The sequence below is a fragment of the Lampetra planeri genome, chromosome 17 (assembly GCF_965212315.1).
Source record: "Lampetra planeri chromosome 17, kcLamPlan1.2.h2, whole genome shotgun sequence".
In the NCBI taxonomy this organism is placed as follows: domain Eukaryota; kingdom Metazoa; phylum Chordata; class Hyperoartia; order Petromyzontiformes; family Petromyzontidae; genus Lampetra; species Lampetra planeri.
Window position 1 is genome coordinate 9,723,453 of NC_136123.1, and position 288,358 is coordinate 10,011,810.

Consider the following 288,358-nt stretch of genomic DNA (forward strand, 5'->3'; position numbering starts at 1 on the left):
GGGAAATAATAACATAACAAAAACATAAAACAAAAAAAATTCTCACGACGTTTCGACTGCAACACAAGCAATCATCAAGTGTGAAATCCACAGTAAGAAATGTTTCTTGCTTTACCGAAATAACCAAGAATATGAATACCATATTCTTGGTTATTTTGTGTTGCAGTCGAAACGTCGTGAGAATCTTTATTTTTTATATTTGTATTATTATATTATTTCCCTTCTACGTGGCTTTACCGAAAGAACCAAGAATATATATGAATACCATAACACCTGTTTGTATTGCCAGAAAGCGTAACACCTATTCTTAATTTTTTCTTTCATTCTGGCAAAAAAGGGGCTCCCATTTTAAATAACGGGTTCTCGGCAACTAAAATTTTGTGGATTCCTAACCCGAGGAATGGACCCTACACGCCCTCCAAGCCCAGCTCCACCAACACCCACAACACGACGTGTGGGATAGAAGCACGTGGTGGGTGACCCAGCTGGCGGACGTGACGTCACACCGGAAGCACGTGGCATCGCCCCCCACCCCCCACCCAGCCACCACCACAAGGGTCACGGCGCCATTTTGAGGCCGAACAGCGCAGCGAGAGACGGCGACGGTGGCGACGCGGCGCGGAATTTCATCGCTCGTACGGAGTGGGGGGCAACTTAGGGGCAAGGCCTCGCGCAAACAAACCAACACCCCCAACCGAGCAAGCACGCCGCATCGTTACGGATTCCCCTTCACGTATTGTTGCCTCGCAAGAGAGAGCGAGAGAGAGAAAATCGTCTTTTCCCGCCAAATTAAGAGCGAGAGGGGCGAGCGACGAAGCGGCTCCCCCCGCGAGAGGCGCTTCCAGAAGGTCCCGGGTGGCCGAGAGGCCGCGGAGACTTCCACCATCATCACCACCAGCAGCAGCACCACCCACCCTCAACTAACAATAAACCTCCTCCCCACCCCCACACATCCACACACAACTGCCGCCACAGCGACGAGGTGAGCGATGTTGGCGATGGCTGCGATGGTGACGATGTTGATGGCTGCGATGATGACGATGTTGATGGCTGCGATCGCTGCGATGATGACGATGGCTGCGATGATGACGATGTTGGCGATGTTATAGCGATTTAACAGCATTGCCACACGTTACTAGCGAGGTGCTGTGGTTACTTTTCCTCGCTGCTGCTGTATTTACAATACCGGTTGCGGGTGCTATTTACCTCATAACTCGTGTATTTACCAATATTCGTGAGGTACAGTAGTACTATTGTTAATTTCCTTCACTAATGTGGTAAGCTATTTTATGTTACTGCCCCCTCACAAGTGCTGATGTAATGTTTATGAGGTACTGTTATTAAATGCCCTCATAACTACTGCCTGCTACGATTACTGCAACTCGCTTATAATTACGGTTATTACCTCCGATTAGCATGGTTGGTGACGTACGGTGCGAAAGAAGTTCACCATACAGTACATACATATTTTAGTTTGGTTATTACTCCAATAATACAATATTTATAACAATACTAGGGTGACTTCGCGATAAGTTCCCGCTCTTCAAACTTGTCTTTCGGGCATCAACACAGAACCTCAATAGAATGTTAAAGATCCTTTTAAATCTTGGTTGGAGCCTCAGGTAATTAATGTATGATGTAGGAGCATCATTGTAACCCCCTTTTATACATTGGTCTCTGCATCACAGCTAAAGCTGCTGTGCTAACGTAGAACGCACGCCCACGTGATAAACCACTTTGTTCAGCTATCATTTGTGGCCAGGTCGCTTCTTAAAAAGAGCTACGTAGCTCAGTGGGCTTTGGTAAAATAATAAAAATAGTGAATACAGAATACTTTGGAGTTTGACCTACGTATGTCGACATCTTTAGTGGAGACCGTCGCCATTAGGGGTTTTCTCAAATCTCCCGTTTAAAAAAAAAACAACCACCATTTTTTTAAGTATTAAATTGTTTTAAAAGATACTCGGCAACTACGAACAAAATCTATCTTTAAAAAAAGATGATAATTATGATGACCTAAATGGGTAAATAAAGATGTAGCACACGACTTTACGGTACCCAGTACAGTACGTATCGTGCACACTTCCGGTTGAACCACGTTTTCAGCGGAAGCTTGTGCACGACTCCCCCGTCACAGGAACGTGGAACGCTCTTGTCAGGCTGCCTCGCTGCAATGAGAACAACTCAGCGTTAGTGATAACGTGAAGACATTGACTGTTTTGCGATTGTATGCTAAATGTAGAATTGCAATATTTTATTTGCTTGGAGGGGCGCTACGTGATGGGTCATCGAGGGCAGTTCCAACAATGTTACGTCTACTTAAAACTTGACTTAAGGCTTTCGTGACTGCAGGAATTCATACCTCGTATACATGCCTGCCTTCAACCCGCATTGGTGAAGTACGGTTAACCCCCACAGCCCTCATGGTTTGTGGAGGCCCTCATCCTACAGACGATTAACAAAAAAGTGCTATACTTGTACAAGTAGCCGCACTTGAGATGTTTTCTGTGTGTGCATAGCATGTTGCTATGCGCGTGTGGAATGTCCCCATCAGTGTCGTGTATGCGCGCATTCTTATTTGTTAGAAGTGCACACTAGCACTTTTGTACAAATATCACAGGCATATCAGTCTTCAGGATCACTATAAATAGAATGATCTATGGATATTTTCGGGCCATGCAAGAACTTAAGCAGCAGGCAACCGTAACACCACCCTTGGCCGTGCGGTTAATGTTACCCAAACTAAAGCCAACTGTTAATTCATCGCTTGGTGAACACTGGAAAGACAGCAAAGACCAAACATTTTCCAAAAGGCGTTCCAAAAAAGACCCACCCAACCATAGGTGGGTCAAAAGTGTTCCATGGGTCATTATAAGTTTGAGTTGCAATTTTGGGTAGGCGACTGGCTCTGGATTTACTCTGGTTCGGTGTGCATATCTTTCGGCAATTGTGCTGTCACACTCCTGATGAGTGATAGCGATGATCCAGATGAGTGAAGATTTTGAAAATATCCTGAACGAGCTCTTGGCTGTTTAAAATTTAAAGGTTTCCCCTCCTACTCAAATAAGCGTGGTAGGCAGTTCTGAGCTCCTTTTGATGGTTCAGAGTCTTGTGGTGGAAATTCCACATTCTCGTCGAGCAGACCATTCTTTCACAGTGCAACCGCAGGTGAAGGGCTAACATAACCCTCGACTGGGATTAAAACTTGTAACCTTCCGATTGTGAGTAGTTATTTTGTCTCAGTGCTACCCGGTCACATAGCTGTCAACTTATGGGGCAAAGTAATTTAAATACTGCAATTAAGTATTAGTAATGATGAAATAACTTGCATTCTTTAAATATTAAAATAATGACACTGAAATTATACGAACATACTTTATTGAATACTATAATTGTATTTGCTTCATGTATGCTCTTGTGTACTTGGACAGTAAATAGTCTCAGGCATACTCTAATGCATACTGAAAGGGACAAAATTAAGATTCACAAAATATGCTCGAATTTGCTGTTCAAGAGCTTCTGTTAATGTATCTTAAAAGACAATGTGGTGTATTGTTCTTGGATATACAAATTCTAGAATGCCCATAATTTCAAACGTTCAAAGTTTTCACTTTTACATTGTGATGTAGCACTTATGCCATGGATTTTACTTTTATTTTGGGTATCATTTAAATTACACCTTCATGACAACCAAGGTACTTTCCAATGCAAACCCAATATAGTTAACTTTGTACCCTAAGGGCTCACCACAACCAGATTACGATTTATTCTCAGACCCTGTCATTGAGTGTCACTGCTGGCCAAACGTTTTCTAACTGCAATGTGTGTCTCTTCATTTATTGACCGTGGTGTTTTTGTGTTTACAGTTTAGCCTAAGGCCAGTGCACACCAATAAACATGGCTGAAGACTTTGACATTGAAGCCATGCTGGAGGCACCTTTCCAAAAGACGGTGAGTCTCAACAGTGCTCTGTGTGTGGGCTAGAGGAAGCAGCATTGTATCTCAAATACTAGCTTTAGCATTGCTTAGGCTGTCATAATGATGTCAAAATGATTGTGATTTTATAAATACCTGCAGTTTAATTTGTGGAGCTTCTAAAATGTGTGTCGTTAAACTTTGTGGTTAATGTTTATGGTGAAAAAAAATTATGAAAGTAAATTAACAAATGATTTAAAGCTTGTATCAGGGAGAGGAGAGACTGTGCTGCTGCAATGCATTTGTAATGAGTGTGAGTGTTTGTAATGAATTGCCCATTTATTTTTTCCGTAGACCCTTCCAAATGATATGTCGCGTTCTGGCGTGAGTGCAGCTATGATCCCAGTCTGAAACCCTCAGACTCGTGTGGTAACGGGGTTCCTTAATATTTTTTGTTGACTTTCATGGACTGAGCTGTCTCATCACACCACAAGCTAGCGACAGCAGACGAGGCTGATTTGTAAAGTCGTGGAAAATTGTAGCGCCACTGGTAAGAGTGACTGTCACTGGTCACATCTGCACTTGGGTATTCATTCAAAATTGAAATGAACAAAAATATACATTGCTCTGCAGTTGATTATTCTCAAATGCTTTTGACAGTTGGCTTTCATCTACTGTGCATCACCAGCAAATGACTGCTGCCTGTTTGTGTGTCCCAATTTACGGAACACTGAAAATGTGATAACTGCATGTTATTTAAAGAGGCCAACTGGCATTCAGCCCAGTGGTTAATGGTGGAAAAAAGCCACACGACGACACATGCCTAGTCATTCTCTAGTAATGATGATGATGATGATAAAGTTAATGACACAAGCAAAGCAGAGAACGTGTTTGCCTGGTTTGACGATACTAAGAAATATAAATGCCCCTTTGCTTCAGGACAAGATGGGAGTGCAAAGGCTCCTCGCGAGCGGTCGTTCTGCTCAAGATGGAAACTGGCAGCATTGGAAGATCAGAGGGCCCTTCTTTGAGGGTTTACTAACCGATCCTGGGCACCCTGACTTAGTCCTTGGTACTTGAAAATGGAAGGGCGGCTTTTGTTCTCTAGCTTGGATTCCTACCTCTCCCACTCCCTGGTTTTTGAGCCAAGACTCCACCTGACATACTGTGGTCCAGTCCAGGTTGCTGGTGTTGGAGGGTAATAAAAAAATTGAATTAAAAAAGTATTTGTTTGCAACTTTGCTAATATGCTATTTGCATTATATGTTTTTGTTTCTCCTTTCCTCCCCACCTCCCTCCCTGCGTATCCTGTAATCTGTTGACTGCTTCATTATGATGTTATTCTATCAACCTGCTTAGGAGGCCACCAAAGTGGGTGAAGCGAATGGACACCCGCTAACCGACACAAAGTAAGAATCCTCCCCTTATCCCCACAGATCTAACCATTGTAGTATGATGCACCCTTGAAATATATTGCAAAAATTTCTATAATAATGCTTCCTAAGTTCCACAGCATGTATGGCTCTGTTGTGCATAGGGAATTTATAAATTTATTCAAGAGACCGTGTTACGAAGACCCTTGTCAAATTTCACGGGTATGACTAATGACAGTGAAAAGCCATTTGGTTTCGCAACTTAGATTTTTTTGCACAGTGGATAATGATTGCATTAAGGCTTTCTTGTAAAGTTCTGCATTGTCAGGGTCTCATTTTTCTAGCTATGTTATCGAGGAACGTTCTTAGAAACTCAATTTGTCTCCAGCCTCAGTCTGACAGTTCAAGAAGATTATTAAAGTTAACTTATCTTACTCTCGTTTGCTCTTGTTGATTCCTATGTCACAGGCCTAAGGTCCCCCACTGCCTTACAAATGTGTTTAATAGACCATCTTTGTTGCATAACAATAGCGTGCTTGTTCTTTTTGTTTACTCTTTTGCAGTGTAGATAAATTTAACGCAGGTTCCAGGTTTGTTCGCTGCCTGCTCTTGTTACGTGGGCTGCGGAGGCCATCGTCTTATATTTCGTGCATGTGTCCTGTGCCTGTTCCCAGGAAAAAGAAGAGTAAGAGTCGCAGCAGAAGCAGAGACAAGAAGAGGAGGTGGGTGCTGGTTCTCTACACAAACGGCCACCATCTGAGCATGCTCAAAGCAAGATGCACATTGCCAACATTTGAATGTTGTCATCCTAACCCATTTAAAATCAATGTACTAAATCCAGAGGTGGCCATGTGAATCGTGAAGGTAACCTAATAATAGAGATAACAGTAGGATGCTATATGCAATTAATGTACGGGATTTCAATATCAGTCGTAATATATTTGGGGTACTAAAAACGTTGATAGCCTGACATAGAATGTAATGAGTGCTTTTGATAAAACTGTTACAGTTATGCCAGGTCCCATTGAACTATGATGCACTTGGTCCATTCATGTTCCAAGTCTATTCTCTCCTGAAAGAACATTTTGTCTTCTCATTAAACCACTAGTTTATACCATACATTACTTCATCGTCACTAGAAAACTATGTTACCCGTGAGCGTGTCTTTAATTGTGGAATTTTGTGGAGGTTACATGCAGCCTGGGGGTGATCAACAATTGTTTATCTTAAATCGTAAATGGCAGCCATAACTTAGAACTTTAGACTTGCAAATAAGATTATTTTCTTGACAAATTCATCTCTTGCTATGAAATTTAATAATAATTCCTAAAATTATATTTTGAAATTAATATTCACAGTGTTGTAGTGCCACTGATTTCGACCTATAATTTGATAGCTTCTAAAATGAATTCTATTTTCATAGATATTGTGGGTGTAGCCCCAACTCTTGGGTTCACTTAATTTTTGTTGATGCTAATAGAAATATACAGCAAAACACAAATTAATAATGCTAGGTAAGCAATTATATTCATTTTAATAGGATAATAAATACATTATGATCGTCTTGGGCAAGACACATTGCTATACAAGATAATGATTGATGGATGAGACTCGTGATGGATGGCAGTAGAGAATGTGTTCAAGAGGACAACCACTGTGGAGATGGAGCGATGAGATGAGTTCATGTGCAGGTCTGAGAGGGATGGTGACAGTGAGGGTGGCCTTCATCCCAGAGTGGATAGTCAATTCCTGATGATCATGGTCTTCTTTAGCCAGGTTTTGCTTAATATTTACCGTACATTGGAAATGCCTTGATTATTTTGTCTTAATATTGTCTACTATTTTGAGCAATACTTTGATGCAGACAGTGCCAAGATATGTTGATCCCTGCATTGGTAGGCAACACCTATTATATGGAATACCACCGGGTCGGCAATAAAAATCATACAAAGAGCCATTTTTTTCGAATTCGTTACGAAACAATGCATGTGAATACGAGATGGTCCTGAATAACAAAACATGAGACGGTCCATAAAGAGCTGCATGCGGCTCAGAAGCCACAGGTTGCCTACCTCTGGTATAACAAGTTGCATTAATAGCACCTTTGGTATTGAAGCATTGGCAGTGCTGCTGTGTCTGTAGGTATTGCCTTCTACGAGGCACACTGGCCACTATGTTGCCAAGCGCACATAAAACCAAACGTGGATTCCAAAACAAACTGCAGTCAAGATTATTTGACTGCATTCCATGAGAATGACAGTGTTCCGATTCCTTCACAGGTACAGCTGTCTCCCACTCATTCTTTGCCAGTCCGCTTGCCCGCTGTTAATTTGCTAACGCTTGTCGTGAACTCAGCCGCAGCCGAGATCGGCGGCGCAGGAAAAGCCGCGAGCGCCGCCGCCGCAGCCGTAGTCGCAGCCGGGACCGAACCCGGCACCGCGAGGAGCGTGGACGCTTCCGCAGCCCAATGTGAGTGTGTGAGAGAGTGTGGGTAACATGTGGGGAGCGAGGGCGCAACGTTTTACGAACTGGGATACTTAACCTGGCGACACAAGTTCGATTTCCGCTCACGGCCAACACCAGTGACAATTATCTGAACTGGTTCTGGACCTCCCCTGTGTCTACTCGGCCTTAAATTAGTACCTGGTGCGGTGTGTAAACATCGCCACTGGGGAGAAAAAGGCGGCCAAGCGTGGTGCTGTCAACCCAACCCACCCCCTTGTGCCGTGCTGGCCTTCATAGGTGCTCGCTAACAGCACTTGCCCCAACAGTCTGTTAAAGGTTTTATGGGGGATCTTTGTGTGCGGCGGTGGCACAGTTATTTGCGCATTGCGCTACGAACCTGGTAATCAGAGTTCAATTTCCGCTTATGGCAAACATCAGTGATGAATATTTGAACCAGCCCTGGGCCTCGCCTTGATCGACTCACCTCAAAATGACTACTTGGTGTGGTGTGTAAACAGAACTGGGGAGACAAATTCATTGGTCCACCTTGTGTGCCGTTCTGGCATTCATAGGTCCTCGCTAACATCACTTGCTTCAACAGTCTGTTCAAGATTTGCGTGGTGAGTGTTCGTGGTGATTCTGTTGAGTTTGTGTGGGGAGTGTGTGTGTGTGGTGAAAATCTCAGGGGTGTGGTGAAAGGAGTGTTGTAGTGGTTAATAATAATCTGTTATCAACCTGGCCACAGCTAACAATCTCAACGACTTGCCGTACAATTCCTGTAAATGCACATAATCGGTGGCAAAAGGTATCCAGACCTAGCTTGGTCCTCTCCTGGATTTCTGTGTTAATATTGGCACTGGGGGGTATAAAAGTGGCCAGATGTGGGGCTGGCCATATCCAGTTGTATTATTACTATGCTTGTTTACCCAGGACAACCTCACTGAGTCTCAAGACCTTTCAGGAGGGGAGATGTTGCTATGTTTAATTTCAATTGAGTAATTTAAAGGTAATTTTTACACATTGGGATGTTTGGCCATTACCAGTTACATTGTATGTTTTCTTTTAGCTATGGGAGGAAACCGGAGAACCCCGACGAAACCCATGCAGGACAGGGGGAGAACATACAAACTTCACACAGAAAGGCGCCCGAGTCGGGAAACGAACCCAGGCCCTTCTTGCTGTGAGGCACACGTGTTATCCTTACGTTTGCTCACAGTACTTTCTCTGAAACTGAATGGAGGATCAATGTATATGTATTTTGTGTTTGATTAGTGTTTAACAAACTGCATTGCTATCCCATTTACCCATTTGTTTTGTAGTATTTTGAGCACAGCTTTATCGGTAGCAATGTGTATCTGAACCTGACCTGGTCTCCTCTGAGATCCAATTATCTCTCAGTCATCAGGATTCCAATTTGTCTTTTATATGTGATTAATTTATATATTCGTGTCGAAGTTAATGGGGAAAATTATCAGAAAGGATACAAATGTGTATGTTGTCTCATAAACAAATGTTTAATTCATATCTCTAAATGACGAGCAAACTAATCAGCAGAAAAATGAATGCGGGCTCGAACCCAATAAGTTTAACAACACAAAGCTGTGCGTTGCATGTGCAAAGGTTCTCAGCCTTATCTAGACCACCAGCTCAAAAGAACATAATGTGCGGTCATTTTATCTTTTAGATCACAAACTCAAAAAAAGTTAGTTGATGGTCACATTTTTCTCAAACCATGGTGATCTTAATGCCAAAATGGCTACGCGTTAAGTTATTTGAGCTGGTGGTCTGGATAAGGCTGATAACTTTTATGCTTACAATGGATATTTTTTTGTGATGTTAGAAAAATGTTTTATACCAGTTATATTTTGTTAGACAGATTTAGAGCACTGAATATCTTGTAGCTAAAAATAAGCTACATGGATTCTATCCAATGACTGTTTATTCAGGATGCTTCTGTAAAAACAATACATGAATCACAGTTCAAAATATTGGGGGCTGCTTAAAGATAAATATTTCTACCTTGGGAAGCAACTAGTTAATTAAATGTGATTTTTCACTTGACTATGCTCAGTTTATTGCTTCGAGTTCTTCGCGGAAACTCAGTGGTTAATATGAAATGCTTCCATGATAAAGCCAGTTTTCAGTTTTGCCAAACCTGTGTGACTCATTGCCTGTGCTGTCTTGCAGCCACAAACGCTCCCGTAGCAAGAGCAGAAGCCCGAGAGGAAAATTTGGAAATGCTCCAAGGTATGTAGCATGCATACAAATACACAGTATATACAAATATTTGTTTACTAGCTTGTTTGCCCATCCGAGGACGGAAGCTGTAAAATTAACGAAAAAATTGAGCAGAGTATAATTGTATCTTGTGTAAATTTAATGACAGTCAATCTTGCACAAAAGCACGTCATCGAACGCTTCACTGCAGTTCACTGTAGCACTGTATATAACTGACCTTCAATTTGTTCAAATTCACTGCTCTGATACTTTATTCTCTTCTGCTTTCGGTCGCTGGGGTTGAAAAATATTTGAATTCAATACAATATCTGAAAAATCACCGAGAAATGTCTATTTTAACATAATGTAGAAGCATGAATTAGACTTACCTTTTGTCAAGTGCTGAAGAAATAAATGGACACCAAATCCACTTTGTTGCTGCGTATAATTAATTATTAGATTAAGTTTCAATAAAGAAACGTTGAATTTGTGAAAAAAAATTCCGCTCGATCTTCTGCGTAAGTGTAAAAATCCACCTGCTCATGAATATTAATGACTGGGGGTGCGGCATGTGGAGTGACGCGCGTTACACACAAACAGACATTCTTGGCTCGTAGTAATGTGCATAGAAAAAGAGCCAATGCTGTGATGCTCTGAGGTACATTTTTACACCTGCACGACTGAGATCTCAGATTTGAATCTGGACATTGACTTAAATTGAGTTTTCAAATTTACAGAGTTTTATATTCTCAAAATTATCGCTATTTACATAATTTAAACACTACTGTGTTCACTTAATTTTGCCTAGCCAGTTGTGTGATAACATGGTTAAATATATTGCATGATTAGGATTGACATACAGATGACCACTTTTTACAGAGCATGACTATTACTGTTCTGTTAAGATATCTCTTTTATTATATTTTATGGCCAACCCTTGCTTAATGTGCTGCTCTGCTGTCTGTTGGGGCTCACAATGTAGGTTCCTTGCCTTACAACATAAACACAGTTTGGAAATTGTTGCTGCTAAAATTGACTCAAGTCAAATTACCTCTGCTCAATTGAGCAATGATGTGGCTCTCATTTGTTGGGGGCCCTAAGCCAGTGGTGGCACATTTCCAAAGTTGAGGCAAGTTTTTTCCACAGGTGATTTTCACTTTTTTTTCAATCCCAGAACAGCAATTGGCAAGGCTGAGAAGTCGAGTATTGTAATCACAACACCCACCACAAGGCATCATTGGCATGAACTCATTGTTTTCCCATCGTAAAAGTGTTGTTTTGGTTTTGTGTGTTCGCTCACGCAGGCCATCCACCAGCACGCTCACCCCAGAGGAGAGAGACAGCCGCACCGTGTTCTGCATGCAGCTTGCAGCGCGCATCCGTGCCAAGGACCTAGAGGAGTTCTTCTCCGCTGTGGGCAAGGTGCCGTAACTCACTCTCTTACCCATTCCCCACCTATCAATCGCTGCGTTTCCAGTTATTAGCTGATGTGCCAGTGCTTTAAAGGAGTGTTCATTTTGTTTTTGGATTCCTCCGATTAGCGTGGTTGGCTACATACAGTGCGAAAGAAGTTTGACATACATTCCAAGGCTATGTCCTTATATCCAAAGTATTTCAAAACATTGATTTCTTAAATGTGATCTTCTAATTGCTGTATCTTACATACAGTATTTGAAAAGAGGTAATATATTTTAATGAGGACTTGGGTATGCTAGTCTGAACTCAGAAAAAAATATTGAAAATTACGTATTTTATCCATCGAATTATATTTGCATAACCTATCCGTCAATGGCACTTTTTCAAACAAAAACACAAATTTCCACCATGGTGACTAACTTGGTCACCTGCTAAACAGTCATTGTTTTACATAGATTTTTTTTGTATTACATTTTTTTAATAGTCTAATGCTTTTAAATAAATTGCACTTTCAAGGCAACACTTTTGTACCTCTTCCATGTGGTTTGTACACTAGTGGTAAACGCTGACCATGTTGGAGATCGGAGAGTGATCCATAAATTAGTGCCCGTTTTTATTAATGAAATACCATTTGATCTAGACAATATAATTGCAGCATACGGAGAGCAAAATGTCGTAGAATAGAACGTGACAGGAAAGTGCTGTAGATGTAATCAGCAGACGTGAGTTTGTGACCAAGATTGGCACGAGAGTAGTACTCAGGTTGTAAACCAGGGGGAAGAATAATTCACTGGTCAACAAAAAAAACATTTTTTTCTGGCCTGGACTTTTGCAGCTGTTTTAGACTAATTTCAGGGTGCTGATTCCAAATCTGATCTCAGATTTGCTCTATCACATAAGTTTTATGCTATCGGCATACCCCATTTTCATTGATTTTACCCGAAATTAACTCTGTCACTTATGATTGCAAGTTGTTGCGAGTCAGTGACTGATTTAGTGTTAAAATATGGTGCTGTATTTTTAGGATAGTGTGTTTATAATATAATTTTATGTCGATATCCACATTTATTTAATATTTTTCTTCTGCAGTTTTTATTGAAAATGCAATATTTGATATATCAAAAACCTGATGTGATCAGCACCCCAAAATTACCTTAAAACCGTTGGAATACCTTATGCCAGAAAAAGTGTGTTGACCAGTGTAATGCTTGTTGGCAAGGTACTCCAATAGTGGTCCTTGATAACACATTAAATGTGGGGGATGTGATGATGGTAATGATGGAACATGGAGGTCCAGTATTGACTGTTGCAAGAGCTATGCGGTCTAGCAATATCCCCTGGACACCATTTCAAATTAAATATTCCTCTCAAGGGATCCAGTTAAAATATTTCGATACGTAGAAATAAAAAGGAATGTGAGATGTAGTAAAATCAAAGGTATTCGACCTGGTTACCTCTTAATTATGGGCTTGCCTAGACATTGTAAAACTGCACCAATTCGGCAGTCATGTGGATTACTATGCTTGGGTACATATATATTATAGTGTGCGCATAACTCAATTGTGCTTCATGGAAATCATATACTAATGTTACATATTAACTAATGCAATCAACAAAACTGTACAAAAGAGATTTTTTTATTATTATACATATAATTAAAATAGATGCAAAAAGAATGAATTTAATAATTTGCAAATAATTGTATTACTTATGGGCAGGAGGGTGAATAGTTACATGCCTAATATTAACATTAACCTCAGGCCTCTTGGAACGTTGAAACAATTTGCTACTTTGCAGTGATTTCCTCCTAATTTTGGACAAGTAGCTGCATCCAATAGTGGGAAGATTATTCCTGATGAACAGTAATGGCAACCAGCCAGAGATACTTGTTTAAAGCAGAGTGTAGTAATCAAATTCCTTACAGCTTAATCTCGTCCTACTTAGGCTGTGCACACTCGCCATGGATTAAATATTAATGTGCACGGCGATCATTGGCCTTTGTGCTGCCCTGCAGGTGCGTGACGTGCGCCTCATCTCGGACCGCAACTCGCGCCGCTCCAAGGGCATCGCGTACATTGAATTTGTGGATCTTGACTCGGTGCCACTGGCAATCGGGCTCACGGGACAGAGGCTGCTGGGTGTGCCCATCATCGTGCAGGCATCGCAGGTGTTTACACATACCCGCCACACACTCGCACACATGCACTTGCACATACCTGCATGCGTTTACACGTGAATGCATATACACATCTAAGTACACATGCAATAGACCCACACTGCTTGCAATGCGCACACAACACGTACACTTGCACATGATTGCATGTGTTATCTCATCTGTTTGACCTTTAGTGGAATGGCTATATTATGCATCTGATTAAGGAGACATTGAATAAGCTTTGCTTGCTTTTCTTTGTCAAAGCCCTCTTAAACTTTGAATTTTGACTACTATACACACATTTGTCCGCGGATCACTGTTATATCTATGGTGGAGCACCCCACTCCACTTGATTTAATTTAATGTAAAGCAGTTGGGTTGATTAATCCAGCACTCGCTGGATCATCACTGGTCACTAGCTTACCGGCAGTCAGTCACCTCCTTGTTACTCTCCTATCTCTACTACCATCTTTACTGTTCCCATGAACGTCACTCATCAATTGCTCCATCCATGTTAAGGTCTACCATACTGACTTTTGTCTCATCCAAGTTATATTCAATTCCATACTGCAAGGCAAACGATTTTCCTCTGATTCTTTCCTTGCACTGATTGACTTTGCAATTCTAAAAGCTTTTCTAAATTTAAGAAACCTATTAATTCCTATCACACTTTCAGTATTGCCGTTTATTGCTGAGCTCTTGATATTCTGGGCCTTTCGACCTGTATACATCAATTGATAGATAAAAAAAAGTTGATGCACTACTGAGTGTTTTAAGCCGCCTGGCATGCGCTGCAACCTCTGGTTGCTGGAGGGTGGTCGTCAACTCGCCAGTTCATGAGCTCCCCTCAACAAATACGTTCATGCACACATTCGCTTACTAAATGTACAATGGCAGTACTTCACAAGCACCTTCTTTAACAATAACAACCCTCGTGCATGTCGCGGCCTTACTGTATGTGTGCGTATATGAGCGGTAGTGTAGCGGTTAGCGCGCTGCGCTACGAACCCAGCGACCCAAATTTGATTCTCGCTCATGGCCAACACCAGTGAAGATTATTTTAACTGGTCCTGGGGCTCCGCTAGATAGACTCATCCTCAAATGAGTACCTGAGGCGGTATGTGTAATCGCCACTAGGGAGACAAAGGCGGTCGGGCGTGGTCTTGGCCATCCACCGCCTTGTGTGCCGTGCCAGCCTTCATAGGTGTTCGCTAGCAGCACTTGTCCCCAACAGTCTGTTAAGGCTATACGGGGAATCTTTGTTTTTGTATATAACCCTGACCCAAATGATTACACAACTAGCTGTCTTTGTCTCCCCATTGCTGATTTTAACACTCAAGGTTGAGTTGATGAAGTGGAGATATAGAGAAGGTGCACATACTACGTGTCAATGATTCCAGTGGCTTGCAATCAAATGCATGTTACCCAGATGAAGAATAATGCATAAAACTGCACCACTGATTTTACATAAATTACGAAGTGATGAGCACTCAATCAAGCCCATAATAATGCTACATCTGTTATATAAAGGCTTGTTCAAATTACACCAAAAGTAGTGCTGTGATGTCATCTGACAGCCTATTTAACAATGTCATGTTAGACGGTTGCTTTAGTGATTCATATCTCACCATTCTAAAACACTGAAAACGAATTCTTGAAAGTTGTTTTGTAGTTTAGTCCAATTGAATTGCCAGCAACTTGTTTATCAATATAGCTCTCATGCATTTTAATTATATAGGTATGGATCCCATCTCTCAAACACACATTGGCTACTCTATCATCAGCTGTGCCATCCGTTAACATTTATAGGTAAATATATAACTGAAGCAAAATAGTACTTGATACATTTTTTTATTTTGAAGCTACACATACCCAAATGAAATTGATTCAAGACCTGAAGATTATGCTCTGGCGTTCTTACTTTTATATATTACTGTGTTTTTATTAATTAAAGTGTTTAAAATTGTACTATGTACTTATTATACACAAAGTAATTGACACTGCCGCAGGTGCCCAATAACCATAGGCAAGAAGGTTAAAAACAATGCTTTCCTACAATTGGAACAACCAATAATGGTGTGTATAAAACATTTAGCACTCGTCCTGAGGCTCAAAGGAGGTGCTGACATTTGAATAAAGACTATTTTAAAAACATCTCACAAGCATTCATTTTTAAATTTGGGTGCCATGCATTCTTGATTTTCCAATCTTAATATCTTTTTTTGATAACACTCACCACTGGAACTATTTGAGGCGTGGACAAACCTCTGTGTTCTGACCACCACAGGCTGAAAAGAATCGTGCCGCAGCTGCCGCTGCTGCCAACCTTCAGAAACTGGCATCGGGGCCCATGCGCCTGTACGTGGGCTCCCTTCACTTCAATATCACCGAGGCCATGCTCATGGGCATCTTCGAGCCATTCGGGAAGGTATGCTGTTCATCCTACTGTCTCGCCCCCTTGTAATATTTTAATTGCATTTTTATATTTTGTGCTGTTGTTTATGGTGTTCTTCATGAAGATGACTGATTTGATTTCACTCCTACTTTGCCTTGCCTTACAGATTGATAACATCCAACTGATGATGGACCCCGAGACTGGCAGGTCCAAGGGCTTTGGATTCATAACGGTAATTTACGCACATCGCTATGAAGCTTTGTCCTGTCACTGTTGTGGGGATTTTGTTGGATCAATTCTGTGTGTGCGTAAGTGGAGTTGTATTGTCAAGGTAGGGCATGTGAGGGCATGGTGATGAGGGTCGTGTGTGAGCGGTTCGAGTAATAGTTCGTTCGCTGCACTGTGATCTTGGCTTTGAACTTGTCTTTGACACCATTTACTTTGGCTTAACCTTAATTGAGTATCTGTTGTGGTTGTGTGAACATCAGTACTGTTTTTTTTTCTACCTACGTGACTTTACCGAAAGAACCAAAGAGTATGGATTCCTGCAGTCACGAAAGCTTCAAATTAAGATCAGTACTGTTGAGGAAATGGGGTTGCTGACTTGTTTTATTCTAACGTTCTGGCCTTAATGTGTACTCACTCAATGCATAAAGCTAAAAGGGGGATAATTATATGTATGTGAGGTAATATTGTCTTGGGGATGCAGTAATTTTAGCGATGTGAAAAGTAGAAACTAAACGTTCCAATCCTAGTGTCGGTTGACTTGGCCTTCTTCAGTCTGGACTTATAAAAATAAGTTCTGCTCCGTGGAAAGGCGATAAAATATGCCGAGTTTATGTACAGTGTCTTAATATGGCACGATCATACAATATTAGAAAAAAGTTTTCCTGGATGGATGGCTGGCTTGCTTGCTGGGTGGCGGGCAGGGCAGTGCTGGATGGAGAGGCAGATTGGAGGGAGGGAGGGACAGATTGAGGGAAAGGAAGGATGGATGGATGATCACTTCCAAAGGATGTACAGATTGCAGATGAATACATTTTATCTTTAATTCAGCTAAATATACATTCCATTCAATTACACACCATTATAATCAGGATGCTACTCGACAAAACATGATGCCAGATGTGGCCTTGAGACAATTCCATTTTGGAAAATTGTCAGTTGCTCAAATAGTATGAAGACAAACTTGGAAAGTTTTATTCAAATTAGTGGAGTTATTTCTCCTCTTAATGGAAACCCAGGGAATGTTTATTGGTCCCTTAGCGTGTGGCTCTGCGTGCGGTGTGTGCTGCGGTGACGCATGTGCTTGCGTGTGCTGTGCAGTTTTCAAGCGCCGACTGCGCCAAGAAGGCGCTGGAGCAGCTGAATGGCTTTGAGCTAGCCGGGCGACCCATGAAGGTGAACTACGTGTCGGACCACTCGGATGTCATCATCAGCGTTGGCAGCGGCGGAGGTGGTTCGTCCTTCCTGGACAACGACGAGCTCGAGAGGACGGGCATCGATCTCACCAACACGGGCCGCCTGCAGCTCATGGCCAAGCTGGCTGAGGGTGGGTGGTGGCAATGAACACGGGTTCACCGTGCCTGGGCATTCTGGAGTGACTAGGTTGAATCTGAAGGTTGGAGCATGGTGTGGAAATTTAGGGAAGTTTGTAATCTGCACAAGATGCCGCAGTGGCGAGATGTTAACTACCTCACCTGGTATGCAGGAGATCGTGGATTCGATCCCAATGCTGACGCTTGTATATTTGGAGTTTCCATATTCTCCCCGTGGTCATGTGGATTTTTCTCTTGGTCCTCTGGTTTTTCCGTCCACGTTTAGAAACATGCGTTTAGATTATTTGGCTAATATGAGTGTTCACACGATAAGCCACTTTGTTGTGTTGAGCTATTATTTCTGGCCAGGTCGCTTCTGAAAAAGAAGTGTGTGCCTTACCTGGTAAAAAAAAAAATGTTTAGTGTAGGCCATAGTTGAAGGGTGTTGAGATATGTAGCTGACTGTAGTCGTGCAGCTTTGGAGGCAACTGTTGGTGGATCATACACTGGAGGGTTTGAGACTCGAACTTTCTGGGCTGCGAGAGACAATCAAGAGGCCACGGTACAGCAAGTAGGTCCGTGAAGTTGCCTGCGGACTTTTAAGTGGTATCTCCCCCTATATCAGTTTGCTTGTTGCATGGCCAAATATCCAAATACAGAGCCTCCTAAGAAAGTTTTAAGACTCAACCAGGCTCTATTAATGACACTTGTGTATTAGTTTTGTTGAGGGACATCAGTGAAAGTTGAGAAACAAACTGGATCCGGGTAGAAGGTACCAAAGCATGTCTAGATTATGCTTGAAAGGACGTTTTTAGAATACAATTTGATGTTCTTTAGTAGCATGACAAGTGTCCAAGACACCATACATATATGCGAGGGTTAAACATGAGGTTGAGATGTGGGTATTCTGACTCGGTGGTCCGAATTTTAGGCTCAGTCAAATTAAAACTTACGGGAACGACACCAGCAGTGTTGTGCATTCACGGTCCAAAAAACATCTCGCCACCATTGTGATTCAGCAGTGATATGGCCTAGCCGGGGCAGTGCATTTGCTGCTCATTGCAGAGGTTCATGATTTGAGTCCAGTGCAGGTGCAATAACCTTAATCATTGTGGTGCTGTCTGTTTTACAGTGGATGTTAAGATCCCCTGAAGTCATTGACAGGAGTAGGTCATTGTGTGCCGGCGTCGGTGTCAAAAGTTGGCAAAGAAAAAAAATTGCCCACAAGTGACTGAATTGGGATTATACAAAACAATCGCCCTCTACTGGTAGACTAATGCCCCAGGTCACTCTTGCAAATTAGACTATCCTGGTCTCTTGAGTTCTGACTTGCTTAAAGTCTAACAACTTAAACGTTCTATATTTTTCAATCACTGATCTGTTACCCCCAAACAATGGGCATCCTCGCCCCCTAACATTGTCTTCATGTTGTGTTTACAGGTTCTGGGCTCACTATACCACCCGTAGCGCAGCAGGCTCTGCAGATGAATGGAGCCATTCCCCTGGAGGCATTAATGCCCTCCCTAGCTGCATGTAAGTGTATTTTGTGTTGCAGGGCAGATGAGTGTATCATGTACACCAGTGTTCTTGAAATCTGCCGGTCCATGGGCAAGGTGTGCCACTGCAAATGTCTCTTAGAGAAGCCCACCAAGCTGCGGTCTACTGAAAGATATGGGTCACCAAGAGATAAAGAGATGCAGATTAGTGGTATGAGAGGAGATACACGAGATACAGATTAGATAACTGTTGACAATGAATGAAGATTCGTCACATGAAAGTGAGAATGGTAGACCGAGAGTTGAGGTTCAGATTCGAGAGCACATGTACAGACGTGGACATCACTATACCCTGTGACATCCTATAACATCTGTACGTGTGACACTGATGTCAAAATATCAAGTGACATGACAAAGTGGCCCACAAACACATGCTAGTTTTATATTGTGGCCCACTAATTGAACAACCCTCATTTCTAGTATATACACCAGGCATGTAGCGATTCACCAATTTAAAGTCGGTTCTTGTGCTCATTTATAATGTGTACAAATATATTTTCAATGCGAGTGCATTTTATGTAAATGTTTCTTTAAGGCTAATGGTAAGAATGAACGAAGGAATAAAACCAAGAGGGAAGAAAATACACACGAGACACGTAATAGACTGGAATGAGAATACAAAGAATGACAGTACAAAAGAGTCCATACAGTAGATGAGTGTGGGTGGGGCAAAAGACACAGAGAGAACACGCTTATGGAGAAGACGTAAAAAGAGATGGCGTAGGCGAGACGGCACAAGTGAGGCATGTGAAGAAGACAAAATTGTTAATGTTTAAATTGAATCGTGCCAGTTGATCGTACGCTTTGTGGGCGACGGTGGTGAGTACCTGCCTCTAATATATAACCAGTACAGCCTCGCAGTCGACTAGCTTGCCACTGAGCCGGTTGGCACGTACAACATGCGTTCTCATCACTACCACATGCCAAATCCTATTGGGGCAATTGTTATCACAAAAATGCTAAATCTGCACAAAGTCCTTGAAAATCTCCCTGCTATTACAAGGGATGGGGCAGTGATCATTTCCATTGGTGGCCCTTTGGTGGCAATTCTATTTATCGTAGCAGGAGCCTGTCTTTCGATAAGACAACTACTGTTGGTTTCCCACAGAGTTGTATGCATTTGATTAATTCTGGAGAGATGATGGGTTGACTGCCAACCAGGATCTGAACTCACGACCTTCCGATTGTGAGTGGAGCGCTCATCAAGCAGATTTAAATTCACCTGTGACATTGGCAAGAGCAAGATATTGTTTATTGGTGCCTACTATCCATATCTAAATTACAAATAGTTAGCCGCAAGTAAATATTACTGGATTTCCAATTTTATTTTAATTCCCGTGTAAGTGCTGTTTAGTCATAGAAAAGTTTACAAAATTGATAAGATGGTAAAAAGTTCATTCTGCCCTTTAAAATAATTACTGCCAAGGTTTGGTTCAAATGTGGAGTGTAATATGAGGACAATATAATAATAAATTATAATTACCTTGCTATCACTGTCGTAAAAACAATAGTGTGTTGTGAGATGGACTGACAACTAAATGGCAAACCCACTCTTTTTTTTGTTCAGCCATGAACCCAACCTTCACCATGTCTCCAACCATCGCCACTCAGTGCTTCCAACTCTCCAACATGTTCAATCCACAGTCGTGAGTGATACCTTCCACATGCACCACAGTCACACCTTGTTACTCGGTCCCGTACTGGTCTCCAACTCGGCCAATGTTGCTTAAGATCTTTTTACACAACTATTAGTTGAAAATGTTGGGAAAGGTATGGCCCATGTTAAACCACTCGTGGAAATGTTGATATGGGCCTTGGGTTTGAGCTGCACCATAGGAACAAGGTCAGATTCAAGACGCCATCACGGTTGGCACCGCCACTCCTTGCCATTGTCAGATTTCTCAGCTATTGAAAAACGACACCTGACTTTTCTCAAGGGCAGGGGTGGTGGTGGTAATGTAATCTGTCTGCTGTACAGGGAGGTGAATTCCAGCTGGGTGCAAGAGATCCGGGACGACGTTGTGGAGGAGTGCAACAAGCACGGGGGCGTGGTGCACATCTACGTCGACCAGAATTCAGCCGAGGTGTGTGCGGGAGGGGGGAGGCATATCACCTCTTTCGGAATAATTTTGCCGAATGCCCCATAGGGCAGAAGCCTAAGTCCTCATGCAAGTATTGGTTCATGTTTCCCCTTGTATCTGATTTTTGTCAAAATCGTGTCGACGTCTCCACCGAGAAGGCGATGTGTACCGGTCGTTTGTTCGTAACATGGCACAATGACAGAGACCCAACTCTTGGGCTATAATTTGTGAGATAAAAAAAGTGACATGCCCCTACCGTTGTCATTGCAGGGCCATGTGTATGTGAAATGTCCCAACATACCCGTCGCACTTGCTGCTGTCAACTCTCTTCACGGTCGCTGGTTTGCAGGTTGGTTTACTCTTTCACGAATATATATTCCGTATATTTAAGATGTTCATACAAAAACATTGGGTGACGATAGCCAATGGAGATGAGCATAGACCAACACTAATTTCAACATGGCAACAACAAACTTTAAAGTGTTTGTCTTGACTGTAAACACAAAACATTATCCAAAAGAAAAGCTTTGATCTTGTAGAAACCAACGTTAACTACTGCGCTTCTTGGATTGTCCAACACAAATCTGGTGTTTATAGTAAAGATATTCTTAAACATCACAGGAAAGAGCATTTCATTGACAATATTTCGAACTAGCTGGAGTTGCTGCGAAAAGGTCTTTACCTCGCCACCCTCATAGAAGTTGTTTTTCAGTAAACAGAAAACTGGCACAGCAATGATTGACCTCCGCCCCGCTGCCGATGGCACCGTTTGGCGTCCTGGCCTGCTGCTGAAGATGGCCAAAATCATGAGATGCCGTTCTACTGTAAAACTAATGGATGCGATGCTTGGCAACCATACTTTCAGGGTACCACCTCGTTTATCAATACAGCTGCAAGACAATTATTAACAATGGCTTTCCATCAGTGCTCAGTACGAGCAACATCACTTTATCATATATATGTGACCTGCCATGTATATTATCTCGCAAGGTCATATACAGGCAATGATTTACGAAAGGGATGCATTCATAAATCTCGCGTAAAACGAAATTTAATAAATCGTAACGTCTTTTCCCAGTAATTTAGTATAAAAAAGTAGGAATGTGTCTATATCACTTTTTACGATACAAAAATAATAATAACAAATAGTGAAACTATTGAATAATTATATTCTATGGTTCTTTCGGTAAAGTCACATGTATAGAAAAAATAAAACAATTGTAAAAATATCACAACGTTTCTATCGCAACACAAGCGGTCGTCATCAGGAACAGGGAGGTTAGCCTCTGAGGGCAAGCTGTTTAGAAAGGTTTAGAGATGGGCGGGGCAGCTAATGTTAATGTAGGAGAAAGCTCCGACACCGGCAGTAGGTTTACACCAATCAAAGAGCTGTTTACAAATGTTTAGAGATGGGCAGGGTAGAGTTTGACAAGAAAACACAAATCAAAAGTGGATGATGACATATTTCCAATGATTGCTGAGTCTATAACCTTCCTCTCGGTTGAAATTGTCTTTGTGTCTGTATATATGGATGGCTTCATGAACGAATCTTCGTTGATAGCCAGTAGGCTTGCAAAGTACCATCGTCTTAGAGAAATCAATTTCGTGTGAGCCAGCCGCATTAAAATAATGATCAGCCACGGCAGAAGTATTGGTCCTGCCATGTTTCAAATCTGCCTTGTGCTCACGGACACAGTCCGAGACATGTCGCTTAGTTTCTCTAATGTAACTGCTGCCACAGATACAGCTTAGTTTGTAGACGCCGGAATGTTGCATGTCACGAATCTTGTCAATGAATAATTAGTTAAAAACAGCAACAAAATCCACCTTTTTCAGGGAAGTCACCAAAAGATATGCATGCTGACATTACTGGAAAGGTGATGGAGGCATTACTGTTGCATCCATCCACAATGCTACCATGGATGGATCTCTCGGCACGTGCCATGTAAAATTTAGTTCTTACGGAAATTCGATGTCGTTCATCGAAAGCGTCCGTTATTTGTCAATTGCATTAACACGTAATTTCGGAAATCGACTGGTGCCTATATGCAGATCACATAGCCCTTGCTGCATAGTGCACAAACTGAAAACATTGCCACTGATCTAATGTTATTGGAGGCATATTTCCTTGCTGGAGACTCCAAGCAAATCCCTCCCAAGTACACGCACAGGCACGTTCCACCTGAATAAGCATGCAGCATATTCCACCCTTGATGTGTCCTATGGTAGCACAGTGCCATTTTGAGATATCTAGTGGTGATCGTGAACAGAAGAAGCCTTTCCTGAAAGCCCCAATATATAACATATGTAAATATACTCAATTAAGAATTGCTCCAATTTAAAGCTTTCATGACTGCAGGGATTCATCTTCTTGGTTCTTTCGGTAAAGTCACTTAGAAGGGAAATAATAAAGGAAAAACAATAAAAATGTTATGCTTTATTTTTATTTTATTATGTTTTATTTTTATTATTTCCCTTCTACGTGACTTTACCAAAAGAACCAAGAAGAAGGTTAAGAATTGCTGTTTACTCAGAATCTTGCAGAAACAGCCTGGGGTGCCTCAGATGATGTGGTGTGAACTCCTGCCTTATCCCTGATCTATTCATGGCAGAATATTGTGCTCCAGCTTGGTCTGGGAGCTTGAACACAACTTCGAGATGTACAATTGAATAACGCTATGTGGACACCAACCCCCCGGCTCTCTGTTCTGGTGAACATTCTGCTACCAAATATTCCAGAGACGTGCAGGGGAGTTTCCACGTTTTCTTACCAACAACAACCTATCCATCAACCAATACCTCAGCAGTGTACCTTGCCATCATCTTAAGTCCCAAGATCCCCCTTTGGGGATCACGCTGTCACCATCCTAGTACCTCACCCAGATCCAGGAGAATGTTGGAAAACCGAGTTGAACAACATGGACATTCAGAAATGGATTTTTTTGCACTTTTTGTACGCAGCATGGACGGGTTGTGCTTTTTCTGTAGGATTTTATTGTTTACGTATGTGATGTTTAGATTTGTGTACAATGAATTTTAGGTGTATTTTGTGATTGTATTGTTTGTTGCGGTTGAACCCAAATCAAGAGCCAAATGGCTCACAAGGTAAATCCTAATAAATGAAACTGAAACAGAATAGATACTTCATTTGAGGCCCACAAATTGCACCACCTCCCTGTGACATTTCGCAATGGTATAACCATCAACCGCATCAGAACATTAACAGGCTGATGTGCACATCTGTTTAATAAATGGAAAAATAAATGCAAGTCACAGTGCGATCGTGGCCATGAAATCCACATGGTTATCATCTAGTTCCTGAACAAAGTACATTGACGTCACCTAGAGAATGTCTGACTAATGTCTTGCTTTTTTCACTGAGAAAACTTAAAATTTGTTGCAGACAACTTGGGACAGCCTCGGTGTGTCTGAAATGACAGCTCTTTGTTTTTTAGGTTCCATCTCGATTTAAAAGTGAATATTCCCTTAGAAGTTATAGTCTATGATCAGTGTTTATTTTCTGTGAAGCCAAGATTTGGGTCTCAAGTATATTGTCGTAACCAGACATTTGGCAATGCGTATTACATTTGTCGATTAAAATACGTTATTATGCTCACAATTCATGCCATTGAATCTTGCGTGTGAGGATAATGTATCATTCTTACAAATGTCACATTTAAGTTAATGTAGTGAACAATTCTGGATGAATAAGAAAAAAACTACAGGACTGTAAAAATAATACACTTCTGAATTGACTTGTGACCCAGATTCATAGAAAAATAAATTTCTAGCTGGTAAATCGTTAAATTGTACAGATATGAACTCACATCTTTTTATTTTGGATTGTCTTCAACGGTGTCTTTTGCCTGTGGTTTGCTGCAGGTAAGATGATCACAGCAGCATACGTCCCTGTGCCCACCTATCACAACCTCTTCCCGGACTCCATGAACGCATTGCAGCTACTCACGCCCATGAGGAGATGAGGGCTCCCACCCCAGCAGCGTGCGGCCGTTGTGCCATCACTCCGGCTTGATCCTTGTTGAACGTCGGTCCAGCACACATGCCCTGTACTGATTGCAAACACGATAATTTTTGCATCTCCTACAGCAGACCAGAAGGGGCCTTCTTGACCCTTCTGCGATTGCACCCGAATCATTTTTTGAACGCCTCCTGAGGTTTGACATTTAGAATTCTTAAATATCGCCTTTTTTGTTCATTTTCAAACCAGTTTTAAAATCGATTGATTTACAATGCTAGGATAAATGTTAATTTTTTTTATAAAAAAAACTTTGTTTCCTTTTATATCTGCATATGTTTGTACGATGTTTGAGTTTTGCTCTCGGTTCAGCTTGGCTTTATCTGTTTTGGGAAGTAAAAAAAAGCGTAAATGTTAGGGCACAAGAAAATTACTGTAAGTTAATCAGGGACTAAAAATAGACAAAACATTTTGTGTCGGTGTCATCTATACTTACACACCCCTGTTTTATACTCCGGCAATATCAGTGTCATTTTGGTCAAATATTTTGAAAAAGCTAAGTGAACTGTGAATATACCCAAGGAAATATATATTTAACTCGGAGCCTCCATCACTGGATGACCATCGGCTCCCTCAGCGGAAGTGGCCATGCATTGCAAGCTAGCAAGTTCTTTTTTGCGACTTAGGTAAATTAGCAAGTTCATGTTACTCAGTCTCAAAGCACGATCGATATTCAAACTGGCCAACCATATTTTTGAATTCATAAATCTGAGCATGACTTTATGTATACGAACCCTAAGCTCAAACGATTTAACAATATAAGTTCAGCCAAAGAAGGAAACTTAAATTGAATAGTTTGTTCATTTGCTGCCTTCACCCCATTGTGAGCGACTGACATTCAAACATTTTGTGGTGACGTCCAAATGGATTGGCATATATAAAATAACTAAAATATTTTAACTTGCGCACAATGACAGGAAATTCAGAATGTAAAGTTTCAGATGAGAAGGGGGAGTATATTAAAACAATGGTGTGGTCACCACACGTAGGAGGGCACAACTCCCATAATGCCTTGCATGCATGCTTTTCATGTGACCACCGCATTGCATGTACAAAGCTCAACCTTATCCAGACCACCAGCTCAAGAGCTGATTGTGTGGCCGTATTGTTGCAATGTGGTGGTCACATGACATGCATTCAAGGCAATTAGTTTTGAGCCTTGATGCTGTTTGAGCATACTTTTGCATGTTCAATTATTTCCAGCATGCATGCTTATTCATGTTATGGGTTTTTTCACGTACAGAACTTGTTCGATTTTAATAAGGGCATCATCTTGTGCATAATTTCATGGTAGGCAAGAATGATTAATTTAGTAATTTTATTTGCTTTACATTAAAATGTTTGATGGCTTCATGTCTCTTTCCCAAAATCTCCAAAGAAATACTAATTTTGTTGGCAACGGCTAGGGGTCTTTATGTTCAATTTAGTTTGTCCATGGTTAAAGTGGGATGTTATATCACATTTGTAATTGAGGTCTGAAGTTAAATTTCTGCAGCAAGTCCCATTGTGCATTGAATGCTGCCGGTGGGTAAATTGTCGGTGTTCTTTGCATTTACTCTTTGAAAGGAGGCCCATGGGTACCTTGTACAAGAAATGTACATTTTTTATTATGGTATTATTAGACTTAACCCGGGCTGTTGGGTATTTTGTCATATAATTTTGTAGATATTCAGAAGGTAAACTTCGACCCTACAATTTACTAGCAGTTTTGACACCTTTCAAATCAGTCCAGGAATAAATGTGGCAAAGAAACCTGCAAACATTTCAGCAGTGTCCAAAATCTGGAAGGATTAAAAAAGCAATCCTTGAAATTTTGTTAACCAGCTATCGACTTTGCAATACCACTCACTGTTTTAACAGCTCTTTATGCGCCTTGGATTTGTACAATATGTAAATAAACGTTAGTTACGCCACGTAGTCAGTCTGATCGCTTCTCATGCCTGGCAGATTGTTTTGATAAATTCCTTGAACCGTGTGCTTGGCTACTTTATCCTGGTGGGTCAGTTGAGATTACTTTTTATAGTCTAACTTATGTCTATTGTTATTAAGGTGTTAATTCAGGAGCCAAGTCGGGGCAATACAACATGTTTAAATAATTAAATGTCGGCAGATCGAGAATTTTAATACAGTAAAACACTTCAAAGCTCGACAAGTGAGGAGACATTCCAGTTTTACAGGTTGTTTGGTATACTGCAAATTAAACCATTTAAAAGCTACATTTAATTGCTTGCAATTAACATGCAAGACATTGAATTGACACTTAATATCCACGAACTATTTTTCAATTTCATAAAATGTTGAAACGGCTTAATCCAAGTCAATATCCCAATGAAGCAGAGGAAGGTGGCTGAGGTTCACTGGATGCGAAAATCCACGTAGATTTATTTTTGATGGGCTTGAAGCATTTATTTCGTTTGCAACATCAACTTAAATTACAAAACTAAGAGCACGGTGTCCAAGGGAACAAATCCATGAATTGTGTCCAAGTGGTATGTTATTTGGGAACTGCTTGTGTACATGCTCACAATCGCCTAATGTGTATTTATTTATTTTGGGGAACTTTCTAGCCTACCCTGAATCTGGCTTACTCGTCTGGTTTTAAAAGGTTTTGCTTCACACCCAATTGTTTGCTACCCCACCGAGATTCAAATACCAAATTTATTTTACATATTTAAGGAATTATGGCACACCATCACAATTCTAATTTGGGGGGGGTTGATTAAGCCTTTCTACCCCTCTGGGGACCACTTCGTGAGAAGTCAACAGTCTACCAGCAGGCTCGGCCTCGCCATGGAAGTGTGGAATTTCCATCACTGGCGAAAAGGGAGGTGAGTGCCACCCTCTGCCCATTTGAAGAGGGAGACACTGGTATTTAGTACAGTGTGGAAACCCTTCTTTCAAATATACCTGGGTGAAATAACCGATACTTTTTCAAATATTAAACCCATGTTACATTGTATGCATTGTTTTTGAAATAAATGTTTGAGAAATTGCTTATTCTGGGTAAAGTGACAAATAATGCACGTTTGGATCCAATGTAATTTCTGAATTCCAACTGGTTGTAGGTGATAGGTAAACGTGTATTAAAGCGGCCCATGCTATTCTGTTTGTAGATGTATCATTGATGTCCTGCCTGTAGCTTTCCAAGTAAACAGACCACATGTTACTGTTTGCGCATTGGGAAGGTCGATCAATAGGGTTACCGACACAAAGGTTGGAGAGTTTAATTTAGGCTCAGCTCAAAAGTGAGCTATGACTGGCATTTGAACATGATATCCAGCACATATGCTCTGCAAATGTTCAACCATAGGGCGGATTGTATGCAGGGTTGGGAGACAATGTAGAGTTTATCATACGTGACACTCCAGACCTATATAGGATTAGGTGACGGCACAGAAACACTCATCTGCTTGGTTGAGTTTCTCGAGATACTCCAATTGTGAAAAATAAACTATTTGAAAGGATGTCACCTGGAGGAACCAGGATGTAAAGAGGAAAAAATATATACCTTGAGTAACTTGAAGTGGATCAAATTGATGAGGCTAATGAGAGCCTGTTGGATCACTTGAAAAACTAAACTTGCTCAAGCAACATACAAGTGCATTTGAAAGTGTTTAATTGGTGCATATTACTTGCTATGGCAATGGATCAGAAACATGGTGAGTGGTGGAAATAGAACAATGGTAGAAGCATACAAAGAACCATGGAGGCGAATGATGAGACAAAGACATTAGACACGAGGTAGTCTTTAACAAAATTCCGAGCTTAGGACAAAGATAGCTGGACAAGACTGGTGATGGAATGGCTAAAATAAAAAAAGGCTGGCCATTGCAGAGATGTAATCTTAAGATCAGCTAATGCGCAGGAGCAATATATTGTGAAATCACAGGAGGCATGACATCTGGTCCAAAACCAGTTGAGACTAGGCTTGAAGAAAAGCCATCTCGGGTGTGGACCAATCAATTTCAAGTAGTGCATATCATCAGTTGTCTTTGTTTGCATTTTGACTAGTGTTGTGGTTATTGCAAGCATGATCCCTTGTATAAAGGTGTCAGATTGTGCCAGATAAAAGGGTAAAAACCTATTACTATATCTTGCTACTGGCAAAAGAGGTCTCTGTAAACATGGAGGCTTTCACATAGAAGTGGACAGATCATGACCGGCGACCAAACCATGGATCCAAACCTGGCATCTTGGTGGCACTTGCTCCATTGGATTCAAAGGTCTTCCTGCTCAAATAAGCACAGAGTGGTGCCCATATCCATAGGTGGCCCTGAACCACGATTGCATTCCACATGGCAGGAATCAGTTTATTTAAAACATAACTGGTCAGTTGGTGGCAGGAAAACATGTTTTTCACCTTCAGCCACTGCCACCTGTACACATTACTCAATTATATTTCATAACTCGTGACAAAGGGGGGTGTTACAAAATATCATGACTGCATGGTTTATTGTTTAAACATTTGAGGCTTACAAAACGACCAAGATTCAGATCTCAAATTAAAGTACGTGCGTACAGTGCCGTTAAACCGGACAACAGGCAGCATTTCACTCCCAACCTGGAGGGCATTCAATAGAAATTTCCCAAATCCAAACCACCCCATAAAATCAAATCACTACTTAACCATTGCAGCCTATGTGCATATGTGCAGGACATGGACATTTTTGGGGGATGTTTTGAACTAGGAAATGGAGCTTTCTTAAACCACAAGATATAATCGATTGTTGTCAACGCAATCTTGATCAACCCTTAAATGTAACACTCAAATTTCAGCACTTGTCCGTCTATCGGCAACATAGTAAATATTTACAGAACTTATATTACACTTATAACACAGCGATGCTAATGTAACTAAATACAACGGTTAAAATAGAGCATAACGTGTCAAGCATACAGGCAAATAAAAGGGTTCAATATTTTGTGCTTAAAAGGTGAGGGTTATTTAAATACACTTGAAAAATATATTTTTGTGATACTGATTAAGTCTCAATGTTTTCCTTGTACTAAGATTTGGCTTGTGGGCAGGTTTGGCTTCACAGGGTCCATTACGTAAATACTGGAGCATGTGACCAAAAAGAGTTACATTTCGTGAGATTTCAACTTAGACCCAGCAGCATGCCTCGAGCTGGATGGCAAGTGAGCAAACTATAATCTCGCAATGCTTAACCAACGTCAACATTTCAAAATTACAGCATTTGCTTATACAATGTTATATATACAGTATATATAAAATGGCTTTCTGTCTGCTTGACCATGATAAATAATCACCACATGCAGATTGGGAGGTTCATGTCACAAAGTAGACTGATATAACCCACTGATGCCATAAGTATTTTTTTGTAAAAAAAAAGTAGATTATCAAGTAAGAGAAGAGCACAAAACATGGACCGTCTGAGTGTCGTAATCGACCATGAGCTCTAATTGTTCAGCGCTATTGTATTCCTTGCGTATGGCAATATGTTCAGGAATGAAATGCCAATGTCGAGGTCTGCTAGCCACGAGAGGGCTTTTGGAGTAGTTTTGCTATTCTGCCATTGAAGGGGTGCAGACCACAACGGTGTACGATGTTGTCCATAGTTTGGGTTGCATAGTCACAGTCACTTTGCGGCTTGTCTTTATATTTTCCATTTATGAAGGAGATGTGTGCATTGGCCTGTTAATTCTTTGGTTCTTTCGGTTAAGTCACGTCTAAAAATAAAATAATAAATTAAAATAATAGCGACGTTTCGATTGCAACACAAGCAATCATCATCAGGCATAAAAGAAATAGCAATACAAATCTAACTAGAAAACTATAGACAGACATAAGCAGACAGACATCACAAGGACACACAGAGAGAGGACACATCGGCACAGAGAGAGGGGTCGTTTCTGTGACGGTCCCTTAAATATAGAGAGGGGGGGCGGGGACGGAGAGAGGGAGGGGGCAGAGAAAATTAGCATATCAATGAGTGTACGGCAACGTGTTGCTGCTGCGCAAGTAAGATGACGACGTGGCACGGCACACAAGCTTGAAAATTAGGAGAAAGGCACACTAAAATTAAATAACCTCGCAAAATATCGAAATGTGATGTAATACAACACAGAGAGTCGGTCAACACACAACGCATAGCCTGGTTGATTACGTATTTCAAAGATTGCTAAGTTAGAATTTAAGTGTGAACATTCCAAAAGAGAGGACACAGGCAGAGAGAACAAATAGCCAGAGAGAGAAAAAAAGATAAGCTTAAACGGCAATTTTCAAGCTTGTGTGCCGTGCCACGTCGTCATCTTACTTGCGCAGCAGCAACACGTTGCCGTACACTCATTGATATGCTAATTTTCTCTGCCCCCTCCCTCTCTCCGTCCCCGCCCCCCCTCTCTATATTTAAGGGACCGTCACAGAAACGACCCCTCTCTCTGTGCCGATGTGTCCTCTCTCTGTGTGTCCTTGTGATGTCTGTCTGCTTATGTCTGTCTATAGTTTTCTAGTTAGATTTTTATTGCTATTTCTTTTATGCCTGATGATGATTGCTTGTGTTGCAATCGAAACGTCGCTATTATTTTAATTTATTATTTTATTTTTAGACGTGACTTAACCGAAAGAACCAAAGAATAATTCCTGCAGTCACGAAAGCTCCAAATTAAGATTGGCCTGTTAATGTTCCGATGCAGGAGACTAGCCTCATGGCCCACCTAATACGTGATTGCGTCACCTCAAACACGACTAATTAGGTCATCCATGCGAAATGGACGTTAATGAATCAGCAGTAAGACCTCGATTTAAAATATATTTTAAAAGCAATTTAATTTGAGCAGACTGGTTATTCTTCGTTTGAATTGTAAACGATGCAGTGTTGGAGTGGGGAGAATTAAGACAACTGAACTCGTGGTCGGTCTTCCGAAAGCAAGTCGAGTGGCTTGACCGCAGCACCACTGGGATAGATTTTCAAGACAAGCAAGTTTGTAAACCGACAGTACTTCGCTGCACTTATCCAATGTGGGCAACCCTTTCAACCGATTAGCAGTGGGAGTAACAGTCCCTGTGGGTCTTCCACTTTGGTAAATGCATTTGATTTCAAGAGCGGGGCAGTGACACAATGGTTAACACACCGCATGAATCACCCATAGACCTGAGTTTGATGGTCGGCCAAGGCTAACGTCAGAGGCGAGTGGTATCTGGAACCATTCGTTTGCCTCCCACCTCTGACTTCCATGATTTACAGTGTGGAGAAGCCTTCATCAACACTGTATTCAGAAAGGGCTCTCCATTCGTATTCCTGGAACATCCCAAGCTATTCATCTTCATTTAATATAAGTAACTGGGCTCCCTTTCAGTGTGGACATACATGAACAATTCTCAAGCTTCAATGCCAATACAAAGCCTTGTATACAATACACGCAGGTCATTTGGCACCTATAAATTGGTTGTTCGTGTTCAGTTGCCAAACTGTTGACAGTCTCCTCTGCCTATGGTGCTTGAATCGCCTTTCCAAGTCTAAAAGCGTATGCTGATATTTTGAGCACTATGGCGCCCTGGGGCAAGGCGTTTACGCAAGGGTTGGGGTCACTCCCACACATTCCTTATGGCCAAGCACTTTCCAACCACATTCAGCCAAGACACATTCAGCTCCTGTAGGCTCCCCTCCACTTGTTTCTGGGCCGATATGCATGCAATACACAGCATTTAATTCATTCAGCTGGGTAGCGCTGTGGTTAGAGCATTAGACTCACAATTGTAAGTTTACGAATTCAAATCCTGGTTGGGGCTCAATGGGGCCCATCATTCTGTGCTCAATGGATTTAGGAGAAGCCTTTTTGGGAGGCCAACCCCTGCCCTGAGAATGTGAAATTTACATGACAAGTCTGCGCAATAAACGGATGAGCACCAGCCAGCCCACATCAAGTGGAAAACCACAGTAAAATGTACCCAACGAAAGCACAAGTCAAGATTATCAAGCGGGTCCTGCTTGGGATGTTTTTCAAATTTCTTCCTGTATTTTGCTTGGATGAGGAAACACAAAACCCACATCCGAGGCGAGATCTCTCCACCGTCCGCTCAACCTACATGTTGTACTGCCTCTTGCAGGCACCTCATGTCCTATGGATAAGATTACGAAAGAGTGCCATATGCTGGAAAACGGGCATAAAATACACTATGGAAAACGTTTACTGGTTTATTGGACTCATTTTGGAAGCAATACCACGTGGGTCTCATTCCATTCTACACCTGATAGCTGTTTTGGAAATTCCAAACAAATTACTGTGGGAATCAAACCTTAAACTCTATGCAAGTTGGCCCAGTGGTGAAAACTATGCTACAGTCCACCCTTCACGAGTAACACACTTTATGGCTAAGTGAATAATTGCAAACTAGCGATGTTGTTAAAAATCACTCCTACTTTCGAGCGAGCTCGTGATCACTCGCATTAGGGGAGTGCAATCCGCTGAGTGGAGCAAATCGAGGTTAGGCTGGAGTCGGTCGAATTCAGAGGGAGCGGTGTCACGCGTAGCCGGCTAACATCGATGGCTTGTTCCCGCCGTGACTTGCGGAGGTCTGCGGATATGTCTGGGCTCACACCGGCACGGCAAGCGTGGACGACATCTCAACCAAAGTTAAAGCCGACAGCAGGATGCATGGCCAGCATATTAACATGTTCTCATCCAAAGTCATTGCATTGCCATCACTGTAGCGCTGTGACAGAGTGCCTGAAGCCTGCGTTCTCATGAACGAAGCTTCAAATTCGTATCGGACATCCTCCCACTGCCCAAGTACAGATATCCACAAGGGCTCCGTGTTGAGTTGCATCTTCCTTTAAATCGGTGTCTCGACTCCTCCAGTCCTCGCTGCCCCCACAGCACAGGTTTTCACGACTACCAACAATCCGGTGCAAAAAGTTTGCTGTAGCTTAATTTGCATATGGACATGAGATTTTTTATAAAACGAAACTTTGTATGATACAAGATAAGGCCCACGGAGCCATACATCTTTTTCAGAAGCGACCTTGTGACAAATGACAGCTCAACGAAGCGGCTTATCGCGTGCAAATTTATAGCAGCCAAAAACTCTTAAACGCAGGTTGTTTCTAAATGTGGAGGGGGAAAACCGGAGGACTCTGAGAAAAATCCACGCGACCACGGGGAGAGGCACGCAAACTCTAAATATAACAGCAGGCGTCAGGGTCAGGATCGGACCCACGACCTCCTGTATACCAGGCAAGGTAGTTAACATCTCCTAGCCACCGCGACATAGAGCTGGCCCACAGGAGGGGGTATCACAAGGGCTGGAGTTGACAAACTTTGGCTTAAAACACAATCCTACCCCTTATTGAGAAATACAAAATAAAACAATACAGCGCATTACTTCTCGTCAGCTTAGAGGTTTGGCTGCTTTTCAGACCCACGATAATGCTATTATGAATGTGTTGTCGCGACACAGCTGGAAGTTATAAATGCAATTGCCCCGAATCGACTGGCCGTCCCACAAAGACAAGTTTCGTGTTTTGCCGCTTGATGCTTTGCTCCGTGCGTCACGCCACATCTGGCACGGTGTAATGTTTTATGTTGGATGCGTAACGGGCAGTTGCTTTTTCTGGTTGGAAAACGTTGCTAGACAGTATGCACATGCACACACATACACGCGGATGCATGCAGAGTTTTGGTAAAGCTTTCAGATTCAACTTGCATTCATCAGTTCAAGTAACTTGTTGATTGCGCTGCAACACGAGCCTTGGGCTTGCGAATTAACACGCTTTGTTGATCGATTGACATCCAAATATGAATATTTTCGAAGAGCGGGGTATGCCACCGAGTAACTCGCACCGACTCGCAATTGGTTTCATCACCTCGACTTCACCGCCTGCAATCCATCACTTCCACTCCATCACCATTTTAACTTCATCACTACTCTATTGCCAAAACCATCAACCACCCCTTCATCATCTCCTCACCTCGTCATTACAACATTCATCACCACCACTGCCAACTGCTCTGAGCAACCCCTTCGTCATCGCTGCCATCACAAGCCCGAAATCACGGTCATCGCCTTCCTTCCCATCGCTGCCGCCGCCGCCACCACCACCGTCATCGCTTCTCCGCTTCGTCGCGGCTGCCATCACCGGTGCTCGGCGTCCAAAACGCTGGGGTTGAAGACGACCACGGTGACGGTGATGTCGTCGCGGTACATGCGCGCCAGCTCCTCGGGCAGGCCCAGCATTTCGGCGACGCGCTCCTCGCACACGCGGCCAGACTCGTCGCGCCCCACTGCACGCCGCACCAGCGCCGTCGCCGCGTTGCGGTCGGCGCTCGGCGACGTCGTCGTCCCTCCACCCGGCGTTGCTCGTTGCCGCTGACGCTGCTGCAGCAGCAGGCGGCCGTGCATCTCGCCCAGACGCACAACGGAGCCGCCCTCGCGCCGCTCCTACCGTCGTCGTTCAAGCAGACGGAGAAAACGATAGGCGGACGTCTCCTAGTTAGGGCATATCCGCCCTGACCAATTAACCCGCCCACACTCAGTGCAGTATTTGTGTAAGTAACTTATTTTTTTAAAGATGGTAATCACTTGTGTATAAAGCACAGTGAAGAATTCCCCCGTATTTAAAGCAGTTTGTGCTTTATTTTATACGTGCATGACGGTGTAACTGTCATTAGCTATGAGATGTTCACATATCCACCTATACCCGTCAACCAGATCTCTTGCATAGGTCAACTTCAGAGCTATGTTTTTTTTTTTAAATGACGGCAGAAAAGATCAAACAACAGACGGGAGCTTTGAGTAGCGCAAGCGACCCGAACATGTGTCAGACCTTGTTAAAAACGTCTACAAAAATTACGGTCACCTCCCTCCACCAGTGCTTTGTCGGGTGCGAAGTTCCAGGTGTGCCGCAGTATTTTTGGAATTATAGGAAAGAAAATAACTTCACTGTCCGCAAGCTAGAACAGACGAACTCTCCCGTGCCGTTCAGTGGCCGATCCAGCCCCGACCTCCGTTCTCCATTGGTCGTGACAGTCAAGCTAGAACTAAAAGCTCAACTATTTTTATTTTACCAGGTAAGGCCCACTGAGCTATTAGCTCTTTCAGAAGTGACCTTGCACAAATGATAGTTCAACAAAGTGCCTCATCACGTGAACATTTATAACATCCAAATACTCTAAACGCATGTTTCTAAATGCGTTTAAAGGGAAAACCCAGAGGACCTGGAGAAAAATCCACTCGACCACAGGAAGAGAGACATGCAAACTCCAAATTAATAGGCATCAGGGTCAGCATCGAAGCCACGACCTCCTGTATAGCAGTCGAGGTAGTTAACATCTCGCCACCGTGGCGCCCAGCAGTCGGCCCCCAACCCCGGCCCTCTCAACTACCTTGATCGCGCACGAACAGTTGGGCAAACGGTTGCTACGAGCGACGTGTGTGCGAGTCACGGCACATTGTATTTTAGTGTGTGTGTTTAGAAGTTTACAATTGTAGTAGCCTCCAATTCTGAGAAAAGGTTTCTCAGCCTAAACAGTGGGTCAGTGATCTAAACCTGGGGTCCACAGCCAGAACGCTAAAGGGCCCACCAATTTTTTTTGGTTCTGTGGTGAAGATCAAGCGAGATCCCAAAGTGTGCCACAGTGACGGGGATTGTGAGAAGCACTGCCGCCACACAACCGCAGGGAAAGGGGGAGGAGGGCCTTAGCCCACGGAGATGAAACGTCACGGCGAGAAATGAGCTGTGCGGGACATACCGTGGGTGTTGCCGAACAGTGAACTAGCACGTAAAATTCTAACAAAAACAATCGTTTTTATTTACACCATCGCTGAGAGGAAACTAAGCTTCACACTTTGGCCAACTGGGATTCTCCAGGTTTATATTCGGCAATTGGGTGAATATGCACATTGACGCATGTACAACGAGTTCTTCTCATTGTGCGACTCGCTGAAGCGTAAGGAGTTCTCATCGTGCGGACATCCCACTCAGCCGGTTGAGCAATTTACAAAAAGTGCCTGCGATTTAACCCGTTGTGAGGATTAGGAGCGCGAAAACGGATCGGCCGATGAAGATCAGAGAACGGGGCTGGACTGGCACGGATCCGTTTTCTCGTGACCACGGAGCATCACAAAGATTTTCCTGCCTGAACAATTGCCATTATTGTAGATGTCAAACGTGCAAGAGTTGTGGGATCTGGATTGAAAACTCATTTCTTAAGAACCGCTTTTTGTGTTTCGTTCGTTGTCCTTCCCCCGCACCTCCGATTAGCACGATTAGCTACGTACAGTGCGGAGTTCAACATACATATGTACAGCAGGAAGGTGAAGTATCATCTGTTTGTATTGCCTCGATATGCTCTTCACTTTGATCATTCTCTTATTTAACACATTCCTGCGGAGGGAGCTGGTAGGAACGTTGGGTTGCTCGGTCAATGGCCAGGGTCAACGGCGGCGCGGTGTATTCCGCAAATATGGCCAATTGCGAAACCGGCGTGAGTAGGTTAAACATTGAGTTTTATAAGAGCACCACGGGGTGACCAGCCCCTCCCCACCCAACCCCACCCCCCACCCAGCTCCACCCTCCCCACCCAGCCCCTCCCTGCACAACAGACACAATAATCCCCCGTGGGCTGATGTAACCAGGAGATTCCTACCAGTAAAAGAATATCGTATGTCCGTCAGTTACAGCACTTATTTGAGTAGTTTTTCGCTGTACAGTCAAGCAAGGGCTCATTATACCAGCAAGAACCGGACAGAAGGTATTCATGTTGACCTATGCATAAATTATGACCTAGTTAAAAAAAAAAGCAACTGAAAACTTGCACCGTACCATGTTAATCATGGTAGAATTACGCTTTATGTAAATATTGACTGGGCAGTGGAGGATGAAGCCGAGAGGCTTCAAGTTATTTGTGCTGCCATCTTTTATAAACAATTCTAGGTTGGGAAAAAAAAACCATCCCAAGGACGTGCTGGTACCAGCATATTATAGATAAGTGCTGCTATGAAGCGATACTATACCGTGTGATACAAGGTCGACTACCCAAACATGCGTAGAAAATATCATATCGCGATTACTGTAGCAAATGTTTTAAATATGAATTTATCCCGAGAAAATATAAAAAAAATGGTACCGTGGCAAAACCGAATGAATACGGGACAATCAGCACGGCAACCTCGGTCAAGACCGGCGCTTGATCCGAGCAATTGTTTGCGTGCGTGCGCGTTGGTCCAGCGACGACCGTCGGCCCTGGCGGCCTCCCCCCCTGCGCCCACCTCCCCCCCTGTCAACGGAGAGGTGGCCTGCACCCACCTGCTGGTGCCTCTGCGCCACGGCGCCGCCCTCTGTAGCCTCCAGGTAGTCCCCGACGGTCCGCACGACGTCATCAATGTCCAGCATCTCCCACAGCCCGTCCGTCGCCAGCACCAGGAAGCGGTCGCCTGCGCCCAGCCGATGCCTTAACACCTATACCAAACACACACATCGCAGTCCCCCGTACGGCTGTTATAGACTGCACAAGTGCCGTTAGCGAGCCGGCGTGGTGTGCAAGCAGATTCTGTGGCCAGCACGATGCCACACCGTCATCATCCCCCCAGTGCTGATGTTTACTTACACACTGCACCAGGTACTCATTGAAGGATAGGGTAGGCTGAGGACAAATGTATATACCTCTACTTTGCATTTGCCGTGGCCAGGAATCGAACTTCGATCACCATGCTCATAGTACCGTGTGTTTGCAACTACGTCACCGCTCCCCATACACATACACAAAAAGACACGCAAACACATGCACACACACATGTCGACACGTACAAACACGTGAAAACTTTTCAGAAACAACCGTATAGACTGTTAGGGCAAGTGTTGTTAGCGAGCAGCTGTTAAGGCCGCACAATGCACGGTGGGGTGGTATGGCGCACGCCACGCCCGGGTAGCATTGTTCCCCAGTGCTCATGTTCATACATCAATGGGATATCCAGGACAAGTTCAGATATAATTTCCCACTTGTGTAAGTAAGGCAAAGGATTAGAATTGACATTAGGTCGCCTTAATTGTTGTGCAGTAAAAGAACTACTGCACCACTGCATGTGAATTCAATTCCTGGTAAGGGTTGATTCAGTCCATCACCATCAACTTTCTGAGATGAATAATATTTTTTACACCTTTTGTGTAATAATTGTTGACAGCACGTGCAGTTTTTAAGCGTGTTAATAGTTCCGCTCAGTGTGTAATGATTTACCGTTTACCGAATTGCTGCTTACAACAATGATCTCATCATCCGATGCGTTAGCCCCCCTACCCCCCTACACACACACAAACAATAATTATGTTTTTACTGCTTAATTTACATGTTTTGCATCACCCAGGTTTGTGTTTTGTATGGCTCATTGCTCACCCTCATTACCCAAGGTAAATGAGAGTTGTTTATTGCTTGTATTGCCTTTGTTAAAAACAGCATTATAATTGTGTATGTGACTTAAACCTGCATGTGCGCCCTGTATCGCAATATGGCCTTGAGCTTGCCTCGAAAAGATCACCCTGAATACATCCAATCTTGCCAGAAGCAGAATCAAACTCTTTATTTCTCCTGGAGGAATCGGATGAGCTCAAGAAAAGCAGGCTTTGAACCTAGTTAGGTACTGCTTAGGTGTATACCTGTTGCTCTAGTCCTGGGCTGCGAGATGGCCAGATTGATCTGTTAGATGTAGTGTTAATTTAGTCAGCAATTAAATTTCGATTTAAAGCTTTCGTGACTGCAGGGATTCATCTTCTTGGTTCTTTCGGTAAAGTCACGTAGAAGGGAAATAATAAAATAAAAATTAAACGTCGTGAGAATTATTTTGTTTTATTTTTATTTTATTATTTCCCTTCTACGTGACTTTACCGAAAGAACCAAGAAGATAGTCAGCAATTGTTTTACTCGTCTTAATCTAGACAAATGAAAACCTGTGGAATGTTTGTCGAGTCTTTATCTGTGGATTTATGCCGTCATTCTTAGTCTAATAAACTCAAGCAGAGAAAGGTTTATTCTACTCTTAGTTATTCAATGTTGGTGTGAGGGTCATGCAATTTCCCAAGCCCCCAATATCAGGTTAGCCAATCAGTGATCTCAATAAATATATATTAAATTATTATGAATTAACTTACTCAGCACACTGCCGTCCTTAATAATGTTACGAAATAATCTTCAGCCTGCATCTCCGATAATGTTCTCATTTTAGTTGGCCATGATGATTTAGTAGTCCACTCATTGTCATAGTTGACCAAAATTAAATAAAAACTCATAGTTGACCAAAATTAACTAAAAACTCATACTTAACCAATATTTCTGCCACTTATTTCATGAACAAAATAAACACCGATAAGCTGCTTCCTGCTAACACATCCAGCTGGCCCCCAACAATCCCAGACTCTCTCTCTCGGCACTGCCGGTGGTGAATATTTGAACCAGTCTCAGGCCTCCCCTAGGTCGACTCAGACTCTAAGGAATACTTAGTGCAGTGTAAACATTACTCGGGAAAAAAAGGACGGTCAGGCATTGTGTTGGCCACAACCCCCTCATGTACCATTCTGGCCTTCATAGGTGCTACTCGCGAACAGCACTTGCCCCAACAGTCCATTAAGGCTATACAGGGGATGATCTTTAATCTTTGGTGGTAGTGGTGACCGTGTTGGTATTAGTGTAGGCGGTGGCCACGGCTGGCAGCTACAGTGCCGATGCCGTCCGCAGTCCCGACGTCTCCCACCTCGGGCCGGGCGTTGAGGTACGGCGGGGAGTGGTAGTCCTGCGGGAAGAAGTCGCGGTGCCCGATGCCTTCGACGAGGTCGGCGCCTGACTCCAGCACGCGGCGCTGCAGCTCCTGGCTCCACTTGAACTTGACGTCGCCGAAAGCTCGAAGTGGCGCGAGGGCGCCAAGCAGCCGGCCGTGCCGCAGCACCGTGCGCCGCTCGCTCTCCGGGTGCTCGGCGTGCAGGCGCGCCACCTCCGCAGGGTTCTCCGCACAGTGGTCGCGCGACAGCGGCACCGCCTCCCAGCCGGCTGCGGCGCGGCGGCCCAGCACGGCGCGGCTGTCGCCCACGTTGGCCACATGCAGCTCGCCGTCGCGCACGAGCGCCACGCACGCCGTCGCGCCCGAGAACGCCGAGCGCAGCGCCAGCGCGGTCAGGCAGCGGCTGGGCGTGCCCGCCTGGGCCTCCAGCGACAGGTCCGAGTCGAGCCGCGCGAACGCCCCCGCCAGCGCGTCGGCCACGTCGGGCTGCGTGCCGTCGTCCAGGTCTATCAGCTCCTGCCAGTAGGTGCGCAGGCTCTGGAAGTACAGCGCCGCGCTCTCGCGGTTCACGTAGTCGTACGGGTGCTTGTGCCACAGCAGCACGGGCGGCACCGAGCGCCTCGCTTCCACCGCGTCTTCGATGTGCCGCAGTGTCGCCGTCGGCAGCAGCGCCATCGCCGCGTAGTAGAAGAGGCGCTCGCTTAGGGCCTGCGCGCACGCGGACCCCGCGTGCCCGTCAAACACGCCCAGCAGCATTCCGCCCGACTGCAGGCACGTGGCGGCCGCACGCCGGTCCTCGATGGGCGAGTTGGACGGCAGCTGGTTGCTCTCGAAGCCCATGACGACGCTCACGTTCTTGCCGTCGAACTCGGGCACCGTGTAGCTGTACTCGCTCGCTCGCAGGATGCTGTCCACGTGCTCGCGGCTCAGGCGATGGGCGGCACGCGTGCTCCTGCCGCGGTGCAGCCGAGCTCCGCCGGGAGACCCGGTGACGGGAGCCGCAAGGAGAGAGGTGGTGGTGCGGAGAAGCAGCCTCATGGCTGGCGCCGGGGCAGCGGTGGATGGCTTGCGTTGGTAGAGATCACCTGGGTAAAGAGAGAAATCTAACGTGTGTGCGCATCACCATGGGCAGAGAGAGGAGTGCTGCGCGTTCACTTGAACAGGGGCACAAGTCATCGTATTGCAATGCCTAAGCAAAGGTAAATTAGTTGGTTGCAACAAGCAATGAATGTTCCAGTCGTGAACACACAACACACAGAATATGCAAATGTATTTATGTCAAACTACTCTCCATAACCAAATCACTGTGGAGTGGTGCTCGTATCCATTGGCAACCCTCATCTCACAAAGGACATTCCACATTCACATGGCACAAGCCAGTAGTGTCTACATAGGACACCCACAGATGGCTTCAAACAAAGTGGCTGTCATTATACGGCCTCAGGAGTGATGATGATGACAACGATGATGATCAAGCTAAATCCCAACTGGCAATTACAATTCCACATGGCCAGATATATCAAAATACACTTTACACTGTTACCGGCTACACAGCAACTGACTGCAGTAATATCTTCCTCGATGAAGAAGCTAGAGGGTTTTTTTTTGTTACATTAGCAGAGGAGCCTCTGGACCGAGCTTGAATGTCTAGGCTTCATCCAGATCTGGTCGGGTCCAAGAGCCAGTGCGTTATCAGAGTGGGTGAGACAGGGTGAGGGGGCTAAGAGATAAAGCGTGACAAGGTAGCATATTTCAGGGTTTCTTTCTTGCCAGGGCAAACCCAAGTGACCCTGTATCGTTGCCAAATATTTTTTTACGAAATGGCCATAAATAATGACAGTAATAATGTCAATCTAAGAATTGCACTGATATCTTGAGGGGAGGAATTCTATATTACAAAGGGCACATTTTGCAATGTTCCCGTGCAAGTGAATGCCAGCCTTTGTGGGCAATTGAAATGCTGTTTTTAATTTCCTTTAAAATCCACACTGAAATCGCACTTTTCGCACAAAACAGCTGACCAGAAGGCCGCCCTTTTGTCAATCCACTGCTGGATGAGGGCCTCCCCACACCGTGCGTATAGCGGTGGGGGGGGGGGCTTAGTTAACCATACTTCACCAGTCTGGTCAGTGCGGGAGGGAGCGATAGACGTTGCAACATAGTGCAGTGAGACCCATGTATTTTTCTACATTTGACCCTCCGTTCTAAAAAAAATCCCGCAGCACCCTACAACACCTTATAATAGGCCGTAGTGGTCACGCATCCAACCAAACACGTTCCTGGGCCACTGAAACCCAACTCGGTGTAATGTCCCTCGAGAGTGCGTGGACATGCGGCCTCCTGTTGTAGACACCAACATGAAATTGTGATATCAATTTCGCACCTCCGATTGGCACGGTTGGCTACGTACGGTGCGAAAGAAGTTCAACACACAGCGGAGTTATTAGCCGATGTCTACCCCGTTGCGTTGCACAAGTGGCATCTTACACATCTATTGACCTTGGGAGTCCAGTAAAGCTGTAAAAAAGTAATTTTTGTTTACATTACAATATGCACAAGGCCAACCCTTTTGTCAATCCACTGCTGGATCAATGAGGGCCATGGGGGGGGGGGGGTTATCTGACCATACTACGGGTTGGTGACGGAGGGCAGCACAGATGCAGGGGAGCATAGAAGAACAGCACAACAATGAATGTGGCTGCGCTGCCCTCTGCTGCCCTACATGTGGCCACGTGAAGTCAACTCGGTATAGGAGCGTGTTGCCGCTTGACATGCATGCCCAGAATGATTGTTGAGCCACAAATATAACCCGGGGTCAAGCGAGGATGACCACGGCTCCTTGCCAGGGGGGGGGGGGTGGTGGAACGTCGACCACTAGCGAGGAGTCACCATTGAAGACTCAATAAAAAAACATCATTGAGGTAGAGGAGACGCAACTTTTGTCTTTCAGAGCTTGGCCTATGCAACGCATATTGCTAACAATGGCCGCGACTTTAAAATGCGATATTAAGCCCAATGTAGTGTAGATATACAACGATGCAATTTCAAGAGCAATTTCCAACAGCAAAGGTGACACTGCAATATACACTCCGAATGCAAATCGCAGTCAAACATTGCATAACACAACGCGTTCACAGATCCACCCACTCACTCACTCACCACCCACTCACCCACGAATAGTCCACGCGGACTGGCGCACACGGGCAGCAGGGAAGATGAGACGCTATCCACGGCAAAGTTGTCACTCGCGAGAGGTTACGCGACCCAAGAGCCCTCGCTACGACCGTCACCGCCGCCGCCTTATTCCCGCGTTGTGGGGCGCGCGCCGACGGGCGGCCCTTAAATAAAAGGGCGGCTCGTGACGTCATCGCGCACGGCGCGGTGACGTCATCGCGCACGCCGCGGTGACGTCATCGCGCACGCCGCGGTGACGTCAGGGGCACATGTTCGTGTGTGAAAACGAAAGTTGTCCGCTTCGCGTGTCGCGGTGACGTCACGGCGCGTGTTTGCCAATCAGTTTCATTTCAGTTTTATTTATTAGGTGTAGCCCTGTGAGCCATTCGGCTCTTGAATCGGGTGCAACCGCAACAAACAAAAAAAACAAAAACATGAACAAGAAAACATATTAAAGTTCCTCGCGTGTTGCGGTGACGTCACGGCGCGTGTTGCGAACATGTCGCCTCCCGCGTTGCGGTGACGTCACGGCGCGTGTTGCCAACAAGTTGCCCGCGTGTTGCGGTGACGTCACGGCGCGTGTTGCGAACATGTCGCCCCGCGTGTCGCGGTGACGTCACGGCGCGTGTTGCCAACAAGTCGCCCTCGTGTTGCGGTGACGTCACGGCACGTGTCGAGGGGCGATGTCTTCCGCCCGCGCTGTTTACATCGCGACGTGACGTCATCGCGGGTACGTGTTTGTTTAACCGAGAGCGCTTTTAGATTACGTAATTATGTAATTTACATTCCGATAAAGAAGGGTCATTAGCCGAAACGTCGCTTGTTTATATATTTTTTTACATTTTTTTTCCTTGTAAACGAACGTGTTGTTTTCGATGACGCAATGACGAGTTTGTATTTGCACGTGTTGTCTGACGTCATGAAGTGACATTCCTGTTTCATTAACGAGTTCTGGAATATTCTTTGGTTCTTTCGGTAAAGTCACGTTGATAGTAAAAATAATAATAAAATAATAATAATAAATGAAAATAACAAAAAATTACTCTCATTTTACTGGAGCAGTTACACCTGGTGACTGAGGCTTGTGTTGCTTACGAAACGTCGTGATTTAATTTAGTTATTTTAATTTTATTATTATTTCAAATATAACTCCGATTCAGGGTGCGGGGCCACGTGGTACGCGTGGGCCCCGGAGGGTGCCCGCACCTCGCCATTGGTCGGCGCGGCAGCACGTGACCCGACATCGGACCAATCGGAGCGACTGTAGGCGGCGGCCGCACGTGACCTAACATCGGACCAATCGGAGCGACTGTTGGCGGCTACGGGGACGCCGCGCGTGGTCGTCGGTACCGCGCAGCCAAAGAGGCAGCGGCAGCAGCTTGGAGAGGAGAAGCAGGAAAATAGCAGCAGGAGAGAAGCAGCAGGCAAGGAGAAGCAGGAGAGGAGAAGGAGCAGCAGCAGACAGGGGCATATTGTAGACGAGGGAAGGAGCAGCAAGCCAGGAGGAGCAGGGGCACAAGAAGCATCCAAGAGCAGCAGCAGCAGGCGAGGTGCTAGCGGCAGCAGCAGCCAGGGGACGAGGAGCGGACATGCTGCTCAGGCTGTACTCGAGGGCCCTCTGGCCCCGCAGCGTGGCAGTGGCGACAGCAGCAGCAAGGGCCTCGCAGAGGAGGAGCGCGACACAAGGTAAAGCCACGGGGACTTGGGGGGCCTGTGTTGGGGGTCATTGGGGGCCTGTGTTCAGGGTCTTTGGGGGGGGGCCTGTGTTCAGGGTCTTTGGGGGGGGCCTGTGTTCAGGGTCTTTGGGGGGGGGCCTGTGTTCAGGGTCTTTGGGGGGGGGGGGCCTGGGTTCAGGGTCCTTGGGGGGCCTGCGTTCAGGGTCTTTGGGGGTGGGGCCTGGGTTCGGGGTCCTTGGGGGGCCTGGGTTCAGGGTCCTTGGGGGGGCCTGCGTTCAGGGTCTTTGGGGGGGGGCCTGTGTTCAGGGTCTTTGGGGGGGGGGGCTGGGTTCGGGGTCCTTGGGGGGCCTGGGTTCAGAGGTTCAGGGTCCTGGGGGGGGCCTGTGTTCAGGGTCTTTGGGGGGGGGGCCTGGGTTCAGGGTCTTTGGGGGGGGGGGGGCCTGGGTTCAGGGTCCTTGGGGGGCCTGCGTTCAGGGTCTTTGGGGGGGGCCTGTGTTCAGGGTCTTTGGAGGGGCCTGTGTTCAGGGTCTTTGGGGGGGGGGGGGCCTGGGTTCAGGGTCCTTGGGGGGGCCTGGGTTCGGGGTCCTTGGGGGGCGTGGGGGGTGCAAGCGGCATTGAGTTGGAGGAGCGGCATTAACCTGGCCTTAGAGGAGGCGGGGGTAGCAGGGGCATTGGATGATGATAACCCTGAATTGGAGGAGAGGCAGTGGCATTAACCTGTATTTTAATGGGGGGAGTCGCGGGGGGTTAATCTGGCATTCCAGGGGAGAAGGGGCATACATGTGGCATTGGATGAGGGGCAGGGACATGAACCAGGCCTTCGTGGGGCAGGCGGGAGGGCATTCACCTGACATTGGAGGGGAGTGGCGGTGTTTGCAAGTTCGAGAATATTCTTTCATCAGAATTCCCCCCTGCAGTTCCCGATAATGCGGGAAGGAGTGCAACCACCACCCAGGGTGGCTTCGTCTTCGCCACACCGAGTGCTCCAAGCACACCGAGGTGGCATCACGAGAGTGGAATTAACCTGAGGGGCTCGGGGACATTGAGATTGTGAACAACGGAATCGTTTTCTTGGTTCTTTCGGTAAAGTCACGTAGAATGGAAATAATAAAATAATAAAAACACATAATAAAATAATTCTCACGACGTCCTCAGGTGAAGAACAGGTCTGTCAGAAAGACGCTGTCTTTCGGACAGACCTGTTCTTCACCTGAGGACGGCTGCTTGCGTTGTGGCCGAAATGTCGTGAGAATTATTTTATTATGTTTTATTTTTATTATTTTATTATTTCCATTCTACGTGACTTTACCGAAAGAACCAAGAAGATGAATCCCTGCAGTCATGAAAGCTTTAAATCGAAATGGAATCGTTGTCACTGACCTGGCACCAGGTCTCTCCCCGTGGTCGCGTGGATTTGTCTCCGGGTCCTCCGGTTTTTCTCTTCACATTCAGAAACCACATGCGTTGATGGTATTTTGTTGCTATACATTTCCACACGATAAGCCACTTTGTTGTGCTATCATTTGTGGCCAGGTCGCTTTTCAAAAAGAGTTCCATAGCTCAGTGGGCCTTGGTGAAATTAAAACTTGATTAAATTTCGATTTAAAGCTTTCGTGACTGCAGGGATTCATCTTCTTGGTTCTTTCGGTAAAGTCACGTAGAAGGGAAGTAATAAAATAATAAAAATAAAACATAATAAAATAATTCTCACGACGTTTCGGCCACAACGCAAGCAGCCGTCCTCAGGTGAAGACCAGGTCTGTCGGGGAGACAGCGTCTGAATGAATTGCGTTGTGGCCGAAACGTCGTGAGAATTATTTTATTATGTTTTATTTTTATTATTTTATTACTTCCCTTCTACGTGACTTTACCGAAAGAACCAAGAAGATTAAACTTGATTAGTTTTAAGGTACAACGCATGGCTAAAAAAATTTCATATGGTGACACAAACACGGAGAAAAATCCTCATCTGAAGGTGGGATGGCTTTTAAGTTTCCTCAAGGTTACTGTTGGTTAATGTATCGTTCCAACTCCGTCCTTCCTATTCTTGTGCGTGTCGTACATAGATGTGACACAGGCCAAGGTTCTTCCTGGACCAGATGAACTCCGGCCGCTGTACATGGACGTGCAGGCGACTACCCCCATGGTGAGACTGGCGGTACAGCCTGGGTGTTCACTCCACTGTGATTCACACACGCAAGGGTGACTCAATAGGAGTACGGTATATAAGTGCACCGTATTCCCTCGCTTTTTCACCAACTTGCTGTCTGCGATTTTTGGTCCGTCCGCGAATCGCGTCTGGAACTCTACACGACTACTGCATCGAGAGGGAGAGAAAGTGACGAGAGATAATGTTACGTGAGAAAGTGACGAGATAAAGAGATGAGAGAGAAAGTGATGAGATTTTTGTATTTAAGGTATTTGAATGTCATCTGCGAAATTTGCTATTCACAAGCATCTCCAGAACATATCCCTCCCGAATAACGAGGGAATACTTTTACATAACCATCATCACAAAACGTGTTTCTTACAAAACCCATCAGCGACACCGCCTTCTAGGAGTGCATGGTTTCAGCAGCATTTATTCAAGCCAAGCAACTCTGGACCAGTTTATATATCTCATAGGATATAGAGGTGGAGTAAGTTTAAGATTTCCTTTATTTAAATATCAGATTTTCGAATATTTAGTCCGAATTTAGGGTTTATTTCATGCTTTTAGATTTCAATGTACAGTAAAACCTTGGATTGCGAGTAACTTGGTCTGCGAGTGTTTTGCAAGACGAGCAAAATGTTTAAATAAATATTAATTTGATAAACGAGCGAGGTCTTGCAATACGAGTACTACGTGTATACGCTTTATCTGCCGAGCGTCACGTGATCACAACTGATATACGAGTGCTTTGGATTACAAACAACGTTTCCGGAACGAATTATGCTCGCAATCCAAGGTTTTACTGTATTATAAATAAACGTAATTGTTGAGCCACAAGATTAAATAACTTTCAATAAAATAATTGCACTTTAATGGTAGGTTTTTACCCTTTTAACTGGTACAAAACTGACACCTTTATTCAAGGCATCATGTTTGCAATGACCACAACACAAGTAGTCAATAAAGCAAACAAAAAGAAGCAACTCTGATAAGGATAATAATATGCACTGTCCTTGAAGTTGATTGGCCCACACCCGAGACGGCTTTCTTTAGAGCCTAGTCCCCATTGGTGTAGGGCCAGATGACACCAGAAGGCGTACAACTCAAAAAACAGTGCAATATCAGAGTATTGAGAGTTCGGGGTAAACATTTACACTATGAGATCTCTTTTACCAGTGGCAAAATATAATGGTAGGTTTTTACCCTTTTAACTGGTACAAAACTGACACCTTTATTCAAGGCATCATGTTTGCAATGACCACAACACAAGTAGTCAATAAAGCAAACAAAAAGAAGCAACTCTGATAAGGATAATAATATGCACTGTCCTTGAAGTTGATTGGCCCACACCCGAGACGGCTTTCTTTAGAGCCTAGTCCCCATTGGTGTAGGGCCAGATGACACCAGAAGGCGTACAACTCAAAAAACAGTGCAATATCAGAGTATTGAGAGTTCGGGGTAAACATTTACACTATGAGATCTCTTTTACCAGTGGCAAAATATAATGGTAGGTTTTTACCCTTTTAACTGGTACAAAACTGACACCTTTATTCAAGGCATCATGTTTGCAATGACCACAACACAAGTAGTCAATAAAGCAAACAAAAAGAAGCAACTCTGATAAGGATAATAATATGCACTGTCCTTGAAGTTGATTGGCCCACACCCGAGACGGCTTTCTTTAGAGCCTAGTCCCCATTGGTGTAGGGCCAATGGGGACTAGGCTCCATTGGCCCTACACCAATGGTGTCATCTGGCCCTACACCAATGGGGACTAGGCTCTAAAGAAAGCCGTCTCGGGTGTGGGCCAATCAACTTCAAGGACAGTGCATATTATTATCCTTATCAGAGTTGCTTCTTTTTGTTTGCTTTATTGACTACTTGTGTTGTGGTCATTGCAAACATGATGCCTTGAATAAAGGTGTCAGTTTTGTACCAGTTAAAAGGGTAAAAACCTACCATTATATTTTGCCACTGGTAAAAGAGATCTCATAGTGTAAATGTTTACCCCGAACTCTCAATACTCTGATATTGCACTGTTTTTTGAGTTGTACGCCTTCTGGTGTCATCTGGCCCTACACCAATGGGGACTAGGCTCTAAAGAAAGCCGTCTCGGGTGTGGGCCAATCAACTTCAAGGACAGTGCATATTATTATCCTTATCAGAGTTGCTTCTTTTTGTTTGCTTTATTGACTACTTGTGTTGTGGTCATTGCAAACATGATGCCTTGAATAAAGGTGTCAGTTTTGTACCAGTTAAAAGGGTAAAAACCTACCATTATATTTTGCCACTGGTAAAAGAGATCTCATAGTGTAAATGTTTACCCCGAACTCTCAATACTCTGATATTGCACTGTTTTTTGAGTTGTATGCCTTCTGGTGTCATCTGGCCCTACACCAATGGGGACTAGGCTCTAAAGAAAGCCGTCTCGGGTGTGGGCCAATCAACTTCAAGGACAGTGCATATTATTATCCTTATCAGAGTTGCTTCTTTTTGTTTGCTTTATTGACTACTTGTGTTGTGGTCATTGCAAACATGATGCCTTGAATAAAGGTGTCAGTTTTGTACCAGTTAAAAGGGTAAAAACCTACCATTATATTTTGCCACTGGTAAAAGAGATCTCATAGTGTAATTGCACTTTAATTTATAACGTAAACCGAGAACACATCCTGAGTATGTAGGAACGCAACAGTTTTAACCAAAATTATTTGATGAATTGTAAAATATGATCGGGATCTAGATTTAATTCTCGTCTCGTTCCTTTGTGAATTCCGTTAGTGTAACGGTAACGTTTTAAAAATATATATAGATATAACCCTTTATCAATCCATTGCTGGATGAAGGCCTACTTATGTACATTCTTGCTATGCTGATCATGAGTGGATTGCAAAAAGGCTTGCCCGGGACATTCATGTCCTGTATATCTATCCACTGTAGGAATCCATGGCTTCAAATCAATGGAACTTTGCATACAATGATCATACATCGTACATTATTTAACGACTTTATGCATGCATTGCGTATAAATGTGTTAACATCGGTGAATTTATTACATGCCCAATAGGTAACAATGTGGGAGCGTTGTGGCGTACAGACTTCATTAAAAGTACACTATATTTGTCCACGGCACAGTGGTTTTGCTCGCCGTGCGATGAACGTCACGACCCCAGCTTGACGTCTGGCCACAGTTAGTATCGGTGGCGAGGGATGTCTGGATCGGTCCCGGGCACCCATCTTCATTAACCTGCACTGACCAGGATGGTGCCGTAGGGTCAAACAACGCCCACAGCCAACACTGCGTGTGGAGCCATTTATCCATCGGTGTATTAACTAAGGACTTCTTTACATCATATATAATAAAACAAATTAAATATTTCTGACCATTATCTTTCGAGAGACCATTCCATTACAATTAAATTTGCGTTGTGTCGTACCTGTAGGGGAAGTGTGGATAATTAGCATTGCTTTACCCTGATCTCCAAGTTGCTCCTCTTACTGGTGCAGCAGTGGGGATAAGAGCAAATGTCTGTTTATCTATCTGGGGGTGTGGATAATGGAGCAGGTAATTGGAGGGTGCGTGATAGCGGTTTCACTATATGTGGAAGCGCAGCCTTCTGTTGCACATTGAATGATTGCACTGCAGTGAATAAGCTGTGTCAAGTTACACATCGGTGTACTATGCTGTGCGTGGGAGCACTGCCTTCTGTTTGGATCGAAGGCATTGTGGTGAACATGCTGAATAATACTGTAAATTGTATTAACTCTTTCTCATTCCGATGACGATTTATGATGACGTACATGTACATCATCATAAACCCTAAAACAAAATAACTATCGCTACGAATTCCGTCCTGAGTTTCCCACGAGCACGTGGCACAGTTTGGTGCCACAGCGATCCTAGAGCGCAGTCGTGTCGCTACAGGTCTCTGCGGTCAGTACAATGTCTTTAAAAACAACGGCGCTACGCCTCTCTAAATAAAATTAATGCTGAACCGCTTGCGTGTTCCGAGATTCGGTGGTGAACGGGGCACCCGCTCTGCATTGGGATTTTTGCGTGACAAAATCTGTACAGTCAGTGTCTACATTGTGACACTATATAAAAAAAACAAAAGGCAACGTGACAAATTAATCCACTCCACGTTTCCAATATACATTCGCATATATATATATATTCCAGTAACCATGTTGACATCAGATTGATTATTGCAATAAGTAAAGGGGCTTGGGGAGGGCACATTGCGTGAAATGATGATAGCCGTTAGATAAGACTGGTGACGGAATGGCAGCCAAATGCAAAAAGATGTCCTTGTAGATGACTGTCGCGAGACTGAGGGATAGTGGTGACGTGGAGAGACCTACCTCCAGCAGTTAATCGAGAATGTCTGCTGATTAATGAGAATTAAATAATTGCATGATTTAGAATGTCTATAACGATGCATCCTTGTCACGGTTTGATACATTGTCAGGATTTGGAGTCGGAATTTGATTCGATCATCAGTTTTTTTTCTTTACGTGAATGCAGCAGCCTCTTGCGCAGGGGTCGGCAACTAAAATAACATGAAGAGCGAGCCTTATTTTGCGAATAACGTCATGAAGCAGTACTTAAAGAACCTCGTGCGGCTTCGGAGCCGCAGGTTACCTAACCCCTGCTCCAGTGAAAATAGGCGTCATGTTAACCTAGTACATAGACGGTATGCGAATAGAGAATAACACAATGCAATGCTTGTATTCGGAGTGTATGAATCGATCTTAATTGGCACTTTCTACGGCTAATCTTGCACTTTTTTGAATTTCTTTGCTCAAAACTTTCTAAAGAAAAATGTTGTATTTAAAATTCTATAATTTCTTACCTTTTTTTTATTCATTTGTATTTAATTTTTCTCTGTTATGTACGTCACGGAAACGGTGTTTTTTTAATTGATGAAACCCGACTTCAGGGCTTCTTAGCTCACAGGATATTTCAAAATAAACTGAAACTGAATCGATGTAGTGCTACACCCATAATGTACAGGAATATACAAAAATCTAAAACTCCTTTTCAGATGGCTTCTGGAATGGGACGTTTGGCAAAGTACGTTTTACGAGTGTTAGGGGAGACAAGTAAATTAATTCCCTCCAAACGACTCATTTCTAGGCCAACCGGTCTGCCGTGCCCGGTTTACTCTGTTACACTGTACATTAATTTCTAGCACATTTTTCTCATTGCGTTGTGTGTGCCCCAGGGTACATTAATGAGATGCAATGCCATTCTCAATCATTGACACTGCAGTGTACTGGGGCCAATACACAAGGACTGCTGGACATTTCCTCCACCTTACAGCCTGCAACGTGGCTTTGCTAACTCACAAGGGATTGTGATTGCCTTAGCTCAGCACCGACACCATTCAATGACGTGAATGCGAATTAACTATTGTGGCCACTGGTAGTGATCATAAAAGTCCTCTGCCTGAAACCCTCAAACAAATCTCAACACTGTCTTTCTGGCGTGGCCTTGGCAGTAATATTTGCCTGATTGGATGTTTTTAAAGTTGTTGGAAACCAAACTGTCTGCAGAAAACCCATGCATCTAACTCCAAAAATACTACACAGATCAATAGCCTACTTTCTGTGCTGCGATCATCGTCTAAAACGTATCAATGTCGCACGTGAATTATCTCTTCGATCCACAAACCGTCTATAAAAACGGCATTCACCACCAAACCCATGACTAAAAAATATTCCACGACTGTTGGAAGAACGTAATTCCCGATTGCATTTTTTAGGTGTACCTTAGCAATGCAGATACTCTGGGGGTTATTGCAACACAAATCCTACCTGTCGAGTCCATAACGTATTCGAGAGCACTGTCCTCTGGCACAACCGTAAGGGAACCGCCCAATGTTTTGCATTGTTACATATATTGATATGTGTGAAGGTCAGGAACGTGAATAAGTGTGGCCTAATGTTGTAGCGGGATACACTAAACCTAAGCAGCTGTGCTTACATAATGGAACGATTCAGTACTTTCATAACAGGCCAAACAAGAAGTCTGTTAATATAGGAGACCTGAGACCACAGCCAAAACTACTGTACTTGCATAATGACAAAACGCAACACGTTTGTCAATGACACCACGGCCTTAAAAGGAAAAATATATAATAGGTAATGTTTTCGGTGATGGCCCTTCATAGCACATACATAGAGACATCAGAGAGAGTTAGTTAATAAGAGCTTCTCTGACCATATTCAAAACTAAAAAGTTTATTATTTTATGTACCAGGTAAATCCCACCGAGTTAAACAGTTTTTTTTCACAATCGACCTGGCCACAAATGATAGCTCAACGAAGGTGCATATGTGGAGATTTCTAGCAGCCAAATACAGGTGTGTCGGGGTCGGGAACGAACCAACTACTTCCTGCACACCAGATGAGGGAGAAGTTCTCACGACCATGGTACCCCCATTTTGAAATGACAGGCCCAGGAATGCATCACTAAGTGAATTACGCGAATTAAGTTGCCATTGACCTCACCACAACCGGTCACCCATAATACAATGTTCAAGCAACATTTGACTATTTCACTTGGAATACAAAGAGCTTTATTTTAGCATTTTTTTTTCATTATTGAAGAGTTTTTTCATCACTACTCATCGGTAACTTCATATGCCTACTATCATTATTTTCAGGCCCCATGGTGTAAATTCCAGTCTCTATCACTCTGGTCTCTATGTGCTATGAATGATGAAACGTTGCCTATATTTCCTTTGAAGCAGTGTACTTCATGAAAGTTTTTTGGTCATTGTGTTTTTGCATCACTGCCAATGCACAATCGTCCAATAATCTTCACATAAGCTTTCATGACGGCTTAAACATGCAGGTAGAACACGGCGAGATATACATGATGCATTGCGCGAACTGGGTATGTGTGTACGTATGTTGAACTTCGTTCGCACGGTAAGTAGCCAACTGTGCTCATTGGAGGTGAGTGCGAAGGAGAACAAACTAAACACTAAAACAAGTGTTGGCTGGCTTCGGGCTGCTTGGAGGAGAGTTGACTGGTGCGTTGACAGTTTAAACAATGTGTTCTGGCGTTCCCGTGTTTGTGCTCTTGGCAGCGCAGTGGTTTTTAAACTGCGCCACGAGAGTTGTGGCAACTTGGGGTTTTAAATTACAGTTGCTGAGCACATGCGTTAATAGGTTCTCACGAACGACACTTGCCCCCTACAGTCTATAAGACTAAATGGCTGAGCTTTGTATTTATTTTGTATAAGGATTCGTTGCTGCAGTTTAAGGTATCCACCATTCCCATTGACACCTCCTGATTCTTTCAGACATACAGTATACGCTTGCTGCGGAGTCAATCTGCATGGAATACACCAAAACCTCGCCCATCACGATTTTCCCTTCACAGATTCACGACTCGCGCCAAATTAATTGAGGTACAGATCGTGCCCTTGTGGCGCGGTTGACTTCGAGATTCCTGTCCACTGTGCATCGTAAAGAGCACTGTACAGGAATTCTCACGGCACTGCTCGCGATGATGCTGCCGCGGAAGAATACAAACGTTGTCTCGTCTCCATCTCGTCTCCAGCCCATCGTGTGGGTCCCAGGTCACGTGATCCCATCATCCAGTGAGGAGGCAGTGAGATTCAGCCACCCGCGATTTGTATTACTACGTTATATTTTTTTCCATTCTGTTCATTTCCCGTCCAAGTTATATTTAGCACTGTTAGACAAAATGAATCTTATACTACGTAAAAAATACTTCCTGTGTCATGTTTGGTTTAATGTAGGGTAACATAAAACAAAATGAATCGTGAACCAAACCCTATACTTCCCATTTGTCTTTGAGTTTTGGGATCGCGGATTTGCCGATTGCAGCTACTTTCAAGAGCGCAAACCCCCAAAATGGGCAAGAGTTTTGGTAAACTTTTTCTTCCCGGTATTTTTCTCACTCGTGTGTGTTCTTCGTTCCCGGTTGTCTTCATCGACTCCTTCCTGCCCTGGGCCTTGTCCACGTCTATTCCACAGTCCTTCATATTCTGGTTCACCTCTTGGGTGTCCAACTTGGTGCTTCCACGTTCATCGCCTTTCTTCCAGTGCGCATTTCCCGTCCTCTCTGTACGACATGTTACAGCCCTCTGAGTCGACTTCGTTTCATCTTGCCTGAGATTGCTACCCACTCTTGCATGCAATACTATGCCCTGTGTAGTCATTATTTAACAATGAAAGTGTTGCTTTTTTTTGTCAAATAACGATTCTCAAGTAATTTCAGGATGCTGTACTTGAGATGTTTGGCCAATTAGCAAGTAAGTTGTATGTGGGGCTAAAACTAGAGCCGTCCGAGAATGCCCACGTCACGTACAATGGCGTAACGCTCAAATACCCAAACTCTAAACTATTTTTATTTTACCAGGTAAGGCCCACTGAGTTGTATAGCTCTTTTTCAGAAGCCACAAATGATAGCTTAACGAAGTGGCTCATGTGGAAATGTATAGCATCCAGTTACTCGAAACGCACGTTTCTTATTGTGGAGGGGAAAACCAGAGTACCCGCAAAATAAATCCACTAGACCACGGAGATAACATACAAACTCTAAATATACCGCAGGCATCAGGGTCGGGTTCGAACCCACGACCTGTTTACCAGGCGAGGTAGTTAACATCCCGCCATTGTTGCGCCAAATTCTCACGTGGGTGGCTGAGCAGCACACATTTCTGTACTACCACCTCATGGAGCTGCAGGTTGGGAGTGTCATGAATTCTGCGCTACCCACTAACCTTGCATTTCCCAAGCGCTGCTTTGCAGGCGTGTGCCACCACAGCCGACCAAGCAGGCCCCCCGGTGCATTGTCGCCACGGCCCAAGCTCTTACCTGTGCGTGCGTCCCGTGTGCCCGCGCGTGTTTAACAGGACCCGCGTGTGATGGACGCCATGATGCCGCACATGCTCAGCAACTACGGCAACCCGCACTCGCGCACGCACGCCTACGGCTGGGAGAGCGAGGCGGCCGTCGAGAAAGCACGGCAGGTTCGACTCCCGCCTCTTCCCCCCCCCACCTTCGGAGTTGCGCGCTGACAGCATCGCTCGCGTGTGCTCGGTGTGATGGCGCCGTGCGATTTGCTAAAGGCACTCGTGAAGCGAAACTGCCACGAGGGTTTCGTCGACCACACCCCCCTCTGCTTTGTTGTTGTTGTTGTTGCGCTCACCGTGCAGCAAGTTGCGACGCTGATCGGAGCCGATCCTCGCGAGATCATATTCACCAGCGGAGCCACCGAGTCCAACAACATCGCCGTGAAGGTATGTTTGTGTGTATGTATGTTGAGCTTCGTTTTCACCATACCTAGTCAACCGTGCTCATCGGAGATTGCAGTGGATAATTTTTTTGACAATATTAACATTTTTTAAAATACCGTATAGGTTTAGATTTCTTTACATTGTCCTTTTTTACCTAGCCGGAAGTAAATGATGCAGTGGTGTCATCTGGGCAAGGTTCGTTATTTGTATTTATTTTATTATACATATGAAATCGTGAGACTTATTAATGGTAAATGTGGCAACACGAGAGTAGATTTGGGTAATCAGAGGGCATTACCCGTATCAGCTCTGGTGTAATGAGCACAAGCCCGGGGCTGGCACATTGAGCAGGATATGATGTCACATTGCACATTGTCTTGTTTAGCACGTAGGCTTTCACGACCAATATCCATAATAGAGGTTTTTGGGTGAGATCGCGTAAATATAAATGTGTCGTTGAACCCGCCACCACCTGATACAACTACTAATTACATGCAACCCCCGCACCTTTGACCTAATTGGTTCCTATACGACGGTCGCAAGTCGAGGCCATCATAAGTGGAACCCTCGTTTCCCATAGGGCACAATGTTATACATTGGGGTTCCGTTCCTGGAAACCCGTTACGTACCTTAAAAATACCAAAATTGACCACGAAAATAAATGAAAATACCCCCAAAAATATTTAACCTCCACAAACATTTCTTAAGTAAAAACCAACACATTTGAACATTCTTAAGTACTTTTCTGCACGTGCATCACATTTCCTCTTCTCGGACGTAGCGAAAGGCGAATATAAAAAAAAAATGTAAGAACATTTACAAAGAAGTGAAGAGCGTTGCGAAAGAAACGCCGCTGCATTTGCTCTTGGTGCAGCCGCGGACCGTCGGGCTATACTGTACATACGCATACGGCAGAAGAGCAAAGCAGCCCCATCTGGCGACGAGTCTGCACATGATGTGCGCAGACTCGTCGCCAATCAACTCGGCGTCGGTAGCAGTCGTTAGGCGATTGTAGATACGTGTTTTGGTCGTTACTGGGGGGGTCTTAATTGCTATAAGAAAGGTCGTAAAGCGGGGGGTTGCAAGTCGAGCCGTCGTAAGTCGTGGGTCACCTATACTAAAGTTTGTTGCGTAAAAAAAATGCCAATTTGTTACTAGTTCAGCACACCGGTGTGTTGGAGATTATTCCCGCAACATTTGTGGGTTTACTCTCCAAGACACGGGTGTTTACTTGGCAAACCTTACTAACTGGCTGTGTCGGGTGATGGCGTGTTTGACAACACTTATATTTACGCGATCTAACCCAAAAACCTCTATGATGGACATTGTCTTGTCTTCGCCTTACACGCGCATGCGCCTACTTGGTACCTGCGTGTGTGTGCGCGTGCGGCAGGGAGTGGCGCGGTTCTACAAGCAGCGCAAGCGGCACGTGTTGACGACGCAGACAGAGCACAAGTGTGTGCTGGACTCGTGTCGCGCACTCGAGGCCGAGGGCTTCGAGGTGACCTACCTCCCCGTGCAGAGCAACGGCCTCGTCGACATGAAGGTGCTCGCTCGGCCGGGGAGAGCAGCAGGCAGCACGTACCACGGTGGCAAGATATTATTATTATGATAATAATAATTTACACTTGGCGCGTTTCACCCAGAGGGCGCAGGTCGCCGCACAGAACTAAAAGCAGGCAAGCAAGTAAATAACGAACATAATTCTAAAACCTAATATAAGCACGCAGGCTTGTGATTTAACCACGGGTAAGATTACCCCCCTCCCTTGCCTGGTATGTAGGAGGTCGTGGGTTCGATCTCGACCATGACACCTGTATATTTGGAGTTTGCGTGTCTCTTTCTCTCCCCGTGGTCACGTGGATTTTTCTCCGGGTCCTCTGGTTTTTTCTCTCCACATTTAGAAGCATGCTTTTAGAGTATTTGGCTGCAATACATTTCCACGTGATAAGCCACTTCATTGAGCTTATGATTTGTGGCCAGGTCACTTCTCAAAAACAGCTATATAGCTCAGTGGGCCTTACCTGGTAAAGTAAAAATTTGAGTCTTAGTTAGTGCATTATCATCAGCAGCAGCACCTGCAGCAGTAACAATAGAAGTAGTAGCAACAGTAGCTGTATTGTGGTCACGATTATCATTGTAATCAGTAACAGCAGCAGGAACAATAACATCAGTATCAGCACCATCATCAGCAGTAGTAGTAGCATAAATATAATTGTCAGCAGCAGTGGCAACAGGAGAGTATTATTATCACCACCATATTTCAACAAGTTGGTTGGTGCATGTTAGTGAAGGGGGGATTTCCAGGAATGGTTCAAATATCACTGTCCAAGAATGCTAGACATGGACGTGAATCGAACTCAGGTTTCCATGTTCGTAATGCAGTACACTAGCCAATGGGCATACTTTAATGATGTGTATTAGTTAAATGCACGTAAAGTGTGTAATTCAGAACCACGGCGTCACAATGACTTTTGTGAGCCGTGTAGTAAGGACATGATGACCATGACTTGTACCCACAACCCAAAAACATCCTCCGAGCTAAACTGGTCAAATGCTGCCTTTAATAATTGATCCCTCGATAACATCACAGGGCTTGAGTACACATATGCAGGATTGCAACACAGTTTATTTTGAAAAATACCCCCACAACCATATCCATGCTATGGGCAGTTTGGATTTCCCTGTAACAGCAAACAACGAACATTTCTCATTTTGATAAGATGTATAAATGATTCCCAAATGTGTTTTCTTTCGTTGCTCAAATTGACATCACTGATTGCTAAAGACCACGTGGTGCCATTCACGAGTGTAGTTTTCTACGTGGCAGCAGTTTTAAAACAATTATCCCACATTTGAGTGTAAATCAATGTAAATTAATGGAATTTGTAAAAAAAAAGAACAAATTGGGTCTTGCTGCTCAAACGGAGCACCGCACAGATCGGTGCTCATCCCTGTTGCCTTAAGCCAGAAGTAACAGAAAAAAAATCACCATTCATATGGCAGGGGGCAGTCTGTCCATAGCACAATCCCGCTGTCGTCTTTCCACAGAGTGTTGTTCATAGGCTGTGTCGACCACCCTGATTGCGAGTTGATCGCGAACTCGCCATATTCTGATTGAGTTTAGCGCTGGAGCACACCACCGCCCTCAGGCTAATTAAGCATTACTCAGGGTTACATGAGCTGCTCAAGATTAAGTGAGGCTCATCACACTGCTGACTTTTACGTGACGTTTTCTGCACTACCGATTCTTAAGTAAATCTCGTTAAAACTGACCGCCAAGCAAGATCTTTCTAGCTCACCACAGAGCATTCGACAAGACTTAATGAGCCTGCTGATGGCTGAACAAGGCTTGAAGCCCTGGCGATGGTTGTGTGCTCTGTGTCTGTCGGCCCGTGACAGGAACTGGAGACGGCGCTGCGCCCGGACACGTGCCTGGTGTCTGTGATGGCCGTGAACAACGAGATCGGGGTGAAGCAACCTATCAGGGAAATTGGTGAGTGTTTGTCACACAGCGCCGCAGTCCACACGGGACACGCACACTGCACACCCCACACGGTACACAACACGCCACTGTCTGCATAACACACAGTGCACACTACACACCCCGCACGGTACACACGCAAACTACACACAATGCACATTATAAACAGTATGTACACATAATTCTAGTATGTACACACACACACCACGAACAACACACGCCCCCCACGCTCTACGCATACCACACATCACGCAGCACATGCCACACATTGCGTACCACACACCCCACACTTCACACATACCACGCACAAGGTGTTCTCTTACGCTAGGGCTGCATTAACTGTGTCCCAATCGAGCCTGCCACACGGTACACGACGCGCCACCGTGGCTTTCAAATAAAAATAATAATGCTTGATATTTGCCATGAACGTGGAATGATTAAACGAGCCATCTGGATCAGTATGCGGGCTTGTGGGTGTCGAGTTGTTTGGGCTTGGAGCGAGGACTGCAGTAGATGGATGTATCTCGCCTCATCGAAGTGCTGGAAACGTGTTTTTATTTGTGCAACTTTCTCTCGTCCGTCTCTCATGTCTCTTCTCATTTAATATTTATCCTACATCTGCTATCTCTCCTCTTGCTACATATTTCGATCATATTTCACTGTCCGAAATACATCTGTTGTGTACCATCTCTCCTAAACACATTTCTAGCCCGCCTTTTTATATTATAAAAAAGTGTTTTGCGTCCAGGGGCCCTTGGCAACAAATACTGATTTCACTACTCTTTGGTTCTTTCGGTAAAGTCACGTAGTTAGAAATAAAATAAAACAAATCACGGCTTTTTGATCGCAACACAAGCGGTCGTCATCAGACTAATTTCATTGGCTGAAAACGTCTTTAAAAAATAAATCCAATGCAGGATCCCTCCTGAAAAAGAGTCCTATGATGCAGTATGGCTTTCCTGGATAGATTTATAAATATATTATTATAGCCTGTTAAGAAGTGTTCTTCACTCATTTTCAGAGGGGTCCACTTTCGCCGATAGGGTGCCATCAGTATGAAGGTCGCCACACCGTCTGCAAGGGGTGTTTTCACACGTTGTGTATTGTCGGGGGGGGGGGGCGCACGCCAGGGGCTGCACTAAAGGCCACTAGGGGCTGCCAGTGACCCGCGGGCCTTGCGATGAAGCACCCGGTGTAAGATGAACAACTGAATTCAGTCTTGAGAATTTCAACTTCTGTTGCAATTAAAGAGTTACCTTTTTGCTACCTGCTTGTACAGTATTTTCAGTCTTTTTTTAATATGCGTGGGGTTTTTTTCGCCGTGGAATCTGGTTTGTCTCATTGGCAATATTACACAGGAAAGAGTTCACTAAACATCCGAAGCATGGCCCTTCCAAAAACAATCTTGAGACCGAGAGACTTACCATCACTCTGTTGTTATTACAACACTGTGCAGTCATGCAACCACATCACTATGCAGTTACATAACTGTAGAGTTACGTTGCAGATAAGCAAGGTTTGGTTGTCTTCTAGAAATACTGATGCGTGCTGTAGGAATGTAGATTTTCGACTACTGGCTGTTGAGCTTGTATATTCTTTGAGTTTTATTTATAATAAGTCCCTTTTAATTTGCTAGGAAAGCCGGAATGAGTCCAACTACTCCTTTCTCAGGAGGGCTCTGCATTAACATGATTGGCCAATTCCATGTAGTGAGTGTTTGGCATGTGGGAGAAGCCGGAGAAAACCGACGCACACGAAGGGGGCAACACTCTACACTGCACACGGATTCAAGAACCCGTTTGCCGTGCTTCCATCTCCTGCCCACCATGCAGCCCAATCCTACAACACCTGCTATTCCTAGGCAATCTTACACTCAAGTACTAACTTTGGTCAGTGCTCCCTAGGAGTGCTGTCACAATATCATTTTCCTATAACTTTGTAGATATATTACAGGTAGGAACAACAGGTTCCACACTGCCCATCAGGGATTATTTGTCTGTCGTGCATATTTGTCTGTCGTGCACGAATGCGCTGTCCAACCAAGTTCCTACCTGCCCACTCCGAAGGAACGTGTTTCACACTTCTGCTGGTTTGTGCTTTGCCGTACTTCCAGTGCGCATTAGGATAACTTATGCGTTCCTCGACTGCTGTGCAATCAACTTAAGCCTGCCACGAGTCATTATAATCATTCAGTCTATAATGGTTATAATGCATATGTTTGTCAGTTGCACAACATTATTAAATAATCCATTGAACACTTTGCTATCATACATAGTAAGTAGAAAAAAATAAATGAACGATGAAAGTCACGATATAATGATATTTTACACGTGGTTGATATGGTTATCCTGGATCTTATATTGTACGATATATTGTAGTATCGCCATATCGCGAAAACCCTGATACATTCCGCATGACAGAAGTGACGAAATCCTACACCGTAGGCCAGTTACCATCTGCGCTGTTTCTAGCCACTGTAAAATCACCATACGGACTGTGTGGATTGTTACCTGTGCGAGTTATCGGTCTTCGCCGTGGCGGTGCGCTGCTGGCCGACTCGTTGCCCCATTCCTGGCATTTCCCCCCACCACCACCACCCCCCCCCCCCCCCAAAGGAGAGTTGTGCCGCCAGCACAAGGTGTTCTTCCACACGGACGCAGCACAGGCCATTGGCAAGATCCCCATCGACGTCAACGACATGAAGATCGACCTCATGTCCATCAGCGGACACAAGATCTACGGTCCCAAAGGTCGCGATTGCACGCGAACGCGCCACTCTTCAGTGTGCCTGGGGTTCAGAATGGTGATTCAAGTCAAAGGTGGTGGGAACTGCGTGTTTGCCTCTGGTTCAATTGTTTGCTTCTGGCTCAATTGTATCATGGGAAGCGGTTCACCGGTTAGCGCGCCGCGCTACGAACCCGGCGACCCGAGTTCTACTCCCGCTCACGGCCAACACCGGTGACAATGATCTGAACAAATCCTGGCCTTCCCCCAAGGTCGACTCGACCTCAAACAAGTACCCAGTGCGGTGTGTAAACATCGCCACTTGCGAGAACAAGGCAGACGGGCTTGGTGCTGGCCCACCACACACCCACTTGTGTGCCGTGCCGGACTTTCAGAGGTGCCACTGATCCACAAATACGAAGAAGACATCGCAGCAATACACTCCGCTGCTCCTGACGCGGATATTTGGCTTAACCTCCTGAAAGTGAACTTGTCGTTGTTGCTCTGCATTTACGTGAGCCAGACGAAAGAAGAAGATAGCTGCCACTCGCTAACAGGATCAGAATATTTATTTATGCCGGAGACATTCGATGAGAGCTATAAAGCTCTTTTTCACAGATGTCCAGCCGGGGCGGGTCAGAAAGTTGCAACAGCATACACAATATAAACACACGATTACGGTTTTTTGTGTTGTTAACAGCACTCGCCCCAAGAGTTTGCCGAGGCTATACGGGGGATCTTTGTCTGTGTGTGCGTAGGCGTTGGGGCCATCTATGTGCGGCGCCGCCCGCGTGTGCGCGTCGAGTCCCTGCAGAGCGGTGGGGGCCAGGAGCGGGGGCTGCGCTCGGGCACCGTGCCCACGCCGCTCGTCGTGGGGCTCGGAGCGGCGTGCGACGTCGCGCTGTACGAGATGGAGGTGAGCGACGCAGCCCCCCTGCTCGCTCCCCCCCCCCCGACCATACTCCCCAATCCTTCGCCATTTCCCGACGGTGTTGGTGTTATGTACGTACGTTGAACGTCTTTCACACCGTACGGAGCCAACCTTGCGAATCGGAGGTGCAGGGGAAGGACTACAAACTAAAAAAAAAGCAGTTCTAAAGAAATACGTTTTTGATCTAGATGATTTAAAAGGGCAAAGCTCCTGTGGCTTCTTAATTTCGGAAGGAAGAGCATTTCAGACGGCCGCAGAAGCGCATCTGAAAGCGCGCGATGCAGTGTTCAATGGTTAGCCAGAAACCGCTGCGAGAATGACCAGAGTTTGCGTGATGGTTTCTGCTCCTTGATGAGAGATCGGGATACTCGTCAGCAGCAAATTGTAGGCGGTACAGCAAATAGGCTGTCGACTGGTCCGTGCAGCAAAGATTGATTAGTGTTGTGGTGCGCGTTGAACATTTGGTTGGTTATCGGCTGAGCGTATCATCTCCCTCCTAGAGTCAACAAAGTAAGTACCACCTTTGTCAGAAGTCATCGGCAAGTGTCTTATGCAGTACATAGCCTGGCCTTCATCATACGAATGTGGATATTCCAAAGTTGGTTCTGAGCTTCCATTGGAGTAGTAAGCGCTACCCTATTCTTATTACAGCTCAGACATTTGATTGGCTTTATCTTGCATTTGGGAACAGTTTATCTGGGTGCTCACAGGTCATTGGATTAAGATTTAATTTCAGGGATTAAAAGTGTTCCTTGACCTATTTTACTTGCCTCTTGAAATCGACTCTTGTGGCCATGAGGTTTTCTGGCTAAATAAAAAAAACGAATATTTGTATGATTACTGTCCCTAGCCATGACGCATTACAGCAGTAAAAACTGTGATTCTGACATGTCCTGGCGCCCTCCCCCAAGTCATCTTGAGATAAAAATGTTAAACTCATTTCTTTAGAACTGCTTTTTTACACGCTTTTATTTAACTCACTTCGTCTGTTGTATCCATAAAAAAAAAATCTTGTAACTCAATTTTTACACACTTCCCAATGTAATATCGACTGCAAACTTGGTATAGGTGTATCATACTGATGACAATACTATATTCTATCATTAAAAATTATAAATATATTTTTTAACAATCTTTTTAACGGCTCTAATTGTCCACGCTCAACTCACGTTGGCTGTAAATCACCACGTGGTCCCTTGCGTCACGGCAAGCCTCGGGGAGCCACGCCCAGGGGCGGGGGATGTGGAAGGAGGGGAGGGGCGATGGGGGAAGGGGGCAGGGGCTGCTCGAACAGTACATTTCATTAAAGCGTGATTAAAAAAAAAAGTATTTTTAAATATTTTATTGTGTTAAGTTTGTTGTCCTTCTTCCCGCACCTCCGATTAGCACAGTTGGCTATGTATGGTGTGAAAGAAGTTGAGCAAACAAAGGGTTGTGATATAGTCAATATCAGTATCCAGGAAATAAAGTGCTAGCCACACCCTCCGCTCACGCTATGCGTATTGGCCTTAATAGGTGCTCGCTAACAACGCTCACCCCCTAGTAGTGCGCCCGGTGTGGGAAGAGTTTGACTCGGGGCCCGGTCCCTCTTCCACCGCCCCCTCCCCCCGTCAGTACGACAACAAGCGAATCGAGGCTCTGTCTCATCGGCTCGTCCAGAGGCTCATGGGTGAGCTCAAGGACGTCATCATGAACGGGGACGCTGAGCAGAGGTACCACGGTAAGCTCCAGCTTCCTACGGGCTATGGGTTTACAGGGCTTGGCACTCGGGTAGGGCCGGGGTAAGGTGATGGTTATTGTTAGAGATAGGGTTAGTGTGAGAGGTTAGTATGAGGGGTTCATCTTAGTGTAAGGGAAGGGTTAGGACAGTTAGAATTCGTTTTAGGGTTTGGTTGTGTTTATGGGTTTTTATTCTTGCATATAACATCAATATGTGCGTGAGCTATATTCCACAGGTCGAGGTCTGCTAGCTATGAGAGGGCTTCAGGAGTGTGTTGGTGTAGTTTTACCACTCCTCAGTTAAGGGGTGGGGAACGTTTTTTCTCCAAGGGCCATTTGGATATTTCTAACATCATTCGCGGGCCATACAAAATTATCAACTTAAAAATTTGCCCGTTATATTTGCTCAATCATTTAATTAACTCACCTCTAATGTGATGGCTGGAACTGCTTCTCTTTGGCGAGGAGTGTGATGTTAGCTGGTGTTGATGATGTTGCTACTCGCAACTGCTTTTCCAGGTTTGCTCCTAAATTTATTGAATTTCGAGTCCCGCCTGCGGTTGCCTTGGCAGGGCCACACCAAATGATTTTGCGGGCCTCATACGGCCCACGGGCCGGACGTTCCCCAACCCTGCCTTAGTTGAAGGAGCACAGACCACAGTTTACTATATGGTCCATCGTTTGGGTTGTATGGCCACAGATTTAGGGGAGAATTGGGATGAGAATTCACGTAGGTTTGTGTTCAGGATAAGGATGGGGGTTAGTGTCACGATAACGTTAGGTGTAAGGGAGATGTATGGTCGTTAGTGATGGGGAAAGATTATGGCTAATGCCGGGTTAGTGTTTGTGGTAGAATTACAGGTAGAGAGAAAGAGTTACTGTGAAGAGTGTTCGTGTAGGATGGAGTTTGGGTTAAGATTTGGGTTAGGATTAGGGCAAGTGTTTGTATTAGGATTTGGATTGTTTGTATTAGAGTGGGGTTTGGATCAGGGCTGTATGAGGGTGTGGGTAAGGGTTGGTGTTTGTACATCGTTTAGCTACATTGACAGAGGCACTCAATGCAGCATTCGTGCACGTTGACCAGTGGTGTGTTATGGTTGTGTTCACGTATCGTCAAGGGTTCGTCTGTGTGAGCTCTGACGTGCACACGTGCAGGCAGGGTTGGTGGATGACGTCGAGACGGGGACATCGTGTGTGGTATACCCTCTGGCAGCACGATGATGGGTTCTTTTTAGGAAACAGTACAGCAAATAGGTTGCTAACAGAGGTGTTCTTCAGACAGCTGTGTTTAAATGTTATTCCCTGGTATGCGTGGTGACTTTTCTTTAGGCAACATGTTTGCTTCTGCATGCAAACAACTAACCAGGCATGATTTCAGAATCAGAATATTTATTTATGCTGGAAGAATCCGATGAGCTATGAAGCTCTTCTTCACAGATGTCCAGTCGGGGTGGCTATGAACATTACAACAACAAGCAGTACAAAAACACAATCGTAGTGCAAAGTACAAGAAAGGTAAACAAATCACCCAAAAACACACAGATAACACTAAACCATCCACATTCTACCCGGCAAAGCCCACAGAGGTATTCACCTATTTTCAGAAGTGACCTGGCCACACATGATATAGCTCAACTATGTAGCCAAACATTGAATGTTGATGAAGCTTCATGTAAAATTAGTCTTAAGACGGAGGAAGGGTTGTCTTGGTGAAACAGATCAATAATTGTGTCATACGAGTTGATGCAGAATTATTGTTTGTGTGTGTACACAAGTGCATGCGGCTGTTGTTTGTATCCCCTAGGTTGTATTAATCTGTCATTTGCGTACGTGGAGGGTGAATCTCTTCTCATGGCTCTGAAGGATGTAGCTTTGTCCTCGGGAAGGTAAATGCTTTCAAATTTCTCACACGCACAAACACACACACTATCAATTTCACTCATTCTCCATTTGGTTGGGTGTCGGTGTTGCAAGAGTGATCAACTCGACTATGAGAAGGTTATATTATTGGTTCTTTCGGTGGTTGATGATGATTGCTTGTGTTGCAATCGAAACGTCGTGAGAATTTTATTGTTTTATTAGTTATTTTTATTATTTCCCTTCTACGTGACTTTACCGAAAGAACCAAGAATATGAATCCCTGCAGTCACGAAAGCTTTAAATCGAAATTTGATGAGAAGGTTGTTTACTCAAAATATTCTCAGTGCTCAATTTGGCCAATAACTATTCTGGGACACGATTGGTCGTACCACATTGTGGCAAGTCGGCAGGTGGTTGTGCTCTGCAGAGACTGGCCCTCCGCTTCGGAATTTGGAATATATGTATGTTGAACTTCTCTTCGCACCATACGTAGCCAACCGTGTTAATCGGAGGTGCAGGGGAATGACAACAAACTGCTGTATATGTACACTCGTGTTTGTGTCCATGTACAGGGACTCCTCTACTTACGAACGAGTTAGGTTTCAGAGGTCTGTTCGTAATTCGATGTGTTCGTCAGTTCAACTTTGCTCCTGTCGATTCCAAACACGTTGTAAAGCATGTTCACGAGACATGGAGAATGGCTTAAAAAGTTGTTTAATCTCCTGTAGATGTAGATGCCACTGGTTCTTCACGTTCTGCAGATGTAGATGCCACCACCGCCATCTATTGCGCAGTGGCTGAACCTCCGACTCTCAGTCTGAACAGGCAACTGGACATAGGGACAGGTTTGTTCGTGTCTCTGAAAGTTCTTAAGTCGAATGTTTGTAAGTAGAGGAGTCACTGTCCACTGGTGTGTCCGTGTGTCCACCACTGGCGCTCAGTATTTTGGTTTAAATGGATATAGATTCATACGATGTAAAATTTTATTTAACTGCAAGAGACTTGTTTTTTTTTTATTATGTTCTGTAGTCCTTCATAGTCAAGTTTATGATCGAAGACTCGCCTTACGTTAACGAGCTTGGGGTGTGATGCTCATTTCCATTGTTGGTTCTGAGGCAGTGGTGGGAATTCCACATTGCTATATTCTGATATGGGGTCTTTACTGGAGGAACAATGCGGTGAGCTTCGAAGGATGCCACATAATCCACAAAGTCTCTTCAGTTGAGATGCAGTGTACAACTGAAGCAACTTTATATTAAAAACAAGCAAAAATGACAGTTGTAAAATATAATTTGAGTTTTTCTTTACATTTCATAATGTAATATTAATAAGTTAAAGTCAATTGCAAAAACATAACATTGAAACGTGATTGATATGTTGTACTGATATTGCAGCGAGATTGATGCTGCTCTAGCGAGTGTGGCCAATCTTGCGTTGGGAAGATCGCTGTTGACTTGGCACAAAACAAGCGCCGATTTAATTGACCCCAGAGAGATGGTGTACTGTGAAAAAAGCTAAACTATTTTTTATTTTGCCAGTTAGGCCCACTGAGCTATACAGCTCTGTTTCAGAAGCGACCTGGCTGTCATAAATTACTGCTCAGCGAAGTGGTTTATCACGTGGACAATGTATAGCGACCAAATACCCGTAAATGCACGTTGATTTTAAATATGAAGGGAAAAACTGGAGAACCCGGAGAAAAATCCACATCACCGTGATGAGAGAGAACACGCAAACTCCAAATATACAGCAGGCGTCGGGGTCCGTATCGAGCCCACGGCCTGCTGTATACCAAGCGAGGTAGTTAACATCTCGCCACTGCGGCACCCGCGGGGAGGGGAGGTGACCACGTGGTCTTGCTGCCGTGTCGTGCTCGGTGAGTGCGGTGCCACACATTGACTCTTGACCCCCCCCCCCCCCCGCGTGTTAATGCGGTCGACGCGTTTTGCGCAGCGCTTGCACGTCCGCGTCGCTCGAGCCCTCCTACGTGCTGCGAGCCATCGGCACTGACGAGGACTTGGCTCACTCCTCCATCAGGTGAGCCCCCTCCCGTGCCACCAACACTTCTTCAATTCTAAGTTTCGCACTCGTATGCACAAAATGTTTGACACAAATAAACCGCAATACCTTGCTGATCTCGTCAAGGGGCATAAACCGTCATCACGCCAACTTATGTCATCTTCGCTTTTGTCTCGCCATCGAACAAAGACTTGTGTCACCGCACCGCGCGCTTTCAGATACGCTTCTGCGGCCATCTGGAATGCTCTTCCGAAGTTAGGAAACCACTGCAGCTATGCACTTTTAAATCCTAGATTTGAAGCTTTCGTGACTGCATTATATATACGGAGTGGTAGCTCTTGTAATCTCTCATTTACTTGATACAGCTGTCGTGGCTGTGACGGTTCCACCTGAAGACGGAAGCTTGTGTTGCCTCCGAAACGTCGTGATTTTTATTTTATTTTACTTTTATTAATTTTAATTTTTTACCTACGTGACTTTCCCGAAAAAACCTAAGAACACTTTTAAATCATCATCTAGATTGAAAACTCATTGCTTTAGAACTGCTTTTTGTGTTTAGTTTGTTTTCTTTACCCCGCATCTCCGATTAGCACGGTTGGCTACGTACCATGCGAAAGAAGTTCAACACGCAGACGTGCGTCATCGTGCCCAGTTCAGCCTGGGCTGAGGTCCCAGGGGCGATCAGAGTGGCTAATGCTGCACCCTGAACACTTGTGATGTCACTGGACCAGCGCTCCTGAGATTATCTCTGAATCCCTTTGCTCCCACCAGAAAATGAAACTTATTCTCATTTATTCCAGTGACTATCAAAAATCATCAACCGTTTGACCTATCACGTTTACGCTATTTTTGGCTTTTAAAAATTGCGTTCAGTGGTGTCTTAGTTTATATTAATTTACTCTTGTAGGTTTGCGACTTAAATAAGTTGAAATTTTGCGTACTGTTTTGATTGCGCTACTTAAAATCAAAGGTGCCGTCCTACTTCCACACACGCCCACACCAAGGCACCCCACACTCGCCCCTCTCTCTGCTGCTTCTTCCTCCTCTCCTTCAGCATTGCCCGAATCGTCTCACGCTTGACTTTAAATAAAGAATTTGAATCCTTCTCGAAACATTCTCCTGTGCAGTGGCTTTTAATGGTCTCTGACCATGCAACAAATGGCTCTGTGAAAGGGCCCGTCGTGGTATTAAGTGTGGTGTTGTGCCAGCCAAGACGGATTGTTCGTTGAGCACACGGCCGAGGCAGTCTCACAGAGGCGCGTAGTGCCGTGCTGCGTGCTCCTGCCGTTGGAATGCAATCGTCTCCCCCCCCCCCCCCCACCATTCTCTGATCGTGCGACAGGTTCGGCATCGGGCGATTCACCACGAAGCAGGAAGTGGACTATACGGTGGAGAAGTGCATTCATCACGTTCACCGTCTGCGCGAGATGAGGTGAGCAGGCGCTCTGCGCGCGCACACACACACGGGCCTTTCTGTTTGTGCGAGCGAGCGGAGTGGTGGTACGGCAGTTCTCGCACTGCACTGCAAGTCCCAACCAAGTCCCGACCGTGCGCCTCATCAGTGGAAAGTGGCTTCTGAACATGTCCCGGACCTTTCTTGGGGGTATCTCAACATTAAACGAGTACCTGGTACAGGCGGCAGACAGGTGTCTTGGGAGTAATGTGAGCAGCACCACTGTCTCGTATGCCATGCTGGCCTTAGTAGGTGCTCACCGTTCATTGAGCACCACCGATTAACACAATTGGCTCTGTACGGTGAGAAGTTCATCATACATAACGGCACTTCCTGCTGTAATCTGCAAGTCTAAGATGCGGGTGTTTGTGCGGTAGGGGCGAGTGCTGCTAACACGTACTTGTTGAGACCAGCATGCCACGCAAGGGAGTCGTGTTGCTTGCACCACGCACACTCCACCTTTCTATCCCCCGTCGCTGATGTTTACACGCAGCACCAAATATCACTTGAGGCTGTCAATGCAGAGCGGGCCGAGGACAGATTTGGATACGGCTTGTGCAGTGACCTCACGTCACCAAGATTGTAGCACAGTTCAACACGTAGGCTTTTGCCACCAATATTATCCATAATCTGGCTGTCGTCTGATGAGGCTGGTTGTAATTACCGGCGAAACGACGTTATTCTAATTGTGAATGTTGTGGGTTCACTGTCCAATACACGGGTGTGCTGGCCTAGTCAGGAGCTGGCTGTCGGGTGGTGGCGGGTTTAACGACACATTGTAGCGCAGTGTCTTGCGGAGCTTGCGGTCTAAATGTTCGGCGATTCATTTTAACCTTGCGATAAAACCACGGCCCTACTCTGCCGGGTGTAACGTATAATTGCAGATATGCGGGCACAATCCATCCGTGTATAAACAGTTACATGTGGTCTGTTGTTCCCAGCCCCCTGTGGGAGATGGTTCAAGACGGCATCGACCTCAAGAGCATCCAGTGGACCCAGCACTGAGTGCACGTCCCCTGGCCACCCCCTCCGCATTCCCTGAGTGACATCCATGGGGGGGGGGGTGGGGAGTGGGGGGGGACAGACTTGGTGGGGGGGGGGGCACATCATCAGTGCCGTGGTTACGGGAGACGCGCACTTGTGGGTCTGTCGCAGGGTTTTCGTCCTGTGCTTGGTGTGGAAGTTCACGACCGACTTACTCCCCCCACCTTGCTCTGCTGTGCGGATGAGTCAAAGTCTAGGCGTGTTTCCACCCCAAGGAGCATGGGGTGGACCTCGTTCCATTGTTAACAACTGAGAGAGTTGTAGGGATTTAAACATTTCCTGAGTGGGGGGCCAGTCTATGCATAGGATAGCCACTATTGAGTCATCACAGTGCTACTAATTGTTTTAGACTCCAGTGAGATGATGGGCCAAGTCAAACCCAGTGTGTTGACTGTTCTCTACAATGTAACCCCTCTGAGTATAATCCATGTATATGTTATGCTGTGATATTCGGCTGCAGAAAACGCTGGTTTTCTGTCACGTTTAAAAGTTAGCCACCAACCAGCTTCTGTGCATGCTTGGCCTTTAAACCCTTAGTTGTGGTTGTGCCAGGGACTGGTCACAACCACTGTGCATCTCAATTAGCATCATGGCTTTGATATTAGACACGTTGCTTCTCGATAGAACGAAGTTGAATTTTGCCAAAGAATGAAAGGGGAAGCCAAGTAAAAAAAAAAATACTCTTTGCAGGAGTGAGCCTTTGAAGGTTTGAGTCGGACAACATTTTCCCATGAGCATTGCCTTGTGCTGTATAGAGAGAGCTGTATGCTACTCACTGCGCACAGGCAACAGTCAACTTCGCCGAGACGACAAAGGACGTCTTCGTAGGCCCCCTTGTAAGGTACGCCACCTACCGGATTGCTTGAGTTTTGCTGAAAACTGCACCATGTGACCCGAGTTGAAGGAACGAAATTTTCGTCACTGCTAAACTCGTTTTAGGCACTTACGCACATGTCAGCATTACATTTACGGAGCACTGTTCAGTGGTGCAAACGTAAAAAATGGAAAATGGGGATTAGTGGGGGGGGGGGGAATCATTGGTGCCTACCTGTTTGTTTAATTGAGATAACAGCACTCAACATATGCACTGGGAGGTGTTATGAAGTGATGGATTAGGTGTTGAGAGATTGGAGGTCAATCACTGCACTAAGCCAGGCTGGAGCTGGGTTAAGGGGAGCGGGTGATTGAAAGTATGTACATACGTATGTTGAACTTCTTTCACATCGTACGTAGCCAGCCATGCTAATCAAGAAACTAAACACAAAAGGCAGTTCTAAATCGGCGAGTTTTCAATTGAAGATGTGATACAGGAACAGTGCCCTTCCTTGATGGCAGGAGACTTCGTTCCACCGCTGTGCAGACATGACCACATCCCTTGCGGCGCCTCCATTTGGTACCCACAATTGCGAACCTGTAACAGGGCCTTGCAAAAACATCGGCAATTGGTTCTCGGTCATATAAAAGATATTCGTGTTCTGTTTGGCATCATGGCTTGTTTTACCGTTGTGGATTAAGTAAATAACTTTAAATCTCCCTGATTAAATAAGCCACCTAGCGGCGTTGAACCAGTGGTGTACATTCCTCTTGTGGTAGTTCTGTCCAAAAAACAACTTCTTACGGCTTCTCACAATGTGGTACTCAATGTATTGACCCTGGACTGCAGGGACGATGGTGATATAAGTCAAGTCCTACATGGACCATCAACTTGCATCCTTTCCGTTTGCGAGATGTGTGCCGTGCCAACAGCGTCATTCATCCAAATTGGCCACCGAAGAGCAATTGGTTATTTTAGAGCGATGCATCTTGAAACAACTCGGCACTCCCCGATCAGGCCACCTATCCACGTTTGGCAATGTGTTTTTCCGTAAAAATTCACGAGCATGTCGATAACAACGCAGAGCTGCGCGAGAAGTGCCGCTATACAGACTTCACGGAAGCCACCGGTGCATCACTTCATGCATCATTATCGGGGTTTGCAAAGCAGTGCAGCCACGGCTGCCGGCCTCGTGTAAAATAAACGGATCACAATATTTATCCTGGAGAAAGCTATGAGCGATGAAGCTAATTGTCACAGAAGATGGTCAGTAGGGGCAGAGTGTCCGACGTTGCCTCTCCCTTAGTGCTGGTGGCACAGCTGTCTGCAGGGAGTCTCATTATTTGGCCATCGTTGCGCTGCTGTTACAGGAATACATTTGTTTGCTCGTACTTTGTGAAATTTGATTCGTTAGCGAAATGTGAATGTATTGATGGTTTTTTTGCGAATAAAAACAACAGCTTGTACTCGATGTGCATAAAGGTGTATTAAAACGTTTTGTACAAATACAAAGTGAAACCAACTGACGCTAAACAAAACTGTGCAGACACGACAGAAAAACATATCAAAGGGTATTTAAAACGACACCGTGAACATTTACAACTTTTTAAGCAATAAACACGCAGCATTGCCTGATGGGCAAGGTCCATTGTTTATACGTAGTGCGATCTTACCCCCCCCCCTCCCCCCAATATATCCCCACGACTGTTGGTGACTTGTCACGAGATGAAGATATTTCCATTTGGAACTCTTGCAGTGAGGAGTGCGACATGAGCTCATACCCAGAACGTGACTTTACACGACTGCCTGTGAAGAAGTTCATGCAATAGCGTCTACACCACTTGGTGGTGCATCTTTCATGATGCTCTGCAAAGTGTTTCATGAGCAACTGATCTGAAATTTGAGTCTTCCGAGCTTGAGTAAGCTGAAATAGGTAAAGAACCAAATGTGTGCATATGGAGGTTTTTTGCTCATTGTTGCCTGGGCTAACACGGTGGTGAGATTTTAACTCCCTCGCCTGATATGCAGGTCGTGGGTTCAATCCCGACGCCTTTATATTCGGTGTTTGCATGTTCTCCCCGTGGTTGTATGGATTGTTATCCATGTCCTCTGTTTTTTACACGCTTTCTATTAACTCACTCTGTTGTATCCTCAAATCTTGTAACTCAATTTTAACCCACTTCCCAATGTGGTATCGACTGCAAACTTGGTATACTTATGTCATACTGATGACAACACAATATTCTATCAAGAAACATTTTTAAACATCCTTTTTATATTATGTTTCGGCTTGGGTCTAATTGTCCACGCTCAGTTTGATGTAAATCACCACGGTGCCTTACGTTATGGCAAGCTTCGGGGCCGCTTCCTGGAGTCGTGGAGTTCTGCCATTACTCGTACGGTACATTTCATGAAAGCGTGTTTAAAAAGTTTTTTTTTTAATATTACTTATTCCCTCCACAGAAACACGCATTTATATTTGGCTGCCATAAATATCCACACGATAAGCCACTAAGTTGAGCTCCCATTTGTGGCCAAGTCACTTCTAAAAACAGAGCTGTATAGCTCGGTGGGACCTACCTGGTCAAATAAAAAAATACTTTTTGAGCTTAGTTTTAACACCAACTTGCTACACATCAGAAGGTAGTTTATAATCGTGGATGAGTGAAAGCCCCAATTTGAACCCTGGGTTTCCACAGCGCTCAGTCACTGCGTACGCTAAGCCACCCAGCCACCTCGTGAGGATTCTCAATCCTTCGGTATGATCTCTGAAAGAAAAGATTAACTTGAATGTCATTACACGCCCAACAACCCAAGTAATCATTTGTTCATCACTTGCCATACTTAAAACTCCACCGTGGAATTTTCCATCGTGAATCTGCTGACTTGAGGTTATCCCCAATTCTCTTGGCTCCAAATCATCTTAACACTGGCGACATGTTAACACGCCAATGTTTCTGGCATTCTGCACTTATAAAGATAGTATTTACTCAAAGTCAGGAAGGTTTTTAGACACAAGGACAGAAAAAGTCACCGAAATCCAGTTGACCCAGTATCTTGTCAGTGTGCCCTGTTCCAGTGAGCAACGGAGCGCTGCTCATTTGTGAAGGTGGTCACACACTCGTGTACATTTCATATTTGCATGGCCAGGGCCAGTCGAGAGGACAATCTTATTTTACAACAAAGTAGTAAAAACTAGATTCGAAGCTTTCGTGACTGCAGGAATTACTCTTTGGTTCTTTCGGTAAAGTCACGTAGAAAGAGATTAATAATAGAGTACGACGTTTCAATTGCAACACAAGCAACCATCATCAGGTACAAATGAATTAGAAAACAAACCTAGTAAACTGGGAAATATAATGCAATACAACACAGAGTCGGCCAACACAACAGTCAACACCCCACCTGGTACGTTCTTACAGCCACTATCTTACCTATAAACATCTCCTATTGCTCCAAGGGAGGTTTTGGAGTGGTCGTGAAGCTGCCCCACACCTCGACCCCTCCTGACCCTGCCCACCCCTTCCCCAACCCCCACCAGCCCAACCCTGTGTCTGGAGGAAGGGGTAGAGCCTAAAGGAGAATGGGTGGAGCCGAAAAAGGAAAGTCAAGGAGCCTAAAAGAGAGAACAATTTGAGCCTAATCAGGAAGGAGTGGGGCCTACGGAGGACTTCCATGTTAATTAAAGGTCAGCAGATTATCAAATTCCAGCAGCAGGCAGCTTACCTTTCATGTCACGGATGCAGCAACAGGCCTAGTTCTATTATTATCACGAATAGTTTAGTTTCAATATTAGGCAGCTACTGGAGCTATACACTTTTAAATGGAAATTGAAAACAAAGTCTTTTGCAACTGTTGTTTGTGTTTAGATTGCTGTCCTTCCCCACACCTCCGATTAGCAAGGTTGGCTACGTACAGTGAAAGAAGTTCAAGATACATACATTTGTATATTCAGCAGAGCATAAGTGGCTCTTCAGACTTAAGGTATGACGTGCTTACCAAATGACAAATTTCTCTTGAGTTTTCATAGAGGTTTTCCAAATACATATCACCCATGTTACTATAAAGTCCGTGTAAGGATGCACATATTACTCTTGTCAGGTGAAGAGTTTCCCCAAATTGAACATTGCAAGAAACGTTCATACATTTGTCAACATTGGACCACAACAACACGATCACACAATGGCCAACGACGTCAAAACCTTTAACATCCAATCACAGCAAATAGCACTTGGCCAATAATTAGAGAAATTGTCGTGCAGCTGTGGTGGGAATCGATCCACAGATGTCATACAAATAAACTCCACGGCAAATCCACTGACGAGCAGCAGCCTACACCGTGCGGTGAGGTCAGTATGGTCTAACACAGGGGTCGGCAACCAAAATAACAAGAAGAGCCATTTCTTTCCAATTCGGTACAAAATTCAGTATTTCAAGAGCCGCAATGCATCTATGTACATACTGTACATACGTACATATCGTCAAGCAGCCCGTAAAGAGCCGCATGCGGCTCCGGAGCCGTAGGTTGCCGACCCCTGGTCTAACAGAAAGGGATAATCGCGGCATCTCCAAGGATGGACGGACCCTGAGTAATTGGCATCTGGTGAGAATCCAGTAAACTAATGGCATCCACAAACAGTGGCAGAGGATTGGCTACACTCGGTGCTCCACCAGTCACAATCATCACACAGAGACATGGGCTCTCAACACATTCCTGTTGCGGAGGGAGCTGGTAGGAACGTTGGGTTGCTCGGTCAATGGCCAGGGTCAACGGCGGCTTGGTGTATTCCGCAAATATGCCCGACTGTGAGGGTGGGCACAAGCCGGCATGAGTAGGTTAAACGTTGAGTTTTATAAGGGCACCACGGGGTGACCAGCCCCTCCCCACCCAGCCCCACCCCTCCCACCCCCCACCCAGCCCCACCCTCCCCACCCAGCCCCTCCCCACCCAGCCCCTCCCTGCACGACGGACGGACGGACACAATAATCCCCTGTGGGCTGGTGTAACCAGAGGTTCCTACCAGTATTAGTATCTCTCGTGCTGACACGGACACTACCTGGATTAACAAGGTCTGTGCAGTTCAGCCAGGTATCACGGTGGCCGTACAAAGTGGGCTTTCTGGGTTTGGTGACAGTAACATTCCTCAAACAATTAAGATTTCCAAATGGAGAGATGCTCTCACAGTCGACATCCAACCACCTCGACTATTGGTGGGGACTGTGCCACTGCTGAGGAATCTGGGTTTCATGACAGATTTGTTAAACATTGAATATTTCTGAATGGTAAACAACACCTAAGATTAACCTGGGAGGTTGGGTATTGATTGTGGAATCTGCAAGAAAGAAGGAAACAACTAAGAAATGTGGTGGCATCACCACACTGCTTACAGCGGTCTAATCAACTAGGATTATTTGCCGTAGACGGTGTAAATTCACCTTAGTTAACAAACATAAACACCTGCTTTAACAGCGGTGTTCTCAGTCACGTAGTTGAGTGTTTCTGTTGTTGGAAACGCCCAGACTTGCTTGTTGGCTTTCACACCGTGGCACAGAGTTGGTGAGAGAAGGCTCCACGTTCTCATCGTCCGCTAAATCAGGAAGCGCTCGTCCACCAGGGTCTTCTTAACGAGGTTTCTTCGTGAGAACGACTCGCGAATTGACCGGAAGAGCTAATCCACACGGACACACACACACATCAAGAGTTAGACCACAAGTCAGAGTGTTTCCTTGATAACTCGTAAGTCAGCAGCCACTTTCATTGACTGCCCTTGAGTCAATGGTGGAAATTCCACATTCCTATGGCATGGGTCAGTTATTCATGAGGATAAACTATGTTGATTTAACACAAAGTAATACAAATTTAATTGACTGGATGAATGAGGGGTGGAATCATGCTACGGCCAAAATTGTAACTTTTAAATAATGAATTGCCTGTTATAATCATTAATACGGACACGACATGAATAACAACCACGTTTAAACAAGCTACTAGAATACGGCATGAGGAGGCCCTCACAAAAGGTACATTTGATTCACGATTGGCTGCTCACAACTGTTGTTAACTGAATTTGAATGAGCTCTCCACTGTAATTGACTGTCCCCTACTGGTGCAGTGGTCACACGTTCCACACCTCGCTGCTCTTACTGCCCATGGCAGACAGGGATATGTGCTGTTGGCTACAAATGCAGACGTGGTGCATCCCAATGTCCCCAGACTAATATCTGAAAAGGCCGCATCCCCGAGTTGTGCCGCACCGTCTGAACGACGAAGGTGATGATGGTGGCGAGAGTGAAGTCCTGCGTGCCCATGTCGATGATGCAAAACAGCAGCGTGTCGAGCAGCAGCAATGTGGCCTCGTGGCCGTAGTAGAGGACATTGCTGAACGAGTGGGACTCATCTACACGGCACAGACCACGCGGGGACGTTTGACAACGCACAGGGGCGGCAGACACCGCACAGGTGACCACACTGGGGCTGCAGACACCACTATTGACACCACACATGGCCTATAGACACCACTATTGACACCGCACGCGGGATATAGACACCACTATGGACATCTCACAGGAGCTGTTCAAGTCAAGGCTTGAGACTTCGTCTTCTCATCTGCTAATGACTGACCATCTCCTTTCCCTCCATGAAGCGTACAAATATTAATCCTTTTACCAGGATGCCCATGCAAAGCACCTCGTGACAAATTGTTGTAAGCAGCCGCCGTAACGAGGTCGATGTCATGATGGTTATTTTACTGCAACAGCCGAGCGCACAACTGTCAGGTAACCGGGGGGACGTGCCGTTATACAGGAAGCTCTTGTCGAACGTCTCCTGGAACTCGATGCCCGTGAGGCGCTCCAGCAGAAGCTTGTCTCGGATCATGTAGTCCACCTCCTTGTGCGCCTGCAAACGGCAGCGCACGCGCAGAGTCACTCGGCGGCGCCGGGAGCGGCCGACGGCGGGGTCCCACCTCCCTGTGTACGCACCACGGCTACACCGGGCAGCCAGTGTGGACTACGGTTGCCACCTGTCCTGGTTTCCCCAGGATCGTCCTCTTATTGTTGACGCTGCTGTTATGGAAAATCTTTAAATCCTCCTGGGGCATTGAATAGGCCGGCTTTTGTCAGTTGTGTGATAATGCACCACTTAAGGCGTTGTTCTCCCCTCTTCTGCCACTGTTGAGATATTCTTCTTCCCATAACATGTCCTGCTTTGTGGTACCTCAGGAGGTGGTCAACTGGAGTGGAAACTCATGGCTCCGGTTAGAGGAGCCAACAATGTCTGTCTGCAATGTCCCTGCCTCGTGTAGATGAACCGAGTAACAGGGTTGTAATGGCAGTGGCTTCCTCGGTACTTTATTCCACCAGACTGCCACATGCAGGCCATGCAGCTTCCCACTTGGCTGCTTGGTGTCCAGCACCGGTACATTATCCTCACACACTGCCCGTCGCATCCCCATGGTCAATTAATCTAACTGCACACATTTGTTGAGACTGGAGAACGCCGAGTTTTCATCTCAAGCCAAAATAAAAGCACGGTTATTTTCTGTCACTCAAGAAAGAAAACAAGACACCGACTGCCCTACTTCAGGATATATAACTTAGATCGAGGGAGTCTTTCCCACAGAGATTTCTGCAAGAAAACCAACGGAGCAACCTGCTGAGAGTGAGGCTTGAGGCTCAGTGTGACCTTTCTGGGTAAATGCGTACGTGGTCTACGAAGGAACACAGGAATCTGTTCATGGTCTGGTAGGCTCGCATGCTCTGCTCCATGGGACCTCCTTGGGGCCCGGCCATTCGTGGTGGAGCTGCCATCTGTACCACACACACACAGACACCTATTTAGTCTTAAGGGCAGTGGGGCAAGTGCTGTTAGCGTTCACTTATTAAAGGTAGTACTTCACACGGTGTATCTCGCACTGTCCACGGCCACCTTTATTTTCCACATTGCTGATTCTCATACAGAGTGCCAGGTACTCAGTTAATGCTAAGTCAACCTAGAGGTGGTCCAGGGTAGGGTCAGATGCTACTAGCTACACTGGCTGGGAATTGGCTTGACTGCTCCCAACACACAAAGACAATATCCCCCATATAACCAGTAACAGACTTTTGGGATAAGTGCTGTTAGCGAGTACTGGCCATCATGGCAATTATGAGTGGCTAACACCATGCCCGGCAGCCTTTCTCTCCCAAATGCTGATGTTTGCACACTGCACCAGAGGTGCTAATTTAATCTCGGGGAGGTCCAGGACTAGTTCAGATATTCGCCACTAATGTTGGCCGTGAGCAGGACTCGAACTCAGGTTGCCAGGTTCGTAGAGCAGTGTGAGAACCACTACTGCTCCCTATGTACACACCCGTAGACAAATAATCACAGACAGAAGCGTACAAACACATGACCTTGCATATGCACACCTGCATATTTTCAACAAACTGCAGACTCCAACACGCTCACGTACAATAAAAAGACGTTCGCCACCGAGCAGGCGGTGACGTCACCAGACACACACACATGAACATACCCCAACTTGTGTTTGCGTTACCACTGACAATGTAGCACTGCTTCAAGGAGACGCTTCCATTCATTTACGTAATTATGTTCACGTTAAATAAGTAAAATCTTCACGTAACAAAAAATTACATTTTAACTTTTATAAAAAATTTAAGCAATTTTAGGCTTGGGTGAGAATGAGCAAGTGAAAACTCAGACGGGGCAAACAAGACAGATGGTTTAGAATAAACCACCGGGACAAATGAAGTATAAAGGGTGGACAGTATATGATAGACAAGTAATGATTCACCACCCTGCTGCAATCATCCAAATTCCTGATTCAGGGTCACAATTTCCTTCTCAGAATCAATTATATTTTTGTCTGGTTTATTATGGTGCCTCCTTTGTATCATCTGTCTTCTAATTTCTGTATTATTTTCTCTCATTCGCTGCAATAACCAATGGTAACAGCATATAATTGCGAATAAATCTTAAGTAAACAATTGTTATGCATACAATTTGATGCATATTTTGTGAACGTAGCATACAATTGTTTATACGCCACGCACAAATCAGAATCTTAATTTATCCTGGAGATAAATTACAACAAACAAGAAAAAAAACGATAAGTATAGAAGACGTAAGCAAATCACGACAAACAAAAATCTAAATAAATAAATACAAGTTCAAATTACATAAGTACATGCATTACCAAGCTTTAGCAAGGCAGCAAAGCAATAGCAAAAACAATCCCAGACTACAGCAAGACAACACACAGTCCCTCAATAAAATTGCAAATTAAAATCGAACTATCGACACACGGGTATGGATCAAAGTTACAAATCACGTGGCACTTGCGAAGCAGCACAACGTGAACCTAACGCTAAACACCAACGGTCCGTGAAGCTGAACGTGACGATCTGAACATCTATACACACAGATTTATAATTCATCGTATTCCTCCAGTATAAATACATATTCCATTTCTGAGATGGGAGCGATTTAGCGCAGCGGGGAAATCGTGGTGGGGGTGACGGGTGGGGGTGACGGGGGGGGGGTGACGGGTGGGGGCGACGGGTGGGGGCGACGGGTGGGGGCGACGGGTGGGGCGACGGGTGGGGGCGACGGGTGGGGGCGACGGGTGGGGGTGACGGGTGGGGGTGAAGGGTGGGGGTGACGATGGAAACGACGCACCATGGCCAGCGGCTGGAGGATGCGGTCGTAGTGCAGGCGGGCCGCTTGTGTGAGCGCCACCTCAAACGTCTGCAGCTCCGTGCCGGGCACGAGCCCCCGCTGGCTACACAGGTTCTCCTGCGGGATAGAGCGAACGCGTCAGGTAGCGGGGGAGTGGAGGGCAGCAGAGATGTTTTAGTCGCGAGCGGTCGAACTGGGGCGATTCCTGTGGGAATTGTATCCCAACCCCCGTGATTCCAATGCGGGTGATTCGTGTAGGAATCACGATTTCCATGTTAAAATCTACAGTTAATTGAATGGGATTCTGACAGCATTACCAAATGGATTTGAGATGGATGGAATGTACCTATGCATGTTGAACTTTCACACCATACATAGCCAACCCTGTTAATTGGAGGTATGGGGGAAGGACAACAAACTAAGCACAAAAAGCAGTTCTAAAGAAATAAGTATTCAATTTAGATTTGAAAGTGCATAGCTCCAGTGGCTTCCTAATATCGAAAGGAAGAGCATTCCAGACAGCCACAAAAGTGCATCGGAAAGCGCGCGATGCAGTGACCATCTTTGTTCGATGGTTAGCCAAAAATAATCTGCAGTATATACATGGGAATTTGCTACTGGATTACCCTTAATTTGAATGGACTGCAAGGAATTTCCATTGAAATTAACTAACATTCTACACATGATTCCTAGGATGTCAATCCCAATCATGTGAATGGATATGAATACATATCCATCGTCCACAAAATCCCTATTAACTTCAAGAGAAATTCTGGGATTGCCATCAAATGCATGGGATTCTATTGCATGATCTTTAAGATGTTGTATAATCCTATTCATGTAAACATTTAAATGCAGTAATATGGGGACCAAGGCCATAAAATGAGGTGGTGGGATCTGTCCGCCACCTGAGTCTATGAACCCACACACAAGTAGGTCTGGCTCATGACGTCCTGGTGGTGATACTTCGGCCCTCTACGAACCCTCAAAATGCATCTGGCTAGACACTAGTGCCAGGGTGATGTTATTGCTACTTAGTGGCGAATGGCAGCTTCTGACATGCCTATATGTGAGTGTGTATATTGGTGCATGTTTTTGACTGTACATGTGTGTGTGTGTCAGCGTCTGCTGTGCTAGCCTTCGTAGATGCTCGTTAATAGCACTCTCTCCTACAGTTTGTTAAGGCTATACGGGGGATCTTTATTTTTGTCAGCGTGCACGCATGCGTGCGAGCGAGACCTCTTCCTTCTTAAGGTTGACGTGCATGTCCTCCATGTTTGTGTCGGCGCGTCCGTGCACAGAGCGCCCGTGGATGTAATAGCCGAAACAGCGGTTCTCCAGGATCAGGATAGAGACCTGCAAGGATCATGTGTACACGCACCGCACACACAGCCGCCACAATCAACATCACTCACTCGTTTCTCCAGCGCTCACAACACGTTCCTTTCATATAAAGTTTCCGATAAACCGTACGTGATTAAGGACACGTACCACCTGTACTGTCAGGCGGTATGTTCATTTTTCGATTTAAAGCTTTCGTGACTGCAGGGATTCATATTCTTGGTTCTTTCGGTAAAGTAACGTAGAAGGGAAATAATAAAAAGAAAACAATACAATTATCACGACATTTTGATTGCAACACAAGCAATCATCATCAGGTGTGAAAACCACAGCAAGAAAATTTGAAAAAAGTGGCGGTTTTCAAATGTTATTGTTTTATTTTTATTATTTCCCTTCTACGTGACTTTACCGAAAGAACCAAGAAGATGTTTATTGTTGGAAGTGTATCATGCGTCGGAAAACGTGAAAAAAGAGAATTAAAAATACAAGTTTACATAAAAGTCAAGAACTACTGTAAACCTAATCACTATCAGTAACGCATATAAAATAATGGTAAGTGATTTATGTTCGACTTAAAAACAATACAGAGATAGGTCATCGGTTCTCAAGAAGAGGGAGGCGAAGCACTGCGTGGCAGTTCAGCAAGGAAACACTGAAATGGACAGAGGTGAGCAACACGAGTGGATTGATGCACCTTTGGAATGTGAGAGACATTAAGAAGAACACTGAGAAGAGAATTACCAGTAAAATCGGCAAAGTAATGCCAAATGAGCAGTGATAATAGAATGAGGAAAGAGAGGAAGCCAGCAAGCACGGGGCATTCTCCTGTACCCCACTACCCTCCCGATGGGACAGCCACTCACGTTGCTCATGGAGCACAGGTCCACAAACTGGCGGATCTTGTCCTCCACAAAGCGCTCGTAGATGATGGTGTTGAAGATGACCTGGTAGAGACATCATTTGCATTGCCATGAGAACGCATTCCCATTTGATTAGGGAGCCAGTTTGAGTCCCGCTGCGGGATGCTACAGAGAGTGCTTAGCCCAACATTGGTATCCTGTAATGTACTTTGCATGGGCCTGAGAAGTGCGTCCTCAACTGTGGTGAGCGTGATGGCATTCACCAACAACTATATCATGATGAAAAATTAAGTAAATTTGGCTTTTGACGTAATTCATAATATTCCAGCTCTAAGGATTTAAAATGTTTTGTTTGCCCACCATGCAACAAGTACTCTTCAAAAATATACCACCTAGTGTAGATAAAAGAAACAATGACTCCACACAATAAAATATATGCCATATTAAATTTTGTTTGCAGTTAATAACACTAAATTCTAGCTCTGAGATGGTCAAGAGGTGGACATCATCTAAAGCAGGGCAATTGTGAAGTGCTGCACCCCCAGCATGGACAAGGCATCAAATGACGGGAACTCGGAAGTAGTTCTTTGATATAACCTTCAGCGGACTGTTTTCTAACACAGGGTGAAGCACTTGTCCTCCAAAGGGTTCAGAATGGTGACTTTGTCTCGTGACCCGATGCCAACAGTAAAAAAAAAGATTAAATATTCTCAAAGCCATTACAAGTGTAGTGACTGTGAATGTCACTGTGTGGTGCCGGCCTTGCGAGGCCACGGCGGATAACGTGTTGTCATTACGTGCAGCCTGGTTACTGGACGTAGTACCAGCCCTAGCCGGGGCTTGGGTGAGCGCTGGTCAGCGCAGAGGCACCACGTACAGTGTGCGGTGCGGGCTCCCAGTGAGGGAGCGAGAGGGAGCGTCAGCCAGCCAGGGTTACGTTGGGGCATGATACGTTGGTTGACCTACCGACACGTGACCGGATGATATTGGAGGGGGGCCACCGGTGGACGGGGGCCGCTGGGTGGTCACGTGGTATAGAGGAGCTCTCGGAAGCCTTCAGGAAACAGCTCGAGAGATCTAGAAGGTGGGCGGGGCGAGGGGCGGAGCCAGCCCCAGCCCGGGCCGATATAGCGGGGGCCCCGTGGGGCTCTGTGTTCTTCATGTTGTTGGTGAGTGAAGATCCACGTCGGGTTGAAGAAGCCTCTAGCCACGCAGGATAGCGGGACCGTGTCTAGTTCTGCCGTAGCGTGGTTAGATGGGCGTTCAACACCCGAGTGTGGGTCACGTTATGTTGTGTTGAGGTGATGTAATAAATAGTGTTGCTCCCAAGACAACGTCTGCGACTCAGTTGGACTCACTACACAAGTGAATGCTGGGAGAGTTCTGAACTTAACTGTTTTTGTCTCATGACGTCCAAAGCACAAAAGTTATGTTTAAATGTGAGAAGAAGAGAAGGCTCGCAAATTATCACCTGCACGGCGCCAACAATGAGCCATACAGACGAAGCGACTCCAAAACGCAGGATGCGGCTCCATGAGGCCTCATCAGCATTCGGGGCTGGCAGCAGCGTAACTTTCAACTCCCGTAGACCCAGGTTCTCAAAGCCTACGACCTGCAAAATTAACAAAGCCACCCCCAATAATCATCATCACCATTATACGTAGCTGATACCATCATCATCACAGTCACAATCACCATTGTCAACACAACTACCATTACAACATCGCTATTACCACCAGAACCACCACAACATTAATACTGCCATCGTCATCACCATATTAATCATCGTCGTCATCATCATCATCACCACCACCACTACATCACCATCATTGCCACCACTACAACCATCACCATCCCTCTACAACTGCTCAAACGAACACCCATGATAAGGCTGCACCGCTTAGTGGAAGGTCAACAGCACCCGTGACACAGTGAGACCGTTTCTCTGCTTGGTACGAACAACAAAGTCACCTTGAGGAAGAGTAGCACCGCAAAGAGCTGGAGCATGGGGCTTAGCTTGCGCACCGTCTGCAGCTCGTTCCACTCGTTGGCCACGAAGAACGTGCGCCAAACGCTGACTCCACGTGCAGAGGCGGCCTCTGCCCCTGCAGCGAGATTCGCTCGTTATGTAACGGCCGAGTGACGCTGCAGCTTGAGCGCTCGACAATTTGAATCGGAAGGTCACGAGTTCAGATGATGGTAAAGTGCAGAGTCAAGCCTATTATCATCATCATCATCATCATCCCCCCAGGATCGGTGAAACTGGCACCACTTTTTGCGGGGCAGTCAAGAGGAGGATTGTTTCAGTGAGAAATTTGGTCCCATCAGAGGACTGAGGAATTTTCACAATTGGCTCAGGACCACCAATGGGAATGAGCGCTGCGCTATTGTTTGTTTAGCAAAGACACTTTGATTTAACGTAACACACAGCAAAGGATGAACAGAGTATTTTTAACATATTTTGTGCATTCGGGGTTCGTTAAACTATGTAATACTCTCATAAAATAACCATATTCTTCAAAAACATATTATCAGTCTAAACTATATTTCTCAATTAAGGCAGTTGGCTAAAAGTGTGAAAGAATGTCACACTCTTTGGTAGCTGGGTGGCTCAGAATGGTTATCGTTATATGACTGACCAAGCACCATTTAAATTCGAGGTTTCAGCCAACCATGATTAAACTGGCTTCTCAAGTGTATTCTAAATTTCAAGTGTAGCCAGTTTATGGTCTCAACCTGGTCACAAATGGATGTATATTAATACAAATCATGGGAAATATGATTTTATACCTAATATTTCAAATTCAAGCCCTGACTGAGGGTGACATATTTTGATTTTAGTGTCATATAATGAGCACTATTTTCAGGGCTTAAAAGAGTGAAGTCTATTATTGAATGAAAGAGACCTAGTAAAGAGATTTCCAAAACAGTTCCGTGAAATCTTGCTGGGCCATTCCCCCACGTGATGTGACGTTACGAAGTTTACTGCGAGTTCCGGATAAACATTCCTTTGTCTTGTGACACAATGCCATACACAACTGAAACATTATTGGGGATTTCATAAAAAAATCCTGTTTGTATCTTGAATGTCAATTATTACTTGTGTATGAGCACTGTGGCAGCTGTAATAGTAAACATATAAATAAATAAATATACATTCTCTAATGACCTTAAACATGTGTTTTCGTTGAAGGACAAATGGGTTTTGATGTTGCGGCAATGGTACACCCACACAGATGTGCAGGGTTTAATTTTAAATTCCACAGCATCCAGCGTTATTGGGTTAACCTGGTACTTGCAATTAACATGCTAAATTGATTGAGTGATGGGTTCCAATGAAAATTCTCATTATATTTATTGGCCACGTGCTGGGCACCAGGCTATATATATATTAAACACCAACACTTGCCCATTTATGCACCCAATTGCAACGTTTGAATGTATGCCTCAGGTATTAAAGTAAAATTTACAAGGATTTCTTGAAGCTCTTGGTACACGCATTAAGGAAGTTTTCACATGCCAGAGACGAGCATTATAATACGAAGTATATGCATAAGTCAACCACTGATGACTTCCTATAAGGTGGCACTAAGTTTATGGACCCTGTAGTAACGAGAAGCTGCGTCAATCTCTGAACAGGATCTGAACTCGCACGTTTCCAATCAAGGGTCAAGGAACATAACCATGTTCCACTGTGCACATTAAAGAGCCTGCGATGTTACTTGTAAGAGTTGGGATATTTGTGAGCTAATATGAAGCACAAAATTCCTAATTTTAAATTTTGACATCTTCTGCCATACAAGCCTGTGACTCCCTCTACCCATGTGGTGAACACATCTCCCCCCGCCTCTCCCTTTTAATTTATCTTACACATCCCTCCCCCCACATTATAATAAAAACTAATGTTCTACCCACGTGACTTTTTTATGTAAATAAGGCAATAGATTATCTTCTCCCCTCCCCCAGGGTTGACTGTCCCCCCCCTTTTAACAAACTGAACGTGTCGGGTACATCGGCCTGGCAAATGCTCTCGTACGGTTGTTTTCTGTCACCCAGCACTTTGCTACGGGCCTACATTCTTGTGTACGACAAAAACCTAATAAAAGATTATGAATAAAACAATTCAGACATGTTAAAATTGTAATATAGAAAAACTGCTCTGAGATAATTACTGCTTCCCATGTCTCTGATGAATAATGTAAAACATTCCAATCGGGCTTCCACTTGATTAAACAAAATACATTGAGAGACAGTTACAAAGAACAACTCAGAAGGTACCTTACCCTGTCTGGCCTTGCCTTTCGGCCGCTCCCAATCAAAGAAGAAAATGTCAATGGAGACCTGTGTAGCTATGAGGTGTAGAAATTGCACTGCCTGCACACACACACAGCAATAACAGCAGCGATGACAATGACCATGCCATCACTATGGAAACTGTGCCGGGCTAGGTGCACATTGGGGCCAAACCTAGCAGCATATGGCAAGTTTGTTGGAAATATTCCAGAGTCCAGAAAAAAAGGAATTCATTCTAGAGAACAACATGGAGGTTGGTCTGAGCACTGGTTGAGCTGCCACTGCAGAGGACCTGGGTTCGAATCCAGGCAGCTGCTCACGGTTAAACTGGGTTCTCAAGTGTAGCCAGTTGTGGTTACAAATACAAAAAAACCTCATAAATATCACTTTGTCATGCAACACTCTGTGGCAGAGTGTATTGAAAAGTGTACCATCTTCATTTTACAGGATATGCCGGTCATTTGAAGGATTGTTCATAAGTCTGACGAAAAATATTGTTTGTGGGCCATTCTATGACACGTGCTGCGTACAGCTCTGTCGGGTTTCCAAAATGTATTCTTCAACTCATGACATAATGCCAATGGCACAGTTGGAATTCATTTAGAAAAACACGGTCAATTGGATGAAGGTGAAGCTAATGTATTATCACTAAATTGTAATATACTAGACATCAGCATTCCAGGTATCAGTTATACTGAGTATCGCTAAAGAAAGACTCCATCATGGCCATCACCTGTATTACCCACCTATATGTGACTGTAGCTATCGCTATCGGCCATGGTGGATGAAGACCTCCCCAAGCCTAATGGGACTGTACTTCACCACGCCAATCATTCAGAATCATATGACCTCAGCTACTTCCCAATTAGTCAGACACAGTTAGCAGACTATTGTAAAAGATGGTATATACAAGAGTACGAATTGGGAGTAATTACTAGTAATTAGGAGTAATGCATTGGTGGTTGCCCCAAGGCCACTGCCATAACAATTAGGATTTTTCACTAACCATCGAAATGACAGCGTCAATGTTGTACATCGTTACATCACAGCGACAGCACTTCCAGAATGGTTATGTGGGCATCGTAACACCAAGGGGCATCGCTTGTCCTAGTGTCACAGCCACAGAATGCAAATGCCTGCCGAGAGACACTGCGCAGCCCTAGTACACAGGTGAATGTGCGATTGACGGACGCTTGCCGTGCCTTGAGAGCGAACGCGCAGGACAGGTAGATGATGAAGTTCCTCTCTTCGCTCGGCGTGGGCAAAATCACGGCCACGGTTTGTTGGCTCTGTTTGGGGGGGGGGGGGGAATCGCAGTTTAAGGCCATCGTGTGCTGCATTGCCACTCAAAAGCAGCAGCAGCAGCAGAGCAGTGTCATATTATCATATACTAATAATAATAAAGCACTACCATGTAACATGTACAGCCCTATTGTCAATCCACTGCTGAATGAGGGTCTCCCGAGGCCACTTGGTCGTGGGGGTTATTTGACCAAATTTAACGACACTGGTCGATGTGGGAGCATACAAGCACAGTAAAACAAAAAGATGTCTGCACTGCCAACCTCATGGCCCATCAAGCCCTATGACAACCTGTTTTGGCATGGTGGTCACCCATCCAAGCACTCCCAAGCTCAACTATGCTTCGCTTCTGAGATCTGATGGGATTGGGTGCATTCAATCACCATCATTATCACGACCCCTATCACCATCACCACCACCTACAATATCACTATTATCACCACCTACACCACTATCAATGTCACAAAACTTTCATTATCACCACAACCATAACAATAACTTCCTACACCACAATCATTATCACATCACCACCACTAGCAGTGTTGTCACTATCACCACCATTATCACAAACACCTACCACCATTAGCATCAACAGTTTTCACGCCACTACCTCTTTGATCGCCATCACTTACATCATTTGTTGTGCTGTGTCAAGGCTATGTAACATTCCCGGTCCACTATCAGTGCTGAAAAACACTTTGAGTAGAATGTCAGCCTGTCTTCTTGCTCAAATAAGCAATGACGTCAGTTCAACTCCACCGGTGGCTCTAAGCCAATCAGCAGGAAGGGCCAAATTTACCCACAGGCCAACAACTGTTATCTTTCTACAAAGAAGTACGAATTGTATTGACAAACGACAGACGATGGGCTAAGTTGACCGTCGGACAAGGATTTGAAACCTACAAACCTTCCAATTGAAAACTGAGCACTCTAATGACAGCACCACAAAAGAAGAAGCATTCGAAATCGCTCACTTGCCATTGCCAGATATAACTCAAGTGTCGCTCACATGCCCTGGGAAAACACAAACTTAAATTATGTCATAGTAGATATAAAAACAAAAAAGGAGGCAAAAGAAGTGGACTTGCCTTTGTGGACTGAGGGAAGTTAAAGTGCAAGAGCAGAGAGGAAACAACGACACCGTTAAGAACTTGGCAGGAGATGATGCACTTAGGAAGGCACAGTAAACATGTAGGAACGTTAAGGTGTAAGTGTTCGTGATGGACAATGCATGACCTCTCTGAGGGCATCGCTCCCGCTAGCATTGTCCTAGACCCAGCGCTGGTGTTCATTTCAGTTTTGCGCAGTAAGATACGACCGGTGTGCCAAGTGAATATCAATTACCACCAACCATCATTTATATTTGTCCAGTTATTCTCCAGCTCTCTCATTACAGCAATAATTGTCATCCTTCATTGCTCCTTAGATGTAAAATGGTCTGGGCTAAAAGGTGATGCTCATCTTGCACTTGTTGAGAAAAATTATTCCATCTTTAGGAATACAGCAGAGTATCGGCATTTGCTAAGGACAGCACTTTGGAAGCAAGACACCCAACTGCAGGGCAAAAAAGTTCCAGCAGTAGGCAGTCCAGCAAGTAGGTTGTTAACTGCTGTATACGTGCACACAGTTTGATGCCAACCCGTCCGATGTGTCAGTTTTCTCCAGGTGCTCAGTCATTCACATACGGGAATATGCAAACATTGTACAAACATGCCAAGCAAACAACTTCCGTTTTTATCCCCCTATTTCATTTTCAAGAGAACAATTTTGTGGAAAGCCACCACTGGTTATCAACTTAGTGATTATTCATCCAGTGACAATTCGATCAATTGTCACAATTCTGGAACAAATTATTTTTCATTTCGGTTCATGCATAATTTGTAGTGGCTATGGGATTTTGTGAACCGATTACATGAAGCATATACAAATGAACAATAATCCATTCATACATCAAATATTTCGTGAATTATATTGTGATTGTATGAATGAATTTATGTCAATGATTCAGTACATTATTACATACCTTGCCCTAGCTATATCTTAGCATCTACATGGGCCAGTTATGTACATATGTGGCCTTGGCAATATCATAGCATATACATGGGGCAACTATGTGCATATGTAGCCTTGGTTATATATGTCGATGCTCTGTGTACCCAGCCATGCATAACGTGGTGTAAAGACATCGCATTGTTATTTCTGGATGATTTCTAAGCACTCAGGAGCTCTCACCTTGAAGATGATGAGCCAGTAGAGACCAGTGCCGAACGTGACGATGAAGAAAACATTGGAGAGCGCGCCCGCCAGGATCAAGAAAAACTTCACGAGTGACTGCAATGTACAACAACATACACCATCAACGTAACAAGAACTGATTTTTGTGTTTAGTTTGTTGTCCGTCCCCCGCACCTCCAATTAGCACGGTTGGCTACGAACGATGTGAAAGAAGTTCAACATGCATGCAACACTGTACGTTCCTATTGTCGCTCTCTACACAACTGGTAAGCAGCGCAATGTAGCCAGTATCTATTACAGTTTAGATGGATATTTTTAAATAAGTAGGATCCCTAGATTATCTATTAAATGTTGATAACAATTGACATTTAAACGAATGGCCTATGGGCCTCTCAAAATCAAGTCAGATTAAAGTGTTTCCCTGATCAAGCAGGCAATGCGGTTGCACCCATATGTGACAGCAGCCCATTAACAAATGGAAGTCCACATTCCCATGAGAAGCAGCTATCTGAATGGGCTTTACATATACTTCCAAATGTATACGTGGCCACATTTAGACCATGTTCAGCTTTATCTGGCTTCCTATTCTATATATGGCCGCAAACTAATACTAACTCCGCTTTAAGGGCCCTAACATTGTTTGGGAATGATTTTGGTTTAAATCCACACTGGAGTGGCAATGGAGTTGGTTCACTGTACCAACGTTGGACCCGAACGCCTGCATATTTGGAGTTTGTATGTTCTGCCCATGGTCCTCCGGTTTTTCCCTCCACATTTAGAAAAATGCGTTTAGAGTATTTGACAGCAATAAATGTCCACATAATAAGCCACTTGGTTGAGCTATCATTTGTGGCCAGGTCGCTTCTGAAAAAGAGCTATATAGCTCAGTGGGCCTTGCCTGGTAAAATAAAAAAAATTGTTAAGTTTATTATCCTATTACCAGAGCAACCAAGCTACCCCCTAAGCCTTCCACTCCCTCTGCAGGGTCAGACACTCACGCTGAATTCCACCATCTGCAGGCCGGCCCGACGGCGCCACCCAGTAGTCTGCATCATAGCGTAGAAGACAGCCAGGCTGCCCAACACTCCCAGCGCAATCTGTCTCATGAACAAACACGCACAGAGATGTTGATCCCCGTAAGATTGATATGCCTTCGGGGTGGAGAAAGTGCTGTTAATGAACAAGGCACGCATTAAACACATGCACCAGGTACTAATTGGGTTGGTTTCAGATACCACTTGGCACCAATATGCAAGGCAAGGATCAAGTCAGGATATCCAAATCGGAGCAGTGTGCCATTGAAAACACACACACATACCACAAGGATGCATACAAAAGTAAATGCACATACACACACACACCACACATAAATTAACATGCACGCACACACACTCGGACACAACACGAACGCACATCACTGGGTGATATTGATCAGAGGTCATTGTAGGCAAATATGACACTACACCTTGTCATAACTTCCTTACTTTTGCCGAATCCCAAATATCTCGCACATTGAATACCCCAACTCTAAAGTCTACTCTTATAGTCCAATCATCATTACCATCTGGCTTTCGATCTTGTCCCTGGCCACATATTCAGTAACCTGTCCTCTTCCATTCTGTACATTTGCCTCACTGTTTGCAACCTCCTCGTCCTAATTACATGATTTCTGCCACATTCTATTCTAAAATTGTTTTCTTTACTCACGTCTGTCTGGAGCTTTGCATCTGCTTGATTTGTCTTGTAAATGACAGAAAATGACACCTTTGGGAAACAGAAAAAAAAACATTCAAGTATTTGTAAGGTCAAAATATTACAGTATATGAATTATTGACAAACACATGCATTGTAAAACGTACAATTCACAGTTCATATCATCACTTATCATATTCCAATGTTGCGTCAATTGGATTTGTACCAAAAAGAAAATAACTGTGCTTCTGGAAACCTTCAATCAGCCGAGGATCACGACTCGTCAAGAAACAGCTTCAGAACATGGCGTACATAACTATTGCTGAAGTCACTTCATATCGATATCTTTCGCTCAAAACCTGATGGTGCTACATATCAGATACACGTATTACACTTTATAGCTGCACAAGGCCAAATCAGCAGAAAATCTAAATTACCTATTGTTTTTTTTGTGCGGTTATTGGTGACTGGACTGAAACCATTAATGTCACTCCACTAGAAAGCTCAAGTGACAGAAACCAATATTCGACCTTAGAATCTCACTGGAGATGGCTTATTGCTATGAAAAACTGTCACTCATTCACACTGTTACAATATAAACAAAAGCGAGTGTATACCGGCTTTTGATGCCCAGATAAGCATTCATTACTATGCAATGTAGGGAGTCTAAAAGGAAGATAGAATAACATTGCATTAAGTGCTAGTAAATTAGGTGGTAAATTGTTGAAAAAATTAAAAAGAATAAAAATACCTTTAAACTGTCATTTGAAGTCTTACTGACGCTAGTGTACTCCACTGTGATGAGGGGAGGGTAGATTGTTCCATTGGCACTGTTGGTCGGCATCGTGATTCTGGCAGAAACACACAAAAAGCCCACAATGATCCACCGGTAAACATCCCACATTCTTATGACAGTGGTGGTCTGTCTCTCCACAAGACAAACACTGTCTGTACATGAAGCTTAAGAAGAAAGCCACAATCTGAACACTAACCCATGGGATGAACACCAACTCGTTGCCTCAACACACTCACACACTAACCCTGCGGCCTCAACACACAATTATCCACAGCCAAAATATGAACCAAACAAGGATTCCATTATTCCTCTTACTAAATATCTTCCATATGCAAGGTGCATGGTGATGGCTGGACATATTAATCCAATTGAGATAGGCACGCTGGGGGGATTTCAAACTCCTCGTGTCTATTTGCAGCTAAGGATGAATTATAGAGAGTTTCAGGAACGTATCTGTAATGTTTTATTTTTAGGAATGGATTTGAACTCGCACACTGCTCCAATCCAAGTGCCCTTTTGCAGGTCGGGTAGCAATTCCTCTGTCGCGTTTTCGCCACGCACTGCCGCGGGTGTCTTCAGGAGTTGAAGGCATCCACAGTAGTGTGTGGTGAAAGCGCGGGAGAATAAATGCTCAACACACGGCTCCACCTGGGAAAAACACGTGGCTTATAAGCGGCTGCAAAAGCATTCGTGGTCAAATTAAATTAGCGCACTGCTGTGGATGGATGCTGATTTGGTAATGGGTGATGCGCTGCATATTCCTTTTAGAAATAGGCACGTTGGGCGTGTAAACTCACGAGATGGTGATGGAACTGGCGTAGTTTATGGCGTTTGAATTAGTCCAAGCGTCCACCAGAAAAAATCGCCGCATCAGCCTCCACTGAGTTTGATCGCTTTCTGCAAGTTACATATACAAATGCAAAGACAACACTTTCCCTTTCAGCCTTCCACTCTGTAAAGGGGGGTGTTGGAAGTGAGCACTTACGAAGACTGGTAAGGCACATGGGGTGGCAATGTGGTCAGAATGTCGTATGGCTGATAAAGCACCAAGGTGCTGGTGTCACCAAAACCATGACTGGCCACCTTTTTCTCACCATTTCCAACGTTTACAACCTGCATCAGCTATGCATTTTAAAGCTGAGTTTTAAAAAAAAAGAAGTATTGAACCGGGGGGGGGCAGAGTACAAATGAAAGAACAGCTTCCAATTGAGTGGTCAACCGTAGGGGTTGGCAAGAGACTTTAATTGCTGGAACAGGGGGCAGTAAAATATAATGTGGTCACAGAATCAGCCATGAAGGATATTGTGGCTTATCCAGGAGTGAACAGTCAGTGGAGGGATCAGAAGTTTGGAGTGGTGTATTAGTCTCATTCAAAGATGTGGGAGTCTCGTGAATTGAACATTACGTTTGTTTGGAGTTGCGCTCCCTATTTGCAGGTTGGCATTGAGGACTGGCAGCGCATACATATATTTCTTCCCGCCCTGTGTGAACTGCACGTAGGGATCGTAAAAAATTGGCTCCGGGAAGAGTTCCTGTAGAGTTGTCCTCGACAGAGTGCACTGGCAGATGGGTATAAAACACACACAATCGGACACATACAAAGTGAGTATAGCATATACACACTAACACAGAGGACGCATGAAGACCTGAGGAGACACGTTACTCACAGACTGTGCGTAGGCCGTGCCGAAGGTGTACGCCGCATCCAGGCGGGTTAGGGTGCCGGGGCACAGCTGTTTGTGTGTGAAGACCAGACCAGAAAACACATGTCAGACACTTGGGGAAACAACACACATTATTGTCCATATACTGAACACTGTTAATTATGCAGACAGACTGACGCGACTTCAAACTATCTTAGCCATATTCTTGGTTCTTTCGGTAAAGTCACGTAGATAGAAAACTAAATTCAAAATTAAAACCCATTCAAGGTAAATTCAAATTGTGATCATATGAGCACGAGGCAGTGTTTAATTTCTGAATTAGAGGTGGAACTTCCTAATTTCCATCATGTGGGCCCATCTCTCCAGAAGATGACCACTTTTTAATGCACACAAAGTTACAACATTGCATTGGCCCTGGAGGGACAAAAGGCTCGCCAGATCCTTGGAGGAGATTTCACCTCTTGACCTTTACATCTCTGAGTCCAGCCAGCTGGATAAATCCAGCATACCGATTAGTAGTGCATAAATGACGATGGCCAGAGATTGTACCTAAGCAACAGAGGCTGTAGCACAGCATGTACCGCATTTTCCCGCATATAGCCCGTATACGCATATAACCCGCAGACGCATATACCCCACAAAAATAGCGTTTTGTGTAAAAACAAATTTCAGATATCCCGCACCTCCATATACCCCGCATGCATTCGTATCTTTAACGTCGTTACCGCAGCTCAATTCCATCATATTAATACAAAGTTTACATTTGTAATACATTCCACTATCAATTGTTAATATTAAAATCATAACGTGCACAAAGAAAACAAACTAACCGGAAACGAGTGAATTTAAAACAGTAAATAAGTAACGAAAGTAAACATCCAATAAATAAGTAGCACATAACTGGTAGATAAGTACAGTTTTCGCACTGGTAGATTGCGCACTGCGCAGATAATAGCGGCACTACGGTAACGCTGTCGCCTCGCCCCCCACCTCTCTCCCCCCAGCTGCCCCACCCCCCAACCCCCCACCTCTCTCTCCCCCCACCTCTCTCCCCCCAGCTCTCCCGTCGCCGGTAAACAAAGTGCGCGCACTTCAAACATTGTCGTTTAATTGTACAAACAATTAATTTAAAACGTGATAATGTGCAATTTTAGTGTGAGTGGTTTAGTCAGCAGTGCTTTAGTCAAAGGAAAGTGTTGCATAGTGGATAGTCCTACCATGAAAAAATGTAAACGAGTTATGACGTCACACGTGTAAAATATTTTTGGGATAGCCCGCACCTCCATATACCCCGCAGGGTCTTGTTTTGTTTGTAAAAAGTGGTATACGCCGTGGGTTATATGCGGGAAAAAACGGTAAACCACCGTGGGAAGAGTTAAACCTATCCATTCGCTGTAGTGCAGTGCTTTCACCACCATGCCATTACAAGCCATATAGCCACCGAGTAACAATGGATAGTTTAAAGCAACACCAAGTCAATGGTTCACCTTCTCACCTGCAGAAGGCCGCCAACAGCCAGTTTGTATCCCAAGAATTTCCCACGAATGTCATACATACCCAACATCAGCTGCAGTTTGCTCTCCTGGCACAGACAGAAAAAATGAATTAAGTCTCTAGGTTGTAAGGCGCTATATAAACACAAATGGAACACAGCATGAGCCACTACTTATTGATTCCTTATAATGGTAGGAACCTCCTGGTTACACCAGCCCACAGGGGATTATTATTTCCGTCCATCCTGCATCCAAAAATGGGAGGGGTGGGGCTGGGTGGAGAGGGGAGGGTGGGGAGGGGCTGGGTGGGGAGGGTGGGGTGGGGAGGGGAGGGTGGGGAGGAGCTGGGTGGGGGGTGGGAGGGGTGGGGCTGGGTGGGGAGGGGCTGGTCACCCCGTGGTGCCCTTATAAAACTCAACGTTTAACCTACTCACGCCGGCTTGTGCCCGCCCTCACAGTCGGCCATATTTGCTGAATACACCACGCCGCCGTTGACCCTGGCCATTGACCGAGCAACCCAACGTTCCTACCAGCTCCCTCCGCAGGAATGTGTTTAAGTGGCAAAGGTCAATATTCTTCAGGGTGCTGTCGACAATATTTAGTGTATGCACACAGTAAGACACCACAAGCACGTGAATAATCACAATAAAACTACTAGGATTCAGTATAAATACCAACATCTAAAACAGCCAGCCAATAACTAATGCAAGTTATTAAAGATTCTAAGAGCAAGTGGAGACACATCACAAACTATCGTGCACGGTCCTCTTGTTTAATGCTGTTATTTTTAAAAGTTATATCACTATGCCAATATTGTTATTATATTTGTATTAAGTATTCCTCGAACATGAGATGAGTAATTCAATGGGATCTCGCCTGGTTTAATAAAAGATCTCACAGCAAAATAGGTCAAAGTGTCTCCGCCCGTGCTCAAACTAGTATGGGATAGTACTCAGCCGTAAATGGCAGCTTGGCGGAGGAAATTCTAAAATCACGTGGCAGGGGCCAAAATATTCACAAGACAAATATTGTTAACTTCCCACAAAGGTAAAACAAGGTAAAGGTGCAGCCCTGCAATTGCTTGGCCTACTCTTCCACACCGACCAGATCTCTTAGAAAAGGTGGGAGTCCCCACACTTTACCCATTACACGTGACCTTCCGATCAACTAATACTGCTGGGTGGACAAAGGGAAGGGGGATGTAATGAACTTGTGACCCCTGGATTGAGTGTGCTATTTTACCAAGGCAGCATGCGTGATTTCCCAAAAGGTGCTACTCAATGTATCTACCCCAAGGGGTAGATGAGGAGCTGAGTCAATCCCCTATGGGGATTTGAACTCACAACCTCTTTGATCGTTGAGTCGAGCGCTCTAACAGCAGCAGCAGCACCCAACATCCTTAATACGCACACATCCGCTGACATTCAATGTGCTCTAGCGATGCGACTCACGAACCCCTGATCCCCGCAGAGAGAAGACCACGGGAAAATCGGTGGATGTGAGCACGGTGGCTGCGAAATCACTCGGGTAGTAAATCCACGGGCGGTTCGCAATCCTGTGACAATAGGAGGGGTCCGATCCACAATCAAAGACAGAAAACATCCGAGCCATAATTTTCCGATAGTGCACGTGCGTCCATCTATGCATGTGAAGAGTCACACGCGTGCCCGCCTGTGTTAAAGCAAAACCACAAGTATTTACGGACTTAAAAAGATTGACAACATTTTATTTACCTTGATGGCTAAATGCCATTAAAGTATTGGCAACATTTGGATTTAATTGATGAACTGTAAGCCTATTAAAAAAACTGCATAATTTTACATTGAGAAAACGGCAATTCTTTTCATCACTTGTATTGCTTTGCCATTTATTGTTGCATCCATCGAATCACGTCCACGCATTTCACACCGTCCATCTTTTTCTGTATCACATTGACATACTTAGCCATACTCTTTGGTTCTTTCGGTAAAGTCACGTATGTAGAAATAAAATAAAATAAATCACGACGTTTCGATCGCAACACAAGCGACCGCCATCATGCGGAACCGATACAGCAGGACAACTGCTGATTTAGGAGAAAGATCTGCTAACAACAAGAGCTTATAAAGGGTTTTGGTGGGCTCAATCCCAGGGGTAAGTGGGCGGAGCATGAGAAAATTAGCATGTCAATGGTACAGGATGCTGCAGCGTTGGCTGCCGTGCTGTGAGACAGGGGGAGGCAAGGAGAGAGGGAGGGGGGAGTGGGGCACAGGTAATAGATGGAAGGTAGAGAGAAGCTGGGTTAGTGATGCTAATGTGAGAAAATACTTAGCCATACCACTTTTTATTATGAAAGCCAATGGAGGTTGGATGGCAAAGCACTGTTACTGGTCTGGGTAATGAGCTGTGAAAAATCAGCTCAGGGTGTTGGGCTTGTCCTGTTGTACAAACATGTACAATAAGTAAGATAAAATTATCTCTAGTGATATTGTTATTATTTTTATTATTTAAAAAATATATATTATTTGATCGATCTACGTGGCTTTACCGAAAGACCCAAGAATACAAATGATCTCCCTTGTTCAAGCGAGCATGTGACAGTGGTGAAAGACGCCACAATCATCCGGCAGGAACCAGTCGATCCATGGGGCAAGCCAATGTTGACTTCCCAAAAAGTGCTACTGATTTCATCTATCACGGGAGGAGATGAAGAGCTGCACTGACATCCCTTGATGGCGACTTAACTCACAACCTTGTGATTGTGAGTTATGCACTCTAATCACAGCACCATGCCACCGGTCATGTATCACGTACAAAGCCAGTAAAAAAAGAACACAAAATCATTACATTTCAGCACCTATTCAAGCACAACAGCACCAAACACGTGAAGGCGGAAGAGCTTCAGCCCATACTTCTTGTTCTCACCAGGTTTGGGTCCCAGTGACGAAAAAATTATAGCAATCCGTATTCAAGTCCCCAAAGTTCATGAACATAACACACATGTTGCCCAGTGCTTGGCAGGCAGTCCGGTTTTGGTGTTGCTGCACAAAAATTACAGTGTTATACAAAGCAACACGCCAATGGCAAGGGCACTTGTGCTTTAAAAACTTTTAGAAGCCGTGCCATTCATGCTGCTGCTGCTGCTATGAGCGAACCTTTGAATTCGATGTGGCTGAGTGGTTCAGCTCGAAGCAAACACTGCTGAAATACTGGGGATTGAACCCAGGAATCACCAGCCACCCACCATTATACAATATAATAATTAAGCGCCATTATCAATGTTAATAACACAATACATCATGCTTCCTTGCCATATTTGTCTCTTCACATATTAAAAAGATGCATTTATTTATTGTGATTGATATTATCAGCAACAATGCCTAATTGTTATTCTCTGTTATGTATTATAAAGTTTCGTATCAAACTAGGACCCATATCTTACCCGAAAGGGTTCTTTCCCTAAAACGATCAGGTAACTCACCAGAATTGGTTCAAGCAAGCTTGACTGTTGATGAAACGATTGTAAAAACCAGTCCAGATGCACTCCTTATGAATTGTGTAATAATTCAAGAGATTTTCAAGCAAGTGTATTCTAAGCATGTAACCATTTACACCTTCCCCCAGTGAATCAATGAACTGTGAAAATTCAGGGCCATCAATCAATTCAATAATTATTTCGCTCCTTTACTCTCTCATTTGTATTGTCGTGTGTTCGTATATTCATATAATTTACATTCATCGTGAATCGTAAATTATTACAAACAAAATTAAATTCACATATTTTTTCACAAATCTAGTGAATTACGTTTTTGAAATAGTAGTGGAAATTCCACATTCCCACGATGGGAATTAGTCTTTCCATCGGTTGACCGCTGTTACCTTCCAACAAAGTCCTGCTCATTTTATCGAGCACTGCGGGATTATAGGGCTGGCTTGACCCCTGACCGGGAATTAAATTGGCAACCTTCTGACTGCGAGTTAAATGCTCGAACTGCAACCCTATCTGGCACAATGACAGCGAAAATATGTTCAACAATGTTCAATTTCATTCCATCTCGGGATTGCCTCACTCTGCAATGAAACATCAGATGACGTTTAACGGTGGTGTACTCACCTCGCAGGCAACCTTTGCAGCATCATAATTGTCTGTAAACCATTGTGAGGATATCTGAAAAGGGGAAAACAAAGTTTTAATTGAACGACGCAGCATTACATCAACTAATTACAATTAACATTTGACACACTCAACAGGACAAGTATATACAACTGTGTATAGAAGCAGCACGTGAACTGTTTGGTATACATAATGCACTTTTACAACCCTTTTGTTAATTCACTGCAGGATGAGGGCCTCACCATGCCATGCAGGTCATGGCAGTTATTTGACTATACTTCATCACACTGATCAGTGCAGGAGGATCGTAGAAATAATGCATTTTCTGCACTGCCCTCTGTTGTATCCCACAACCGATATTACCCATCATGCAGTTTGTTCCCATCCAAGCCCCATCGAGGCTCAACCATGCTTAGCTTAGGGTGATAGTTTCACTCTAGTCTGCTATCTTGATTACAGGCATTTAGCTCAACTCTATTTTTCTAGACCATCCTTCAAGTGACACGTTTTTGTGTTGACATAATTGTCGCACCTGAAACCACAAGTTATTTTATCAAGATGAAAAATGTGGCAGTTTTTTTTTACCAGTTTCATAACTTTAGCATGACTTTTAATACCCTTGTTAAAGGAATAAAAAAATCGTGATCGTGATGAATGTGTGAACCATTTTGTGAGTTTTTTCATGTGAAATTACACAAATTAGACTGTCTTATGGCTTCAATTCCCTTCCCCCCCACTTACAATTAGCATGGTTGACTAAGTATGATGCAAAATAAGTTCAACATACATACATGCAATGGAACTGCAACACCAAATGTCTTGTACAGCAAATACATTTTCTTTGTTAAACGAAAAAGCAACCCAAACACAAATCTGGCTGTAGCCTGATGATGCTAGTTGTAATTACTGGCGAAACGTCGTACTCAAGTTGGTGTGCTGTACTAGTGTAGTGGGTCAATAACCAGAGGAGAACTTCCGTGAGGCAACGCAATATTTATTTAACTGCTCTGACTGCAGAGTTCCTAACACAAAGGGGTAATGGCCCCTTTCACCCGATACCTGGGGAGGTATGGCCTCCGGGCTATACTGTCGCCTAACGCTGGGACCACTCTAATTCTTAGCCCTCCGGCTAGGGGCCCTAGGGGAGGCTACGCTGACCCGACCGTGCCAAGATCTCTGGGTCTTGGCCACTGGCCTCACTCAGCTCCGGCCCTTAGAAGGACAGCGGAGTTTGGGGTACAGGGCCCTATCTTCAGCTCCGTCCTCGGTCTTCGGCTTGGAGATGACCGAGCCGGACCCTTCAGAGGTCCGGCTTATATACAGGTCCGTGGCTTGCTATGTGACCAAAGCATTGATCATAATAGACGATTAACACTGATTGGCTCTTGCCCAGATAATTTTTTATTGTATTTTGTTTTCACTGTGCATAGTGCTTCTCAATAATTCACTAAACCTAGACTTTTGCGTTTAAAGACACGTAAGGAAATACATAAGTCGTATTCTTACCTGAATATTTGTGCGAGACGTTTTCGAATCCAGACATAGTCCTCCTTTGACATTAACACACGTGCAGTTGTTGCTTGTCGCATTAAAAAATGTGTCTCCGCACCGTATACACCTGCGTGCGTGCAGGAGGGGGCAGAGTTCAGGTTGCATTTTTCAATAACAAAGTGAGCATCGTGGGATTTGAAGATAGGTGGTGAGACTGGGATGGTGAGCTGTATGCGTATTAAGGCATTGCTTACATGTTACCCTGCGAGTTTGGGACTGTGTCATTCAGGCAAGAAATGCAGCGTGCCTCAGTGAGTTGACTTCCATTCTGTTCTCGCTCCACTGATCAATAAAAGGAAAGCACAAAACGCTTATCACACGGATTGTGGCATTCAAACTTAAGTTTCACCGTTCAAATGAGCATGGAGAGGTGGTCATCTTTGATTATTTCCAGAGTCAATAATGAGAGATTTCACATTCTGCTGGCTAGTACCAGTATATAGCATGACAACCACTGCAGTTGTGAGTGTGATAGTATTTGTTTGTGGAAGAAATAATAATGTAAAGTCAGTGTCTCTATTCAAATGTGCTTTATGGCGGATATTACGCATTCTCATGACGGGAACCAGTCTCTCCATTTGACAACCACTGTTGGTCTCCCATACAGGGGTATTCATGTTATAAGCCTCAACGGGAAAGAGCTGACACATGACCAGAACTTTCAACTTTCTGAATGAGTCGACAGCTCTAACCGCAGCGCCACATGGACAGATGATGACCATGTAGAATGCATTTTAACAGATCGCACAACGCAGTGATTTTACTTGATTGTTTTTTAGGGGGTTTACACTTGTTACTCAAACAACTTAATGACTATATTAGAAAAAAGTGTATTGGCTGGATGCCTTGGTGGATTCCTGTCTGACTGGGTTCTGCAAGCCTGTGCAGTGATGACGTCACAACGCAAAGGCACATATGCGTGATGACGTCGCCCATATCCCACAGCATTGAGCTGGATTTGTGCCTGCTGACGTTACGACTCCTTCCCATCCACCCTCCATCCCGGCTGTCGTGCACAATTGTGATAGAGAAGAGAGAGAAGGAGAGGGTGCGGGAGGGAGATAGAGGGAGCTGGGGAAGAGAGAGGGAGGTGAGGCAGGGTGGGAGATACAGGAGGGAGGTGAGGGAGGAGTAGAGGAGAAAGAGTGCGGCGAGGGAGGGAGACCGATGAAGGTGGAGAGGGAGGGTGACAGAGGAGGGAGGTGAGGGAGCTAGAGGAGGAAGTGATGGAGAGGGAGAGAAATAATGCGAGGAGAGACTGAAAGGGCATCAAACGGAGAGGAAAGAGAGAGACAGCAAAGTGGAAAGAGGGTGAGGGAAAGCGACCACAGTGGCAGGGCAGATTTGGGAGAGGCAGGAGAGACTGAGATGGGAAAGGGAGACATGAGAATAAGGAGAGTGAGCGTGAGAGTTAAGAGAGAGAAACAAAGAGAGAGATAGGGTGGGGGAGAAGTGGGTGATATGCAGTGTAGGGAGAGGGAGAAATATAGAGTGGGAGGTAGAAGAGGGGACAGAGGAATAGAGACATAGAAACAGAAACAAAGCGTACATTTGAGATAAAATTGGATATGTGGAAGAGAGAATTCAAAAGAAAGGGGCCGTCCATAAATGACGTCATGCACCTAGTGGGAGGGGGGGTCAGACATTTGTGACAATGTGTGGGTTGAGAAATATGACGTCACATCAAAATGCACAACTTTAAATAAATATAGACAACACGTTCTACTTGAATAAATAGACTTTTTAAGAAATGTTTTCTCCTACAACATCAGAGTGCAGCGGCACATTAAATACGCACTACAATGACAATAGTTTAAAGCGATTTCAAGCATGTTTTTTTTTTTTTGGGGGGGGGGAGGCAGAGCTTTGTGACGTCATATTTGAGGGAGGGTCTGACTTTTTGTGACGTCGTGTGACGAGGGGGGGGGGGGGTCAAAAATCGTCCAAAATCGCGTGACGTCATTTATGGACGGCCCCAAAGTCGGGGAGATGAATCTCTATCAGTAAAAGTGTTGCTGGCTATGCTGTTGCTGTTGCTGGCTAGCTGGCTGAGATGGATGGATAGACTGTCCCTTCCAGAGAATGAACAGGTTGCTCGTACAGTCATATCCCGATTTAAGCCCTCTCGCTTTACGTACTTTCGCTATAACACACTTAACTTATTCATACCCAATCCAGATTTACGTAGTGTGATACCTCTCCTTAATGTACTCGCGATTTACGAACTTTAACATGAGGACCCACATCGTTTAGGTTGCACGGCGACATTAATATACACTTACTTTTCACACTAACAGGTGCACACAATGGATGCGCAAGACGGAACTGAGCATCCTCTGTTTAGGTTCTGTACCATGTCATGATGCACCATCCCATCTCTTTGCTTCGATTTAAGTACTTTCTATGTATGTTCTGGTTTTCAGGAATTAATCGTGGGTGTAAACCGGGATATGTCTGTATAACTAAATATCGTTGAAAACTACAACGCTAAGCCAATTATCTGAAAGGCAACATATACAACTCAAAGTATAAGCATGGAATTAAATAGGGAGAAAAAAGATCGTTTACCTAGAATAGCTTGATCCTTACACTTCCAGGTATAATCAGTTATATTCAGAAAAGCATCTGGACATGCAATGCACATCCTGCCATCTTGGCTCACAGTTTTCTGCACGACAATGATGGGAAGAGGATATCCATTATGTTTTACATGATTGTTGTCAGACAATTCACCACATCATGTAATTTCAGTACAAAGTCAAAGTATCTTCCTGCTTAAATGAACATTGGAGAGGCACTTATCCTTGCTGGTAGCTCTGGGCCTTTAGCATAAATTCAAGATTCGCATGAGAATGGACAACTTTTTTGTAAACGACCAACTAATGAATGATCACAAAACATTAGAATAGGTTTTCCCCTTTTTTCCGGCAACAAAAAAGGTGTTAAGACGTTAAAACACCAAACTGAAACCTTTTACAAAGAATAATGTCTGCATTAACCACAATACTTGTGATCAGAATGCAAACAGTATTGTGGTTAATGCAGACATGATTCCTTGAAAAAGGTTTCAGTTTGCTGTTTAAACATCTTAACATCTGTTTTTGTTGCCAGAAAAAAGGGGAAAACCTATTCTCATATTTTGGTACTGGCAAAGGAGGTCCCATGAAGATCACAAAACAGTTTATATTTTATTGACCTCAGTGATGATGAGGTGAGTGAACTAGTAACAGGGACTTGAACTCAAAACTGCCATTTTACCTGTCACTCACTAAATATACTCTGTAATTACAACTATTAGAGGTCGGCTGAATTGAGTTAAACACAATGGACTGTGGGTAATAAAAAAACATACTTTTTGAATAATGCATAAATAAACATACCAGGGCTTGTTTCACAACAATACATATAATTAAGTTTACCAGCTGTAAACCTTCAACTTCCCATGTTTCCAGCAGCATTTGTGGCAGGCAAGAGCTGCCCATGACATAAATATTGCATTGAGTGGGCTCCGTGGTGATGAGACTCAGAAAATCAAGACTAGTATCGTGTCTGTTGCTTAAACAGTTGCTTAAACAGCTGCTGGAAACCAATGGTCCAGAAGGACGACAGATCGACAAACGCAAATTGTATTCTTTGCTATGTGTCTTGTTACTGAAACAAACCCATGCCTGTGTGTTCACATCTTTTTTTGTACAGTCATTGCTTACTGGGTTGATACCATCATAAGATCTTGATGTTTTTTATCACAGGTAGACGAGTCCATTTCAAGTGAGGGTTTAAGCAGTGTTAGCCAGATCAGACTTCCACTCAACTAGCCACCTGGACATTTCAATCCTTAAACAATTAAAAACTCAACATTCATAAATAGCACTGCCTTAATAGGAAAAGTATATAATAGGCAACGGTTCCGGTGACGGCCCTTCTTCATAGAACATTAAGAAAACATAAATCAAAGCATGTAATGTATGCGCTATTAATTAAGGCAGTGTTATTGACCAATGTGGTGAGGTTTTTTGTCAATTGCCCTTGTGCACTACTGCCAACGCAGTAATATGGCCACCAAATGTTCATTAACTTGGTTAAGTCATAGTGCTTTGGCTCTGACATTTTACAGATTTAAGTGAAAATTGTTCAAAAGTTGAAAGCTGTAGTCTAGTATGAGTCTAAAGTTAGTGTATACAATTATTCATTTCACTGCACTTGGTTTAAAAAAATATTAATTGGCAGTAACAATGTTACACAACAGTGATGTGGTCAGTACACTCTTAGAAAGAACTACAGTATTTAAGAAACAAATTACGTCTTATTGTGCGTGTTTAGAGTTTAACTGTGGTGGAGTGAAGTGTGGTCAGATTCTACTCACATTTGTTTCACACGCTTCACACGTGATGGGTCCACCTTTGTCATTTGTCAACCTAAAGCGAGGCTTGCACATGCACGAATAACCTGCCATCAAACACAGAGATCATTCACATGAGATAGTTTTCAATTATCAGCCAAGACACTCACTTATAATAGCTATTAGTAAGTAAATATCAATGCATTTTTCAACTGGTTTATAAACACCGTCAGTTAATGACCTAAACATTTTAGATTTAAAGTTTTCGTGACTGCAAGAATCCATACTCTTTGGTTCTTTCGGTAGAGTCACGTAGGTGAAACAAATACAAAAATGAGAATAAACATAATAAAATAAAAATAAATAAATCACGACGTTTCGATTGCAACACAAGCAATCATCATCAGGTGTGACAACCACAGCACGATTTTTTTTTACTAAAGTGGGAGAGATGCCGGAGTTAAGAAGGTTTGGCCACATGGCCAACCAGCATTGAACCAATTCTTCAACCACATAAATTCTATACACCCATCCATCAAGTTCACCATGGAAGTGGAGAATGATGGTAAGCTACCATTCCTGGATGTTTGTTTGAGAAGAGGCCTGATGGACACTGATTCCTATCTGAAACCTGAATCCCACCACCATCCGACACAGAAGAATTCCCTCATCAAAACCCTGTACCATAGGGCCCACTGCATTTCTGACCAACACCACCTAACCAGTGAACTGGAACACGGACACCAGGCCCTTAAGATGAATGGATACTCGGACCGTATTATCCGCAAAGCTGTCTCTCCAACCATGGAGAAACAAACCCCTGAGACGCCAATCAAAACCATCACGTTACCATACATAGCAGGCGTTACCAAAAATATTGCCAAAATCTTAAACAAACACAAGATCCAGGTCCGATTCAGTACAGTACACAAAATCCGTGATCTAATCCCATCTGTGAAGGATGTCATTCTTGACTTGCAATACCCTGGAGTCTACAAACTAAGTTGCATCTGTGGTGATTGTTACATTGGGGAAACGAAACGTCATGTCTCTGACCGGATCCGTGAGCATAAGTCAGATCTGAAACATGGCAGAATTAATTCCTCCGCCGTTGCTGATCATTGCTATAACGCTGTGGGCTCTCATGATATTGTTTTCTCCGAAACCACGGTACTCTGCAAGCCGTCTTGCTACCATCAGAGATTTGTTTATGAAGCCATCCAGATATATAAACATAACTTCAACTGAGAAGACGGATACAAATTGAGCAATCATTGGAAAGATGTTATTAACCAAATAAAATTTAACAGTTCATAGTTGTTCCATCTTATCTACCGGGTTAATAGAATATTTTACCGAATTAATTACATCCTCGGCGTTCAGCAGTGCAGCTATTTGTTTTGAGCTCCAGCAACTGTCTTGACAGCAATATATTGTCTTTCTTCTTGGTTCTTTCGGTAAAGTCACGTAGAAGGGAAATAACAAAATAATAAAAATAAAACATAATAAAATACAATTCTCACGACGTTTCGGCCACAACGCAAGCAGCCGTCCTCAGGTGAAGAACAGGGCTGTCGGAAAGACAGTGTCCGAAACCGAATGACGCTCCTCCAGCCACGTGGCTGATGGCGCGGATCCCCTCCGGCCACCCAACGTGGTCCAGCTTCGTGACTCCACCAACTGACCCGGAGCCCTTCCGGGATCCCACCTATATTCCCTTCACCACGTGATCCTGTCTCCTCTCTCTCACCACGCCCTTCACCGAACCTTCCAGATCCGACCTCCGCATAGCGCCTTGCTGGCTCCGCCCTTAGGATCCGCCCCTGCTCACCTCGCATCCGATTGGACCGGAGGTGAGCGGCGGACCTTCACATACGCCCCCATACGGGGCCCCGCCCCCCAATACCCTGGACCGTATGATTGGCCCAGAACCGAGCAGCGAAACCCCGCTTACACTCGCATTACACATTGAAGTGGCTAATCACGTGGAAATGTATAGCAGCCATATACTCTAATCTCGTTTCTAAATGTGGAGGAAAACGGAGGACCCAGAGAAAAATCCACACGACCACAGGGAGAAAAGGGTCGAGATTAACCCGCGACCTCCTGTATACCACATCTCGCCAATGTGGCGCCCTTTCTTTGCCACAAGTCAAATAATCTCAATGAGATACGAAACGGTGATCATATGATCATGTAAGCCTCGAAGGCCAAACATAAAAACACCAAAAAACAGCTCTTGCCTTTGAATATGTGCGAGGACTGCCAGGTTGTATGGCCATTCCCCTAGTGTGGCTTGACAGGGAAACAGTGGTGCAGCAGAGGATGGGCAGGTGGAGCCGAATTGTTGGAGACGAAGCAAGCAGCGGCGAACTGGCGGCTCACGTTTTTCGCGGGGTGGTGTCATCGCTGCAGAAGTGGTGGGAAAGTTGCTGGGGCCCCTTGCGGGAACTCCGTACCTTTGGTGTTGGAGGTTGTGCGAGGTGGGATTGAGGATTGTAAAGTGGTTGGTGGAGTGGCATGGCTTCTGGCAGTTGTGGCGTGGCTGATGTGATGGGTGGGGGTCGTGGTGTGGTGGATGTGATGGGTGGGGGTTGTGGTGTGGTGGATGTGATGGGTGGGGGTTGTGGTGTGGTAGGTGTGATGGGTGGGGGTTGTGGTGTGGTGGGTGTGGCGGGTGGGTCGTTGTGGTGTGGTGGGTGTGATGGGTGGGGGTTGTGGTGTGATGGATGTGATGGGTGGGGGTTGTGGTGTGGTAGGTGTGATGGGTGGGCGTTGTGGTGTGGTGGATGGGGGTTGTGGTGTGATGGATGTGATGGGTGGGGGTTGTGGTGTGGTGGATGTGGCGTTGTGGGTGAAGTTGGTGGGGTTGATGTGTAAGCAACTGGGCTTGTCAGCAAGAGGGGAGAGCAGCAATCATCCGTTGTTCTATTCTGCGCTCCCTTCTTTCACAATGCTGTACTGTTCTGACCAGCGTGAAGAATGGCGGAGAGACTCTCATCCAGCAGCGAAATTTACAAAACTGACTGCACACGTTGTCTGCACATCATCCTACGGTTTCTCGTTAATACTGGTAGGAACCTCCTGGTTACACCAGCCCACAGAGGATTATTGTGTCCGTCCGTCCGTCGTGCAGGGAGGGGCTGGGGTGGGAGGGAAGGGCTGGGTGGGGAGGGGAGGGTGGAGAGGGTGGGGAGGGGCTGGGTGGGGAGGGGCTGGGTAGGGAGGGGCTGGGTAGGGGAGGAGAGGGTGGGGAGGGGAGGGTGGGGAGAGGCTGGGTGGGGAGGGTGGGGAGGGGCTGGGTGGGGAGGGGAGGGTGGGGCTGGGTGGGGAGGGGAGGGTGGGGCTGGGTGGGGAGGGGCTGGGTGAGGAGGGGCTGGTCACCCCGTGGTGCCCTTATAAAACTCACCGTTTAACCTACTCACGCCGGCTTGTGCCCGCCCTCACAGTCGGGCATATTTGCGGAATACACCACTCCGCCGTTGACCCTGGCCATTGACCGAGCAACCCAACGTTCCTACCAGCTCCCTCAGCGGGAATTTGTTAACATCGGTCAGACTATTAAAGAAAGTGCGCTTTGTTCGCACTAGAAGAGTGGTAGAGAATACTGACGGGAGTGGTAGCCAACAACGTGTGGAGCGTCTCCAAGAGAGGACGATGGTTCATTGCATCGCACAATCGTCGTGAGAGGCGGCCAGTGGAGCTTGTGGAGGCCTTCATCCAGCAGTGGATTGATCATGGCCGGTGATGATGATGAAATGTGCACAAAGACAAAAATCCCCCCCACCCCGTATCGGAACGCCAAACTACTGCAGCAAGTTCTGTTTGCGAGCACCTATGAAGCTGCGTGCGGGTTGTTGTGGGCCCAACCCCCACCCCCGGCCGCCTTTGTCTCCCCAACCCTGACGTTTAACAAGGCCGAGTGGACCTCGGAGTGGCCCACCAACCGGTCGAGACGCCGCGCGTGTGACCCCCCTCACCGTCGGGCGTTTTGGTGGCGTTCTCGCTGCAAGGGGTGCAACGCAGCTCGAGGGAGTTGAAGAAGGAGCTCATGTTGCACGTATTCGCGTCGGGCACGAAGGGGTAGATGGAGGCGTAGGTGGCGGCGTGTGCCGTGCGGGGATAAAGCGCCACGAGCAGCAGCAGCAGCGCCGCGGTGACTGACTTCACCAGCGTCTTCATGGCGGCGGCCATTCTCCACGCGTAACCAGGGCAACGAGGGCGAGCCGCCAGCCTCAAGGGGCGTGGTGAACAAACCAAAGCGGCCATCTTAGTGAGGGAGGCCGACCCCCTCGGGGGTAGCCGCCATGTTAGTAAGGGAGACGACCCCGTCCGGGTAGCGGTCATCTTAGTGAGGGAGACGACCCCGTCCGGGTAGCGGTCATCTTAGTGAGGGAGACCGACCCCCTCGAGGTAGCGGCCATTTAAGTGAGGGAGACGACCACCTCGAGGTAGCGGCCGTCTTAGTGAGGGAGAGGACCACCTCGGGGTAACGGTCATCTTAGTGAGGGAGACGACCCCCTCGGGGTAGCGGCCATCTTAGTGAGGGAGACGACCCCCTCGGGGTAGCGGTCATCTTAGTGAGGGAGACGACCCCCTCGGGGTAGCGGTCATCTTAGTGAGGGAGACGACCCCCTCGGGGTAGCGGTCATCTTAGTGAGGTAGACGACCCCCTCGGGGGTAGCGGCCATGTTAGTGAGGGAGACGACCCCCGCGGGGTAGCGGTCATCTTAGTGAGGTAGACGACCCCTTCGGGGGTAGCGGCCATCTTAGTGAGGGAGACGACCCCCTCGGGGTAGCGGTCATCTTAGTGAGGTAGACGACCCATTTGGGGGTAGCGGCCATCTTAGTGAGGGAGACGACCCCCTCGGGGTAGCGGTCATCTTAGTGAGGTAGACGACCCCTTCGGGGGTAGCGGCCATCTTAGTGAGGGAAACGACCCCCTCGGGGTAGCGGCCATCTTAGTGAGGGAGAAGACCCCCTCGGTGGTAGCGGCCATCTTAGTGAGGGAGACGACCCCCTCGGGGTAGCGGCCATCTTAGTGAGGGAAACGACCCCTTCGGGGTAGCGGCCATCTTAGTGAGGGAGAAGACCCCTCAGGGTTGAGAACATATTTGTGTGTAAAGCCATGCATAATCAAAGTCTTTATTGAACCTGGATAAATTCGATGAACTACAAAGCTCTTGATGACAGATGTCAAGTAGGGGTAGATCGGATAAGTTACAAAAAACAATAACAACGGGGTAGTTTTATGCGTAGAACGTCACATTTACAGCACGCATTGGATTGTGTACCACGTGCTCAATGAGGTCGCATGTGTTGGGCCGCTAAAGTGTTTGGGTATTCCCAACTCTTCCAATACGCAGAGCGATTTAGCCGAAGCCCTTCCACCCTCAATAGCGTGACAAAGCAATTGTAGAGGCTGCACTTTCATATACAACAGGCTAATTTATTATTTTACTATCTCTGTGACTTTACCGAAAGACCCAAATAGTATATCGCCTAGATTTGAAGCTTTCGTGACTGCAAGGATTCATACGCTTTCGTTTTTTCGGTAAAGTCACGTAGGTAAAAAATAAATAATAGAAAAAATAATATAAATAAAGTATTATTTTTATAATGATATTTTTCGGTAAAGTCACGAAGGTAAAAAATAATAATTTAGTTTTCATTTATTTCATTAGATTTTTTTTTTACCTACGTGACTTTACCGAAAAAAACAAAGAGTATAGCATTATAGGCTAATGGTAGAATTAGACAAAACCCGAAAACTACAGACGGGAGAGACAGACCAGGAGTACATGCAATTCTTGAGAGCATGGGTCGGTCACGTTGGTAGAAGGACAATTGATGGTCGTTCGTCACTACCAACGATGGAATGTTGGCTCAGGAGTGAGAGAGCAATTGGGGGGTATTTTAATAGTTACTGTAAGGGCCCGGCCATAAATGACTTCATAAAGTGAGATGCCCTAACAAAAAACAAATATGAGCTAAGATCTTCGCTCATTTACCAGCGTCACATTCCTAATTGCTGTACAAATACTGGAAAAAAAGGCTTTTGCTATAGATGCCCCCTGGGTCTGGAATGCTATCGCAAATAAACTCCAGCTTGGATCGTTACCAACAAGAGAATCACTCAAAAATGCTTTAGAGGAGTTGTACAAACATAGCTGCCACTGCTATCCTGTGGCCTGAAATTTAAAATACAGCAATAGATGAGCGACGTATGAACTTATTATGTATTTTTATTATAGTGCGCTGCTACTGCTATTGTTAATCCGGCTGTTATGGATCGACTTATGCAACTAGCGAGGGATGCTAGGTTTAGTGATGTGTTGTGTGTGTCGCTATTGTAAACTTTTAATCACATTTGTTGGGAAAACTTACGTTGTTTATAACAGGACCCTGCGGGGTGGGCTGGTAGGAACGAATAACCAAAGAATATTTACATAATGTATTATTACACTTGTTAAGCCAGGAAAGCCCCACTGAGTCTAAAGGTTTTTGTAGGGTCCTGCCAAGTGTTTGCAGTAGGGGGCGATGTTGATACACGGACGGAGGGGCTGGGTGGAGAGGGTACCCTTATAAAACTCAACGTTTAACCTACTCACGCCGGATTGTGCCCGCCCACAGTCGGGCATATTTGCGGAATACACCACGCCGCGGTTGAGCCTGGTCATTGACCGAGCAACCCAACGTTCCTATCAGCTCCCTCCGCAGGAATGTGTTATACCGCCTTATTCAAAGGCGCTTTCCAACAATTCTACATAAGTTAGTGTCTGAAAGTGGCATTCTTGTTATGGTTACATAACAGGTGGGAGTGGTTCAGGCGAGGTTTATACAGGGCGATTCAAAACCATGTTAACACTTCTGAGAGTTTGCAACAGTACAATAAACGTGCAGCCTCCAGGCTCTGGAGACCACCTGGGAGAAGATTTCAGGCACGTGTTGACAATAATGGCGAATAAGTGAACACTTTGAACTTTTTGAAGCCATTAACATACTCTTGTTTCTTTCGGTAAAGTCACATAGAAGGGAAATAATAAAATAAAATACAATTCTCACGACGTTTCGATTGCAACACAAGCAATCATCAGGTGTGAAATCCACAGCAGTCGTCTGAAGCCACAGCAGTGGGTTTCACACACAAGCAATCGAAACGTCGTGAGAATTTAGTAAAATGTTATTATTTTATTATTTCCCTTCTACGTGACTTTACCGAAAGAACCAAGAATACGAATCCCTGCAGTCACGAAAGCTTTAAATCGAAACTATTAACATACATTTGTTATCATGTTAGTGTATTATCCGTTCTTTTCCCATTAAAAACGAGTCCCATATAAGTGTTAACATTTTTTTAAAGTACCGTGTGTGTGTGTATACTGTATTGGTCTAGTCAGTTGGCCACCCATTTACATGTATCCAGGCTGAAACTTGCTTACCTTATAAAACCCGACGAGATCATGCCATGTGATTTGGTCATAGGCGTCAAAATAAATTCAGCCATATAGCCTCCACAAAGCCTCACATTTGAGTTTCACAAAATTATAGAATTCACCAATCCTTGCAGTCAATGCATTGTTTACCCGTGTGTGTGTTGCCAACGATCAAAATAACGAGCGTAGACAACAAAAATGTGGTAAATTCAAACTGAAACAGATTTTTTTTATTGGCAATTGAACAGTAATAACGTTACACACTGTTACACGGTGTCCCTGTGCACGGAACCGGAATAAAAAGACAACTTTTGGTTTGTCCGTGCGCTGGCACGTGATGCAGATTTGGGATGCCCTCTCATTTTCAGGCGCTCCAAATATCAGAAATCAAAAGCAGCCATGAACTGAAAAAGGGAGGAGGGGGCAAGCAGTTTGGGGATGGAGTACACACGCCACTCAACTACCCCGACTACTACCCCTTATCGTAACAACCCTGCCAACCCAGCCGACAATAAGAGCTCTCCCACAAACCCAAAACTGCTGTCCATTTCAATAATCTGTTCTATTTTCAGTTTTGGTGTCCACAGCACCATGAGTGGATGTGCATGAACAGCTTTAGTGCATAAAGTCCCTCCGGAAAAAAAACCTTTGTTAAAAACTGGAATGTTACGTTAAGTAGGATTTTAAAACATTGCAATGGAAGAATAAAAAACACAACACTGCTTTGTTACAACGGATGTGCTCCTCCCACTGCAGTAAACTAAAACACTGACTGTTCAAATTCACGCTCAACATTAAGTAAAAAAGGAGCATTAATAAATGTCCATGTATTGTACTATTATTTTTTATCACGCTGTGTAAAAAAAACATTAATTTTATTACTTTGAAACTTTTTTAAAAGAATATTGTGAAATTCTTTACAAGGTCATGCGCGATGGAAGCAGGGCCCATTTAAACCCAACTACAATGGTCACAAATGTTCCCTGAAATCATGGGAATTAAATAAAATGTTTGTGGCTTTCAATTATTGGAAGCATTTGCCAAGAACCAAACTGCAAACCCCACAGTATCATCCGCCGTCTTGTGATTAAAAAACAAATATTCACTGGAGAACTGCTCCAGGTATTACTCATTGCTGTTACAGGCCACCATTTGATATTCTACAAAAAGGAAAACAATAACTCGTTCGATCCATTATCAGGTTAATTGCACCGTAGACAAGTTGCACACTTGCTAAAACAGACTGAAAAACTTCCTTTTGAACAAATGCCAAGCATGCGACTTGTTAAAATCCCTGCAATCTGATGTGGCATCATTCCATGTGGGCCATCACAAAGTACATACGGTAAAGCATAAATAAGACTGATACATTTCGGCAAATATGGCTCCGAGGCTTTGCACGAGCATTAATTGTCTTTTGTTTTTATAACTTGGAAATTTGTCGATTTTATTGTCCTCTCCAAGAAAAAAAAACTGATATAACGATCACCAAATATTGAAATTCATTTGGAGCAAAAAACACTTGAATTCTGCTGTAATATCACACCCCCTCACAAACGGTTCAAATTTCCCGAATTATAAAAAAAAAACAATACTGGCAGCCAAAAGAGCCCTTAAAAGGCTTCTCACCCAGTACCATCTGCCAATCAAACCCTGCAAAACTGCATCTCACCCTCTCAAACAGCACGGTCAATTATGCACATGTCGGAATGCATCTAGAATCTACAGTAGGTCCCAGATTAAGGCCATACTTGTCCCAAAGTTTGGGAGGCAGTGATCCACAAATTTGTTTTGGAAGTTGTGACCCCATGATGGAATTTGAGAGATTCCTTACACAAAGTGTGGCCCTTGAATGCAAAAAAAACGTTTTAGAGGCAGGCGAGCATGCAGGGAGGCACCTAAAATGGGGGATATTTGGGAAAGGCCTTGCCCAAATCCTTAGGTCCTTGACATCGGTTGTGATGGGGTGGAGTAACAAGGCCTGCCCTTGCACAGCTTTGTTTCGTTTGGCTCGAGTCTCGTTTTGAGGTTGCCGTGTACGTTTTAAGAACAGTTGTACAAACCCAGGTTTCTCCATGCTAGTAATGTAGATGGTACATAGTGCTGTACTCGCAACTTCAACCATGTGCAAATTCAAATAATATTAATAAAACACAATGTGCACAATGTAAAATTCCTAAAGGATGTTAAGCAAAACTATTTTTTGTCTTTGTGTTTTTTAAAATAACCACAATAACAATACAGTTGTGTTTCATCTGCCGGCGCTTTTTCAGAACTGGACTGGCCACATCACAGATACAAATTCAAGCATACGAGGCAACCAGGCACTCTTATTTTACAACCCTGGATTCATTATACTCACCACACCTCCCACGGCGCGCAATGCCACCACAGCGCCGCGTGTTTTACGCGAAACAATAGCGACTTGCAAACCATTGCTTTCGAGTCAAGTTCACAAGAACGTATCAATTCGGAGAATTAAGCGGTTAAACAACTCATGAATAAAACAGTACCGGTGACTTAATTTCTATTTTATTAACTTTACTAATTTACGTAAATGTTTATATATTAAATTGCCCGTTAGGGTGCCTAGAACTGATATTTTTTTTATTTCCTTTTTTCGTATATAATTGCTTTTGTTGGGGTTTGTTTTTTAATGTTAAACACTTAGTACAAAATAAAAAAATGAAAAAAGCCACATTAAAACCTATCGCTTGATATCTAAGGTCTGATAGGCATAATAGCTCTTGGTCTACAAAACGTATGTCTTTGCATTGCCACGCGTTAGCGGTAAATCCTACCTGCTGCCATTCCTGCACAAATTATCAGCTGCCGTACAATAAACACGCGTCGGCTTTCCATTGTACACCCAGGCTGCGATGATCTTTACCAGCGCTGCACAAGGGAAACATTGCATAGTAAAATGACGCATTACAAAAAATCAAAAACAAAACCAAGTGCATTAATCACGCAACTTCATATTATAGAGTTTAGCAAAAACACAGCAAGGGATCCTTTACGTGAATATCCACCTTAAAAATGACGCACAGCCAGTCCTATGTAAGTGTTTCACTGCTTTAAAACAAAATATGCAAGAATACAGCATAGAAAACTGTGTGTGCTTCCTTTAAGAACGTTTAAAGCAGGAAAAGTTAACGACAAATGCACTGTTGGAAAAAAATGCCGAAACCTCGTCGATGTTGCATGACCCCATCTTCATGGAGGGGAATCTTTAAAAAAAAACTTCCATCTGAGGTTTCCTCCAAATATTAAATTAACTGCATCTGTGCTTCCAACCAAGAACCCAAAAGCAATGCATGTAGCTATGGAGATTATCCAATAGCGGAAAATGTTCTCTACAAATCTCTGCAATGGCTTGCACACAAACACCCACAGCCAACACCGTACGGTACTCTGCCACAAGAACATTGGTTGTGGCATATCTGTTCGGTGGACCCACGTAACTTCATGTCCACTGTGTATAAACTGCAAATGATAGCAGGTGGCACAAGTGGCTGAATGGAATCCTGTAAAGACCAGTCAATCACAAATGTTTCAAATAACTTTTACACTTTCTTTTAGTTGCGACGGCAAGCGTACGGCTGCCACATGGCATCAATTGACGAATCGGTCCGAGAACAGTTCCACAATACTGTACCACGGAAGCGGGAAGACGTGCAGACCGCAACAAGATCTGGTCACGTGGTGGGGGGCTCGAATCAAAGTGTTGCCTTTTAAAATAGTGGCGGTAAAAGCAATGTGGCATCCACAAATGGTTTTATCCACCAGTACATTAATTTCCCACTGCCTAATCACGACTCTTGGGGAAGTCATGAAAAACCAGGTTAGGGAGGTGGGGGGGGGTCTGCCAGATGGAGAGCACTTTAGCGCGACTGTTGGCTTGGTTCACTGTAAAAAAAGACTGCAACCCAAAAAAGCAACGTTGTTTGCACAAACGTGGCAATGTTCGAGCCGTTACAAAACCACCGCCGCCACCGTAAAGCGGAATCTGAAATTAAAACACGGTGACGCTACCTGATGGAACTGGCACTTTTTTTGTTTTTAACCCCAACAAACCTGCGCGTTTCAGTTTAAAGGGCCGTTGTGTTTACATGTATAAAATGCTGGTCACCAACAATGCATCTTACGTAACGCTATTGCACAAATATACACGCCTGTTATTTCTTAGTGGGGATGATTGCATAACACCCAGACAACACTGGAGTGGTTGTTAACGTGTTGAACCAAACGCTCCCCGGTCGCAGGAGCATTCATGTATATTCATTCAAAACGCAGAAAGCACAGAGCATCAAAACGCACGGCCGCAAGCCCTAAACGATACCTCGCACAGTGGTCAAGCATCAATGTGGCACGCACAACCGATGTTGCTCAATGCTGCACAAGTTAGGAGCGGATGTTACAATGGTAAAAATGCTTCGTGCCAACAACTGCCCGCTCATTCCCGTGTCTATCACTATAATACACGTCACACATTGCAATGGCTGCCAACTTTGACATATCCAAAACATTGTTGATTTTCAAAGCATGTTTCAATTTGTCTTAATGGTTTATCAGCTCAAAAATAAGAGCTAATGGTGGGACAAAAATGCAGGAATTAAAACATGAACCAGTGATCTTGAGAGAGTGCCTATGAAGTTGCACATTAGCGTTACAGTATAACCGTCACATTCACAACCACATTTGGCCTGCCTTGTTCTTATGTGGAGCACGGCCAAAACATTCGAGACCCGAAGCATTTCACCTAAAATATCACGAATACTGCCAGCTATGCTCCCGGGTTACATTTGGCAGCCAGCAAAAACACTTTGGGGCAAATATAACGAAGAGGGCAGTGTGACATTCTACAAAGTGCTTGCCAGCATTGCATTTGCATTGGTCGTCCCATGATCTCTAACCAGCAAGCCACCTTGTGTTTTACTCGCAATGGCGCAGTTATCAAAGCGATGCGCAGGGCTCGCAACCACCAATGCGAAAGTTTGAGATGGGTTATGGGGGCAGTAACCTTCACACGTGGGCTCTTGGGTGCACACAAACACACACACTGGCCCATCTACATTTTGCACCTGTGCACCCAGTTAGTCAAAATCAGGCCACCATTAACTTAACCTTCTGCAAATGCTACAGTATAATTAATCAGGTTTGGAGTGCTGGGGTTGGGGAACTGGATGTTAAGACCGTGCATGGCCGCTCTGGCTGTTGTTACAACGTATGCGAAACTCTTTCACCATCGCCTAATACGGAGCGACGCCACTTAGGTGTGCTGAAATCAAGCGCCTAGGTCAGTGCACTTTGTATTTATGAGGTTAATGGAAGCACAGCTTCCACGAGCTACATTATCGAAATTCGAACCGTATTAAAATCATCATTTACAGTCGATATTTCAACATTATTCCATCAATATATACAACTGTTTAGCAAAAATAATCTTGTAGTAAACATGCAATGTGTTTGTATATATAGGTTTAGTTTCACTTGTTTAAAAATACATAACTAGTTTTAATTTCCCTTTGCCTTCACAATACCTTACAACACTGGCTCTTAATATATATTTTTATTTTTGTTTTGTTTTGCTAGTAACAAAAAAATAGCTGTACAAGTGTGTTTAAAAAAACAAAAAGGGTAAAATGAGATTTCATTTTTTGGCTACCTGGAATTTAGCAATTCACAATTTCTTTGCAACCTCCTTTGCAGTTGAGCGCGACAGATTTCTTCGTTTATTTACGGTTGTTGCCATTTCTCCTTCCACCTCTATGTCCTGACACATGGCAATAAAATAACCGCACGGATATAAAAATGAAAGCCATTCAGCTCATGTGAAAAAAAAAACAAAGAGCCACACAAGCAACAATGTTCTTTTGCTTCTGGGCTGATGTAGGCAGGACATCTGGAAGAAAGGCATGAATGCAGAGTCTTCACAACACGACTGTGGGCACAAGCGAGATTGGTGTACTTGCTCTTGTACGCTGTCGCTTAATAAGCCACGGAGTGGCCAGTTTTAAAACCTCAGCCGAGGTCTCACCTTGGATTCTTGGCCCAGGCTAGACTCTACAACCTGCACCTTGGCAGGACCAGAGGTGGTCGGGCCAGAATTTTAGTCACGAGGAATTTAACCCAAATCTTCACCCAAGCAGGATCACTGTGGATTCTGGCAAAGGATCGGAACCTGAACCTTACCCCAGCAGGACAACGGGGGTCTAACTCAATCACGAGCCTTGACCCTTTTGTCGATGCCTCGACAGAGGAGAAGTGATGCGAGCTGCCAGGGCTGTTGTGGGTAGGTGGCCGTGGCGGCGGCGACGACGATGGTGGAGGCCGCTATGGTTGGTGGTTGTTGTGCTGCCCGCGGCGGTGCCTGCGCCGCATGCTGTGGTAGCTGTGGCTCGTCCGGCCGCTGCTCCCCGACGCGGGCGGACGCCCATCGTTGGGCCCCGAGTGGGGATGGGCATCTCTGGGCACCGTGTACCTGTAATCATCCACCTGGAAAAAAAAAACAACAGCAGAGGCGGCCTTAACAACGACAACCGAGAACCCACATCTCCAATTACGTATTTGTCATGCAAATATTGACGAGCAGACTGAGAACGCCAAATAATTACACACCTGTCCCTCAGCTAAAATGACAGGCAGCCGAAACCTGAATTCAAATTCGGCATCTCAGCGATGTCAAGTTTAGGTCTCCGACAACCGAGCCACCTCGGCCACTGCCACAGGGTGCAAAAGATGTCACCGTGAATTGCTACACCAACCGTTCATAACAAACCCCGGGGCAAGCGTATCGCCTGTCCAAGTGCCGGGGGAGTTTGGGGGAGGAGAGAAAAAAAGAAAATCACCTGGCGATAGCGGGGATTCCGGACGGGCTCGTAGGCCGCGCTGTAGGGAGCCGGTGTTGGCAGCAAGTAGTCGGGGGCAGCCCTCGCCCCAGCAAAGGGCGCGCACGGGAATCCTCCCGAGGGCAAAGTTCCCACCATGAATTCCTGGTGGTGGAGGCACGGGACAACCTCGCAGTGTGGGTCTCCAACAACCAAAAAGGTGCCGCGTGGACGTGTGTGCTTGTGTATCTTACAACAGCATATATAGGCGTAACTTCGTATCTTGACACTAAATATAGCCGAATCCCAAGACACCGTGACAGAAAAGATAACCGGTGGGGTGGGCGAGTGGGGTTGGAGGGGATTGTGATGGAGGGAGGTAGTCCGGTATAGGTGCTGTATAATACTCGTGCCTCGACTCGAATAGGTGGAGAAAGACTTAGCAGTGTTTACAACCAAGGGGGCTGTTCCAGACAGCGGACCCCCACACCAGTGAAGATCGACTGGTAATATTGATAGGAGACCTTGGTTACTGCGTGGCAGGGTGGCGCAGTGGTTAGATTTCCGGCTCGGACGCCATTCTGTCTGCCGTTTGTATATTCGCCCCCTGTTCTGCATGGATGTCCTCTGTATTCTCCGCGTTCTTTCCAATACTAAAAAAACAACAACATACAATGCAACTGGCATTGGCCAGAAATTCCAATGCTAAAATATAAACCTGAACGTATGTAGAACTTCTTTCTTCGCACCATATGTAGCCAACCGTGCTAAAATCGGGGATTACACGCAGCAACATCATCATGCCAGATGGGCAGGTTATGGAGACGAACTGCAGTGGCACCCACGTATCGGTGACCTCGGGAAAAACCCAAAGGGGTGATGAAAGAGCAGACCGAGAGGTTTGGCGTTGCTTGTGTAAGATGGTGAAAATCTGGCAGGAGAAAGGAATCAAAAGGATGGTATGGTCGCTCGATTCCCAATCTTAAGATCAGGAGTTCAAATTTCCATCAGTGGGCACAGCTCATCATCCCTTCCGGATCAACAAAACAAGTACCACTTTGTAGAATATCACCAGGGGTGATTTGAAACCTGCATACAGGTCATACCCCAAGCCAAGTTTGAGAGAATGTGCCCATAGTGCGCAGCAGCAGCCACGACCCATCGCCAACCCCCTCGCATATTCCCTCGAAAATCCCCCAGGGTTAGAGAGCTCCCTCCCCCTGCCCAAGTCTGGAGAGTAACGGTCCAAGTGCTGCAGCCACGAGGCACGTGGCCAACCCCTCGACCTGCTCCTCTTCCACCCTCCCACCCACGAGGTTCGAGCACAGCTGGTGGGCAGGGTCAAGCGTACGTCAGACCTCTACTCCCCCCCCCCCCCCCCAAAACCTCAATTGAAATGCGGGATTTTCCCACCCACAGTTCAAAATGACCATTGGAGACAAGTGCTTAACCAACATTTGAGCCGGGAGATGCGTGGAGCTTTGAAGAGGGAGAATGACAACAATGGCGATTCGAGATTTGAGTTCGGCTGCGACTCTCTACCACTGGACAGACGCTCCCCGGTGACGCGGGCGGTGAAGCGGCTACCTGTGGTTGACCCGGCGTGGGTGCGACATCGTGCAAGGGAGAGGCAACGCTTGCTGGGTTCGCAGTCGAGGCTGCCGACACCACCGCTGTTAGCCGGGCCGCAGGGTTGTCAGAGTCCTGGGGGGGGGGGGGGGGGGGGATGCATGCAGGCGACGTTACGCAACCGCCCAAGCGACACGAGAGACCTCCAAAGCAGTGGCCAAGTGACTCAGGCGGTCAATTCTTAAAGGCAATGGTTGGGGGGAGTAATGTGTGGGAGGTAGCCATGCGTTACTGTACTTGGACTATCAAAAGACGGATAGATGCCAACGTCCGCTCCAAGGTAGCCAACAGATTGAAGTTCAATAGAGAGAATTAAATATCACCCCCTTGTATGCACAAGTTTTATAGGTACAATAAACCCTTGTTAATTCGACGCAAATGGGACTCGGGCCTTTGCCGAATTACCAAATATTCCAAATTATGTACTCGCCAGTGCCTCCCCTGCCCCAAAAAATAAAACCTATTTTTTTTCTCCAAAAATTATTTTACTAAAAAGTAACACTTACCATGAGTAGCTAGCACTGCAGGCGAAGGAGGATGTGGTCGGTGACAGGTTGTGGAGGGGGGCTTAAATGCACTTCCTGACCTGTATGTTCCCTTTATCACTAAATTATAACGTAAATACCAAATTACACCAACTTAAAACTTCACATTTTTCACGTAACAATATTTACTTAAAGACTACATTATATTACACTTTTATACCACATTGCTCATTGTCAGACTACATGCTTCCTCATCTTCTCCCAGGCTTTGTTGACGTTGTAAAAGGTACTTGATTTTATGTGACACTCTTCACACACACCATACGCATTGACACACCTGCATCAATTCCATCCAAAACTGTGGATTTGTCTCTCAGACTAAGGAATTTACACTTCAGTCCCTTTTGATTACTTCTTGATGTAGTTGTAGACGACATTCCTGAGAGGGTTTGCTTGCAGAGTGCATAAACAAGGTAAAGTCCAAAGCAACCGGTCTGCACGAACGCTCACCACGGGTGCCACCTCTAGACTGAGTCAGTGTTGGTCGTGGTGAGTGGCACCGCTCCACGGGTCTGCCGAAATTGGACCATTCGGTACACCGATTTGGCTCGTGGCGAATTACTAATGCTGTATATATGCCAAAAGCACAGCCGTTCCAAATTATCCCCAATTACGAATTATGAAATACCGAAATGACGGGGTTTTACGCTACTGTGGTTTTTCCTACCCCATGCCAAACATAATTTGTCGAATTTGACCAAACCTCCCATGGTCTTGAAACTCAGTTAGGCTATCATGGCTGTTAACACAGTCATCTGCACAATAATATCACTGTTACTAAGCAAATACAGGTAGTCCTCTACTTACGATGGAGATGCGTTACGACGACCCCATCGTAAGTCAAAAATATCGTAAGTCGAAGATGGCCTAGCCTACCCAGGAGTCTTAAAGAATGGTGATAATTTAGCAAAACAGAGCAATTTACAGTACCGTACTGTATAAACTATATACTGTATGTATTTATTAATTACTGTATTGCACAGTAAAATTTTAAGTAAAAAACAAGGTAAATTCTTGGCCTACCTTCAGGAAACAATCCTATCTGCTATAAATTTGTATAACATGTATTGGACGTATCGTATCGTGGTAACCCTAAAATGAAATCGCTAAAGCTACGTATCATTCATGCATTGAACATATAACGTATCATTGGACTGTACTCGCCAAGATTCGTACGCTGCTGCGTTTGCCTGCCGCGTGAAATGTAAAATATTTTACAATTTTGTCGTATCGCTATCGCCATCGTAATATTGAAATATCGTAAGGTCGGACCATCGTAACCCGGGGACTATCTGTATTGGTCAAGTTTCAGAAATGGTCTCAAAGCAAAACGCCTCGCCATCCCGGGTGGCGGTGACGAGCCCACGCGGCGGCGCTCACCGTGTCGCTGGAGGCCGACTCGCAAGACGACGCGGCAGACCCGCTGCTCGTCGACACCTGCTGGCTGCTGGAGCGCGAGTCCGACGACGAAGACACGGCGCCACCGCTGCCGCCTCCTCCTCCTCCTCCGCTGCTGCCTCCCCGCCCGCCACCCTCCTCCCAGTCCCCGCTTCCCGGCACCGCCGCTCCGGGTGCCGCCCCTCCCACGCCGGAGAGCGTGGGAGGGACGCCGTTGCCGGCCGACGACGGAGCGATGGCGACCGACGAGCACTTGAGCAGAACAAGACGTGGATCGGGGCGGACGCCCCCGAGGAGTCCGGGCACTGGCGGCCTGAAGCCCGATGCTGTCGGCAAGAGGGGAAGGGCGGTTATAGCAACGAGTGCCGACTCGGCGTGCAAGGGTAGAGTGGTGGCAGTGGTAAGCTCACGGGCACTACAAACCCGGTGGCCTGAAGCCCAACGCCCGGTTAGGCAAGGAGAGGGGGCGGCTACAGCGGCAATGCACCGTCAGCCATTCTGTGTGCGTGTGTGTACGCGGGTGCAGCAGTGACGGTGGTGAGCGCGCTGCTGTCGACCTGAAGCCTAATGCAATCTGGCCAAGAGGGAAGGAGGGGAGCTATAGCATCACGTTCTGTGGGCAACTTGTGTGTGTGCAACAGTGGAAAGGTGGCGCGGTAGTTAGCGTGCTGCGTGTCAAACCTGGCGACCAGAGTTGAAGTTGCAGCCACAACTAACAGTGGCGAATATCTGAACAGGCCAGGGGCCCCCTCGGGTGCATTGTGCAATTCTTAAAAAAGTTCTCGCAAAGAGCATTTGCCCCAACATTCTGAAAGGCTACGAGGGGCATCTTTGCGTGTGTGCGTTTCTATCAGTGTATTCATGTTCCCTTACGTTTCTGGCCAGGAAGTAATTTAGGCCTTAAGAGTCCTTTAATGTTTAGTTGGCGCACTCGAAGACCCCTTCCATACAGTAAACAACTGGAGCGTGCACTCCTTCAATGAATGGAAAAGCAAAACTAGACAAACTCTCCTAAAGCCCTCTCGTGGCTAGCAAACTGACATTCAGCCCCTGAACATATTGCCATACGCAACAAGTGTGATCATGTGACAGCAGGTGTGCGCAGTGACCACATCACCAAGCAGCTCCTGTTGTTTCGCCCAACAGAAAATATTAAAACGCAAGGTACAGGGCTATGCAAGAGATGGACTTATGTGGTACCCAAGGGACCTGGAGGAGTCGTGAATTTTCTGGCCACTGGTACCAGTGCTGGCAGGATCAGCCGATGCGCAGAAGGCGCACGAGATGAGCGTTTTCACCTGCTGGCGGCTGCTGCTGCTCACGATCAACAACTGGGAGGTGGAGGAGTGCTGCTCGTGACAATGAGCAGAGCACCGAGTGGATGAAACGCAGATAGCTGGCAGTGGGAAGTGCGGTTGGAACACGTGCCCAGTCATGGTAGTCTATTAATCCAGGACACTGGGTCCCATTCCATGAGGACCTGCCAGCGAGCCCTCGCCATTCTACATAGCTTCAAAGTCACTGACGTCACCACCACTTGTTGCTGTACGCTTGTATGCATTGGGTAGTGTCGTGTTGGAATGTGTGTATGTTTGTATGCAAGTGCAAGTGTGCAGGAGGTGTGGGGAGCAGTAAGATCGTGGGTAACGCACTACACTACCAACCCGACGACCAGCGTTGGATTCTCGCTCACAACCAAAAACAATGACGAATACTTTAACTGGTCCTGGGCTTTCCAAGTCAACTTAGGCTCACGAGTATCTGGTGCAGTGTGTAAACATCAGCAATGAGTAGACAATAGTGGCAGGGCATGGCGATGGCCACCCACCCCCTCGTGTGCCGTGCTGGCTAACAGCACCTCTCCCCCAGGGGATCTTTTGTCTTTGTGTACAAGAGTGGGTAGACAAGAGTGTGTAGGTTTGTGTGCGCATCTGCGTTTTCATGCAAGTGCAGTGAGAGCCTGCATGCAGGCATTGTCGTGACCAGCACAAAGTTACACCGTTGAGGCCATCTGCCTTCTTCACGCGTCACCATCAGCCACGTCGCAACGCACGCCCAACCGGTACGACCGCACGCGCTCGCTTACAACCACGTGCGCAACCACGTGGTTGCGCCGACGGCAAGAGCAACAACATGCCTGCAGGCTGCAGGGAGCAGGGGAAGGCGGAGAGGTCGGGCGTGACGGGGGAGAGTCCCCACGTCTGCTGGATCCACTCGCGGTACTCCGTCACCTCCCGCGTCACCTTCACGATCCGGCCCAGCGTGCTGTCGCCGCCCCCCCACCCGGCGCACACGCGTACGCACACAGACACAAAGCAACGGCGACGTTAGTTTGCAGCACTGAAAATTCGTTTAAACTACAGTCGCCGACCAGGGCGGTGCCGCAAACATCTGTGAAAAACAGCTTGATAAGCTCATCGGATTCCTCCAGGATAAATATTCTGATTCTGCGGTAGAGCGTTCGCCACTCATTGCCGTGGTTGCTCGTTTGAACCCGGCAGCTGCCCTGATTATTACTATGGCTGTAATAACCGTAATAATACTATGCACAGTCTGATTCTCAGCCGATGGCAAAGATCGCCTGACATTATTTATAATAGCAGGCCGTTGTGTGCCAGCGTCCGGGTTCAAATGTGCCTGCAATTGGGACAATACAATGCAATTAATGCCCCCTACCGACAGATTAATGCCCTAGGTCACTCAAAAATGAGGTAATGCCGATCTCCGGTTTTCACCCGAGTTAAAACAAAAATTAACTTTGCAGCCAATACACAACATCGGGGAAAAATGTATAAAAATGTGAAAAAGAGCTTAAAAGCTCACACAGATTCCTCAAGTCTCAATAAACATTCCGATTCTGAAAGGAGTCGCAATTGGATAGCCACAAGGTTAAATTCCAGTCAGAGGGTCAACGCTCTTAAACAGCAATCCATAGCCCATAAACTAGTGCTACTTTGTAGACATTAAAATGCACCTCCTATTAGCGCGGTTGGCTACGTACGATGTGAAAGAAGTTCAACATACATACCTATGGAGTGACTGGCTGCCGGCATGAGAATGAGGAATTTCCACCACTAGTTAATAGCCAATAAGGAGAGGCATGTTTGCCCGTACGACTCATTTTAGCAGGGAGACCGACTTTGAAATACAGCTGGGTTATCAGCTGATGTTTCTTCCCAAAATATCTTCATAGAATGCCTTCAGGTTAGAAGAACAAAGATATGCCGGGAAAACACGCAGAGCTGTTCTCAAGTGATTACGATAATGCCGATGCTACCGTTTACGCTGCTGCAGATCCCGGTGTTCTAGAACAGACATTGATGATTAATTGATTAAAAAAAAATCTGATCTTGCATTTAGGAATCGATTTTAGACAGGTTTTATGCAACCTATGCTAATTATGTGGAAACGTTCCCTAGGAGGATGATTAAATTAACTAGCGGAGCAACAAACGGTATAAATGAGATTGTACAAGTGACAAACTTTTTTTCTTGAATCCTGGTCATCACCTGCCAGACAGACGAATCCATACATCCTTCTGCTGATACTGCTGTTGATACTGCTAATGGCTGCCAAGGATGATGCGGCTAACACGGACACAACACCAGTGGTAAGAATTTTGATGCCGATAATAAGAGCACGCTTTGAAAAGTTCTCTAAAAAAAAGGAGTTGACAGCACTGGTTTGCACAACGACTGAACATCTGTGAAAGAGCTTTCAAGCTCATTAAATTCCTTCAGTATAAATAAAGATTTTGATTCTGAACTAAATTTACCTATATTGGACACCTGCTTTAAAAAAAAAAAACACCCAATGCCGATTTAAAGCTTTCGTGACTGCAGGGATTCATCTTCTTGGTTCTTTCGGTAAAGTCACGTAGAAGGGAAATAATAAAATAATAAAAATAAAACATGATAAAATAATTCTCACTAGTGAGAATTATTAGTGAGAATTATTTTATTATGTTTATTTTCATTATTTTATTATTTCCCTTCAACGTGACTTTACTGAAAGAACCAAGAAGATGACACCCAATGCCATCACAAGCTTCAAAATAAATGTTTGTCCGTCTAAGACTACCCTTATGGAGATAACAAGACGACCATTAGTCTGATGCTGCTGACACTGTTGCCAATGATGACACTGCTAATATTCACGACAGCTCCCTGTGAATTGTGGGTAACAGGTCCAAGGGGAGGGGTGGCAGGCACGCTGTTACCGGCTCAAAAAGCCTTCTCTTGTCCATGGTTCCTGTGGCCTGTAGGGAATTTCCAATCTTTAACAATGCAAAGAATTCCCCCCTTATTCCCCCCTGCTCCCCTCTACTCCCTTACTAAAAAGTTCTTCTACCCTCACCTTCCCCTCACCACATAAAAGTTCACGTACCCCTCTCGGTGGGGCAGCAGCGAGCCCAATCTCCCCCCTCCTCACACAACGTTCGGGACTTATGACCATCGCGGTTTGTGCACCTACTAAAATGGAATAAAAAAATAAGTAAAGAACTCTGACGGCGACGATACCGACATAGATGGCCACCACTCCGACGCTGCGAAGCCTCTAGCTGACGGCGAGGAGGACTCGTAGTGGTTCTGTATGCATGTAGGCACAACTTCTTTCGCATTATATGTAGCCAAACGTGCCAAATCGGAGGTTCTACTTGCTCATGCGGCAGTCAACAAGCAATGCACAGGGGAGCGAGGGAGCGAGCTGGCGGCCCACCTGTCCAGGTCGCGGTTGGGGTAATACTTGGCCTGTGAGCAGACGGCACGGTTCAGCACCGTGTAGGCGTAGTCGAAGGCTTGCCGGGCCTGCATCGCCCCGTACGAACTCCGCCCGAGGTCCTGACCTGCGCCACAGAAGATAGACGCGCACACCAACATGTGAAGCCGACGCCACAACGTCGTCGTCACACATTCTCCCAGCGACGATGTCGCTGGCAATAATTGTTCTCGGCAACTCCCGCCGTCAAACAAGCCATCATACAACTTGCATAGGAGTTGATTGTTCTTTAATAGTTTTTTTCCCCTCCCAATTAGATTTCAATTGTGATTTGGAGTGGTGTCGAGATAAAAAAAACACCATCGGAACTTTCACAGCAAGTAGGGTAACAATTACCTTGTGTCACCAAATAACTAGGCATCAAACTATTTCTGAGGTCATTCAATAGCCTCCTATGCACACTAGAAGGTGCACCTCTTTATATGCCCTGTAATGAGCCTCATCTGATATATTTAATCCTCAGATGTAATAGGCCACATTCAGTGACAAACCAATGTAAAGCGATGCGTTGTTTGGGCAGAGCTGATCAGGCTGAGAAACTTCAAGTAACTTCACTTGAGAAGCCGATTTAAATCAGTTGGCTAAAACTCTGATTCAAGCCTAAGATCTAAGCATGCCAGCTCAGTGTTCCTACAAGTTAGTAGCCCCCTGATCCATACATCTACCACTCGCTCTCCATCTCTCCCAGACTATCGTGTTACTCGCGATCAATATGCCAAGGGCACCTCCAACAAAATTACGGTTCCTTTTCCACAAAGTCTCTGTTCGATGAGCAGCGACTCCTAACACACGATAACGTGCGTGTACGTCTGCCCAGGAAATGACCACTGCCTGTACATTAGAGGAGCACTATCAATTGTATCATTAGCGGCCATTTACAGTACCCAATCAAAAGCATTTTGACAATGTGACATTTGCAAACGATCAATGGAATATCCTCGACGGTCTAATATCAAGCAACCAATTTACCCATCTCGTAACCTTTTGATGGTCACAGTGTTTGGAATGCTGGCACATGTCAATATTTGGTCACAAAATTCGGTCATTTCCGAAGAGGCTTCCGAACCAATAGTCGAACATGAAGGCCGCATTGCAAGTCAAAAGGCGAAAATGTCATCCGGTGAAAGGTTATCCGCTGCGATTGAAGCATGGCACCGACTGAAAATAGAGGGACACGCTTCAATCGGCTTAGTCCCTTTTTTGTTCAGAAGCAAAACAATTTAGATTTCATAGCAGTGACAAACGTCCACTCTTCAGAGTTCGCAGTGCTGAAAAGCACCGCTGAAAAGCACTGCGAACTCGGCGCAAAGAGGAAAAAAAAGCGGCAACGTTTAGTGTACGGCGGCAATGCTAAAATAAGAGGGAACATCAATGCAGCGTGTAGTCTGTGTTCTCACTCTTTGAAATAAGGGCGATTGGATGATTAATTGAGTGAAAGTGCCGGCTTTAACGATACTAGCGACCTACGTGCAAAAAAAACCCGTTGCGTTTATGCCCCACAAGAGGCGCTTTATAAATACTACAGCGCTTAACGTTACGGGCTGGATAATAAAATAAAATAAAATTTTAAATCAGGAAGACCAAGGTTGCTGAAGATAATAATCATAACGATGGACACTCATTCTGCAATAATTAATTAGTATTAATCCTGCAATTAGTAGTCAATCAAATCAATTTGATGAAAATACAGATTACAATGATGACAACTCTGCTGCTAATGACGATGGTGGTGCGACTAATGACAATTTCACTTGACTGCAACAACGATATAATAGCAATGACAACAATACAATGACACTGGCAGCAACACTAACATTAACAATCATGATATTTAAAAAGCGCTGCGTTTTATTGCTTCTTGGCAACATATTCAGTGTGTTTACGGTCGTGATAACGATTATTAGGTGATAATAATTGGAAACATAAACTTCTTGGCGAAGTAGGAAAATAGTTGTTGCACTCCGTTCGTACGTTTTGATCCACATGCCGACATGCATCTGCAATACTGCAAGCGGTCCGCTCAAGCTATAATTGGAACCGTCGGCGTCGGAAGGATTTCCAGACATCAATAGGCTTGACTCGGAGGTGTCAGCGGACAGTGTTTAACGGTGTCTTTGCCAATAGACTCCGACGGTTGCGAGCTCAGAAAAGAATAGATTTTAGGGGGCGCAGGAATTTAAATTGAACTTGACTTACTCAATATTATTCACCAACAATTCTTAACGAACGGTACACATGTGCTGACGGAATATGGAATATCCGATGAGGTTGAAAACAAATACAAAATTTAGCGTGATCAGATATAGGTCGAGCACCGACAAATCCGTAAAGAATTAATGCGAGGCTGGATTCATCATCCCTAATGAATAGACACCTATCAGTTTTCATTGTTGGAAATTCGGATTGAGCACTGGGATGTGACTGCAGGAGGCGCAGAGTTCCGAGTAAAGTCGAGATCATTCGAGCAGCCGCACCCACGCAACGGCGAGGAGCTGCCAAGCCGAGTGAAGATGAATGACAATACTATAAAAAACTATATTTCATTTTACCAGGGAATGCTCAGAGCTATACAGCTCTTTTTCAGAAGTGATCTGGCCACAAATGATAGCACAATGAAGTGGCTTGTCACGTCGAAATTTATAGCAGCCAAATACCCTAAATGCACGCGACCACAAGGAGAACATGCAAACTTCAAATATTACAGGTGTCAAGGTTGGGATCGAACCCAAGACCTCCTGTATACCAGGCGAGGTAGTTAACATCTCCTAGCCACCGTGGCGCGCGATAATGCGGAGCGCCGCACCTGGTACCACGGGGTCCTCCACGAAGAGGAAGGAAGGGCCGAACCCCTCCACCAGCTCCTTCTGCGCCTCGGCCTTTGCCACGTAGCTGCCGCCGTCCTTGATGCGGATTCCCGCCTTCAGGTAGTTGAAGTTGCGTCCGTACAGCTCAAAGAACTCGATGAGCAGCATGCCGAGGTCTCCGTCCCCGCTGCGCCCATCGATATCCGCGTGCAGCTGCATTGGCGCAAAACACAGATCGTGCCACTCGTAACGACGCCGAGGTGGCCACGAGGCTCGCAGAGCTCGTGCCGCGTTCCCACGAGATCTTAAGTAAAAAAAGTAGTTATTTGAAATTCTTATTTTTAATAGTATATATGTTGTTTGTCTCTTACCGCCTTTTGCGTTCCGATAACGTGCGTGTACATCATCAAAACAAAACCGGTAGAAAAACTAACTTTAACGATACCGAGGCTCCCACAAGGCGTGGCAGTTTGGCGCCAGCTATCGTAAAGTGCGGTCGTGTTGCTACAGTTCTCTGGGGTGAATAAAAGGTTTTTAAAAACAACGGCCAAATGCCTGGAAATAAAATTAACGCAGAGCCGCTTGCGTGTTCCGAGATTACGGTGAACGGGACACACCCTGGAACTTCCAGACGTCCCGTAATGGGAAAGGGTTAACTGCGATTTTTGAATATGTTGTTGTTAGTTTTAATGTTAGGTTAGGTTAGAAAAAAAACTTCAAGTTTTTCAAGTTTAATTTATTAGGTATAGCCCTGTGAGCCATGCGGCTCTTGAGTCGAGTGCAACCGCAACAAACAAAATATGAACAGAGAACATCTTAAAGCGACGACGCGCGACAGAAACATCCTGGATAAACCAGCAAATCTTCCAGAAAAAAACAAAACACCGTATTGGACTGTGCAGTTCAGTTGCCTGGGTGAAACGTGGGCCAAGTTTTGCCCAATTCTGGCCAACTATAATCACCTACTTAACGAACCACCTGAACATTTTTTTAACCAGGTAAGGCCCACTGAGCTATGCAGTTCTTTATCAGAAGCAACCTGGCCACAAATTATAGCTTAATGAAGTTGATTATGATATGGAAATTTGTAGCAGCCAATTACTCTAAAACACATGTCGATTCTATATGTGGAGGAGAAAAATCGGAGGACCCTGGAAAAAAATCCACACGACCACAGGGAGGAAAGACAGACATGCAAACTCCAAATGTACAGCAGGCGTCAGGCTCAGGATCGAACCCATGACCTCATGTATACCAGGCGAGGAAGTTAATATCCTCGCCACCATGGTGGCCCTACCGGTTTGGTTTCGCAAACCAAGCTAGCAAAAACCAGAATCCGAATTCCCACAGCAGCAGATGCGCTGTATCCGGGTTCACTTTGCTTTGGCCCCCTCTCAGCTTTGACGCGGGCTGCATGCAGAAGCAGCCGCAACTGCACGGGGTCAGTGGAGAAGAAACAGGGCACCAGCAAAATGCCATCTGTCGCATAACAGGTCAACTCCATTTCTGTGTTTTAATTTTAAAACAAAACAGGAAAATTACCAGATATATCGCTGCTTGGGTTCAAACAAGTGAACCCAAATCAGGCGTGAAACTTATTAAAAAAATGTTTGCTTTGTTACTACGACCGCTTCCCTCCAGCTACAGAGCAACAGAAGGAATGCGATGGGGAGACATGAAGCGCAAGGATGGAGGGGAAAGGGAAAAGTCATTTTGGGCTGTTCTAGCAACGTTCTAGGAACATTTCTGTAAACCAAGCACACACTAAAGCTAATTCAGGAATGTACCTGGGAAGAACTGAAAAAACCCAGGGGAACATGAAATCATAGTCCCTCTTTAGAAGCAACGAGCTGGCACCCAATGGGTTCCTGGGCAAGCGCCATCATCGTCATCATCCGCGATGACTCACCATGGCCACCAGTGCCCAGAAAGTCTGGGTTCGTGCCACACGGCATGGAACACATCGAACCATGTGCGATCCACCCATCTATGCCGCCAAAGCGATGGTAGGCACCACCGCAAACAGCAGAGAATCCAGCTTTTCTAATGCACCACGCGACAATACATTAAAGTGGTGGTAATGATCATGGTGGCTGTGGTGGAGGCAACAATGGTGGGGGTAATTGATGGCAGTCGTGAAGGTGATGCTGGCGATAATGAAGGTTGTGGTGGTAATGATCAGTGGTTGGGGCGGTGATAACGATTGTGGGGGAAATGGATGGTGGTGGCGAAGGTGATGAAGGTTGTGGTGGTGGTAACGATGGTGGGGGTGCTGGTCGTAATGATCATGGTAATTGTGGTTGGTAATGCCAGTGGAGGTAATGAGAATGATGGTGGTGGTGGAAAAGGTAATGTTGGTAATAATGAAATGTGGTGCTGGTAACAAGAATGGTGGCGGTGGTAACGACGATATGTTTCGGTAACCAAAAGGTTGCCGGCGATAACGGCGGTGAAATGATCTGAGCGGAGCAGATGTGCCGCGGGGAGGGCGGCACCTGCAGGAAGCTGACGACGAGCATGACGAGCAAGTAGGAGCTCACGCCGCCCGTGTACGGCTCGTTGAGGTCGCGCTGCAGTAGGAACTGCTTGAGCACCAGCACGAGTTGTGGCAGCAGCGGGTACTCCTGGATCGTCGGGCGAGCCACGGGGCCGACATGCGGTGAGGCACAGGTCGGGGATGGAATCGCGTTAATATAGCAACGTACAATCGGTCGTTATCATCGTCAACGAATGTTGTCACGTCAGCAAGATAAATCGGCATTATCGTAATCAGCAGCATCGTCAACAGAAGTAGAATAATCTTCACCACACTCATGAGCGGCATCGTTGTCAGCAGCCACATCAATAGCATCGGCTACAATTAGAAGCAGCAGCAGCAGCAAAATGAGTGTCACCCACTGTCGGAAGCAGCAGCATCACGATCATCATCACCCACGGTTTAAGGATTGCTAATGAACTGGAAGGTGATCTACAAGGAGATTTCTATGCAGTGTCCATCGTCAAACAAGCATGGGGCGGGCACTCATCCTCCAGCAGGCCTGGGGTCAAATGGGGGACATTCCACATTCACATGCCTGGAGATAGCGTATCCAATCAATTGTTGTCTACATTCTGCAAAGCGGAACTCATTTTATTAACCCCCGAGCAATAATGGGCTCAGATGACAACCTGAAACAGTATCAAAATTTGCAACTTTCCGATTTTGGAGCTGGGTGTTCTAACCACAGCCTATGACCAATTCACACCGAAGGCAACGGTCTTTCGTCGGATCTCGGAGGCCAAGCAGGTTCGAGTCTTCGATAGGCAAACACCACGCACAGACGTGTTGTCAAACAGCTGCTGCGGAGCTACGTGTGCAGCAAATTGCGATGCGGGCAAAATCCATCATTATACAATGTGCTTCCACGTCTACGCTTCCAGCCTTCACAACCAGCACTGACCAGCATGAAGTGCTGGAAAATAACCCGCATGACCCGCACGGCATGGGGAGGCCCTCATCCTGCCGTGGATGGACAAAAAGGGGCCATACATGTACATAGTAGCCTCCTATAAACGACAGCGCCACCCTGGGTCGGTTAGACAGAGTCCTGTGCGGTAATAAACGACAAAAAAGCCTTTGTTATGCAGCCGTGTGACGAGTGCATCTGCACACCTCGATGAACTGCTTCACGAGCCGGGCAGACTTCACACCCGTGTCTACGTTGAAGCTGATGTCCACCTTCACCTCGGTACGCTCGTCCGTCAGCTTGATGATGGGCACCTGTCCACACACACACAAAACAGACATCATTCTCTGCCTCTTGACCTCGTCACCCCAGAGCTTCATAACATCACACCATGATTTCTTGACCCCACTTCTAAAAACATACCATCCATGAGCCCGAATCTCTTGGACATCCCGATGTCACTTATAAAACCTCTTGACCTCACTCCCAATGACTTTAATCCTACCCTCATCCAGACCTCCTAGCTGCACCCTTTAACATGTCAACCTCACCTCGTAGATGACCTCACTCCTGGGACCTCTTGATCATCTTGCCTCCTATTATCCTTCCCTTATCTCCACACCTATTCCCTTGGGGGCCTCCAATATCTCAGAGCATCACCCTCTGTGTGCGCAAATCGAACTCCCTTCCAGACCTATCCCAACACTTAATGGGTTAGAATATCCCTGGGTTTGATCTTCCACGAAGCTCATGGTCCACCCTAAAATTGCATCCGCACAAAGCATGGCAGCAGATGCGTATACCCGCTGCACAAATGGAATGTTAAAACCTCTCCAGTGTGCGACTGTGGTCATCCAGAACAGATCGCACAACGTCTAACGGTGCAACGCCCGATCCACAAATATGAAGTAGACATCACGGCGATACACTCGGCTGCTCCTGACGCGGTTATCCGACTTGACTACCTGAATGTGAGATTGTAGTTGTTGCTCTGCATCTACATATCAGCCATACAAAAATAAGAATATGGGTCGCCTACGGCCAACCCAAAGCAGCAGCGGAAGACTCCACTCACCCGTGCCTTGTCCAGCACCTTCATGGCCTCGGGCCGAGACACGCGGTGCCTTCGCAGCGCCTCCTCCAGCGCATAAATGGGGTTGGGCCCCAGGTTCCCAAACACCACCAGGTCGATGTCACTGCGTTCAGATAACAGTGTGCGTGCCCACACACACAAAATGCAAAAGGAAGCCCATTTAGCGTTACAGAATACGGTATATACAGAATCAGAATCTTTACTTATCCTGGGAGAAATCGAAAAACATCACCACAATCACAATATTGCGAGTTCAACTTCCAGTCAGCGGTTGATTTCACCCATCATCCCTCTCCAGAGATATAACTGTTGAATTTCCAAAAGAGTGTTGCTTATTTTACCGACCCCAGGGAGGGAAGATGGATCGAGCTGAACCCTTACGAAAATTTGACCTTGTAACTTTCATTCAATAGTGTCACCTATGCAAATTATCATAGCATAAAGCTGCATCCGTAACAAGCGAGGGTGTAACAATTCACCAATTCGGAGATTAAAATCGAATTCCTACGCTCGCAATGCACGCAAGCAACCGCGCACAAAGACTTTGTTTACATCATATCGCAGCATTAGGAATACATTTTTTATTTATAGGCCCACAAGGGGCGAGTGCATTGTCATGGACCTAAAAAATGCAAAACCACCACAGCGGTAACAAGCCCCGTGAGCGAGCCATGGAACCTGTTTGCAGCCTGGACCAGGTCTGCTGCGCGCAGGAGGCTTTCGAGGCTCTGTCGGCGCTCTGTCGGCGCTTCTCACGATCGCGCGCTGCACCAAATAGCTCTCCACGCACGCCATGCGGAGTGTTTCCAACACAGGACACCCACACTGCACATGTCTTCAACTCACTTTAATAGCTTTTAAAAAGCCAACGTGCACTTTTTTTTCCCCGTTACACACAGCCAGCATACTTGAGGGAAGGGCAGTGCTTCAAAATGGGCTTGTACAAACACCATCAAAGCACAACACTCATTTCCATTTTATTAATAAAGGCTCCCTTTCACAAGATTTTTTTTTGGCAGAAATGCACCACTCTCCTCCAGCGAATAAAATGCCACTTGTCCACCCGCATAAATAACGGGGCGTTTCATCAAAACGGGACCAAGCACAGCGGACTAATTTGTGTCCTACGTTAAAGCCTTTTAGAGAACGGGGGGGGGGGGGGGGAAATGTTGGGTGACGAAATGAAAATCAAGCGGATGTGTACCTCATGTCCCAGCAGCGTGAAAGGAAACAAACGGTCCCTTTTATTGGCAACAGCCTTAGGAGAAAGTTGTAATTTGTTTCTGGAGATCGCCGAGGCAAGTAGGAAATGGAACTTGTTGTTTTTTTAAAGGATGAATGCTGCTCAGCGAGCCCCTATTGACGCCGGGGTAGCACACGTTAAGCAGTGGCACGCGAAGGGTGCTGGTGTGGCAGTCGCGACATCCAGCCACCTTGGTGTTCCTACAAAGGTCGTTTACAAATTGTCCCGGGTATTCATTTAAATACGGCCAAGTGGCTGAGTGGTAGTAGAGCAGGTGGCCTACAATCGCAAAGGTTGCGAGAGCTCCAATACTGGTTGGATATTGATTTGTCCAATCATCCCTCCGAGGCCAATAAAGTTGGTAACAACTTTGTAGAGCAGGTCAACAGTGGTAGCCCTACGGATAGATCAGTCCGTCATGGAATGTAGAACTTCCACCACTGGATAAAGGGCCGTTCACTCCACCTCATTGTTCATTTTATTAAGAAATGACGCTCTTCATTTCAGGTTAAATGAACCTAGGAATTGCAAAGTCAGCTGTAGAAACGACTTGCCAATGCCATCATGCATGGCTGGGAATGTAATCCAGGTTGCCAGAATTGCAGCGTAGTGCCACTAAATCATTGCCACTCGCCACACGTGCACAAACAAAAACTGAAGGCTCTCTGCACGCCTCTTACCTTGTGGGGAGGTACAGCTTTGTAGTGACACTTCCATACACTTGGACCTGAGAAGAAATATAAAAATAGACATCGCATTAAAGTTTAAAAATGCATCTTAAATATTAATTTGTGTGCGCGTTAGAAGACGGGGAAGCTCTCATTGCCGTTTGCTGAACTGCCAATTTAATGTCTCTTTAATGACTTTCCAGAAAAGAGCATCGACCTTACGTCAGTAAAAATCAACATTATGGCATAGCATATCATGGCAGGAGTAATCAGTAACATATCGTCACGAAGATGTTCAGTCAAATCATCCAGACTGTGTTCAGGCCAGTCTCCCTTCAGGGTCAATACATTGCAATCTTGGGAGAAGATGAAAAGCCATCCAAATAAATGGTAATTTACATCCTACAGATCGATAATAATATTAATTAGTTACATTTGTAAGGTGCATTTCATCCGTAGATCCCATTGCGCCCAAGTATGGAAAGCAGGTGATAAAGAGAACCAGAGTATAGAAAACGACCAAAAATAGGGGGTGAAGGCCAATCTAAAGAGAAGAGAGTTAAGAGACCGGACTTGAATTAGGTTCAACAACTTCAACCGTCTTATTAGCAAAAAGGCACAAAGCATTCCATCTGTCTGGGATCTGCAGTGGCAAAAGCCCGATCACCCCAGGAACAGAACCTTGACCTCGGAGTACTTGGAACAAGGCAAGCGGGGACACCCCGTTGGATTGTAAACATGGATGATTTTTTGATGCATTGGTCGGGTGCCTCACCGCAACTAATACAATGCCCACATCACGATATTCACAACTTGGTGACAAGATGACGATTCGTGTTTATTTCACTTGCATTTGACACGTAACCTACCGTTTACACAGTACCAAAGTCGCTGTATATATCTGCTTAATGTGTCTATAACTAAAGTTCTAAATTGTGCTACAGTCCATGTAAAATTACTGCCGAAGCAAGCTAAAACTACATGCCAATGTATTATGAAACATTTATGTTCGTGCAATTAGAGCCGTCACATGACAATTGTATTTTTTGTTCCAATTTGTATTCGCTTCATTGCTGTACTTCATTTTAAATGCTTTTGTTGGATATATTTGCCAACCCAGGTCACCCTTGCAAAAGAGAAACTCATCCTGGTCTCGAGTTCCCACAACCTGGTTAAAACAAAACTTTAAAAAACTAACATGGTACCAGCACCACGAAGAACCCATGGTACAAAATTCCAACTTTCATTCCAGTAAAAACGCTCACATTTAAGTCTAGTTATTTTATTACTTAAACTAGGCCACGCAACAATACAAAAACAACTTTTGTACAACAAATTATCAGAAAACAATTTCCAGAATTCGATCCAAGGCACAACGTGTATATTTGGACGATGTTTTGACGGGTCGGGACTGAGACCAACTCGTCATTTGCGCAATTTGTTGGGTTATGCAAGAGACGGCCGAATGCGAGGGGGTCCTCATGCTCCCAAGCCAAGTGCGGTGCTCAGATCCATTAGAAGTGCTGAGCCAGGTGGTCAATACTCCAATTTTTTGTGCCAGGGTCCACCCACAGCCCCCTCCCCACAACACAACCAGTGTCAACCTCAAAAACAATGTTATACACCTCTCTTAATCCCCAACATGAGGTTTGAATTCACAATCTTCCAATTCTAAGTCAAGTATTAAAAATCACAGCATTAAACGACTGGAATGAACGGTGTAAAGTGAAGGTAATAATTACATCAGAGTCTGGTGCAAGGAAACGCATGGCCAGGGCAGGAGCCAGGTCCATGTGGAGCAGAGTAGTGGGGGAACAGGAGCCCAAACATGGCCAGTGTGATGGGTGAAATGCCAGATTTGGGTGGCGGTTAATGCCATTATCCACTCCGTCCATTTCAGGGCAATCATCGCCGACAAATGATTGTCAGTACTTTCCATCGTAAAAATCTCATTGCCAAAAATATGAACAATTCTAATCAAAGCTGCCTCCCTAGTGGGCAACTGGAGTGGCAACGTCTGATTAGATCGGAGGTCACGCGACTGACTGCCTGACAGCGTCACGCTTTCTGCGCTTGACATAATAGCAGCTGCCACACAGAGCATGAGCTAAATCTCAGCAGAAGGAACAAAAAGCATTTGGATGGGTTGCTCTTCTGGTAAGTAATGTGTTGTACTGTACCAAGTGACGAGCAATAATGGACTGCATAAAAGGAATGACAATAACCCAACTAGTGACTCGTGCTGCTGGCCTACCCCATCCCTCATCAACAAGATAATTTACAATCTGTAGCCCAATCCTTGTGTAGCATGCAGTTTCCGAAGGGCTTCCTTTGAGTGGCTGAAGAGAACGGTTACTCCCACCAAAGTCGCCATAAAATCGCTCACTGTCGATGCATTGTCGGTGAGGATTGGCAGCAATGATTGCCCTGAAATTGCTGAAGTGGATCATGGCCTTGAGGCACAGACTACTCAAACTTGGCACTGCAGAGCCTCAGCAGCACCCGGGCCCAAGAGCCGACACATTCCAGGGAATCGGCACCAATAAAAAGGAACCCATGACAAATTATAACTATTATTATACTTTTGGGTTAGAACGATTAGCACGGTTGGCTACATATGGTGCAAAAAGAGTTCAACATGCATGAAGAGTACATCTGGCATTCACCCCATTCTTACAGCTCAAGGCTATCACGTGAAAGCAAAATTTCAACGAGCGTGTCAGTAGGGTGGCCGTATTGCCGTGTTTTCCCAAAATAAGTAATTTGCTATGTATGTTTTACACTAGGCAAATTTTGACTGTGACACAGGGCCATATTTCTTATTATTTTTATACCACCATGGGGACCTTTTCAGCATCCACTGGAAAGCAAAGCAGGAGGGCATGCATGTGTTCAAGACACCCGGATTATTAACCAGGGTGGCTGCTGGGTTCGAACCACAACAAACAGCAAAAGCGCCACCTCAGGCGTGACAAGTGACTGCAGTGCACAGAGCACTTATAAATAAAAAATGCGGCGCACGAACCCCAATTCTTTAATCCTTGAAAAACCAAAGAGGTTAGTCAGTTTAACACAGCAGGCTTTCGCGACCAATATTATCCAAAGGATTTTTTGGGTTAGATTGCGATCTAACCCTAAAAAAAAAACTCTTCATGGATCATACAAAAAGTAGCAGACAAAAAAAAAATCTATAAATGGTGAGCTCTGAAACATCAATAATCTACATACAGCAGCTCCTGCAGATGATGTTCCTTGTTAATCCATGCTCATGGGTTCAGCAGATGTTTAGGGAATGTGCCCTGTGCAGTCGTTAGTGGCTCGACACTCCGGTGAAGATGGAATTGCAGCTCCCACGTCTCAGAGTTAATAGTCAAGCATTTGCTAGGAACTAGGTTCTCGACAATTCACCGTAATGTACTTGGACACTGCTGCCCCAGATGCTGAATTGCTGCAGCAGCTGCAATTTTCCGCAGAAGCCGTTTTCACCAAAAAACCTCCACTGAACAAAACTCGCAGCACATAGCCGGCACTGCTGAAATTTTGGGTTCGAATCCAGGTACAATCAAAGAAAAGTAAGGAGTCGATATGCACGAGTTACAAGGTACACTGGAAAAGAGAGGATAGGTGACCGATTCTGGGGGCTAATACCTTGCCAGGAGACCCAGACGTCATTACGGAGATCCTGGGTACAATCTGCATTGTGGCTCCCCATAAGTAAACCGGATTCAAGTATATTTAATAATAATAGTTTTTCTATAGCGCAATTCCCACAATGACTCAAAGCGCTTAGGTTGTGGAGAAAAAGGCTGTACAAACAGGAGAGTTTAAAAAATATTTTTTTTAAAGCATAACACTCAAGATTCCCGAATGAACCAAGGAAGGGAATTTCACAATTGCAGAGCCTGGCTGCAAAAATCTCAGTCTCCCATAGAACAATATCTGAACTTTGGAATAATCATCAGACCAGACTCACAGATCGAAGAGGTTTCCACAGTGGAATATAAAACTAAAGCTTATCGGCAAGATATTTAGAAGTCAACCCATCAAAGGCCTTAGGTGATGGGACCAACAACCGAGTGCCACCAACGACTGCATCAAGAAAATTGTGGCAACGAAGAAAATAGTGTTGACCAACATACAACGAACACACCGCTGTTGACGGAAGGGCCTCAATACAGAGCTAGAGAACCCTTCGGGTGTATTTGGCCTTCTCTTTCATGCCTGCCAATGGACTGTGGTGCGGCCATCTGGAACGCTCTTTGTTCAGGAAGCCAATCGAGCTATACACTATTAAATAGAGATTGAAAACTAATTTCTTTACAATCGTTTTGGGTTTAGTTCGTTGTCCTTCCCCCCGCACCTCTGAATTAGCACGGTTGTTTACGTACGGCGCGAAATAAATTCAACATACATACGGCAGAGATTAGGGGCCTCCATTTAGTACGTACGCATGGTGGGGAGAGGGGGGGTTAACCCAAATGTGTATGCTTGCGTATGGGGGGGGGTGGGGGGGGTCTACTGCCAATGTACGTACACATAGGAAACAGGGGGGGGGGGGGGTGAAGCCTCGATAATTATTTGTCTACATTGGCCTTCAAATGAGTCAGATAGTCCGGCGGTGGACTATCAGTTTCCTTAAACACGTCAATATTATTAATCCTTGATCGTTTCTGCACTAATTAAATATCTGCCGTTCTATAGAATTGGGGGGGGGGGGGGGGGGTGCGTCAGGCGTACGTACGCAGGTGGTGGGGGGGGGGTGTAAAAAGTTTGCTTGCGTACCAGGGAGGGCTCAAGTTGACAGATTTTTGCGTACCTACTCAATGGGTGGCCCCTTAAGAGCGGCTCCCAGTATGCAGCACGTGTTGTGGCGCATCAAAGGTCACCGTGTGGATGTCGGGGGTTCACGTGAACATGATGCCGCTAGAGGGCGCTATGGCAGTACGTCCAAGTCACGTGGCTTATATAACCCTTGTTTTTAGTCATTAACAAGGCTTCAATCGTGCCTCCACCAGCCTTAGGACACAGCACAAGTGGTGCTTCAACAAAACAACAGCTATCTTTTGTAACGTAGTGTCACGTGCTTTATTCCAGACGCACGCGTCACATTGACAGATTGACTTGACGATGCTTGCCTCACCACCGTAAACACCACGCGGTACCTTTGACGAAACCTTCAGTGAATCTATCAGGGAATTGATTAGCCGTTAACAATCTCTATGAATAACAATCTTAATCTGTGTGTCTCAAAAACCTTGAGGGTCCTTCACGACAAGGTAGAAAGCTGAAATTTGGTACATTAGGTAGCTTTTAGGACACAAAAATGATAAATATGAAAATCTGAGATTTTTTTTTTATTTTAAGGCCCCCAAATCTCGATTTTAAGTGCCGCATAAACATGTTTGTGAGTGTCATTCAGAAACCGGTTAAAATAAGATTGCAGGTTTTTTTCCTTTGATAAAGCATTAAACGGAAAATAAAATTAAAGTGAGAATCATTCTTCTATCTTCTATGTTTGAGATATTTTGGATTAAAGGAGTTTTGAATGAAAAAAATACGCATTTTATGATGTTCAAATCCAAATGATTCGAAAAATGCAATAAGATACGAACTTCTCCTCAGAGTGTTAAGTTCATTCGTTTGTGTTCTTTCTTATAAAAAAAAAACTGAATCTTTCAATTTAGCAGTTTCCTATGGGTACGTCTTTAAATATAACAAGTTGAATCAAGTAGTCAATAATTATGTTTTGCCGAATAAAACTGAGTAGTTGCTAGTGTCTGATCGTAGATAAAAATTGTACGAAAAAATCCTATCAGGTTAATTATTAAAATGATTGAAAATGTTTGCCTGGTGAAGACAGGCTTCATGAACTAGTTACAATATATGGATGAAGTAGTTAGAACGTGCAAGCACTTTTTGGCGTGGAAAGAAAAAAAAATACTGCACCAAGTGAAAAACCACGTACACTACAAGAGAACGCCCAAACGCTGCACATATCCCTTTTATCAAAACCTATGCGCTGTACCAGCTCGTAAATCAAGACACTTCCTTTCCCTGGAGGTGGGAGTCTCAAGCTGGGCCCAGAACTGGGACATCAGTTGCATAACCAGCTGGCTATCAAAAGCACGCAACTTAATAGCCGCCAATTTGTCTCCAAATGTGCGAGCAGTTATGCAACAAGGAAGTGAAAACAGAGAATTCGGGATCGTAGCGAACAATCACAGCCGTGTACGTGATGGGATACTGTCACTCCTAAATCGATGAGCAGTCTCATCTCTCAAAAAACCACGCAACTGCTCACAACATGTTGCAGAGACATCTGCATAGGAGGGCAAATCCGTGCCATGCAACCAAGCTACTCAAGCGACCCGGCTTCAGACTCCACCTGCGAAGTCAAGTCAACCCAAGTCCCGATCCACTGCATTACAGGCGTGCCGCAAGGTCAGAATGTGCCGCAACACCAACATCCCCAAACGATAAACAGTATTTTCTGACAGCACACGAGATTTGACAGAAAGCCATCCCAAAATGGATGAAGAACACCAAATTAATGATTTCATTTGACAGCGAACATCTCGCATCGTACACACGGGTTTAAGTTGCCATTGTGATTATTATCGCATGTAGTAAGTGACGATCTAACACTCAACTAGCTTCAGTCCCCATCTCCAGACTAAGCGGCGCTGGGGGGCTGGAGAACACCTCCGACTATCGGAAACGTGGCTTGCTTCGCGTTCAGATTCCGTGTTGGGGGGGGGGGGAGAAGCAAGCCATGTTTCCAACATGCATTCAACGAGTACCACCTCGTGGGAAGTCAACAGTGGTTGTGGTGCAAATCAGCCCCTGCCGTATAATTTCGTGTCCTTCTCCCACACCTCCAATAACCACGGTTGGCTACGTAGTGCGAAAGAAGTTCAACATACGAATGCGCACTGTTGACTCGGCAATTATTTTGCGTCCACTTGTGAGTCAACGTTAAGCTTCACCCTTCAATGCGCTAAGGACGCAATTGCTTATCAATTTCTAAACTGACAAAAATGGGACACCTGGCAGCTCTCATTAAACTTTACATGAACCCCCCCTCACTGCCACCAAGGCTTGGATACAGCCATAAAGGTCTAGAAATTCATCTCATACGTGGCAAAAGGTATTAATATTAATCATGGGACCTTTATGCCAGTAGAATACCATGCAAAATAAGAATATATTTTACTCTTTTTTGGCAATTAAAACACGTGTTAAGATGTTCAAACACCAAATAGAAACCTTTTGCAAGGAATAAAGTCTGCATTAAAAACACACGCACACACAATTGTGGCAAAACATGCAAACACCTTCTGATAATATACGCATTGTCCTTGAAACAGATTGACCTACACCAGAAACAGCCTTCTTTATGGCCTAGTCTCACCAATGTCAGACCAGAGAACGCCCATAAACCTTGTTTGTCGTGTTCGACATCGTATTAACGGGAGCATGCGCGGCGGTGGCGGCAGCTCGCCGGCGACGTTACGCGGCCCGGCGTTACACACACACACACTCACTCGCGAGCATCATTAATGAGCTGCCGGTGGGGCTAAATTAAGGTTCACACGCTCCCGCTACCAAACCGGGACTTCTGTCACCCTGTCCCCCATCTGTACAAGCAGAGATCAGAGACCAAACACCCTTCTTTCCAACGGAGGTATTAATGCAGACTTTAAAATTGACTTCAAACAAACTGCAGGGATTCATATTCTCAGTTCTTTCGGTAAAGTCACAAAGAAGGGAAATAATAAAATTATAAAAATAAAACAATTAAATTGTCATGACTTTTCGATTGCAACACAAGCAATCATCATCAGGTGTGAAAACCACAGCAAGACATTTTGAAAAAAGGTGGCGGTTTTTTCAAATTTTCTTGCTGTGGGTTTCACACCTGATGACGATTGCTTGTGTTGCAATCGAAACGTCATGACAATTTCATTGTTTTATTTTTATAATTTTATTATTTCCCTTCTATGTGACTTTACCGAAAGAACCAAGAATATGAATCCCTGCAGTCACGAAAGCTTTAAATAGAAATTTAAACTGCAAGCTGTAAACTTGCTATTTTTCTCCATCCTGTGAAGTGTCGTCAACCTTTTTCGGACCAAGATCACCGCTGTGGTTGATGAGCCTAACAAAGAGGTGCAGGAGAGAGTACCGTGTACGAGAAGGGAGACGCTCGGTGTACATAGGAAGCAACTTAAAACCATTGCGCGCCAAGGTCAAATCTTGCCGACACTACATCAACTCCGACAAATGTGCGCTCCCTTTCCAAGGCAGCAGCAGTAAATAGGCCACTTATTTGTTACCCCGCGGATATTTTGTGTCTGTCCATCAGGCTGTCCAAAGGACATACCACACACATTCTGGCAATATCAGCAGCAAACACACCTTCAAAAACGAGCTTTTGTTCCTACTTTCTATTGTTGAAAGCGTTGATGCATTAGCTTTGTCCATCAGCCTGTGACCGTGTCACTATTACGAGCATAAAGATGATCCAATATGAACGAACCCGCAGTGTGAATGTAGTGTTGCCATGTGAGATTCATCCGATTGAAAACCGGCCACAACGATCGCAGGATTAGCCAAAAACATCGAGACAAACATTATTTGCAAATATATATTTGCAAATAATAAATTCCGATTAGCACGGTTGGCTACGCACGGTGCCAAAGTTCAACGTACATACACACACATTTGGCCCGGAGATCTACCTGTCGACTTACAAAAATCGCAAATTAAATAGTTCCAGAGACAAAACGCATTGGAAAAAAAATATCGCAACAGGATGCATGCGCAATTTCCCCCCCACCCCCAATTCTTTTTTTAACTCTTACCGTTACGTTTCTCATCGGAGCGATTATTGCCCGTGCGTTAGAACGAGTGTGCGTGTGGTAGAAGCGTGTGTGTTAAAACACGTGCGCATGGGCGCAAACTCTAGCATTAAAAAAAAGGGTACAGCGCGAGATGTCTTCCAGCAAGAACACGGCACTCCAGCTCATCGTCATAGGCCACTCATAACGTTCCCCTGGCCGGGCGTTGTTTTTGTTCGCTCGCGCGCACGCACACGTTCACGTGCGTCCGTTTGTTTGCGTGTTCTTAACTCCCTAGGAAACGCCTAACAAAAACAGAACCTCCCTTAATGCAACGGTCTGCCCACTCGTTTCCCTCAACAACGTGCGGCTTTAGATTAAAACTGGATGGAAATGCTTCAGACAACGGTGGACACCAGGGAGCTGCAAGGTGGTCAGAGTTTGAGTGCCCGTCCAATTTTCGCACGCGCTTGGGCGTTGCCCTCGCGTACGAGCAGCGAGGTCTCTCCAATTCCCTACCACAAGCTCCACTAAAGAAAAAAAGCAGTAAACCGGACAACAAAAAACTCGAATCTTGTCGAGGAGTGGTGTCCACCAACCCGTGATTCTTGGGGCCCACATGGATGTGGGAAGTGGTCCGCAGAACTTGTTGCAGATACTTGGGAGTTGTTTCACAAAGATCCATCATTTTTACTGCCGGTTGTTTTTTTTAGGGTTGATGGACGTTCATGGCGTCCAAACAGATTGGGCACCACCAGTCAAAATCTACCCAGGCTTTGTGATTAACTGCGAATAACCAAACCAAAATAGAGATCGATTGTAATTTAGACGATCACATTAATCCCACCCCCTCTTCTCTTCACACCGGATTGGCTCACAAGTGACGGCACCACATTTATCCCTCTATTCAAGACCGGAACAGGAGGATTTCTCCACAACTTTGGCTGCCGCCTGATGAGGCTGGTTGTAATGACCTGCAAAAAAATCGTACTAGAATGGAAAATGGTGTGGGTTTATTCAACAACACACGAGTGTTGCTGAACTAATAACGAACATGGCATGTTTTACATCATGGGACCTTCTTTGCCAGTACTAAAATAAGAAAATAGGTTTCCCCCTTTTTTCTGGCAAAAAAACAGTTGTGTTAAGATGTTAAAACACCAAACTGAAACCTTTTACAAGGAATCATGTCTGCATTAACCGCAATACTTGTGGTCAGAATGCAAACAAAAAACGTACTCTGATAATATATGCATCGTCTTTAAAACTGATTGGTCCACACCAAAGACAGCTTTCTTTTGAGCCTAGTTTCAAAACGGTTCGACCAGAGGACACCAAAAGGCCTTTATAGACAATGCATATATTATCAGAATTCGTTATTTGTTGGCATTCTGACCACAAGTATTGTGGTTAATGCAGACATGATTCCTTGTAAAAGGTTTCAGTTTGGTGTTTTAACATCTTAACATCTGTTTTGTTGCCAGAAAAAAGGGGAAAACCTATTCTCATTGTATGTTTCGTTTACGTGACAAACCTTACGAATTAGCGGTGTCAGGTGGTGGCAGTTTTAACGACACATTTATATTTACGCGATCTAAACAAAACCTCTATTACAGATATACAATTTTTATGTTGAAATTAGAAAATCTATTCAAGTTAGCCAAGTGTGTCATTAGAAATGCGAGCGATATCACCGCTATGACACCCCGCGGTTGTCGTCACACTTCATTCAAGAGACGCAACGAGCACTTCGACCGAGCGACGCGACCGTCGTCCTCCTTAAAAAGACAAAATTGGAGAAAGTGGGGCCCATCATACAGGGACCCCAGTTGAAAAGAGCCCTTGGGGACTCGGCGAGGCTTCACCGGGTAAAATACTTAAGGCACATGTTCTATGGTTCTTTTGATAAATTCACGTAGATAAAAAAATAAGAAAAAATAAAGTGAATAAAAAAATATTTTTTGTATTCACCTCTTTTTTTTTTCTACGTGACTTTACCAAAATAACAAAAGAATATGAATTCCTGCAGTCACGAAAGTTTTAAGTCACTTTATGGCACATGTTGTGCGCGCGCGCGTGTGTGTGCAAGTTTGTCGCACCTCTGCGGTCGGCCATAGCTCCTTGACGACGGTCTCTATCCTGTGCACGACCTCGCGGCGCATTCGCTCCTCTGCCTCGCCTGGGGACATGTACGCGTAGAAATCCAGCACCTCCTCGTGAAGGCTGCGCAAACACAAGAGGCGGCCCACAGTCACTTAAATCACTCGCCCCGCACCGTTTGTGGTGGTGTGTGCATGTGTGTGTATATGCCTAGGTCGACTCAGCCTCAAATGAGTACCTGGTGCGGTGTGTAAACATTGCCACTAGGGAGACAAAGGCGGTTGGGCGTGGTGCTGGCCACACACCTCCTCGTGTACCGTTCCGGCCTTCATATGTGCTCGCTAACAGTACTTGCCCCTACAGTCTGTTAAGGCTATACGGGGGACGTTTGTCTTTGATAGCGGACAGAGATCCCCCATATAGCCTTAAACAGACTCCTAGGGCAAGTGCTGTTAGCGAGCGGTGGTGTCGCAGTTCACGCGCTGCGCTCAATTCCCGCTAAAAGCCAACGCGGGTGACAATCATCTGAACTGGTCCTGGGCCTCCCCTAGGTCGATTTAGCCTCAAATGAGTACCCTGTGCAGTGTGTAAACATTGCCACAAGGGAGGCAAAAGTCACCAGGCATGGTGCTGGGCACATAGGTGCTTGCTAACTGCAACTGCCCCAAAAGTCTGTTGAGGCTATACGGGGGATCTTTGTCTTTGATAGAAATAGCCGATATACACAGTGTGCATTGGAACGTCATATGCCGGTCCATCCTAGTCCATTATATCAACACCTTGGTCTTCCCTGTGATCTAATCCCAGAAAACCTACCTCTGGCACAAGTACCACAGCAAGGAATGGTGATCTAGTCACTCTCAATGCGCATACAATACTGGCAAAGCGAGTTTGATTGGTGGCAATAGCCAACACGAGTGGTGTCCGAAGCCCCCTTGGCAATCCGCTAGTTCAACTCGGCTGCATACAAGCACATTGCAGAACCAGTAAATTTCAAAATTTGAGAGATATAAACTCAGCCAGGTGTGGTGCTGGCCTCATCATCCCTCATTAGCGGTGCTGCTCTAAACAGGTGCTCACTGATAGCATGCCTAACCAATCAAGAAGACCAATAGAATTTACTTTTTGGACTTGTTTAAGACATGTAATACAAAGCATACAACATCACGCAAAGGCTGTACTGTGTTTGATATCGGTTGCCAAATTATGAAGCCACTAGAAAATCTCAAGGCATCGTAATAACAAATTAATAGGATTCTTGAATTTAAACACGATGCCAAATCACAAAAGATCATCGAATTACTGTGGGGGGCTGGTGGGAGGGGTTAAATATGACATGCCAAATATAAAGCACATGTATAGTTGCAAGTTCAAAGCCCCATCACGGGTCAATGTGGCCTGGCATACCTCTGGTGTTGATGAAAATAATTTTCCACACAGGGTGGGAAGTCAAACAGAGTCATTGATGTGGAACCTGGAATCTCGAACACTGGCTCAAGGAGGAGCGCTGCTTGCCAGTGCAAAGCAGGCGCGATTTTACTTTTAGTTTCACATCAAATCCGACAATGTGCCAGTGGCGCCTCGTTCGTTGCAGTAGCTCATTCCCAAAAGGGGTTATTCGGTGTCAAATCCACGCATGGATGCGCATTTAATCTCACGGGTCGTAGGTTACGCGAGGTGACCATCAGCTCTCGTCATCAAAGAGGCCCAAACACGCCGCATTTAACTTGAAAGCCCCTTTTCAAAAGCTTTCAAACGACACCTCTTCAGCCAATATCAGTGGGGGCCCAGGTAAACGGCCACGATGATTTGACGCAGAATCATTCTGGCTTGCCAGCCATCACGTTTACACGTAGAATGTGATTGCAATGGCATTTTTGTGTCATGGTAACTTAGACTCGTGATTTAATTTAACGCTTGACGACACATTAACACCGAGGTCAATATCTGCCAATATTTTGAAACATTTTACGACGGAAGCGATTTGATGCTACCACGCCGTGAGTTTTAGCAAGTCAACAATGCTTGAAGCACCTCCCCCCCCCCCATGACACAGAGACCGCTGCAGAGTTTCCCCTCGTCCCTTGTAGAAAAGCCTCCTACCCCCCCCCACCACTCCCTCAGACACCTTATCAGCCAGGTGAAATATAATTACATTGGTCGAGATTATTTGATACCCTGAGACCGATCAACATTGTGTCGTAACGACTGGACATATGATTGAAAATTTCGATTAAAACTGCAGGCATTAGAGTGTGACCTGCCCAACCTATTATACCGAGTAAATTATAACCTTTCTACATTGGTACTACAGGTTTCAATGCAACACAATGACTGAATAATGTGCAATTGTAGTATTCCTACTGTGAAAGTGCTGCACGGTTTTAACTATTCAACCTCACGGTCGATTCCTTGAAATTACACGATTCAAGTTGCGATTTGATTCAAGGATCAACATTTTTTCCCCTTAATTTTTATCATTTAGTCTTTTTGTATGCACCTCTTCTGTTTGTACTTTTACCTGCTTCAATAGCCCAAGCGTAACATTCACATATAATTAGCAAAAACTGCAATTAATGCACCGACCAGCATCGTAAAATATGGTCAAATAATTCCCGCTGCTGCAGTGGATTGACAAAGGGCTGTTACATGTACATTTGTTGTAAAAGGTTGATATCAATCTATGATGAAAATCTGAGGTGTATACTGAACTTCTTTCGCACCATACGTAGCCAACCACACTAAAATCGGGGGTGCGGGGGAAAGGAAACAAACTAAATATAAAAAAGCAGTTCTAAAGACCAAATCATCATGTGCCCCATGTCAGAGTTCAGACTCTAAGAAAGGAAAAGCAGGATTATAGCACCTGAATGGGGGACTACACGGGAATATCAAATGTTGTGGTAGCGTGATCAATAGATAGAATCCAGGAACAAATTGAATCTATTCATGTGGAACTTCAAGTCACCCCTCTTTATGCATGGATCTTACTCCAGTTCTCAGCGAGGCTTTCCTGGGTAAATAAGGGAATTGATTACATATTTAATTATCATGAATCCTGCGTACCATGATTGCAACAACAAAAAAATCAATTCTTGGATCGAATCGCGACCCAAAAATATGCCAATGCAGCGAATTTCAAGGGAAGCCAAATGTTGCCTTCGGACTAGTGAGTGCTAAATCTAGACTGGCTTGGCACCGCTCAAACACTTTGCTCAGCATTCCACTTGTAGTCTGGGGCATGTGTACTATGGGTTTCAGGACAATTCAGGAGGCATAAAACCGAATAACTGGATTCTGTGGCTGGTTAAATCTCCCATGCACATTAACCAGTGCCCTGGCTTAGACCTTCAAAAAATATATTTACATAAAACATTTAAAAAATACCAAGGGCATCATTTCCATCTTCACTCTAGGGGCACTTTTCTCCAGACTTCACGCAAAAAAAGGGCACCTTTAAAAACAGGCTCACACGCACTCATTCACTCGTGACAGGTGAAACCCCACAGAGACAACGGTGGATAAAAAGTCCCAAACTGGAATAAGGATGGAAACCTCATTACAGACCTACAAGAATAATATGCCGAAAATTCTAAATTAAAACTAAGTTAATACCTTTTCATTTGCTTCCCAATTATTTTGAGGATCATTTGTAAAAATAGGGATATGGTTTAATGAACTCTCAATAGTCCATGGGCAAGAACAGAAATTGGTAACACACGAAGGCAACAAAACTTTAAAAGTACCAATTTACATGGCCAATAATAGTAAAGTATTCGATAACGCCATTAATTTAAATGGTTCACGTAATTCATTGTTGTTGGCAAAAGAGAAATTGGAACCACTCGAATTATGCTATCTCAAAATGGTACCGGACAAGTCCAATATCTGCTCTTGGGTCATGGACCATCAACCTTTTTATAAAGAACCGAACTGGATAACGGCTTCTAAAAGCCATTGCATTTGTGCTTTCCAATTAAAAGACTCGAGGTATACGGTTAGAAACAAATACATTTTCCTCCCTGGAAAGAGGAATCCTAACTTCAATAAAAAAACATCTTGCAACATTTTGTATCAGGAACATTTAAAATCAGTCTTTGGAACACAATGGCCAATTGTATAAAATACATGTGCCACCAAGTTGCATAAACGACTCAAGTTTTATATTCCAATGAAACTGGCATGAGTTACACGACTAAGGCAAACAATCCCCAAGAGGTATTATGTAACCAGCAACTGAAGTGGAAATCAACCGAACGTACCTTTTAAATAGCGGTAAAATAAATACTTACAGTGTTCTATTTAACCAAACGGAGGAATTTCGTATGTTAAATGTTTGCTTGTGAACATCATATTTGTAATGAAAGCGATTTAGCACAAACAATACATTAACATTGACAATGGAAGTCTACGTAAAAAAAAAACACTTTACTGGTACTGGCCAAAAATTTCAATGCTGAAGAATTATTATTTACAAATGACTAAGCTGGGATCACACAAACTTGGGAAGGAGCCTCCTGAAAAAGTGTCGAGAGGACTTGGCGAGGCTTTCCTGGCAAGGCAGCGATGAGTGTTGTTACTTGGTGCTGCTCGTGTTTTATGGTCGAAAACAGCATTTAAACGGTGGTAAATAATGTAGTCGCGGAAGTTTTTGGCAATTAACATTGGATTGGTGGCAGTGTTGTGGTACCTGGTGGACAATGCAAGTGACAGCGATTGAAGGCAGTGACAGCAGTATAGCTTTCATGGTTGTGTTAGTAGATTGTGGTAATGCTGGAGGATATGTCACGGTGGTATTGGTGGTAGAGGGGGCTGGTGGTTATGGGTGATTGCGAGTGACTGGAGGAATGGTAGTTTGCAGTGGTATTAGTAAATGGCATTGGTAGTTCCTAGTGGTTGTGGCCAATAGGTAGTAGCAGTTGTCTGATTATGTAACGTTCACAGCTCAAGTAAACTCATCTAAAACCGGTCACTTTAAAAATAATAAGCCATTTTACTTTGAAACAAAAAGATAAATGCTTCAGCCAACTGGGCATCTTCAAAACATATTTCCTGAAGATTGAAAAGAGACATTATTCTCATTTCAATGACCGATAAAACAGACGGAGTTTCACTTTCAAAATCAACCTGTTGTTGTTCGTGATGATCATTCTTTTAAGAAGTCGTTGGTTAGCAGAAGTGGTTGAGGATGGTTCATATTACTGTAGTTGTGGTTGATGGTAGTGGTGGTTGTGACAGCATCATTTATAGTAATACTGTAAACTGCAGTAGTTGACAGAATGTGGAGGGGACCTGGGCATTATAAATTCCAATTTTAGTATTTGGAAGTTTCAGCGGTGGGTGGTTCCGAGTGGATTATATTTTGTTGGTATTGGGTTAGTAGCGGTGGATTTAAGAGTTGTAATGGAGGGGTAGCAGTGCCAGTGGTTTTGGAATTGGTAATAGGCAAGTCACACTGACAGCTTTAGGTGGTGTTAGACGGTGGTTGATGGCAACAGTCACTAGACGAATGAACCCTGGCTGAAGATTACCCGAGACTCGCTGGTGATGGTTATTGAGATGGAATGAAAAATTCATTTGTTTAAGTAGTTAGTGGGTGGTTTCAAAGAGCAGTGGTTGGTTAAAGTGGGAGTTCCAAACAGAACAGTTTATTTAGAATTGCCCTGGGAGCTAATTTAATCGGGTTTCGAATTCTTGGGTAGTAGTAATTGTTTCTTATGAAGTAGTGTAGCAATGCACGAATGTGGTCGAAATTGACGGTGGTGGTAATTAGGACAAGGGGACTAATGCTCGGGGTTGGTAGTTCCGGCAGCAGCAGTTAGTCGCGGGCAATTCTTTGTGGTGGAAGTAGTTGATATCGATTGTAAGGGAGACTTGGGAATGATTTGCGGTGGTATTGGTTGGTGCCTAACGGTAGTGGTAGATCGCAGTGAAATTGGCATTAGATAAGCGTTAGTGGTGATGGCAGTGATTGATAGTGACAGAATTCATGTGGGTGGGTGCTCAAACCGCATCAGTGGCGAGTTCGACTGCAAATGATACTGCTCATAAAATTGGTGAATAGCACTCTGCAATCCTCGAAAAACACACACACACACAAACAAAACGCCACATCCAACACACATCACGGCATGTACAATAATTCTAGATCTGTCATAACCACACAGACACCACACACACACACGACAAAAACACAAACGCACGCGTCAGCAAACATTCACCAACAACGGAACGGTGGCTATCACCACAGCGCGTGTGCCAGGCTAGATGCACTTTTGAAACAACGCCAACGGTGGCAATTTCAATGGCAGGTCACGGGACAGACCCATCGATGTTGCTTGTTAAAGGTTAACCGACAGACAACCGACGGGTACAAGACATTGCCACGGCGCTTGTGCCAGGCTAGGTGTACTTTCGAAGCCACGCAGACTTGTGGAAAAGCTCAAATGTCAGGTCACGGGACAGCCCCATCCATGTGCTTGAATGTTAACCGACAGACAACGGACAAGAGAGAGACACGACGCCGCCGCCACACAGCGCTCGTGCCAGGCTAGGTGCACACCGTTGGACACACAAAAACAACAGCAACAACAGCAGGCAGACGCACCCGCCAACGCCTTCGCTGTAGTCCCTCCGCTTCCACGGGGTGCAGTAGCCGCCGCCCGCCAGGATGCGCGCGTTCATGCCGTAGGTGCTCGCACGGTTCTCCCGCGCGGCCCCGGCAGCAGCGGCCGCCGCAGCGCATCCCCAGGCACCTCCACCACCTCCTCCTCCTCCACCACCTCCACGGCACTCGCCGCCACTGCCCTGAGACGACCCCGAACCAAAGGCGGCGGTGGCCACGGTCGCGGGGCCTCCCGGTCCCGCCTCGCCGCCCGGGGCGAAGCCGTTACGGGCGGGAGGCAGCAGCAGCAGCGGCGGCGGTGGTGTGGCAGAGGGAGCGGGAGGCAGCGAGAGAGTCGCGGCGGTCACGTCCACAGCCGCTAGCCCGAGGCCTCCTCCAACACCTGCCGCCGAAGCGGCTCCAGGCGAGGCCGGGGAGTGCGGGGGGCCCGTGGCCGCTGGGCCGCCCTGCGTGCTCTCCCACACGTGCATCCACAGGGTGCTGGCGGGGCCCAGCTGCTCCGGCTGAATCCACGAGATGCGCGGGTCCATGGTGAGGATGACGGGGAGGTCGGGAGGGGAGAGGAGAGAGCGGAGCGGGGGGACGACAACTCGGACTCGGCACGAACCGTCGTGGCTCGGCCCGCGCCTTTGCGCCGCAGATCGGACGAGGCGAGCGGGCGCCGCGGGGTTGGCGGAAGTCACGGCGAGCGGGCGCCGCTTTGCCCCGTGCCCCTGCTGCTGTTGCGGCTCCTCCGAGGCGCGTCGCGGTGCTCGGTGGTGGTGCTGCTGCTGATGATGATGGCGCGGGTGGGAGGAGGAGGAGGACGACAGCATCGACGGCCCTCTAGCGGCGCGGTGACGTAGGCGGCCAGCGTGATGACGTTTTATAGCGGTGACCTGCGTGGTGTCGTAATCACGCACGCGGGCCGTTCGTGCGTTGCTCGTTAACGTTCGTCGGCGCGGTGACGCCATGACGCTCGCGGGTGTGACGCGATGACGTCATGACGCTCGCGTGTGCGTGGCGACGTCATTTATCAGAAACGTTTCGCGTGATGTAATACGCACGGGGGCGTGCGTGGTGACGTCGGCTCGTCAGAAACCCGGCGTGGTGACGTCAGACGCACGAGCGAGCCGGCTGTTGTGGGTGACGTCAGGGAGACCTGGTGGGGGTAGGGGGTCAAGGGAGAATGTTGTCCAAAGTTGTTGTTTGGATAAACAACGACGTGATAATCGATGGCAAGAACGGGCAAGCTGAGATTCTGTTGTCAAATGGTAATGAAGGCCAGGGAATGTTCGAATGACTGAACAGAGAAGACTGCGTAATGTCCATAATGAAGGGATTATATTTTATTTTTGTTGGGTTAGATCTCGTAAATATAAACACAAAGCAACTGGAATGTCACGCGTATGTATGTCACCGTACGTTGTTCTTATTTCGCTCCGTACGTAGCCAACCGTGCTGCTATTCGGAGGTGCGGAGTTGAGGGGGAAGGACAAACTGAACACTCAAAGCGGCACAAGTTTGCGACGACACCGAAGTTGGGATTCCAAGGTTCTCATTAGCAGCTCCCCAATTAGTCGCTGTGGCGAATTCCAGTGGTAAATGTGACCCTGTGCCACGAATCTTAAACCGAAGATCCATGGAAGGGCGAAGCGAATGTCAATCATCATAATTGTTTATTTAGACTGGAGGAATCCGATGAGCTATGAATATTTTTTTGTACACAAATCTTCAGTTGAATTTGGCCCGTCCCCTCAGCGATGTCCAGCGTCAACCCACAACGCGTGCCACGCGAGCCACAAACTCGTATATGGGCATTTGTACTGGTAGGAACCTCCTGGTTACACCAGCCCACAGGGGATTATTGTGTCCGTCGTGCAGGGAGGGTGGGGAGGGGCTGGGTGAGGAGGTGGGGGGTGGGAGGGGTGGGGCTGGGTGGGGGGTGGGAGGGGTGGGGCTGGGTGGGGAGGGGCTGGTCACCCCGTGGTGCCCTTATAAAACTCAACGTTTAACCTACTCACGCCGGCTTGTGACCGCCCTCACAGTCGGGCATATTTGCGGAATACACCACGCCCTGGCCGTTGACCCTGGCCATTGACCGAGCAACCTAACGTTCCTACCAGCTCCCTCCGCAGGAATGTGTTTACATCGAATAAGTAAGCTGGTTGTTATCAATAATGCAAAAAAATATATATAAGAACCTTGGTTATTTTAATATGGGGCCATCCATTTAGTACGTACGCGTGGAGGGGGGGGGTTAACCCAAATGCGTATGCTTGCGTAGGGGGGGGGGGGTGTCCTGACAATGTACGCATAGGGAACGGGGGGGGGGGGGTGAAGCCTCGATAATAATTATTTGTCTACATTGGCCTTCAATCGAGCCACAGTTGAGTGTCTTCAGCTGTGAGACAACAAGTCCTGCCAGGAGAAGTGGGACTGTGGGAGAGGTGTCACTCGTGTGCCACCGTGCCCCTGACTGCAGCTATCACGCAGCTCAGCAAGATAAGTGGCCAATGTACACAACTTAATTATTTAATGCTTAAACACGTTAATATTATTGACAGATTTGTGCGTACCTACTCAATGGATGGCCCCGAATGCCTCGGGTAAAAGAGACGGTGGGAGGGCATTCCAGAGGGGGGGGGGGGAGCAAGTGCGAGAGAAGAGGCAAGAGACATATGTTCTTAGGTTTTTTCGGTAAAGTCACGTAGGTAAAAAATAATAAAATAAAATAATAATAAATGAAAATAACTAAATTATAAAAAAAAAGATAATAAACGAAAATAACTAACTTATTCTTTTTTACCTACGTGACTTTACCGAAAAAAACCCAAGAGTATGAATCATTGCAGTCACGAAAGCTTCAAATCTAGAGGCAAGAGACAGGTGGGTGACAGCTTTATGAGTAACATCATCCAGCAGTGGATTGAGCATGGGGGAGGAGGGGGGCCTTCATGTCTGCGTGACGTCACAATCGGGCAGAGAACGTTGCGCCTACGTCATCCATTGACGACGCACGCGCCCTTCAAACGCTGCGACGTCGTTTGACGGCTTTAACCGCTATGACGCCATCACGCGCGGGTTTGACCCTATTAGTATATTTTGGTACTGGCAAAGGAGGCCTTATAATGTAGATGGTTACCCCGAGCTCTCATTACTCTGATAGTGCATTGTCTTTGAACTGTGCGCCTTTTGGCGTCATCTGGTCGAACACCAATATGAGACGAGGCTCTAAGAAAAGCTGTCTCTGGTGTGGACCAATCAGTTTCAAGGACAATGCATAAATGATCAGAGTATTGTTTTTTGTTTGCATTTGACTGCAAGTATTGTGGTTAATGTGAACATGATTCCTTGCAAAACGTGTCAGTTTTGTTGCCAGAAAAAGGGGGAAAACCCTATTGGTATATTTTGGTACTGGCAAAGGAGGCCTCGTGATCGGTTTGACTTTGTCGGAGACGCGAGCTTCGTGGTGACGTCACGCGGTCACGTGCTGTGCCCTCCCCCCTCCCCTGCGCGTGCGTCACTGAACGGTGCGGGGACATCTGGTGTGACGTCACTTGATGGACGGGAACAATTTGAAAGAGGCTGCGTGACAGGGCTGCTAAGGGGCCGTCCATAAATGACGTCACGCGATTTTGGAAGATTTTTTATCCCCCCCCCCTTCGTCACACAACGTCACAAAAAGTCAGACCCCCCTCAAATATGACGTCACAAAGCTCTGCCCCCCCCCCCCCAATTTTTATTTTTAAAACATGCTTCAAATAACTTTAAACTATTGTCATTGTAGTGCGTATTTAATGTGGCGCTGCACTCTGATGTTGTAGGAGAAAACATTTATTAAAACGTCTATTTAATTAATTAGAACGTGTTGTTTATATTTATTTAAAGTTGCGCATTTTGATGTGACGTCACATTTCTCAAACCCCTCCTCCCCCCCTCATCACACATCGTCACAAATGTCTGACCCCCCCCCCCCCCCAGGTGCGTGACGTCATTTATGGACGGCCCCTAACTGAAGCGAGGTGGATTGGAGGCGTAGGGGCGGGTGGTGGCGAGTTTAACGACACATTTGTATTTACGCGATCGAACAACCCCCCCCCCCCCAAAAAAAACATTATTATTATGGACGAGGTGGATGAGTCACGTGACAGGTAATAAGGGGCCGTCCATAAATGACGTCACACACCTAGGGGGGGGGGATGGGTCAGACATTTGTGACGAGGGGGGGGGGTTTGAGAAATGTGACGTTCCATCAAAATGCGCAACTTTGAATAAATATAGACAACACGTTTTACTTAATTAAATAGACTTTTTGATAAATGTTTTCTCCTACATCAGAGTGCAGCGCCACATTAAACACGCACCTCAATGACAATAGTTTAAAGCGATTTGAAGCATGTTTTATTTGTTTTGGGGGGGGGGGGGGCAGAGCTTTGTGACGTCATATTTGAGGGGGGGTCTGACTTTTTGTGACGCTGTGTGACGAAGGGGGGGGGGGGGTCAAAAATCGTCAAAAATCGCGTGACGTGATTTATGGACGGCCCCTAACCATGTATGCTTGTTGAACTTCTTTCGCACCGTACGTGGCCAACCGTGCTCATCGGAGGTGCGGGGAAGGACAGCGAACAAAGCATCCTCACGGTCCATGGGCAGGTGGCCCGTCGGTGTCCACTGCACATTTCGTCGTTTCTTTCCACTTTGTGCCAATATGCTCAAGTTCGTGCCACATCTCTCTGGAGCCAAATTCTTGCGTCATCGTCGAGGCACGCTCTGTCAGAATCGGAATATTTATGTATACTGGAGGAATCCGTGAAGTATAAATATATTTTTCACAGTCGTCTACTAGAGGCGGGTTAGAAGGTTACAGCAACAAACGGTACAAAAAACACGATAAGAGTGGGGCTTGACCTATTTACAATTATAAACTTTATTTTTTATTTTACCAGGTAAGGCCCACTGAGCTATTAGCAGAGGTGGGACAAAGTCATTGTTATGCAAGTCCAAGTCGAGTCGCAAGTCATCAAATTCATGACTCGAGTCTGACTCGAGTCCAAGTCACATGACTCGAGTCCACACCTCTGGCTATTAGCTATTTTTCAGATGCGACCTGGCCACGAATGATTGCTCAACGAAGTGGCTTACCATGTGGAAATGTACAGCAGCCAAACATTCTCAACGCATGTGTCTAAGTGTGGAGGAGAAAAAAAAGAACAGAGCACGAGGAGAAAAATCCACGTGACCACGGGAAGAGAGAGACGACAACTCCAAATATACAGGAGGTGTCAGGGTCGGGATCGGGATCGACCCCACGAACCTCCTGTATACCAGGCGAGACAGTTAACATCTCCTAGCCACCGTGGCACCCGTGACGGTGCGTGACACAATGCACACCTGTCAGGTGAGGCACTTGGCGACGACGTCATGGCGATTACGTTTGAAGTGAAGATGGTGCGGGTTACGGGAATGGAAGTGACGTGGCTTGCTGCTGCGATAACACGATGTCACACAATTTTTGTTTTGTAATTGCTTATGGGGCCGTCCATAAATGACGTCACGCACCTAGGGGGGGTGGTCAGACATTTGTGACTATGTGTGACGAGAGGGGGGGGGTTGAGAAATGTGACGTCACATCAAAATGCGCAACTTTAAATAAATATAGACAACACGTTCTACTTAATTAAATAGACTTTTTAATAAATGTTTTCTCCTACAACATCAGAGTGCAGCGCCACATTAAATACGCACTACAATGACAATAGTTTAAAGCGATTTGAAGCATGTTTTATTTCAAAATGGAAATAGGGTTTTGGGGGGGGGGCAGAGCTTTGTGACGTCATATTTGAGGGGGGTCTGACTTTTTGTGATGCCGTGTGACAAGTGGGGGAGGGGTCAAAAATCGTCCAAAATCGCGTGACGTCATTTATGGACGGCCCCTATGCCTGAAAAGTAAAGAAAATGGCTATTATTCCTCACAAACTTTGCTTTTGTGACCAGCACAGTGATATTTTGAAATGTACCTATTTTCAATGAGAAAACTGGCGAATTTGTGTATTTTTGTTCATATAAAGTCAGAAAAAAACTACACATGAATCAAAATTAACATGTATTTATATACTAAAGTAATACAAAAATGAGGCATAAGCAATGAGCAAACAACACTTACTACCCCGGAACAACACAAATTGTTACACAGTGTAATCAGATGACGCCCACCACCCGCGTCGCCTTGGCTAACGTTTCAATTTCACAACAGCGACCTTCAACTGCATTTCACAGAAGAACAATGACGTGTTAAAAAAAGTCACAGCCCTCTACGTGCAAAGCAAAACACTAAACTATTTTTTTTATTTTACCAGGTCAGGCGCACTGAGCGAAATCGCTCTTTTTTAGAAGCCACCTGTCCACAAATGACAGCTCAGCGAAGAGACGTATCACGTGGACATTTATATCAGCCAAATACTCTCAACGCAGTGTTTTGAAATACTGTACGTGGTCAACCATGTTTAGTGTCTAACTGTGTTGTTGACCGACTGGTTTGCATCGCATTATGTTTCCCATCTTCTTGCTGTATTTGCCTCTGTGCAGTTTGCCGTTCTCGGTGTGCTGTGTGCCATGTCCCTTTGTGTGTGTTCCCTCGCTGTGTTTTGCCCCATTTTCGCCTGATGACGAGCGCTTGTGTTGCGTTCGAAACGTCGTGAATTTCATTTTCTTTTCACATACGTGACTTTACCGAAAGAAGCAATAAGTACAGTCATTCCTGCAATCACGAAAGCTTCCATTCTAGATTACTCTCAACGCATGTTGATTTCAAAATGTGGAGGGGAAAACTGGAGGACCCGGAGAAAAAAATCCACGCGACCACCGGGAGATCATGCAAACTCCAAATAAACAGGCGTCAGTCGGGTTCGAACCCACGACCTCCTGTACACCAGGCGAGATGGTTCTTTCATTCTAGATTTGAAGCTTTCGTGACTGCAAGGATTCATACTCTTAGGTTTTTTCGGTAAAGTCACGTAGGTAAAAATAAAAAATAACAAAATATAGTTTTTTTCGGTAAAGTCACGTAGGTAAAAATAAAAAAATAACAAAATAATAGAAATAATAATAGAAATAAAATAATAAATCACGACGTTTCGGAGGCAACACAAGTCTCCGTCATCAGGTGGGACCGTCACAGCTGAATTTACTATATTAAGTGAGGAAAAAATCCAAGAGGCAAGCCCTTAAATACAAGTTTGAGATAGTTAATATCTCGCCACCCTGGCACCCATCACCAGCAGTTCTTGAAGAACTGCGCCGTGGTCCCCTTTGTTCGACTTAGGTCACTTTTGTTCGACTTAGGTCACCATCAACATTAATCTGAGCAGTCCTGAGACAGCTCGAGACACCCGCGGACCTGTTCCGTCCGCATTGCTGTGGCTACTGTTGTTGTAAACTTGTAATGACAGCATTATTTGTTTTGTGGCGATGCGCGTGTATCTTTAGCGAGGTATAACCTCACATAGTTTGGTGCGGGCAGGTCATAGAGAAAGATTAAATATGGGCGGGGGGGGGGGGAAACTACGTCCATATTAAAATATATAAACGACATTGTATTTAATGTTTCAGACTAAATAAAGTAGTTTCGCAAGAGGCATGTGCTCGTCATGGGAATAATTAGCCCGTATGTTCGCCGTCAGTGAAGACGTGAGATGAATGTAGTGAATGATGTATGCGGAATGGCTCACAGGGCTATACCTCATAAATGAACTGAACCGAATGTTGAACGTCTTTAATTCAATTGTCGGTGCCACCTGAGGCTGCCGCAACTTTTGTAGCTCCAATTTTTGTTGGCGGAGACGCAACGTTGAATTACGTGATGACCACACATGCATCGTCGGAACGACGTGAGTTTTTCTACCGCATGCGACACCAATTTGCGCCGGGCTCCGCATGGATCATTACGCAAGTGTCTGGCTCTATAAAGCCAGCTGTGAAGCAATTGAGCTGCTTGGAATTAATAGGGATGCTCATGCATACTGTTTGGTTCTTTCGGTAAAGTCACGTAGGTATAAAATAAATCACCACGTTTCGGGCGCAACACAAGCGTCCGTCATCAGGTGGGAAAGCATGGTCTGCTGCTGAGGCAGACCGTTTTAAAAGGTTTGAAATGGGTGTAGCCCAAGGGTCATAAAGAAGTCGAGGAGGCCGCTTTCCTAGCTTAGAGTTACATGCTAATTTCTCACATTAAAATCATGCTAATCTCTCATTAACATAGCCACTTCCGTGCCCTCGTCGAGGAGACCGCTCTCCTATCTTACTAATTTCTCACATTAACATCACTAGCCCCGGCCACTTCTTTATGACCCTTGGGCTACACCCATTTCAAACCTTTTAAAACAGTCTGCATCAGCAGCAGACCATGCTTTGCCACCTGATGACGGGCGCTTGTGTTGCGCCCGAAACGTCGTGATTTATTTTAGTTTATACCTACATGGCTTTACCGATAGAACCAAAGAGTATGGATTTCTGCAGTCACGAAAGCTTCAAATCAAGAATGCTCATGCATGTCTTTTTCCCCTCTGTTCAATAAAGGGGCATAGCAGCAGGCTTGGTTCCTTGCCTGCTGCTGTGTGTCTTGCCCGTGTGCATGCAGGGTCAGTTGCTCTTTCCAATTATTAGACTGAAATTAAACGTACAAACCACCCACTCGACTGGCTTTGAACATGCCTGCATTCCCAGATTAAACAATGCAAGAATTGTCTTTGGTTATTTCGGTAAAGTCACGTAAATAGAAAAATATAAATAACTTTTAAAATACTGTAGCCTGGTTCTTAATCGGAATGAGTGTACTGGCAGACTATGTCGACTGTAGCCTGGTTATTGCGTTTTGTGAGTGTACTGGCAGTCTATAATGTAGACTGTAGCCTTAAAAATAATAAAATAATAAAATTAACAAAAAGCCAAGAGGTTTCAATCGCAACACAAGCGGTCGTTATCAGGAAGTGGGATTTTTTTTTCTTATTTTTCAGGCTAGTCTACATTATAGACTGCCAGTACACTCACTCCGATTAAGAACCAGGCTACAGTATTTTTAATTTTTTATTCACTTTATTTCTTTTTTTCTATCTTCGTGACTTTACCGAAAGAACCAAAGAATATGAGTTCCTGCAGTCACGAAAGTCAAGTCAAAATGTAATGCAAGAATAAGCAATACTCCAAACAGGCTCTGCTCGTGATAAAAGACCTTTATTTAAAACATCCTCTGTGGCAATGAAATAACACACGATGCGGGCACACACACGCGCACGTGCGTTCCCAAGTTCGATATGCAGCATGTAAATCCATGGATGCAGCCAAGAGGGAGACACGACACAAAGACAGGACGACTCGAAGCACTACGGTCGCAGGGGGAGACGCGTTCGCCACCATCACAGCATCAAAGCAATGTGTCCATAATATACATATATATGTATAGGCTGCCTCTTTAAATGTCTTTCAGCAAAAACGACTGTGGTGTGGACAAAAACGTGGCAGCGATCCGGCCAATTTTTTGTAACTTTTTTTAAATATATTATTTTTTTAAATCGTTTTTTTATCATTTTTTTTTTACATTTCTTGGCGTCACACATTAGGCAGGCAACTTACACGTACAGATAACACTTACTAGTTACAATGCAACTTAATGACAATTAAAATGAAATAATACCTAGCCACTAAGCTCCATACAAATGGCACTTTGTATTTTATCCGACAGCAGTAAGTGCCTTCAATGTGTCAAGTTGTTGGATAGATAAGATTCGCTTAGTAGAGTTATTTTTTTTATAACTAGCATAACTATATTTGTTTAGATATTTCCGTATTAATTGCTTATGGGGACTATTCATAAGCCAGGACGGTTTATGGGCCAGATTCTGAGCCAGGAATTCTGAGAAACTGGGTTTGAATCCACATTTCAAAACAAGATTCTGAAGTGTTGTGATATCTAATCATTGCACAAATGTGCAGCATATACACGGCTCCAGTTTAATTCAACTTCGTCTTCAACAAGGCATAATGTATATCATGACACGGACTGCACTATGTGATGGGTTGTTCTGCTGTAGGTCGCGGGACAGAGAATTAACAAACAAAGATCTACTTCATATCATTAAGATAAAGTTTGTTTTAAAAAAATTACCAATATTTCAAGACAACCAAGTGGGATAGTTGACTAAGGGTGGCCAGGTGGTGTATGGCATTCCCAATGGCTGCGTCTGAGCAGTGAGCCAGCACCACTAAGACTCTGGATGGAATATTCGGGCAGTCGTCATTAAACCAGGTCCTCCAGTATAGCGAGTCAGATGGTCTCGGCCTGGTCACCAACAACTGCAGTAGTAATCCATTTAAAATAATTTAGGTTTCTCACTTTACTACTTTATTTGCCCCAGCCCAGCAAGATTGCTTTACATTTCACAAATATATTACATGACCGCTAGGTGGTGAACCACTTTTTTCCCCAATAATTTAAAGGAGTACTATCGTCTCGTGTTGGGTTTGTGAAGCCTATGTAAGCGACGGCAGTTGTGGCGTCATCTTCCAGGGCTGTTCCCTGACGAAACACAATGTTCTACTGTCTGGAGGGGTTCCAGATGAACGGTTTTTTTTTGCTTCATTAAATTACCAAGAACACAATTGGGTTGTAATTGTTGGCACATGTGCAGGCAACACAACTATGTTTGGAATGAAATACGAGGTCTGAGTCCAACTGTGGAAATGTGGAATTTACAGCACGCCTCGACGCTGCAACAGAGATTAGCACTGTTGCACAACTCATTTTACAGGGAGCAGCCTTGAATTAAAAATACAACGATACGGTAGAAAAAATAAATAGATCACGACGTTTCGATCGCCCGCACAAGAAATCGTCTTCAGGTGGGACGATTGCTTGTGTGGCGATCGAAACGTGATCTATTATTTTTTCTACCTACGTGACTTTACGGAAATAACCAAAGAATATGGGTTCCCGCAGTCACGAAAGATTCAAATCAAAATGATACGTTAGAACTCTTATCCGCGACAACTATTTAAAATTGCAATATCAGTAGGGTCTCAAAAAGTCCTATTTTCAGCTCCCCTATTTTTATTTGTGCGATTCCCCCACCTCCCCGTCCTGCGTAAAGTAACGGATTCCAATAATGTGCAAATGTTTCGCGAACCGAATCCATGATCTCTGTCCCCCACGTCACTGCAGATAAGAGGATCTTTCCTGTAATGAACGATGGAGGGCTGTGTGTGTGTGTTACAGGACTCGTGAGCAATATGACAACACACGGCAACTTCACCAATTGGAGAGTTTAAAACAAAAATGTTGGTGCCCTCAAAGAGCGCGTAAAGAATTGTTTTTACTTGTGACATAGCAACACCCGGTACACTTGCCCCAGATACATATTTGAATATAAATTCGGTACATTTTTCAGACAAGACGCATGGAACAAATTATGTTTTTTGGAATTTGTTACAGAAAGCCAAACTCCATTATCTTCTATCCTTCCATATATACCACAGTTCACCGCAGACACAACGATACGTAGAAGCAATCATAAAACAATTCCCATTGTTTAAACCACTCCTTTCCATGGAATTTCATATCGTCTCTGCGATCGGACAGTCTGTAGTGAGATCCAAGCCAAACCGACTGGGAAAGCAGCTGTCTGTGCAGCTTTAATCGGTATACATGGCAGTAACTGCGCACAACACAAATAATAAATAATAAAATAAATGCACATTTTTACTTAAAACTTTCGTGACTGCAGGACTTCATATTATTCGGTTCTTTCGGTAAAGTCACGGAGATAGAAAATGAAAATAAAACCCACGACGTTTCGATCGCAACACAAGCGGTCGTCATCAGGAAAAGGGGGGGGGGGGGTTAGCCTCCAAAGGCAAACTCCCCTTATCTCTACCCCCTCTCTCTCTCCCCCCCGTTGTCTTCTCCTACATTAACATTAGCTGCTCCGCTCATGCTGCCGACACACTTGGACTATGCCCATCTGTAAACCTTTATAAAGTTTGCCTTTGGAGGCTAACCCCCCCCCTTTTCCCTGATGACGACCGCTTGTGTTGCGATCGAAACGTCGTGGGTTTTTTGTTGTACATTTTTATTTTCTATCTACGTACCGTTACCGAAAGAACCAAAGAATATGAACACTAAATGTAACCTTTTGCCATTAACAATATTGCCATCTACCAGTCTCACAGACTGAAAACGTCATGTTAATAATTATTCCCCAATTAATCCGGGAAAGGCTCCAAGTCTGAAGAGTGTCCTGCATTTTGCATGTTTGCCCATATTTTCGAACGAGTGTTTTGAAAGGGAACGGAAGTGCCCGGGGAAACACACACCACCCAGAAACGTGGGTTCACTTGAGGATGACGCGTGCAATCTGCACGGATCCACAAACCCTGCCGTTGAACAACTGCATCATGGGATTTTGCCACTGCGCAAATTAACATTGTGAGTATAATAACAAAAGTTATTTCCTTTTTTATCCAGGAGAGCCACTCTCTTTGTTTTTCAGGAGGGTCCCGATACATTTTTTGTATTTTAAGATATTTTCAAACAATTAAGGAGTCTTCATATAAGCGGAAGGAACCCGTAGCAACCCGGAGACAACTCAAGCACTTAAGGGGGGGGGGGCAATACCATCCCCCGTACAGATGGAAACTGATGGCAAATCGTCCACTTGCTGTACTGCCTTCTTCTGGCGAGCCGGGGTATGGCTCCTCAATCCCCACGGGAAGGGAGTTTCACAATCCACCAACCCTCGCTGCCTCCACACTGTTGGATTACCGGCGCGCACCACAACCGCCTGGGATCTAGAGTTGACAATACGTTAGCGAGTCACTGAAACGAGTGGCAGACAATGACGACAAGGGCGGAACTGAGTCAGCACCACACACGAGCTGTGTCGGGTTTCAGGGCTGCCCCCTGCTGAATAAAACCGTTCATTAACCGAGAACATTTCAGTTAAAATGGCAGCCACGTCGGGATATTCGGGGCGGATCAGGGACCTAATTTTCTGTTTCATGACACCGGCTGATTATGGTCTCATGATCAGAACGCTCGCTCAGTGGCGAGCGTTCACACAGACTCGATGGTTCGAATCCCACCACAGGTGCCAGGTGATTACTGGAATGTTTTTTTTGCAGGGAATTGATGAACATAGCCATTTGCTATGACATGGATGCTTAAAAAGCACCCGTGGATTTAAAGTATACGATTAATCTGTGACGATGCTAAAACAAAGCCACACTTAAATATGTTTCTGCACCTAAATTGCAAAAAGTCACTTCCCACATGCAACTACAATTAACCAGGAACTCTTGCAAAAGTGGTAATGAATCCGTGGGCTTTTACCCTCGTTAATGAAAGGATAATGCATTGAGAGTGCATCGACGCACGATGTCTACAATGCTACTTTGAATGAAACGGCTCTCGTTTGTCGAGGCATACGATAGCAACATCACCTCCAGCCAACCGTGACACGCATCATCATCATCTGACGTCATATTGTAACAGTATATGCAGCTGAAAATTTCACCCAGCTTGGGTATCGCAGATTTGTATCGAATAACAAGTCTTCTGCACATCTGAATAGAGGCTATTGGGTGTTGGTATTGGGATCCAATAAAAATTTACAGCTTATTACTAAGGATTCTGCAGTTGCGCAATACTTTATATATAGTCGTGTAATTCAATATGTTACGTTCGTATTAATTATAGACCGTGTTGCTTACATCTCTATAGAAAACGTACAGATAAATTATTTACAACCTTAAAACAACAGCCATCGCGATAATATACTCCTGCTTTTCGTTTGCCTCAAATGTGGCGTGCAAATTGGATCAAAATAAATATTCTGGCAAATTCACTCTGTAGGTCAGAGCATATCACGAGGGACAACGTATCTCCCACCAAAACAAGCCTGACTTGGCAAATGTCACACAATAAATTACACGCTTAAAAGAATGATATCTGCAAGGGTCACAGTCGCCGAAATAGACGTAACGGTCAGTGACAATGTGCGTCGCGTGAGAATTGCCATGGTAGTGTTTTAACGAGTTAACTAGCTTGTGTTTTGCTTTACCCCACGGAAATATTGCACTTTCCTGGGATCTGATCAGAGGCATCTTGACCTCTGCTGCTATTTTAAGTTCAGTTTCCATGACAACACAAACCTCCACAGCTCTGATTGGCTAAGAAAATGCACGTGACTTAAACCATCACTTCCTTTCAGTTTAAATTCAAGCTTTGAAAACGCACTGGGGACTTTTTGAAAGACCAAACCCACTTGACAAATGCAAGGCAAAACAATACAACGACAAAAAAACCTCACGAGATTGATGCGGCATATGGACAACCTCCATCCACTTCCGTAGATACCTATTTCGATCTCCTTAAACGGCACGTTTGCATTGTAACTTCCATTCCAACGGCTCAATTGGCGCTTCCAGCCGTGCAGCTTGCTGTGAGGATCATTGCATTACAAGGTGCTACGGAACGCCAAGGAAGCCACTTCGATGCAGTGGAATGCCGAGGGTCACCTGACCAGTGAACGCAATGCGCGCGAGCAACAACCCCTCGAAAAAAAATCTGCACGAAAGTGAATGGCGGCCAGTCGAGACATCAAACGGAGCGGGGGATTTGCACATTTTCACCTCACAGCTCCCCCCCCCCCTCAGTAGAATTTCCTCACTCCTCGCAATTTCACAAATGGGCCCAGGCAATGGCAATGGGCTCAATAACTGGTACACGTGGAGCCTCCGCCGAACCATGGAGTAAAAAGAGAAGGACCACTGGGTAGACATGAGGGTGGGGACTTTCAGGATGGAGGTCGGGAGGGCGACGGCACCGGGGGGGTGGGGGGGGGAGATGGGGGGTGTCGAACTCATCCCTCCGAAGACGGCGGCGTCACCCAGCCATATTTTTCGTGAGTTTTCACCAGGCTCTTGAACGTCGCCTCCGCCTCTTTCCTCGTGAACGCCTTCTTGGCCTTGCTCGCTTTTCTGCAGATCCGTCCCTGCAACCAGACAGAGCGTGACACGCGGCGAGACAAATGTTAGCTCAGGTCATGAGGTTGAGGTCAAGGTTTTTCCCTCCTCCGAAACCATCGTTGGGGTTGCACACGTCTTCACTTGGTGGAAAGTCCACATCCTCGTGGCAGAGAACAGTCCATCCATAGAATTACCAATGTACAGACATCTCAAACAGTGGTATTCATTGAATTGCTGAGAATGAGTCTACATTGCTGGGTATGGGGTTATGCTGAGAGACCGACTAGTTTGAGAAGTTAGTGGGATTGTGCAGCACGCATCGTTTGAAGAGGGAACGCTCCCGAAAAAACATCGCCCGCTGAGCTGCAGCGATCCAATCAGGTCGTGTGCGGGTACAGGATGGATTGTTACATCGCAAGACTGAGGGATGGTGACAGGTCGACGAGGCCTTCATCCAGCAGTGGATTGACCCATGGCTGATGAAGATCACGTGTCTTTAGGTTTAAGCCTGCGTTCGCACGTGGGTCTCTTCTTAAAGCAAGTATCAGTTACTATGAGTGGTGATTATATGGAGAGGAGAGAGTGGCCCCTGCCATGGAAATGTGGGATTCTACCACTGGTTCAGGGCAGTAACAGAGCAGGCATCACCCCACACTCGATTGACTGGGGAAAACACGGTGACCTTTTGAACGTTACTCGATATAGCTCTGGATGGCGCACGATGCTTTTCATGCACAGCACGCCGGACCTAAGAAAGGTCAGAATCTCCTCCCCCCCCCCCCCGTTCAAGCACGCATGGAGCAGCACCTGCTTATATTGGAAGGACCGAGCGAGAAGTGGACATTCCACACTCCAATGGCAGGAGGCAGTCTATACTAGGCCGAACATTGTTGATGTCCATATCAAGCTGGCAAGTTCAGCGTTTGAACGCGAGCGAACCTTTCCGTTCGTAAACCGGAGCGCTTCGGCCGCATTGCCATCCAGCCAGATGCAACGGCCGATTTAACAAGCATTCGCGATGCAGCCGCCTGCCCCCCTCCGACTGTCCCCCGCAACCACCGACAGCCACCCAGGAGTCACCTTCAGCTCTTGATTTTTGTAAGTTAATTCGGCGTAGCGCGTTTGCTTTGGCGAAGACTGCGTCAGCTTCGCTCCACCGCCGGCCGTGCCGAAAAATCGGCCGACTCGGGTTCTCCTTCCACTTGCGCGCACACAGGGCTCGTTTGACGCACGCGAATGAATAATTTACGCGTTTCCATGCAACGCGTGCTGCGGTCAGCTCTGGCGTGTGTCTTTGACCACCCCGTGTGGCCCGTAACATAATAGCGCGCAAAACACGCTGGGGGGGGGAGGGGGTTGGAATTTGCCCACAAGAGAGCGTACAATACCGAGTGGGGCATGTTACGCACGCTGCGGGCCACGCAAAATCCACCCAATAACAGAACACACCGTTCGAGCCACACGTGCGGTGGTGGTGCTGGAGGGGAGTCACCGGTTCAGATTTCGGGTTGGAATGTTGACTGTCGTGTGCGTGTGTTTGAAGAACACACTGCGATGAGTTCACACTTGAGCGCAAACATCGTTACTCAGCCCCATCATCCCTCGGAGATCAATGAAATGATTACCACCGTGCAGGAAGCCAAGCTTGGCACAGACTACATGATGTTCTGTTGGCAACAGCTGGGCTTGAGCAGGGCACGATGGTGAGAGAGGATGATGGATGATGATCAAGGATGATAACAGAGGGGGGGCAGACAAGGAACAGAACATGTCAAGGAGGACAGCAGTTCATGTGCAGGTGCTGAGCGGATTGTAACATTACAGGATGAGAAGTTCGGGAGTTAGGGGAGGCCTTCATGCAACAGTGGATTGATCATGGCTGCCGATGATGACGATGATTATGCCAGCTTCCTGGAGCAGTTCTTTCCAACTCGGCCCCAATTTAAAACTGTCACATGGAGAGCGGCGGGGAGTAAGTGGCACAATTTATACCCGTCACGGCAAATGCGCCCCGTGTTTGACCTCTCCCTGACAGACCGCCATCTGAAAATTGGGAGCTAAAAGCCAATCCCGGAGAGGTGGAGAGCATCACGTGGCGAGCATTGTGACATCACAGCGGCTCGAGGCACCATTTAAATACAGTAAAAACTTGGATTGCGAGTAACTTGGTCTGCGAGTGTTTTGCAAGACGAGCAAAATTTTTTAATAAATATTAATTTGATAAACGAGCGAGGTCTTGCAATACGAGTACTGTAGTACGTACAGTATACACTTTGTCTGCCGAGTGTCACGTGATCACAACGGAGCTAATGGTTCTTATCTCTCGCTGCCGGATTGTGGGTAATTGTCTCCCATGCTCGGTCTCAGTCGGCGTGCCTCACTCGTATAGTCAACATCCGTGCGAGCGTATACTGTTTACTATAGTGTTGTGACCACGTGTGTGTGCGTAAAGTATTTTTTTTTTATTTTGTGTCCAAGTGTAGTGACTGTTCTTTAGTAACTGTACTGCAAGTGAAAGTCGTCCTACACATTAACCCTCCTCTCCTCTCTCTCGTCTCCCTCACACCAGCTACGATTAAATTTAATTAATAAATGTGATTACTTTATATTAAATTTAAATAATAAAAATATAAAAGGTAATTTGTATTAATCATTTTTATATGAATACAGTATTTTTAGGTTGTGGAACAAATCATCTGAGTTTCCATTATTTCTTATGGGGAAATTCGCTTTGATATAAGAGTGCTTTGGATTACGAGCACATTTCCGGAACAAATTATGCTCGCAATCCAAAGGTTTTACTGTACATTACTTTCCAGTATGTTAATACAGTACCAAAACACAGAAGTGGACAAATGATGCAATGGCCAGGCCAATTCACTATGAAGCCAGTGATCCGAGTTCAATTCTCGGCCACGGTTAACATCAATTGGCACGTGATATTTGAACCAGTCCTCAGTGGGCCCCCTTCACCACCCTGCAATGACCAGCATAGTGAAGTATGGTCGAACAAACGTTAGGACCGATGAGGCATGGAGAGGCCTTCACCCAGCAGTGAGTTTACAAAGGGCTCACTTTTGTTTCTCAAATGATTGCAGTGCAGTGCATTGCACACGCGACTAAAGCAAAAGCCATCAATGAGATTCATTACGTGAGCACTTAACTTGTCAGGCAAGATCGACCGTCGGCAGCGATTCCGTAGGGCGTCGTAGACAACCACAACAGTTGGTCCGAGGGACAGACTGGGCCCCAACCATAGGAATGGGGAATCTCAAGCAAAACTACCAACAGAGATGATCACTGGACCCCACAATTGATTTGCGATTTTAGACTTGACTTGCCATGGAGGGTGTGGAGCTCAAAGAATTGGAGCAATGCAATGTGACAGCGGGGTCAGGCTGACTGCACAGTAAAGCGGAGTTCAGGTGACCGCATATGAGAAGTTCATGCTGTCATGCCATTCGGCACGTGTGCTGAATGACATCGAAAGGCAATAGTTCACAGCACCGAGTGTTAGAGAGTGATATGGCACACGCTGTAATCAGACTACGCGCAATGAGCCCAGCGACCCGACTACAGTTCCCGGAAGCAGTTAACATCGGTGGCAAGTGACATGTGAAAGCAAGTAACTCTGAAATTGGGACTACGCAGTTCCAATGAAATGACTTAAAACAACTTCTAGCAATCAGAATCGGATTAATTTAACTTAAGTACGTAATCCTCCCAACTGGCCACAGACAACGAGATCTTAACTACCTTGCCTGGTATACAGGAGGGCATGGGTTCGATCCAGACCCTGACGTCTGTATCTTTGGAGTTTGGATGTTCTCCCTGTGATCGCGTGGATTTTTCTCCGAGTCCTCCGGTTTTTCCCTCAACATTTAGAAACGTGCGTTTCAGAGTATTTGGCTGCTAGATATTCCCACATCATTTGTGGCCACGTCGCTTCCAAAAAAGAGCTATATCGCTTAGGTGGGCCTTACCTGGTGAAATACTTTTTTTATAGTTTTGTACGCACCGGAGTATTAAACCCAGCGCGCATGGAACTTTGGGCTGATGTCGGGCCAACGTTGCACGTTTACTGCGAGGATTCATCACAGCCCCAACAATACACTGAACATCAACAAATGCAGTTTTGGCTCTGACCACCAGGTGGTCCTTCATCCACATTGAAACGGCTGCGCCGAGCGTGCGCGACAATGCATCAGCGGTTTCGTAACACGGTACACGGCGTTCCCTGCGAGAATGGACACGGGGGTGGGGGTGGCGCTCTTTTCCGTTGGTGGCTCCGAGCCAGTGCTGACAATTCCACTTTTTATGGTAAGGGTCAGTTTGATGTTGATGACGATGATGGTAGGGGGGGGGGGGTCAGCCTGCCCATAAGATGACCAATGTCAATTTCTCTAAAAGTGGAACCTATTTTATTAAAACCATACATTTATTATGTTTTTTTACAAAAACAAACAAGATCCCCCAGTATAGCATTAACAGACTGTAGGGGCAAGTGCTGTAAGCGAGCACCTATGAAGGCCGGAACGGTACACGAGGGGGTGGGTGGCCAACACCATGCTCAGCCGCCTTTGTCTCCCTAGTGGCGATGTTTACACATTTGAGGCCGAGTCAACCTAGGGGAGGCCCAGGACTGGTTCTGATAATCGTCACTGCTGTTGGCTGAGCAGCGCGATAAACCGCTACACTGCCGCTCCTCACACGCACAAACCAGTGCCACCCCACCCAGACCGGACTGATTGCCAGCGTACGGCAACACCTACTGCGGTGTTCGTTATTTCGTGAACACTACAAACCTTTATTTTCCAAAATATCTTGACGATTGGAGACTTAGTCATCAGCCGCCATGATCTACCCACCAACTTCTGGATGAAGGCATTCCCAAGCTGTAGCCATCCCCCCCCCCCCCTCATGGCATCTCGCTGTAATGATGTGAAATTATTTACTCTCCGGCAATTAAGTCTTTCACGCGAGTAGTTGAACGGTGGCCAATATTATGGATAGCAGTGGTGTGCCGTATAATGAATCACCCCCCCCCCCCCCTTGTGAGAGAATCAATGACGGTGATCACTGCGATTCAGGGGCTGTGGTTCTACTCCAGGTTGGGGTGAACCGTCGCTATTTCTATCTCGTGGCTGATGGAGTCACGTGAATCTATTACCTGCAACGTACACAAATCAATACCGCATTAGGTATGCAAAATTATGTACTGTACAGACAAACTCTTCCACAATTCAAGTAAATGTAGAGTAGTCGTGCGAGGGTAGCGATCGATAATAATCAGTGCATGTCCCCGGTTCAAAAGCGCACACAGTCACCTGTTTAAAGAGTAACCAACGTAGAAGAAAAGGTTGCACATAGAAGACCTGATTATGCAGGCAGTGATGAGAAGGAAACTGGCACTATTTGGACACTATATGCAAAATGGACAACAAGAGCGAACATAAAAGTGTGGTGTTGTTGTTCGGGAAAATGGAAGGAACCGGAAAGAGAGGAAGACCTGCCAGAGAACGGCTTAACGACGACATCAGAGATTGGTGGCAGAGAGATGTGGCACGAACTTGAGCACATTGGCGCAAGACAGAGGAAAGTGGAAACAAATGGCGACATGTGCAGTGGACACCTACGGGCTTGCCTGCCCACATGGACCGTGATGCTGATGATGCGATGATGATGATGTTGTTGTTGGTGATGAAACATGAACGGAGCGTGGGGGCGGCCGCCCATCACCACTGTCGGCTTTCAAGCCAACAGTGGAGGGAATTCCACATTCGTATGGCATGGGCCAGTTTTGCCCATAAAACCTTGTTGACTTCCCACAGAGTGGTGCGTGTTCCATCCTGGGCAGCGGTAAAACGGGTCAGCGCTTGGGAAATGAGCGCGCAGTCAACCGGACCCGCTTGTTATGATTATGTTGACGTATTGTTTTTTTGAGAATCACAACTCAACGCGAGGCCGATACAAGGCGCTGGACACGGAACGAAAGGCGGGGGGGGGGGCGAACGATGGAAATTCCGCGAACAGCAGCCCCGAGTTCGACGCGACAGGGCCCTCGTGAAGGGGGAGAACTGGAGGCTCACTGCCCCATCCATGTGGGTGCCACGAGAGCGGGGGCATGAAGGTTTATATGGGGAGGGGGTGGGGGAGCAAGGGTTGAGGGGGGAAAGGACAAGGGGATGGGGAAAAAAGGGACGTGGGGTAAGGGGGGAGAAAGGGACGGGGGGGGGGACAAGGGGGGGGGGGGGGGTGACATTGTGATTTTTAATTTGAAGCCGATGGTAGGGCTGTGATTATGCAGAGAACAAACGTGTTCATGCTCTTCCCCTTCACTGCTCCAATGCCTTCTCATTGCTATACATTCACTCTCGTTGCAGAGCACGACCTATGCCCCGGCCCTTTTTTTTATTGTTGCCATGTACAGTACTGCGTTGCGCATTCGTTGGCAGCTATGACAGCAAAAGCATTCCTGAAATCGCGATCAATATATACGAGTCACGCAGCCGCTCCCCTGTTCAAACCGAGCGATGAGCGGCCGATAATATAATCCTTCATTTGCCGTCCCGATCCAGAGGTGGAAATTCCAGATTCAGATCATGGGGAGCGGGTCTCACCGCAGAACAACCGCTGTTGACGACGTGGACCGTACGGGAGTGATGTTCAGCACATTGGTTCAAACACAAAGGTATGAGATCATGATTTTAACTTGTAAGTGTTCCGAATAACCGTTTGTGTCATGTATTAATGGAAATCATTGTGCGTGCAACTAGGAACCAATTCTGAGGATGGTCCATGCCTGCAACATCTGGCAGTTGACCAGCATTTATTTAAGCGTGCCTGACTGTTGATGAGACACTATACGTTGAAACGGTCCAGAGTTTGCGTATATTGAACCAATGCTGCATCAAATTATGCAGGCCTAGTGGTAGGTGTGAAAGGTGTAAAGTGTTACTTTATTTTCTTATGCGGAGAAAAAGATGGAATGGAGCGGATATGTGGTCTTATTTTTTTTGTTATTGTGAGTTGAGAGCTCTTGGCATTATGATCCCGGCTGGCTAAAACACATTAAGTCATTAAAAAACAATGCCGTGTAGTAAGATGTCTTCCGCCCGTGAACAAGAAATTATCTCCACCTAATGCCTCGGAACATTCTGCACCAAAGTGCTTTTTTTATTTCCATTCCAGTACATTTATTTATGTATTCTACAGAATTAAGCCTTTTCACTTGCCCTCCGCCCAGACTCAAATTTCAAACACGTGGAGCACAGTAGGCACGTTTTAAAAAAAACCAAATCAAAGTCAATTTGAATGTCAATGTCATCGGATCATCACAGTCAAAGCCACAAATGCCAAACCTCTCACCACATTATTTTTTTTCTGCCAGGCCCCTTTCCTTAGCTCTACCACAGTCAACATTTGGCCTCCCTCCAAGGTCCAATCTCTTCAGATCGCAAGACGCGACGGCAATTCTCCGGCAAATCGCCGCCGTGCAGAAACCTTCACCGACAAATAGGCGCTTCGTCCGTTTCCCATTAGTATTCTTGAACGGAACTCCCGTCACTTTATGCCATTGCCTTACAGGCTAAAGCTGTTCATATGAAATGCCTTGTTGGTGAATGCTGCCTGGGGTAATTGCCCCAAAAAATTGCCCAAGTGTATAATGCCCTTCACGGTCCCATCTTCCCCTTTGGTGGCCAAACTGTGGGTGGCACTCCAACTGTCTGTCTGGGTCACCTTCTCCTTCAGCCCGGCCCACGTGCCCCATCCGTTACCACCTCCTCTTGCCGATTACATCTACCGGGGGTTAGATTGCGTAAGTCTAAATGTGTCGTTAAGCCACCACCGCCCGACACAGCCAGTTAGCGAGGTTTGTCTCTTTTCACGGTAATTCACTAGCTTTATGTAGTATTTGATTAGCATTAAGTGACTTCATGTGATGTATTAGTTTAATTGTGTTTGGTATGACCTTTGAATCTTTGCATCTTTTGCACAATGCCAGTGAAGACATCAGTTTAATCCACTTGATGGGGAATTTCTCCAGTTTTCTGGTTTTAAGACCCTAACCAATCCATTTATGGCTTCCTCAGCACCCACTTATATTCAAAGGCTTCTTCTCTGGTCACCCATTGCGATTCATCAACATAATTTAACACCTTTGGTCAATCTACTGATGGATGAGGGCCACGCCACACCGTGTCTGCTTTGGGGGTTGTTTGATGGTACTTCACAAAGCGGGTCTCTCTGCTCGGCTATTACTTGCCACTGATGTCAGTCGTGCCAGGAATCCAAGTCAGGTTTGCAGGAATTACTCTTTGGTTCTTTCGGTAAAGTCACGTATATTATTTTCTCTTATTATTTTCTCTTTATACGTGATTTTACCGAAAGAACCAAAGAGTAAGGTTTGCAGGGTTCACACAGCGCACGGTCCTAACTCTATCCTGGCACAAATTATTGTTCTATACGTTATTCTTGAGAGAACTATGCTACGGTTAAAACCATACATTTGTTATGTCTTATTACCACACACACACACACGTATCCTCCGTTATCGTGCAATGTGGCATTTCATTTAGAAGGTTAATTGTCGCATTATACGATTCAACACGGCTTGGCACAGGTGTACGTGCAACATTAATTTCTATTTATACAGCCGCAGGAACGTCTCGTTCAAGTGAACATGATAATCAGGTCAGTATGTTTACGTGGTAGTCCTCTTTCAAACAACATCAATTATCATTAAATGCTTGATAATGCAGAAGGAGGCTGCAACATGAGACCTATTGATTCATTAGCAGTGATAACAATCATGAGCATGTAAATTCAATTCCTGGACAGTGTTGAATCATCACTAATATTACAGCAGCTCCATCAATTCATTATCATTTAGCGGTACCATTACAACGATTACCATGATTAAATTCATGGTACAAATTTTTCTTGCCATCTTTATCATTTATTTATATCATCATCATCATCTCCATCATAAGTCAACTATCCGAACAATGGCAGAGCCAAGATTTTCAGGTAGGGGGGGGGGGAAACCCCTCCAGCAATGAAAAAGTATAGTTGTTAGTAAGTAAGGACTTGTCCCTTGCTTTTTATTCGACGTCCATTGCTTTTTATTCGACGCGTGTGCGGCGATGGCGCAGCCATCGATCGAGAGTCGAATTCGAACCGCGTTGTGTGATCGGCATCGCGCTCACTGAAGGTGTTAATGCCTTCAGGGAAGTCGTGTCCTGTATACGCAACTGCGCACAATTCTGTGAGTCACTCATAACTGCTTTGCCGTTACTTATTGCCAATTATGGACTCAGACTATTGTCCTATCATCTCAGAGAGTCCCTGGCACGTAAATATATGCTACACAGTGGCAGTGGGGGTTGCAAAACGCCGATTTATTACTAATAAACCCCAATGATTCGATCGGATCATTGGGGGGGCACGTGCCACCCCCCCCCCCCCCAACTGGCTCCGCCAGTGTATCCGAACGAGGTGCTCGCGAACAGCAAATACTCTTCGCGAGCCCCTATGAAGGCCAGCACGGCACACGAGGGCGTGGGTGGTCAGAACCACAACCAGCCGCCTTTGTCTCCCCAGTGGCGATGTTTACACACCATACCAGGTACTCATTTGAGGCCGAGTAGACCTTGGGAGGCCCAGGACCGGTTGAGATAATCGTCACCGGTGTTGGCCATGAGCGCGCTAACTGCTGCACTACCTCTCCCCATTCAGTACCATCATCATCACCATCATTACCATCAAGATCGTACCTCGGTGGGGGGTGGGGGTTAAAACTAGCACCATCTCGTGAGCTTGTACTGCTTCGTCAGGACTCAACAGTGGGCATTCTCGAATATAAACCTTGATGTCTCCACACGTGGCAGTGAGCCCAGTTTCCCCCCTTCACTGGGACCTGGTCGCGCTGAGAATCGCGGCTGCTGCTGTTCACAAGATTTCTGTTCCCACCTTCGTCCCCGTGACCGGCGCTTTGCACCGGGCTCGCGTTGAGTTGTGATATAAAAAAAAACAGTGGTCATTCTAAGAATGAAACATCCCTGCCATAGGAAAGAGGACATTTGATAACACTACGAACATTTATACAAAAAAGTGTTTAAGACAAAATAAGGCCAGATGGGTGTGGTGTTGTGAAAAAAAAATTCCCGGAATGGTGTTCCAGACTGCTCCAGCTACAGTGCTGGTAAACAATGGCTCACCTCGTGAATGATCTCCGTGAATTTGGCATCTGCCTTACCCCAGACAGCAAAATTTGGCGACTGAAGCAATAAACACCCCGCAAATGTTCTGGACGCAGAGAGATGTTTATCCGCCGACCCCCGTGTAAAATGGCCTAGTGGACAGCGAGCCAAGGAACACCCAGTAATCCCAGCCAACAGGCTTGCAAACATGGATGCAATATTGCAATAGATTATTTGATAAACGGGATACCAGCTTAGTGCACCGGTGGGGAAGGCAGTGGCTTCACAAAAACCAAGAAACAAGCACTCTATGGGGGCAAGTGCTATGAAGGCTGGCACGGCACGCAAAAGGGTGTGTGGTCAGCAACACGCTCGGCCGCTTCCTCTCCCTAGTGGCGATGTTTGCACACCGCACCAGGTACTCATTTGAGGTTGAGACGACCCAGGGGAGGCCCAGGAAAGGTTCAGATATGTGTCACTGGTTTTGTCCGTGAGTGGGAATCGAACCCGGGATGCTGGGTTCATAGCGCAGTGTGCTAACCACTACGCTACCGCACATACATACATAAACCATCACGCGAACTCCGGTCATCCTCGCAGCAGTGGCTTTTGGCTAGCCATGGAACAAAGTCGGTCACCGCATTGCGTGCTTTCAGATGAGCTTCTGCAGCCATCTGGAACGCTCTGTCTTTCGATATTCGGAAGCCACTGCAGATATGCACTTTTAAATCATCTAGTTTGAAAACTCATTTCTTGAGAACTGCTTTTTGCGTTTAGTTTGTCGTCCTTCCCCTGCACCTCCGATTAGTGTGGTTTGCTACGTACAGTGCAAAAGAAGTTCAACATACATATCTCGCGGAGTTTATGGCATACACTGCCCGTGGCACGGCGCAGGCACAACGAGGGCCCAAATGATCCCTGTAAACGGCCTCCTGACGAGCGCGCCACTTTTGCAGGATGTTAACGGTGGTTATCCTTTTGGAAGTATGGGTCCTGCCATGGTAATCGGGAATTTCCACCGCCGGCTCAAGACGAGTGCTGTCCCCTGCATCCACTTGAGCCGGGAGACGCGTTGACATTCTGAATCGAGCGCTACACACACACACATGCAGTATAAAAAAACGTGTAAAAGATTCTCTCTGAGGTTCTGTGCCCAAGGGCAGGTCCATGGCTCAAGCGCCTCCATCCCATGCGATCCGCTCTCCCCCCCCCTAATCTGCCACTCCCCCCTCGCCTCCCAATTGCCATGGCTCCATAACTCAGGGCCCTTGAGCCAAAACGATGGTAGAATAATTCAGGTGGATTTAACTTTTGCCTTCCTCAGCAGTCGTGACGCCATCACTGGAAGCAGTTTCATGTTATACCCGGGACAATTTTTGGAATGCACCCCCCTCCGCACACAATTCAATGAACTTTCAAATTATGTGATTATGGATAAATTATTTTAAAAATATGACATTTTTAATTTGTGATCTTGGTGGTCCATGTGTAATATATAGTGGCCGCACAGTTTTCTAGAATGAACTGGACACAATATATAGTGGCTGCAGAGTTTTCTCGAATCTAGAATCAACTGGACACAATGTACTGCACTGTTGACAAACGTCATGAGACCACTCACTCGGATTTTTCTCTGTTCACTTCCACTTAAAACTAAGCTATTTTTATTTTATTAGGTGAGGCCCACTGAGCTATATAGCTCTTATTCAGAAGCGACCTGGCTGTCACAAATGATAGCTCAACGAAGTGGCTTATCACGTGGAAATTTATAGCAACAGCCAAATACTATAAATGCATATTTTTTAATTTGGAGGGAAAAACAGGGGGACCCAGAGAAAAATCCATGCGACCACGGGGAGAGAGACATGCACACTCCAAATATACAGCAGGCGTCAGGGTCGGGATCGAATGCACGACATAGTACACCAGGCGAGGTCGTAAACATCTCAGCACCATCAGTCCATCTTTTTCCTGGTCACCCTCGGCCTCCGTTACCTTCCGCTCACGTTGGCATTGCTCAACCAATACAGAATACTGCACATGAATTGTAAATACTGTAATATATTCTTGCACACAAAATGAAACGTTTGTATCACAAACTTAAAAATAGATTTTAATCGGTCAATCAATTAATCATTACGTCCTTAATGTCCACAGGATCCGATATTGTGTGCCCTGTTACTCTCCGAACCCTGTTGCCTGGCTCTAAGCGGTCCAATGCCTTTACCTGAGACTGCTGAGAATGGCAAGGACTTCTTTTCAGGCACAAAGCAAAGCGTTCGCTCATTCACATGCGCAACACACAGGCGCGTGCAGGGGCGACGAGGTAGGACACACGCTTGATGGATGTCAGGTGAAGGCCTGCGATATCGCTTCAGGGTCATCCCCCCACCCGACGTGACAAGTGGCCTTGCTATCTATAGAAGGATCCAGAAAGGGGGAAAAAATGATTTTGCCCTGTGCCGTTAACACAATTGCTCTACGGGGTCTGCGTGTGAAAATCTGGCTTGGATGGTGCTGCGGTTTAGAACACTCAGCTTGCATTTAGGAGGTTGTGAGTTCAAATCCCAGACGGTGGTGGTTTGACTGGATCAATAAAATGCGCAGCGCCTTGAGTAAAAGTCAAACACAGTGGTCACATGCTATGGAGTGACTGGCCCCCGCCATGAGAACGTGGAAAATTACAAAACAGTGGCTCAGGGCGCGCAGCCGCTGTCGTTTCACGCCGCCCCGCCGTGTTTGCTTGTCGGGGGAGGACCCCTTGACTCGCCCGATGCGAGAACGTGAAAAACCTCAGAATACATTAGATTTTTAAACACAGGGGGAACAATGCTGAAAACAGTGCCGTGGGCTCCTCGCCTCGAACCGCGATTACCCAGCACGCGCTCTGCACATTACATCTTTTTGTTTGTTGCCAAAAATGGATTTTGGCGCACTGTGACCTGTGCACACAACATTGTAAGGATGTACTTACAATGTTCACCATCACCGTGTACAGGTTACCGCACAGAGTGTGCCAAAGTCTGTGATCGGAGCCAAAGAGAAGCCTTTCTTAAAACTCTTGTGCAGCAAAACACTTCGCATCGCGCTACGGAACTGCCCCGGGAAGCGACATGGCAATGCACTCTCTCGATTCAGTCTGTTGCCCAACACTCCAGGGTGCTGCTTCCGCCTACGTAAAGAGCTGGATGCCGCGTGCCAGTCATCCGAATCAGAATATTTTTTTACGCTGGAGGAATCCGATGAACTATAAAGCTCTGTGAAAAAATAAGAGCTACAAAGCTTTTATACCACATAGCCAAAGCCACAGATGTATTCTGAATCAGTAGGTCGCAGAGCCAATACACGAAGTAGCATGCAAACCCAACTTACACCATCTTTTTCTGCAGTGCAAAAGCCTTTCCACACTTGGCACCCTAGTGAAAGCACGGGTGACTTGAGACCTGAATTCGAATCAAACTCAAGTCACCCACAACACGACGACCATTATGAACCCACCTGCACCACCAAGACACCCCCCGACGACCTCTGCCGAGACTCTGGACTCAGTGGCCTACTCTTTTCTGAATGACGCGAAACTGTCTACAATGGCCACCTCCAAATAGCACGGTTTGCTACGCAAGGTGCGAAAGAAGTTCAATATACATACTTTCACCACAGGTCAGAAGTGCATTGGTGATTTTGGTCAGTGGGAACAAGTGGATGACCGGATTTGAACATTTCGGTTCAACCTTTGGCCATGTGGAAATTGCCTCGGCGCCGAGCAAGCCCCATCACGAAGGCAGCCAGCAGCCTTTAACAACCTTGCGGTTTCGACCCCACGTTTGGCAATACGAGTATGATAGGGTCCATCGTGGTTGGTCCTTAGAAAAAAAAAAGCAACAAGGCAGTAAGTTATTCTCAAGTCGGTGTCTTGCCTAACGCGAGTGGGCAGCTGCTTCTTCCTCTGTGCAAGAACGATTTGCCGTGTGCCACTCATTAACACGGCTGGCTACGTACGGCGCGAACGAAGTTCCACGTACAATATGTACCCGAGATATATATGGCACCAGGGTTTTCTTCACATCGGTAGGTCTCGGGAGGTCTCGAATCCACTGGCTCAATAGCGGCTTATCACTGTCCTCAACTATTGTATTGGTAGACTGCAAATGCGTACGATAGAGAGGTCAATATGGTTGCTTTTTTATGAGAATGAGAAAAAAATTGTCTCTGCATTCGATAGAGAATATCCATAACAGGTTTTTTTGGGTTAGATCGCGTAAATATATAAATGTGTCGTTAAACCCACCACCACCCGACACAGCCAATTAGTAAGAGGTTTGTCATGTGAACAGAACATACCAATTCGTCACTAGTACAGCACACTGGTGTGTTGGAGAGCCAAGCCACAACATTTCCAATCTCAGTATGAGAATATCGTTCAATAGAATAACACAACGTGTGATACAAAACGCCTACAGAATATTGAGATGAACAGGAAGGGTCTGTAAAACAGAGAGCATTATACGCAGAGTTTCTGCTCATGGTGGACACTGCCCAAGGTGGGTTCCGGTAGTGGTTGCCACCCACATGTTTGTACCGACCGACCCCTCCTTGACTCAAAGGCTATTTCACCAGCAAAGTTAAATGCCAAAGTGCCTCCCTCCTCGAACGAACAGTGGGACGCCGATACAATTCTCTTGGCGGCTCTGAGACGGTGGTGGTTAAAGGCCACATTCCCACGTTGAGGCGCAGTCTTCCCACCGCACAACCACAACTTGGTCATTATTTTAGAGGTCCCAGAGATAGGATGATGATGATGATGGGTTGAATCAACTGCCAAAGAGGTTTTGAACTCTTATCCTTCCCACCGAGTCAAGCGCTCGAGCACAGTTCCACTCAGCTGAACATTACGCGAACGCGGCAAGAATGTGTATGTATGTGTAGGCGTGTGTATGTGCATGTCATCCTGCCGATCGATATTCTGTCAAGCGAGTTACAAGCACCGCCACAATATGAAAAGAACACCCAACAAAATTACGGCAGATCGGCGGTCAGGCTTTAACATTTCACTCCCACCACTCCGCTCCACGCGCAATAAATGCACCGTGTTGTGCACGTGCATTTGAGGTCGAGAGGACCCATTAACAGGAGGTGACATGAGATGGCCCAGTGGCTCAGGGAGGGGGATAATGACCGTGTCAGAACATGGAATGAACACCACCGAGTTCCCGGGTTCAAATCAGGGTAGGCGCCTGCGTTTAATTCGGATTTTCAAGTGAGGAGAAAATAAATGCACTTCGGGCAACCGCCGCGGGGAAAGCCACTCATTACAGCGTGCCGAGGGGGCATCATCTCGTGTTGTACGAGAGAAGGCTACCGCTGTGACTGCCGGGATAGGTCTGTGGGGTCATGTGGGGCCTTTTCCACGCGTGATGCCATCCTCTGCCGACTGTCGTTCCAGAAAAAAAATACGATCATGACTCCATATTTGGCGATAACAGCCAAACAAGGTATTTGAGCTAAGTGTGAATATGAAGTGGAGTTTAAAGAGATTTTGAAAAATAAAACTATAGTACAGTATGGTTTTACACTATTTGGCTACGAAACCCTGAAGGTGGCTGCACGACTCATTTCAGCTGTTGCCAGGGACGAAAGCAGAGCCAAGGGACAGATGGAGAATTCATTCGCAGCCGTGCGATGCCATTTCAGCGAATGACAGTGGGATGGACGAACAGACGGACGACACAGCCAGATCCACGTGATCTCATTTCAGCCAACGAAGGATAGGCCGTGAGACCACAGAGTCAAATCACTCGTGACCTCATTCAAGCCAACGACAAGGCACGAAGATGGATGGACGGACAATGTGAGACCCAATGCAAGAGACCTTATTCCAGGCAAGCGACACGTATGTCGGCGCCGAGGAACAGACGAACGGACAGACGGACGGACTTATCCACCGTCCACACACACCGCAGCCTTGCCAGGCACCCCGCACGCGCCGCCCAGACGCCCGGGACGCCCTCACCTGGCCCTTGATGAGGCTGGCCGCGAACTGCCTCACCACGGCCTCCACCGTGTAGGCGCTGGACCAGCCCCTGGGCGTGAGCAGCTCCATGCAGATGGCGCCGCCGTCCAGGACGTATCCGTTCTCGATGCGCGGGCTCAGCACGCGCATGAAGGGCGGCGAGAAGGGGAAGTTCTCGGGGAAGGCGAGGTTGAGGAGGACGCCGTCCACGCCCGTCTCGCGCATGTCCTGCCACAGCGCCGAGTCCCTGTCGATCTGGTAGAGCTTCACGTTCCACTCAAACAGGTTGTCGTCCACCAGCTCCACGCTCAGCACCTCCTCGCTCAGCCGGTTCAGGTCCTGCAGCTCCTTCATGAGGCGGCGGGCGCGTACCTGCGAGCTGTGCTGCCGGTTGGCCGGCGCCGGCGGCAGCGACGACGACGACGAGGACGACGGCTTCCCGAAGAGGCCCTTGTGGGGGGGCGGTGGCGGCGGCAGCGGCGGCACGGCCTCCGCTTTGGCCGGCTCGGTCGAGCGGCCGCCAGCCTGGGGGAGCGAGACGGTGCCGCCGTCCCTCCCGCCGCCGTTCAAAGCGACGCAAGCCTTGCCCTTCTGCGACCCGCCGCCACCGCCACCGCTGTTGTTGTTGTTGTTACCGACGCCGCCGACGCCGCTGCTACCGCCGCCACCGCTGCTGTTGTTGTTATTGTTGCCGCCGCCGCCGGTGATGCTGTTCTTGCGCGCCTTGCGGGAGCCCTTGGGGCTGCCCGTCTCCGGCTGGTGGAAGCGGATGAGGCCGATCTTTCGGAGCAGCGTCGCCATCGCTCGCGCGCGGCTCGGGACTTTGTGGCCGGCAACGTTTGCCCCGGAGCTGCCGGGGAATAAACGGGAACGCGCTGTTGGTTTTCCCCCCCCCCCCCTCCGGTAATAAACGCCCGCCGGGGCGATCAATTTCAGGCGCCTGCGTGTGCTCCTGCTGATGCCGCTTGCCACATCTGCGCTTTTATTGCAGCCAACACACGGGCGTATATCTTCTCGCCGAGGCAGTGTTAGATGCTTTCAATTGTAACGATCTGTCCCCCCTCCGTTGGCCGCGTGCCGGCCCTGTCCTCAGCTCTGTCCGTGTCTCTATGGCTACTTGGCCGACTGTCGCTGTGGTCGGTCTGACCCTATCTGTCGCTAAGGTTATCCGTCTCGCTGTGTCCAGCTCATTAGGTCCATCTTGCTCTCTCCGTGTTTACGTAGCAAACCTCAAAGCGCAGTTTCTGTTGCTATGGCTGTATGGGTGTATTTCAAGCTCATTTAATGTTTGTTCATGTCTAGAGCTGTCTATGTCCGAGGCTGTCTTGCTATGTCGATTGGTATGGTTGTTCATCTTGTTCTGTCCCTTAGTTTGCATTTATAGCCCTGTTTAGCTGCATCTACTGTATATGTATAGCACGGTCTGTATCCCTGTCTTTCTAGCTCTGTTTCGTTCTCCGTAGCTATTTGTTCAGACCGGTTAATCTGTCCAAACGGCTATCCATCTAGCTTAGTTATGTCCTCTCCAGCTATGCGACTGTTTTATGAACTTATAAATTTCTGTTGAAGTGGCTGATATCAATCTCTGTGCTCTATGTCTCCCATGTCTGTGTACACCACTGAAGTGCTATCTACATAGTACGATTCCTACATACTGGCAGTGGTGAGGCATAGTTCGCATGGGGCGTAAAGGAATGAAATAGGGCCCCCGTAATAGAGATTTTTGCGTTTGATCGCGTAAATATATAAACGTGTCGTTAAAACCCGCCACCACCCGACACAGCCAACTAGTAAGGTTTGTCACGTAAACAGAACGTGGCCAATTCGTTACTAGTATAGCACACCGGTGTGTTGGAGAGCCAAGCCACGACATTTACAATCGGAGTGCGACGTTTCGACAGTAATTACAACGAGCTTCATCAGGCGACAGCCAGATTTGTGGAGAAGTCTAACCATTTCGTTCCTTACATAGAGAGGCGTAGATGTGTCGACCACCCTTCTGCGCTCTTTGTAACCTGGCGCTGGGTACCCCTGGCTTCTGGGCCCAGTGTGCAGTCTCACCGCCTGCACACTCCACTGCTACGCCCACTGCGTGAAGCCCACTGAGAAGTGACTCTCTTTGTGCCTCCCTTCTTAGCTACATTACCATCTCCTTGGCTATCCGCGTAGCAAAGTCTCTCAGTGACAGCCACCCTCTGTGTGTGCCTACACAAGTATGTATGTGCGACTCTGTACGGCTACGTGGTCATCTGTGAATCACCGTCTCTCAGCGACATTTGCCGCCCGTAAACGTGCATGTGTTTGCGTGCGGAGTGGTAGGGAGCGGTGGTGTAGCGGTGAGCGCGCTGCGCTACCAACCCGGCGGCCTAAGTTCGATTGCCGCTCACGGCCAACAACAGTGACGATTATCTGAAACAATGATGGGCCTCCCTTAAGTCGACTCAACCTCAACGGAGTAGCTGGTGTGGTTAGTAAACATGACCACTGGGGAGACAAAGGCGTCCGGGTATGGTGTTGGCCACCCACCCCCACGTGTGCAGTGCTGGCCTTCATAGGTGCTCGCAAACAGCACTTGTGTGGAGTGGTAGCAGCGCTGTGAAACCGACCCACCAAGTTTGATTCCCAGCCATGGTTAATATCGGTGGGGAGTGATATCTGAACTGGTCATGGGCCTCCTGTAGGTCAACTCAGACTTAAATTTATACCTGGTGTAATGTACAAACTAAAACTATAAACTAAACTTAATTTATTTGACCAGGTAAGGCCCACTGAGCTATATCGCTATTTTTCAAAAGCGACCTGGCCACAAATGATATCTCAACGAAGTGGCTTATCGCGTGGAAATTTATAGCAGTGGAGGGAAAACCCGGGGGACCAGGATAAAAAGCCACACAACCACAGGGAGAACATGCACATTCCAACTATAAATGCGTCAGGGTCGGGATCGAACCCACGACCTCCTGCATGCCAGGCGAGGTGGTTAACATCTCACTACCGCGGCAAAATAAAGGCGGCCGGCCAGTTACCGCTGGTGGCTACCCTACCTCTGTGTGCCGTGGCCAGTCTGAATAGATGCTCGCTAACACCTCATGTCCCTGGGGTCCACAAGACTAGACGTGAGCCACTCGGCTCGGCTCTATAGCCGCCCTGGGGGTGCGAAAGCTCTTCGCACAACGGGAGCTCTATCCACATCTTTCCCATCTCCAATTGTCTCTCGTTTAATTTCCCTCCGTCACTCTATCCATTGAATTTAATGATACAAAGATCTCTCCCACATGATCTGTCTCGCGCTCACCGTCTCCCTCTACATCCTCCTTCTGTCATCCCTTATTCTCTAAGTGCCTCTCGGCTTGTGGCGTGCGTATTTCCCCTATCCGTGTGCGTCTCGCTACTTAGCGGTGCAACTCGCTCCATGCCTCTCTATGGCTACACAGGAGAACTCCTCTCATCAGCAGTGACACAAGGATCTGAATTTAGAAGTTAATAAAAGTAATAATGGAAATAAAATGATAAATCACGACGTTTCGGAGGCAACACAAGTCTCCGTCATCAGGTGGGACCGTCACAGCTAAAATTACTGCATCAAGTGAATGATGTCGTGATTTATTATTTTATTTTATTTCCATTATTACTTTTATTAACTTTTAATTTTATTTTTTACCTACGTGACTTTACCGAAAAAAACCTAAGAGTATGAATCCTTGCAGTCACGAAAGCTTCAAATCTAGAATCTGAATTTAGACTGCGGGAACCGGGTGAGCTATGAAGCTCGTTATTTACACAGGTGTCCACTAGGGGGAGGTATGGGGGACCAATAACGGGAGATATGTGGGGACCAGTATAATCCGCAGGCTTATCCGCAATTACACTCCTCTTATCCGTGGGGTAGACGACCGTGGGTAACCCCGTGGATAACAGGACGAATTTTCCTTGCAACACTCTTGTTGTGTTTTAAAAAAATCGCGGCGCAATAGTGCGTCATTACACAAAGACTTGTGGGAAGTTGCAGATAGCCATTCGCACGGTTGGTTACGTACGGTGCTGAAGAAGTTCAACATACACACATGCAATAGAATCAAATAAGGAACTTCTTTCGCACCGTATGGAGCCAACCGTTTGAAAGGAGTCTGAGGATTGTACAGCTGCTATGGATAAAAGGAGCTGCGGATAAGAGGAGTTATCCTGTACTGGGACAACCACAGCAAGAAAAACTGATGACGATTGCTTGTGTTGCGATCGAAACGTCGTGATCTATTATTTTTCTACCTACGTGACTTTACCGAAAGAACCAAAGAGTATGGATTCCTGCAGTCGCGAAAGCTTCAAATCGAGATTTCTCCCGTACTGTTACAGTCATACTCCATTGCATTGCTAGATCTCAGTCTCTATTTCTCTGACCTTTCCAATATCTCGATGTTAATACGTTCACCTCTCTATTCCATTGTGCGTGTGAATTTCACATTGGCTCTGCTATTCACTTACGTCCATATCTAAGCCCTGGGGGTACAACCTCCATAAACACATAAATACAAAGACCGCCCCAACGTACAGCCTTGGCAGACTGTTGGGGCAAGTGCTGTTAGCGAGCACCTGTGAAGGCCGACACGGCACACGAGGGGGTGGGTGGCCAGTACCACGCCCAGCCGCCTTTGTCTCCCCAGTGGCGATGTTTACACACACCAGGTACTCATTTGAGGGCGAGTCGAACTCACATGCACACACGCATACCCATGCACACCCATCAGTATCAATACAAAAACACATCCATATATCCCCGTATGCTATGAAGGCCCACGAGGGGGTGGGTGGTCAGCACCACGCCCGCACACCAATGCAAGCACATACACATCGCAACATCTGTGTAAATATGCACACTCACCAATATATTCAAAATGTGTAACAAGTATTGTGGTCAATGCAGACATGATTCCTTGTAAAAGGTTTCGGTTTGGTGTTTTAACATCTTAACACCAGAATAAAGGGGAAAACCTATTCTCATGTGTAACATCCACACAACACCAAAACACAAATAAACCATCCCCCCCATATACAGATAGCCATTTGTCATTCCACTGCTGGATGAAGCCCTCCACTGTGCGAGTGGAGGGGATTATTCTAGGATACAGCACCGTATGCACTTCACTGCATCGCTCAGTGTGAGTTGGTAAAGGTGGTAAACATTTAACGTTGGACAAACGTCGGATCAACGTTCCATATTGATTGGGACTTTGGAGCTTGGTACAGTACAATTGATTTTGCCACACACGACAGCACCCTATAGCACCTGTCATTCGCACGGACACCCACACTACAAACCCACAATCCTGTGTGCACACACCCACTCACCAATACACACAGCACACATGGTGTACCTACACACAGCACACGCCCAGACACACATGGTGTACCTACACACAGCACACGCCCATCCACACACGGTGTACCTACACACAGCACACACCCCACACCCATCCACACACATGGTGTACCTACACACAGCACACACCCATCCACACACATACACGGATGCTGTAAACAGGACATAAAACCACACCGACACACCACTTTGCTCCCACACACATACTTTACAAATATTCCACCCATCCAGCCGTAACAGACTGTAGGGGCAAGTGCTGTTAGCGAGCACCTATGGGCATGGGTGGACAGCACCACGCCCGACCGCCTTTGTCTCCCCAAGTGGCGATGTTTACACACCGCACCAGGTACTCATTTGAGGCCGAGTCGACCTAGGAGGGGAGGGGGGAGGTCCAGGACCGGTTCAGACAATAGTCACTGATGTTGGCCATGAGCGGGAATCGAACTCGGGTGGCCGGGTTCGTAGCGCAGTGCGCTAACCGCTACGCCACCGCTCCCCACACATCAGCACACACCAGAGTATGAGAGCTCGGGGTAAGCATTTACACCTTTGTAACCAAATGCTTACCCCGAGCTCTCTTTGAGTTGTGCGCCTTTTGGCGTCATCTGGTCCAACACCATGTGAGACTAGGCTCTAAGAAAAGCTGTCTCGGGTGTGGACCAATCAATTTCAAGGACAGTGCATACATTATCAGTTGTTTTTTGTTTGCATTCCGACTGCAGGTATTGTGGTCAATGCGAACATGATTCCTTGTAAAAAAAAGTGTCCGTTTTGTTGCCAGATAAAAGGGTAAAAAAACAATTATCATATTTTGCCACTGGCAAAGGTGGTTCCAATGGAATACAATACTAAACAAGGATAGGATGGGGGGGGAATTGAAAATAGGTAAGTGACGAAAAATAAACAAATGTAAATAAAGGATTGTGTCGAAATACAGATTTCACAAGTGCACAAAATTCCGGCCAATTTTGCAACACTAAATGCAAACCGATATATAACGTGCACAGCAGTAGCATACTTTACACAAAACCAGAGACCAATATCAACACATAAGCACACACACCATTAGCAAAATATATACCCATATATACACAACGATCCACGCTCGCAGATACAGACACACAAATACATACACAAGAGAATGTATACTGTGCACACAAAAACCAATGCAAAAATGGAAAAACATAAGAGCACAGAGCAATACTTAGTACACACAATACCAACACACACAAATCTCTTGGGCCGGCCTTCATCCTGAATTGAAATTTCACAACGATGAAATACCCACCAATACAACTACACACATCCTTACCCATCGACACGACACAATTGCGCACCCATACATACCCCAACACAATCGCACATCCATTCACACACCAACACATCCATAACCACACCAACACAATTGCCCACCTATTCACACACCAACACATCCATACACACACCAACACAATTGCCCACCTATTCACACACCGACACACCCATACACACACCAACACAATTGCACACCCATACACACACCGACAATAGCACACCCATACACACACCAACACAATCGCACATCCATTCACACACCAACACAATTGCACACCCATACACACACCGACACAATAGCACACCCATACACACACCGACACATCCATACACACCCCAACACAATTGCACACCCATACACACCCCAACACAATCGCACATCCAAACACACCGACATCCATACACACACCAACACAATCTCACATCCATACACACCCCAACACAATCGCACATCCATACACACACCCCAACACAATTGCCCACCTATTCACACACCGACACATCCATACACACACCGACACATCCATACACACACCAACACAATTGCCCACCTATTCACACACCGACACATCCATACACACCCACCCACCCCATCACACCCAGCCACACCATCACACCCACACACACTCCCACCCCATGATGTGTGTGTGTGTGCTCACCTGCTCTCTCTTTCCCTCTCGCTCTCTCTGTGTGCGAGTCCTCCGCGCTGCCCCGCAGGTGCGAGCCACGCAGAATAACAATCAGCCCGCGGGGCTCCGCGGGGCTCCGGTGCCGGGCAGCAGCAGCAGGAGGAGGAGGAGAGATGAGGGGGGCAGCAGGAGGGGACAGCAGCAGGAGGAGAGATGAGGGGGCAGCAGGAAGGGGCAGCAGCAGCAGCAGCAGGAGGAGGGGGCAGGCGGAGGAGAGATGAGGGGGCAGTGAAGGGAGAGCGGCGGAGAGAGACGAGGGGGAAGAGCGGAAGGAAAAGGATGAGCGGGACAGCGAAGAGGAGGGTAAAGATGACGGTGGTGGTGGGGGGGTGAGGAGGAGGAGGAGATTGGGGGGGGGGGGGAGAGATGAAGGGGATGAGAGGGGAGAGCGACACGAGGAGGGGATAAAGTGGAGAGGCGAGAGACGGGGATGGAGAGTGGAAGGAGGAGAGGGAAGCGTAGGGGAGAACGCCGAGAGGGAGAGATGTGGAGAGATGGGAGAGTGGACTGAGAGCAGTGGGGGGGATGTCGCTCCACGCACAGACGCAGCAGCGATGGAGACTTGCCGCACGCAGCTGATTCTCTCGCTCTACAACCACAACACACTCCACGCAGCCACCATAATCGACACAAGCTAACACGAAGATAGGCTGAGAACAATAATAACACCGGGGGAGGAGCGGTGTGGCTGGGTGGGGGGGACCACAGCCTGTATAACAATGGAGCTGGCTGTTGTAACGAAGCAGCTCCTCCCCTCTATCCGCTTCTCTTGACACGGCGGCTAGAGGATGGCGTGAACCAACGAGCGAGGAGATGAGATGAGAGGCTTCCTACTGCTGCTGCTGCCGCTGAGCTAGACAGGAGGCAGAGGGGATGAGCGAGGGGCTCTCGCGACTTGCAGTGCAGACGACGAAGACGACGGCTCCTGCTGCTGCATCGTCCGCGCCGCTGATGGGGCTTTAACCGTGACGTCACCGGCAGGAAGCGCGCTCAGTAATTATGTAACCCCCCCCCCGGTTCGGGGGAGACGTCACCGCGCCTCGTGGTGTTCGCCGGATTCTCGAGAAGAGAATTGCCCCGGGTCAACAACTCCCACCCCCCCCAAAACCCAACACCTTTCACCCGCCCACCCACTCCTTTCACCCCCCTCACCCACACCTTTTACAACCCCCACCCACACCTTTCACCCCCCCCACCCACACTTTTTACCCCCCCACCTACCCCTTTCACCCCCCCACCCACCCCTTTTACAACCCCCACCCACACCTTTCACCCCCCCACCCACCCCTTTCACCCCCCACCCACCCCTTTCACCCCCCCACCCACCCCTTTTACAACCCCCACCCACACCTTTCACCCCCCCACCCACCCCTTTCACCCCCCACCCACCCCTTTCACCCCCCACCTACCTCTTTCACCCCCCCACCTACCCCTTTCACCCCCCCACCCACACCTTTTACAACCCCCACCCACACCTTTCACCCCCCCACCCACCCCTTTCACCCCCCACCCACCTCTTTCACCCCCCCACCTACCCCTTTCACCCCCCCCACCTACCCTTTTCACCCCCCCACCGACCCCTTTCACCCCCCCACCCACCCCTTTCACCCCCCCCCCCACCCACACCTTTCACCCCCCCACCCACACCTTTCACCCCCCACCGACCCCTTTCACCCCCCCCCCACCCACACCTTTCACCCCCCCACCCACACCTTTCACCCCCCCACCGACCCCTTTCACCCCTTTCACCCCCCTCCCCATCCCTTTCACCCCCACCCACCCCCACCCACCTATTTCACCCCCACCCACCCCTTCACCTCCCTCACCCACCCCTTTTACCCACCCACCCCTTTCACCCCCACCCACCTCTTTCAGCACCCCCACCCCATTCACCCCCCCCCCCCACCTCTTTCACCCCCCTCCCCACCCCTTCCCCCACCCCTTTCACCCCCACCCACCTATTTCACCCCCACCCACCCCTTCACCTCTCTCACCTACCTCTTTCACCCCCCCACTCCATTCAGGATATTGGCATCGCAGACATGAGTCTAACTTGACTTTAGAGCTATGTGACAATGAGAACCCTGCAGGGAGGCCTTGAGGTGGGCTCAATGCGCCGGAGACATCCCTTACTACTCCAGGTTACTCGTCACAGTGATCAACTGCGCCGTACCAGCCATGGAACACGAGGCCAAACACACGTAAACTAACCTCATTTCCGAAAGAGGTGGATAGATTGCCGGCCAGGCTGTGAAGGTCAAATAAAATTGGCAAGGTCTCCATTGTCACACAAAAGAGAGATAGCACTTCTCTTTGTCAGGGGATGAATTGGATATGAATTGGAATAATTGTGATGCATTGGTCAATTCACGGCGATTGCATATCGACGCATGCCACCGCTGAACTGCGTGTACCGACCAGCAGTGCCCCCAGCCACTGCTGGTGGTTCTCGTCGGCCGAGTGGCCCCGAGAAAGCCGCCCCATCATCACGAGGCACGGCCGTGCGCCGTCAAGACAAAAGAGCCTCCACCGAACGTGGAGTGAGCGGAAGGCAAGTGGAGAAGCAGACGGGCTGTCGAGGTGCTTCGGGGGGTTGAGAAGCTGAAACAAAACAGCAGTGCAGCTTATATTCTTGGTTCTTTCGGTGAAGTCACGTAGAAGGGAAATAATAAAGTATTATTAGCAGAGGTGGGACAAAGTCATTGTTATGCAAGTCCAAGTCGAGTCGCAAGTCATCAAATTCATGACTCGAGTCTGACTCGAGTCCAAGTCACATGACTCGAGTCCACATCTCATAGGTGGGACAAAGTCATTGTTATGTAAGTCCAAGTCGAGTCGCAAGTCATCAAATTCATGACTCGAGTCTGACTCGAGTCCAAGTCACATGACTCGAGTCCACACCTCTGATTATTAGTATATTCATATTTTATATTAATATTATTTAATATTCTTGGTTCTTTCGGTAAAGTCACGTAGAAGGGAAATAATAGAATAATATTTGTATATTAATATTTTATATTAATATTATTTAATATTATATTAATATTATTTAATATTCATATTATTGGTTCTTTCGGTAAAGTCACGTAGAAGGGAAATAATAAAATAATGTTAATATAAAATATATTAATATTTTATATTAATAATAATAGAAAAAATGTAATAGTAATTTAAAATATGTTAATATTTTATATAAATATTATTTTATTATTTCCCTTCTACGTGACTTTACCGAAAGAACCAAGAAAATGAATCCGTGCAGTCACGAAAGCTTTAAATCAGCAGTGGAGCTGTTTAAATAAGATCTGAAAATGTCCCGTTGCTGAAGAGCGAACGTGTAACGAGTCGTTGCTGAATACGGCTACACTGACCATTAGGTCGACGTACCTGGTGCGGTGTTTAAACATTGCCACTCGGGAGACAAAGGCGGCCGGGCATGGTGCTGGCCACCCACCCGCTGGTGTGTCGTGCTAGCCTCCATAGGTGCTCGCTAACAGCACTTGCCCCTACGGTCTGTTAAGGCTATAGAGGGATCTTTGTCTTATGGTCCATTGACCTCCAAAACTACCCCCCCCCCCCCCACCGGGACCCCCCCCCCTCCGCCTTCTGATAACATTGATAGGGCCCCCAGACATGGCCAATTATGTCGTGACCCCCCCCACACCCACAGAATGAACGATGAACGCCTCTCCCTAGATTATAATACAGTACTCTACTGTTCTTAAGCCTGATTGTTGTTCGCATCATAGATGGCCAATGATGTCATCAACATCCCTGCCCCCCGCCACACCGCCTTCCCGACAGAATGAACGATTAGTGTTCCCCCTGTAGGTTGTAATACAGTACTGTGGTGTCCTTTACCCTGAATGTTAATTGGAAGCCTCACGAATTGTTAATGCTCCTTTTCGGGATGTGTGTTAAATTCCATGAACGAGTGGCATCTGAGAGGATCCCACGATAGCATGTGGTTACGAAAGGATAACATTCAAAGCTTTTCTCAGATGGATTTAGGAATCCATTGTTGTACCCACCATTTATTGGCCAACTCACAGCCCAAGACACCTGGTACTGTATTACCAGGCATTATTCCACCCTACTGCTGACCACGCTCATATTTGCTTAGTTTCTAAGATACGACGAGGTCAGACAGATTTAGGATGATGAGATTTTTTTGGGTCGGGAGTCCCTGATGGAATTACTGTATAAATGGTGGCGTCTAGATGGAAATATTTATGAGACCCTAAATGTAGCCAATGCAGAGGTCCCCAGAAAGTGCTAATGATGAGCCCTCCATATTGAGCTGCAGATGAGTGCCCAAGATATTGGCAACGATGAAGGCCCCAGATGTACAAAATGATGGATATCCCCCAAATGGAACCATTTGTGACCCCCTTCACTCTGAGATGTATCCAATAAACGGCTCCCAGAGCTGACAATAATGAGCCTCACAGATGGTAATATTGATGGGATTCTCATATAGAGCCAATCATAGTCCTTGGATAATAAAAATCCAGCATTATAATGTCGAGTACTGTGTTAATGTCCATCATTACATAAAATTACAAGTGATGCCAAAGTCAATCATATAGGGCTCATCTGTGTTGGACATCCACATTTCTATGACAGGTTCCAGTATATCCACAGGCAAACCACTGTTGACTTCCCATGAGGTGTTAACCCACCATACTACACAGTGTGTAGGGTAACACGAAAAAGTCTCTTATTACTGAAAATGTGTTGAAATACTTCATTTAATTCCGCATTTTTAAATGTATGTAGTTTTATTTGTATCTCATTTTAAAATGTTACATTTCAATACATCGCTGTATACTAATACTGTTTTTTGTTTATAACACTGCAAGTATCCGTTGGAAAGACCCTAAACTGCATTCCCATTAGCCACAGAATTTGATTGTGAACTCGAGATGCAAATCTGGCACTGCATCTCCGAGTTGACTGTAATTTGGGCCGCCAAAATATGCTTTGAGGCTCACAGAGGCAATATATTAGATAGAAACGAGATACGCTATGTCTGAATAGGCTCTCACCTGTTTTGGACCCATGCGCTTAACCTTAACCGATGCGAATTCAACCCCGATGAAGCTTAGAAAGCTGGAGTTCAAAATAACTCACAAACACCTCGTTGTGAAATGCCCAATGCAGAATATGTCTCTGTTTGATCGTCCACGCCGTTCATGGTCCACCGTATACCACATCCGGACAAATCATGGCAGATGTGGATACCTGATGCAAAAATGAACATAAACACTATCCAGTGTGCGACTGTGATCATCCAGAACAGACCATCCAACGTATAACGACGCAACGCCCGACCCACAAATACGAGAGGAGACATCGCAGAGATGATGATGCACTCCGCTGCTCCTGACGCAGTCGTCTGGCTTGACCACCTGAATGTGAGATTGTAATTGTTGCTCTTTATCGACATCAGCAGCCGTACGGAAGAATATGAAGAAGTGAAAGAAAGATAGAGATGCAACTATGCAATTGCTTTGCTCATGCCACTGATAGTGGGGAGGGCTTCCACTCTAGTGAGAGCTCTAGCGAGCACCCAGGTGTAGTTGATTTTGGCGCAGGTAAATCCCATTGGGCAATGCTCATTTTCGATGTGGACCTGGTTGTAGCAACAAAAAATATTAATCATAATCCCTCTGTACGCTTTTATTTGTTCGAACCGTTCTTGTAGGTTGGGTCGGAATCAAAACGATTAAATGAAGCACGCGGGACGAATCGCAGTTTAGAGTACTTTAGGAAAACTTAATCGAGTCGTGAAAAGTAATACAAATAAATACGCCTCAAGGGGACATTACTGAATTGCACGTGGTGACGAACCCCCCACGGGGGTCTGCGCTACGATTGGTTAAAACCGAGCATCACGTGTCGCTTCGGAGCAGCCAATCGGACGCCTTCCGTGAGCACGGACCTCAGCCTCGCCTGGCCTGGCCGCCCTGCTAATGTTTCCTGTCGACAATCAATAGCCCGGTAATTCATAAACATGGGAGAGAAATTCGACAACCTGGAGGAGCACCTGGAGAAGTTCATCGAAAACATTCGGCAGCTGGGAATCATCGTGAGCGATTTCCAACCGAGCGGACAAGTTGTGTTGAACCAAAAGCTGTGAGTTGTTTTTTCTCCCCGCGCGGCCTAGTCTTCACCCCTCCCCTGAGCCTGATTCCTGCCGCTTTAGATTCTTACATCGCGGTACCTTATCCAGGCCAGACCGGCGAGCCCGGGGCATGCTCCGTGAATCATTCTTAAAGCCATTCATTCGAAATGTATATATTTATACGCTATGAATAGGCTACGTTACATTTACAGACGTGTGGATTAAGACACGCGACTAATATACGTCTTTGATTTCGGGTGTGTACGACTGTTCGATCAACTGCTGGATGGCAGCCGGCCACGCCGTGGAAGTGGTTGATGGGTTTCTTTACCCACTCTAGATTTGAAGCTTTCGTGACTGCAAGGATTCAAACTCGGTAAAGTCACGTAGGTAAAATAATAATATTAAAAATAATAATACAAATAATAGAAATAATAATAGAAATAAAATAATAAATCACAACGTTTCGGAGGCAACACAAGTCTCCGTCATCAGGTGGGACCGTCGCAGCTAAATTTACTGTATCAACTTCCGAGGAGCACAGAATTGCAGTACACTTTGCAACAAGTCGCTCTTTGCTGGACCGCCCTCTTGATTCCAGATGCGCTTCTGCGGCCGTCAGGAAGCCACTGGAGCGATGCACTTTTAAATTATCTAAACTGAAAACGAATCTCTTTAGAATTGCTTTTTGTGTTTAGTTTGTACTTTCCCCGCACCTATTAGCACGGTTGGTTACATACGGTACGAAAGAAGTTCAACATACGTACATGCAATTAGACCCGCAAACTGTCACGTCTGTTATGTATGGTGATCGCTTATGTAAGTCGCATCCAGATTGAAGGCCCCCGCTTGGCTTCCAAAATATGCCGAGATCTGGCGCATTCCGAGTGATTTGGTCATAGGCTAATCGAATACAATGTACTGCAATTTTTGAAGGTAAACGTGCGTGTCCCCCCATATATATTGTATCAGTACATCAAAATGTGAGCCTTCCCCCACAAATGTTATCTTACTGCTAGATGGCTCGGGAATAGCGGCACAGCAACTTTGTATTGACCTTGTGGGGAGTTTCCAGTACTCCCGATTTATTCCCACATGAAGCCAGACATTAATAGAAGTGACCAACTTCCAATGTAGAACCCTCGTGAATAAGTCTTGGCTCTGTGTGTGTTTTTATTGGTGAATATAGGGCTTTATAGTCAATGTATTTGACCTAGAAAATAGGACCAATTTCAACCTGAGTCGTCTGCAATCGGGAATTTAAATACTGCTGGGCTTGCCTGATGTTATTGGTAAGCTCACGGAAACTGCATGGCCTCTTCAGCACAAATAGGCCTATTCAGCTGTACCGCATTGTAACAAATAAAAAGAACGTGCATCTGTAGAGAATTGTTGGTTATAAAATAGACATCCGCATTACAAAGCATTTAAATTTAACGGCATCACAGAACTGTGGAAGTTGATAGAGGCACACGGGAGAAGAATACAACCGCATTGCAACGTACATTTGGACTGTCAGTCAGAAGTAGAAGTCTTCAGCCTGGCCCTGAAGAGGATGATTAAGCCGTCCAGGCGGCCATATGGTGCTTCAAATATTGTGGACAGCAGAAGAGAAAGAGCGAGTTTGACTGGGATATTTGCAGGAAACCTTATACTTACCACGTTAATCATTAACAAACCAGTCTACCTAACAGTTGTGTGCAAGAGTCCTTCGGCATTAACTTGCACTTTTCTTGAACATTTTAAAGTGAAGTCTATTAAACAACCTATTTTGAAGATATTCCCCAGCAGCACAGAGGCGTGTATCTCATTAGTATTCTACCGACTGAATACCCAAACTACATAATTCTTTAGGGCACATACCATTGTGCATTTCAGCTGTTTTCAGATTTTCCTTCACGAGAAATGTCAATACACTACGCCGTCTCGCAGCATGACATTCTGTTCACCAACGCATTGGAAATACCGAGACTGGTTTGTACAGCTGTGGCTTTATTTAATGCAGGAATTGCCAGATGTTGACACTTTCAATGCAAACATTTTAAGCGTCTGTAATTTTATGGTTATCTGGAACAAAAGTGCAGGTTATCTTTGAATGACTGGTAATGAAATTTATGGTTTGGAACATCCAGAAATAGCTGATGGACAAAACTGGAAAATAACAATCCTAAAAGTTTCTCTAAAATATATCTAAATATAGATAGTACATCTAAAATAGATGTTCATTGTGCTAAATATTTCACTTGCTCATTTGTGGTGAGTTGTGGTGTGTTGATTTATCTAAGCACCGATATCACGCCAATTTCTGTACAGTGATAAAGTTAAATGTAGTCCTGCAATTGCTTGATTATGCCTTTGCTGGAGGAAGAGCCTCCACTAGAGGGAGCGCTAGAGAGCCCCTCTGGGGAGGGTATCATGGCCTTCTCTTCCACGCTGGCCAGACATCTTCGAAATGGTGGAGGTATCCACACTTTGCCCTGCCACGTGCGTATTTGGTGATCGACTGACATTGATGTAAAACTGCTGGGTGGGACAGGTGGGCGGGATTTAATGAGCTTGACCATTTCAAATACCATACCAGGAGATCAAACCTGCGACCTCTATGTGAATCATTACACTTTGGCAGTATCGTGATGTTAATATATTGACTGTTTAGTATACCGAGTGGGATTTGGCAGGTGATATCGCTAGAAGCCATCATTGCTGATTAACAAGGATAGTGACAGAATAGCAACCAAAATTATGAGACTGGGCCACAGAGGATGACCATAAAGAAAATGGAGTGATGATATCAAGCCTGGAGCGTGCCATTCAGACTCTGTCTACTTGACGGACCTGTTCTCCACCTGAGGACGGCTGCTTGCGTTGTGGCCGAAACGTCGTGAGAATTATTTTATTATGTTTTATTTTTATTATTTTATTACTTCCCTTCTACGTGACTTTACCGAAAGAACCAAGAAGATGAATCCCTGCAGTCACGAAAGCTTTAAATCGAAATTTAATATTCAAGAGTAATTGTGGCATTGCAGGAACATGAGGTATGGTGACTCCCATTGGAAGGCCTTCATCCAATAGTGTCTGGATAATTGGTAGCGATGATGAAGTTACGGGACATCTGAAAATTGTTTAATATCACCAGCCACTGGACTGCTGTAATGTAGCTATACAGTAAAACTCATATCCTTCGGTTTTCAAACACTGATATTATTTTGTACAACATTTGATCGTCCTTATTCCTAACATTGTTGACTGAGCTTTGTATAACAGGCCACTGCTGACAGTCAACGAAAACCAGTCCAGAGTGTCTGTATAAACATATACTGCTGAATAACTTGTCACCAGAAAGCCCACAGGCGAGCAGATCTAAATATAGTTTTGTTTTTATGTAGTTTAACGGAGCATTTTCACTTATGTAAACAGTATAATGTATACACAAGAATATGCCATAACGCACAAGGGTTTGTTTTAACATATAAATAATTGTTCCTGAAAGAACAAAGGTGACTCCTCATCTCTAGCTCGGCAATGCGAGCGCTTTGAACAGAGCGTGCCGTTCCTGCGTGTTAATTTCGACGATCTGTTTAGATTGTAAACTTTTATGGCAACATAATAACATCTCGTCTAAAAACACATCTTAAACCCGTTTATTCTATGTAGCTCTCCTTCTCCCTTGGCCTTCCCTTAACTTTATTCTTACAAGGCGCCTTGCAAATACATTAAAATTATAATTCCAAGTGTAAATTATTATTAATAATACAATGGTGGTTAACGACCCCATCATTCCATTCTAAAGCGAATGCAGTTTCATGCTGGTGGAACGGATTAAAATCAAATTTGAATAATACCTGCACGTATTATGTTTAATATATACTATAATCATGATGTTATATAGGAATGCATCTCTGAATGTTAGGATGTTTTTCAGGGAGGTTCTGAATTGGGATATTTTTACGAAGTTAATGTGTAAGTACAGTAATGGTAACATTCTAAAAATATTCTTAGTTCTTTTGGTAAAGTCACGTAGAAGGGAAACAATAAAATAATAAAAATATAAAACAATAAAATTCTCACGACGTTTCGACTGCAACAGAAGCAATCATCATCAGGTGTGAAATCCACAGCAAGAAAATACATTTTCTATTTTCTTGTTTTATATTTTTATTATTTTATTGTTTCCCTTCTACGTGACTTTACCGAAAGAACCAAGAATATGAATCCCTGCAGTCACGAAAGCTTTAATTCAAAATCCTCAAAATACTTGTTTTCCTGAATAGAGAACATTGGATCTTCTCAAATTGTGTACCTCTACATTGACAAAGAGTTAAATATATTAAATAGTAGAGTTTTCATTTTCCGAGATTAAATCAAATGTGTGACTAATCATTATTTTTTGGGTAGATCGCGTAAGTAAAAAACGTGTCATAAACCTTGCTCCACCCGGCATAGTCAATTAATAAAGTTGTCATGTGAACAAACTTGCCAGTTTATTACTGCTTAAGCACATCGGTGGGTTGGAGAGAAATCTCACAGAATTTAACAATTTGGTACAACGTATGTATATATATTATACTTATTTTGTACCATACGCAGCTAAACGTGCTAATCGGTGGTGCATAGAACGTTGCGATGACAAAATGTCATTGTCCTCCAGTCTTGAATGTAAATAGGTGATAATAGGGTTTCCCCCCTTTTTTCTCGCGACAAAACTGAAACCTTTTGCAAGGAATCATGTTCACATTAACCACAATATTTGCAGTCAAAATGCAAACAAAAAACAACTCTGATAATTTATGCATTGTCCTTGAAACTGATTGGTCCACACCAGAGGCAGCTTTCCTAAGAGCCTAGTCTCATACGGTGTTCGACCAGATGACGCTAAAAGGCGCACAGTTCAAAGACAACGCACTATCAGAGTAATGAGTGCTCGGGGTAAGCATCTACATCATGAGGCCTCCTTTGCCAGTACCAAAATATACTAATACGGTTTTTCCCTTTTTCTCGCGACAAAACTGAAACCGTTTGCAAGGAATCATGTTTATATTAACCACAATACTTGCAGTCAAAATTCAAACAAAAAACAACACTGATAAGCTGTCTCTGGTGTAGACCAATCAGTTTCAAGGACAATGCATAAATTATCAGTGTTGTTTTTTTTGCATTTTGACTGCAAGTGTTGTGGTTAATATAAACATGATTCCTTGCAAGATTTCAGTTTTGTCCCCAGAAAAAAGGAGAAAAACCCTATTATATTTTGGTACTGTCAAAGGAGGCCTTGTGATGTGTAAATAGGTGGTTTGTTCTTATCGATGTGCATCCACAAGAGTGCAGTAAGTGGCAGGAAGCAATACTTAGAAGTCCATGTATTTGTGTCAATTATATTTCCTTATTTTACAATAACTAATGTTAGATATGGTAATATGAAAGTAACCTTTGTGTGTGCACATTGACATCAGACCACCTATTTAAGGTCCAAGACTGGAAGACACGATTACAATTCTGTCACCTGCCTGACGATGCTGACTGTAGCTATCAGTGACACGTGGTCTACCCAGTTGTTACATGTTGTGAGATTGCTCTCCAACACACCAGTGTGCTGAAGCAGTAAAACATTGGCACGCTTGTTCACATTACAACTTTATTAATTGGCTGTGTATGGTGGAGGAGGGATTACGACACATTTTACTTAGGTGATTGACCCAACAATGTATGCTGAATCAGAATATGTATTGCATAAGCTTACGTGTTAAATTTAATGTATCTTCATGTATTATCATTACTCTGGCCTAAATCCAAAGTATGGAAGTAACACAAAACTATGTATGTATAATACAGTATTTAATCTGCACCATGACTGGCTTCCTAGGTCTACCTCCCAGCAAAGGTGACTTTGTGAAATCGTTGACTCGCTGCTGCTTAATGTACATTGATGCTCTGTCCAAAGCTCTGCTATTTTATTATTGCCAGTAGTATGCTTTCTGCTTTAAAAAAAATCAAATATGACCTTGCAGTTGAACAATGGGAAAGCGAATTGTGAATTCTCTGCAAGAAAATTCGACTCTTACTGCATGTTAATCCACAGTGGCCATAATGTACCTTTGTGGAAATGCACCACTGCTTTGTGACGATGACGAAGAACGTGTCGCAACACAGCCCCGTGTAAAGCGCTGTTTCCAGCGGTGAGTGACACAGAAGGTGCGATTCCCATTGCGGCAGAACATGAAATTAACTTCACATTATTTGTCGCCATCTCCGCCAAGGTGTTGCATGCACCCTTAATTAAAACACAATATGCGGGTAGACATTTAGCCGTACGCATTGACCGATTTTTTTTGCTTATTTCAACTACCCATGGCCTCGTAACCTGGAATTTCTACCACTTGCCCCACACTTGCTTGAGCGGCGAGAGGCTTTGGATGGGGGGGGGGGAGCCCTTAAGAAAAAGCCCTCTGAAAACCCTCTTGCCATGCCACAGTGCAGCTTTTATAGTGGTTACCAGTAATAATGTTTGTGCAACATTGTGGCTTTATATGCATTTAAAAGGTGAAGATTGGTGCATGTGGAGAGGTGCACTTGACCCAAGTTTGAAAAGCCTTCTCAATTAAAACAGCTCGTATAAAACAATATATAAATATGCACTTGGTATGTAAATCATACATGGCTGCTTCTATCTGCCTATCACTCAATGCTGCCTGTTCTATTTCCCATAATGTATTTTAATGGCTGAGTTACAGAATTACACTATAATGATCTGCTACAGCCTGTAAAAAGGCACAATTGTTGGAGCTCTTCCCACAGTCTGAAGGTTACAGGTTGAAGGGAGGTGCCCGCTTCTCCTGTGCGACGTTTAGATGAGTTTGAGTGTTCGCCACTCTTCTTGAGGGAGCTCAAAAGCCAGGTGGTTCTTCACTGGGATGGTGATGAGGCTCTTGCCTGTAGTGAAATATGATCAAGCAGTCCCCATGACTAACATGGCTTGGAGAGACTTTCATCCAGCAGTGGATTGATAAAGGGTTATAACATTACACTGATTGATCGCAGTGTCGTGTTCACAGCACCAGTTTGTACAAATTTGATGCTTTGATTTTTACCACTATCTAGGTGTCTGGGGTATCAGATGTTAAACACTGCATGACGCTATAATCTTGAGCATAACATTTCATCATGTACAGTTAAAATGTTGACAATTACCTGGAACTCGATTACAAAAAGTATTACGAATAAGTACAGTGAGGGGAAAAAGTATTTGATCCCCTGCTGATTTTGTACGTTTGCCCACTGACAAAGAAATAATCAGTCTATCATTTTAATGGTAGGTTTATTTGAACAGTGAGAGACAGAATAACAACAACAAAATCCAGAAAAACGCATGTCAAAAATGTTATAAATTGATTTGCATTTTAATGAGGGAAATAATAATTATTTGACCCCTCTGCAAAACATTACTTAGTACTGTACTTGGTGGCAAAACCCTTGTTGGCAATCACAGAGGTCAGACGTTTCTTGTAGTTGGCCACCAGGTTTGCACACATCTCAGGAGGGATTTTGTCCCACTCTTTGCAGATCTTCTCCAAGTCATTAATGTTTCGAGGCTGACGTTTGGCAACTCGAACCTTCAGCTCCCTCCACAGATTTTCTATGGGATTAAGGTCTGGAGACTGGCTAGGCCACTCCAGGACCTTAATGTGCTTCTTCTTGAGCCACTCCTTTGTTGCCTTGGCCGTGTGTTTTGGGTTATTGTCATGCTGGAATACTCATCCACGACCTAGGGAAGGAGGTTCTCACCCAAGATTTGACGTTACATGGCCCCGTCCATCATCCCTTTGATGCGGTGAAGTTGTCCTGTTTCCTTAGCAGAAAAACACCCCCAAAGCATAATGTTTCCACCTCCATGTTTGACGGTGGGGATGGTGTTCTTGGGGTCATAGGCAGCATTCCTCCTCCGAACACGGCGAGTTGAGTTGATGCCAAAGAGCTCCATTTTGGTCTCATCTGACCACAACACTTTCACCCAGTTGTCCTCTGAATCATTCAGATGTTCATTGGCAAACTTCAGACGGGCATGTATATGTGCTTTCTTGAGCAGGGGGACCTTGCGGGCACTGCAGGATTTCAGTTCTTCACGGCGTAGTGTGTTACCAACTGTTTTCTTGGTGACTATGGTCCCAGCTGCCTTGAGATCATTTACAAGATCTTCCCGTGTAGTTCTGGGCTGATTCCTTACCGTTCTCATGATCATTGCAACTCCACGAGGTGAGATCTTGCATGGAGCCCCAGGCCGAGGGATATTGACAGTTCTTTTGTATTTCTTCCATTTGCGAATAATCGCACCAACTGTTGTCACCTTCTCACCAAGCTGCTTGGCGATAGTCTTGTAGCCCATTCCAGCCTTGTGGAGGTCTACAATCTTGTCCCTGACACCATTGGAGAGCTCTTTGGTCTTGGCCATGGTGGAGAGTTTGGAATCTGATTGATTGATTGCTTCTGTGAACAGGTGTCATTTATACCGGTAACAAGCTGAGATTAGGAGCACTCCCTTTAAGAGTATGCTCCTAATCTCAGCTCATTACCTGTATAAAAGACACCTGGGAGCCAGAAATCTTTCTGATTGAGAGGGGGTAAAATACTTATTTCCCTCATTAAAATGCAAATCAATTCATAACATTTTTGACATGCGTTTTTCTGGATTTTGTTGTTGTTATTCTGTCTCTTTGTTCAAATAAACCTACCATTAAAATTATAGACTGATCATTTTTTTGTCAGTGGGCAAACGTACAAAATCAGCAGGGGATCAAATACTTTTTTTCCTCACTGTATCTTCCTCTATATCGAGCTCTGTGGCGCCGTGGTTGGAACTTTTTCTCGCAATCGAAGGAGTTTTCATATCCCGCTGAGCAATCAACTCGCTTCTCTGCGGCAAACTTGAATTTCATTCATATAAATACACCCTCTTTCCGAAATAGTTATTTGCTTTTTCAAATTGCCGTACCACTTTACGTAAAAGCAAAATTGGCCATCTTTTAGAGAGACTCGCCTATCCATGTAAATGTGGAATATCCACATTTAAGTAGGGAGGCACTTTGGTATTTGTAAGAGATAACAGCTTTGCTTGTGTCTTTATTTATTCCTCAGTAGACTGTCAGGGGATTTAAGAAACATTTGGCCTCCCCCACACCTCTGATTAGCACGGTTTTCTACGTACGGTGCAAAAGGAGTTCGACATATACTTAGTATGAAATTAGTTCAAATGTCATAGAAATCTGATGTCATTTTATGGATTGACCCACTACATTTATCCATAACCCCTTACAGAAGAGGATATGAACGTGAATGGGCTGCCACCCCCTGATTAAAACAAAACAAACGTTGACTTTGATGACAGCCATGCGTGTTGATTATTTCCTCTGTTGGTGGAAAACATACACTGCAATCAGTAATTTGCTCAGAACGCTTCAATGTAATCCTGACTCTTTTAGAAATGCTGCTCAAGGAGGTAGCAGCTGACAGCTCCTGCACACGTCACGTGATATTTCGTGTCTATATCTCTCGACGACGCTGGCAAAAGCCGGGAGGAATTTTCACCGTTCATCGACGTTATCGCGCACCTAGGGGCGTTATCCTTGTCCGCATGTCGCAACATTACCCCGTGTCTCTTTCCCTTCTTTGCAAAGGCAGTTGTGCACACTTATCTCAATGACGCACATCAGTTCCAAAACGCCATGTGTTATTTTGGTGGTTGAGACAAATTAATGTCATCGCAGTGGAAGGGTGCATGTAGACGCTGCACAATAAGAAAGAAAAAAAATCTGCTCTAGTAATTCAATCCGGTGATAAGACACTGGCCGGATGGCACGGCACTTTCCAACTCACGTCATGTCTGGTGGTCTCCATTTCAAATCCCATTCAAAGATAAACTCTTCATCTCTATAGCAGAATATAACGTGCATGCATATTTTGGACAAGGTGAAACGTTATGTTAGTATCTCCCTGCTCCTGAGCTTGGGAAATTTTCATCTTTTGATAGCCCTCAACTGGTCGAAGAAGTTCCATATTCCATTGGTCGGAAATTTGGACTTGCTACCTTCCAGTTGGGAGCCGACCTCCCCCCAACCGTGTATAGTTCAGCAAGGCCCTGAGAATACAATCTTGCTCTTCAGAAGGCAATGTTGTTTCATGTCTGTGGTGGTGTTTTTGCAGGAAATGTTTTAACGAGCGTGCGTACGAGCATTGTCAACACGCGCTTGTCGTCGGATCTGCCAGCAATAATTAGTTTTTTTACCGCAGGTTGCTCGCACAGTAGCAGCTGCTGCCAATATTGTGTGGTGCTAATGCACTTTCTATTGACAGACCCGCTGCATGGCAGATTGTTAATTCTCTTGCGGCGGGGGGGTGGCAGTTGGCGTGCTTGCGTCAGTGCGAAATATTTGACTGTCTGACGATCTGCATGATAGCCTGGTGGCTTGGAGAAGGGGGACCATTTTACATACCGGGCTATTGAACTTGATAGCCGGCCACATCAATGAGCGTCATTAATGTCGTGCGTCATGCAGCAGTAGGGGCAATGAGTGTTGGTACGCCTTTACTAGGAACCTCTTGTAAGCGTCAACCTTTTAAGTGTTTTTCCTCGCAAGGAAATTGCGGGAACCACATTGTGTTCATGGCCTGGCTGAGCTGCGCTCTGGCTTCGAGTTTTATAACCCTTGCAGTGTGATGATTGTGAGGCAAATGGCCAAACGTCGTCGTCGTCGTCACCACGTTCAATCCAATATAACTCTCTTTTGTTTACAGCTGTGTAATTGTAGGAATAGTATTGCAGGCATTATTGAATTTGGCTGAGAGTTGTACTACTCGGGCCATGGTGCTAAGTCGCAGAGCTTTAATGTGCTTGGTGTAAGCTCCGTTTTGACACTTGGTGAGAGAGTGTTCCAATGTGACGAGTTCAATGGTTGGCAGTCAAGTCATGAGTGATGCCTACAAATGTCTGTAACTAGACTTCTAGACTGTGAAGGCATGGGCTGTAAGATCGTGCCTACAAATTGTCTGGAACTCCTTTCCTCCAGTCTCTCAGCTATGTAGCCTATTTCACCATTGTTAAACCGAGGTTTGATGCTTTGATGCGTGCATTGCCTTTGTACTGTTCTATCTCTTGGCGTTCTCTGGTGCTGACATTGGAGAGACAATGCCATAAAGAGGGCTGTCTGGTGTAGGCCAATCAGTTTCAAAGACAATGCATGTATTTCGATTTAAAGCTTTCGTGACTGCAGGGATTCATCTTCTTGGTTCTTTCGGTAAAGTCACGTAGAAGGGAAGTAATAAAATAATAAAAATAAAACAATTAAATTGTCATGACGTTTCGATTGCAACACAAAGCAATCATCATCAGGTGTGAAACCCACAGCAAGAAATTTTTAAAAACCGCCACCTTTTTTCTAAATGTCTTGCTGTCGTTTTCACACATGATGATGATTGCTTGTGGTGAAAGCGAAACTTAATGACAATTTAAGTGTTTTATTTTTATTATTTTATTATTTCCCTTCTACGTGACTTTACCGAAAGAACCAAGACAATGACCATGCATTATCAGAAGATGATTGTTTGCATGTTTTGCCACAAGTGTGTGTGCTTAATGCAAACTTGATGCCTTGCAAAAGGTATCTATTCGGTATTTCAATATCTTAACACCTCTTGTGTTTGACCCGTGGGCTTTCGCGATCAGTATTATTCATAATAAAGTTTTTGTTTTGGATTTACTCTCCAACACACTGGTGGGCTGAAGTAGTAACTTATTGGGATGTTTTGTTTACGTAACAATTCTTACTGGTTGGCTGTGTCGGGTGGAGGCGGGTTACGACACATTCATACTTACGCGATCGAACCCAATTATTTTTTATTTTGGACCTCCTGTGTTATTGCTCGAAAGGACAAAACCTATTCTTATGGTTTGGTTGCTGCAGCTCTTTACTATTAAAATTTCCCTCCCTTTATTACTGCTAATCCTACTTCCTCCCTTTATGACTGCTAATCCTACATAATACACGAGCATAATATGACTTTGAGACCCCCCCACCACCTACACATTCCACAAGTAGTGACTAATCCCATATCTTCCTTTCCATAAATATGCTAAATTCCTCTATGTAAATTCCTTTGTCAAGGCGTTCTCCTCCTCTAACCCAGCTTAAATATACGCTGCCAAGCTTCGTGGTGTTCATTCGGATGCTGTCTTTCCGACAGCCCTGTTCTTCACCTGAGGACGGCTGCTTGCGTTGTGGCCGAAACGTCGTGAGAATTGTATTTTATTATGTTTTATTTTTATTATTTCTCTTCTACGTGACTTTACCGAAAGAACCAAGAAGATGAATCCCTGCAGTCACGAAAGCTTTAAATCGAAATTTAATATTCTAATTTAAATTTAACTCAATTCAAGACATTTGTTACATTGCACTTCCAATCTTTACGCTAGCTTCCCTTGTTCCCCATTTCCTAATTTACGGGCCTTATGGCCTTTACTTAGTAACGGTGATTTAAAAAAATGATGATGACAGGATTTACAGGGAGCACACAGTACTTGTGTTAAACACATTTCAAAGTCAATTCAATTGGTGAAATGTTTTTAAGTAAAAAATGTGAACCCTGCTAAAAAGAGCACTGGGAGATGCTGATCTACATTAGCAGTCGGCGATGGAAATTCTACCTTCCATTGTCGGTGGGCCAATTTCTAAACAGGGTAATCTCTGTTAATGAAATCATGAATGTTGATCCGATGTTCATATGGGGAAAAGGCGATTTAGGTTTCCTTTGTCCGACTGAACTTATGGGATATAATGAAAACGTTTCGTAACATTAATCCTGTATTGTACACATAAACAACATCCATATGCTGAATTAAATTGTACAATAATACAACAGACAACACACAATACAAACACGTCAATACATTTTACTCTAAATTTGAACGCTTTGTTTACCTTCGATGTGATGATGATAATGGGGCTGTGATGATGCTACTTGTGTGGTCATCAGTGCACTTGTTGCTACACTTTCCCTGATTGCCTTCTTGTTTTTCTTTACGTAGCTGACTGTCAGCTGACTGTTGACTCGTTTACCATGTAATGGCAGACGCACTATCACCACGATAGCAAGTATATCCAACAACTCTACTTTTTTTAGCTAAACTCATTACCTTTTGTTTCTGCCTTTTTTACTTTTGCTCTCAATTCCTGACGCTTAGACCCCCACAATGGGAAAAAAAACCCACCACAAATAAGGCGAAAAGTGGCACAAAAGGCACTTGAAGAGCAACGGTTTCAGCATTTTCGATGGCAGCCCCAAGGTCACCAACCCACTGGTGTACTGTGCGAGGCCAGGACCTCTCGCCCACGATGCGATGTCGCCGAATTGTGAGCAGTCGTAGCAGTCGCATTGCGAATAGTGGAGGGAGAACGGCGCGAAATTGAAACTGGAATACAAATGTAAATTCGCGAATAATCGCGTTTTGCTAAAGAAAAAAATTCGCGAATGAAGAAGTTTGACTGTATAAGGATTGATATTTCTCCTAGCTTGTGTACAGTTTGCTGATGTGAGAGCTCTTGATGATGCTTAATGGTTGCATGAGTAAAATGCCACTGTGCCATATACCCTCCTCCACCTGACACAGCCAAATAAATACCGTTGTCACGTGAACAAATGTGCCAGTTTTTATTGCTTCAGCTCGCCGTTATGTTGGAGAGCAATTCACAACATTTAGCAGTTTGCTACGATGAAAGCCTATGTATTAAATTCAAGGTCAGATTTCTGTTTACTGTAATTATATTTCTGTGCTGTTCCAGGGTTTGTTGCTATTAATTGCCCATGCAGATGCTTTGCTTTGTACGTCACCCACAAAGTGTGGCATGCTCGGTGGGATTGTCTAAAAGCGCTTTCCGATACCCTTAACAGCTTTTCATGCAGATCGTTTGCACAGTCTGATGCAAATGTAACTTGTATGTGTAGTGAAATAATTCTCCAGTCCGAAGTAGTTGGAAGTGTACTTGGCCTGCTGCTGATGTCAAGTGCATCTGATGCAGTTAATTGAGTGATTGATAGTCCCGGCTTCATGAACAATAAATCCATTAGCCAACCTGACGTGGGATAGATGTGGATGCAAATGGAAGCCTTTTAAATGTTCAAGATGCAGAAGAAAAATTTGGTTTAATTTTGGATGCGGCTAGTTGACGTTAAGAGACCTGTTTAAATGAGTGTGGGACTGTTGTTGATTGTTGTTTGTGGCCTTGAGCGAGGTCATGAGTGGAAATTACACATTCCCATGGATGGCTGTAAGCCGTAACATAAGAAAGCCACCCTTGAATTGCCACAAAGTTTGCGTAATTTTTTGTTCAGTTTCAGTTTTCATTTATTAGGTATAGCCATGTGAGCCATTCGGCTCTTGAATCGGGTGCAACTGCAACAAACAAAAACATGAACAAGAAAAACATATTAAAGTGACTATGCGCAAACATAAAAATCCAGGAAAAAACTGCAAAGTCTTACAGAAAAAAGCACCGTACACCAACGCTGTGCAAAAATCCCAGTGGGATGCAAGTCAAACAACAACAACCACAAGACAACTTCGATTAAAGCCATCATTCTAACACCGTACTACAACAAACAAACATGGCCAAACCAAAAAACGTTTTCGAAATCACCAAAATAATGCCATAAGCAATGTAACAGTGATCATAAGAACTGTGACCGAATTTCACAATAAACGACATTAACAACATGTACCACCAAACCCTGTAGTCATAGCTGGCTGCATGAGTCAGTGATCCCCTCCCCCCCCAAGGAAAAATGTAAATGGTGGTGGTGGTTTTGTGAGTCAACCACTGGCCAACGTTTGAACGTGGAACCTTCAGACTGTTTTCCATTTGCTGTTACCACAGCACCACCTGGTCAGTAATGTTGTGGCTTTGTGGGTTTAATGTCGGACACAGACAGTATTGCTGGGCTCCTGAATTTGAATCGCTTACTCCGATAAAGATGAAAAAAATTTTTGTTCACTTTTTGGGCGCGAATGCAAACAAATAAAGACATCGTTGTGTTTGTCTGTACGATGGTTTATTCATAGCTTAGTTTAAATGTATTAAATCAGCGAGAGGTTTCAAGTTAAAATCTTGTTTTGGGAGTGTATCAGCCCAGAATACGTCCGCAGTTAATAAAACGAGAGAACCACGGTATTTGGGCACTCGACAAAAGCGTTTGCCCTGTGGATAGACAGGTCCCCATTATAGAAATGTGGAATTCCCGTCACTGCCTTCAGGGACTCCCAATGTAGACTTGTGCTCACCGCTTGCCCGTTTGAGCGGGAGGGACGCCGTGCCTGTGGCTCCAGGACCTGGGGCTGCCAATTGAAATTGGAATGCACCTGGTGGGTGTTTTTTTTTTTCATCTGCAGGAACACAATGATCGGCGGGCTGCAAGAGATTGAGAAATGCCGGCAGTCTCTTCACGATGTGCACGTACCGTTGGAAGTCTTTGAGTACGTTGGTTCTCCTCGCCGCTCGTGATGCACTCGCACGGAAATTGCATTGCGTCTGCCCACACTCGCCGTAATCTGCCGGCGCTACACACAGAGTTTTGAGTAATATCACGTCCAGTTTTGACACTGGGAGTAAAATGTATTTTCGGGGCGTAAAATGCCATGTTACCTTGAAAGCCATGAGTCATATTGATAAATGCTGTCAGTACTTGTTTTAAAGACAACTCACAGAGCATGTCTGAATTAGAGAGTTATATTGTATCTGCACTCTCACTTGGAACTACTGTTAAAAAATGCACAACATACTTAATTTAAAACATAGTGTTTTTGTTCCAAAAGTAAATCATAATCAGCATCCTATCGTTCAGCAGTGAACCTTACCACCCCTCCCCCCGCAGAACCTGAGAATCACATGACCACTCCTTGGCTAAGCATGCGTCGGTTATTTCTGCCGTCCAAACACAATGTGGAGCAAATTGATGCTCGTGTTATTACAGAGTTTAAGTCTGATGCTCAATTCATGTTGGTTAAATGTGTAAAATGCCCAGTAGCGCAGCTTACCTTGAAGCGATGATCTCTACCGTCTCGATCAAGTTTAGTTTGAACAGATTGAGTTGATAATCTATCACTTGGCGAAAGAAAATCTGAATATTGCAATTTTAACTCCTTATTGGAGGTTGAGTCGGCAATCAATCATCCTGTGGTTTATCATTTTGATCCCACTTTGTGGGCTGTCAATAGTGGTCTTCCTATGGATAGACCAGTCCATGTCATGGGTTTATGGAATTTACACTGGTGGCTCAAGGCTGCTAATGAAAGATGAACGCTTTACTACTCTTGCTTGAGCAGGCAGACTCTTTTAATAATTAAAATAAGCCTTTCGTTCGAGCGAACATTGATATTATAATGAAAAAACGTAACTCCGTTAAAGAGAAACTTCGAAAAAATATATTGAAATTGAAATCTATATTGCATTTAGTGCCGTAACAGCTAGTGTCACCAGGATCTGTACAATCATTTGAGAATCGATTAAATAAATTCGTCTTTGCGGAAGGTTAGCATTGGTCATCCTATTGAAAAATGTACCTGCCATGGGAATGTGGAATTTGCACAACTGAATCGGGGCTCCCAATGGAGATGAGCGCTCCCGCCCCTTTGCTCTATTGAGCAGGTACACGTTTTTACTTTTGACGCGAACATGAGTCGCACTGCGTTGGCGGGCGCTGGAGCAGAATTTCTTTGACCTTTGCCACAGATACATCGACCAGGGGAAGAACCCCCAGCTCTACACCAAAGAATGCCTGGAGCGTGCACTCGCGAAGAATGAGCAGGTCAAGGGCAAGATCGACGCCATGAAGGTCAGGGCACGCAGCAGGGCTAAAACATTCCTCTAAGGGAGAATATCGCACGTGTTTGGCGAGCTTTATATAACCAGTTAAAATCTATTGAGACCACTATGTCTCCTACAAAAACATGACATTTATGTTGGGGGACAGCCAAACAACCCAAACAAAAAGTCTCTCAAAAAGGGGTAAAGGTGAGAGAGGAGGAGTATGGGAATTAAAAAGAATGCCAGGTAAGAGGAACTGAAGGAACCGAAAGACATATTGTGCGAAACCAACACAACGCACCAGACCACGCTGACCTCTCTGACCGCCCCGGTCATACTGGTCGCACAGACGATTAGCACGGTTGGCTACTCACGGTGCGAAAGAAGTTCAACATACATACAGACTTGGTGAAATGCCTTGACTGTACGGAGCGAACCAAGTACCTGTTAGCTCAAGTACAGTTTATTTTACTGAACCAGGTGAGAACTCAAGAGACCAGGATGGTCTCGTTTGCAAGAATGTCCTATGGAATTAAGTCTGCCAGTAGCAGGTGATGATTTTCCTCCGTGTATCATCCCGTTTGAATAATTTGCGGGTAATTATAACATTTTTGGAATCTTGACGCCCATACACAATGTCCTTCTCTTGCGAATGATGTCACAGGGATCTTTAACTTCGGCTCTGAGTAAACAGGCGGCATATAGTATTATTATAATCTGGATTGTCTCGGCTAATCTGGGCTGTCTCGACTGCACTGATGCCATTTTTCATTTATTTAGCATCTGAACGTGATGAATCCCTGTTAGAAGAAATCAGTAGCTGTGCATATTTATATCTTGGGTAAGAGGAATCTTTAAAGGGAAATTTTGATGGGAGCGTGAGGCAAGGGTCGAATACTACAGGCAGAGAGGGGCCTTATTGTACAGAACGACGAAATGATCATTTACAGACTTGGGAGAAGAGGAAAGTCACCCGCTTGGATTTAATTGAGTAGAAAGAGTGAATCGTTCGGATAGCCAGAGGGAGGTTTAGGACCACAGACGCAGCAGAGGAGGAGGAGCAATTTCCACCAAGCAGAGGTTGAATGGAGGTCTCCAGAGAAGGTGTTTTTTGCTGGAGCGAAGGCAACAGGGAGGGGAGATGGAAAGTGATGAGAGGCGAGAGGTAGTGGAGTTGAGATCAAGGAAGATCTTGAAGACTGAGGTTGATGCGGTAATTTAATCCAGGATTTCACTGGGTCACCAACCACTTTATTTGCTACATCCGCTTTCTCAATGTCTATCTAGCACTGCTTTGTCTCTGCTCACATGAGTGTCAGTCATTCTCAGAAACTGTTATAGGCATGGTATGATTCAGACCCCCCCCCCCCCCTAGCGTTTTGATGAATTTTTTGGTCACAATTAGATTCAAGTACCAAATAGTTTGTCTAATTTGTATTGATTCCATTTTTCCCTTTTGTTTGCACAGTTTTGGCTATGTCCTTGGCTTAGATATAACATCGTGTACTTTGCGTATAATTAGCAAAAATCGTTAATCTTTCCTACGCGCATTGTGAGCATCACGATCGATCTTAATCAATGAATCGACAGATCCTCACGTCCTCATTTTGCTCCTTAATATTGCATCCACTCTCTAGCGGGCGCCAATCCCACGCTTGGCTGGCACTCATTCGGGCTGCGTGCAGCTGCCCCCGCTGCAGGCCGACACGTTGACCCTCCTCTCCTTCCACTCTCACAAATCTGCTTTCGTTCATCTGTCTCTCCTACCTCGTGTGGCCCAGCAGGGTCATCCTTTCTAGGGTCACGAAAAATTAGTACCAATTAGTGGGAAGTCAACAGTAGTTGTGCTTTTCAAAGACTCGCCCCCCCCTGCCAAATTAATGTGGAATTTTTACCACTAGCTCAGGTTCCACCAATGAGAATGAGCGCCACCCAATGCTCCCTTGATACTTTAACCTTTATTTCATCATTTCCATTTTTTTTGCAAGGTTCACTAGCTTTGTATGATTTTTTTTACATATTCATGTTGGTGTGTGTCATTTTTCCTATTGGGGATTTGTGTTATGACGCACACATAATGGCCTACTGTTGAGAATGATGTTAAATGGGTGTTTAATGTCCACATTGCAATCAATTGTGTGGTTCGGTGATGAAAGCCTGATAATAAATAATGGAACTGTGTATGACTCGTGTCTTGAAACCCAAGCGTGGAAATAAAACGTTTGACCCCTATTTGTCAAAAATGTAAAATAACCCCCAAGGTTGAAGAGTGACTCATGGCATTGATGCTCACGTCGATTTGTTAAGCCACCAAACTCCAAAATGTTTAATCCCCAGGTAGTGATAATGATCGACCGCGTGGCTCTGGTCAGCGATCGACTCCCAATCGGAAGGTTCGACGGTTCAATTCTTGGCTTGTGGTCGAGTACGGACTATATCATCTCTCCTCTTGAGGTTGGTAAAATAAGCGCCACCTTCTAGCGGGTAAAATGTTCGTCATTCCGTGGAGAAGCTGGCGCCTGCTGCAATAATGCCAAATCATTTCCACCGACCTGGCTTCCACCGGTGGAGGCATGAGCACATGGGACTTGTTTCTCAATTGAGACGGATATGCTGAGGATTTATTTGCAGTCGAAGCGAAAGCTGTTTTCATTTGCGGCCAGTGTGATGGTTTCTGCACCATCCTCTCTAATTGCACTCTCCCCTTTCTGAAAATAGGGCATTTCGCACCAAATTCAGGCCCATGGTCGGTCACCTCCGTGGGCTGGAATAGAAAAGCGGCAGAGACGGGGCACCGCAAGGCGTAATCTCCCGTGGAATAATCAATGTTGTGTGCTCTGCGCGCACGTGGGCGCGTGTAATTTATTCGCAAGGTCATAAGCAATTTCACTCAAACCTTATTGTTTCCAAGTTAGCGTTTGGCTCCTTCCAAGCCAGTGAATTACCTATTAAATAATTCCTCGTGGTTTTTTTGGGTTTCTACAGCTTGATGCAGCAAGCAAAGGTGTTGGCCCAGTGAAACACGTAAAAATGACTTGTGCCTTGGTATTGGGGAACAATGTAACATTTCTTTGTCGAATCCAGAGCAACATTTCCTGAAATAAATGTTCTTATTAATCCCGCGTGATCAGAGGGTTCTGGCTGAGTGGTGCGTTATAGCATTTACGTAACAGTCGTGGGTTCAGTCGTGGTCGGGGCTAGATTCAGTCTGTCATTCAGTGCTTCTGTGGGAATTAAATAGTGATTGGCCTACAGAGAATGTAGAATGTTTGCTGTTTGCTCATGGCCGCCCACAGAGATGAGTCGGGGAGCGGTAGTTTCGCGGCGACCCGCGTTCGATTCCCGCTGATGACTAACACCTGCAACGATTATCTGAACTGGTCCTGGGCCTCCCCTAGGTCGACTCGGCCTCATGATTACCTGGTGCGGTGTGTAAACATCCCCACTAAGGAGACAATGGCAGCCGGGCATAGTGCTGGTCTTAACATGTTCTCGCTAACAGCACTTGCCTCAAAAGTTTGCTATGGCTATATCGGGAGATTTGTCTTTTGCATATATTTGCGTGTGTGTTTATATTTCACGCAGTCCAATACTCTACTTTGGTCCAAATGGATGTTGCTGGTGTAAGAGCGCTTGATCTGCGATCAAAAGATTGTGACTTCAAATCCTGGTCAGAGGTTGACTCGTCCAAACGTGTAGCGTGTTTGTTAAACTCTGTTGTTAGGCTGTACCGCTCGTGCATGACTACCTGAATGTTGATGAGGAGGCCTGGCTGCTTGGCGGAATGAGCGCGGTGCGAGGGTTGGGACGGCTGGAGGATGAATGCGCTGTTGAGCGACACGCTTGACGAGTGCGCGTGATTAAATTTAGGCAAAATGCCCCATCCCTTGCCACCAGCGTTTATCCATGCCTGCCCCTGGCTCGGGAAAGTGGCGTAAGCAGGCGGTTGTCATAATGGTAGTGCACAGCCTCTACAGATACCTTGCTGTGCTACTGCTGCCACCCACCTTGAAGATTGCCCCATCATGCCCGACTGTTTCTGGGTCTCTGAAGTGCTGGGTAATTGTCAACTTCATTCGCAGTCTGTAGTCAGTGGAGGAACTTTGTACGTTCCCCTGGCAGGGGCTGGTGTATGTTTTGTCAGCTATCAGCAGCATAGCTCGTGTTGGCTTCTCGGCCAACTGGTGCAGCGTCCTCAAGACAAGGGAAGCTCATTTCACCAACTCTCATGGGATTAAATAATCATGCAATTAACTATATATAAACAGGTGACAATTTATTGAGATAAGTCTCGGTGGACTGTCGGCTGTAAGGCATGGTGATATTATGACCTTGCATAATCTAATCAATGTCTAGTATTTAATCAATTAACACATATCCCATTTCTTTTTTACAAAGAAGCGTTGTCATCCCTATTATATATGAGCGTCGTTATTAATGTTCTGCACTGAATATCCTTTCAAAAGAGATTATGGCTCTGATTGGAATCTCACTTGGTTGACAAGATGCAGTGATTGACATTTGGTAATTTTTGGGGTCTTGTTGCTGTGACTTTTCCACACAATGGGGGGGGGGGGGGTCACCCTCACCAAATGCATCATACTGTATTTGTAACGTCTTGTTGTGCTTTAGAAGTTTCTTGTAGAAATCACTGTCATCACTCGTACTCATAGTGTTCTGTATTAGAACCCACCTTAGTATATCTTAGTAAATATATAACATATTGCAGTGGACTTCCACCCAGCTAATTATAATGGACGTATGAGTCACCCTTCCCCTGCGATTGAATTCCATGATTCAAGGTCGTGATGTGAATCAGAATTACATTTTTTTCTGTCTTGTACAATTTTATCCATGCCATTTGTCTACGTGTGACATTAGCATACAATTTGCATAAATCGAATATAATCTTGTTCTCGCCACGTGGTTCAACTCGTATATCGCGAGTATGAGAATCGGTTTTCATCAATGAATCGATGCATTATTACACGCCTGCTGTTAATATAATGGATGTGGAATGCACGTCTTTATTATTTTATTGAGCTCTTGAGTCAAACCCCAGGGTCTGTGGGAGCAGACCGTAGAGGCTGAGTGTCGACTCTTCAGCAGCACCGAAGAAAGGAAATATTCCTGACAGAGGGTGGGACTTGATGGCAAGCTGACTAATTTTTTTTTAATGTTCAAACTGTATGGAAAATGGATCAGTGTGCTAAGTGTCTGACGCCATGGTAGCCTTTGACATTGGAATGGGTCAGATCACAGCGGTGTTCATGCGGACAATCTGATGAGAGTCACCGTGATGACGAGATATTCACTACCTCTTCTGGTATACAGGAGGTCGTGGGTTTTATCCTGACACTGATGCCTGTATATTTGGATTTTGCATGATCTCCCTGTGGTCGTGTGGCTTTTTCTCCGGGTCCTCCGGTTTTTCCCTCCACATTCAGAAACATACGTTTAAGAGTATTTGGCTGCTATTATTTTCCACGTGATAAGCCACTTCGTTGGTGCCATCATTTTTTTGCCATGTCGCTTCTGACAGAGCTATTTAGCTGAGTGGGCCTTACCTGGTAAAAAAATTGATTAAAAAAATCCTCTCTGTTTCCACCACACAGTCGGCCATGGATTTGAGTCCGCCTTTGTCAGTAATTTCATGTCACAGCTCTCATCTGCACTCCGCCCAAACACTGACTGTCCTCTGCTTAATCACAGTCCAGTAATTCGTTTCACAAAGCCATGGGAGTTAAAAGGGACAATCGTCGTGATTGTAGCAATTATGGGTGAGGCTAGCAGGATAATATAAAAACAATACTGCCTGGAGGCCTCACCATGCCTCCCCCTCAGAGGAAGCTGGGCTTCAGGTCGATTAACGCAAATCATTGCTATTGCCCTTATCCACCGTATATGTGTGTGCTTGCCACGCATACTGCGTATGGGCAAGAGTTAAACTCGCCCTGTCTCTAATCATTAACACGTTAACGTTTGATGTGGGCTCCAGGCTCCCCAAATCCCTAATCTCTAAACCTTGGGCGATGATGAATGCTGCAGATGATTATGGTGATACTGTTCCACCACGGAGGAGTGTCGTTAACTCTGTAATACATTTCGCACGATCGAGATGCATCCCTGTTAATCCGGTGCTTGTAGAGGTGGGATCGTGGGTCAAGTTGAGGACCCGACGTGGGAGATGCCCCATGTGCGGAGCTGTGTGGTCGCCGCTATGGGAAGCAGTAAGAGCAGCAACTAGGTGTCTGACTCAAGATGGATGGAATCGTGAGTGCAATCTCTTCATGTGGAGCTTTTCTCTGGGTACCAAGTTTGCTACACACACTCAAAAATGGAAAACGAGGATTTGGTTCACGGTACATAATACGACACTCCCCCCCCCCGCCCCTTGTTTATCTTACCCTACATCAACCCAAACAGGAACTATGTTGAATGCAAAATGGGATTAAAATTTCCTAGTTTTAATATAACTTGTATGGTAAAAGTATAGAATGAAAAAAATGTCTGTAGGATCAGTTTCAAAGGCAATGCGGATATTGTCAAAGCACGTTTGTATGTTTTTACCACAAGCATGTGTGCTTCATGCAGACTTGCTTCCTTGCAATAAGTCTATATTTCATGTTTGAACATCTTAACAGCACCTCTATTATTGCTGGAAAGGGTAAAGCCTGTTCATTTTACATTTGATGCAGTGGGTTTGCTGTCCCCTGCTCCATTTGTATAGCTCATCGGATTCCTCCGGTCTAAATAAAGTTTCAGATTCTGGTATATGAATTTTCAGCCACCTCTTCGTGGCTGAGCTCTGTACCCACAGCGCTGTAAACACCAAAGGTGAACAGTTGGTGATAGGAGAGGGAGGGAGTTGGGCTGCTTGGGGGATGAAGCACATTGGCAAACCAGACCTTGTCACATGGCCCTATCCCTGACCCTAACACCACCGTTGCCACTTCACCCAACCTCCATTTCACCTTTTCTTCACTTTTCACATTTAGTGTTCACAGTCCTACCTGGCCGTATGCTTAAAATAGCAATGTTTCCTGGAAGAACACCAACAACTTGCATTTATATTCCACTCATTATGTAACCAATGTCTCGAGCAGGGGTCTGCAATCTTTGAAAGAAGAAGAAGATACTTGAATTGTTTTTGTCTTTGACCAAACTAGTTTGAGAGCCACATCACTCACAGAGCCACTTGTATACATACACAAACACAGCAGTAGGTATACAGCAGATCACACATTCTGGCTTAAGTAAACAAAATAGGTGATGGAATAACCTGCAGCTATTTAGTTTTTCCCCCCTCTTAGTTATTCTTTAACAACACAGTTTGACTGTAGATTTTGTTGTCACCAAGACACCCCATAGTGAACTATTCCCTGCCATATTTAATCAATCATCTTTACGTAAAATAATTTTTAGGATTTACACTTTTTTTTTAATTGGCTGCCCGCAAGGGGGCAACCAAAGAGCCAAATGGAGGAAGCCAAAGAGCCACCGCATGCGGCTCAGGGGAGCCGCAGGCTGACGACCCCTGGTCTAGAGTGCTGTGCTTAGCCTATGGGCGGGGGGGGACCCCCTATTGGCAGCTGTCCCCTAAGAGTCTGACGGCGAGGTGTGGTACGGTGAGCGAAAGCTGCACTCGCTGACGGCGGCGCGTCGCCCTGCACCGCGTGTCTTTTTCAGAAATTCCGGAGCCAGCTGATCGCCGAGCTCAGCCGCGTCTTCCCCGAAGAGATGAACAAGTACAAAGCGATCCGTGGCGAGGACGGGTCCGCGACGTAAGCCCGGCCCAAGATGCCTTGCTACTTCGTCTGCCTCCCATGCAGTACCACGTTCCCGTGCCCGCCTGGAAACAGCCACGGGACGCATCTTCACCTTCCCCCCTCCAACACGAGAATGCAGATCCCACAAAGAGCCATACGGACTGTTGGTGCGACTGCTGTTGGTAATCGCCTATTTTAACCAGCCTAGCACATAATAGGGCGGTGTAGCGAGGACCACGCCTGGCCGCCTTTGTCTCCCCATTGCCGATGTTTACACACAACATGTCATAGTTTTAAAGTTGAGTAGGCCTAAGCGGAGGTCCAAGACAGCAACATATTCTACTTGCCACTGATGTTTGCCAAGGCTGATGTTCAACTTGAGTTGCTGATTTCATAGCACAGTACACTAGCATGAATAACCTCTTGCCACGTTGAAATGCTCACACATGCACATTTACACAGACACACGTGGTCTCTGGGTCTGTGGCCCGAGTTCAGAATGACTTTCACAATAAAAAAAATTGCCTACGCTAAGACTTGTGGCGTAGGTTCTGGGAGAATTTGGGGGTGTTTGAGACCCCCCCCATTGCTCATGTTCCACACTCGTGTGTGATCTTACGCACAGACACGGACACAAATATCCCCCGTGTAGGCTGAGCAGACTGTTGGGGCAAGTGCTGTTAGCGAGCACCTATGACGGCCGGCACGGCACACGAGGGGGTGGCTGGCCAACGCCAAGCCCGAGCCACCTTTGTCTCCCTAATGGCAATGTTTACACACCGCACCGGGTCCTCATTTGAGGCTCAGTCGACCTCGGAGAGGTTCAGATAATCGTCGCGGGCGTTGGCCGTGAGCGGAAATCTAACTCCCGCTCACGGCCAACCGCTGCGCTACGGCCCCCCACACACATGCAGACTCGCTGTTACACACACACACGTGGCGGTTGACGATGTCGTTCCAAGTGACTGCTGTCGGTTGAAAAGAACAACCTCTGGCGATTATAAAAAATCAACACAAAGCAAGGCCACTTTGTGCTGAATAGCAAAGGTTTTTTTTTATGCTCGTTTAGCTTCTGTAGATATATCATCGGTGTTCCTGCAGAAGTGATGCAGCCCCCCCATTAGGCTCGGGTCAGCACAATGTGAAACGCGCTATCAACTCGGCAGCCTTCAGGCTCTGCCAGTTCCGATTTCATGCGGGCTGCACAGCTTCGAGGATGAGCCCTTATCCTTAACAGCTCTAGACACAATTGCGGCATTAGGGGCATGACGAGTCTTATCGACAGTCTAAAATCCACGTACAAAAAAATCACTAAACCCGAGCTGTGGTTTGCTAAAAAAATGTAAAATGGTCACACGAGGCTGCTGTATCAACTGGGGTAATAATTTCTTTGTAGATATTAAATTGCAACGTTGTCCGTTTGGCTGCAAGAATTCTGTGGTGTGCCTCGTTATTTAAGTTGTATAATAAAAACATTTGACCGAGATGATCCTGTAATTTTTTCACTCAAACCTTAATCAAATAAAAACATTCTACTTGTAAAAATGTTTACGTAACGTTTATTGAACTTGTCTTCAATGCGCTGCAAAATAATCTTGCACGATTACATTAAATCAATAATCTCGGATGGATTAAGTGCGTTGTAACGTGATGGTGGTTAACAGTCGTGGTTAGCCGTCACGGGTATTTTGATGTAGAACACTACACACCTACAAATTAGCTCCGCATCAAAATTCAAGCTCCGTTTCCCTCCGCTTTGCTCAATGCATGCTTCATTGTTTGGAAGGTATGTGATGTGCCGTGTGTGTACGTGCGAGAGATATTAGTTATGCTCATTTCCGCATGTAGAATAATGTTCTCATCAATGTGTAACCATTTGTATCATGTATTAATTCACACATTCAAATGTCACATTTTTGTATGTGTGCAGATTTAGCAGAATTATATCAACAATAGAATCGATGTTAACTCGTCAATGTGTAACCATTTGTATCATGTATTCAATCACACATTCAAATGCCACATTTTTGTATGTGTGCAGATTTAGCAGGAGGATTATATCAACAATAGAATCGATGTTAACAACTATTGGTCTAATGATTCTCACCCTCTTGTCAAATTGATGAATTATCACGGTTCAGGGTTGATATTCAATTCAACCATTGATTTTTTTCTCCTGTTTTTACCGTCGCTTATTCTGAGTTTTTTTCTCTCACTATTGCTTTGCTATGAGTTTTAATGTAACCACATATCGGTTGCACGTAATCTTAAATTAACGAAGACGATTATTCGCTCATGATTTTAGCTCAGATATTGAGTCGTTATGACATCGTCACGTGCTGATGAAAGTCATAAGAATAGCGAAATGCCTCCAGTTAAAATGAATTATTTCAATACGACTGTTTATGTTCTATGTTTCAGTGTATTTTGAAGTACCCTGTGAGCTAAGAAACTCTTCAGTCGGGTTTTTATCAGAAGTATATCACCAAACTCTGAAGGGAGAATGAACCGAGTTGATCCCAAGCAGGGACTGAACTGTTGGGATGTGAGCGCTCCGATGGTGGGGTGTGAGCGCTCCGATGGTGGGGTGTGAGCGCTCTCACGGCACCACCCCAGCCACGTTGGTGGAGACGGAGGCGCCGGTTATTTTCGCCATCGCGAGACGTGCGATTGAATCGTGACACGCTGTTGACCGATCTCCCTAGCTGTCCGGGCGACGCCGCTGACAAAACTCGCTTTGATCCCTCAAAAATTGCCAAACACTGCAATAACCTGTCCCTCCTGGAGCAGAGCTCTGAGCCCCACCGATCCTGGAAAATTTGGCCTCACGCGGCAGTCTGTGGGAAGCTGTCCGTGCACAAAATGTTTCTTGGTTTTGTGTCTCGCGGCTGAAATTGATTTCCCCGCCCCAGCCTTTTCGCAAACAGGCAAACGTCTTTGCCAGTCGGTGCACTTAGGACCTTATACAACTTTGGCTAGAGGCTCGGTGTGGTTGCAGCATGGCATGTGCCTTGCGCAGGCAGGCAGGCAGGCACGGGCAACACTCGAATGCTGAAGGATTATCGATCCCGGCTAAAGGTGGGGGGAGGTGGGGGGGGGGTAGACCCCAGCGGCGCCGTAATGGGAATTGATCGCCGTAGTTAATCCTGCTGATGCTGCAGTGTGTGGCTCCACTTAAGTGATGCACGCTTCGCCGTTTTAAATCTCACCTCGCCCGCAACGCGATCCAAAAACGCCATTGGAGTTTTTGAGATCAAGTTCATCGAGGTTATGACGGCCAACGTTGTTGACGCCCACCGCCACTACACCTCGCCATTGCTTCCTTCTGCCTGCCAGATCCCGAAGTTGTTCAGTCGAAACTTGAAAATGCATCTCAAATTGCCCCTTAAGTCTCATGGTCACCGTCTACCTCTCGGTTTCTCCTTTGGTCACCGACTTCTGAATGCCACGGCAACCTGGCCCTCCATTCTGCACACATTCCCTACCCATGGACATTTCCGCTTCCTTTCAAGTCCTGTTGTCACCCACAAAGTGATGCTTTGTGACTCCCAACATGTATGTACGTTGAACTTCCTTCGCATCATACACAGCCAACAGCGAGGTGTGGGGGAAGGCTGTATTGAGCCATTAATACACCTCGTCTATCACTACAGCCATGTCAATACACCTACATATCTGTACAGGGACTCCTCTTTCGGAAAATTCGACTTCCGAACTTTCTGAGATACGATTAAACCTGTCCGTTTGTCCAGTTGCAACTGTTCACGATGATATTGCCCGTTACAAGTTGATTTGTGAAGAGCAGACTAGAGCAACTGTGCAGTCATCTCTTGGTAAGTTAAAAGAGAGTAGAGAGGAAACACTCGCACCAAAGGGTATTAGCATCTACATCTGAAGAACATGAACCAGTGCCATCTACATCTGCAGAACATGAAGAACCAGTGGCATCGACATCTGCAGGAGATTATAGAACTTTTAAAGCCATTCCCCGTGTTTAGTGTACATGCCGTACAACATGTGTGGAATCTAAAGAGAGTAAAGTTGGATTTGCGAGCAAATCAAGTCGCGAACAGTCTTCTGGAACCTAACTCGTTCGTAAGTAGAGGAGACCCTGTATTCCTCCAAATTGGTTTACAGAGTTCATTAAAAACCCACCCTGCTAGTGCAAAACAACCACTCACGACTTCCTCTCAATCTCCCCGTGTTATGCGCACCACTACCGAGATATACATACCTGTCAACCCATACGGTTTACCCCGTATTCTTGTACAGGGAAATTGAGTTTTCAGGTCGGTATGGCGTTCAACCGTTTCAATATGGGCACATTTGTTTGTCTGTGTTTTTCCCTTGTAATGGAACTTTGTAGGATTAACGTTGAGATATATAAGGGGCACGGGGTGACCAATAAGGTCTGAATCGGTCCAGAATAAGAATGGCACTGATAAGGGGTTGACAGGTATGGATATACACAAAATAGAAATCGCAACACAACGGTCTAGAACTAAGGTATGGATTACTAGCGGCTAAAGTGAACATAGCTTGCAAAAGTGACACCGCGTTCGACTCGTGCTCGATGAACGCACCGCCTCGGGCGTTTTCGCGCGCGGAGCATTGAAGCGTGGCCCAAAGTGTTCCGCTCTTGTGAACGATTCCCTCCGCCAAAACCGGGAATGAAAAAAGAAAACTGCTCCACGTGAGGCTCGCATTTGTGTACGAAGCGCACGAGGCATTGGGAAGCTCTCTCGCGATTTTTCCTTGTGTTCTGTTTTATATGTAAACAGAAACCATCGATCTTGGAAATTTGAAAGAATTTCGTTGTACGAGGGTTACTCTGCGGTATTAAATGGACTTGCTCCTCCCTGTATTCATGACCTCCTTCAGCCACGAATATTCCATCGAGATCGTTAAGATCCTCAGATTGTGCATTGCTCACCGTCACCACTGTCTCGAGGCGTCACACTCGGCGGGTGACAGCGCCTTTACAACTGCGGCCACCTCAACTCTGGAACTCGTTGCCCCTTCGAGGTCAGGGACTTCAGAGACACACATCTTCAAATCTCGACTGAAAACATACCTGTGTAAAATGGCCTTCTCTCTTGACTTATTTTCAAACGTCTTTCTCGCTTCTTTAACTGGTCAATGTTAAACTCTTTCTGCCTTTCCATGTGTAATGACGACTTGACACACTTCTCTTGAGATGGCACTTTATTGAAGGCACGTTCACTTGACGTCAGGCGGAGACCCCCACTGCAACAGCCCCGAATCTCCCGGGCATCTCCCTTTTATATATAAACACGAGGCCACGCCCCCCCCTTCTCGATCATTCTCGTAGCCACCAGTCCCTTCGCACTCACAACTGACTCCCCTGTCATTACCTCCCGTGGCCACCAGTCCCTTCACACTCAACTGACTCCCCTATCATTACCTCCCGTGGCCACCAGTCCCTTCGCACTCACAACTGACTCCCTTGTCATTACCTCCCGTGGCCACCAGTCCTTTCCCACTCACAACTGACTCCCCTGTCATTACCTCCCGTGGCCACCAGTCCCTTCGCACTCACAACTGACTCCCCTGTCATTACCTCACGTGGCCACCAGTCCCTTCGCACTCATAACTGACTCCCCTGTCATTGCCTCACGTGGCCACCAGTCCCTTCGCACTCACAACTGACTCCCTTGTCATTACCTCCCGTGGCCACCAGTCCTTTCCCACTCACAACTGACTCCCCTGTCATTACCTCCCGTGGCCACCAGTCCCTTCGCACTCACAACTGACTCCCCTGTCATTGCCTCACGTGGCCACCAGTCCCTTCGCACTCACAACTGACTCCCCTGTCATTACCTCCCGTGGCCACTAGTCCCCTCGCACCGCATGCAAGCTCTATTGTCATTACACATTCATAGCGCCCTGGAAACGATTGTTTAAGGGTCGCTTTATAATTGTAAATGATTATTGTTGTTGTTGCGTGTGGGGAGTGGTCGTATATATATAATCTCTCTGTACGTACTCGAGTGCCGGTCACCCAAGGTCAATACCCCACGGTTGGTGCGGATGCACAACACAAAGTGGCAGTTGCGATCTGCACCTGCCCTGGGTCTCCTCTCGGTTGACACAGACAAACAAAGTTGCATGAAATACTCGTTAGGATATAGATTAAACTTTCCTAAAGGCTTAGACGCACCGTGCAATCTTTGGTACACTTGCTGAGGGTACGATCGGACTACACTGGATTGGTCAACATGAATTGCAAGCAGTTCGTACGAGGTGAAACGCTGTGCAACCGTGTGCAATGCAATCGTGTGCAATCGCCGTTCGCCGCGAAGTTGGTGATGGCAACACCACGGCGCTTGTGCCAGGCTGTGTGCACTTTGAGGCCACGTGGAAAGGCTCGCTGGCAGGAGGTCACGGAACAGATCAAGGTGCCACAAAGTCAAGGTGCCACAAAGTCAAGGGGCCACAGAGGCCCTTTACATTATGGGGCTCCGGTGCATGATGCCCCTCTTGTAGTTTGGGAGTATTTGAATCTGGAATTCAGCGGACGATGGATTGGGAGAGGGTCTGACGTGGCTGCCCCGAGGCCCAGGCCTGCAAACAACACGCTACAATTGGCTAGACTATGAGAGACGGTGGCGGCCTGGGAAGCCAGCAGTGGATAGATATCCGCTGCTTCTGACAGTGATGACTACTATGAAAATAAGTAATAAACATGGTGTCAGTCAACCAACCAAGAGTTGAGCTTCAATCGATCAATGTCGCGGCCTTGCAACTGTGAGTTATGTGCTCTGAGCACAGCATCGTCCGGTCAGATAATACAGTTATAACAACAATCCATCTTCTAGGAGAATTCCCTTTCAGGAGTTATCAAGGGGCTTACTTCACACTTATGAAATAAGTTCAACATACACACGTACAGAAGTTCAACATACACACGTACAGAAGTTCAACATACACACGTACAGAAGTTCAACATACACACGTACAGAAGTTCAACATACACACGTACAGAAGTTCAACATACACACGTACAGAAGTTCAACATACACACGTACGTAAGATTGACAAACATTGAGGAACTCAAGACAGCTTGTGCGAAACTGCTCGTCCAGTTACGCAGCCATCATCCACTTGGAAGAATCTGTCCAGGAGGACGTGGGCACGGATCCAGCCGTGTGCTGAGAGGGCGACACACGGAGGTGTTCGATTCGAGGTGACATCTATCGTGCAGGTTTTCATGCAAAAGGGGGGCTCTGTGGCCACCCTGTACGCTTGCACGATTGCGGTTGGCTACGTACGGTGCGAAATAAGTTCAACATACACAATCTGCACACATACAAACGACTCTGAGAAGCCTATTACAGAGTGTCGCCTCGAATGTTGTTCGAGGTCAACTATCAAGTCACCCATTGCGATCTGAAAAAAATAAAAAGCACGTTGATCATCCAGGGTCGCCCCCCCATGTATCAATAACAGCAGCCAAATTAATCGGGAGAAGTTAGAAATCAACATTTAATTGAAAGTCTCTTAAACATGTCCCCCACCATCCACAAACTCCGTCTCGATAGTTGATGTTTACACAACACACCAGCTTCCCCGTTTAAGGCTGAGTCAATCTCGGGGAGGTGCGGGACCATTTCAGATATGGCCAGCGCTGATGTCAGCCGTGGCCTCGAACCAAACACGAATTGCCATCCGTCTACACACACGCACGCTGACATACAGGCAGTGGCTACATGGTCACGTGGACGAGCTCGCTGATTTGATGAATATCGGATTGTTATCAAGCCTCGTTGTAAACAATAGAGCCTAGCAACCGATTGCACTTTGCAGGAACGATGCAACGGTCAGGCAATTCATTGCTCGCCACAGGGTTGCATCCAATGTTTATTCCGAAATTGCATAGTCTATACAGCCCGTCGGGGTTTCCTGCATACATTTTTTTATTTTGTTAGAACTATTATTATCTGACCAGTGAGTGCTGTGGTCCGCACCTCCGATTAGCACGGTTGGCTACGCATGGTACGAAAGGAGTTCAACATCAGAATCAGAATATGTATTTGTATTGGATGAATCCGATGAGCTATAAAGCTATTTCCCACAGATATCCAGTCGGGGCGGGTCAGCAAGTAACAACAACAACAAAAACAATACAAAAAAAAACGTTATGAGTGCAAAGAATAGGTAAGGTAAGAAAATGATTTTTTTTTTATCAGGTAAAGCCCAATGAGCTATTAGCTTATTTTTCAAAAGCGACCTGGTCACAAATGATAGCTCAACGAATTGGCTTATCGTGTGGAAATTGATAGCAGCAGACACACACTGTAAATAATCAGTTGGAAGGCGCAAGCTCAAAACCTGGTTGGGAGTTGACTCACCTCACGTTTATTATTTATTTGCATCATAACCATCGTCAGCAGCCGCGAATATCTACTGCAGGAATAAGATGTCCCCAGGCCAAAGCCTTCTCAGCGTGCTGCCATGTAACAGCCCGTTCAGCTCTCGCACAATCAACTGATGCTAAATAAAGCATTGACTACAGGAGATCGAACTCTGGTTTATTTATTTTTACTTGGAATCTTTTTTTGAAAATTCAGCACAAAATCGACATCCGAAAAATTTGCAGCATCTTATGGGAAGCTCTTCCTATGGACACGCTGGTCGCATGGCTTTGTAATGTGGAATTTGGCGGGGGGGGCACTGACGGAGCTGTGCACTGCCCCAGGGAGACACACTCGCATCTGACTTGGGATGAGTATTTTGTAAAACAGGCCAACCTGTTTCTGTGCGAGCTGTTCGGGCTGCGTTGGGCGTGGGCTGAGAATGCTTCCTGTGCAAGCTGTTAGCAGTCAATGTTATGCGCGCATTAGCGGCCAGAGGCTCAATGCTACAATCACGCATCCAGTGTAAGTGCCTCTTAATTCATACCCCTACCCCCTCCCCACCCCACACGCACACACCGTGCTTAGCATCCAGGATGGCATTAATTGATTTTTGTCTAAATGTATACCTCCTGCTTTTATAGGAAATATCAATCGATATGTATTATAGGCTAATGCCTTAGATGCTGCCAAACATCGTCATCGCTTCCGTCAAATTCAGCAACTTTCACAGTTGACACTTGACCTCTGAGATTCGCCCATGCAGTCTCGTCTGGGGTTTCGTCTTCCTCTTGGTGGCTGACACCTGGGTGCCACTCCGATTCTGATCCAGGCTTTCAAAGTGCTTGTGGTGACATTCCTAGAATCCTATACACCGAAAAATGTGTACTCGATATATATAATGATACCCATATCGATCCATTGTTAATGTCTGGCTCTTTAACCCATACAGGCATTCATTCATTACTGCTGCATCAAACATACATCTTTTGAAACTGACATTGACCCTTATCCTCTTCAAAAGGGGTTTATGAAGGCCTTAAAAATACAGTTTCTGTTTACACATTGCATGTATTAAACGCTTCACGACGCTTGTTACTTAAATATTCAAACATGAGCAGCACAAAGATCACGCACCACATTATGCTGAACAGAATAAAATAATTGTTGGAGTGACGCACTTGGAAAAAAACAGCATTATAAGTCGTGTCCAATATACAGCATATACATCGTGCAATTATTGAGGGCACCTTTTGGAATAAAAATTATTAAAGAGGCAGACGAGATCGGGTCCCGGGTGCTTTTTTGTAAATCGGCACAGTTACCACCACTCGATCACTCGGTGGGCCATACCCATCAAAGGCCTGAGAGTCCAAGAAGTATTTCGGTCCCAGAGGGTCGGCTTGGCATCCTTCCCTCCCTGCCTCGGGTGGACTCGCCTACGGATTGTCCCTCGTAAAAAAAGAGAAGTACGGCTGAAGGGCCCTCGCTGGGTTGAGGCAAAAGATGACTCGCACGGTTGGCTACGTACGGTGCTAAAGAAGTTCAACATACACACGAACACACCGCCCGGTGTTTGTGCGACGATGAAGAGGCATCGCCCAACAACACACGTACAAGACATGCCTTTGTGGCAGCCTCTGTGTCCATGCGGGCTGAAGCCTATGTGACCTCTGTGGACACGCTGGCTCAAAAAGGTTCTTACGTAAGCTTAATTATAAATTATAATAGTATTCCGTTTCATATAGCATCGTCGTTCATACAAATTGCATCTCGCAATCGCCGAGGAACCACAGATCAGCTGGAAGGCAGCCAGGCGGTAAGCCGGCGGCAACAATTGTCCAAGCTCTGTGTTCCTCTTTATATTAAGATGTTTTCAGACAATTCATGAGTGGGATATAGACAAAACTATTTCTCATACAGTAGGAAGAGATGATAAGGGGGCCGTAGGTGGATTTTCTCCCCCCAGGCCGAGTGCGCTGGCCCTCCAGGAGCCCCGAGACGTCCCTGTGTGGTCGCATTGAGATGATGTATGGTGCGAAAGAAGTTCAACATACGTACACATATACATGTCCAGCAATGCGATGGTTCATGAATTATACATTTTTTTAAATTGCATAAAACAACAGCGTAAGAGTAACTGTTGAAACCGCATAGCAGAGCTTAAATTTCACATCGCATTACGGGAAATTGATGCATTGTCGTGTGTGTAGGAGTGGTGTTACAGCTGCTTACGAGCAGGTGCGCACAGTACTATGAGCCTGGCCACCTCGTGTTAATTCTTGGTCATGATTCATATCTGTACCCATGCTGGCCCTCTGCTTGGTCACGTCGTCATTCGCCATTTTCTATCCACTGCTCGGTGAAGGCCACCCCACGACTTTTTCCATCGCTCGTGGTCCTGCATGCCACGGTCCCTCTCGCTCCTGCGCACGAGTCGATCTCATCACTCCGTCGACCTGGCAGAGTCACTGCGCGCCAGCCCGGTCTGGGAGCTCGTACGCAAAACGGATGGATGCACGGTGAGATAAATAACCCGGAACAACGAAACCGACACCAATCTCCCCTGGCTCGCTATTCCGGCGAACATCTCTGCTTCCAAACATCCACCGAGACGGGCAAACTGCACGGGAAGTCGTCGACGCGTTGTCTTGCCAGCGACAACCGACCCATCAACCAAAGCCTCAACATTCCACCTCGCCACCAACTGAAATCCCGACACCCCCCCCCCCTTCCTGCTGGGATCGCGTGGCTTGCAGCGTCCTAGAATCCCACCCAGATCCAGGAGAGACGCTGGAGAACAGAACCACGCCGATTTCCACAAATAAACACTTCAATCGATACTCAGACATCGCAATTGCTTGGACGATTCTCCTCGAACAGACTGGCCACAGCCATCAGACGAATCAGAACATCAACAGACATCTCCTTCATGAGTGTGTAGAACTATTAAAGGCAAGCAACAGTGCGACTCTGGCCATGCAACACAAACTATGGGCCACGCAGTAAACCCACGGTACCAGGCTATGCGTGAATTGTGTGTTGACCGACTCTCTGTGTTGCATTACATTACATTTAGATATTTTGCTAGGTTATTTAATTTAGTGTGTCTCTCTCCCGTTCTCCTAATTTTCAAGCTTGCGTACCTTACCACGCGTCGTCCTACTCATTGACATGCTAAATTTTCTCTAACCCCTCCCTCTCTCCGCCCCCGCCCCCTCTCTCTATTTAAGGCCTCGTCACAGAGACGTTCTCTCTCTGTGTGCCGATGTGTGTTCTCTCTCTATGTATCTTTGTGATATCTGCCTGTTTATATGTCTGTCTATAGTTTTCTGGTTAGATTTTTGTTGCTATTTATTTTATACCTGATGATTGCTTGTGTTGCAATCGAAACGTCGTAGTATGCTAATAATTAATTTATTATTTTATCTTTATACGTGACTTTACCGAAAGAACCACAGAGTAAACCCACGGTAGTCTGCGCTCATTCAATTGAGTAGGAGGAGGAATCGCAAAACGACACCAACTCTCTCCCGAACGCCACTCGTGGCCAGCAGACCTCCACATTCATTGGCATTCAACTCCTTTAACATTTGCCATCATGCGCAAGAATGTAATCACCCCATCGTCTTGGACATGTTCTCTAATTTGCCCTGCCATTCTTACACCAGTCCATTATCATATATTCTTGGAAATGTCGCGCAAGCCCAATAAAAAATAATTTTTTTCTTCTTATTCTTCTCTTTCAAAAGTCAACATCATGTTTTAATTTGTTCTCCAACGTAGGCGGTGCTCCTTTAATTCTCTCCGTTTCATTCCGAGCACGCGGCATCTCTCCGTGCCTCTAGGTGAACCTTTATCAGCAGGCAATATGGCACTCGGCGAAGGCGTTGTTGGTGTTCTCTTCAACAGTCAAAATTTTATTTTCCAAAAGCACTCCCTCCCGACCTTGCTCCTTTCTTTACTCCTTCGCTATCACTATACCGGCCAACCTTCAATGATTCCCACAAGCTTCTAAGGTATGCACACTCCGTTGTTTCCCAGTCTTGTTCGGTGAACTTGCATCATGCGATTTCTATCGCGCTCTCTCACACACACGCGCACACGCTTATATTTAGCCCCACGATGCAGCCCTCTTTGTTATGCTCTTCAAATTGTTTTATTAACTTCATTCCCACGCTGTCGTCGTCGCTGAACTGAGATGGATAAACACGTTCACCGTGAACCCCTCCACCCCCCTCCACCACCCCGTGCCTTTAAAAAAGAAATCCAATCTTTGGGCCGGTAAATTAATGACGCATATGTTTACCGTTCATTATTTCCTCAGCGTCATTATTGCGCGAGGCTCACACGAAGGACGTTGATGTCTTTCGCACAGTCTGCAGCAGTAGTTTAGAAGGTCGGGCACGTTGTTGCTATGGTTACAGTACTGTAATCCACATTGAAAGCAATGTTTTTTACGTGGAAAATTTAGACCTTAACGCCCGTACACGATGGCCTATTATTTTGAAATTACGTCATGGGATCATTGCCGTTCTCTGTGAAGCAGACGGCGCGGGTTTTACGGGTCAATAAACTCGCAGTATTAGCCGAGGCGGCCTGCCTGGTTCGAACCGCGAACCTCTGCAGCGAGCGGTGAACGCGCTACCACCGCCAGACAACGCCATCACCCCATGAGTACTGTGTGTGTGCATGTGTGCGTGTGTGTGTGTGCGTGTGCGTGTGTTTGTGTGCGTGTGTGTGTGTGCGTGTGTGTGTGCGTGTGTGTGTGTGCGTGTGTGTGCGTGTGTGTGTGTGTGTATGTGTGCGTGTGTTTGTGTGTGTGTGCGTGTGTGTGTGTGCGTGTGTGTGTGTGCGTGTGTGCGTGTGTGTGTGTGCGTGTGTGTGTGCGTGTGTGTATGTGTGCGTGTGTGTGTGTGCGTGTGCGTGGCGGTGAGGTGTGGGAAGCTGTAAGCCCCAGGATACTTTGGGCTCGCCTTCCCATCAACCAGAGGCGAGGAGTGGTGGTCGTGGTTACTTATGCCCCCACCGAAGACGAACATCCGTGGAGGGATGCAGGCAAAGCCGATGAGTCGGACGCTTTCTATGACCTCCTGTCACAGGTGCTGGCTAAAGTGGCCACTCGGGATAGAGTCATCTTGTTGGGTGACTTCAATGCCCGAGTTGGTCATGATGCTGGCACCTGGTCTGGAGTAATTGGAAGGCATGGGCCAGATCAGCTCAATAATAACGGTAGGAGGCTGCTAGATTTTTGTGCAGCCCATGGGCTTGTAATTACCAACACGCTCTTCCGGCATCGGCGCATCCACACAACATCATGGATGCATGCCGGGTCCAAGCAAGAACATCTGCTGGACTACATAATGACGGACCAGCGGATGCGAGCCCATGTCCTTGACACCAGGACCTACCGTGGAGCTGATCTGCCCTCTGACCATCGACTAGTCATCTGTAAGATGCGCCTGCCATTCTTCCACTCCGGTGGTGGGTGTACACCCAGGACCCCATTCCAACCTAAAGTGGCCTGGTCTAAGTTAGCTGATGAAAGTTTCAAGCGAGAATTTCATCATCGCTTGCAGCTGGGGTTGGCATCGTCCCCCACTCCACCTGATGTCGAGGGTAAATGGGCGAGGTTTAAGACTGTGACTCATGCAGCTGCAATGGCTGCTTTGGGTACGCGGTCCAGACCTCCCCGGGAACCCTGGCTGACGGAGGAGGTGTTCAGGTTAATTGAGAAAAAGCGACAGGCCCACTCTCATCGCCTACAGCATCCCACGTCAGAGAATGAGGAGGTTTACCGCAGCCTTCGCTCGGAGGTTCGGAGAGCCGTAAGGCGCTGTAAGGATGGGTGGTGGTCGCGGGTTGCTGAGGAGATGGAGTCTGCCTCAGTGGCCCGCGATCACAAATCACTATTTAACTCCATCAAAAAAGTAACCTGCAGCGCCACACCTATTACCATCATTAGAGGAAAAAACGGTGATCCAATCTCCGACCCCCAGGAACAGGTTTGCAGATTTGCTGAGCATTTCTGTGAGGTCCTGGGGGAGGGAAAATCTCTCAGCCAGGAAAACATCATGGCACAAAGTGGGGATAACCCTGCTGAGGCTGCGGTGCCTCAAATATTGGAAGAGGTCACCCCCTGTGAGTGGCTGGCTGAGGTACCGGCTGTTGAGGAAGTACTGAGGGCGATCCGGAGTCTGAAACCAGGGAAGGCACCGGGCAGAGATGATCTCCCAGGCGAAATGCTGAGGGAGGGTGGCGTTTGTGCACAGACTGCCCTATATGACATCATAACAACAGTCTGGACCACTGGACGGGTTCCGCAGGACTGGAAGGATGCCCTGGTGGTCCCCCTCTTTAAGAAGGGGGACCGTACCGACTGTAACAACTACAGGGGCATCTCACTCCTCAGTGTGCCGGGTAAGATCCTGGCAAGGATTATTCAACATCGCCTTGCTAGGCATGCTGAGGAGAGGCTTGCGGAGCCCCAATGTGGTTTCAGGAAAGGGCGGTCCTGCACAGATGCCATATTTTCTGTCCGTCTGCTACAGCAGAGGTGTAGGGAATTCCAAAAAGACCTACATCTCTGCTTTATTGACCTGGTCAAGGCCTATGATACCATCAGTAGGACTGGGCTCTGGGTTGTTCTTCGTGCTTTCGGAGTCCCTGACCCTCTGCTCACGATCATTAAGGACCTTCATGATGGTGAGCGGGCCCGGGTAAAACTACGTGGCCGGGAGTCGGAGCGTTTCCCTGTACACCTTGGGGTGCGACAGGGATGTCCTCTGGCTCCCACATTATTTAACATCTATTTCGACTGCGTAGTTCGTGAAGCCTTCAATAGCTGTACCGGGGGAATTACCATTTGGTACAGATATAATGGGAGGCTGATCGACGCCCGGGTGCGATCAAGGGATGGCTCCCTATTGGTCAACCACGTTATGTATGCCGATGATTTGGTAATAGCTGCTCATTCAGAAGAGGAGTTGGAGACGCTGCTGCTGAGACTGGAGTGTGCCACTAAGAGGTGGGGCCTTACCATCAGCCCCACCAAAACTAAGCACCTGCCTGGGTATTTTGTACCATCGGGCACTCCGCCCCCACAACTCCCAATCGGTGATGGGGCAGTTGTGGAGAGAGTAGAGAGTTTCCCATACCTGGGCAGTGTGCTCATGACCGGCTCCAGTTTATCAGCAGAGGTCTCACTCCGAATCAGTCGAGCGGCAATATCTTTTCATCGGTTGCGTAACGCTGTGTGGAAGCTACCTGGTCTGTCGCTCCGCACGAAGCTTCAGGTCTTCTCGGCCACGGTCATTCCCTCCCTTCTCTACGCTTGCGAAACGTGGACCCCCCTAGTGGAGCATCTTCGCCGGTTGGAAACATTTAGGCTGGCCTGCCTACGATCCATCCTGGGTTTAACCAGGCTGGATTGTGTGAGGAGCTCACAAGTCCTTGAAAGATCTGGGCAAAGTCCCATCAGTGAGCTCCTCCGGCAGGCAAGGCTGCGTTGGCTGGGTCATGTAGCCCGCATGCCCAGCCACCGCATGCCTAAACAGCTTTTGTTCGGCCGGATCGAGGGGGCTAAACGGGCGCGGCACGGGCTAGAGAAGAGATGGAGTGATGTGGTACAGGAGGACGTGGAGCTGAGTGGACTTGCCGATGACTGGTACCAGCGGTGTCAAGATCGGCCTCAGTGGAGGAGGCTCGTGAAGGACGCTACTGGGCAGTTGGAGGCAGTCGCCCTCCAACAACAACGGAGGGCGAAGGAGCGACGCTCACAACAACGAGCGGAGCGCCGGGTGGCTAAAGCACAGCAAGTTGGCACAGTAGGGGGCACAGGTGGTGCATCAGCCAGTCATCTCGGTCATCTCGGTCAGTCGACCCGTGGCACCTGGGTCTGCCCCGTGACCTCCTGCCAGCGGGCGTTCGACACTTCACGTGGCCTCAGGGTGCACATGGCCTGGCACAAGCGTCGTGGTGACGTCACCGCCACTTAATGGCGAATGGCGGTTGTTGTGTGCGTGTGTTTGTGTGTGTGTGCGTGTGTGTGTGCGTGTGTGTGTGCGTGTGTGTGTGTGCGTGTGTGCGTGTGTTTGTGTGCGTGTGTGTGTGCATGTGCGTATTTATGTATGATGGGGCAGTTGTGGAGAGAGTGGAGAGTTTCCCATACCTGGGCAGTGTGCTTATGACCGGCTCCAGTTTATCAGCAGAGGTCTCACTCCGAATCAGTGGAGCGGCAATATCTTTTCATCGGTTGCGTAACGCTGTGTGGAAGCTACCTGGTCTGTCGCTCCGCACGAAGCTTCAGGTCTTCTCGGCCACGGTCATTCCTTCCCTTCTCTACGCTTGCGAAACGTGGACCCCCCTAGTGGAGCATCTTCGCCGGTTGGAAACATTTAGGCTGGCCTGCCTACGATCCATCCTGGGTTTAACCAGGCTGGATTGTGTGAGGAGCTCACAAGTCCTTGAAAGATCTGGGCAAGGTTCCATCAGTGAGCTCCTCCGGCAGGCAAGGCTACGTTGGCTGGGTCATGTAGCCCGCATGCCCAGCCACCGCATGCCTAAACAGCTTTTGTTCGGCCGGATCTAGGGGGCTAAACGGGCGCGGCACGGGCTCGAGAAGAGATGGAGTGATGTGGTACAGGAGGACGTGGAGCTGAGTGGACTTGCCGATGACTGGTACCAGCGGTGTCAAGATCGGCCTCAGTGGAGGAGGCTCGTGAAGGACGCTACTGGGCAGTTGGAGGCAGTCGCCCTCCAACAACAACGGAGGGCGGAGGAGCGACGCTCACAACAACGAGCGGAGCGCCGGGTGGCTAAAGCACAGCAAGTTGGCACAGTAGGGGGCACAGGTGGTGCATCAGCCAGTCATATCGGTCATCTCGGTCAGTCGACCCGTGGCACCTGCTGGGTCTGCCCCGTGACCTCCTGCCAGCGGGCGTTCGACACTTCACGTGGCCTCAAGGTGCACATGGCCTGGCACAAGCGTCGTGGTGACGTCACCGCCACTTAGTGGCGAATGGCGGTTGTTGTTGTTGTTGTCATTTATGTATTTGTGTGTGGGGAGCGGAATTCTCGCGGTCAGTGCTCTGCGCGATGAATCGAGTAACCACCCGAGTTTCGATGTCCGCTCATGATCAACACCGGTGGCGATTAGTTGAACCGGTTCTGCGCCTCCCCTAGGTCAACTGAGCCTCAAATGAGCACCGTTAACCATGGCCTTTAGGAACAACAACAGGCGACCGGGCGTGGTGCTGGCCACCCAGCCCCTCGTGTATCTCGCCCTGTCCTTCGTTCGATGGCTCGCACGAAGCGAGCCACCCGTGAAGGCTGTTTAGGCGATACGCGGGGTACCTTTGTTCATGCACGTGCTTGCGTTGGGGTGTAGAAAACCTGAACACATGACCATTGCAATTAATTTGCGATTGCCCCGCGTTAGAAGGGCAGGGAAATAACTGATCTCTTGATGACTCAGAGCGGCGTTAGGAGAAGCAAAAGCAGACGGTGTTCATCATGAGCGGGGATAATGACCGCGAGCCGTGCCGTGACAAACGAGCTCGTGGGAAGTCCCCCCCCAGCCACCCCCCCCCCCCAGCCAGCCCCCCCCCCCCCCAGCACCCCAGCCCCCCCAGTCAGCACCCCCCCCCCCGGCAAACCCAGCACCCCCGCCCCCCACCCCTCGGCCCCTCCCCAGCCCACCCAGCCCCCCCAGCCCCCGCCCCCCCCCCCAGCCCCTCGCCCACCGTGTTCGCGCGCTGTCAACATTTCCCCCCGTGGATTTGTGGCACCACCGCTCGGAACGCAACAACCTGCGCGCGTGTCAACGCTAAACGCGCGCGGGCTTAATTGGGCTTGAGCAGCAATCACAATTTGTGGCTTCCGCGAGGCTTCGGCCATCGGGCGTCCCCTGGGCAGCGATCGCCGCCGTGCGCGCGGGCGATGCTCGCCCGGGTTGGCGTCGTCTCGTTCATCACGGCCGCCGCTGAGCACAGGCCCAGAGGAAAAGAGAAAAACAAACACACAAGCGGCCAGCGACAATCGGCACCGTCGCACATTTCAGTGTATGAATATTTATTTATAGTGGAGGAATCCGATGAGCTATGAAGCTCTTTTTCACAGACGCGGGTAAGAACGTGACAACAACAAACAACACAAACACGATGAGGAGTGCACAGTAGAATAAAGGTAAACAAACCACCCAAACACACACAAATACAACTCAGCCAGCCCCATCATACCGGACAAAGCCCACTGAGGTATTCACTGTTTATCCACAAGCGACCTGGCCGCAAATGATAGCTCAACAGTGTCTCATCACTTGGATATTTATAGCAGAAAAATAATGTCAATAATCTCAATAACACCCACGCAGGAAGGCTTTCTCCGCCAATGTTACGGTTCGTAATTGATTGTTGTGGATTGCTCTCCAATTCAGTAGCGTCGCGAGTGTGGGGGGGAGGGGGGGTGCCTTGCCCCCCCTCCCACCCTGGTGGCCAAAGCTACGAGTTGGGGCCCCCTTGACAACCACCACGAGATACGTTTTCAACAATTACATTGCAAAGAGAGGTTAACCTACGGAGCTGTAACGGCTGCGTCTTGCGAAGACGCAGCGCGCCCCTGCAGCGTTAAGTGTTCGAGACCGTGAGCGCGGCGACTATGTGCTCAGGGCAAGACGAGCCGCGATGTATCATAGCTTGGGTGGGGGGGGGGACCGTGCGAGAGAAATTCGATGGTGGGAGCCCCGCCTGAGCGTCGTCACGAGGCCACTGTCCCTATCACACGGGCGAGCAGCTGACGCGGCGACAGATCGTCTGTTCGCGCGACAACTTCCTTCGTTTGGCTGCGCTTCGGGTGAAGGAGAGCGTGCGACACACACACACACACATTGGTATTTTACTCGTGCGGCGATCTGACCAAAAAAAAAATCTTGCAATTACGAATCAATGTCGCTGTTGTACTGGATAAGAGTGAACGTGTTTCTTGTATTCAGGCCAGGCTTTAAGAGCTTGGAAATGGAGACCGCGTCTCTTTCATGATGGCCAACGGCCACTAAATTTGTGTAAAAATGTATCTTTGCAATTTATTTAATGCATTCGCAGCGAAGCAATCGATGTTGTTGAAAGGTGAACCAGTCAACAGGACCCTTTGTTCGAATGCATTAGACAAGGCGGCTCCGAGCTGCCCGAGGAAGGCAGTGAGTGTAGCAAGCACGATTCTGACAGGTCGCATTACGCCGTTGAAGTCACTTCCATTACAAAGATACGATTCAGCCGAGTGGAATTTCTCTAATGAGGTCCCGTTCACCCTCGGGTTCATGCGAAACAGTTCACGGTGGAACAAAATATGAAGCTGGTGTGTGGTGGAGGTCAAAAGGTCATTGTGACCAACGAATTTTCAATTGAACCACGCATTGACTTACCGAACCCTCTGGGTTCGGTAAAATTAGTACCACCTTCGTGGGGATGTCAACAGTGTTCTAATGAACAGACACTCTGCTGTCATAGTAATGGGGAATTTGCACCACTGGCTTGATGCTACGTGCAAGCAGGCGATGGATACCGACGCAGTGGCCATTTGAGCAGGGAATCTTTTTCACTTTGAACCGTTACCACTTCTTCCTGCTCGTGCCCTCAACTGCTGGACAGGTCACACTGGCATCCAAGGACCACTTTTACAGTCTCAAAACTATCATCAACACCATCGTCTGGCTTCAGGTTCTGCCCTTGGTCACCAACTTCTGGGTGCCATTTCGATGTCCGTCTCGGTGACCCACCCAGTTCTATGTCGCATGTATGTACGTAACTTGAACTTCTGTCGCACCGTACGTAGCCAGCCGTGCTAATCGGAGGTGCCCCCATCCTACACACGTCATGTTCACGATTAAATTTTTTAAACATTTCCATTATGAATGTCCAAGGTTGTTTACCCCCCCCCCCCTCCACCGCCCTCTCCTACCATGGAACTTCTCACACACGCATCTACACACAATGGTTAGGAGCTTTGTGGGTTTTATTGAATCTTAGGTGAAAGCCCATTTTCTGGTCGCGCAGTGCGAGCGAGCGAACGGCGGCGGTGGGAAGGATGCGTTGGGACGGAGGCCTGCCAGCCCAAAGGGGATAGAGGTGTGGCGGTGTTCTTGATCCTGCACTTGGGGCAGTGTGCACCTTCGTGGATGTGTCGCCTCACACTGCAACGCATCGGAGTCAATGGTGCGAACGAAAGCCACCTCGTTAATGAGTTGCAACCAAAAAAAACTCTTCCGCGAATGTTTACCCTTCATGCCGATGTTTAATTGTCGTACCTAAAAATAGAGGTCTTCTGTTCCCACCAACAATCACAATCTGCCGAGTGGCTTAAGCACGAAGCCTATCTCGGATACTTTTTATTGCAATACTTTCTTCACCCGATCCCACCCATAGTAATGTGGAGTTTCCACCTTTGGCTCGGTGCCACTGATGGGGGAGGTAATTGCTGCCGCACACGTGTTTCGCCGTTTTGCGTTGTGCCCACTGTGAGCCACCGTGGTTACGGCGCTGCAATCCAAGGGGCCAAATTCCTTCTTGCCCCCCCCCCTCTCCTTGAGGGTATTTGGCCTACTCTTCCACGCTGCCCAGTCTCGGAAGAAGTGGGATCACTCGGATTTCACCCCCCCCGCCACCACACGGCGCACTTGCTGATCCAATAACGCTGCTGCTGTGTACACATTGATACCGGCAGCTAGACAGAGGTGGGGAGGAGGGTGTTTGAATAAATGCATCTATTTCATTTTCTTGGTTCTTTCGGTAAAGTCACGTAGATTGAAAATAAATAAATAAAATGAAAAGAATAACATTTGAAAATAATAAAGCAAAAAAACCCACGACGTTTCGATCACAATGTCGTGGGTTTTTTGTTTTTTTTATTTTAAATTTATTATTTTTATTCTTAATTAAAATTGCATTTTATTCCTTAATTTTAAATTTTCTATCTACGTGACTTTACCGAAAGAACCAAGATCATGAATTCCTGCAGTCACGAAAGTTTTAAGTCAAAATGCATCTACTTCAGCTGCCACGCCGGGAGAACGAAACTGGCGGCCTGTGGATTGTCGGCCTCGTGCGGTCACCACGACGACACCGCACGGCAGCCACCGCTCCACCTCCTGTGGATGTGACCGCCCCCGTGAGAAATGTGCACAAAATTCACCTGCTGGCATCGCAGCCACGAACAGGGGAGACGCGGCGGCTCCCCTTGACTTGTTGTGTTCCTACTCTTAGTTTTTTCGGTAAAGTCACGTAGGTAAAAAATGAAATTAAAATTAATAAAAAATAAAATAATAATAATAATAAAAAAATCATTTTTTTACCTACGTGACTTTACCGAAAAAACTAAGAGTATGAATCCTTGCAGTTACGAAAGCTTCAAATCTAGAATTGTTGTGTTCCCGCCAGGGACGTGCGGTCAGGGGAGGCAGCTATCACATCTGCCTCACTGAGGGGGACGTGTCTAACACGTGTCTAACACGCCCCCCCCCGCAGTGTGTGAATCTGGCTCTGACCCTAGCCAGTGCCTCCCCAGCCATTGACCTCGCCGCACGTCGCTGGTTCCCGCGGCTTTGTCGAGCAGCTTTTTCCAGCCCATCGCGTCGCCGTCTTCCCACGGCCCCCTGCGAGTGCGTGCCCTTACCCTGGCGCGGCCCTCTCCTCCCGTGCCACAGCGGAGCGGTCACACGGTGGAAGGCCGCAGCGGCCAACAGCGAGAGCAGCAACATGTATTGCGGCGCCTAAATGATTTACCAGGCAGCGGCAATGATTAAACTGGTTCGGGGGAATATGACTTTGTTTTGAGCACGCAAGGGCATGCTAAAAATAAAATCAAAAACATTTTTTTGTGGAAAAGTCTCATTGAGTCACGAGACTTTTGGAGCGCATGGGCCACGATCTTGAACTGCATCCCCCCGCACCTCAGATTAGCACGGTTGGCTACGTACGGTGCGAAAGAAGTTCAACGTACTTGCATACTTGATGCACAAATTGAAACAAAAAAACTCTCCGGCGGTGTGCGAACGTATCACGACCCAATGGTCAATTCCCAAATGCAGAAGAGACGTAGTCACAGCCACACACTCCGCTTATTCCTAACGCAATTATTTTGCTCAGCCACCTCAGTAGTTGTTGGTCTACATTGGTGGTTCTTAACCTTGACTGCAGCCTCGCACCCTTTGGTTCTCAAACGTTAACATTACTAGAGCCTTAATAAATAGGTTTGAGGAAACAAAGTAGTTGTACTTACGTGCCCGTGTTTCATTTGTGTTTCGATTAATTACCTTCGAACAACAAAATCTGGTCACGTCTCGTACCCCAGGAAGGGAATCTCGCACCCCCAAGGGAGTGCGTGCACCCCAGGTTAAGAAGCAGCGCACTACATCAACATCAGCCACACGAAGACACATTCCTGCTGCAGAGGGAGCTGGTAGGATCGTTGGGTTGCTCGGTCAATGGCCAGGGTCAACGGCGGCGTGGTGTATTCCGCAAATATGCCCGACTGTGAGGGCGGGCACAAGCCGGCGTGAGTAGGTTAAACGTTGAGTTTTATAAGGGCACCACGGGGTGACCAGCCCCTCCCCACCCAGCCCCTCCCCACCCTCCACACCCAGCCCCTCCCTCCCTCCCCACCCAGCCCCTCCCCATCCTTCCCTCTCCACCCAGCCCCACCCCTCCCATTTTTGGATGCACGACGGACGGACGGACACAATAATCCCCTGTGGGCTGGTGTAACCAGGAGGTTCCTACCAGTAGAACCCTACTTTGCTTTTGTTTTATGCTTCAGGAGGGTCCCGCATTTGGCCACTTTGTCTTATATCCGCCACTTTACATGCGCGGGGCGTAACCCGGAGTAACCTGCAGGAAACCCACCCGACACTCGAAGCGGCACACGTACAGGGCTTCATTAAACCTACTTGCTGTACTGCCATCACCTGGCCACTTTGCAGCACTGCTGGTTCGAGAGTCGTAGGAAGCGATTCATGCGATCGATCAACCCCCCCCACCCCCCCATGTTTAACGCACTTGGTAAGAGATTTTAAAATATAAGAATATATTAATAATATTAATAATATTAAAATAACCCCAAGATGAATTATCCAACCGATGTACCCGTTTTGTCACGAAACAAGAGGTCTGTTGCATCATGGAGTTCCGAGTGACGGTGGTGATATTCATATGCACGTGAGGATTACACGGCGGGTACATTTTAGAATGAACGTTTTAGTATACAAAACACGCGCCTTGTTTTTGCAACATGAGCAGACAAAAACGTCAAAAAGTACATGCGTTGCATCGTAAGCGTCCAGGACTGCGCTCAGAATATGTGATGCAACTAATTAAAATGATTAGGAAGACACGATTGGGTGCTACGTCTCCAAACACGATTCGCAAATGACGAGTTACGGAGTCTCCCTGCTCAACCGAGCCTGGGCCAGGTGGTGGAAATTCCACGTTCCTCACCTGGGCCAGTCTTTCCATTGAATGACCAGTGTCAACTTCTCACAAAGTGGTCCTTATGTTATTGATTCCAGAGGGTTGATTATGGGCCGAGTTTATCTGTTGATCAGGGATTTGAATTCACAACTTTATTCGAGCAGCACCCACCTGACCGAATTAAAGAAAGCCACTGTTGACTTCCAACAAAGTGGTGCTAATTCTATTGGCACCTGGAGGAATGATGGGCTGAGCACTCTTTATCAAAAACCCATTGTGCATTATTTCGGAGCATTATGGATAAAATAAATGTTGTACCTATTCATCTCCAATAAAATTTAAAGGAAGATTTAGACCATCATTATATTGACTTTCCAGAGCAATGGTATCAACGAGGAATTGATTATTAAAGAAGCAATGTCCAGACTGATGAAAAAAAATTAAGAGTTTTGATCAGCCTTGGGCAGGGGTCGGCAACCAAAATAACAAGAAGAGCCATTTCTTTCCAATTCGGTACAAAATTCAGTATTTCAAGAGCCGCAATGCATCTGAGTACATACTGTACATACGTACATATCGTCAAGAAGCAGCCCGTAAAGAGCCGCATGCGGCTCCGGAGCCGTAGGTTGCCGACCCCTGGCCTTGGGTAAAAAAGATGGGATTCCAGCTGTTCTTCTTAGGTTTTTTCGGTAAAGTCACGTAGAAAGTAAAATAAAATAAAAAACAAAAATCACGACGTTTCGGAGGCAACACAAGTCTCCGTCATCAGGTGGGACCGTCACAGTCAGATTAGCTGTATCAAGTGAGGCAATGATTCAAGATGTAATCCCTTAAAAGCGAGTTGAGGGGGGAGGGAGAGGGAGGGGGAGCTCATCAGACTACGTTCCTTTCATTGGCTACCATAGTCTGATGAGCTCCCCCTCCCTCTCCCTCCCCCCTCAACTCGCTTTTAAGGGATTACATCTTGAATCATTGCCTCACTTGATACAGCTAATCTGACTGTGACGGTCCCACCTGATGACGGAGACTTGTGTTGCCTCCGAAACGTCGTGATTTTTGTTTTTTATTTTATTTTACTTTCTACGTGACTTTACCGAAAAAACCTAAGAAGATGATTCCTTGCAGTCACGAAAGCTTCAAATCTAGAATTCCAGCTGTTGTTGGGAAGAGCACTCCTTTTGAAAGAAGGGGTCCTGAACACAATTCCTGAGTTTGTTCCTTCTGAAAAAATTGCTTCAGAAGGAATGTACAAATGCTAGCACAGATTGAGATCTTCCTAAAACGACTTCCAGCCGTGTGTGTGTGCTGATGCTCTATTTTTTGCAAGGCAGACGTGCATTGTTTAGCTAACATCCAGGCGGAAGGCCAAGAGATTCAAAATAGCTTCGGGGTGGAAAATTAATGCATAACTGTTAGGTCCTTTTTAAAGACACAAGCATCGCAGAGTAAGGGTTTGGCATTTAGCCTGGTGCTCAGAGCACTTACCACCGAGCCAATTTGCACACAAACTCATTATGCGTTTTTTTGTGTAGCATTACGGATAAAAGCAGTACTCCCTTTCTGTCTCAACACGTGGAGAAATATTATTTATAGTCCATCACACCAGCGCTTGATCATGCAAGAAAAAGATGGACCGATTTTAACCTTTCTGGGTCTCATCAGCATAGTCAGGCTTGTTAAACAACGCTGCTGGATTACCGGATGTTTTGGGCAAATGCGTGCTGTGCTCTGAAGAAGAGCCATTGTATAAAACGTCGCCTTTTGAATAATGTATCTTTTCAATGGAGTGATATTTACGAATGTGTTAAATTTGTATCGTGAGTGTAACCCGTGCCCACTATAACCTCGCTCTTCTTGGCCGTGATCTTAAATCGAGCGCACGGTGGCGGTTACCATTAAATACAAACAAAAAGTATAATTCCCAAAATTAATAAAAACTGGTTAAACGCAGAACACGGAACTAATGTAATGAAAGAGACTCCACTCCTGCGCTGTCTTCTAAATTGCACCTCCTGTGTCTCTCGTCACCTCTGCGACGTTATTTTCCCAAGTCTCGATTCTGCGTGAAACAAACACTTCTGCCCCTTCTCACGTCCACTGCCTCCATTCCCTTTCGATGGCTCTCCCGGAGGAGGCTGGGTGGCAAAAAAAAAACAAACCCCGACGCGCACAGAAGTCAAGCAAGCAGCCAATTCCCGTCGTATTGTTGATGAGGAACGCGATTGCACGCGCCGTTTATTATGAACCTAACCGACCCGGTTACATTAGCAAAGGTGCCACACACGTCAAATATATCGAGGGCCCTGTCCACAGTTGAATTTCTGCTGCAGGTTTACAGTGATTTTTTTAAAGGCAATTTCCGGGCCTGGAATGAGACATCGATTAATTTTTATTATTAAAATATCGATATCTGCATCTAGTTGCGTATGTAGGCATCGGTGATTTTCGATTCTTCTTCTTCTGGCGTCTGACTAGATTACGTCTGTAAAGCTGATATCTGTTGCTTTATTTGCAAATTCATATATGTTTGATTTTGGACAATATACTTTAACAAACGTATGTAATATTTCCTCAATTATCAAAATGTAATAACCTATTTTACATATCGTCAATTATCGACAACATCTTACATCAATTTCCAGAATTAAACATTACGTTGTTGCACATTAAAACTGATTAATCATATTTGATTATTTAATTTTTTATATAAATTGGTTGATTTTTGGCAATATCAAATATATTTAATGTTTTCTTATTGACAATTTGAAATAATGTATGCGATTGCTCATCGAGGACACATTAAATCAACAGGTATGAAACGTGCTCAATTGATAAACGCATATGTTGTGGATTTTCCATTGCTGCTGCCTTCTGAATCGACAATATCTAGAATACACCGCAATTGTATACATGCACAATTCAGGTTGGATAGAGAGTGTGGGATGCATTGCTGTAGTCTGGCGGGCACATGCCACGCATGTATATTGAACTTCTTTGTCACCGTACATAGCCAACCGTGGTAATTGGAGGTGCGGGGGAAGGACAACATGACTCTGGCCATTGCTAACCTGCAGTTAGTCATCGCCAGAGTCAGAGGGGGAGGCCGGAGACTGCAGTCAGCTGAGCAGGCCACTCCAATCCTGGGACAAATTTCAGGAAAACAGGCTGCAGAGGTGGGCCTAAATTACTTCCACCAGCAATTAAATAACGAAGCAAATCCCGAGCAAGCAACTGGTAAGACGTGTAATTAATTTCAACAAAGGACTTTGTTTCCATCACCCACAGAGGCTCAACTTCACGAGTCGTGATGCCTTCCTGGTTGAGCCTCACCTCACTGTGTTCCATTGTTTCGATGTAATAGGTCAAATTGTAGCTTAAGCTATTAAGAAAAAAATGATTATCCAGATTTTGCTTGTAAAAAAAACAAAAAGTATAATTCCCAAAAAGAACATGACCGCTTAAACACGGAACAAATGTAATGAAAGAGACATCAGGGCTTTGATATTACAACTGACATCCAGGAGGTGCAACTCTAAGTTACAGACTCAGCAAAGCATATTTAGAGCACAGGCGGCCTGTGTGGTGCCATGGCCACGGAATAACTCCGCAAGCGCCGCGACTCCGCCCCTGGCCCCTACACTGAGCACACACACATACACACGCAGTGCACACATACACACACACATACACACACACGCAGCGCACACACGTAGTGTCTTGGCGGGGGGTTGCCTGGCACAACGGGTTTTAATCCAAAGGGCCCCTAGTCCCACGGTTTCCCGGTGCCAGGAGATTGGCCGACCCTCGCAGGACAGGTTACATTGCGGTGCCCCTAAATTGGCTTGACATTGTGTGGGCGCAGAAAGACAAGGTTCAATGGGACAACCGCAATAAGTTATTCACGACATTGGGGGGGGGGGGGGGGGGGGGGGAGACTGAGGGTGGAATATTAAGCGAGAAGAGCATGAGGTCAGAAGAATCGCAGCGCCACTGCCGCCCCCCACCGAATACACACTCGCCCTTCCAGATACCCAGCAACGAGGGCAATGGGTGGCCGGCGCCACCACTGACGGAGGACACGGTAAGAGGGGGGCGGTAACCACAGGTAGGTGCACGATTGGTTGCGTGGTACAAATGCCATCCCGGCCCTTTGAAGTGAGGAGATTAGGCCATGCAAGGGATGGAAAACGAGCGACCGCGCAGGTAAGTGCATGTTTGGCTGCGCCCTGGGCCTTTGACGTTTAGGGAATAAAAAGAGTGGCCCGGGACCATATTTGCTCTCTTGTCTTCAACCTTTGGGCCACCAAGACCCACTCCCTGCCGTCCTGCTTCCTTGAGCCGCTCGCAGCAGCCGTGTGATGCCAGCGATTGCTGCTACGAGGCAGTGATAGGTGAAGTTCTCTCCCGTCCTTCTCCCTCCGACTCTCACAGCGTCCGTGCGAGGCCGTGAGTACAGCTTCGAGGTACGTGGTAGGATGTTTGAGTGACTGGGCACTTAGGCAGCAGTAGGCTAGGCTCTTCTCGCAAAATATTCTCCCAAGTAGTGTGTATTTGCGTCGCGAATAAAAGTTAGCACAAAGCATCGGTGTGGTGTCGGTGATTTGTGTGTGGAGCGATGCGTTGCGAGACGAGTGAATGCGGAGCCGCAGCGTGTGCGCGCATTAGGACATAATCGCCCGTACGTGCGCGTGCGTTCGCGCTGCCGCATTAGCGTTAGCTGTGGTGTGTGCGCGTGTTAAGAGGAAATCGCTCGCAGGTGTGGGGTGCGGTGGTGCAGCTGTGCTGCGTTGGCGTGAGTGCTGGTGTACACGGGCGAGTGTGGGTTAACCCAGTGCGGCGGTGAGCTGGCAGTTTAGCCACGTCTTTCAGAGAGGGCGCTAGTGTGGGGGGGTCGATCATCCGGTCGGCGGGGGCCTGGCGGGAGCCGATCGACACGGTGGAGGAGGGAGCGGAAGGGGCGGACGTTGTGCCCCACCTGCCCAGCGAGGGCGGTGGGGCGGACGTCGGCCTCCACACCTGACAGACTTTTACATGAATTATTATGAGTTCTTGCACGGCTTGGAGCGCGAGAAATACCATTATCTCCATAACTTCATGACAGTGATGCATTCATTGCGGAGGATGCATAAATGTGGCCACCTCGACCTCTGCATCAACAATTCTCGTCTCCCGTAGAGTAGGTTTCGCACCATGGGAATGTGGAATTTATTTTCAATGTTAGTGCCATTTTATTGAGGGACTATGAACTGCGTGGTTGTTATCTTGGTGTGCTCCGGGACTGTTTTGATGTTGTATTTTCTGCCCTTGCCCAATATTGATAAATGTATTTATTTTTATTTAGTGACTTGCTTTGCCATTTTCTCTATTTTGCACTCATATCGCTCTCTTGTTTGTATTGTTTGTTGTTGCAACTTACTGACCCGCCCGATTAAGAGATCTGTGAATAATAAAATATTAAAAAAACTTAAAAAAAAAAAACGCTTTAATGAAATGTACTGTCCGAGCTGCCCCTCCCCCTGACCTCTTCCCTCCTCCCCTCCTTCCACATCCCCCGCCCCTGGGCGTGGCTCCCCGAGGCTTGCTGTGACGTCAGGGACCACGTGGTGATTTACAGGCAACGTCGGTTGAACGTGGACAATTAGAGCCGTTAAAAATATTGTTTAAAAAAAAATATATATTTTAAAGATAGAATATCGTGTTGTCATCAGTATGACATAGCTATACAAAGTTTGTAGTCGATGCGGCATTGGGAACACGGTTGAAATTGAGTTACAAGATTTTTGGATACAACACAAACAGTAAGTTAAATAGAAGCGTGTAAAAAGTTTTAAAATATATGTTTTGGAATTTTTTTATGATAGAATATCGTGTTGTCATCAGCATGACATAGCTATACCAAGTTTGCAGTCGATAGCACATTGGGAAGTGTGTAAAAATTGAGTTACAATATTTATTTTTTGAGGATACAACAGACGAAGTGAGTTAAATAAAAAGCGTGTAATAATAAAAAAAGAGCGCCATATCTCATCGGATTACTCCTGCAGTTCTGATTTTGTATTCCAGATTTTTTGTCTTCTTCCGATTAGGGCCACGGTGTTATCAACGAATGTGTTCTTGAGTTATTTCCTTTCTCGTTTGTTTGGCAAGAGTCTGCAAGCCCATTGCTTGCACAGCCACAATGATCATTGAATTGGAGATGCCGCCTGCTCTCCGCACGCCTTTTGGACATCAGCGGAGGATGCTGTCCGGACGACGGTCGATATAAATGCGGCCCAAATTCAAATGGGCCCCGCGGTTGCAGAGACCACCGCGTGACAGAGAAACGCTGCAGTGTGGGGGCATCGCGCCACGGTGCGGGTGGCTTTGACCGACCGCAGAGTTCACAGATTTGTATGCGCACGTTCAAGCAAGGCGGTGGCGCGCCTACTGCGGTGCAGGTGGTGCTGCCGCTGCTGCTGCTGGGGTTAGACAAACTGCGTCACGAACCCAGCAAATTGCTGAGTTCGCTTCCTTGGCCACGGCTCGCATCAGCGGCGGGTGAGTGATATCGTGGCTCTCTGGGGGAGCGGGCAAGACCTGCTTCCAGAAAAGCGCATCGGTTTATTTTTTTTGTTATTGATTTGTTTTTATTTGTTGACCCGCCCGGGTAAGAAACGCTCAGCCGTGAGCTGATCTTACAAGGATGACCAGCGGAGGAGTTTGCAGACACTGAACAGCAAACACTTTTTTGACAAAGCTCCTTCAATCACTCTTGTTCTTTTTATTCCATCGCTTCATTTAATCTCCGACAGAAGTCGACATTGACACTGGAATGTGAACGCATGAGCGTTGATGAGAGATAAAGGGGCTGCGACGGCATGTGGTGGGGGGGGGGGGTCGTTGTGTTTGTTGTTGACAGAATGGGTCTCCTGCATGCGCGCAAGCGTTGGCCAAATCCCATCGGCGATGACTCAAGGTCTGAACTGGAGCTCTCAAGGGTGGGGGGGGGGTCCCCTGGCTTGGCGCTCTCGACGTAATCATCGGGTCCCCCTGGAGCTGTCGTCAGCCTCGAGTGTGTGGCCGGTTGTGTAGCGAGCGTGATGACACAACCACCACGCAGTGGGTCTCTCGCCCGTGTGCCAGCGGTCGTAGTAGAGGGTTAGCGCTGCGCTACGAACACGGCCCCCTACCCGAGTTAGATTCCCGCTCAGGGCCAACACCGGTGACGATTATATCGAAACCGGTTCTGGGCCTCCCCTAGGTCGACTCAGCCTCAAATGAGTACCTGGTGCGGTGTGTAGTAAACATCGCCACGAGGGAGACAAAGGCGGGCGTGCGTGGTGATGGTCACCCACTCCCTCTTGTGACTTCACTGACAGCACTTGCCCCAACAGTCTGTGAAGGCTACACGGGGGACCTGTGTCTTTGTTGTGTGTTCAATACCTGCTCATATTTGAACCGGTCCCTTAGGTGGACTCTGCTGCGGCGTGTACTGGGAAGCACTGGGAAGACAAAGGTGGCTGGGTGTGGTGTTGGCCACCCCACCCACTTTGTGTGCCTTGCCGGCATTCATAGGTGCTACTCACTGACAGCACTCCCCCCCCCCACAGTCTGTCAAAGGCTACATGGAGGGGGAGATCTTCCTTTTTCTCTGGTTAGGGGCCATCCATTCAGTACGTACGCATGGAGGGATAGGGGGGGATTAATCCAAATGCGTAACATGCGTATGGGGGGGGGGTCTACTGACAATGTACGCATAGGGACGGGGTGGGGGGTGAAGCCTCGATAATAATAATGTGTCTACATTGGCCTTCAAGTGAGTTAGATAGTCCGGCGGTGGACTATCTGTTTGCTTAAACACGTCAATATTATTAATCCTTTATCGTTTCTGCGTGGATTAAATATCGGCTGTTCTATAGGATTCGAGGGGGGGGGGGGCGTCAGGCGTACGCAGGTGGGGGGGGGGTGTAAAAAGTCCGCGTGCGTACAGGGAGGGGGGGGGTCAAGTTTTGACAGATTTGTGCGAACCCACTCAATGGATGGCCCCCTATGAGTGTGTGTGAGGAACCCGGCGACCCACCTCGCTTCAATTCCAGGCAAAGCTGCAGTGGTGTGCGCGACCTGAACCCCTCCTGCATCTCCCCCCCCCCTAGGTGGAATTCACCTGAGAATCAGCGATGTGCGTGTGGTCTGTGCACATCAGCGATGTGTGTGTGGTCTGTACACATCAGCGATATGTGTGTGGTCTGTACACATCAGCGATGTGTGTGTGGTCTGTGCACATCAACGATGTGTGTGTGGTCTGTGCAAATCAGCGATGTGTGTGTGGTCTGTACACATCGGCGATGTGTGTGTGGTCTGTACACATCAGCGATGTGTGTGTGGTCTGTGCACATCAGCGATGTGTGTGTGGTCTGTGCACATCAGCGATGTGTGTGTGGTCTGTGCACATCAGCGATGTGTGTGTGGTCTGTGCACATCAGCGATGTGTGTGTGGTCTGTACACATCAGCGATGTGTGTGTGGTCTGTACACATCAGCGATGTGTGTGTGGTCTGTGCACATCAGCGATGTGTGTGTGGTCTGTGCACATCAGCGATGTGTGTGTGGTCTGTGCACATCAGCGATGTGTGTGTGGTCTGTACTCATCAGCGATGTGTGTGTGGTCTGTACTCATCAGCGATGTGTGTGTGGTCTGTGCACATCAGCGATGTGTGTGTGGTCTGTACACATTAGCGATGTGCGTGTGGTCTGTACTCATCAGCGATGTGTGTGTGGTCTGTGCACATCAGCGATGTGTGTGTGGTCTGTACTCATCAGCGATGTGTGTGTGGTCTGTGCACATCAGCGATGTGTGTGTGGTCTGTACTCATCAGCGATGTGCGTGTGGTCTGTGCACATCAGCGATGTGTGTGTGGTCTGTGCACATCAGCGATGTGTGTGTGGTCTGTACTCATCAGCGATGTGTGTGTGGTCTGTGCACATCAGCGATGTGTGTGTGGTCTGTACTCATCAGCGATGTGTGTGTGGTCTGTGCACATCAGCGATGTGTGTGTGGTCTGTACACATCAGCGATGTGTGTGTGTTCTGTACACATCAGCGATGTGTGTGTGTTCTGTACACATCAGCGATGTGTGTGTGGTCTGTACTCATCAGCGATGTGTGTATGGTCTGTGCACATCAGCGATGTGTGTATGGTCTGTGCACATCAGCGATGTGCGTGTGGTCTGTACACATCAGCGATGTGTGTGTGGTCTGTGCACATCAGCGATGTGTGTGTGGTCTGTGCACATCAGCGATGTGTGTGTGGTCTGTACTCATCAGCGATGTGTGTGTGGTCTGTGCACATCAGCGATGTGTGTATGGTCTGTGCACATCAGCGATGTGTGTGTGGTCTGTGCACATCAGCGATGTGTGTGTGGTCTGTGCACATCAGCGATGTGCGTGTGGTCTGTACACATCAGCGATGTGTGTGTGATCTGTGCACATCAGCGATGTGCGTGTGGTCTGTACACATCAGCGATGTGTGTGTGGTCTGTGCACATCAGCGATGTGTGTGTGGTCTGTACACATCAGCGATGTGTGTGTGGTCTGTGCACATCAGCGATGTGTGTGTGGTCTGTGCACATCAGCGATGTGCGTGTGGTCTGTACACATCAGCGATGTGTGTGTGGTCTGTACACATCAGCGATGTGTGTGTGGTCTGTGCACATCAGCGATGTGTGTGTGGTCTGTGCACATCAGCGATGTGTGTGTGGTCTGTACACATCAGCGATGTGTGTGTGGTCTGTGCACATCAGCGATGTGTGTGTGGTCTGTGCACATCAGCGATGTGTGTGTGGTCTGTTCACATCAGCGATGTGTGTGTGGTCTGTACTCATCAGCGATGTGTGTGTGGTCTGTGCACATCAGCGATGTGTGTGTGGTCTGTACTCATCAGCGATGTGTGTGTGGTCTGTGCACATCAGCGATGTGTGTGTGGTCTGTACTCATCAGCGATGTGTGTGTGGTCTGTGCACATCAGCGATGTGTGTGTGGTCTGTGAACATCAGCGATGTGTGTGTGGTCTGTACACATCAGCGATGTGCGTGTGGTCTGTACACATCAGCGATGTGTGTGTGGTCTGTACACATCAGCGATGTGTGTGTGTTCTGTACACATCAGCGATGTGTGTGTGGTCTGTACTCATCAGCGATGTGTGTGTGGTCTGTGCACATCAGCGATGTGTGTGTGGTCTGTACACATCAGCGATGTGTGTGTGGTCTGTACACATCAGCGATGTGTGTGTGGTCTGTACACATCAGCGATGTGTGTGTGGTCTGTACTCATCAGCGATGTGTGTGTGGTCTGTGCACATCAGCGATGTGTGTGTGGTCTGTACACATCAGCGATGTGTGTGTGGTCTGTACACATCAGCGATGTGCGTGTGGTCTGTACACATCAGCGATGTGTGTGTGGTCTGTACACATCAGCGATGTGTGTGTGTTCTGTACACATCAGCGATGTGTGTGTGGTCTGTACTCATCAGCGATGTGTGTGTGGTCTGTGCACATCAGCGATGTGTGTGTGGTCTGTACACATCAGCGATGTGCGTGTGGTCTGTGCACATCAGCGATGTGTGTGTGGTCTGTACACATCAGCGATGTGTGTGTGGTCTGTACACATCAGCGATGTGCGTGTGGTCTGTGCACATCAGCGATGTGTGTGTGGTCTGTGCACATCAGCGATGTGTGTGTGGTCTGTGCACATCAGCGATGTGTGTGTGGTCTGTACACATCAGCGATGTGTGTGTGGTCTGTGCACATCAGCGATGTGTGTGTGGTCTGTGCACATCAGCGATGTGTGTGTGGTCTGTACACATCAGCGATGTGTGTGTGGTCTGTGCACATCAGCGATGTGTGTGTGGTCTGTGCACATCAGCGATGTGTGTGTGGTCTGTACGCATCAGCGATGTGTGTGTGGTCTCTACACATCAGCGATGTGTGTGTGGTCTGTGCACATCAGCGATGTGTGTGTGGTCTGTACACATCAGCGATGTGTGTGTGGTCTGTGCACATCAGCGATGTGTGTGTGGTCTGTGCACATCAGCGATGTGTGTGTGGTCTGTGCACATCAGCGATGTGTGTGTGGTCTGTGCACATCAGCGATGTGTGTGTGGTCTGTGCACATCAGCGATGTGTGTGTGGTCTGTGCACATCAGCGATGTGTGTGTGGTCTGTGCACATCAGCGATGTGTGTGTGGTCTGTGCACATCAGCGATGTGTGTGTGGTCTGTGCACATCAGCGATGTGTGTGTGGTCTGTACACATCAGCGATGTGTGTGTGGTCTGTGCACATCAGCGATGTGTGTGTGGTCTGTGCACATCAGCGATGTGTGTGTGGTCTGTGCACATCAGCGATGTGTGTGTGGTCTGTGCACATCAGCGATGTGTGTGTGGTCTGTGCACATCAGCGATGTGCGTGTGGTCTGTACACATCAGCGATGTGTGTGTGGTCTGTACACATCAGCGATGTGTGTGTGGTCTGTGCACATCAGCGATGTGTGTGTGGTCTGTGCACATCAGCGATGTGTGTGTGGTCTGTGCACATCAGCGATGTGTGTGTGGTCTGTACACATCAGCGATGTGCGTGTGGTCTGTACACATCAGCGATGTGTGTGTGGTCTGTGCACATCAGCGATGTGTGTGTGGTCTGTACACATCAGCGATGTGTGTGTGGTCTGTGCACATCAGCGATGTGTGTGTGGTCTGTGCACATCAGCGATGTGTGTGTGGTCTGTGCACATCAGCGATGTGCGTGTGGTCTGTGCACATCAGCGATGTGTGTGTGGTCTGTACACATCAGTGCTGCGGAGACAAATGCGGCTGGGTGCCATGTTGGCGACATCACTCCGCTTTCGTGTGGCCACCTTAATAGGTGCTCACTAACAGCACTTGCCGTTGTAATGTGTCACGCGAAGCGGGGGACATTTGTCGTCGTCGTGTGTGTCGGCAATGGGGGATTAAAGTCCACTGCGCTGTGATCCTAGTAATCCAGGTTTGATCTCGGGGCATTCAAAGCGCCAGCTGCTATCAGTTTCCGAACCTGGTGATTGCGCCTTCAAAGCGAATATCCCTTCTCAACCGGGCACTGGATGACGCTCATCTCCGTTGATGGCAATTCCACATTCTCATCGTGGAGGGCAGTCCCTCGATATACCCACTGCGATGCACGGTGTAATGGGTCCCCAGAGGGACAGAATCAGAATGTTTATGCTGGAGGAATCCGATGAGCTATGAAGCTCTTTTTTTCACAGAGGTCCAGTCGGGGCACGGGGTCAGAACGTCACAAAAACAAACAAAACAAAACTACGTTAGGAGTACAAACTATGGCAAAGGTAAACAAATGACTAACAAAAAAGGATACAAATAAAACTAAACTATTACTGGTAGGAACCCACTGGTTCCACCAGCCCACAGGAGATTATTGTGTCCGTCCGTCGTGCAGGTAGGGGCTGGGTGGGGAGGGAGGGGCTGGGTGGGCAGGGGAGGGTGGGGGAGGGTGGGGAGGGGAGGGTGGGGAGGGGCTGGGTGGGGGGTGGGGCTGGGTGGGGAGTGGCTGGTCACCCCGTGGTGCCCTTATAAAACTCAACGTTTAACCTACTCACGCCGGCTTGTGCCCACCCTCACAGTCGGGCATATTTGCGGAATACACCACGCCGCCGTTGACCCTGGCCATTGACCGAGCAACCCAAAATTCCTCCCAGCTCCCTCCGCAGGAGGAATGTGTTTTGTCTTACCAGGTAAAGGCCCACTGCGCTGTTCGCTTCCTTTTCAGAAGCAACCTGGCCACAAACGACAGCTGAGCGAGGCGGCCTCTCGCGCCAAGCTCCTCGACCGACCTTCCCACTGTCCTAACCGCAGCGGCAGTGGGCCAGCTCTAGGTCGCCTCGGCCTTGAATTCGAGCGACTTGGTGCGGTGTGGCTGGCCACACCGCACCTGCACGTGCCGCGTGTGTAGAACGCCGCTTCAAGATGGCTTTGAGCGACAGTCTCAAGGAGGGGCATCGAGTGTGCACATTTACTTTGACGATGTGTCTGTGTTGAACTTCCTTTCGCACCGTACGTAGCCAACCGTGCTCATCGAAGGTGCGGGTAAGGACAACAAACTAAATACAAAGAGCAGTTGTCAAGAAATGCGACTTCAATCTAGACGATTTAAAAGTGCATATCTCCAGTGGCTTCCTAACATCGGAAGGAAGATCGTTCCAGACGGCCACAGAAACGCATCTGAAAGCGCGCGATGCTGCATTGACCGCCGTCTTTGTTTGATGGCTTAGCCATAAAAGCTGCTGCTGCTGCGAGTATGATAGGAGCTCGCGTGACGATGTTTTTGTTTTCCCTTGACGAGATCAGAGAGGTATTGTGGTTAATTTGTGTCGTGTGCGTAATGACGAGACGGTCACAATGCATTTGAATTCAAGAAGTGCCGATGTTTTTGTTGTCCCCCACAATGCTCAAAAGCCGCGTGATTTCTACTCAGATATTTTTTTTGTCGCTGTTTGACCGAACTTAAGAGTGGGGGTTTGGGAGTTGAGCGAGGGCCTTTGTGGTAATTTATAATGCAAGGATGGTCCTGATGATGCATTTTAACGAAAAGCTCAGCTGATGAGGAATTTGTGACATTTATTGCCGAAGGGTGTAATGCTTGGGTAATTTTAAAACCAGACCTCTGACCGCCTTTGTTGAGAGATTAAGATGTCGTCAGCATCGGCATCGGCGAGACGACTTACGGTGACGTTGCAGACCGAAACTCACTCGTCGACGAATCTGCCTCCTCGTCCCATTACCAGCGAACACGATCGCGTCCTTTCATTGCCAACAAAGTGGAGGGGAACATAAAAAAAAATAAAAAAACAATCACCCGCTCGATGCGTTTTGTCGTTTTTTTTGTTCCGTCAAGATGTGAATCCGACCGCAATGAGTGCGACATTCCGATTGTAACACAAATCCCTGACGCACTCGAGGAAGACGAGCGCAAGGCCCCTTTAGGATGATCCGGGCCCCATTGCTCATCATGCCTGGGGGGGGGGGGGGCCGCGGGAGCGTCGCTGCATGTAAGCGGCTATTCGAATGTAACAGCAGCCAGCCATTGTTCACCACGAGGCGTGCAGCAGTTCCACACAGCCTTGTGTGTGTTCACCTGCAAGAAACATATATTGAGAATGATACTGGTTAGAAGCTCCGGGTTACACCAGCCCACAGGGGATTATTGTGTCCGTCCGTCCGTCGTGCAGGGAGGGGCTGGGTGGGGAGGGGCTGGGTGGGGAGGGGCTGGGTGGGGAGGGAGGGGCCGGGTGGGGAGGGAGGGGCTGGGTGGGGAGGGTGGGGAGGGGCTGAGTGGGGAGGGTGGGGAGGGGCTGGGTGGGGAGGGTGGGGCTGGGCGGGGGGTGGGGTGGGGCTGGGTGGGGAGGGGCTGGTCACCCCGTGGTGCCCTTATGAAACTCAACGTTTAACCTACTCACGCTGGCTTGTGCCCGCCCTCACAGTCGGGCATATTTGCGGAATACACCATGCCCTGGCCGTTGACCCTGGCCATTGACCGAGCAACCCAACGTTCCTACCAGCTCCCTCCGCAGGAATGTGTTCTTTCGTCCGGCTGGGTCACGGAAGTGATAAGAACGCTCAATTTGCATTTTTGGTAAAGTCACGGGTTTTCGTTCCCGACATTGGAGTCGGCTCAGCTCCATCGATCCTCAACGGACTCGAGTCGTCTTCCCGTGCAGAGACCCGCCGCCTCCCTGCCGTGGGAACGTGGAGTTTCCAACCGACGGCTCAGAGCCACTGACAACAATAACAACAGATGAGCCCCACTACAGAATCTCGTTTAACAATGGAGCTTGGCGACACTGGCTCGGTTTAAACATTTGTTTTGCCTTTTATAATTTCACAGCCGCGTTCACGTTCCGTCAGCGCCACGTGAACTTAACGCAGCGCAAACTTCGCCGCGCCGCTAGCGAGCGGAGACGGCGCAGAGAGGCCCCCAGTTAATCAGGCTGGGGGTTTAAAAATTATTAAACAGTTCGCATACTCTCTTAGTTACGGGGCCTGATTCATGTAGAGATCTGCACTTACGGGACAAGGTTAATTGTTTACATTAAAATAACGTCTCGCGTGTGGAGAGGATGACATCGGTGGCATGTGGTGGTGTCTGCATTGGGTTGGGTCTCCTGGGTTCCTCTCCCTAGGTAGACTCAGCCCGAACAGAGCACCGAGTGTGTGTTGATGTGGTTCTGGCCACACGTTGGCTCTTGTGTGTTGTTGACCTTTAATAGGTGCTCACAAACAGCACTTGCCACAACAGTCTAAACAATAGACATGGCATCTTAGTGTGTGTGTGTGGTCGTTCGAGCACTGCGCTCTCATCCCGGCCGCCCAGGTTCAATCCCTAGCCATGATGCACAATACTAATGGACGGTGGAATAGGAGGCAATAGTAGGCCTTCTATTGCTAGACTGCTGTAATGATTTTGTGATTCGTAAAATTCTTATTTGGATGGCGTTCGTCTCTACTGACGATCCTGACCCCATGCTTGAAATTCCACATTCCTACGATGGAGGCCGTTCTCTCCACGCGATGACCACGGACCGCTTCTCCCCGAGTCGTCGACGATGGGCTGGAGTGTATCCGTTGACGAGCCATTTGAGTTCACAACTCTCCAGCAGTCATGATGCTGAGTGCTTTAACCGCAACACCACATTGACCGGGTTGACAAGGACTTTGAGTGTCTGTCAAGTCATAATGTTGTTGCATTACTTATTAAGCACCCCCCCCCCCCCGTTTAAAGGGCATGTTTGCTTCTGTCTTACCATCTGCATCTCAGTGTGTGGTGATTTGAGTGTATCTCATTACATCAATAAAACAACGAAAACATAAATATGCAGGAATGGAACAAGTGCCCTCGTAAACGCATAAACCAGGCGCACAACTCCCATCCATTATTTAAAGAAGACCCACTATTCACAAGATAAATTATATGTATTTATTGCCGACCTTCGTGCAGAGACTGGTCTCTGTTTACATTTACCAGACGGGTTCTCTGCTTGGCGGAGCCTATGCGCTTTTGGTTATTGGCGGCCGTTTAAAATAAATAGTTTTAACATTCGAATGTTTAACCACTCTATTTTGCATCTTGTTTGCGCACATTAGTACACTACTTTAATCAGCCAAAAATGTCTGTGTGGAACGCGCGTGACGTCACTCCACATGCCGCACCCCCCGTCATTAATATTCATGAGCGGGTGGATTTTTACACTCACGCAGATGGTCGAGCAGAAATATTTTTTCGCAAATTCGCTTTCAGTTTGACGTTTCTTTATTGAAAGTGAATCTAATAAATAATTCTACGCAGCAACAAAGTGGATTTGGTGTCTTTATTTATTTCTTCAGCACTTGAGACAAAAGGTAAGTCTAATTTATGCTTCTACATTATGGTAAAATAGACATTTCTCGGTGATTTTCCAGATATCGTATCGAATTCAAATTTATTTCAACCCCAGCGACCAAAAGCAGAAGAGAATAAAGTATCAGAGCAGTGAATCTGAACAAATCGAAGGTCATATTCTTGGTTCTTTCGTTAAAGTCACGTAGAAGGGAAATAATAAAATAATACAAATATTATACAAATGTTTTTTTTATTTTATTACTTTTTTATTATTTCCCTTCTACGTGACTTTACCGAAAGAACCAAGACTATGAATCCCTGCAGTCACGAAAGCTTTAAATAAAAAATTGAAGGTCAGTTATATACAGTGCTACAGTGAACTGCAGTGAATTGTTTGATGACTTTCTTTTGTGCCAGATTGACTGCCATTAAATTTACACAAGATACAATTATACTCTGCTCATTTTTTTCGTAAATACTGCAGCTTCCGTCCTAGGATGGGCAAACAAGCTCGTTGATTATAATCGGAGAACAACTTTCTCTATCTCTGCCACCCACACATCTGGAAATGTAACATAATTGTATTCGCGCGTGCTCGGGGATGAGTTTAGTTTGTTGATGTTGCTGTTGTAAATGTAACATTTTGGATTTTTAAGGAAGATGACTGAAAATGTCCCCCCCCTTCACAGTCTCGGTTGATTTACATTTTTAAATGTTTATGAAAATGACGTCACTCGACGAGACATGACGTCGATTTTGGTGGGGGAGAAAAGTGTATACGTGACGTCATAGACGTGACACCATTTCACGTAACGTCATACGTCGGATCAATTCCAAAACACGATTTTTTTTAAATCTGAAATGTGGTGCGTCTAGGCCTGATTTTGGGATCCTTCTTTATTTATAAGAAGACCGAGAACACGCCCCTATAGTAAACTCAATGTAATTACTGACAATAACGTGGCAAGTCTACAGCAATCGTCCTACCGTCATGTTGGCTTTCGCCATAGGAATGTGGAATTTCCCCTACTGACTCTGGACCAGCAATAGGGATGAGCACGACTGCTCGTGAGTGGAACCATCGAACGCCAACATCTCGTCAACTTGCCAACATTACCCTGCGTGCGGGATGTAATCAAATGTGATGTAATTACCGCCTCTGATTAAAGGACAATCTGTGGTGTAGCAACAACGAGTCTTCTGGGAGAGAGAAAAACGTGAAAAAAATCCGGCCACTGTAAGAAAAACCAGGAGTGCTTTCTGTGAATATTTTTTGCACGAGTGTAAATTCAACGTCAAGGTTAAAGTCGAAACAGAGAGAGAGAGAGAGGAGGGGGACATGTCAACTTACCTCTGCGAGAGGCGCGGAAAAGTGAACCCGTTTTGAATCCGACAATTATCGAGAATAAAAGTTATTTATGTCGCTGAAATCAGCCTTCGTTTAACAAAAAAAAAGCTGTATGCCCATCTATTTCATCCAGCTCGAGTCTTTCTGCATCTCCCAGAATACAGCGATGTATCAAATGGAATGTACGTGTTATTATTTCACCATTATCGCCCGCTCGTCTTGCCGAGCCAGGCGGCAGCTGCCCCATCATCAGCAGCAGCAGCGGAGAGCGGCCCCGGGGGGGGGGGGGGGGTCACCGTGTAGTCGTGCGCCCAGGGAGGGTGTCGCCACTCGGGCACAAGCACGAGCCGTCACCTCGTGCCACCCGCGGCGTGGGGCTTGTCCCACATCCACCGTTGCACCTCCACGGTGCCCACTTTTGTTGTCGCTGCTGTCGTCGCTGATTTTAATGTCAACAAGCCGCGAGCTCGTCAACAGCGCGTTGCATAGCGCACCCATCCAGGCGACACGGTTCGCGGAAGACGACCCCAACGCAAACCGAACCACTGAAGAGAGGGTGGGGGGGGGGCGCTGCCCCAGCCAAGTGGAGGGACAATCACGCCGGGGGGAGACGCTGAGCGGGGCGCCACGGTGGCGAGGTGTTAGCTACCTCGCCTGGTGCGCAGGAGGTCGTGAGTGCGATGCCGACCCTGACAATGCCTGCTGCTGTGTATTTGGAATTTGCGTGTCTCTCTCTCTCTCTCCCCGCGGTTGCGCGGATTTTTCTCCGGATTCTCCCGTCGCATTTAGAATCAACATCGTGCGTTTAGAGCATTTGGCTGCGAGACATTTCCAGGTAATAACCCACTTGTTGAGCTATCATTTGTGGTGTCTGGTGAGTGCCTGGTGAGTGGTGTCAGGGTGAGTGGTGAGTGGCTGGTGAGTAGTGTCAGGGTGACTGTTGTTAGACGCAATACTCAACCAGCAGATATTGTGACAGCATGTAAAGTTATACAAATATACACTTTTTTTTATTAGTTCGGGTAAGTATAAATGTGTGTGTCGTGAAACCCGCCACCACCCGACACAGCCAAGTCGTAAGGTTTGTCACGTAAACAGAACGTGACACTTCGTTTATAGTACAACACACCGCTGTGTTGGAGAGTAAACCCACAACATTTACAATTCGAGTATAACGACACATTTATATTTATGCGATCTCACCCAAAACACCTCTGTAATGGATAATATTGGCCGCGAAAGCGGCAAAGATGCCCTGTATAGCCTTAACAGACTGTTAGGGCAAGTGCTTTGAGCGAGCACCTATGAAGGCCGGAACGGTACACAAGGGGGTGGCTGGCCAGCACCACGCCCGACCGCCTTTGTCTCCCTTGTGGCGATGTCTCCACACCGCACTCATTTGAGGCTGAGTCGACCTCGGGGAGGGAGGCCCAGGACCGGTTCAGATAATCGTCACCGGTGTTGGCCGTGAGCGGGAATTGAATTCGGGCCGCCGGGTTCGTAGCGCAGCGTAGCGCTAACCGCTGCACCACCGCTCTCCAGCCACCCATACAGACGCACGCCTCAATGACATTTTCAGATTGGTTTTTAGTTTTCATCGACAAGCTTACACAAAACAATTGGCGACAAAAAAAACTTCGACTGATGACAAACCCGTCACCACACCGCATACCTGTCAACCCCCTATCAGTGCCCTACCTGATTACAGACCAACTCAGACCGTATTGTCACCTCGTGCCCTTATACATCTCAACGTTCATCCTACAAAGTCCCATCAACAGGGAGAAACACAATTTAAAAAAAAAACCTCAATTTCCCTGCACAAGAATAAGGGTAAGCCGCATGGGTTGACAGGTACGGTACCGGGCAGCTACATCGTTGCTGCTGTTACCTTTACCGTATATATCGACGTGATTGTTTCACCCATCCCTCGCTGAAAGCTTACAGATTACGCTTCAGCAGTCACCCAGCACGAGCGCTCGTCATGGCGTAGCAGCTGACCTAAGGAACACGTCTCGAGGATGTTGAGCAAGATTATGATGGGACATGTAGAAGATAAACAATGGGAGGTGGGGGGGAGAAGGTGATCTAGAAAGTTGCTCGCTGCTGGCGTGTCCCGCGCTGTGGTGGCTGAACGTAGCTGGGACGAGAGGAGGCAGGAGGAGGCATTGGCGGAGTAACGAAGGTGCGACAGCGCCAAAAGCACAACACCACCTGTGCTCGCAGCGGTAAAAGAGCGACAAGGAAGCGACTTCCTTTCCACCACCACCACCACCACCTCCACCACCACCTCCATCACCACCACCACCACCACCTCGCCTCTCTGTGAAGCGTCTGGAGATGCGCTTGCGTTTAGACGGCGTGTAAAATGTCAATGATACCACATCGTAGAAATGTAAAGAAATCTCTCCCTGTGAATGCACCACGGGTGTGAATGCGGCACCTTTCTCCTTCGCCGCCGGATTAGAAGATGTTTTGTTGTTGTTGTTGTTGTTTGTTGTTGAGGCATATTCTCTCCAGCGGGGAGCTCTCTGCACACAGGGAGACGGCGCGGTCCTGAAAGATGCATTGAAAATATCAGGTTGGGGGGGTGTGTGTCGAATAATTGCATTTCTTTATGTGGGGCTCATTCATTAAGCGTCTCGCGGCGTGCCGGGCGACGCTTCGGCTGTGCGGGTGGCCACTGCCGCTGCGTCTCGGTGCGTCTCGGTGCGTCGCGGTGCAAGGGAGTTCAAAGGCACCCGTGGAGTCGTGAGGAGTCGGAGAGCAGCAAGCAGCGCGTGGCTTCTGCTGAGACGCGTTGTTCTCACAATAATAATAATAATTCACACTTGTAAGGCGCATTGCATCGGTAGAACATGACGCCTGCTTTATATTTGGAGTTTGCGGTGTCTCTCCCAGTGGTCGCGTGGATTATTCTCCGGGTCCTCCGTTTTTTCCCCCTCCACATTTAGATTCGACACGCGTTTAGAGTATTTGGCTGCTATATATTTCCACGTGATAAGCCACCGTGGTGAGCTATCATTGGTGGCCAGGTCGCTTCTGAAAAAGAGCTACATAGCTCAGTGGGCCTTTCCTGGTAAATGTTAAATAGTTTATAGTTTGTGAGATCACAATGCGCCCCGTGTATGGGAAGCCGGGAATAAAGAGAACCTGCCAGAACTCGGGGGTGAAGGGCAATTTTGAGAGGTGAGTTTTCATGACAGGGCTTACATAGCTCCTAACGACTCTGATTGTCTTATTAGCAAAGGCACAAAGCGTTGTTCCATTGGTCTGGGATCTGCACATGGGGAAAAGCGCGATCACCCCAGGAGCCTTGACCTCAGAGTACTCAGAAGAAGGCGATTCGAACATTTTAAGGACATCGTTTGAGAGTAAACGCGGACCGGTTCCTGTGAATATTATGCGGCTCACCCACTGAAAGCCTTGTATGTCACCTGCAGGCTCTTACAGTCCACTCGATACTTTGCCGCACCTCCGATGAGCACGGTCGGCCACGTACGGTGCGAACGAAGTTCAGCGTACTGTTCACACATTTACACTCGCGCCGTGAATATTAACTCGCGTAAAATACGATCGTTCATTAAAATTCTCACATCAGCTCGTAAGACTGCGCTGTCGCCGCACAGAATTCGCTCAATCGCAGAGCGAGGATCAGAACTCGAGAGACGCAAAGAGAAACCACAGAGAAGCGAGAAAAAACCTTCAATACACAGTCGTCGGAGAATGACCATTGTTCAGAAGTAACTCTCTTTATACTACATAAAAAAAAATCCTAGGTAAGGCCCACTGAGCTATGTAGCTTTTTTTTCGGTAGCGACCTGGCCACAAATGATAGCTCAACACAGTGGCGGCTTATCACGCGGAAATATATAGCAGCCAAACACCATAAAAGGATGTTCATTCTAAATGTGTCGGGGAAAAGCCGAATGACCCGGAAAAAAAACTCACGCGACCGCGGGGAGAGAGAGAGACGCAAACTCCAAATGTACAGCAGGCGTCAGGGTCGCGATTGAACCCATGACCTCCTGTATACCAGGCGAGGTAGCTAACTTCTCATCACCAGAGCGCCTCTACCAATGCACAACACATAGGGCATCATGGGCAATACCACTGATGCCACTGCACCTGCTCCCCATTGCGTCCTTTCCGCTATTCCCTGCATCTGGTGCGAAGCCAACACTAAGTCACCAAGGCCTACGGGACAGTCTCCCACCGTCTGGTTGCAGGTCTTCCCATTGCTCGGTGAATCTCTCGGTTCCACTCGCAACGTTCGCCTCGGTCACCTGCCCTGCACACGTCCGCCCCACTCATTACGACCACGCGCTCTTCGTGAATCCCTCTACAAATGGGTTCCCCCCCCCCTTCCGATACATTCTACTCCGGACGTCGCAGATCGCTGAGCCTCTCCTACCGAGGTATTCCTAAAGACTCGCATCGATACCTGGAGCGTCTGTTTTCAATTGATTTTTAAGCTTAAGTCCGGCCTCGTTGCTCTGCCAAAGCGCGCAGCATCAGCAGCAGCAGCGGTGGGGAAAATTGCTGACCTCTGGGTGCCACTCCAATGCCCGTCTCGAAAACAAAACATCCTCTTCCATCATGCTCACGCGTCCCACAATCACATCCCCCTCCAGGTTACATCTATATCACCACTTTCCTGACAGCCTACTAAACGGCAAGTTTTATTTACCCTATCCTGTTGCAAAAAACAATTACCAGCATCCTCTGCATGCACCTATACTTCGAGGCCAGGAGCATGTGTCTTTACGTGCTTCAGTAGTTTGCAGCTCTTTGAGGTGCGCACACGTAACCAGGGAACACTGTTTGACTGGCTCTGAGTATAGGGATCATCGGCATACGATTCCTATCCATGAGAATACTAAATAATAATCCTTCATAAGTGTACCCCACATTCCTGTACTCATATGAACAGGGTTCACCGCAAAAACCACACGGACAAAATATGGCGACATGGATAGGAGGTGGGAGCCAAAATAATTCCCGGAACAGCGTTTTGGGCTGTGTCCGGCTGAAATGAAATGCCGTGAACAGATGCGTGGCCACTACGCTTCCAAGAAGCACGGGCAATGGGAGGCCCTTAATGTGGAAGATACGTGGCCGGTGACTTTTCACAGCTGTCCTCTGCTTGTGGCTAACCCTCGCACAAGGCACGAGGGCATATCTGCACTCTCAGCTGCTCTGTGAGATTCCATCTGGCTCTCTCTCTCTGCGTACGTCTCATTCTTTCTGTCTCCGGGCCTTTATTTATTTATCTGCTTTATCTCTCAAGACGCGTTAAAATATAATCACCCGACCTTCTGTAAGCATTTGCACAAGCAGAGCGCGTGCCGGGCTTGCCTTTCGCTATCTCAGCTTTGCTCAGCTAGGTGAGGACCTCCCCTAGGTTGTCTCAGCATGAAATGGTTGCCACGGTGGCGAGATGTTAACTTCCTCGCCTGATATACAGGAGGTCGTGGGTTCGATTCCGACGCCTATATATTTGGAGTTTGCATGTTCTCACCGTGGTCGCATAGATTTTTATCCGAGTGCTCCGGTTTTTCCCTCCACATTTAGAAACATTTGCTTCGAGTATTTGGCTGCGATAAATGTGATAAGCCACTTCGTCGATCCGTCATTTGTGGCCAGGGTCGCTTCAGAAAAAAAAATCTACATAGCTCAGTGGGCGTTACCGAGTCAAATAAAAAAAACCCATACAAATATGCATTTAGTGAGGACCTCCCCTAGGTTGACTTAGCATAAAATAAGGGTACCATTCTTGTGCCCAGGGCCACTGCTGGTTGAGAAGCGAGTGGTGCTGCAGCTCCCCGAGGGTCGTCCTCCCCACTGGAAGAGCCCCGCAGCGCGGGGGAGCGTTATTCCATGCGCAGCGTGGCGGACACAGCGACCCCAGATGAGATTGCGTTTGCACAGATGCACGCGCGCGCGACCCGCGTGTGTGTGTGTGCGCTTGCGGGGGGTCCTAGCGCAGTGCGCTAACCACCACTGCCCCGCTCCCCAGACACCGAACGTCACGGTGCCTTCGTGGGTGCACGCGAACAGCACTTGCCCCAACAGCCTGTGCAGGCTATAAGAGGGGGGGGGGATATTTGTCTTTGGTGTATGCATGTGGGGAGTCGTGGTGTAAGAGACCTGACAACCGGAATTCGAATCTCCCACCCATGACCAACATCAGTAGGGAATATATCAGCCGGTCCTGGGCTTACCCTAGGTCGACTCAGCCCTCAAATGAGTACCCGGCGCAGCGTGTAAGCATCAGAGTGGAGACAAAGGTGTCTGGGCGTGGTGCTGAACACACCTCCGTCTCATCCACAGTTCCAGATTTCAGAGGCGTTCACTGACAGCACTTGCCTCAACAGCGCGCACGGCTGGCTATGTATGGTGGGAAAGAAGTTGAACGTAGATACATACACCAGATTATGTAGGCGATGTGGGTGATCTTGGTCATCGCGCGTGTGTGTGTGTGTATATTTATGCAGGCGCGTGTGTGTGTGTGTTTGTGCACGCGTATTAACTCGCGCTCGTTCATTATGCGTGCATGCACGAGTGTGCGTGTGTATTACTCTGCTTTTAAAGAGTTGAATCTGGATTGAACAACTCACTTCTTTAGAACTGCTTTTTGTTGTCCTTCGCCCACACATCCGATTAGCACGGTTGGCAACGTACGGCGCGCAAGAAGTTCCACACACAGTAGTACATACATATTAATACCCGTGCGCGCGCGTGCGTGTGTGTGTATTTGTGCATGTACAAATTCCAATTCATAACGTCTGTCATTCACTTGAACTGAGTGCCTCTGTGGGAAGTCAACAGTGATTGGCCTACGGGGCGACTGGCCTCTAGCATGCGAATGTGGAATTTTTTTGCTGTTAGCTCACGGCCGCCCACAGAGATGAGTGTCACCCCATTGTGTGCATGATGCTGAACTTTATTCACACCGCAAGTAGCCAATCGGAGGTGCTTGTGCGTGGATATATGTTGTGGGGAGCGGTGGTGGAGCAGTTAGCACACTGCGCTGCAAACCCGGCGACCCGAGTTCGATTCCCGCTCACGGCCAACACCGGTGACAATTATCTGAACTGGCCATGTGCCTTCCCTAGGTCGACTCAGCCTCAAATGAGCAACCGGTGCAACGTGTAAACATCGCCACTGGGGAGACAAAGGCGGCCGGGCGTGGTACTGGTACACCTACCCCCCTCGTGTGCTGTGCCGGCCTTCATAGTTGCTACTCGCTAACAGCACTTGCCCCCAACAGTCCGTTAAGGTTTTATGGGGGATCTTTGTCTTTGTGTGCGTGCATGCAGGTGTGCGTGCGCGTGTGTGTGTGCACAAGGCCGGCTTCAATAACACGGCCATGGGGCGACATCAAGGTATGTGACATTGATGCTGATAAATATCGGCTTCGTATGCTCTCAATTTCATCACTTCCGAGAGCTTTGCTGGAACATTTCACGCAGGGGGTTGAATGCGGAATATCCAACGCGAGCTCGGTGCCACCGGTGGAGATGAGCACCGCGACCCCCACGCTCATTGGAGCACGGACGAACTTTGAACTTCGCCTTAAGTGTACAAATGCATGTGTACGTATTCATATATTCCAAGCCACATTTCGCCCCGGCAAAGGAATGGGGAAATTCCACCACCGGTTTAGAATATCACAAGATCGCAGTTTTATGTTCCAGCCAAAGCTAGGCGTCCTCCTGTTCTAAAGCGAAACGTGGAAGGCCGCCCTCACCTCTGCTGGTTGCCCTGGCCAGACGGTGGAAGTTCCACCATCCTATGACGGAGGCCCACGGTCTACACGGCTCCCTTTGCCGCCGGCAGCAAAGCGTGGAGAAACACCTCCTACACACATCTCGCCATGTGGGTGCCACGGTGGCCAGATGTATGTAGGAGGCCGTGGGTTCGACCCCGACCCTGACTCCTGTTGTATATTTGTAGTTTGCGTGTCTCTCTTTCTCATCATCATAATCCTCACCGTGGCGAGATGTTAATTACCTCACCTGGTATTCAGGAGGTCGTGGGTTCGATTCCGACCCTGATGTCTGTATATTTGGAGTTTGCATGCTCTCTCTCCCCTTGGTCGCGTGGATTTTTCTATGGTCCTCCGGTTTTCCCCTCCACATTTAGACTCATCATGCGGTTAGAGTGTTTGGCTGATATACATTGCCACTTGATAAGCTACACTTCGTTGAGCTGTCATTTGTGGTCAGATCGCTTCTGAAAAACATCGATATAGCTCATTGGGCCTTACCTGGTAAAATAAAAAAATAGTTTGGTTTCATCAGTCATGTGCCACTCCTCTAATCCGCGTCAAGCCTCAGATTCACCTCTAGGCCTCAAACTCTCTCCATCATGAAAACAATTCAATAGATTTTACCCTTTCAGGCAATAAAACAGGAAGTGTTAAGATGTTCAAACATCAAACAGATACCTTTGCAAGGAATGAAGTCTGCATTAACCACACACAGTGCTTGTGGCGAACATGCAAATAAACGTGCTCTGATAATTATATATGCATTGCCTTTGAAACGGATTGGCCTACACAAGAGAAGCCTACCTTTCCCCCCATCCTCTCCGATCTAGAGCTTTTTCTCCTTAATTTCACGCTAACCCCTCTCGTCCTCCCTTCAAGTCGTCACCGGGGAGACAAAGGCACCATCGGTTAGCACGGTTGGTTACGTTCGTTGCGAAAGAAGTCCAACACACACACATACGTACGGAATGTATTGTTCTGCCTCCTGGTATCATTCTTAACATCCCTCCAGAGATTCCTTCATTCTGCTCTCACCTCTGAGAATGTGCTCAATTATTACCGCATGCCCAGAAGATCCCCATTCCTCTTTCTCTCCATCCATCTGATTTTCATCCATTCGGCACCAAAACCCACAGCTCGAGACAATCCAGTCTACTCATGGCCACCTCCCCCAGAGTGCAGGATTAGCAGAATGAGTGTCTTTTGTTTATCTCCTGGAAAAATCCGATGAGCTGTGAAGCTCTTCTTTGCACAGATGTCCAGTAGGGGGCGGGTCATCAAGCTACGACAACAAACAATACAAACAAAACTACGACAGGAGCGCAAAGTATAGGTAAGCAAGTCACAAGCATTATATGAATACAATTTAACGAAGTATATAAGTGTAGTGTCAGTGATTCGGAGACGAGGTTTGCAGGAGGAACCTCCTTTAATATTCTTTAGTCTTTCGGTAAAGTCACGTAGATAGGTTCAAGAAAATAACAAAAAAATAACAAAAAACTACGACGTTTCGATCGCAACACAAGCGGTCGTATTCAGGAAAAGGGGGGTTAGCTTCCAAGGCAAACTGTTTATAAGGGTTTGAAATGGGCGTAGCCCAAATGTCAGCAGCCAATGATAATGTAAGTGGTGGACAGCCAACCCGACGGTGGTTGGTTTTCCACCAATCAAAGGGCTGCCAGGTGAAAATCAGCAAGTTAAAGAGAGATTAGTATGTTAATGGGAGATCGCAGAGCCACAACCAAGGGGTCGGCACGCGAAGTGACTGTGAAAGTGCAAGTTTGAAATGGGCGTAAAGCACAACTAACATCGGAAGGTGGTAGGATGTGAACATCACAGCCAGTTATGACTTAAACTGGTTGATAACGTCCTTCCAATGATTGCTCAGTTTGTACCCATCTTCTCGGTTGAAATTGTGTCTGTGTTTATATATCTGGATGGCTTCATGAACGAATCTTTGTTGATAGCCAGTGGGCTAACAAAGTACCTTCGTCTTAGAGAATCAATTTCGTGTGAGCCCACCGCATTAAAACAATGATCAGCCACAGCCGAGGTATTGGTCCTACCGTGTTTCAGATCTGCCTTATGTTCACGAATACGGTCCGAGACACGTCGCTTAGTTTCCCCAATGTAATTACTGCCGCAGACACAGCTTAGTTTGTAGACGCCGGGGTATTGCATGTCAGGGATCACATCCTTGACAGATGGGATCAGATCACGAATTTTATGCAGTGTTAAATCGAACCTGGATGTTGTGTTTGCTCATGATTTTGGAAATATTTTTAGTGACCCCTGCTATGTATGGCAAGGTGATGGTTTTGATTGGGTCCTCAGATAATTCTTTCCCAACGGTCGGGGTGATAGCTTTATGGATTGTGTAGTCTGAATATCCATTCATCTTAAAGGCTTGGTGTACGTGTTCCAGTTCATATACACCCAGCCATCAAATTCACCATGGAGGTGGACAAGGATGGCAAGTTACCATTCTTGGATGTTTTCATCGAAAATAGACCAGATGGCTCAATGGGACACTTGGTCTACAGGAAAGCCACCCATACGGATGCCTACCTAAAACCTGACTCCCAGAAGAATTCCTTCATCAAAACTCTACACCATAGAGCTCGATGTATTCCCGACTGTCATCACCTAGCCAGTGAACTGGAACTCGTACACAAAGCTCTCAAGATGAATGGATATTCAGACTACACAATCCGTAAAGCTATCACCCCAACCGTTGGGAAAGAACCAATAATCACAACACACGCGCCAAAATGGAAGGACTTTTGCTTTGACAGCGGGAGGCACAAGGACAAATTAACAACAGCAAAAATCTCTCTGCACCTCCATCACTAACACTGCCTTGTAACAGAACCATAAATAGCAGAGCCGAGACCCGCTGCCAGACAGCAGGCTGGCTGCCTTTACAGTAAAATATATATACATACAAGCAGACCTGCAGTCTGTCTGCTCCACACATGAATAATGCATTTAGTTCGTCAGCCGATATTGGCTCGCCAGACCAAGATTATCAGCAGCACAACATTTTTGTTAAAGCGAAACTGTGGCGTGGCTTTCGACGCTGTGGGTCTCATCAGCAAAGTCAGGATTGTTACATAGAATACTGGGGGGGGGGGGGGGGGTTAGGGTTAGATACAGTACCAGTGTTCTTCACTAACGTTCACAGGGGTGGGCCACTTTCGCCGATAAGACATCACGAGTGTGTGAGGGCCGCCACACATTTGAAACAATTTGCGGGTTTGACAGCACGATGATGGGGGGTGTTTTCACATTTTGTTTGTCGGGGGCCGCACGCCAGGACTTGAGGCGGAGAGGGGGAGGGTATTATACCGCCTCAAATCACTGCACCAGATTTGGTTAAATGATGACGTCACCCCGCTGCTGCTCTATTTAAGACGGGGAGCAAGTGGAGGGCTTCACTATTTTGGCAAATTGCCCGATGATGCTGGATGTAATTACCAGCGAAACGTCGTACTCAAAAATTGTAAATGATGTTGAATCACTCTTCAACACACCGGTGGGCTAAAGTAGTGAACCATTTGTTCATAATCTACAATTATCTGGGCACCACCACCACCACACTGGACACAGCAGGCTTCTTCACCGCAAGGCCCACGGGCCACTGGCGGCCCCTGGTGGCCTTTAGCGCGGGTCCCGGCGTGCGGCCCCCGACAAATAAACTAAATGTGAAAACACCCCCCATCATCGTGCAGTCAAACCCCCAAATGGTTTCAAATATGTGGCGGCCCTCACACACTCGTGATGTCTTATCGGCGAAAGTGGCCCACCCCTCTGAACGTGAGTGAAGAACACTGGTATCTATTGAACAGGTGCCCCCACCCGTATTTTATATGGAGTCCTCTTGCCAACAACATCTGGTAACCCCCCCTAACCAGCATTCTATGTAACAATCCTGACTTGGCTGATGAGACCCACAGCGTCGAAAGCCAGGCCACAGTTTCGCTTTAACAAAAATATTGTGCTGCTGATAATCTTGGTCTGGCGAGCAAATTTCGGCTGACGAACTAAATGCATTATTCATGTGTGGAGCAGACAGACTGCAAGTCTGCTTGTATGTATATATATTTTACTGTAAAGGCAGCCAGCCTGCTGTCTGTCAGCGGGCCTCGGCTCTGCTATTTATGGTTCTGTTACAAGGCAGTGTTAGTGATGGAGGTGCAGAGAGATTTTTGCTGTTGTTAATTTGTCCTTGTGCCTCCCGCTGTCAAAGCAAAAGTCCTTCCATTTTGGCGCGTGTGTTGTGATCTCGTACGAGATTAAATCGCAGCGAGTGGACTCCCAGTATCTCAGTGGGTCATACGGTATTTTTTTAAAACATGCAAACCACAGTTGTTTCACTCGCCCTATCATGCATTGCATTTCCAATTGGGACGCGGGAGAAGATGACTGCACGTATGTTAATCAACACAATTCTTCTCATCATTGACCTGCAGCCTAAATACACGTATTTATTAAAACAAACCAACTATTTGGCAGCCACGTATATTCCTCCCTGCTCCTGAGCGGGAAGATATTAATCCTCCTAATTCTCCTTCAAAGATGCATCATTCGCTTTTTAACCCTCATCGATTTCCCTCGCCCGACAACAACAACAACCCCACCGCGAAAGACCACAAACACCGCTACCGCTTGAGCCAGAAATCAAACCGAACCACGGGGAGATTTTGGTCGGTCGGTACGGCGGTGGTGGCGGTGGTGGTGGCGGTGGTGGTGGCGGTGGCGGTGGTGGCGGTGGTGGTGGCGGTGGTGGTGGCGGTGGCGGTGGCGGTGGTGGTGGCGGTGGTGGTGGCGGTGGCGGTGGTGGCGGTGGTGGTGGCGGTGGTGGTGGCGGTGGCGGTGGTGGCGGTGGTGGTGGTGGCGGTGGTGGTGGTGGTGGCGGCGGTGGTGGCGGCGGCGGTGGCGGCGGCGGTGGCGGCGGCGGTGGCGGCGGCGGTGGTGGCGGCGGTGGTGGTGGCGGTGGTGGTGGTGCGGTTGTGGAACAAAGCGAATCAACAGCTCGCGTGGAATATTTCCCCCCACCGGCCATCGGCCCCATGGTGGCAGCGGCGGCCGCGGCGTCTTCATTATCATTCCGCACGTAGGTGGCCGCGTGCGTCTCGCGGGACCACTCTTAATTGGGGCTCCCGGTGTTGCCGTGGCAACGCCCATCCATCACGCTCGGCGTGGGCAGGGAGGCTGCTGCGGGCAGACGGGGGGCGGGGGGAGATGGAGGAGGGGGGGAGGAGGAGGGGGGGAGGAGGAGGCTGGCGGGTGGTGGCCGAGGGCCGTGAGAAGACGCATCAAGAGGGTGCGGGGATAACATCGCACTCGCCACGACACGCGGCCTGGGGGGGGGGGGTGTCTTTCCCAGTGCGGTCATTGCTGCACATCTCTCACCCTCTCCCTTTCATTTTTGCCACGGCTTTCCCAGGAAACGTGCAACGTCGGTCAAACGTTAGTCTAACGTTCGCCCAACGTTAGCCCAATGTTGGGCTAAGGTTGGACCTACTTAGACCGAACGTTGGCACATTATCTGAACGTTCTATGATTACTGGGTCACTCCTTCCTTTAAATTTTAAATGCACTCATTCATTTCAGTGTTTCACATTGAAGAACTATATTAGTGACGTCACCTTTGTTAATATGGTTCGCGCAGTCGACTCAGCATTTTGGGATCACGAGTTGAAATCCGAGTTGTGGATCATCATCAACATCATCACCACGCTTCCTTCCGCGGTCTATACAGTCAGTATTACAATGGAGAGAGCGAACAGCGGTCATCTGATAAGGTAGACTGGCCCCCAACCATGGGAATGTGGAATTTCCACCACTGGCTTAAAGGCTGCCTTGTACCGCCCCCATGCGCGTTTGATCAGGCCTGCACTTCAGAGTGGGGAGCGGTGGTGCAACGGTAAGCACACTGCGCTACGAACCAGTGACAATTATCTGTTCGATTCCCACTCACGGCTAATACCAGTGACAGTTATCTGAACCGGTCATGGGCCTTCCCTAGGTCGACTCAGCCTCAAATGAGTACCTGGTGCGGTGTTTAAACATCGCCACTGGGGAGACAAATGTGGCCGGGCGTGGTGCTAGCCACCCATCCATCGTGTTCCGTGCCGGCCTTCATAGGTGCTCGCTAACAGCACTTGTCCCTACAGTCTGTCAAGGCTATACGGGGGGTCTTTGTCTTTGTATTTGCACTCGGAGTACAAATAATCCTCAATCCCATTCAGCGTTGCCCTTATTATAATCAACAACTCCTCTTGCAGGCCAATTACTGAACAACCTTTAAACATTCTGTACTGTAATTTACTTTATATTGAATTAGCCCTTGTTTCCTAACATTTATTCTGAGCAGGGTCTTATGCCTGTGGGAGAGAAGACAGCCTCTTGATCAGCTCGCGTTTCAGTCCCTCGCGTCTTCACGCAACGAGCTAACAAACAGGCGCGTACACGTCTTGTATGCGGCAAAGCTGCCATAGGGGCGCAGCGCCGTGGCTGGAGAGCCTGACTCACAGTTGTCAGGTTATGAGCTTAAATCCTGGTCCGGGGGCCGACGCAGACCGTAATCATGCCGCACCTCCGATTAGCACGGTTGGCTACGTACGGTGCGAAAGAAGTTCAACACACCTACATCATCGTCCTTCCAGGGTCGATTAATGATCGTCATCGTGATCAAGCATGGCCCACCCACTTGGACGTCCTCTCAGGCCCGTTCCATTCTTTGGCTGCCACTCCGTTATTGCTCTCGGACAAAGACAACGTGCGGACTGCTTCTAATGTGGCGGAATGCTGTGCTTCATAATGAAGCAAACATACACCGGGTGAAGAACACGTGACTGTATCTCACGAGATCGGATATGTGAACATCGACAGAGAGTGACAGTTACGCGCCGTGTACAAATACGGTGCTTGCACCGGTCAGGGCGGATATGCGACGGTCGGATACGCGACGTTGCGCTGCTTTGGGATTCCGTTGTCAAATTCGACTTTTCCTCCCAAAGAGCGCGTCCTTCCGTGGCCACGCGCGGCATCGGCAAGACCGCGCGATCGGCACGCGGAGCCCGAAGGGAGCGGTGTCGTGGAGATCTAAACTAAACGATTGTTTTTTTTTATTTTAGCAGGTAAGGCCCACTGAGCTATATTGGCTCTTTTTCAGAAGCGACTTGGCCACAAACGATAGCTCAACTCCGTGGCTTATCACGTGGAAATGTTTAGCAGCCAATGTGGAGGTAAAAACCGCGACCAGGGTGAGAGAGACACGCAAAATCCATATATATAGCAGGCGTCAGGGTCGGGATTGAACCCCACGACCTTCCTGCATACCAGGCGAGGTAGCGAACGTCCTGCCCACTGTGGCGCTCTCAATCCGGCGCACGCCTGCACCCAGGTGCAGATTGAATTATCGTCAAGGGCAAACAGTCAGACACGCAGGCGATGGGAGCAGCACACGGAGTACGCGCACACGCGCACGCGCGCGCGATGACACACGCCGTCAGATTGCTGATACACAGACCTATGAAAGATGTATGAACATTGTTGCCAGGTTCGCACACAATAAATAATCTGGGATGAATCGGTGCTCATTCTATTGGCCGCGCTGAGCCCGTGATGGAAATTGTCAATTTCCTCTGGTGGGGGCCCACTCGGTTGATATGATGGCCGCATTTGGCTTCCTATAAACTGGCACTAATTTGATTGACTTCAGAAATGATCACGATCACGATGATGATGATCATAAACAAAAAATCACCAAGGTTATTTACGTCCGTGAAATATTGTGCGTGTTATAAATTACATTATTATTATAGTGCCAATGATTTGTCCAAGTAAGTCTCACTGAGACTCAAAAATATATTTTTAGCAGGGTCCTGCATTGGAATGATGATGCTAATTCTACTTCTGCCTCTGGCAATATGTTCAGGATTTAAATGCCAATGTCGAGGTCGGCTAGCCACGACGAGAGGGCTTCAGGAGAGGGAGAGAGTTCGTGTCGTCTTGCTGCTCCTCCTCCTCCGTTGAAGGAGCGCAGACCGCAGTTGGGTTTACTTCGTGGCCCATGGTGACGAGGAGCTGATTTGACGCCAGGCTGGATTTGAACTCGCAACCTTCTGATCGTGGGCACTCAAATTACAGCACTACCCTTGCTGCGCCATAACAAATACACGTTTCATAGACAGGCGTCAATTCTGGGCGCCGCTCCCTGTTCAAGCGAGGATGGGGGAGGCATTCAGGCGTTCATGTGCGGAGCAGCGTTCATTTAGTCGGCATGGTCAATGTTTGTTGTCGACAAAAACCTCTGCGATTGTATTTCACCCCACGCCTTCGTCTGGCGCTTTTACATCGCCATTCCGATAGTTCTGGTCGACTCAGGCAGTCAAACATATTGACTGGTTTTAAAATTTTGATTACGCCCGTTTACCCAGGAAAGCCCTCGCCGAGTCTCATGGCTCTTAAACAGGAGGGTCTTGCCAACTTTTCACGGTTGGGGTGACAATGATCGCTACGGACGTTCCAATTGAGTAAACGTATTCGGGGTATTTTTTGTTCAAAGTGGGCAGATTCGGGACCCTGACCCCGAGCAAAGCAACGTCCTACCGTTTGCAAATTACGTCACAGGGTCTCTAACCTCCCCCGTGAAGCAATGCAGTATTTTATAATGTGTACACCGGAAGAACCACTAAAATAAACTATTTAAAATCTTTTTTTTATTTACCCCGTAAAAGGCCCACTGAGCTGTAAAGCTCTTTTTCAGAAGCGACCTGGCCTCAAATGACAGCTCAGTGCAGTGGCTTATGTGGACATTTATAGCAGTCTAATACTCGAAACGCACATTTATTCTAAATACGGAGGGAAAAACCGGAGGCCCAGGATACAAATCCACTCGACCACGAGGAGAGAGAGAGAGACATGCAAACTCCAATATATACAGCAGGCGTCAGGGTAGGGGATCGAACCCATGACCTCCTGTATACCAGGCGAGGGAGTTAACAACTCGACCCTATACTAATCAGGGCGGCCGCTAGATTCGAACCGTGGGCCCCCTACAACAAGCGGTCCAACGCGCTACCCCTCCCCCACCTTCCCCACCACCCCATCGGTGATCTCAGTAACTCATGGTTCATACAACGTGGAGTCAATGACCATGTAGGGCCTCGCTCAGCGCTCTGCGGTCCTCTGGCAACGTTGACTCCACACCATCTCGTCACGGCCAGCCACCCACTTGGTGCTCCGGTGGGTGGGACAGCGGCAGCAGCAGTCGTCGTGATCGTCACCCATCGACTCACAGGCACCGTTAACTATCAGAACAATGGAAATTAAGTAAATAATTTGTTGACCAAATATTTCGTGAAGGTATTTGTGTGCAGCGCTCAGTAGTGTAGTGGTTCGTGCACTGCACCACGAACCCGGCGACCCCGAGTTCAATTCACGACAAACATCGGTGAATATCTAAACCAGGTCTGAGTCTCTCCTATGTCAATTCGAACCTCAAATGAGTACCCGGTGCAAAGTGTAAACATCGCCACTGGGGAGACAAAAGTGGGCGGGCGTGGTGCTGGCCGCCCAACCGTCTGTTTTGGCTGCGGTGGTGGGGATCTTTGTCTTTTTATGCTTGCAGCTCCTGCTCTGTCAGTCTATGAACAAATAAACTCCTTAAATTTTTTTTTTTTATAAAACCACGGTTTTATTAACAACTTCGTTTAACTGACGGTCGAGAAGTACGTCAACGGCCGTCTGCGTTTTGTGCGAGCCGATTCCACAGTTTGCCGGGACCGCGGCGTTTTTGAAATACACAAAAATATATAACTAATAAGCCGTCCACACAAACATTTTTAAGTGCTTGAAAGGAGGCAATTGATTGATGATTTGATGCCGATTTTGATACAGGCGTGCATTGTCACCGGATCTGAGTACGTGTGCAAAATTTGCCATTGATTGGAAAACAGGAATTCGACTAACTTTTGATTACAAGATTTGACCACGACAAACACAAGTCAAGTTAAATAAAATCGTTGAAAAAAGAATAGTCACCATCTCCGTCTCTCCTGTGTGCGTGTGCACAGTGAGCCGAGCCACCGCTTGCTTCTGCCGTGACGAAAACCTCTCCCCGTGTGCCCCAGGATGAGTGTGTCGTGCGGGCCGAGCGAAGCTACCCACAGGGATTCCCTTCCAAGGCAGCGGATCATGCGGTGGTTGAACCCACGCTGACTGCAGATGTGACACCACGTACATCATATGTGCCATAATCCTGCGATACAGTGATGCACATATATGATCTCGCCAATGCTGGGAATTAGAGAGTGGCTTTTGAAAAGCCGTCGGTTGAGCAGTAGTGATTCGAGGCGTTATGAGTAATGTAATGCCAATACGATGTTTGGCCTTTTGAAAAAATAGAATCTGATTACCGTGATGGTTACATTCTTTAAATTGACAAATATTAGGCTGACTCAACCTGAGGAAACACGGGGGCACCATTCTACGATTGTTGGGGGGGGGGGGGGAGGGGGCTGTGTCACAGTGGTTAGGACACTGCACTGCTCTTAACCTTGACCCCAGAGTTTGATTCTTGGCCACGGAAAATATCAGTGGAGAGTGAAATGTGAAAGAGTTTTGACTTAAAACTTTCCTGACTGCAGGAATTCATATTCTTGGTTCTTTCGGTAAAGTCACATAGATAGAAAATAAAAACTAAACTAAAATTACAATATTGGTACCTCAATTGCCATTAAAAAAAATGATAATTGTTGTTTTACTCTTTTATCTGGCAAATGAGGTACCAATGGTGTAAATGCTTACCCCGAGCTCTCATACTCTGATGGTGCATTATCTTTGAGTTGTGCGCCTTTTGGCGTCATCTGGTCCAACCCATGTGAGACTAGGCTCCAAGGAAAGCTGTCTCGGGTGTAGACCAATCAACTTCAAGGACAGTGCATACATTATCAGAGTTATATTTTTTGTTTGCATTATGACTGCAGGTATTGTGGTCTATGCAAACATGACTCCTCGTAAAAAAGGTGTCAGTTTTGTTGCCATATAAAAGGGTAAAAAAAACAATTATAAAATTACAATATTAATTAAAATGAAAAATAAAAGCAAAAAACCATGACGTTTCGATCGCAACACAAGCGGTCTTCATCAGGCGGAGAGAAAAGAGGGGGCAAGCGTCCAAATGCAATTGCTTCTAAGGCGCTTTCAGAGTGAGCAGAGCTGTGCGGCGTGAACAGCATGGGCAGAGCACCAGAGGTACAAGTGGTGCAAGTGAAGCGAGTGGGTTAGACAATGGGGGGAGGGAGGGGGCAGAGACAGGGGGGAGATGATGGGGGGGGCATTGCACCTCGCTACACACACACACCCACACTGCTGACGGTAGAGGTTGACAAGAAAACACAAATCAAGTCATGACCCCAAATGGTTGATGACTTCTTTCCAATGATTGCTGAGTTTAAAACCGTCGTCTCGGTTGAAATTGTGTCTGTGTCTGTATATATGGATGGCTTCATGAACGATTTTTTGTTGATAGCCAGTGGGCTTGCAAAGTACCATCGTCTTAGAGAAATCAATTTCATGTGAGCCAGCCGCATTAAAGTAATGATCAGCCGTGGCAGAAGTGTTGGTCCTGCCGTGTTTCAGATCTGCCTTATGCTCACGAACACGGTCCAAGAGATGTCGCTTAGTTTCCCCAATGTAACTGCTGCCGCA

At 46.4% G+C, this 288,358-nt stretch overlaps 7 protein-coding genes across 13 annotated transcripts; 3 read left to right on the forward strand and 4 right to left on the reverse strand.

Annotated features, from left to right (window-relative positions):
- Positions 1-517: 517 nt before the first annotated feature.
- Positions 518-27,044, forward strand: RBM39 (RNA binding motif protein 39). 3 transcript variants are annotated; one of them, XM_078602085.1, is made up of 17 exons: positions 518-982; positions 3,867-3,951; positions 5,275-5,324; positions 5,963-6,010; positions 7,644-7,757; positions 8,800-8,913; positions 9,921-9,980; positions 11,255-11,372; positions 13,381-13,533; positions 15,809-15,949; positions 16,083-16,148; positions 17,243-17,468; positions 18,895-18,987; positions 20,578-20,656; positions 20,989-21,094; positions 21,362-21,440; positions 24,974-27,044. In XM_078602085.1, the coding sequence occupies exons 2-17, from the start codon at positions 3,898-3,900 to the stop codon at positions 25,072-25,074; spliced, it is 1,602 nt and encodes a 533-aa protein (XP_078458211.1). In that variant the 5' UTR covers positions 518-982; positions 3,867-3,897; the 3' UTR covers positions 25,075-27,044. The 3 variants fall into 3 exon arrangements, with proteins under 3 accessions (XP_078458211.1, XP_078458212.1, XP_078458213.1); XM_078602086.1 differs by having other exon boundaries at positions 9,939-9,980; XM_078602087.1 differs by lacking the exon at positions 8,800-8,913.
- An 8,051-nt stretch (positions 27,045-35,095) lies between these two features.
- Positions 35,096-44,138, reverse strand: PDP1 (pyruvate dehydrogenase phosphatase catalytic subunit 1). The gene is made up of 4 exons (XM_078602088.1): positions 44,025-44,138; positions 40,831-41,939; positions 38,396-38,548; positions 35,096-35,529 (listed from the first exon to the last, which is right to left on the reverse strand). Exons 2-4 carry the CDS (start codon positions 41,890-41,892, stop codon positions 35,224-35,226), a joined length of 1,521 nt encoding a protein of 506 aa, XP_078458214.1. The 5' UTR covers positions 41,893-41,939; positions 44,025-44,138; the 3' UTR covers positions 35,096-35,223.
- A 538-nt stretch (positions 44,139-44,676) lies between these two features.
- On the forward strand, positions 44,677-74,645 carry NFS1 (NFS1 cysteine desulfurase). The gene is made up of 14 exons (XM_078602089.1): positions 44,677-44,758; positions 45,189-45,714; positions 47,771-47,850; positions 56,748-56,864; positions 57,051-57,134; positions 58,525-58,677; positions 60,534-60,627; positions 63,231-63,365; positions 64,098-64,255; positions 65,885-65,990; positions 67,794-67,875; positions 69,803-69,886; positions 71,211-71,300; positions 72,263-74,645. Exons 2-14 carry the CDS (start codon positions 45,618-45,620, stop codon positions 72,324-72,326), a joined length of 1,344 nt encoding a protein of 447 aa, XP_078458215.1. The 5' UTR covers positions 44,677-44,758; positions 45,189-45,617; the 3' UTR covers positions 72,327-74,645.
- A 3,490-nt stretch (positions 74,646-78,135) lies between these two features.
- On the reverse strand, positions 78,136-112,729 carry TMEM67 (transmembrane protein 67). 2 transcript variants are annotated; one of them, XM_078602091.1, is made up of 27 exons: positions 112,498-112,723; positions 108,542-108,624; positions 106,747-106,846; positions 104,373-104,460; positions 104,134-104,245; positions 102,628-102,681; positions 101,439-101,554; positions 99,990-100,089; positions 98,537-98,623; positions 97,045-97,110; positions 96,783-96,936; positions 96,175-96,274; positions 95,333-95,432; positions 94,597-94,653; positions 93,888-93,986; positions 92,887-92,985; positions 90,555-90,641; positions 89,343-89,433; positions 87,031-87,164; positions 86,531-86,671; positions 85,063-85,143; positions 84,098-84,214; positions 82,859-82,975; positions 80,884-80,988; positions 79,975-80,077; positions 79,435-79,577; positions 78,136-78,848 (listed from the first exon to the last, which is right to left on the reverse strand). In XM_078602091.1, exons 1-27 carry the CDS (start codon positions 112,709-112,711, stop codon positions 78,768-78,770), a joined length of 2,829 nt encoding a protein of 942 aa, XP_078458217.1. In that variant the 5' UTR covers positions 112,712-112,723; the 3' UTR covers positions 78,136-78,767. The 2 variants fall into 2 exon arrangements, with proteins under 2 accessions (XP_078458217.1, XP_078458218.1); XM_078602092.1 differs by lacking the exons at positions 104,373-104,460; positions 106,747-106,846 and having other exon boundaries at positions 112,498-112,729.
- Positions 112,730-116,152: 3,423 nt separating this feature from the next.
- Positions 116,153-158,800, reverse strand: LOC144723357 (terminal nucleotidyltransferase 4A-like). Of its 2 annotated transcripts, XM_078602093.1 has the most exons (14): positions 157,936-158,800; positions 151,328-151,451; positions 140,401-140,447; positions 138,460-138,580; positions 137,591-137,698; positions 136,434-136,562; positions 133,938-134,151; positions 131,075-131,201; positions 128,493-128,620; positions 126,338-126,681; positions 124,371-124,487; positions 123,308-123,436; positions 122,805-122,948; positions 116,153-122,451 (listed from the first exon to the last, which is right to left on the reverse strand). In XM_078602093.1, exons 1-14 carry the CDS (start codon positions 158,766-158,768, stop codon positions 122,290-122,292), a joined length of 2,727 nt encoding a protein of 908 aa, XP_078458219.1. In that variant the 5' UTR covers positions 158,769-158,800; the 3' UTR covers positions 116,153-122,289. The 2 variants fall into 2 exon arrangements, with proteins under 2 accessions (XP_078458219.1, XP_078458220.1); XM_078602094.1 differs by lacking the exon at positions 123,308-123,436 and having other exon boundaries at positions 157,936-158,799.
- Positions 158,801-167,147: 8,347 nt separating this feature from the next.
- LOC144723358 (ubiquitin-conjugating enzyme E2Q-like protein 1) lies at positions 167,148-197,582 on the reverse strand. 2 transcript variants are annotated; one of them, XM_078602095.1, is made up of 3 exons: positions 196,513-197,581; positions 189,163-190,012; positions 167,148-172,976 (listed from the first exon to the last, which is right to left on the reverse strand). In XM_078602095.1, exons 2-3 carry the CDS (start codon positions 189,961-189,963, stop codon positions 172,845-172,847), a joined length of 933 nt encoding a protein of 310 aa, XP_078458221.1. In that variant the 5' UTR covers positions 189,964-190,012; positions 196,513-197,581; the 3' UTR covers positions 167,148-172,844. The 2 variants fall into 2 exon arrangements, with proteins under 2 accessions (XP_078458221.1, XP_078458222.1); XM_078602096.1 differs by having other exon boundaries at positions 189,163-197,582.
- On the forward strand, positions 179,483-228,827 carry MED10 (mediator complex subunit 10). 2 transcript variants are annotated; one of them, XM_078602098.1, is made up of 4 exons: positions 179,483-179,641; positions 218,100-218,183; positions 219,439-219,541; positions 227,203-228,827. In XM_078602098.1, the coding sequence occupies exons 1-4, from the start codon at positions 179,553-179,555 to the stop codon at positions 227,299-227,301; spliced, it is 375 nt and encodes a 124-aa protein (XP_078458224.1). In that variant the 5' UTR covers positions 179,483-179,552; the 3' UTR covers positions 227,302-228,827. The 2 variants fall into 2 exon arrangements, with proteins under 2 accessions (XP_078458224.1, XP_078458223.1); XM_078602097.1 differs by lacking the exon at positions 179,483-179,641 and adding an exon at positions 200,156-202,680.
- Positions 228,828-288,358: the final 59,531 nt, after the last annotated feature.

Bases quoted from the DNA above. Each gene is read 5' to 3' on its own strand.
- TMEM67 (XM_078602091.1), bottom strand. From the start codon at position 112,711: ATGGCCGCCGCCATGAAGACGCTGGTGAAGTCAGTCACCGCGGCGCTG. The intron at 89,434-90,554 runs GCACGGCAAGCG...GTGTGTGTGCAG, and splicing joins CCTGCGCGTTCGCTCTCAAG to GCAGTGCAATTTCTACACCT. The intron at 78,849-79,434 runs GTGCGGCACAAC...CGTGTGGATTAG, and splicing joins TCACCTTCGTCGTTCAGACG to CTCTTCCGGTCAATTCGCGA.
- NFS1 (XM_078602089.1), top strand. From the start codon at position 45,618: ATGCTGCTCAGGCTGTACTCGAGGGCCCTCTGGCCCCGCAGCGTGGCA. The intron at 60,628-63,230 runs GTGAGTGTTTGT...CCCCCCCCAAAG, and splicing joins GCAACCTATCAGGGAAATTG to GAGAGTTGTGCCGCCAGCAC. The intron at 67,876-69,802 runs GTAAATGCTTTC...CGTTTTGCGCAG, and splicing joins GTAGCTTTGTCCTCGGGAAG to CGCTTGCACGTCCGCGTCGC.
- LOC144723357 (XM_078602093.1), bottom strand. From the start codon at position 158,768: ATGCTGTCGTCCTCCTCCTCCTCCCACCCGCGCCATCATCATCAGCAG. The intron at 140,448-151,327 runs GTGCGACAAACT...ATTTCTTCTCAG, and splicing joins AGCTATGGCCGACCGCAGAG to GTCCAAGTGTATGGAAGTGT. The intron at 137,699-138,459 runs GTGAGTGGAGTC...GTGTGTGGACAG, and splicing joins AGGTGCTGGACAAGGCACGG to GTGCCCATCATCAAGCTGAC.
- MED10 (XM_078602097.1), top strand. From the start codon at position 202,559: ATGGGAGAGAAATTCGACAACCTGGAGGAGCACCTGGAGAAGTTCATC. The intron at 202,681-218,099 runs GTGAGTTGTTTT...TTTCATCTGCAG, and splicing joins GTTGTGTTGAACCAAAAGCT to GAACACAATGATCGGCGGGC. The intron at 218,184-219,438 runs GTACGTTGGTTC...CCTTTGCCACAG, and splicing joins GTACCGTTGGAAGTCTTTGA to ATACATCGACCAGGGGAAGA.
- RBM39 (XM_078602085.1), top strand. From the start codon at position 3,898: ATGGCTGAAGACTTTGACATTGAAGCCATGCTGGAGGCACCTTTCCAA. The intron at 8,914-9,920 runs GTGAGGCACACG...GCTGTCTTGCAG, and splicing joins GAACCCAGGCCCTTCTTGCT to CCACAAACGCTCCCGTAGCA. The intron at 9,981-11,254 runs GTATGTAGCATG...TCGCTCACGCAG, and splicing joins AAATTTGGAAATGCTCCAAG to GCCATCCACCAGCACGCTCA.
- LOC144723358 (XM_078602096.1), bottom strand. From the start codon at position 189,963: ATGGCGACGCTGCTCCGAAAGATCGGCCTCATCCGCTTCCACCAGCCG. The intron at 172,977-189,162 runs GTGAGGGCGTCC...GTCTGGTTGCAG, and splicing joins CCAGCCTCATCAAGGGCCAG to GGACGGATCTGCAGAAAAGC.
- PDP1 (XM_078602088.1), bottom strand. From the start codon at position 41,892: ATGAGGCTGCTTCTCCGCACCACCACCTCTCTCCTTGCGGCTCCCGTC. The intron at 38,549-40,830 runs GTGGGAGACGTC...TGTTTGGTATAG, and splicing joins ACCTCAACGCCCGGCCCGAG to GTGTTAAGGCATCGGCTGGG. The intron at 35,530-38,395 runs GTGGGTGCAGGC...CGACGACGGTAG, and splicing joins TGGCGCAGAGGCACCAGCAG to GAGCGGCGCGAGGGCGGCTC.